At 49.1% G+C, this 277,484-nt stretch overlaps 3 protein-coding genes and 1 long non-coding RNA gene across 8 annotated transcripts; 2 read left to right on the top strand and 2 right to left on the bottom strand.

The window, feature by feature from the left end:
• Positions 1-4,352: 4,352 nt before the first annotated feature.
• On the bottom strand, positions 4,353-8,892 carry Sfrp5 (secreted frizzled related protein 5). Its single transcript, XM_005063583.4, has 3 exons — positions 8,211-8,892; positions 6,430-6,507; positions 4,353-5,355 (listed from the first exon to the last, which is right to left on the bottom strand). The coding sequence occupies exons 1-3, from the start codon at positions 8,728-8,730 to the stop codon at positions 5,009-5,011; spliced, it is 945 nt and encodes a 314-aa protein (XP_005063640.1). The 5' UTR covers positions 8,731-8,892; the 3' UTR covers positions 4,353-5,008.
• Positions 8,893-56,638: 47,746 nt separating this feature from the next.
• On the top strand, positions 56,639-77,744 carry Golga7b (golgin A7 family member B). 2 transcript variants are annotated; one of them, XM_040744323.1, is made up of 7 exons: positions 56,639-56,851; positions 59,242-59,341; positions 64,921-65,213; positions 71,748-71,873; positions 74,413-74,565; positions 74,639-74,740; positions 75,830-77,744. In XM_040744323.1, the coding sequence occupies exons 3-7, from the start codon at positions 65,202-65,204 to the stop codon at positions 75,938-75,940; spliced, it is 504 nt and encodes a 167-aa protein (XP_040600257.1). In that variant the 5' UTR covers positions 56,639-56,851; positions 59,242-59,341; positions 64,921-65,201; the 3' UTR covers positions 75,941-77,744. The 2 variants fall into 2 exon arrangements, with proteins under 2 accessions (XP_040600257.1, XP_005063636.1); XM_005063579.4 differs by lacking the exons at positions 56,639-56,851; positions 59,242-59,341 and having other exon boundaries at positions 64,764-65,213.
• A 10,935-nt stretch (positions 77,745-88,679) lies between these two features.
• On the bottom strand, positions 88,680-228,098 carry Crtac1 (cartilage acidic protein 1). 4 transcript variants are annotated; one of them, XM_013115054.3, is made up of 16 exons: positions 227,940-228,097; positions 210,148-210,347; positions 138,495-138,691; positions 128,790-128,926; positions 123,179-123,335; positions 113,612-113,746; positions 108,689-108,834; positions 105,967-106,103; positions 102,588-102,670; positions 101,737-101,837; positions 101,169-101,337; positions 92,783-92,928; positions 92,069-92,111; positions 90,437-90,498; positions 89,723-89,866; positions 88,680-89,291 (listed from the first exon to the last, which is right to left on the bottom strand). In XM_013115054.3, exons 1-16 carry the CDS (start codon positions 227,961-227,963, stop codon positions 89,274-89,276), a joined length of 1,899 nt encoding a protein of 632 aa, XP_012970508.2. In that variant the 5' UTR covers positions 227,964-228,097; the 3' UTR covers positions 88,680-89,273. The 4 variants fall into 4 exon arrangements, with proteins under 4 accessions (XP_012970508.2, XP_005063637.1, XP_021091780.2 ...); XM_005063580.4 differs by lacking the exon at positions 90,437-90,498 and having other exon boundaries at positions 227,940-228,095; XM_021236121.2 differs by lacking the exons at positions 90,437-90,498; positions 92,069-92,111 and having other exon boundaries at positions 227,940-228,098.
• A 19,520-nt stretch (positions 228,099-247,618) lies between these two features.
• On the top strand, positions 247,619-270,469 carry LOC110343727. The gene is made up of 2 exons (XR_005876803.1): positions 247,619-247,996; positions 267,018-270,469. It is a non-coding gene; the product is annotated as an uncharacterized LOC110343727 (long non-coding RNA).
• Positions 270,470-277,484: the final 7,015 nt, after the last annotated feature.

Genomic DNA, 277,484 nt, shown 5'->3' with positions numbered 1-277,484 from the left:
TGGGCTCCAGCCACACACATTCCAGCAACAACCCCCCCCACACACACATTAGATTTCTTAAGGAGTGAACTTTAGGATTACAACTGGCTGTACAGTTGTGGGATGTGAGCTTGCTTTGTGGAGCCCTGAGTCTGGTAGGGGTGAGAAGAGAGGAGTGGGTAGGACTCACTGGTCCCTTTGCCTTGGTCCAGGCCCTTAAGTGTCGTCAGTGTCATCAGAGTAACTTCCTGGAACCTTCACAATTGTTTGCACCCTTAACCTATCACAGATCCCCCTCTGTAGAAGGTACTAAATAGTCCCTTTTTTGTTTGTTTGTTTGTTTTGAGACAGGGTAGCCTTGGCTGTCCTGCAACTAGCTCTGTAGACCAAGGGGGCCTTGGATTTACAGAGATCCACCTGCCTTTGTCTCCTGAGTGCTGGGATTAAAGGCATGTGCACCACCATCTGGCTTAGTCTTCAGACTTTTAAGCTGTAGGTTGTGACTCTGTGGTGCTCTGTAACTGGATGTGGGGGTTGTGAGAATTTTGGTGACAGTAAAAGGTTTTTGAACACTGAACAAGAATGAACTCAAAATCAAACTTGTAGGTCAAGCTGAGGTGGGAGGTGTGTCTGGGGCACTGTCCTGTGCACTGTGCATCTCATGCCACACAGCCAGAGAGCTCAGATGTGAGATCATTGCATGTGGTGAATGGCAACTTTCATTCCTGCTCTTACCGGAACATGTAGTTTACAGAAAACAAGGACTTACTACTTGATCTCCCAGCATGCAAATATCAAATTAGTATGTCTTTGGATTGCATTAGGTTGGAATATTTGATTTTTAAAATTAACTTGTAGGCTGGTGAGATGGTTCACTAGGTAAAAGCCCTAGCCTCCTAAACAGGACTCCTGGATTTGAGCCCTGGAACCAATGTTAAGAAGTCAGATGTGCATTTGTAACCTCAGTTAGGGAGAAGGAGACAGGAGAATCGCTCTGGAGCAGGCAGCAGCCTGATATAAACTAGAGACCCTGCCTCACAAGGTTGGAGAGAACCAATTTTCTGGCCTCCACTCCTGTACTGTAGCACAAGTAACAATGAAAAGAAAAGAAAATTACTGACAGTGGTTTCATAAAAAATAGTTTACTGAATTTTTGATTTGGATCAGGGATCAGAATACACTTTCAAACAATTTATGAAATGTCTCTAAACATAACTTCTGCCATTTTGTTTCTCTGTTTCTCTCTCTCTCTCTCTCTCTCTCTCTCTCTCTCTCTCTCTCTCTCTCTCTCTCTCTCTCTCTCTCTGTGTGTGTGTGTGTGTGTGTGTGTGTACAGAACAGCATTCTCAGTATTGGTGGTTATAAAATCAAAACTGATCATCTAAAAAAAAAGTGATATTCGTCTTACAATATCAAACAGCCAAGGTTTAATTCTTTATGTAAATTCAAGCACATTTGTTCCATTAGTGTGCAAGTTTGCTTTCATCCAGAATAAGCGGTATGTGTATGCCAAAGGATTATATTGAAATAGATTTATAGCTTATTATCAACAAATGTTTGACTTATATACCCATTTTACATATTTATGCCTGGAAGCAAGTAAACATTTCTTGGGTGAAAGGTTATGGTGGGAAGTGTTTAAGAAGTCCTAGGTAAACCAGGTGGTGATGGCATGCACCTTTAATCTCAGCACTTGGAAGGCAGAGGCAGGAGGATCTCCATGAGTTTGAGGCCAGTCTGGTCTATAAAGCAACTTCCAGGACTGCCAGGGCTATACAGATAAACCCTCGAAATAAGTCCTGGGTAGTGGTTAAGAGTTTGAAGTCAAATCTAGCACTAACCGAGTGTGTTATACAACTCTTGACAAGGACCTTAACCTCTCTGAGCTGTAGTCACTGTTAATAAAATTGTTACCTCTTGCTAGGTGGTGGTGGTGCCTTTAATCACAGCACTCAGTGGGCAGAGGCCAGTGAATGAATCTCTATGAGTTTGTGGCCAAGTTAATGTTCATAGTGGAGTTCTAGGCCAATTAGGGCTACACTGAGATTTGATCTCAAAATGGCTGCTGAAGGGTTTAAATTAGAATACAAAAGTGTGGGGCTGGAGAAACAGTTCTTCCAGAGGTCCTGAGTTCAATTCCCAGCAACCACATAGTAGCTCACAGCCATCTATCATGGGATCTGATGCCCTCTTCTGGTGAGCAGGTATATGTGCAGATAGAGTACCCATACATAAAACAAACCTTAAAAACTTAATACCACCTAGGAGTGTATTTTTGAAGCGAACAAACCCCTTGGCTTTCTGCACTCTGCACTCTTGCGAGTGGTCATGTGACTTACCTGGCCTGGAGCTGGAATGGAAGTCTATCAGGCGGGCCTGCTTGCCGGCTGTGTGCCTGCTGCCTGCCTGCTCAGGAGGGGTAGAGGCTTCTGACTTGACTTTATGCTTTGCTGTCTGGAAGGGGATGGCAGCTGGGAAGAGGACTGTGTTGTAATGCTAGGAACTGCAGACGTCCTGAGCCTGGGACATCCCCAACGCACACCTGCCTGCTTCTAGACCTTTTGTGTGGAGAGGTCCCATGTGCCAGGGGGATTCGGTTCTATTCAGGTATCAGAGGCTTGCCTTCACTGGTCCCTTGACTCTGGGTGTGGGTGGGCTCCTGCCATTTGGGAGGGAAATCATTGCAGCCAGTAGGACCAGGTAAAGAAAACTGGCCCAGGCCTTGCAGAGTCTCCCTGGCCTTGGGGAGAATTCCTCTCCATTCCAGAAGAGATTCTAGGCAGGGCACAGGGCCAGGTCCCTTTTTGGGGTGGTAGGGAGGGCCTTCCCGGGCTCCATGGACTGGGCTAAGGGAGCCCTCTCCTACCACCACTGCCTGCTGCCAGCACCTGACAGAGACGAGCATTGTACTGCAGCCCCAGGCCTGTGTGCTTGGTGGAAAAATAATCCCTGCCTGGTGGACCAGAGAAGTGCCTGTAAATATTTGGTTAGAGCAGGAGGCCTGGAGACAAGGGACAGATTCAGGGAGCTGGGTGCGCTGGGCAGGGTTTGGGCAGGGTGGGACGCAACAGCCTCCTCTGCCTGAGGAGGAACAATTAGGCTTCTGCGGCCTGGGCAGAGCCACCTGACTGCCCAGAGGTGACGTATGGACAAGTGGTCAGGCCACCTGTTAGTGATGCCCCCGTGGAGGGCAGTTCCACTGGTCACCTTAGTCAATGCCAGCCAGTGGCCTTTCTGTCCAGGCCACCACTTCTGTTTGCCCAGGTGACTTCTTTCCAAGGGAGTACATTTTCAGAACTGGAATCTAGAGTTTTCCTTCCTCGGGTGGTTCCTGTGTTAAGAGGATCCTCGGGCCTTGACTACCTCTGCTGGCCTGGAAAGGCTCTCAGGGTGTCTGTCCCCTGCTCTGTGGACATCGGCTTGAACTTTGCACATCTGCCAAGGGGCCCCACCTGGTCCCCACAGTGAGCTCTTTCTGCATGCTGGTCATTTGCATGGCAGTGGCCTCTTCCTTCCAAGCCTTCTCCCACTCCTGCTCTGTACCTTAAAGTGGCTGTGTGGACCCCAGCCTTCTCTCTCTATTTGTAAGTTTCTTTATGCTGGCAATGGCTCCCAAACCCCGCATGCCACTAGGTGGCAAAAACCTGGGTTTTTGGTGCTTGGCAGAGGTCCTGTTTGCATTGCATGTGACTGGGGCCCAGCATTTGTTAAACACTCAGTAGATGGGCTAAGGTTTATGTGTTAAAATGCAGATTCTTAGGTTTGATCCCCAGTAATATTCTAAAAATAACAAGGCAGTTTCTATTATGGCAAGTTCGGGTGGGGCTCAAGTGTCCAGATTCCCAGGCAAGCGCTCTCTGTTTGAGTGGCAGGCATTCCTAGCCCTCCGGATTCTGTGTTTCTAACTAGCTCCTGGATGACACAGCTGCAGCTGGTCCCAGAGCATGCTTAGAGTAGCGTCAGTCTAAAGCGTCTGCCCCCTACGTGTCAGGACTAGTGCCCAGGAGTATCTGGGAACCCCAGGGAAGACGTGACATTGTTCCCTGTGGTCTGGCCTTGTCTTGGACCCTTCTGACCTGGGACTGCCCCAGTAGGGGCAGGCTAGGAGTCTCCTGACTATGGCATCAGTTGGGAAATGTGGCACTTCTGTCCCTCCTCAGGGACAAAGGGTGGTTATCTCTGTCTCTCACTTAGTGGTTGGGAGGTGAGGGTGACCCCCACCTTATGTTCTTGGGGAATATTGTCTTTCTTAGGCTTTCCAAGGAGGTCAGTGGACCAAGCTTGGCTTAGGATATCAGCACTCACTCTACGTCATTTGAAATCCCCTATCTCCCAGCCTCTTCTTAGCTACTGGATAAAGAAATTACCTGGTCCACAGCAACAATTGTTTTCTTTATTTAATTAAAAACGTAAAAAAATATTAAGAACCAAACCTGTTGTCTAAAGCCAGTGGCCTTGCGGCAGTAGCAATAATTTATTGTGGTTGGGACAAGGGGTGTGGAGGGCTGAGGCAAGAGCCGGGAAGCACGCCTGTGTGACAAAGTCTGCAGAAGCTGCTGAGCGGTGCTCCTGTCCAGCGGGGCTCCAGATGAGAGGTGGGTGTGGCTGGAAGACATGGACGCCGTCATGACACATAAAGGGGTAGTGTGGGAGGAAGACCGTCCTTTAAGCACTGAGGCCCCCTTAACGGTGAGACCCACTACTCTTTCTGGAAACGCCCTCCCCAGGCTGCAGGAGGCCCTTCCTTCACATTTTCCTCCTTCGCCTGCTTTCTCAGACACCCCCCCCCCCACCCACTGAGGAGAAAGCGCCTCTCCTGAGAGAGGGAGCTCCTAGTAGACCCCAGGATTCCAGGACCCTTCAGTCAAGGAGGGTAGCCCCATGCCTGTCCTTTGGCGCCTGTGCAAGTAGTAGCTGCATGAAGCCACCTTTGCCAGGGGCTGGGTCAGCCTGGGGGTGGGGGTGAGGCCAGGTGGGTAGGGACAGAGAGCAAGGCACAGCTGGCTGGCTGGGGCAAGGAGGAGGCCCTTCAGTGGGGTTCGGCTGCCCCATAGAAAAAAGGGTAGTAGAGGGAACAGGGGTACGAGAACATGAACTTGACTGCAAACTTCATTTCCTTATTCTTCTTGTCCCAGCGGTAAACAGCCATGAGCAGCAGCTGTCCCTCCACCTTGCGACCCATGACCAGGAAGCTGCCTGTTAGGCTGTCCAGCTGTGGGCAGGGGCAGCCCGCGCCATTCTTCATGTGCAGGACCAGCTTCTTGGTGTCTTTACGCTTTAAGGGGCCTGCCTTGAGCAGCTTCTTCTTCTTCTGGGCTCCAATCAACTTCCGGTCCCCATTGTCTATCTTGATCTCCTTAATTCGCATCTTAACCACTGTGGAAAGGATGGGCAAGGGGTGGTCTGAAAAGTGTCACATTTGTTCAGGACAGCGGGAGCCCTAAGTTGATACCAGGACACTCTTGGGAAGCCTGCTGAGGTGTGGGGCTTGGATGGCCAGACTCCCCATGTTACAGCAATGTTTAGGAAGCTCCTATGGGCTGGACTTCCATGGACATCGTAGGCAGGCTTTCAGCTTCAAGTACAATAGGTGAAATGGGTGAAATGAGAAAGGTGTCTTCTGCCTGAGTTCTGGAGCCCAAATCCCATTAAGATCAGTGTGTGTGAGGGGGGGGGTCATATAGCGTGGGCAAGAATGTATGTGGTATGTCTGTGTGGAAGTTTGTTGTGGTATGTGTAGGAGTGTAAGTCAGTGTCCAGGGTAGGGAGGTAAAGTCCTGGTCTGTGGCTTGAGTCATAGTTGAGGCCACTCACAAGTGACCACAGAGACCCAATACAATAGGGACAGGCATTGTGGGCTGAGGACCCTCTGGCCAGCTTCACCCTTCTACAGCTAGCCTCCATCTCTCAAGAAGTCAGAGACTAGAATAACTTGGCCTACTCAGGGAATTGGCTTAAAACCTCCTCTCCCTTTTCCCTCCCCTGCAATGATAATAGCATTTTCTTTCCAGAGGCTACCTACATAAAGATGCAGCTGAAGTAAGGATTTCATCATTGCTCTTTCCCCTGTTTTTATAGATGAGGAGGTTAGGACACAAAACAGAACCAACTCTGCAAAGATCACATGCAGAACTCTGGCCCACAGTGAGCTTGGATCTAACTGGCTTGGTTCAGCTCTCCCAGGAGAGGAAGGGCCCAAGATGAAGCTGTGGGGAAAGCTAGTCACAAAAGGCTCAGCCAGAGGACCACTGGGTACTCAGCAGGGATTCCAGGGGACAGGGGACTTCCACCCTGGAGTCCTGTGCCCTCTGAGGGCCCCATTCATCTCTGGCTGAGCTTGTACCAGCCATGGAGGCCTCTTCGTGGACAGTGCCTTAGTCAGGTGGGGCTGGTTCTAAGCCATGCTGCTGGGCACCTGTTAGGGCTGTGGTCCTGTGAGCCCATACTCACCAAAGTCGCTAGAGCACATCTGCTCCATGAGGCCATCAGCAGTATCCTCCATCTCACACTGGGCACAGATCTTGGTCACTGAAGAGAGAGAGCAGAGAGGTCAGTACAGGTTCCTCCATTAACCTCACAAAGGCTGCCCTGTGATTCCTAACCAGGAAAGGGGACGATGACAATGACTCAGTCTGTGGCTATCAACTCAAGAGATCATATAATGCAGGGACAATAAGGTGAGGGGGGCATTGTTTCCCCAAGGCAGCTGCCCCCATAATACACATGGTGTTCCATCTAATACTCTGCTTGTGAAGGGGGCACTGCCTTTTCTACTTACAGCAAAGGAGTACAGGTGTACTGTGGGTAATGCAGGGAGCAGAGCTTAGGGCTCACAATTGCGCTTCTGCTCTACAGCCTGGGCAGATGTGTTTGCAGGGGTCAGACAGGCAGGTAGCCAGCAGAGCAAAGCCAGCTTTAACTTAGACTCTCAAAGGAAGCCCGAATGACTCATTTTTGTTTAAAACATCTGAATGTCACCTGTTGCTCACATAGACACCTTTCTATAGCTTGCCCATTGTCCACCCCCCCCCCAATCTGACCTTTGTTTGGATTCTCTTATGTGCCTGCCCCCAGGTGAGCGGGCCTCGCTGGGAGAGGGAGTCATGGGGTAGCAAGGCAGGGCTCAGCAGGGTTCTGAGCCTAAGATTCCTGATGTCTCAAGCTGTTCTTGTTTGGGCTCCAAAGAAACTATAAAAGGAACCTGTAGGGACTTCTGGGGACCGTGGATATCTTGCTTAGCTGGCCCTATTCCTGCTTGCCTGTAACTTTTCAGCCTTCAGGATAGGGAATTTCCCCTCCCAGAGCTCCACGGAGAGGGAGAAGGCGAGATCATCCTAGGATTAAGCAGTTAACATGAGCTTTGGGAGAGCGGATGGGTGGCTCAAGGAGGGGCCCAGATGCTTTGTGGGGAGTGGGGAGAGGAGATAAAAGGGAATGGAGTTTTGCCTGTTCCAGCCATGGGGGCTCATGGGAACTCTCTCTCTCCCATGCTAACTGTCCAGGCAAAGATGGACTGCTGGGTGTCATCCTGGATGGGGTGTTAGGGGTTTGGAAGGGGGCCTGCATCTGGGAAGAGGAGGAGGGGATGTGGCCTCCAACCTTGGGACAGGTTTGAGATCAAGCAGCAACCAGGCATGATGGCAATAATCGTACCGAGGTGCCAGTGGGAAGCAGGACTTGGGAGCTCAAGAAGCTGGGATTTTACTGCTGGGGAAAGGAGGCTCAGAAAAGTTAAGTACCCCAAAGATATCCAGACTAGGAATTGGAGACATTAGGGTTCCAGGCACAGAAACGAAAGGACCTCAGTTCTTCCCCAGCCACCCGTCTCTTCCCCAAGTTCCCGCGTCATTGGGGAGGAATGGTCTTGCCTGGGTGCCTGCAGTTCAGTTCAAAGACATTGTCTAGCGACCCCAAGCATTGCTCAGACAAGGAAGGCAATAAGGCATTTATGGGGACGCCCCCAGGGTACCCAGGGATTCAGCAGCTTGCGAAAGCAGGCGTGTCATGAACTGCACGAGGCACAGATCAGAGTCGGCAGAGAACCAGCAGGGATACACCCAGACTCAATTTCACAAAGAACGGAGACAATTACTGGGCGCTGGACGTATGTGCGTGTAGGGGCTTGGCACCTATCCGGGCGTGCAGGTAAGGGTTTGGGGAGAGACATCTGTCCGATCCCAGGTTGCTGGCCCGCGGGACCATTGGGGCACTCGGGGCCCTGGTGGCGCTACCTGGAGGCGCAGTGGCAGGCAGGTGCCCGAACTGCACCGCGATGCAGAGGTCGTTGTCCAGGGGGAACTTGTGGCAGTGCAGCATCTCGGGCCAGGGGAAGCCGTAGGCTTCCATGAGCGGCGCGCAGCCGGCGCGCACGGCCTCGCACAGCGAGCGGCACGGGTAGATGGGCCGGTCTAGGCAGACGGGCGCGAAGAGCGAGCAGAGGAAGACCTGGGTGTCCGAGTGGCAGCGCTTGGCCAGTAGCGGCAGCCAGCTGCTCGCCTGCTGCTTTACCTCGGCTAGGCTCTCGTGCTCCAGCAGGTTGGGCAGTCGCATGCGCTTGTAGCCCACCGTGTGGCAGAGCGGCAGATCGGCGGGGATGTCGAGGCATTGCGGTGGCTTGGAATAGGAGCGGCCGTGCAGCGGCTCAGCCTGCCAGCCGTAGTAGTCGTACTCCTGGCCGCCTGTCGGAGTCCCATGCAGCGCCCCGAGCAGCAGCGCCAGCGCGGCCGTCTGCGCGCCCCCGGCCACCGGCATGGCTGGATGTTGCCGCCCTCCCCGACGGCTCGGTGCTCGGCGTCTGGCTGCTCCGTGTGTACCCCGGCCGGGATGCTCCCTGCAGCCGTCCCGGCTGCTCTGGCCGTCCAAGTAGGTGGCAGCCTCTGCTCCGGAGTGATCCAGGCGCCTCCCACATCGGGGCTCCAGCCCAGACCTCGCTGCGCCCTGGCCAATCTGCAGCCGCTGGTCCCCCCCACACTACCCCCGCCCCGGGTTGGCGGACCTGGGAGGAACCCTGGTGTCCCTCCCGCCCCGTTCTGGTCCGTTCCCGCCCCGCCCCACCTTGCGACCCTGGTCGGTCAACTACTCCCCTGCCGCAGCCCAGGCCTCTCCTTGTGCCTCTTCCTGGAGCTCGGCATTTTCCTCACCCTTGGCCTCTTCTCCATCCTTCTTATCTCTCTCCGCCTCAGTCTCTCCTGTTCCTTTTCTCACTCACTTCACCTGCTTATCTCTCTGCCTCGGCCCTTGCCTTCTCAGCTCTGGTTTCCCTTCCCTAACACCTTCATTACTCCTGTCTGATACCGGAGTCTCTTGACCATCCACGCCCTTCTGGCCAAGGGGCAGAGCTTCACCCTGAGGTCTTCAAGTATCCACTGAGCTTCTGCCCAGAGTCAGGCACCTAGCAGCCTGCTGGGGATAGTAGATGGCTAAGACCCAGACATGGAGGTCAAGGGGTGGGTGAAGGGGATTTTGACTCCTATTTAATGAGCTCCTACTAATGTGCTGTGGGCATTGTGCCACACTGCGGAATCTTATCAACGCCTTTCTAATGGACGTTCACATTCAGTGGGCGCCAACTGTGCTTGGAGACCATTGTAGGCACATTTCATGAACAATCTCATTTAGTTCATCTAGCCCCTACGCTTGGTGTTTTTGTTTTTGTTTTTTTTCAGTCTGGGCTGTGTCTTCCTTGACTTTCCTGTGAGACAAACTGAAGCAGTGGCTTGTGGGAGGAGACTGTGAATCTACTTGACCTCTGGCTTCCCCTCTGGGGAGGAGCATCCTAAGAGAGCTTGGTTTTGGGAGTGGGGTGTTGTGGGGTGGGGTGGGGTGGGGTGGAGTGGGGTGGGGTGAGGTGGGGTGGGGTGGGTTGGGGTGAGGTGGGATGGGGTGAGGTGGGGTGGGATGGGGTGAGGTGGGATGGGGTGGGGTGGGGTGGGGTGGGGTGGGATGGGGTGGGATGGGGTGGAGTGGGGTGGGGTGGGGTGGGGCGAGGTGGGGTGGAGTGGGGTGGGGTGGGGTGGGGTGGGGTGGGGTGGAGTGGGGTGGAGTGGGGTGGGGTGGGGTAGGAGGCTGGCTGTACTGTAAGGAGTGCTTCTTCCAAGTACTCCTTACCTTTTTTCTTTGCTCCCCGATATTTCTAGGGCTCCTGGCTTCCAATCAATAGGCCCATGCGGAGGTAGTAGAGACAGGTGGCGGCCATGCCTTAGTGTCCACCCAACACATATTGATGTAGCTGTGAGAACAAGACACCAGGCAGAGCAGAGGAGACAAGAAAGGACCAGGAAGACAGTCCAGGGTGGCACAGGATGCCTCTGATGTCCTGGTTGACATAGTTGAGTTCGGGCAGAGCCAGCTGGGAGTGTTCCTACCCTTTCTTCCTTTATGTGCAGCACCAAGGTGACAATTTAGAGGGTGAAGGCGGGTCACCCAGAGCCAAGCTGTGTAGGGTAGTAATGTGAAAGACGCCGACTACATCAGAAAGCTAGGTTTGAATTCTGGTCTTCTTCCCCAACTCCCTATGTAGCCTCGGGAGCTAAGAGTGATTCGATTTTCAGTCTCCTGCATTCGTTATAAGGTGGGACTTCCACTGAAGCTATTGTAATGGCCAAAGGAGATGATGGATGGCCTCATGTAGTGCCCACACGTACAGAGCGCCTGGGAAAGTCCGATGTTCATGGAAACAGTCTTTGGGCTGTTGTGAACATCCCCTAGGATGCCTTGGACAGGACTCTGATTTGAGCTCTGAGGATGGAACTGCTCTCTGTGACCCACTCCCTGCCTCATCTCTGGGCCTGGCCATCTTTTGACCATCTTGTATGCTGTAGGGTTGGTGTGGCTGTGGACACCACAGCGGCCTTGGGTCTCCCAGGTGGTGTGTAAGGTGTTGGCTCCTGGACCTCTTGGCTTGGCTGGGTTGTTCTTGGCATCGCTATGGGTGACCTGGACAGAGCGGGGCATTGTTCTTGTGGCCAGTTATGTAAGGTCAACACACATGGCCAGAAAGCAGGCGCGTCTGGGCCTGGCAGCTCAGGTTCCTCCTTGGAGAGGGTCATGCGCCTTCTTTACCTGCCAGCTCTGATGTGGGGAGGCCTGAGGCTCCCTGACATGCATGCATGATGACAGCAAGGGGAAGCCCTTTATAAGGGATGCAGCCAGGGTGCGCTGGGCTGCTCAAGGCAGTCTCTTTCTGTGACCAGCCCTTCCCCTGGCTCTGTGGCTGGGCAGTCGAGGCTGCTTTCTGATGTGGTGCTTCTCCTTGATGAGGTGAACCTAGGGTCTAGGCAGCTACGTCGAACACTTGGCACACATGGCATCTGCCAGTCCTGGGATGTGTACAGCTGTCTAGGTTCATGCTACCTCAGCTGGTAGAGATCTTTTGTTCAAAAAAATTTTTTTGTGTAGATGTCTCTTGCATCTAAGATGCTTCTAATCGGTTTGTGTGTGTGTGTGTGTGTGTGTGTGTGTGTGTGTGTGTATGTTTGTTCTGTTTTGTGAGACAGGGCTGCCCTGTATAGCTTTGGAGCCTGGAACTTGCTTTGTAGACCAGGTTGGCCTTGAACTCACAGAGATCTGCCTGCCTCTGTGGCTCAAGTGCTGGGATTAAAGGCATGCACCACCACTTCTAATTGTCTAATTGTTTCTAATTGTCTTTTTATAAACTCCTACAATTTTCTATATTTTTATTGTTTATTCAATGGATCTCAAATCACCAGTCTTTTCAGAGGATGTACAAAGTCAAAATTGTACATAATTTTAGTTACTTAAAGTGCAAGATAAATCAATGGAATTTGAGACAATGGAATAAAAATGTTTATTAACAGCCTTCAGATTACATATTATTATTATAATGAACATATAGCCCATATGCTATTTTGGGGTGATATCAAAGAAGATATCTATAATTATCTGCAAAGGCCATTAAAACACTGCTTCCTTTTCCAACTACATTTCTGTGCGAGGCCAAATTTTTATCATATAGTTCAGTCAAAACACATGTGGCAGCAAATTGGATGCAGACTCAGACAGAAGAGTCCAGCTGGCCTCTATTAGCCTGTTCATTAAGGGGATTTACAAACTGTAAAATAATGCCACGCTTCCTCTTCCCAGGGCATTGTGGTTTTTTCCTCTCGTTTGAAAAAACATAGTTATCTTCATGAAGTTTGTTTATGTTAGCATACAATGACTTATTTTTTTAAAGATTTATTTATTTATTATGTATACAGTGTTCTGCCTGCATGTATGCTTTCACACCAGAAGAGGGCACCAGATCTCATTACAGATGGCTGAGAGCCACCATGTGGTTGCTGGGAATTGAACTTAGGATCTCTGTGAAAGCAGCCACTGCTCTTAACCTCTGAGCCATCTCTCCAGCCCATACAATGATTTATTGGCAGAATTAATTAATTTGATTTTTTTCTTATCTTAAATTTCAAATACTGGCCAGGTGGTGGTGGTGGAAGCCTTTAATCCCAGCACTCAGGAGGCAGAGGCAGGCGGATCTCAGTGAGCTGGAGTCCAGCCTGGTCTACAGAGCGAGTTCCAGGACAGTCAGGACTATTACGTAGAGAAACCCTGTCTCGAAAAACAAAAACAAAGCTGTAAATCACTTTTTGGGATTCTAAAAGATTAATTGACTGATAACAGGCTCATAGGGCCAGACTGGCCTTGAACTGTCCTCATAGCTGAAGAGGGTTTTGAGCCTCCGTCCTCTTTCCACCACTTCCTGAATGATGTGTTTACAGGCGCAGGTCGTGATCCCCAGTTGGGATTCAGAAAGTATGTACTTAGAGGGGTTCTGAGAGAAACATGTTTAAAATCTGCTAGTTGCCGCATCAGTCTTTGAGAGATGTCTAAAAATCTGCATGACTTCTCTCTCTCTCTGAGACAGGACTTCTCCATGTATCCCTGGTTGTCCTGGAACTCACTCTGTAGACCAAGCAGGCCTTAAACTCAGAGATCCACCTGTCTCTGCCTCCTCAGTACTGGGATTAAAGACATGTCCACTGCCCAGCTTCTTTCTGTTTTGTTTTTGTTTGTTTGTTTTTTTGTTTTTTTGTAGTTGACTCCATTTTGCTTTCCAGACTTTGAAATTATGTTGTGGGAGCACTAAGCTTCATGATTGCAGTCCTTCCTGTCAGGGTTGATCTTCTACCTGTCTGGAATATTCTTCTTGGTTCCTTGTTTGTTTGAGACAGGGTCCCATGTGTGACCCTGGCTGGCCTGTAACTCACTTTGTAGACCAGACTGACCTTAAACTCACAGAGATCCACCTGAGTGCTGGGATTGAATGTGTGCCCTCCTTGCTGGGGCTTCCTGTTCCTTTCAATGCTTGAGGAGCAATAGTTATGTGAGTCAACATTCAACTAGAACCTGAGCATGTTTTGTGTGTGATCAGTGTTTTGCCAAGAGACAGACAAAACTGTTCTGCTCATGCTACACGTCCAGAAGAAAGGCCGTTTCAGGCAGTGGGAGTAACCCTCATTCTCAAATGTATGAGCAAGGCTTTCCCATACACCCTGGGTCCCAATTGCCTTTTCTACGATGTGAGGGTGAGCATTTTATTCATCATCATCCACAGGGTGATCCTGAAGATCAAATGAGATAATAAAAAAAAGAGCTTGAGGACTTATTTATTTTAGACAGGGGCTAACTGTGCCATCCTGCTGCTCTGGACCGCTCTCTGTGAACTCCTGGAGATTTGCCCGTCTCTGCCAGCTGAGTGCTGGAACAAAAGGAGTGAGTGGGACTTAGAATTTAAACGGAGGATTTTTGCCGGGCAGTGGTGGCGCACGCCTTTAATCCCAGGACTCGGGAGGCAGAGGCAGGCGGATCTCTGTGAGTTCGAGGCCGGGCTGGACCGATAGCCTCCAAAACAATACAGAGAAACCCTGTCTCGTAAAAACCAAAAAAAAAAAAAAAAAAAAAAAAAGACTTTAAACGGAGGTGAACCTGACATTGCTCTTTGCTTTAGGTGGACCTGAGGCTGGAAGCAGTGTCTGCCTCCGTCATCTCCTGGCTGTGGGGGGTCCTTTAGCTCAGGCTTGCCCTCCCAGGAGAGGCAAGACAGACTCTTGTTGGTATTTCAGAGTCTGCTGAAGTCACTGGCCTTTACAGCCTTGCATTCCCCACTGGAATGCTGTCTTTGTACAGTCGCTGTTTTGTGTGACTAATAGAACCGTTAGTGCTGTCAGGACATGTTGTCCTTCATCCCCATTATCAATAAGAGGGAAACAAAACTGGGCTTTTGATTCGAGTTTAGCCAGAGTCCCCTTACACCCCAGCTTTTCAATTCTGTCCACTGCAAAGCCGGTGCCCACCCAGAGCATCCTAGCTTTGCAGGCCCTGCTGCAGAGCAACCCGTGTCTCGGTGAGCAGTTTGGGCAGACCTGCTGGGGATCACTGGGCATGCTCGGAACGGCAAAGAGGAACTTGAGATGGGCTCACTGGTCACGGAATTGTGGTCTGGAGGCGTACCCAAGTCCTTCCTGCCATAAGCCTGGGCACTGAAACCCCTTTAGGATTTCTGGAGCCCATGAAGGAAGGAACTAAAGCAGAGGCCGGGCTTGTCTTGGGTCTGGGTCTCGATACAGTTCCAGACTTATGCATCTCAAAGGAAAGCAAGGCAGCTGAGGGTCAGCATGCTGGCGTGTGGTAGGCAGGGCTGTGGAAGGCAAGGCTGTGGGTGAAGAGAAGGACAAACACACTCTTCTCTTCTCTCTGGGCTCCCAGCACGTCAGGGAGTCTCTAGGACATGGCTAGTAGGCAAGCCTGGCCAGAGCTCACCAGAGAGGTACTCAAATGTATTGATGAAGAGCTTGAACGCTGAGGCTGCAGTGAGCTCTAATTCGGCAGGACCACTTGGCCTTGGGTGGGTCACTACCCCACCCTTTCAGCATCTGTAAAATGGGGATATTAATTCTGTATAGTATTGTCGAGGAGGTTAGTTTTAACTTTTTTTTTTAAAGACTATGTCTCATGTAGGCTTCAAACTCTTGATCCTCCTGTCTCTACTTTCAAAGTGTTGGGTTGATAAGCATGTGCTGGGTCACTCAGCTTTTAGAGTTAACTTTAAAGATTATTTACAATGGTGTACGTAGTAAGAGCCATCTACACAACTGTTAGTTAACATTATTGAACATTGGCATGCCAGTGGTATTGAGAGACCAATCCCAATTCTGTGGTTCTTTGTTCTCAAGTTTCTCTCCTATCTATCCAGGCCTCCCTGCCTCCCCTGCCGTTTTGGTGTCTTGAGCTCACCATGTAGCTTAGGCGGCTGAGCCTCCTGAGCATTGGGATTCCAGCCATGTGCCTGTGCCTGGCCATGCTCTCCTCTCTCCTCTATTCCCACGTGTTCCGCATTCACTCGGTCTCACCATGTTCCACTGGCTGGAGGGGAAACCATGGGCTCGCCACTCAGTTCAAGACCCTCTGGAGCCTCCCCTGCTCTCCCCGGGGCTCTCTAGAATCCTGAAACGGACTTTGCTTCCCTCAGCGGCCCAGTCATCTTGTGATTGCGTTTTTTACTCACTCTCTGGTTTCCCTTTGTACTAAGAGCTCCAGTAAGGCGAAACCATTCATTTCTCTTGCTTCTGGGTCTCTGTCAGTCGCACAGTAGTCCTTCACCAAATGTGGCATGGCTGAATGACTGAATGACCGGGGGAAGTCAGGATGTGCTGAACGAGGAACCTCCGGGAAGGCTCCCGGCTGGCCAGGGTCTAGAGTGATTCTGGGCCTCGTTGGTTTTCCTGGGAGGCACAGGGAAATCCAGGAGAGTCACAGGTGACTGTGGAAGTGGCAGGTGGGGACTGGGCGGGGTGGAGCAAATTGAGGGGTGTCAGCCGCCTCCGAGGGGTGGAGAGTGCTGGAAACGCCCCTGTGCTCAGCCTGGCCTCTTTTCATGCTTCTTCCCTTTAAGAATTTTGTTTAAGCCAGGCAGTGGTGACACATGCCTTTAATCTGAGGAGGCAGAGACAGGTAGATCTCAGAGTTCAAGGCCACCCTGGTCTACAGAGCAAGTGCCAGGACAACTAGGGCCACACAAAGAAAGAAACCCTGTCTGGAAAAAAATGAGTTTTGTTTGTGTTTATTCTGTTTGAATATTTTGCCTGCATGAGTATGTGTATGTATATGTGCATATGCATGTGTGTACTTGTGTGTATATGTGTGTATACATGTGTGTATGTGTTCATGTGTATATGTATGCACATGTATATGTATGTGTATGTGTGCATGTATATATACATGTATGTATGTGCATGTGTGTATGCATGTGTTTGTGCATGTATGCATGTGTTTATGCATACGTACACACATGTATGTATGTGTATGCATGTGTATATGTGTGTATTTGTGTGTGTATGTGTGTGTATATGCATGTGTGTATGTGTATGCACACGTGTGTATGTATATGCATGCGTGTGTGTGTGTGTGTGTGTGTGTGTGAGTGTACGTGATTATGTATGTGTGTATGTGCACCCTCTTCATGGCTGGCCTGAAGATGTTAGAGAGGGCAGTAGATCCCCTGGAGCTGGAGTTACAGGCAGTGTGAGTCACCTGATGTAGGTTCTGGGAATAAAACTTGGGTCCTCTACAAGAGAAGTAGTGCTCTTTACCAGTGAGCAATCCCTGCAGCCCACTGTTTCCTCTCCTGAATGTAGTTTAGAGACGACTAGGTACCTGGCATTATGTTCTGTACTCTCCCTATATTTTGTCTCATTTGATTGTCTCAACAGCACTGAGAGAGAGGCATTATCCCCGTTTTATACGAGGAAGCAAGCTCAGAGAAGTAAGTAATGTTTCCAGAGTCACACAGCTGAGAAAGTACCAGGACTCAAACTCAGGCTTTCCTTTTGTGGTCTGTGGATTCCTGGCTCCATGTGAGAAGTTGCTGGGGGATGTGCTATCTTGTTGGATCCCGAGTCAAGCTGCCTTGCAGAAGGGGACCTGAGGGGAGCAGACCCTTAAAGGAGACCCAAGTCACTATAGCTGGGGTGGGTTGGCTCCCTGATCTTAACAGCGCACAGTCCATGAACAAATGCATGAACTTGCGATGGCTGTGTAGGATGACTTCCTGGTTGGGAGGGAGGGTGCTCAGAGGCATCTCTGGGAAGGGGAGAAAGTGTGGGCACAGAGTCAAAGACCCTCTCCTCCCAGGCTTTGTTTCTATTGCTTTCAGGCTGTGGGAATTTGGACAAGACCCAATTCCCTGTGCTTTAGTTTCCCTATTAGCAAATGGATGGGGAGAATTTCCCTGTCAGTTTGTAGATGGCTGCTCTGGTGTTAGGTGCAGAGGCCTCTGCAGTCACAAGACTGCAGTGCACAGTCCCCTTTTCTAGTCCCAGACATGGTGATGTAGGTGCTGGGGTCCCACAACTACAAACTGTTACATCTGAGAGTAATCCTTGATCCTGCCCTGACCACCAGCAGCTACGGCTACGGAGGGAGTACCGAAAGCTATCAGCCATTCTTCACGACTCTCCAAATCAACACAGACACAGAACGGCTCATTTGTCTGTAAATAAAGCAGCAATTTTGTGATTGGAGCTAAACGACATGCTCTCAGGGCTGTAGCTCCTTCCCAGGCTCGCGGGAATCAGCTGGCAGCCCTCTAGGCAGGGACAGGGAAGCGACTGGCTTTTCAGGGGACAGCAGGTCAGAGGCCCTGGGGGGGGCACGTTGTGCTCTGGGTGCAGGAGAGGAAGTCAGCACCCCTGGGAGGGACCTAGGGGCAGGACGGCAGAGGGCAAACCCAGGGCATTAGTGTTTGGGGTTGGAGGCAGCTGTTGGGGGAACCCTGGGTAGACAATGGCCTTATTAAGGAGAGGGTGCAGGCAGGCAGGAGCTAGGCATGGCCACAGCAAGGGGGAGACTGTGGGGAACTGAGCCTTTTCTTGCTGGCCCAGCCAATGGAGCAATTGTCCTCTAATAGGAGGGAACTGGGGTCTGAGCCTGGGAATGGCTGGACAGCTGCCCTTGGGCCTTGCACGCCTAGAATTCTGCTGGTTGCTGAGAGTTCAGGCCCCAGAGAGGACTGCTGGGGCCTGACAGTTCAGGGTGTGGTTGTCCCCACACGAGGCTCTCTGAAAAGGGATTCCCAATCCCTAGTTGTCCTGGGGGACCTGGTACTGTTGAGGGTTGTCTCTGGCCTGGTCTTGCTGGCATCTGTGGCTTTCCCGTGCAACTCTACCTCACTGCTGTGCTGGTGGATCCCAAGAGCTTCATTTGCACAGTGATGGTTGAGCTGGCGGTGTTTCACGGCTGGGTGGGCAGCTTGCCCACCCACCCCTGGGTGAGGGAGGAGGGTGTGGTCATCGGGATGGCTGAACTTAGTGGGCGCCAGCCTGTTGTGACCAGAAGTTTCCTGTCCCAAATGCTGACAGAGTTCCTGCTGAGATGTACCCAGAGCTAGAGCTTCTCATCAAGTGATGGCAGGGGCATGGCAGAGCTCAGTAGAGAAGAGAGGGACAAAGCAGTTAGGGCTGGCACCAAGCCCCAAAGTCCCTCCCAGCTGTGGACCTTTTCCTGGAGAACACCCAGGGCTCTTCTGCAGCCAGAATAGCATACTTGATGGTTCTGGATGCTCCGATTGGTCAAACCTCTGTTCTGATGGGTGGGTGTTGATCATCATGGACAGATCTGCTGGGACTGGCCTGTGTCTGCTTCGTAGTAGCTCCTAGTTCTTACTCCTTGTTTTGGCTTTTGTGTCATTCTGAGAGAGGTGGTGGGCAGATCAGGTGTCAGGATTAACTTCCTGCAGTTCTGAACTGCTCCTGGTTTTCTGGCCCTCCAACATGGCTGACTCTGGCACATGTCATAGAAGGGAGAGAGTCTCAAACTACGGAGCAAAATGGCTGCATTGGAGAGAACATACCTTTTGATATCTGGGCCACCTGCAGAGATCCCAGCTCAATGCAAGTCACTCCTAGGTATTTGGATGCAGTGAACCTTGGACCAGGGTGAGAAACACTGGTCTTGGAGGCAGTTTGTATGCATGTATGGTACTAGAGGCCAAACCCAGGGCCTGTCTAGGCAAATGCTCCACTACTGAGCTGTACAGCCCATCATTGTCTGAAAGGCTGTAGTGGAACCTCTGCTCTGTGCCATCCCATCTGCTGGGCACAGCCTCTCTTCAACCTCCTGCATATGGGGCTCCTTTGAGACAAAATGAGAGCCCTTCTTTGTGGACAGCCCACACAACCTGGCTTCTCTCCTCTGCCCTGGTCCCCTGTCTCTTGCCTTCGGTGGTTTTGTTGATTTCACAGCCCTCTTACTTGCCCAGCCCCCAGCTCAGTGCTCTGATGGATGGCAGTGTCAGGGGACAGTGTGTGTCCTGCATTAAGTGTTCCATCATCTAAGTGACGTGCCACACAGTGGGGAGGTGTTATCACCTCCCTCCTGTGCGTAAGAGGGAAGACAGAGGTGAAACGGTCGCACAGTAGGGAGGTTCCAGATGGATCTTCCTCCTCACCCCTCATTGAGCCTGGGCAGCACTGTGGGAACAATATCCATCTCTGATGAGGACATTACGGGGGTTCTGTTTCAGGAAGGAGTCCCATGAGACAGCTATTGGGGTCCTGGTGAGGATGACTCATCGTAAGGAAGGGCTTGGGAGTCACGGAGTCACGGATGTTGTCTTGTTCCATCCTTACGCACCAGGGAGGCTTATGTGAACACTCCCTGTTTTGCATTTGAGGACAGTGAGTCTAGAGGTTGGCTTCCCCAGTTCACCCAGGCAGTATGTGATGGCGAGGCCCAGAACAAAGCTCTGATTCTTCTTGCTCTCACACTCTGTCCTTTTCCCTCTGCCTCATGAATCCAGTGAGCCAAAGTCGGGAAAGCTAAAAGGGCTGACCCGGTCCCTCTGCAGCCTACCGAGGAGGGCTTGTGAAATCAGATGGGGTCTGCTGGAGACAAAGAGGTCGGTGCCTTGCTGATCTGGCTCAGTGATGAGGCAGTTAGGGTGAGGAATAGGTGCATTCTTTCCCCTTAACTCACCATCCAGCCTCTGGCTTCCTGGAATTTTTGTTTGGATTCCAAATTACTTGGCAATGAGATCTCTTTCCCACAGTTCCTGCATACAGGAACTGAGCACCCGTGCGCTTCCAGACCACACCCTCCCACACCCTTTCCTAAAGAGCTGGTTGATGGCAAACGAGGAGGCCAGTTGGGCGGGAGAGACAGTGGTCACCAAGGGGTTGGTAGCAATTTTCTAAGGGGGCAGAAGGACGTGGGCTCCCATGCCCTAAGACCCAGGGTAAGACCAGCCACTTCCTGGGCCACTTTGGGGTTCTGTCTCTCCTCTCCTAGTCTCAGTCTCTCAGCTCTTCAAGACAAATGTAAGACCATCCTGGTGAGAGGCTTGGCTGAGATCATGTCTGAGGAGATGGTGGATCACTATAATTGATTAATTGGAAGTCAAGTTTGGCAGAGATTGTGAGTGGAAGCTGCAGTGGTGAAAATATTCCCTCCTGCCACTCCAAGTCAGTGGCCACCAGCCACCTGTGCCTGGGGCTGTGTTTTAATGTCACTGTGCTTTAGGGAGATGAGAAACATATAACACAAAGATAACCATCCTTAAAAACAGTTTTTTAACCTTTATTTTCATTTTATGTGAATGGGTATGCTGCCTAAATATGCATCTATACACATGTGTGTTGGATCCCCTGGGACTGGAATTACAGTTGTGAGCCACCATGTGGGTGCTGGGGATTGAATTCCGATTCTCTGGAAGAGTGACCAGTGCTTTTAACCCCTGAGCCATCTCTCTATCTCCCTATCCGTCTTAACACGAGAAACCCGGTGGTGTTTAGGACGCCCACAGGATTATACAGCAATCAGCCATCATTTCCATCTACTTGCAAACCAGTTGTCATCTCCAAAAGGAAGTCTTCTCACTAAGGCAAGAGCCTCCCGTCTTCTCCCCACCCAGATCCCGCAGCCGATACGACACTTCCTGTATCTACGGCTTTGTCTGTTCTCAGTGCTTTGAACCATGTCCATCCATGTGACGTGCCTGGCTGATTTCTTTCTCTTAACTTGATGCTATGAAGTTCATCCATGTTATAGCATGTGTTAGTCCTCTGTTCTTTTTACATGAGGGCTAGATATCACTGTATCGCATAACAGAAGTGCTGACATTTTTGAGACAAGTGGGGGAGCAGGGCCTCCTTGTGCTGCCTGTTCCCTGAGGGGACTCTGTGGGACAGGAGAAAGACCTAGAGAATGAGAAGACTAAAAATGATGCCTGGGGTCTCTCCAAAGAAGTTGGTGGCACACGCCTTTAATCTCAGCACTCGGGAGGCAGAGGCAGGCGGATCTCTGTGAGTTTGAGGCCAGGCTGGACCGATAGCCTCCAAAACAATACAGAGAAACCCTGTCTCGTAAAAACCAAAAAAAAAAAAAAAAAAGAAGTCCAAAGCTTTGCCTGATGACAGGTTCCTCTGTCATGTGTGGAAGTCTTACTGAGGCCCAGCACTGGGCTATGTATGATGTAACTGTTTAATACGGGCAGAGCTATTTAAAATACATTTAATTTTGTATACTTATGGATACTATATGATTTATTATTATATATGTTTTTCTTTTTGAGACAGAGTTTTTCTACATTGCAGGCTGGTCCCAAACTCACAGCTCTCCTACTTCCTAGGAGCTGGAACTACAGGCATGTACCGACACATTCAGCATCACAGAAATTTGCAAGATGAGCTTCCTTTTCATACCTGGTTTGCAGAGTAGAAGGGAGACTGAGTCTCAAGAGTGATGACGAAACTCATTAGCTTACTTAGCTGGTCCATGGCCAGCCTATGAACCTGAGTCATCTCTTGCTGAGGCCAGCGATCTTCCTCAGAGCTGCGCCCCTTCCCAAGGGAAGCCGAATAGTTAGGGACACAGTCACCTCCCCAATAGCTTGAGGCAGAGTTTCCCAGCTCCATGTCCTGTCAACCTTTTTGTACTCTGATGGGACCTGGGCTTCTTGGAGAGATAGGAGGGGTGGCTTATGGGCTAGGGAGTAGTCTCTATCTCGTTCCCATTGTTTATCAGTGAGTAACCTGGCTGTGCCCTCGGAGGTCCCCCGCTATCCCCCGCTATTAATTGATCTTCGAGGGAGGCTCTGTTAATTGCTGACTCAGAATAAACAGGTCTAGGAGCCATGGGGCTGATAGCAGAGCAGGTCCCTGGGCAGTGCTGCCCTTTGCCCTCTGGGAAAGGGTGGTGGGAAGGGGGCGAGAGACAGCAAATGGGAAGTGTGCTCCTGGGAATGGCTTTGGAGTGGGGGATGGGAGCTGGCTTCTTGGGATCCCAAAGAGTCGCTCCATATGTCCTTCTGGGAACAGAGTCTGGCTGGGCGCCCCCGTGCCATGCCCTGTCAAAGGGTTTGGGATGATGGCCGGCAAGACTTTGATATTCATCTTTTACCCCTCCCTTTATCCATCTATTCTTCCTTCCCTTTTAGCGTCTTTTCATCTTTCCTTTACCTCTTCTCCCCTGTGGGCTATTCATCCACTTTTCTCTCATTAAGTCAGTTTATTCTTTTCGTATTCAATTTTTTCATCTGAAAGCCCATGTTTTCCTTGTCACCCTCCACTGTCTTCATTAATCACCGCTGTCTTCATCCGTCTTCATCTTTCCTTTCCCCGCAGAGTGGCCACGTGTTTCTAGGGAAAAGAATGATGCGAGTCCTTCAACCACCCCAGCCATGGGGTTCTGAGCCTGGGTCCCACACAGTCAGACACTTGCTCAAGGTCAGGTAGTCTTGCTGTTCCTGGGGGAAGGCTAAAACTTTATTTATTTAGAGCAGAGACCAAATAACTTACTGTCCAAACAGGCTATTTTAGTTCTAGCAACCGTCTGCCTGGGCCACGAGTGACCTCACAATGTCCTAGGCAAAGCAGATCATTCAGCCATATTTCCTTGGCCCTAGACTTGGTGAGTCTGTGACTCTGTCTCCAAAGCCAAGACATGATTTGGGGGTGGACCCAGTGAGTAGAAAACACTTCAACACCAGCCCCTTGGTAAGAGTTGGGTGTCTGATCTCCCTTTGTTATCCCAGATCCCACATTCCCACACAATAGGAGTTGTCGTGTGTGTAGGGATTTGCTCCAGCCTCAGTTAGACAGACCCTCAAGTCTGTCCCTCAGGTTATTTGGTAAAGTAACACAGAAAGCAAGCCAGCTTGACAAAGTCTATTTCCAGGTCCCGAACTCTGTCTGCAGGCGAGGCAAGAGGCTGCAGGGAACGGGCGGGTTCCTGGTCTAGCCATATGTGGTTTCTCCAAGAAGGAACAGCAGCAGCAAGAAAGATTGGTAATGACGATCGAGCCCTTGTTAAGTGCCAGACACAGTCCTGGGTGCACAGCCAGAGCAGGTGGGAGGGCTAGAGTTGGGGGCCAGAGTTGTTTGGGACCCCAATCTGCTGCTTCTGCCCCACCCCCACCATAGAGCTCCCAGGTGGGTTCGGTTGATTGTGTTCACCTGTCTGCCACCACCCCTACCCCTGAACTGCTCTCCTGGGAGATAAGATAATCACAGCCCATTAATCAAGGTGGCCTGGCACATTGCAGGTGCAGATAAGCCCCCTCGCAGACCGGCTCCCAGGGCTGGGTCAATGGAGGTTGCTTGGGAGTTTGGCCTCGAATTCCAATATCAAGTGAGTAGAGATGGGGGTGGAGCTTATCATGGGCATTGGGATGGTGATATGTTGGGAGAGGCAGGTTAATTGAGAGTCCAGATATCTGGCTGTCACCACTCTGTGTCTTTAGATACACAACACCTCTCTGGGCCTCTGTTTCCACCTGTGCGCCCCCCCCCAAATGCTGGAGGGGTAGGGACAGCATGGAAGGTCCTCAGAGTTTAAACGCTCTGTGGCCAACATAGGGTGGTGAGGAGTGCACTCACTGTTGCAGGGACAGAGGGTGGATGGGGGGAGGGGCCTGCCTTGGCTGAGTGACAATGGCTTGGAAGGGATTTATTTTACTGTCATGGGGTGGCTGGTGGCCATATGGGTTGTGTGACAGTGTGACAGGGTAGAGGATCAATTGTAGGTCATTGTGTAGCACCCTGGATAGGTTCTGGGATAGTGGAGCTTGATAAGCACCAGCTTTTCCTGAGTAGACCCTGATGCTGACAGACTATGGTCTGGCAGGTTATATTAGGAAGACCAATGCAGAGCCCTCAACTCCATGCCTGGCAGGCAGTTGGCAGCAGGTGGCAGCTGCCCAATAAACATTAGTTTAAAATGCTTCTGTTGTTATTCTTTCCTTCTTGGCAAGGTCCAAAGGACCGGGCATCCTTCAGTGCGCGATCTGTGGGGCCAGGACTGTGGAAATGGGGCCGATAGCCCCCAAAGCTGTTGATCAGAGGATGCTGACTCTCAAGTGTATTGGATTAAACTTATTAAGCTTATTCTAATGACGTCATCAGTTGTGGTGGTCAGCAGTTCAGGAACAGCTTGGTGGGGTGTCTCTGACTTAGATCTCTCATGAGGTCAAGGTCAACTTGTGCACCGCAGTCATTCTGAGGCTTGCTTGAGGCTGGACGCTCTGATTTCAAGCTCACATATGAGGCCGTTGGTCAGAGGATGTGGAAGCAGCCCGTATCCTCCAGAGCATGGGAGGAGGTGGGTGTGGAGGGAGTGTGGTTGGTCCTTTGCTTGCTCTGGAGTTTCCGAGCGGCACTAGAGACCCATCACTAAGTCCAGCTCACCTCCAGAAGAGAGTGCCTTTCCGTGCCCAGATGCTCTGTGCTAGAACTGGCATACATTGTCTCTAATCTCACACCTGAGAGCTACTTCTCTTTTGCCAGTGAGACTTGGTGATTCAGAGAGTCAGAGGAACCTGCCCAAGGCCACCCAGCAGAGATATCTGAGGTAGAGTTTGGTCCTCGGGGCTTGACTTACTTGCCCTAAGCCAATCCTCACTCCAGTTGAGCCGCATCTAAGGCATCTTGGTTCCAAAAGACACAAGAGCAGCTGAGAAAGCACCGTCTCCCTTGCCTGTGGAATTAGAAATAACACGTGAGGCACAGGGCACAGGGCAAATGGCCCGAGGGAGCTATGTTTGCTCTGATGCCATCTCTGCCTCTGTTTCTGTATCTACCTGCAGGATGGCTGCAAGGCAAGGTCAGGACAGTGTGTATGCTGCCTGCTATTATTGGGAAGGGACTAGTTAGTTCCAGGGTTGGGCTGCCTGTCCTTGGAGGATTCTGTTTTCTTGGTAAAAGCAGTATCCCCCTTTCAATCTGGAGTCTCCCATCCAGGTCTTCCTCAACTAAGACTCCCTGGGTAGTCTTACGGGTAGAGGCCAGGAGGCATCTGACTGGGGCAGGATTCAGGCCAAACTGCTGTCCTCCCTAGGCTCTGCTCACCTTGTCACTGCCCAGGCACAGGAGATGCTGCAGGAGCTTTCATGGTCTTCCAGAGGATGGCTACTTGAATTCCAAGCACTTCCCCAGTTTTGCCACCAGAGGGAGCATATGCTATGTCAAGTTCCAGGTGAGGGCAGCCAGCTGGGGGCTCCTGTCCTGGAAACCCTTCAGCCCAGACAGTGGCTGGACCATCCATCCACCCACCCACCCTCCCACCCACCCACCCACCCACCCACCCACCCACCCACCCACCCACCCTCCCACCCACCCACCCACCCACCCACCCACCCATCCATCCATCCATCCATCCATCCATCCATCCATCCATCCAGTGAGTGTGGACCAGGTCAGAGGATAGTTTGTATGAGTTAGTTCTCATCTACCATGTAGGTTCCAGAGGTTTAACTCAGACCGTCATGCTGAGAGGTAAGTGCCCTTACCCACCGAGCCATATTTCTGGTCTGATTTTTTTCAGACTGGGTCTCATAGACCCAAGGCTGGCCTTGAACATACTATGCAGCTGAGAATGACCGGACTTCTGATCTGCAGTTACTAGCATGTGCCATCATCTTGGTTTTATATGGTGTTGGGGATGGAACTCAGGCCTTCATGTATGCTAGGCAAGCACTGTACCACTGGACTATATCTCCAGCCCACGGTTTTATTGCGATGGAACGTGAGGAAGTGAAGGACTGAGGGTCAGAGACAGATCCCCTGCATCTCTCCTCGCTCACTGTCTTAGGTTTCTATTGCTGTGAAAAGGCACCATGACCCATGGCTTACAATTCAGAGGCTCAGTTCATTGTCATCATGGCAGTGGGCAGGCAGATGTGGTGCTGGAGCTGAGCGTCCTACATCTTGCAGGCAACAGGAAGTCAACTGAGACACTGGGTGGTATCCTGAGCATAGAAAACCTCAAAGCCTGCTCCCAGAGTGACACACTTTCTCCAACAAGGCCAGAGCTACTCCAACAAAACCATACCTCCTAATAGTGCCAATTACATTCAAACTACCACACTCATCCACATGGTGCGAGGAGACTGAGATGGGTCTCGGCTCTGAGTTTGTGAGTGGGAATTGCCTAATCCAAAAGTCCTGTTCAGCAGCAGGCTCCCTTGTTAACACAGGTGCTGGTAACTGCAATGGGAGGGACTTCAGATCCATTATGTACTTACAGTCAGCCACAGGCCAACCTACTGGAGGTCCTGGAGGAGTAGGTCAACTCTGTCACTTAATCAACTGTGTGACAGAACCAGAGAGACTCAGTTCTATTGTCTACTTGTAAGTTTCTTTTTCAAGACAAAGTCTCACGTGGCCCAGGCTGGCCTCTAATTTAATATGAAGCAAAAGATGACCTTGGATTCTGATCTTCCTGCCTCCATCTACCCAGTGCTAGAATTACAGGTATGTACCATACATCTGATTTATGCATTTCTGGGGATTGCACCAAGGACTTCATGTATACTAACAAGCCTACCAAATGTCCTATATACATCCTCTTTAAATCCAGGAGTGCGTTGTACTATAGTTAGGGACACAAACTGTACCTAAGTCAGTTGAATGGTTCTGAACACACTCTAGGTTCACTCAAAGAAAGCAAGCAGGAGGTCTTTTGATGAGTGAATGGATAAACTACAGTCTATTCATGCAGAAGACTATTATTCAGCAAGGAAAAAGGAAAGGAATTATTAAACCATGAAGAGCTATGGAAGAAACCTAAGCACCTAAATGAAATAAGCAGAAAAAAGACTACACACTGGAAAAGGCAGAACCATGGAGCTTGAAAACCATCTGCTAAGGTTGGTGGGGATGTGGGGGATGAAAAGGTGGGACACAATTATCTGTGTAGACACATCATCATGAATTGTCAGAACTCACAGAGTACAAAATTTCAGGGCAGAGTCCCGATGTGAAATTCAGTTTTAAGTTACAGTGCATTGATACTGGATCATGAATTGTGTTATGCTAGAGTTTAGGGACACAAACTGCACCTGAGTCAGTTGAGTGGTTTTGAACACACTCTAGGTTCACTCAGAGGAAGCACTGATATCAGGTTGTGAATTGTTAACAATAACCACACTGAGGCAAGATTGATGGGAGATGCCATTCTGTAAGTCTGTCTCTTATTGGTTGTTGAATAAAGCACTGTTGGCCAATAGGGAAGCAAGATAGGTGGGACTAGGAGTTGAGGAGGATTCTGGGAAAGAGAAACACAGGAAGTCATGATATAGCTGCCATAGGAATAAGAGGTCCGGGACCCTTTTCTCCGGTAAGAGAAATACTTAGATCAGCAATTATGTGTTAATACTTAAGTCGGAGTTAGCCAGTAAGAAACAAGCAAACGGCCAACAGCTTCATAATTAATATAGCGCCCTGTGTGTTCATTTGGGACTGATGCGGCTCTGGAACCAGGCTGGTGGGAAGGCTGCACTCTACACAAGATGTTAGTATAAGGGTAACTAGGAACATTCATGTTTCCTGTAAATACAGATTCCTAAAGTCACCGTTTTCTTTTAAAATGCCACATGCAGCCAATACCTATATGCCAAAGGCTGTCCCAGAAAAGCCAGGAGCCTTAGAATTAACTGTCAGGAAGACGGTGGTGTTCATTAAAGTCTGTGAACGGAGGCTGCTGTGAGGGCCCAACCGCAAATGCTGCGCTTGTTTAGAGTGGGCCACGGAAGGCTTTTCAGGCAAGGGATATTTCAACAGTAATATAAGTCAGTGGTGACAAGAGATGTTTTCCTGATGTTCTCAAAGTCGCTGCCAGGCCCTGCGGATGTTACTCAGTGTAGACAGTTTCTTGGTCCCCAATGCTAGGAATGGGAGTATTCATCTGTAATTCCAACACCCAGGAAGCAGAGACAGGAGGGTCAGAAGTTCAAGGTTATAGGACGAGTTTGAGGTCAGCTGAGATACATGAGACCTTGTGTTAAGAAAATTTGGGTTGGAGAGACAGCTCAGCAGTTAAAAGCACTGTCCCCTCTTTCAGAGGACCTGGGTCCAATTCCCAGCACCCACATGGTGGCTGGGTCACTACTGCCTGTAACTTTGTTCCAGGGGACCCGATGGTGTCCTCTAGACCCCATGGGCACTAGGTGCACGTGTAGTAAGAAACATACATGTAGGTAAAACACCCATATACATAATAAATAAATATATAAGAAAAACCCTCTGTCGGGCTTCTCCCATTGGTTTGTACCATGATGGTCCACCTCACTGCTCTGGGCCCCCTCCTGCCAATATCTTCCCTCAGTGTGTCAAGGAATATTGCCACTCATCTCTCAACATTTCTCTCCTCTTTAAAATTAAAATTTTAATTGTTTTTCTTAGAGTATTTTGGGGAGATGGCTCAGTGGTTAAGAGTGCATACAGTTTTGCAGAGGAACCAAGTTTAGCTAGCAGCGCCCACAACAGTGGATGGCAACCACTTACAACTAGCTCCTGGCGATCTGAAGCCCTTTTGGTCCTATGTGGGCAGCACACACACACACACACACACACACACACACACACACACACACACACACACACACGGAGAGAGAGGGGAGGGAGAGAGAGGGGAGGGAGAGAGAAGGCTTAAAAGTAAATCATTTTAGAATATTTTTGTTCATACCAAAATTGGACAGGAAGTACAAAGTCTTCCATATGCCCCACCCCCACCCTATAACAGCAGATTGTCTGTTACAACCAAGGACCTGAGTTGGTGTCTCACTAGCATCCAAGTCCATAGTCTGTACAAGGGTTACTTAGTGTTGTACATTCTATGGGTCTGGACAAACATATAGGGATGTGTCCCACACCATGACAAATATGTAGGGATGTGTCCCCACCATGACAAACATATAGGGATGTGTCCCACACCATGACAACACACGGAAGGCTCACTGTCCTTTAAGTCCCTGTTCCACTAATTTTTCCCATCTGCCCCTAGCCTTGGCAATGTCGTTCTCCTCTGTGAATTTGCCTTTTTCAGCAGCTGACTTTTCTGGAACCATACAATTAAGTTGCCTTTTAAAAGGCTATTTATAGGCTGGGCATAGTGGCACATGCCTTTAATCCCAAAACTTGGGAGTCAGATGCAGTCCGATTTCTGTGAGTTCTCAGCAAGCCTGGTCTATATAGCAAGTTCCAGGTGAGCCAGGGACACATACTAAGAGCCCGTTTCAAGAAAGTGAATAGGGGGCTGGAGAAATAACCCAGAGGTTAAGAGCACTGGCTGCTCTTCCAGAGGTCCTGAGTTCAATTTCCAGCACCACATGGTGGCTCACAGCCATCTGTAATTCCCTCTTCTGATGTGCATGAAGATAGAGTACCCATACACATAAAACAAATATTTAAAAAGTGAGTGAACAGAGAAGCTGCTTATTATTACTACATTATTTTATTATTATGCGCTATACACTATTATTGTGTTCATGTGTGAGTACCCCAGCGCTGTGTGCAGGTCACAGGCATCTTTCACGTGATGCTCTTTTCCTTGCAGTGGGATCCAGGGGTGGAACAGGCAGCACCATGGTTGCTCCCAGTTCTGTTAACTCTTTCAAGCTTGGCCTTACAGTTATTCGATTGCAGTAATCAGAGTTGTTTTTTAGTTTATACCTGAGAACACTAGTGTTTTGTTTACCTTTGAGTCTGCTTATGTTGCCGGTTGCATTTTATTAGTTTATTTCATAAACAGGCTCCCATGTAGCTCAGGCTGGCCTCAACTTGTAACGTAGCTGAGGATAATCTTGGCTTTCTGGTCTTCCTGCTCTACATCTGGAGTGCTACAATTTACAGGTATGCACAGCCTTATATAGTGTTGGGGATGGAACCCAGGGCTTTGTACCGTGCACGCCAGGCAAGCATTCTATCACCTGAGCTGCACCACTTCTTTATATTGTTTCTTATCTTGGGGTTTGGATTAGTGTCTTATACCTAGGGATCAGGGAATCCAGAGAATGTTTTTATTTTCTTCAGCTGGGATTCGATCTCAGGACTGTTCAGAGGGCAGGTTTGCGCTTGGGCTGACTGCTTTAGAGGCCGGCTCTCCCTGCTCACTCTGGCCCTGACTCACACATGCAGGTTCAGCTCCATGCAGGGCCTGGGTCTGCAGCATCACAAACTCCAGAGCTTCACTCCCTCCAGCCCAGAAAGGAGCCAAAGCATAGCCCTGCTCCAGTGTCTGTTTCCAAGGCCAGCAGATGCCCCTGAGATGAATGACAGCTATGGTCCAGTGCTCTTTGCACAGGTCTAGGAAGGTCCCAGTAGCTTGAGGTTTCTGGCATGTTGAAGATGATGTTCACCTAATTTTTGGCTTCCTTTCCTTTCATTGTCCTCGGTGGAGAACTGGCCTGAACTAACTTGTCTGACTGTGTTTATGTGTAGAATGAGCAACTGTGACCACATCCTCCTGAAATCTCCCTCCTAGCCTCATCAGCCGCAGGAGGCTTGCTTTTATCAGATGGGTCCATGCTGGCCAAGGACAAGGCTCACCCAGGCTTTGCCACCTCACAGTCACTCTGTTGGGCCCAGCTGCTCTCTTGCCACAAGCAGTGACAGCCCAGGAGTGGGAGGTTTGGTCTCAGTGTGTCCCTTGCCCTGAGTGAGAAGTTCCTTCCTGGTTACGCCTTCAGCCTTTGCGTCTTTAAATACTGTACACGCCACGTGGTATGAAGAATGTGCCTGCTCTCCTACGATTATCTCCTAAAGTGATGCCTGTGAAAATCCCTATCACATGGCCTAACATATTTAGATACTCACAAAAGTTTGGTGACTATTAATCCAAAGCAGTTACATGGCTCTATCAACTTAGTTGTAGAAAGATCCCCAAGTGGCAGAAGCTGTGGAGGCCTCCCTCCCTCCCCATCCCTCCCTCCCCACCCCTCCCTCCCTCCCCATCCCTCCCTCCCCATCCCTCCCTCCCCACCCCTCCCTCCCTCCCCGTCTCTCCCTCCCTCCCTCCCTCCCTCCCTCCCTCCCTCCCTCCCTCCCTCCCTCCCCATCTCTCCCTCCCTCCCCGTCCCTCCCTTCCTCCCTCATTCCCTCCCCCTCCCTCCCTCCCTGTCTCTCCCTCCTTCCCTCCCTCCCTCCCTCCCTCCCTCCCTCCTTCCATCCCCATACCTCTAAGCAGGAGTCCTGGACTAGGTAGTGACGTATGCTTCATCAGGGTCTCCTCCATCCCCAGGGCTATGCATCCCCATCCCAGATGCCGCCCATGCTGCTCCTGTGGTTTAGACAGCAGCAGGAGGAAGGAAGGATGGGAAAGGTCGCTGCCCTCCTGCGCAAGGAGACATTTTGTCAGTCCTACACAACACACCCACTTGAACCCATGGCCCAGCTCTTAGGCATAGCTTACACAGGGCTGCCAGGGAAGCGGAGAACGGCACTCCTAAGTTGAGCAACACTGGGCAGTTTGTAGGATTCTTTTTTCTAAGGAAAAGGAACATTGGCAGTGAATCGAGTGAAAACCCTTTCCTCATTGGACTTCAGTTTCTCGTCTATAGACAATGGTGGAGGAGTGCTATTAGCATTTTGAGTGGCTCTTTCTTTGCTGTGCAGTACTGTTCTATGCCATATAGGATACTTTCCACTCCTGGATCTACCTGTTAAACAATGGTCACATCTATAGGCAGTGAGATCACCCCAGGGGATACAGCATCACTCTTATCTAGCTGCCCCTAGGTGACAATACTTTTCCCTGCTGAGAAGCTATGGGCAAGGTGATTCTGAAGTCTTCTACCAGTGGCATTCTGTGCTACTCTTGATTCTGTGGTGCCCGCTCTCATATGGGTAAGGGTAGGGCAGAGGATGGGAATGCAGATATGTACATGAGTCCTCCCCGGGGACGGAGGGGGAAGAAATCACTGTGTAGGCAAAGAACAGGACATTAATGGATATCCTAGTGGTCAGAAAAAGAGAAAGGCTGAAAGGCAGAAAGAGGCCAAGACAGTTTTCCAAGAAATGGGGGGAGGCAGGAACTCAAACACCTGGTCTTATAGCTCCCCTGCTCTTCCCCAAGGTCCTTCACTGCGCCCCTGGTACAAGACACGGAGGGGGAAGCTGGCAATTCCGGCCTTCATCTGTCATGATGCCCTCATTAGTGGCTCCTATGTCCATTGGCGGGACCTCATCAGCGGGGCCCACCTGACCTTTGGAGTGGCAGATACTCTACCTGGCAGACCTGATCAAAGAGCTGGGACCAGAAGCTCTAGGACCTGGGCCAGTGCCCATGGGCTCTGCAGGTCTCAGCCCCTACCGGGGTGGGGAGTAGTTAGATGGGTCATGCTGTGCTTACTCCGTGGGTAATGATGAAGATGGGGGAGGATGTGTAAGTCACGAGGCTCACACTGCCTGGATCCAAAGCTGGCCTGTTCTTACACTTTTTAATGGTGTGAACACTGGACACATTGTCTGACTTTCTTGTCTTGTTCGTTGGCCCTTCTGCAAAATGGAGATAATGGAGAGGCCACTTTCACAGGGTCACTGTGATCTGTAAATGGGATGCATCTGGTAGCCTATGAAGAATAGTGCCTGACGCACAGTTCTGATGTATGCTGGTTTTCAGGATATGTCAGCCATCAACAACTGAAGACTCTCCTCTCTGTTCTTGTCTCTGGAGTCTCTGTGCATGTAATGTGGCTTACACGCCTTGTAGGGCTTGCCTGAGGTTCCACAGCCAGACAGCATGGGCGAGCAAAGTTCAGGTTGACCACTCAGGATAAAGAGTGGGGTGCCCAGGGAGGAAGGGCGCAGCCTAGGATGGTTGCTCTGTCCAGAGCAGCTGGGATCTCCAGGCCACGAGAGTGATGGAAAGCTTCCTGAGGCTGGAGGGACGAGGTGACTCAGCCTCAAGTTAAATGCTCCTGGAAGCAACTCAGGCCATGGAGTGGGGTTTAGAAGGCCAACCATCAGGCTCCTTAGGGCCGGCCAGCAGCTCGTTGTCTAGACATGCGTGTTGCAGGGGAAGTCACTTGCACAGTGTGAAGGAAGTGGGCCTTCCTGGCTTCTAAGCACACAGCAAGGCAGACATAGTCACTGTGGGATCTCCTCCATGGCATCTTTTCTTGCCTGCCCTCATTCGGTGAGCACCGGGTGTAGGGAGGAAGAAGAAGGACTGTGCTGTGGACCATGGGGGATTTGGGTTGACATACTGGATCTGGGGTTAGGAGACCCAGTGTTGGTTGTCCAATGCATTATTGCTGAGTGTATTTAAGTAACACGATAGTAGCAGTGCTCAGTAGATGTCAATGGGTAGTGAGTATGAATTAGTAATAATAATAATACGACTTTCGTCAGCGCTACTAAGTATCAGCATTCAAGTGCTGTTCTTTCGTGCTCCTCAGTAATTGTATGAGGAAGGTACTACGAATCCTATTTTGAAAAGGGACACTGAACCAAGAAAAGAGCTGACTTGCTTGGTTATGCAGCAGGTCTGCAGGGGAGGCTGGGGCTGGATTCTTCTGGATGGCCCTCTACCGCCTCTCTTTGCTCATTAGTGTCATGATGTTTCAAATACTCTTATCTAGGTTATGTCACAGAGTAACAGAATCAACTGAATGAAGGGTGTAACAAGTATCTCAAGCTCACGCACTAATCCGTGAGGATTGGAAGAGCCATGTTCTGCACTGGTTACTCTTCTGCGACCAGAGATGGAGCAGTGAGCAGAAGGGTTCCTGCTCTGGGACCTAGACAGCAGCATGGGGCCAGGGAGACAGGCAATCACCAGACCCGAGAATAAACAAGTCTAGAGGTTCTGGGAGTGTTCCACACTGGCAGGAAGACGGGAGGGGTGGATGGGCCACTGTCGGCTCCACACGGATCAGAAGACGAGAGCCTGGATAGGTGATGCCTGGAGCAGAATGCTATTGACATCAAGTACGGGCAGTGTGGAAGCCTGCCAGGTGAGGTCTGGGGAGGTGTGACAGGCAACAAAGGAAATGGAAGGCTGGGTGTCACGCATGGTAGAGTCGGGTGGGGCCCGGGCTGGGAGTCTCGTAGGCACTGTCACAAAGTTTGGATTCTATTCTCAGGGCAATGGGAGCTGGTGATGTAACTGTGTTGTTGGGTTCCAGAGCCACTGTGACTAAAACAAACAAAATTTGTTTTTCTCACTTGAGAGGAAGACAGAGCTGCACGGCTGTTAGAGTTGGCTCAGTGGCTTGAGGACTTTGGGACCGCCCTCTGAGCTTTTCACAAAGTATCTGTCAGTATTCTGTCTCTGCTCAAGTCATCTTCCGCTTGCCTCTTCTCAGCTACAGAGGTACCCACTCTGCAAGGAAGGGAGGCGAGTGTGGGGGCGAGGGTTTCACTGCTGGGGTGGAGGGAAAGCAGGGATGGAGGGAAGGGAGACCCTGGCAGGGCACACACTTCAGGAAGCCCTCTAGCTGCAGTCAGTCTCTCCGGTTTCTGTGTCCCCTCTGTACCTGCCTGACTAAGTTGGCACTTGGCAAACTGGCCCACGGACAAAAGCAGCTACCACCTGGTTTTGCATGGTTGAGAGCTAAGAATAGTTTTCACATTTTAAATGCAGAAGGCAAAAACAAGACTGACTAGGCGTCAACTAGGACGTTTGTTCATTCCGCTTTGGGCCTGTAAAATCTAGAGTGTTTACTGTCTGGCCCTTTGGAGGAAAAGTTGGCTGCCCCCTGGCCTGCATTAGTTGGTTTGACTCAGACTGAGGAAGACATTGTGTTCAAGTGTGAAACCCTCCTTGTCGGCCCTGGCCTGCTTCCCTGGTGTTTTAAGTCCCTGCCGGTTGCCGGACACAGGAGTGTACTGCCCGCTCTACAGCCACCCTCTTCAAGACTCTGCAGTGTACAGTCCCGTCAGCTGAGCTGGAGAAACTGATTAATGCCATCAGGGCACTGTTTACCAGAGCAAGTGATTTATTTAGCACCTAAATTTCAAATGGTGCCTATGCTTCCCCGGAAGCCATCTGGCTTAGAAAATTACCTATAATAAATGCATGTAATAAATCCATTCTTTTGAACATAAAGGAAGGTACCCGAGTTTTCTATGAAAAAAATTAGTTTCTCCTCATCCTTGCTAAATACATGTTGTGTAAATAATTAAAAACAATGGTTTGAATGGATGTTAAATTATCTGCTTGCCAAAATGCAATCAGGGCTCTTATTTTCACAATTAATCATATGAAAAAATCCTGCTTGCTGGCTTCTCCCTAGAGAGGCCCCTTCTCCACTCCTAAATGATCCTGGAGCTACAGTCCTGGCTCCTAATCCCATGTGCTTAGGGGCTTTGCAGGATGTGGGCAGGAGACGTTTGCACCCAGGGCTTTCACCTGCTAGAACTGGTTTTGGGGTGTCCTGTGCCTTCTCACTTACTACTGGGGTGCTCTGAGTGATTTTCATGCTGTCCCCAGAGCCACTCTCTCCAGATTCTAACTCAGTTTGTGTTCACTTAGTGACCAGGAGCTGTAGACCCTAAGAAGTAGTCAGCTTTGGTTCTGTTGTCAAGAGCTAGGTGTCTATATCCTCAGAGGTTTTGGGGTGCAGGATGTGCTCAGGAGAAAATATTCCCTGGTGGGTGGGCTGGGACTTCATTCTGAGGGGTTTTGGATGCTCTCCCCAGAGGGAGTCTCATTCTCCAGGGCCTGTGACAGTGGGGCACTCTAGTGGGTGCCATCCATAAATCCTTCAAGTCAAGTGGTATCGCCCACAGCTGGGTTCTGTATCTGGGCTTCTGGCACCCCGCAGCTCCCTCTGAAGCTGTCTGTGTGCTGACTTCATGCCATGTCACCCCACCTGTCTAAATATCACATTGAATAACTTACCTCCTTCCTGTTGCCTGCACCACATCTCCTAATTTAAGAGCAGAATTCATTAGCACCTGCTTCATGCTCTCTCTGGGCATGTCAAGCATGAGGACAGATCCTTGGAGCCATCTCTGCATCCGTTTGCAGAGATGTTTGCACTCAGTCTGGGAATGCAATAGGGGTGCAAAGACAGCCAATCAGTCAGCGATATATTAGGAGAACAAGGGACCTTTTTGTCTTTGAATGCTATTGTGTGAACATGAGGTCTGTTACAGGTTCTTTAAAAAAACATTTATTTTATGTACATTGGTGTTTTACCTGCATGTATGTCTGTGTGAAGGTGTCAGATCTTGTGAGTTCTGGGAATTGAACTGGGGTTCTCTCGAAGAGCAGTCAGTGCTCTTAACCACTAAAGCAATCTCTCCAGCCCCTTGTTAGAGGCTCTTGGTTGTGTTGGGTAAAGCAACACAGTGTCAGAGAAGATAACCCAGCTCTGAGTTTGCTGCATCACGAAATTAACATAATCTTGCCTTCATACTTCATTTTTTTTGGGAGGAGGTTTCAAGACAGGGTTTCTCTGTGTAGCTTTGGAGCCTGTTCTGGAACTCGCACTGTAGACCAGGTTGGTCTCAAACTCGCAGAGATCCACCTGCCTCTGCCTCTGGTGTGTGCCACCCCCCCCATATTTAATCTTTTTGAAATAAAGTAAAATAAAGTTTTAATTTTATTTTACTTATGAAGTATTATTGCTTATGTGCATGTGCGTGTGTGTGCATGTGTGTGTGTGCGTGTGTGTGTGTGTGTGTTTGATGTGGGGGTGGGGCACGTTGGCACTGTGCTTGTCTGAAGGTCAGAAGATAACTTTGTGGTGTTAGCTCTCTCCTCCAGCTTTATGCGGATTCTGGAGACTGAATTCAGGTTGTCAGGCTTGTGCCACCAGGCGGCAAGTGAGGAGCCGTTTCACTGTCCCCTCCGTACTTTTTACGAGAATCAATAAGTTCTTTTACTATGTGAGTGGGTTCTATCAGCTCACCAGCGTACCCTACATACTTGCAGTCCTTAAAGAGCTCTCAGGGCCACTGAGGGAGCACACCCAGGTATCACGAGGCCACTACATGGCAGCGGTGGACAGTTTGGCATCAACTACCTGATATGGTTGTAATGTTTTGGAAAAGGAGAATGGGGTCATCAGTATGAAGGGAAGACCCCAGTTTGGTTTCCCAGAGAAGTCAAGCTGTCAAAGGCCCATGACAAGAGCCACTGGAGGAGCCTGGCTGCAGCCATACTTCTACCATGGGTCCCGAGCCAGCTGGAGCCCTCCCTCTGTGTGTCCAGGCTAACGGGCAGTGAGAAACTCTGGCAAAGATTCTTCTTCAGGAAGGTAGGGAGATGGTAAAATGCCTGCTATCCATGCATGAGGATCCAGAGCCCATACAAAATGCCGATCATGGAGGTCTGTGACTATAACCTTGGGAGAGGAAAAGGGCAGAGACAGATAGATTGCTAAAGTTCATTGACCAATCAGTGTAACTGAATGGATGACCCTCAGGTTCGGTGAGAGACTATCTTAAAAAATAATGGTGGAGGGGCTGGAGAGATGGCACAGCTGTTAGGAGTGTGTGGTGCTCTTGCAGAGGACTAATTTGGTTAACAGCACCTATGTCAGGCAGCTCACCACTGCCTGAATGTCCGGCTCCAAGGGATCTGATGCCCCCTCTGGCCCCTGTGAGCAACTGCACTCATGTACGTGTGTGTGTATACACATGCACATAATTCAAAATAAAAATAAATAACTTTAAGAAGGTGGACAGTGATCAAAGAAAGATGTTCCACACCTGCCTTAGGCCTCTGCACACACAAGGACTTATGTGCACATATACATGCATGCACATATGTACACATGTATCCACACGTGCATAGAGATGCACACACGTATACGCACACGTGTACATATACACACCTCTGGCTGCTTCTGCTGCTTGTGCCATGCTATGTGGTTCTGGGTTTTGGGCTCATCTCTACCCCAGAACACAGACTTCTGCCTCCAGATTGATCCTGAGCTGGGCCACAGACTTTGTCCTGGCTGTGAATTTGGACTTCCTGGCCTTGCAGCTCTAGAGATGACACTTGCACACTGCATGGGCAAACCCTCTCTGCTGACGGATCATCTGCAGATGGCTTGGATTGGGCTTCTCCCACCTCTGCTCCACAGCGTGCCAGCAGGAGTGTGAACACGCTTCATGCCTGCCACAGGTGAGAATGGAGACCGGAGCCTTGCGCCTGATCTTTAAATCGCCGGGATTTCACACGGGCTGGCTTGAACATTGTGCTGTACGGAGGTAAGCACGCCCAGACCTGCCACGGCTGCCCAGTAACCAGTGCGTAGGCCGCAGCTACAAATGGCATTTGCGTCACCTCCTTCTCCTCCCCGACCTCCTGTCATCTCCTCTCCTCCCCTCCCTCTTCCCATGGGTATGCACAAATGGAGGCCCGAAGTCTATGTGGAAAGTCATCCTCTGTCACTTTCCACCTTGTTCAAGATTACTTACCTACTTTTGTGTGTATGCGTGTCATGGTATGCGTGCAGGTCAGAGGACAACTTCATCCCACCGGTTAGGTTCCAGGGTCACCTGCCTCCTCGGTGTTGGGACTGTAGACTTGCACCACTCTGCTGGTTTTTTACACGGACACTGTGGATTCAAACCCAGCTCCTCCAGCTTGAGGGGCAAGTGCTTTACTGACCGAGCCATCTCCCAAACCCACCTTCACACGCTTCGGTCTGTGAATCTCCCGAAGGCTCTTTCCTTCCAAAGCTGTTTTCTTCTCTGCCTATCCAGATGAAATTTACACAAAGTCCACAAGTCTTTAAATGGAACAAACAATTTAGGAATTTTTCTACAAGTAGACATCCATGTGAACACCATCAGCATTAGGATGTGGGACATTCCCATCGCTCTGGAAGCTTCCTCAAGCCCCCTCTCAACAGCGCCCAGCCCCTGTCTCCCATCGGCTCAGCTTGCCCCAGGAAATCATCACGTAGTACGGCATCACACTGCACGAGCCTCACTTCTTTCCTGAACAGTTTCTGGCATGTTTACATCATCACATTCTCTCGATGGACCAGGCTCCTCCTGGATGCACATCGCCAGTAACAGTCTGTTTCTGCCCTCCAGGATCGGCAGAATCCCTGGTTTTGACTCCCCTGGCAGAAGCCTAGCCAAGGACACCAGACAGAATGTTTCATCCGGGCGTGGCTGTGTGTCTCTGCTCATTCTTGCTGCTGAAATTCTTAAGGAGTTGGAATGGGTGGAAGCCTGCGCCAAGACCAAGAGGTGGCCTGACAGAACAAATGGAGGAGGGATCAAACTGGAGACTCAAGAAAGTAAGCTTGGTGCTTGTAGACCACCCAGAGATTCTGCAAGTCCCTGAGTCCAGGGCTATCTGAGTCAGGCCTTGAGTGAGGGAGGTGAACCTGGGGCGGGGCTCGGACCTTGCTGACTGACCAGGCTGGCCTTAGGTACAGTCACCATTGCCCAGAGGGTGTCCCTCTCACCAGCTTGCTGGCGGCATATTTTCATTTTGTTTTGGGAAGCCCCCTGGCCCAAGGATGACACAGCATCTCCTGTTCCAGGAGGCTCAGTATCCAGACTAGACTGCATTAGAAGCTGGGGGAAAATTCCCCAGGTGATGTCGGAATCCCGCAAGTACAAGAATAGCTGAGAGGAGTCTGGGCCTGAGAAGTTAGGGTCAGATGTAAACCACATTTTAGGGCAAAGCTGAGGGCCCGATGGAGGCTTGTTCTGAGCACCTCCCCTTGGCACACCCCCACCAGGCAAAGGGCACCAGAAACACTTCTCCAGGCTGCCTGCCCCTGCACCTGCAGGAAAGGTCATGGTTGCCTTTGCCAAGTCTCATCATCTCCCGGAGTCTTTGAACTGCTACCCAGGCAGGGGGCCAACTCCTGGGTGGCACAGTTGCAGCTGGCAGGTAAGAGCCACCTTTCCTTCTCGGCCAGGTGCTTGACAATTGCTGGGCTCTGGCCAGGAGGCTGGAATGGTGGCTCTGTGCTTGGACAGAGGACTTGGGTGAAGGGAAAGCGCTTTCGTGAGTGGGACCAGCCAAGCCAGGATGGGGGGTCTTGGGCTATTGCTGTTGGGACTTCAACGATAAGAGTGGGCGATTAGAGTGTGGGACAAGGGGGATGCCAGGGCAGGGTCTACAGAGTGGGGATACATAGGAAGTTCTGCCCCCCCCCCCGTGTGTGTGTGTGTGTGTGTGTGTGTGTGTGTGTGTGTGTGTCTGCAGTGCTAGGGAACAAACCCAAGGCTTACCACATTTTAGAAAAACACTCCACCAATGAGCTACACTCCCAGCCCCAGGAGGCCCTTATGGGGTGCTCAGTGAACTCGGGTCTTAAAGTGACCGTTGGAAGCAATTGCCTCCTTAAGAGCAGACTGCTGAGAGAGCAGAATGTATGAGCTCCGGAGCTCCTGGGCATTGTCTGCTGTCTGTCACACACAGACGTGCTGTGACTGCTGGCAGAGGAGAGGGTGGAGCACAGAGGACATCTGAGGGCACTCAGAGAAGATCCTATGTTCTGGAAGTCCCTAGGCAGCTTTCAAACTTCATCATGCCCTTGTTCTAAACACTGAGATTTTGATGACATATTCTGGGGTTCAGCCTGGTTGCTGAGGTTTATTGAAGTTGCCTGTGGATTTGAATGCACAGTGGAATTTGCAAACTTCTAATCTTTTTTTTTTTTAGACTTATTGATTTCAATGGGTGTGGATGTTTGCCTGCATGCATGTATGTGTATCACATGCATGTCTGGTGCCCACAGAGGCCACGAGAGGGCACTGGATCTTCTGGACTTGGAGTTATAGCAGTTGTGAGCCAGTGTGGGTGCTAGAAGCTGAACCTGGGTCCTTTGCAAGAGTAGCAAGTGCTGTTAACCAGAGAGCCGTCTCCCCGGCTTCAGACCTCCCTAACCCTAACCCTAACCCTAACCCGAAGGAGCAGGGCAGAGGTGTACTTCCCTAGTTTTCTTTTCTTGCTTTTAATGGGGGCTCACAGGCCTAACAGAGACGTCCACGATGGAGGCGCAGAGCTGACCACATGGAGGAGGGAACTGGGGTGTGGAAGGAAGCCGATCCTGAAGGGCCCACAGCATAGGGCTCAGTTGACAAACAGGTGTCTGAGTCTGCCAGGTTGAGGACATCGCAGGTGTTCTACAGCGAGGAACAGTGGGGTCTTGCGTGACATATGCTTGTGACAAGTTGGTAAGAAATGAAAGTCAGGGTTTTTTCTGTCTTCAATTCTTTATTAGTGTAATAGCTATACACAATGGGTTTCATATGACACACACACACACACACACACTGTATTTTGATTATATCCATCGGGTTTCCCCCTTCTTGTGTCCCTTCCTTTTTCTTACTAGTACTCCATTCTACTCTCGTGGAGGTTTTTGTTTAAATGACCCAGTGAGTGTCATTAAGGTCACCTACAGGAGCGTAGCTGAGGTTAATTGGAGTGTGGATACTTTGCCAGTGGCTACAAGAAATGCCTCTCCCTTTTCAGCAACAATCAGCTTTGCCTAATCCTCAGGGAGGATCCAGGACTCATGAGCCCCATTGCAGGGTGCTGGGTTTGGGGGGGTGAGCTGTATTGGTGGTCATGGCTGCTATGGCTTGAAGGATGCTACAGTCGTGCCATGCCCAGGAGTCAGCATTCCCTACCGCTCCCCTGCCCTTCCTCCTGCTCTTACATTCTTTTGGCCCCCTGTTCTGTGATGTTCTGTGAGCTGTGAAGAGGGTGATATAAAGTGTCCCTTTATGACTGAGATGAGCATTCAACCAACCAAGGGTATTTCTAAGTCCAGCTTCCTTAGTGTGAGAAGAGACCCCCTCCTTGCAAATAAACCAACATGTACTCCCGCAAATGTGTGTCCTCACATGCGTGTTCATACGTGCCACAACACTGCCAATGAGGTTGTTTTACCAAATGAAAGATCTCCACGAAGGGAAAGACACAGGAAACTGTTCATTCATTACACTACTGCGTGGCTGGCAGAGAGACTTGGCGGGGAGCCAATTCCAGCATCCTTGACAGATCCTGGCATCCAGGAAGATATCAAACCACACAAGAACAGACCACAGAGGCTTCTGAAGATGGAGGGAGAGAGAGAGAAAGGGGGGGAAAGAGAGGGAGAGGAAGGGAAGGAGAGGGGTAGAGAGACAGAGAGAGACATAGAGAGAGACAGAGAGAGACAGACAGAGAGACAGAGAGACACACACAGAGAGACACACACAGAGCATTCAAGGCAAAGTCAGCAGAGTGCAGAAAGGCCGACATAACAGTTATGTTATGAGAAATAATAGTCATGCTGGCTTCCAAAGCAGGTGACACTACCGAGTGACTTTTTGCTGTGGTATCGAAAATCTGTTTTATTTTTGCTCTCAAAGGGAGGTTCCTGCAGGAGCAATGGGGCAGGAGGAGAACTGGGTTTGACTGGGACACTAGATTCAGCTACTTCTGGCTACTTCCAAGCTGCTTGGCCTTGGGTAAGGGCTGCTTGGCATGTTGGGGACACCACTGTGGTGTCCTTGGACAGTGTGAAGTGTGCAACCTCACTTGAGGGTGGGCAGTGAAAGAAAGCTGTGCAGACCATAAACTCTAAAGCGGAAAGTGAGTAGTCAGTGAAGGCCATTAGAACTAGCCCAGAAGGAGGCAGAGAGGGAGCTAGCAACAGAAAAACGACAGGTGACTTTACACCTGGCCATAGCAACAATCATATCAGCTGGAAGGAGTGTAAACACCAGTCATAGATATTCATCTTGAGTTTTGCAGAAACACCTAAATATGCTCCAGGTAAACTGTGAAGAAAGGTACTGTCACCAACACTAGTCAAGAAGATGCTGGAGAAACTGAATGCATGCCGAGTCTATTTTAGAACAAAGAGGGTGAGTTGCTAGGTCTAGATCTCTAATCTCTAATCCATGGCCGTATTGTAGGAAACATCAATCCATACCTTGTGGGAATTGGGAGAGTCCCGAGTGTGGTAATACCTAGGAAACGGCCCCCAGACAGTAAGCTGAGAGGTGTAATTGGATCCTAATAATTAGAAGTGGAATCACAAAACTGAAGAATCAGGTTTGTGAGGTTGTTTGTTATCAAGAAAAAAAAATAAAGAAAGAGGATGTCATTGTGGGTGGTTGTCATTGTGGCATCTGAGATGTCAATCAAGAACTTCCAAGTCATCCACGGGGACTGGATTTGCCTAGACAAACACATGGGGGAAGGTGAACTTTGCTAGAAGAATGAGCCATAGGCTGTGAGATGTCCGAGCACCACATAAAGGATGTCTGTAACCTTCCAGCTGGGGAACAGGTGAGGCGGGTGGGCGGGGGGGGCTCTCTGGCTAGCCAGCTTTGTTGAAACAATGGGCCGCAGTTTCAATGAGAGACCCTGTCTCAAAATTAAGGCAGAGAACAGTAATAGAAGGCCCTAGAAGTCAACCTCTGGCCTCCACACACGCACACATGAATGAACATACCTGCACACACATGTGTATAACACACACACACACACATATGTTTAAAAAGTTTTACATCACCTAGAACACCTTATACCTTTTTGTTATCGTTTTTTTGAGACAGAGTTTCTCTGGGGAGCCTCAGCTGTCTTGGATCTTGCTCTGTGGACCAGGCTGCCTCAAACTCAAAGACCCGCCTACCTCTGCCTCCTGAGTGCTGGGATTAAAGGCATGCAACACCACATCCTAGCAGCCTTATACCCTTTCAATGATCAATCACTCTTTTTCTCCTTTTAGCCCCTGATAATCTAATCTGCCTTCCCTTTTAATGAATTTACCTACTATGTTTTTAAAAATTAATTAATTACTTAAAATTTTATTATGTATTTATTTTTGGTCTTTTGAGACAGGGTTTTTCTGTGTAAAAGTCCTGGCTGTCTTGGAATTAACTCTGTAGTCCAGGCTGGTCTCAAACTCACAGAGATCTGCCTGGCTCTGCCTCTCAGGTGCTGGGATCAAAGGCGTGCACCACCACCACTCAGCCACCTGCTATGATCATTTCATATAAAGTGAATAATTCTCTATGTAACACTTTGTGTCTTTAGCATAAAGTGTTCAAGGTTCATCCATCTTTTAGCATGTATTAGCGGTTCATTCTTTTTTATAGTCAAATAATATTCCATTGTATGGAATATACCACAATTTCTTTAGCCATTGATGGATTTTGTTGTTTTCTACTTGGTTATTGCAGATGTGTGAACAACTGCCTATTTGAGTACCTTGTTTGAAATTCTTTTGAGAATAAATCAAACAATGCAATTGCTGGGTCATATCCTAATTCTATCAAACTTGCACAATGACTATCTCTCTTTTTATTTAATTTTATTAGTAGCATGACTATGTGCATGCCTGAAGTGTGTATGAATGCAGGCATATGTGTGGTACAGATGGGAAGGTCTGAGGACAACTTTGAGAGTCAGGTCTCTTTTCCCATCATAGGTTCCAGAGGGGAACTCAGGTCATCAGACTTGTGTGACAAGCACTTTTTACGCACTAAGTCCTCTCTCTCATTGGCTCCCTCTCTATTTTTAAGACTACATTTTTCCAAGCGGAAGGATGATCCATTACAGAAAAATTGAAAATTATTTATTGAACATTTAAAAAATTGTCTTATAAGTAATTTAGCCAGATGAGGCAGTCCATGGCTGCGCTCAGGAGGCAGAAGCAGTAGAGTTACAATTTTGAGCCCAGCTTGAGTGACAGTGAAGCCTTGGTTCCTGAAACCAGGGTAATTGGAACTCTGGTGGAGGGTCTGCCTAGCATCATAGACCCTATATCAGACTTCTAGCACTGCGGAAGGGGAAAAGTTTTAATTCAAAAATTCTAAAACTGGGGCTGGAGAGATGGCTCAGCAGTTAAGAGCACTGGCTGCTCTTCCTGAGGACCTGGGTTCAATTCTCAGCACCCACATGGCAGCTCACACCTGTCTATAACTCCAGTTCCAGGGGATCTGACATCTTCATACCAATGGACATAAAATATAGTTAAATAAATTGTTAAAACCTTTTAAAAAATTCTAAAACTTTATATGTACATGTACATGATTATTGTAACAATTCAAATAAAGAAATACCTAGGAAAAAAAAGGTCTTTTTATTTGCTCCCTCTCCCCTCCCTGAGGCTGACTCATATGTATCCTTTAGTGAGTGCATTTAAAAATTTGCAGTGTAGTCAAGGTTGGTGTAGTGACACATGCCTTTAATGCCGGCACTTGATGTTATGGGGTCGGCTCGGAGCCAGCACAACACATACACCAGGTCAATGCAGAAAAGGAAAATTTATTGTGGTTAAGCTGCTACTGATCGATCAGGGCCACAGGGCAGGCTCGGGACTTGAACTGCGACCCCAAGCAGAATGTTACAGCGCTTTTAAGTCTGAAAACCACAAACATCTGTGCCAAATTGCAGTTACATTTTCCCACCAATTGGGATTTATGGGCAGGGACTTTCCTAGGAACGTTTCTCTGTGAGGTACACTCACCTTGTTCTCGTTGATCGGTTTATTCATCTGTAGCGGGGCGACTTGGCCCCCTGCACCCCTTCAATGTAGCTTGTGCTAGACAGGCTTTCTACCTGACCCACATCCCTGTCCTAGTGGGAACCTTGCCATACTTTTTCTGGGCATTGATATCGTTCTGAATATTTTCACATAAATATGTCACACTATGCATATCACCTTGCTTTGAAACCCTTCTACCCACTTCTTATGAATTTTTGTTGTTCTAGAGACCATTTCACAGCCAGGCTGAGAGTCCCCACCCTCAGACCTGAGACATGTCTCTATTCCATTTAATAAAGTATGTCAGTCCAGGCCTCTGACTGGATATAGCTGCCTTTGAGTATGACATAATGAATTTAGTATTTCTTTTGTCTACATATACAGATTCTTTGTAAACATGAACATGAATTTCTTTTATAATAAGAAAAAAGAAAGCAGTCCAGAATTGAGGGCCTGCAAGCTTTGTGCCCAGCTTGTCCATTAATTTAGCACTTTCTTCATTCTTCCTCATTGCATAATGAGTTGTTTATGTGTTTGCCTCCCTTGGGGGTGGCTGGACAGGCTTATTCATCTCCCCGCCCTCCCCACCTCTTCCCACAGAGCTGAGTCCAGGGCCAGGCAGGGTTAGTGGAGTGGCAGACTGCCGCTCATCTCAGATTCACAAATGGGTGTCATGGGTATAGATACCTGACCCCAAAGGCAGGCCTAGGGTGGCCACATCTCTGCCTGGATATGGGGGTCCAACCTCCCTGGATGCTTAGTGTGAACACAGGTGCATTATTTGTTCCTGGTGGCTTCAGCCAGGGGTGGCAGGCGGCACCCAGCTGAGGAAGTAATTAGCACTGCCAGGAGCAGGAAGGAGGCAGGGATGCTGGGGGCCCTGGCTCCCTTTCTAGAGAGATAAAAATAGCGGGTCTCTGGGAGGAGGTGGGAGAGCTGCACACCCAGGAATTGAGGTGCGAACTTACAGTGTGGGGAACTGGGGTGCAGGCTGCCTTCCTGGGAACGTCTGTCGGTCTTCGTGGGGAAACCACCAGGAAAATGGTACTGAGGGAAAGGACTTGAGGTTTGTGCCTAGGAAGGTGCCTGGCTAAGGCTCTTCTTCTCCATCTGTCCCCATAGACTGGCATGCCAGGACGCATGTTTCTGCTGGCCTCAGACTGCTAATGGGAGCATGAAGATGGCTGAAAATAAGGTCCCAACCTCCTACTTGCCTTTCCAAAAGAAGCAGGCTGCTGGGGTCGGTGGGAGCCCAGAAATCAATGCTATTTATAGCATTTCTTTTGGAACATTTCCTGAGGTGCTGGGCAGTGTGTGCCTGACTCATCTGAAAACACGTTATAAATAACCCATCAGGGCAGGGTGGCATGGGCTGGCCACCGGGGGCCTGACTTTAAGCACCCAGGCTGGCTAGCAGTTTTCCACAGAGTGCCTGCACTCTGGTGCGGGTCATAGTGTTGGCAGGACTTTTGTCAGTCTTGGAAGAGACATGTAGCAGGTTGGGTCCTCTCAGCTAAGGTGTCAACACCACAGTTCTCTGCTGGGAACCCAAGGGCTTCCTAGTTAGGCAAACTGAGCTGTATGGGCTAAGTTCTCTGGGTGACCTAGAATGACCCTTGCCTGTGAGGTCTCAGAACTGCATTGGTATGAGGAGAGGATGGAGTGTGGTGAGCAGCAAGGCCCTGTCCGGTGATAGAGTTTTGCATTTCCTTGGCAGGGATAGGGTGCCATTCCTAAATTAACCTCCGGGGTATTTACTGAGTCTCTCTGTGCCTGAGCTGTACTGGAAACATATTTTAACAAGGCTGGGTGGTTAGTTGGCCTGTTGTGTAGTACGGTGGCCAGGTGCCACCCTTCAGGGCATCCCTGAGACACACCTGGGTTGGGATGGGTGGTGAGGAGGCACTGATGCCATCTCCTGGCTGTGTGCTGGGCCGACCTGCGTTTACACTGTCTCCATCTCTTTCAGAACTCACGGGGGGAAAGAATGGTCTGGAACGGTATACAAGGGGGATAGCAAGGTATGGGTTCAATCCTTTGCCCATGCCACACAGTAGAAGAGAAGGGGATCTGTCCTCGGATTGGGCGCGGTGACTCTAACTGCACAGGAATCTCTCAGTGCTACACTCCTCTCTTACGGACATCAGCCGGCACTTCTATTTAGTTCTTTTTCAAGACAGGGCCTCATTGTACAGCTCAGGATAGAACTCAGTGTGTAGCCCAGGCTGGCCCCTAGCTCAGAATCCCCCTGCCTTGGTCTCCTGAGTGCCAGGATTACATATGACCACAGCTGACTGACGAGTGTCATTCTCTGAAAGTGTGTGGCACCCGTGTGACCAAGGCTCTGAATGTGTCTGTCCAAGGTCGGGGTACGTACACAAATGAAGCGAGGGAAGTATGAATTGGGATGAAACTGCGCTGGGGAAATTTGAAAAGACTCAGAATAACGTAACAGCGTCAGCAGGGCCTGAGGTTTACCTGACTGTAGAATCACTTGCTGGGGAAATGGAGGCAAATGAGCTCTGGCCCCAGCTCCTGTTGTGTGGGAGGCTGGCAATGGGACGGCGCCTCGTTTCTGGGGTGGATTGCTATGCGGGGAGCTACGGGGGAGGAGCCCCCAGAAACAGCTGCAGTGGCCTCTCAGAAGATGGGTCAAGAGAGGAGTTGGGTGTGGGAGACAAATGTTCTAAGGGTTGGGGCAGCAAATGTGCAAAGCTCCCAGGATTGGAAAGATGAGTTGGGAAAATGGAACAGTTCTCGGAGAGGAGGTGGGTAGATGGCAGGAGTAGTATAAGCTTCGTGGCTGGACAGGTGATCTCTACTGAGTCTCAGTTTCCTTAGTTGAAAAATAGGAAGCGTAAAGGCCACCTCTCTGTAGGGCTGTGGAATTGAACTGAGTAACAGGAGTACACAGGATGGAGGCACCGTCAAGACTCATGCTGCTACCCAATAAAAGGGGTCCTAGCTTCCTCCAGTCCATCCCGGACTCTGTAGCAAGAGGGAGTGTCGAGGCATACGGTGGGTCACAGCCCTCTGCTGGCAGGTCTCCAGGGTTACCCCAGCGCAGTCCCCATGTGTCTGCTCTGTCCCAGCCACACGGGTCACTTTGCTACACCCTGTGTCTTCTCCTGCCTTGGGCCCTTCACTTGCTGTTCTTGCTGCTCTGGCCTTGCTGTTTCAAATCGTAACCCAACTTCTGCTTGCAACTGAATGACACGCCTCATCTCATTTCCTGCCTCCTCTCCCTTCTCAGCATTTCTCACCTTTTAATACGCTATTTTATTTTTTATCACTTGTTTCTCCCACTAGAATAAGAGTCCCACAAGGGCAAGACTCTTTTTATTTTAAGATAATTTATTTATTTTTATTTATGTGTGTTGGCGTTTTGTCTGCATGTGTGTCTGTGTGAGGTGTCAGATCTTGCAGTTACAGACAGTTGTGAATTGCCGTGTGGGCACTGGGGATTGAACCCCGGTTCTGTGGAAGGGAAGTCAGTGCTCTCAACTGCTGAGTCATCTCTCCGGCTCAGGGCAGGACTTTTTGTCTGTTTTGTGTCTCTCTGTTTCCCTATCGTCTACCTCAAAGGTGGTGTTCAGGGACACGTACTGTTATTTTTTTAACTATTTCTGGAGCCCAGAGGAGAGGTTGAAGCAGCTCTCTCCTGCTGCAGGGGGTCAGCCCTGTGTCTAGGGCCTTGAGGTGTCTCAGTTGCTTCTGGAGGGCGTCTCCTCCGGGACCACATCCCCACAGGAGCTGGAGAGCTTTGGGAGCTGCGGGCAGCAAGTGGACAGCCTCCTCCCCTGCAGATACTCCTGATTATTTCAAAACACAGCCCCTTCACTCCCTTCCAAGCTCCCTAACCCTCCGGATGGTTCCTGGCAGCCTGTGCACCATCTCATTCCTGAGGAATTTCCCCAGATCCCAAGGCATCTGCGCCCCCCCCCAGCCTCCTGCCTGGGTGGCCCGGCTGAGTGCTGGGAGCAGGGCTGCAGCTGACACTGTCCCTCCAGCTGGGTCTCTGGGGGAGCGCTCTGGCTAAGCCTCCCGCGTTACACACCCCTATTCTGGGGTTGTTTTTTCCAGACCTCTGGGCTGTGTCCAATCATGAAGCACAGTCCTGTGGTCCCTCTGACTGCTGGCCGGAAGAGCATCATTGGTGTCACGGAGATCCCTCTCCTCCCAAGAGCTCCAGTCTCCACTCCATCAAGCCCCCGAAGCCACACCCCGTGCGCATATTGTCTGATTTGCCTTCCAAGTCCGCTGTCCTTTGTGGAAGCTTTAAGAGATCCAATGCTTTGTTCTAAGGTGTGGCCAGTTGAGCTGCAGGCCTGTGGGGACAGGATTTGGAGAGCCTGGCTGGGGATGGGGGGGGCTTCTTGCTGGATTCATGAATCAGGACTGGGATCCTGACTTCACTGCTTAGCTGAATCACTCAGTAACTCACTTACCCCCCCTGTAAAATGGGTATAGTCAAGGTGCCCCCTCCCAGGATTAAGTGAAACACTGGGTCTGAGGCCCTTAGCTGGGCCTGGAATAGAGTAAGGGATCAGCAAGTGCTTTCTTGGAACCTGACAGAGGCGCAGGGCAAGAAACCCTCCCCCTAGGCATGACTTCTCTCTGCCTGAGGCTCTTTATGAAGAGCCTGTCCCTTACTTCTTGCCAACCAGGGCCCTGATGAAGTGGATTGCCCTGGAACCCTGGGTGGGGACCCATGCCCGTCAAACCGGGTAAGTCCTCTGGCACTCAGCTGTTCTGGTTTCCTAGATACCCCTCGAGGATCCTGAATTCCGGCTGTCCTGGGTGTAAATGACTCTAGAAACGGAGGCATCCAGATGTGTATGAGCAGCTGTGAGGGAATTTGCAGACTGAGAGTCAGGCCTGGGACAGCCTCTAGGGTTCTGAGGCTTTTCCAAGGCCCAGAGAGGCCTTATGAGCTTTGCACACCACAAAGCCAGGGATCGTGTGAGCTAGATCTCGAACCTGGGTTCCTGTTGCTCACCCGGGGTCTCTCTCCTTGGTTAAAGTTTGTTTCTGATTCCAAATCAGCCCATGACGTGAATACTTCATGGTCTTGTGCCCACTCTGTCCCTGGCAGTCATTCTTTCCAGCTCTGTCATTCAAACACCATTCTTATCCTTGAGAGTGCTCTCCTGTCCCTACCAGAGAAGGCAGGCCTTCAAACTCTTCTCTGGGCCCCATTTAGCATTTTGCTTTTGTTGTTTTGGGGATCCTGGCTGTGTATGTTTTAGATGCTGGCAAAAGGCCATCACCTCCTTGATGTTTATTCAGAGAAGTTCAGAAGGCAGGTCAGTTTCAGAGGCCTCAGGCAGGGAGCTTGGGGTCACCTCTGTTCCCAGCTGAGCTTACAGAGCAGGCCTGTCTACTGTTGAGCTTTTGCTGGCTGGCCGTGGTGTCCACCCCGCAGGCAGGCCTGGCTTCTTTCTTCACTTCCCCATCGTATGCAGTCACATTTTGTCCACCCTGAAACCTGCCGGAGAGAGGCTAATCTCTGAAATCTTAGTAGAGACTTTTCTTCTTTTGGTATTAGGGACGGCATCCAGATCCCTCCATACGCTGAGAAAATGCTCTCCGTGTGAGCAACAATACTGTTAAACTAGGGCTGGTTCTTTCAGCAAGGGCTTTACACAGGGGCCTCTAAATGAAAGCTTGTCTGTGGGAGAGGAGGCCAGGAGACAGGCACTGGCCCTGCACCGAGGGGCCTGCTATCCACTGAATCAACCAAAGGCTACAATTTGGTTGGTTTCCACTGCCTTGAAAGTTGAGGAGAGGAAGATGCGGGCCTGCCTGGCCGGGCTTTCCTGCTGAGCCTTCTGTCTCCCAGGGCCCTCATAGCACCACAGGCTGTGTTAGCTGTGTCGGACCGCCCCCCACTCTATGCTCATTTCCCACACAGTTGTAGGAAATGGCACCTTAGGGCCGACTGAAGCCCCAGGAATCTATGGATCCAACTCTGTCCCTATCCTGATACAGATGGGATCCCCCAAAAGATCCAGTGTGTGTCTCTGTTCAAGGTTTAGTCCTGGTACCAAATGTGTTGTCCATTCACCCAGCACTCTGACAGGAGCTGTCGTAAGTTGCATTTCCTGTCCCCATTTGCTATATAGCATTAGGGTTGTTGCTGTTTTCCAGAGGTAGAGCTCAAGGTCCCAGGCTCCTGAACCACACACTCACAGCCACATGCCAGAAATCTGGCGGCTGGGACAGGCACAGGCTCTCTAACTGAAAGCCTGTTCGGATGACCACCATACTACCCTACCTCCAGATTACTTCTGGCCAACACTCGGTCTCAGCCTTCTAGAGTGAGGCAGCTGTATGTTCAGACTCTAGATCTGGCTCACAATGGGCTTAAAAGCCAGCAGGGTGGCACTACTCCTTCCGGTTAGAACTGTGCCCAACCTCAGAGCCTTCCAGGGAGGAAATGGTTCCTACCACTAAGCCTAAAATTCTCAGGGATTCATTTTGCTCCATTTCACATAATTCTACCCTCCACGTCATCCCCAGTGCACCCTCTCCCTCCGAGGGTGTCACACCCTGGAAGGCCTTGAATGTAATTATCTGATCCCATTTAACTTGGCAAAGGCCGGGGTGTGGTTCTTTTCATCTGATGTAATTACTCCATCCCCTTGTCCACATTGTTTCAGATATTTCATCTCTGAACATCCTTCAATTTTGGGTATCTTTCTGGGATGGCGGCTGCCAAGAAACTAATGGAAAAATCTCATTAGGAGTGGGGGTGGAGGTGCATCTACCCACCAGGAGAGCCATGAACTGTCAGCAACAGGGCCATCTGGAAGGTCTTACTTCCTCTCTTCATGGGTGTCTGGATACCAGCCTGAAGGTGGAGAGGGCCATGTATCGGATTGGGCATAGAAGAGGTTGGTAGAGGCTCTGAGCTGGGACATTGGTGGAATCTGTTCATCTGGCTCCAATTAGCTGCCTTTTCCCAGTTAAGTTCAGCCTTTTATTCATTGCATAAAGTTAATCAACACTTTCTGTGTGCCTGATCTTTGCTATGAGATTGTCTGGTATGTGATGTCCTTGTATGTGATGTCCTAGTACGTGATGTCCTAGTACGTGATGTTCTAGTCTGGGATGTTCTAGTATGCAGTACTATAGTATAGGATGTTCTAGTATGCAACACTCTAGTCTAGGATGTCCTAGTCTGGGATGTTCTAGTATATGATGTCCTACTATGAGATGTTCTAGTCTGGGATGCGCTAGTATTTGATGTCCTACTATGAGATGTTCTACTATGGGATGCTCTAGTATGTGATGTCCTACTATGGGATGCTCTATTATGTGATGTTCTAATATGGGATGATCTAGTATGTGATGCTCTACTATGGGATGTTCTAGTATGAGATACTCTGGCAAGCACTGAAGAGCTTACAGGGAACTCAAGCAGAACATCTTCGTAATGTTGGCAGTTGAAGCTAGGGCAGGGCAAGGGTCAGAGTTCAAGCAAGGAGAGCAATAAAGGACCCTCAGTGAATCAGAGTGGCCAAGAAAGGCCTGCTAGAAAGTGACACTAGAGCTGAGACTTGGAAGCAGGCAAGACACTCCAGGGGAAGACCTGGGGTTTCCGGGATAGAGGAAGGGTGTCCGAAGCCCTGGGTGGTAGAGTCCATTTGGTGGGATGGGTGAAGGTCATTGAACTTGAGTTGAGGTTGGGGGATCACTGCCTGAGACACGAGCGAGCTATTTGGTTCAGCTCTAGCCTTCTCTCTGTTGGGGTGGAGGTATCAGTGCCCATTTCTGAACTAAGCAGGAAGCTTGAGTGAGAGCTACCAAAATGGCCAAGCCTGACTCAGGGCAAGGCCTCTAGGAAGGGACGCCGGGTCTTTCTCCTTATTCTCACCTTTAACTCTCCAAGGAGAAGTATCTAGACAGCCTGGCCCTGTTTCTATTCTCCATTTCTCCTTCCCCTAAATGTGGAGATCACTCAGTCTACCTGACCCCAGCAGAACTGGTCCAGGCTGGTCCTGTAGCTGCTGGGTTCTGCAGATTGTGGTGCAGTGGACATCATTTATGCCCCCAAATAGGCCACCCCCACCCCATCCCATTTCAATGTTCTGTATTCTTTTTTTATTGTAATTAATTTTTCCAGGAGTACAAAGGATGTGTCTGGGCTATGCAGTCTATAAGGAATAAGAATGTAACAAAAGCCTGTGTGGCTCTGCTCAACTTAAAGGAAAAATGTTCCCTCCCTATCTGGAGTCCTCAGTGTGCTTGTCCCTGTAGGGGGAGTTTCTCTGTGTCTTGGCAGTGGCTCCCAGATAACCACTTAGAGACTCATTATTAATTATAAATGCTTGGTCAATAGCTCAGGCTGGTTACTAGTTAACTCTTACATTTTAAATTAACCCATATTTCTTATCTACTCTCTGCCATATGTCTGAACTTTCTTTCAACATGGCACTGTGTCTCTCTGTGTCTCTTGAGACTCCTGAGACTCTGCCCTCCTTCCCAGCATCCTCTGTGTCTTGCTGTCCTGCCTATAGCTCCTGTCGAGCTACTGGCCAATCAGCTCTTTTATTAAACCAATCGGAAGGTGCCTTGACAAAGACACATCTTTGTAGTGTACAAAAGATTATTTCATGACATGTTCCCAAGCTTGAATTTGGGGTGCATGTGTGTGGTTTTCCTCTATTTGGCAGTTTTCCGTTCATGCTAATTTTTATCTAAGTAGAGTATTGTTTCAATGTTTGCATGTTGTGAAACTTTATATAAATAATCATGCCAGATAAGCTCTGCTACAGTTTGCCTTTTCTGAACAGTGTCATCTGGAATTAATGTAATACGTGTTGCTACCACCGTGTGGTGATCATTCCCCAGTGACTTCACTATTCCCACTCCAGTCTCAAGGTATTTTGGTTGTTTTCAGCTTTATTATTTTTTTACAAGGTGTCGTAGTGAATATTCCTGTCTATAACTGGACACACATATGCAGAGTTGTGAATCTAGAAGGGGAATTTGGGCTATGGTTTGTTTTCCAAAATGGCTGAGGCAGCTGGTGTTCCCATCAGCCAATGGAACAAAAATGTCCCTGTTGTTTCCCAGAGTCAGCCTTGTGTGTCCTTTGAATTGTTGATCCTCAGAGAGTGGCTCACTGTGCTTCCTGAAGCAGCCACCTTTTGGGTTTTGGTTTGGTTTTACTTTGTTTTGCTGAGACTGGGTCTCCCTCTGTAGCCCAGGTTGGCTCACCATCCTGTTTCCTTCCTGATTACAGGTGTGAGACACCAGGCCTTGTCTCATGTCTGGCTTTGCTAATGTGAAAAGTGACTACGTTCTCTTCAGAATCTGTTTCCTTGAGCTGGAGAGAGAGATCAGGTGTGAAAGGGGTTTACTAGTCTTCCGGGCAACGCAAGCTGGTTTTCAGAATCTGTTTCTAGACTTCCCTTCTTGCTCACAGTAGAGAAAGAGACAACCCGTTCTCCCCTCCAGCACAGGTCCTTTCTGTCTCCTTTAAGGGTCCCACTCTCCTCTTTCCCCTGTCCCATCTTCAGTGTGATGGTTCCCACATTTCATATCCAAATAGCATGGCAGATGGTGTTGGTCACACACCCAGTCTGGCTATAGTCAAGCCTTTTTCCCTTGACTCCCTCCTGTTTTGGGTCTGATGGTATGTCCTGGCTTCATTGGTAGTAGACTTGGGCAGCGAAACAGCAATATCTGAGAGGAGGCTCCTGGGAAAGATTAATTCCCTGAGAAAAGGAACTGAGCTCTTCCTCCCTCCCTCCCTCCCTCCCTCCCTCCCTCCCTCCCTCCCTCCCTCCCTCCCTCCCTCCCTCCAGCCCTCCCTTCTTTCCTCCCTCTTTCCACTGTAGATGCATGTAAGTTGTGGTGTTTGGTGCAGCAGCAGCTGGATCGCAACTCTGAGTGGGAGAAAACTAATTGCTCAGGATTTGGTAAAGAAAGGATGGAAAAATCCTGGGTTCTTGGGGACACTGGTGAGCCACAGGGATAATTTTGGAAGCACCACCCTCCAGACTTCTTATGTTAGTTAAATGTCTGCTCCACAAATGGTGTTAATAGGACAGTCTATTTGCAGCCCGAGTGCCCTGGCTGGTGGAGTTCCTCTTTTGATCTCTCTCTCTCTCCTCCCCTGTTATTCTGTTTACATGCTTCCTCTGCTCTCCCAACCGCTCTCTCTAGGCTTCATGACTACTCCCTGCCAACTCAGTTGCTCTTGAACTTCCCATGAGACTTGACTCTATTTATCCACCCCCTGGGGGGATTATCTTGCTTCTGCCATAGTCCTGGGCTTAGGGTCCAGCTGCTGATCGATTTCTCCTTAATCCTCCCTCACCTTCCTCCTTTGCTGAACACCTGCTACCGGTAGGCCAGGGGCTGCAGCTGGCTTTGCCCAGAACTCCTGTGACTTATTTGTTCCTGATGGAGCTCCTGCAGCTTAGGGAACATTGTGCCCACATTACCTAAGTGAAGCTGGACTTGTAGACATTAACTGATTAGCCAGTGACCATCTAGCTAGTGGGCAGCACAGACAAGGCTCACAGAGAGGCATCCATGTGCCCATCATTCAATAGCCATCCCTCTCACAGCTGTTTATCCTTCTACCCTGAATGACCCATTTTCATGGCGTCAGCTAGGGCATAGGTACCTGAGTTTCACCTATGTTCTTGCACTAAACCGTAGTCTTGAAGAATCACATTTGTTTTATTTTTATCTTGTATGTGGAATACATAGCATGAAGCAGACATGACTTGGAGCTTTCACCATAGCCTGGATGAAGAGAGATGACATCTTTCTTTGGTGATGGAAGCTAAGGAAGACAGGGTCTAAGAATGAGGAATGATTGATACATGTGAGGCAGAGAGTGGGCACTGGCTGGCGGAACACGGAATGCTATGGAGATGTTCCAGTGAGGGAGCCTCCTTATGACCTGGCCAACCGGTAGGGATTCTGAAACCACACCACAGGGGTCAGAAAGTGATGTCTGTGGATAGGGTGACTGAAGAAAGGCTTTGGCTTGGCGGACATTGACGCATGTTACGCGGTGGGAGTGCTAGTGTTGATGAGGGCAGTTAGGACAGCCGTCTTCCTTCTCTCCTATGCAGCCGGAAACCTGTTCTGTTCTGCGGAAAACAGTTAATACATGAAGAAGCGGAATCACGAGTCTATCATCTGGTAACTTAAAGATGAGCATTGGGAGAATTTAAATCGGAAATCCCTGAAAGAGTGAAACAGCTGTTTATTCTGGTTAGCGGAAAGATAGGAGGCAAAGCGGGTTGGACTTCTTACCTCTTCTCATAAAGCCTTCTGCGTGTCTGGATTTTCTTTCTGTTTTGGTTTTTTGAGACAGGGTTTCTTTGTGTAGCCCTGGCTGTCCTGGAACTCACTCTGTAGACTAGGCTGGCCTCAAACTCAGAGATCTGCCTGCCACTGCTTCATGAGTGCTGGGATTAAAGATGTGTGCCACCACTGCCTGCTTGTACATCTGGATTGCTAAAGCTGTAGGCCTTCGTTACGTCAATGATTTAAAAATGACTATCCTGCAGAGCCTTGGTGGGGAGCTGTACCTTGGCAACTTTTGTGGGGATGGGATGGGTGAGGGTGGGGGGTGGGTTGGGAAAGCAAATGAGTCATGTCTCTCCTTGTCCAAATCCACCTGTCTTATTTTTTTTCATAGATCTGTCATGTGAGATTGTGTTTGAACAAAGGGTTCTTCAGTTGAAATTGGTTTGAACTACATGATCCCTGTTGGTTCTTGTAATTAATAAAGCCTTAAAAGCACCTTTTACCCTTCATGCCCATGCCTCTACTTCCTGAGATCATGCCCTTCATTTAGTCACCGCCTCTCCCAGCGGCTGTGGTTGTGGTGATTGTTGAGTTTGCCACCTGCGTGCTTGATGTGGACATAAGACCCTATAGTCAATCATTCACTACTGACTCTCCATCAGGAGCCTCCCGAGGTGGCTCGCACAGCCTCTAGCACAGTGGCTGTTGGAATGACAGGCAAATATTTTGGCCAGTAGTTTTATTCTGCTGTTACCCTAGTTTCTTTATTTCCCTGATGGCTACGAACTCTACTTGGGGACCTTTCCCTCCCACCCTACTTCCTGGAGGAGGAAGAGGTGTACAAAAGGAGGCAACCCCGCTCTGGTTTAGTCACCTCCTAGTGACTCCATCTGCCTCCTCTTGCACTATTTTTAGGGCAGTCCCCTCATTCATGTCTCTGGGAACTTTATAGTTGCCCTTGTGTCTGCCTGGCTACTGCTTCATTCAGTCTGCAGTTCTAGAGACTCTGAGTCCCCAGGTCCTATGCAAGCATCCTTAGCTTCGGCTGCTGTCTAGAAGTTGACACTAATCCTTGAAGGTGCTGTGCAAACTCCACATCCTTTTATGGGCTCCACCACTCAGGGCTAAGTCTTCATGTTACCATTTATCATAGATCTTGGTTATCTCAGTCCTTGCTTGGCATCAGGGTCTCTTATAGACCAGGCTGGCTTTGAGCTTGGTATGTACCAGAGGCTGACCTTGAACTGCTGTCCTCACCTCTGAAGTGCTGGGATTAAAGATGTGTGTCACCACTCTTGTCTCCCTAGTCTGTTTTCTTCTGCTATTGACACATCACAGACTGGGGAAGTTACAAAGAAAAGATGTTCATTTTGGAACACGGTTCTAGTCTGAGGTCAAATGTCTTTGGCAAAATGTGCTGGCAAGGTCTTGTGACAGCAGAGTGTCATGCAATAAGATACAGGGGATGGGGAGAGACCTGGTCCTATTGGCTTTTAGAGCAGATCCAGTTTTTAAAAATTAATTCATTTTCGTTTCATGTGTATTTGTGTTTTCCCTGCATGTATGTTTGTGTGAAAGTGTCTGTTGTGAGCTGCCATGTGGGTGCTGAGAATTGAAGCCAGGTCTTCTGGAAGAACAGTCGGTGTTCTTAGCCACTGAACTATCACTCCAGCCTGGCAGATCCACTCTTAAGACCACCCATTAATGCATTACTTCACTAAATGCATGGGCCTCAATAGCCTCTTAAAGGTCCCACTTGGTCTTCTTAATATAATTAGGATTAAAAGTCAACATGCCTTTTTTTGCCTGTGTATTTTATGTGTGTATGTATTTCATGTGTATGCAGGTATGTGTAGGTATGTATTGATATATTTATGCACATTGTGTGTGTCTACCTTATTCCCTAAGACAGGGTGTTTCACTGACTCTGGACTCGACATTTTTCCTCTAAGCTTGTGGTTAGTAAGCCCCTGTGGTGTCTCTGATCCTCTCCACCTTGATGGTGCAGTTACAGATGTATGCATCCATGCCTGGCTTTTAATGTGGGTGCTGGGGTTCTGAACGCAAGTCTTCGTGCTCACACAGCAAGTGCCTTACCCATTGAGCCATTCCTCCAGCCCCTCACCATGCATTTTAGAGGGAAAACCATATTAAAAACCATATCCTTGGTCACCACTGCTGAAATTCAGTGCTTGTGTAGGGATGGGAATGGCAGGTGGGTAGTAAATGCTGACTGGATGAACTAATGCTTGACTGTGCCTGTCTTTTCTGTGCTTTAGGAAGTTCCGCTGGTGTGGGAAGAAGTGTCTCTGACATCAGGCGGGGTATCCACATAAATCTTTCCCTGTTTTCTTCTCAAAGGATTGGTTTGGAAGTCAGGTAAGATCTAGAGAAAGCTTGGTGGCTCCTAGCTGGAAGGGAGAGTGATCACATGACTTTACAGTAAATAGAGAGCCAGGGGCTGCGTCCCATGCAATCTGGCTCCAGAGACTCTGGTTCCTACCACACACTTCCTCCCAGCCTCCAGTGCTTCTGCACAATGACACCACTTGAGACTTACCAGGCCACAGTTTCCCCTTGAGCACTCATGGAATGCCTTTCCTCTCAGGCCCAGTCTTCCCTCTTCTTCCTCCTGCCCCTCCCCAAGGTTTGCCAATGCTTTCCCTGGCTCCTCTGCAGTCTCCTATGTGGGACTTATTTTTCTTCTCATCTCTTTCCAGATCTTTCAGTTGGTTTCTCTTTCTGACCACGCTCCTCCTCTTGGAGACTTTCCAATGCAGCCACAGATTGGAAGATGATAACAGTGAATTAGTTAGTAGATTGTCTTTGATGTTATTTTGTGGGTGAACTCATTAATTTATGACAAAAACATCAAAGACCCAGGCTCCTGCTCGGGACTTGGCTGTCTCAAGGCATCTGGATAATAACGATTAGCTAGATTAAATCTCAAGGCCTCTATGCCTCTCCGAGTTACAGCCCAGACGACTGGGGTGTGGGAACATTCCATCCTATAGTGTCTTATCCCAGCCTGAGTCAGCATGATGTGATGCTCTCTTCTCACTATGTTTTCTGAGATGATGCCTCCAAGCCACAGGGGCCATCAAGGTGATTGTAACTACCCTGGAGGAAATGCAGAAAAGTGGACTGAGGGTGGTAAGGTCTCTCTCTTGAGATTTTATTTAAAGATTTATTTTTTATTATGTATACATAATATGTTCTACCTGCATATATTCCTGTAGGTCAGAAGAGGGCACCAGATATTCTTACAGATGGTTGTGAGCCATCATGTGGTTGCTGGGAATCGAACTCAGGACCTCTGGAAGAACGACTAGTGCTCTTAACCTCTGAGCCATCTCTCCAGGCCCGGTAAGGTCTCTTCTTGTCAATAAAATTAGACATTTAAAGCCATCCTCTGTGCTTGCATAGATGACCTCAAGGCCTTGGAGTTCTAGTCCTATATAGTGTCCTTTCCTGGAAAGACTCCCACTTGGTGCTTGTCAAGCTCTCTATACACTTGTAGTCCAATGGACTTTTGAGCTGTTAGGTCTCTAAGTTAGTTGAAGTGGATCTTGAAATAATATTCCTGCCTCTTCATAGAACAACATCTGACCAGCATGTGGCCATTGGCACAGTTCCTTCAGCACCAATGGTTTCCTGCAGTCATGCTCTCTGTGTCATCCCTGCATTCCACTCTCTGAATTTGATCCAGCCAGGTGTAGTGGCTCATCATGTCTTTAATCTCAGCACTCTGGGAAGCAGAGGCAGGACAATCTTTGTGAGTTTAACACCAGCTTGGTCTAGACAGAATGGGCTGGCCAGGATCTATGGTGAAACCTTGTCATTAAAAAAGACTTGTTTTTGAAATTGCCTGCTCCTCTCTGAACCCTCAGTGTTTGGTATTTTCCTTTCCACCTGACTTCCAGTCAGTGCCCATCAAGCTCCAGTGTCTGCATGGTCAAAAAGAACCTTCACGGCTTCTATCAGACAACCATAGTACTCCTAAGGTTGTTACTTCTTTTCCCACTCACTTGAATCAGGAGCACACCCTGTCCCACTGACAGCCCTTTGCAAGCATACCAATGACTTCTCTGCTGCCAAACCAATGGTCACCCCCCCATTGCTTAGTTTAGGTTTGATGGGAGCAACATTGGGCAGCACGAGTAAGGCTTCCTTCCCAGCCAGGGTGTCATTCTCTTGGGTCTTGTACTTGGCTGCCTCCTTTTAGTCTCTTTTCTATTCTACTCTAGAAGTGGTCAACTCAGGATTGGTTCTTGACAACTTCTCTGGTTATCTCATCCTTAAACAAATTTATCTAGTCTATTGGTTTTGGGAGGTGGGATGGGGTAGGAGAGTTGAGACAAGTTCTGTCTCATAGCTCTGGCCATCCTAGAATTCGCCATGTATATAAGGTTGGCCTCAAAATCACAGAGATCCGCCTGCCTCTGCCTCCTAAGTGCTGGGATTAAAGGCGTGTGCCACCAATCCCAGCTAGTCCTTTGGTTTTAATCCTCATTTGGGTCTGCACAGGTCTAGAAGTTTTATCTCTAACTCTTATCCTTCCCCCTAACTCCTAAATGTCTTCTCCACCCAGTCTACACTGTTTACATCAGACTTCAGACCTAAATCAGCCAAACACAATTCAAGCTGTATTCCCACACCTTCAGGGCTTATCCAGCCCCTAGGTTTCCACTCTGCCTCTTCAGTATATGGAAGTTCTCTTGTGGTGCCTCACTGTGCACACACTGTGACCACATTACCTTCCAGTTGTATCTAGAATATGACTTCTCACTACCTCTAGTGACATGCTCTACTCTAAACTCTCTCTACCTAACTCTGTATCTTGCCTGAGCTAATTCAACTGGTTTCAGAGCTTTCAACCTTGCCTCTCCTACAACCCCAGCATCAAAACAAAATATACAAAACCCCTACAATTGAATAATGTCATGTTTCTACCCTAGACCTTCTACGACTTGGCTAGGTCACTCTCTTGACCATGATCCAAAGTTCTTAGCAGGGTCTGTAAGGCCCTAAAAAAACCTGGTTATCTCTCACTTAAAAAATTCTCACCTTCCTTTCCCTTGCTCTCTGTTCAATGGGGACTAGTTTGGAGCTATTTTTTAGGTATCTTAGGCCCACACCTTTTCAGGGCTCTTGAACTCTGTCCTTTCTGCCTGGTTGCTCTTTTCTTAGGTATTTGTATGTCTATTTATCTCTTCTTTCAGACCTCTGCCCAAGTTTGACCTTATTAAGAAAGTTTCCCCTGAGTATTCCTGCAGAAATAACCTGTCTGTGTCCTTATCACAGCTCACTTGACATTCAAGCAATGATCACAAGTCTACACTGAACTTCTTTTCTAATGTGTTGCAAGTGAGAACAGTCTGTGTATCCAGAGTCTGTACAGCCAAGTACTGTAAGAACAGTCATTGCTGTATCCCAAGTCCACACAGTCTAATACCCAACAAAGATACAAGGAATGGGGTGAATTTGATGAATGGCTTTCTTTGAGCCACTGTGTGAACAGGGTGGTTTTCAGATGATTGTCAAATTAATCTGATTGGGGTCAACTGAGAAGATAGTAAGGACATGGACACTGGACACTACTGAATGGCTCACTTGTTAGCGGTGACAATCATGGGATTAGCAGACAGTCACAGTTTTCACCTTAATGCCAAAACACTTACTGAGCTATAAGGCAGACTGGAATGTCTGCCTTCAGCTGATTTTTGGCATGCCACTTATCCTTAGAGACCCAGTGTGCTCTTATGAAACATTGGTAGTTAGAGATGCTGGTCCTCTGCCAGCTTATTGTCTGCACAGTATAGTTAGGGGACAGGCCACACATGGCCTCTAGAGCTCGACTGCCTTTGTCTAAATCCTCCTTCTAGGAGACCTTGGGAATCTTGTCTGTTTCTTCCTTTGCAGAGTTGAAATAATAAAAAGATGACTATAATATGGAAATGGGGCTGGAGAAATGGCTCAGTAGGTAAAGTTCTGCTGTGCATGTGAAGAACTGAGTTCAAATCTCCAAGATCTATGTAAAAAAGCCAGATGTGGCATGTCTGGAACCCCAGGGCTCACATGGTGAGATGGGTCAGCTAGCCTGGCATTTGCAGTGGCAAACAAAAGACCCCATAGATGGTGAAGGTCGACATTCAAGGTTGTCCTCTGACCTCACAGGCTCTGTGGCATCCACATATTGATACTCACAACACAAATTCAACACACACACACACACACACACACAGAGACAGACAGACAGACACACACACACACAAATACACAGAGAAAGACTTTAAAAAATTAAAAAGAACATTTAACTCACAGGGGTTACAAGATATATATGCAGTGGGAACATATAATCTGGCACTCAGTAAGTGATCCATAAATGTTTGTATTAAAAATAGAAAGTTCTGGAGGAATTGCTATTAATATGTCTTTGGGGCAACAAACTACTCTAAAATAGTAAGGTTACTATGGAATTTAAAAAGATATGATAATGTGATTGGATTGGAGAATGTTATTTTGGTTTTTGAGACTAGGTCTCTTGTATCCCTGCCTGCCTTAGCCTCCTGAGTGCTGAGACTAAAGGCATGCACCACACCACTACACCTGGTTTAGGAAAGTGTTCTTAGTCTGAGGGGATGGATACTGTAGTATTTACGGATAAAACTGTAGAACCCATCCATTTCTAATAATCTAGTCTGATTATAGATATCCTTGCTTCTATTTCTATCAGTGAAGCAAACAAATCAAATGTTGTAAAAATACTATTATGGGAGCAGTTAGACAGTACAGTTTGTGACACCCCCTCCCCACCCGTGTGCTTGGAAATTTTAAAATAAAAAAAAGGACCCTAGCTATAGGCCAGTGAAGGTCACCATGCATATTCTGCAGAGAAAGGACCATAAACTCAGAAGGTGAGACAACCACTCGAGGCTGGAGGCCAGGAGAAGCCTGAGCTGGAATCGGGTCTTCCCCGTGTGGCTGCAGCTGCTGACCTGTGGCAGCCATGATGTAGAGAGTGGCATCCAGCTCCCCTCAGAGACAAGACCTTGGGGGTACTATGGGTGTGTTCAAGGGTATCTGTGTTGGGGCTTTCTTTCTGCTTATTAGGTAGATAAGCCATTTGATTGGAAGGTCTAATGCCAGATTGCCACTTTGGACAGTGGGCATACCGGTTTGGCACTCTGCTTGTTGTTTTTGACTAGCGGTGGTAATGGGATAATGTGGGAGTGTGTTTAAACCCTGGGATGGCAGAGGGGAGGGAGAAGAGTAAGGTGTAGGGTCAGTAGGAGCATAAAGAAAAGCTGACTTCCATCTAGAGGTCCTTGAAAGAAGGGACTCAGGGACAAAGCTGCGGATGAAATGTGTGCACGTATTAAACAAAACAAAACTCTCTGTGATCTACAGCATTTCACTCTAGCTAATGGGGTTCTAGGCAGAAAAGAGGGGGAAATGTCCACGTAAGGCCGGGTGGTGCTCGGAGATTGCATAGAGACGAATCAGGCTAGAAAGAAGAGAAAGGGGAAAAAAACAGAGAGGAGGCAGCCAGGGGCAAGGTGGGGGAGGGGTTAGAGTCTGATGTTGGGGGTGTTAGGAAAGGTAGAGGCCGGTCGGGACGTCCGTTCTTGAAGAGTGGAGTGCCTTGCGGCAGAGTCCAACCTCTCTCCTCTGCCTCTGGAAGTCCCGAGAGACGGTGATAGCTTGCGCGGAGCTCTAGGCTCTTCTGCCAGGGGTGGGCAGGCAGGAGAGGCGGGGCGCTGGGCGGGGTCGGGACGGGGCGGGGCGGGAGCGGAGCCGGTGGCCGCGGGCGGGGCTCCTCTCAGGCGGGTGCCGGAGTGTGGGGGCCGCGGCTTCCCCCCTCCTCGCCCGCCGAGGCACTGGCCCCTCCTTCCCCCGCCGCCCCCGTACCCGCCACTGCTGCCGCTGTCAACGATAAACCGGGCCATTGCTCGCAGGAGCCCTGGAAGCAGGCGATCGGGCGGTGAGGAGCCTCGGGCGCGGCCTCGCCTCCCCGGCCAGGCTCCCGCAGCAGCACCGTGGACAGCACAGACACCCTCTGCGGGACCCTGCTGCCCGCAAGAGCACGCCTCGGGCTTCGGCGATCTCATCAGCACCGCGGACAGCACCCAGGTCCTTGTTGGCCTCGGCCAGCCCACCCGCTCTCCGAGTCAGCACCGCGGACAGCCCCTCTGGACTAGCCCTGAGGCAGCCGAGGAGTGGTCAGCATCCTCAGAAGATGGCCACTGAGGTAGGGGCCAGCACCCTAGCCCGCAGGCAATGCCGCAGGGAATGGTTCCCCACTAGGGGCAGACTAGGCGCATGGAAAAGGCAGGGGCGGGTGGGGTTAGGGGGTGTTTCCCTGGGCTCCTGGGGGGCAGGTATGGAGTGTCAGCGTGGAAGAGCAGGGCTTTCTTTGGGTAGTGGTTCCCTCACCTCTGGCATGTCAACCTTGCCCATGCCGCCTGAGCCCTGGAGAGTCCACTGGTTACCAATAGCCTAGGTTGGGATTTCCCCTTCTCCTGAACACAGGGTTCTAATTCCCTGGAGGGTTGGAGATCTCTGCACGCCTGTGAAAGGGAGGGATGGTGGCCTACTGCTGTTGTTGCTATGTGGTGCAGTACCCTGCTTCTAACCCAAAGTGCTTGACTAAGGAAGACAGACCTTCCTCTACATCCTCATTTCCCTAGGAGGAGGGCGTGGACAAAGACATCCTCAGGCTCAGAACCCAAGGGTTGGCGTTAGGAACTTCCTGCACCCGCCCCCACTTTTGAGACTCACCATTCCTTGATTTCTTTCTCTGCTTGAGTTACTGGTCCCAGAGTGCCCACATCTGCCTGTGTATGAGGAGAGGCTGTCTTCTTCACGGTGTGCCTACGGGCCAAGGGACCTGTTTGCTAAGGGCAAAATCCTGTCATAATGCCTGAGAAGTCAGGGTTTCTGTCTTTACCCCTAGAATTTGCCCCTCCCCGTCATTTTGTGCTCTTTTTAAATGATAAAGCTGACATATGGAAAGAAGGGCTGGCTTGGTGCTCACACAGCATGTTAGCAGCAGAGCTGAAAGTTTCTTTCTTTGAATTTTTGGAGTGCAGCACAGCACGCTGGGTCTCCCCAGTTCTGCTGCTGTCTTCTTTGGTGGTGTCTCCCCATTTCCAGCCTAGCGGGAACACTGCCAAGGAGGAAAGCAAAGGCCTGGGAATGATTCTGTGCAATGCCTCTGGGCTTCCTGGTGAGAGGTGTGACATCAGGGCCAAGTGCTATTTCCATGAACCCACTGAATCTCCTGATGTTGCTTGGCATTGTTTGCTTTCTGATGTTAGCTAGGAGGAACTCATACCCTCCCAGAACCCCTCTACAGCAATGCAGAATGCTTCAGAAGTACCACAGAGATGGAGAAGAATGTGAGGAGCCAAAGGGGCTGGTCACCTCCCAGATAGGCCTGCCAGAGTGCAGCAGCAGTGCTGGTGAAATCTGATGGACCCCAACAGGCCCGGCTGTCTTAGTGTGTCTTCCCTACAGGTCTGCTGTGACCCACACATTCTGCCCACAGGCTCACACCTCCTGGCTCAGACCAGGTTTCCAGGAAGCTGTTGGTAAGCTTGATGACTCTCCTCTGGGAGAGGCTCTGCTCATAATGCTTCTGTGGATACAGCACTGTGGCACACAGAATGCCTTTGAGCAATTGAGCAGCTCTGTGAAGTGGGAAAGGATGGTGTTATTATCTGCAATTAACAGATGAAGCGACCAAGGCTTGGAAGCTTGCTTCAGGCCTGGCAAAGGAGTCAAAGAAGGCTTCATCATCCCATTTTACAGATGACACAACTGCAGTGTCAAGACAATAATTCACCCTGCCTCCACGACCACTGTCTTTGTTGCTTTGCAGCCGGGACAGTGTATCCAGTTAGCCAGTGTGATGTGTCCTAGAGCAGAGTTCTAGTGGCCTTGGGAGGGGCTTTGAGTTAGGAGAGGTATGCCAGGAAGAGCTAGAGCAATGGTTCTCAACACGTGGGTCCATTGGAAATATCAGACATTTGCATTATGATTCATAACAGAAGCAAAACTGCAGTTATGAAGTGGCAACAAAAATAATTGTGTGGTTGGGAGTCACCATAGCATGAGGCGCAGCATTGGGAGGGTTGAGAATCACTGAACCAGAGGCACTCAGGTTCCCTGACTGACCTGGCTGGTCACCTTGAGGGCAGAGGGACAGAAGAATGTCTGGGATGGAAGGAAAACATTTTCAGCCTCACAGCTTGGCCTTGTCTGGATGCTGCCAACAGTGCCCAGGGAAGGGACTCAGGCTCAGCAGGGCACAGGATGTATGGTGCCTGGGCCAGGATGAGTCATCCCCCTAGGGTGTTTTTTTTTTTTTACTATTAGGATTGGCTTGCAATTACCAGGAAAAACCTGTTGGGGGAAGGAAAACCCCACTCCAAGTTCCCATGGTTGTTTCCTTAGCATTCTGAAGAGGGAGCTGAGCTCCAGAGGAAGAGGTGACAGGAAGAGAGAGGAGAGGGAAAAAAGAGAGAGGAGGGGGAGGGGCTTCATATGGAAAAAATTCCTTTTAGAAGTTAGTGTTAGGGGAAGGGTGTGTGTGAGGAACACAGAGGAGGGAGGAAGGTTCCTGAGTGAGGCCATGGCCTCATTTGGAGATCTTTACTGAGGCCGTATCCTGAGCAGTAGACCTTTGCAAATGTGTGTCACTAGGAGCAGGGTCTGCCTGGGAAACCGTCCAAATGACGAAGAACAAACTGGGGAGTGACTTTTGTTAGAGGGGCTTCTTGAAGCGGGCTTTGGCACATCAGAGATGTTACCCAGGCAGGGTATTTGGAAGTCTAGTCTCCCGAGTCACTGGCTTGAGCTTGAGTTTAGCAGGCTGCGGAGAAGGGTGGCCCGGTGCCCAGTTTTCCGCCCTCAGGTCCTACCTGGCTGCCAGTGACTAATGATCTGCACTTCTGTACTACAGCCCAGTACAGGGTTGGATCATCATACGGATCCCATGATTCGTGAGCCGAGCCTCACTGTTCCTTAAGGAATGAGATGGCCTTCAGTGTGGATGGATCTGTGGACCAGCTGGGACCTCCTGTTTGTCTTAGGCATACCAGGCCCAGGAGCTCATTGCATTCCAGTGATTGCTCCGCACAAGGCCAGCCTGAAGAGCTGGCAGGTGTACAGAGACACACTGTCATCTGCTGTGCCCCATCTCTAGGCATCCTTCCATTCCTTCTCACACTGTGGCTTGGGAAATGGTGTCCACAGATCTCACCATCGATTTTCCTCCTCATGAAGGAATCTTAGCTGCCAGCAGACTGGGGGGTGGGGGATGGCGATGGGAGAGAGGGGCAGGGCTGAGGACAGTGAGAGACAGGGAGTAGCTCAGTTCTCAGAGTCTCTAAGATTCTCCTGGAGAGTTTCTAAGGGGGAGCTGCTGAGGGAGACACAGACTCTGCAGCCTTGGGGAGTAATGGGTGGCTGTAAGAACTTCCTGTTTCCTGAAGCCCAAGAAGCTGGTCAGTACATGCTTGGGACCTGGCTCTAGCTTCTGTCTTTACTCTCAAACTGGAGTTATAGAGTTAAGTCTGTATTCATAGGGGATCCTTATTTAACCTGCTCAGTGCTCACACATTAAAAAAATCAGTGGGAACATTTAGAAATCAGGATACCTGACACTAAGAATAATCTGGACTTGTGGCTTCTCTTGAAAAAAATCACAAGTGTCAGGTCCCTGGGTATGCATTCTTCAATGGCAATGGCCAGCTGGCTCTCTGACACAGTCACTAGCTCTCTTATATTACCCAGCCCACTGACCGCTTGTCTCTGTAAATGCTTGTGTTCACCATTGCTGATAAGGCTTCTTTGAAGTCGGGGATGGGAGGGGTTATGATTATGGGGTTCCAGTTTAGTGTCTTTGAGTAAATGAGTGCCAGAGAAGGGCAGACTTTTCAAGGGTCATGTGGCCCAAGATTAGGTCTCTCCTGCCACTTGTTCAACAGGCTTTTTGCCTGAACCCTTGGTACTTCATGATGGAACCACCATAGATGGAGAGAACCAGAAGACCCTTTCTTGTCTAAAATCCTACTCTTCACCAACTCTGTCAGAGCGTGTGATATGTGTGCCATGTAGCATGCCAAGGTGATTACATGTAAAATGTGTCTCATCTGCTCCACCAGGAGCAGAATCAGACTCCTAGTCACCTGGAGCCAGTGCAGACTCTTAGGTTTAGGATACTGCTGTGGCTAGGGAGGGTGTTGACCCCTCCCACTCCAGGGACTTGAGAGTGAATGAATCAGTCAAGAGGAAATAGGTCTGTATTATGTGAGACAGCACCTAACATCTTAACAATTGATTACTTACTTCTCAGTAAGGTCTTGAATGGGGGGGGGTTCCCAATCAGCAGGCATTCAGGGACCCAGGCCCTTTCCCGTTGCACTGCCTTCAATACCTGACCCCCCTGGTTTTGGGAGCAGGGAGGAGTTTCAGGTCTGTATGAATCAAATAGGGTATTCATAAATTCCACTCACTTTGCTCAGCATGTGGCCACTCCAGCTTGCAAGGGAGGAAGCCTTGGAATGAATTAAGTTGTGTAACTAGGAGGAAGAAGAAATAGCTGGTCATTGGACAACCAGTCACTAAGAGACACACTGTCATGGCTCATGGTATCACCTACATCTGTATACACAGGTGTGCGTGCAGGCTCACACAAAGATGTTGCCCTTGGCAGGAAGCCATGTCCAGGTCAGAACGGCTGCAGCATTGCTCCTGCCTTCTGTCCTTCCCATCCTCACACCACCTTTTGTGGTTTATCACTCTTTTATCTTTGCCTTGAAGTATGACAAAATGATCTTCCAGCCAGTCCCGCAGGCTTACACACTCCCACAGAATTGTCAGAATGATCATTCCAGGGCTGAAGGAATCCATGGCTGGCTCTTGTGTGCTGGCGTTGGAAGGGCAGAGAAGGCCACAGTCTTTTTCATTTCTCATGAAAATGAGTTATAGTGAAACCACAACCAGATGGAGAGAGACCCTGATGAGAGACTTAGTTATAGTACCAAAGCATGTTGATTTTTTCAAAATTATCGTAAGATTCTAGTAGACATTAAAAGAAGACTCCCACCAGACAGGGTTCTCTCTGTTTAACAGCTCTGGATGTTCTGGACTCGCTCTGTAGACCAGGCTGACCTCATACTCACAGAGGTCCTCCTGCCTTTGTTTCATGTGTGTTGGGATTAATGGTGTTCACCACCACACCCTGCTAAAAGGAGACTTTTTCAACAAAGATCCTGGCTAGTGGGATCAAGAAATATTAACACTGGAGGCATACTTACATGCTATTTAATTCATTCCCAAAACTTTGAGATCCAAACTTCTGCTTGAAGCGAAGTTTACCTGAATTCAGGAAAGCCTTATGTAATGTTCTCTGATTGCTACATTTCTGAGACCTCGATACACCAATCATCCTTCTGTCTTGTCAACCCATCTCTCTCCCTCAGCTGTTAGGCCTCTCTACCTGCACTCTTTCCTGCTGGCCCAGACCCATCCTATTTGTGATCTTACCATTGACTGCAGTACAAGTTCATTTCCCACTGACTCTATCTATTCTGCAAACCAGCTTTGGGCTTGTCAAACGCTGCCTCAAGCCACCGGAGCAGATCATGTTCTGCTGTCTTCATTACTCTCTTTTCCAGGGTCACCCTTCCTCCCCTGTCTTCTTCTGGTCATCCCCTGCCACTGCCAACCAATCCCTAACCTTCCTACAGGGCTCAATACAGTCTCCAGGAAGCCTTCGTGGATAAGCACTTCTGGGTTAACAGTCTCCAGGAAGCCTTCGTGGATAAGCACTTCTGGGTTAACATGACTTTGTTTCAGCCATTCAGTCTAATTCGTTACACATTTACTTGTCTTCCTCCCTGGAGCCCAGAGAGTGACTTGTGCTCAGCATCTGGAGAGCGTGGCACTGGTAGGGACTCAATAAATGAGAGTGGAGTGACTGAACGGATTCAGCTTAATTACACAGGATGAACTGGTTGTTTCTTCACTCTGCCTCCAGGGCCTGGTCTCCAACGCTGGGCGTATTTCACCAATGAGGGGTTTGTCTCTAGCGTGAGTGACTGAGGCTGGAGAGGTGGAAGAGAGAGACCTTGTTCTTTGATGGAATGGAGCCCACTCCTCACAAGTGTTACGTCGATGTTGTTTTCAGATTGGATGGAGAGACAAGGAAACCTATTACTTCAGTTTCTGGGCTCAGTCACTCTCTCATGTTTTCTCTTGGGAAATAGCCATTCCTGGGCCTTTTCTGGGGGTAAGAAAACCATTGGGGGTGCTCCCTGGCCTTTCGGAACTTGGTCTGGTTGTCAGTATCCCTTGGAGTTCAGGGAAATATCAAGGTTTCCTCTTTCCACATGCCACACTCCCCAGTCTGGTTGCGAACTCCACTTGTGGGGACTGAGGTTTCCATATTGACCAGTGCTGCATTCTCCAAGGACAGGGCTGGCGGCCATTGCACCTTGCTTTTCTCCTTAGAACTCGTTTCTGCTGTGATTGATGGCTCTGAGTGCCTCACTTTGGCCCAGCTTTGCTCCTGCTTTAGGCTTTTGCAGAGTCGTTGTGGTGGCCTCAGGCAGCTTCTCATGTAACCTGCACAGGGCCTGTTTCTCCAGGCTCTTCCTGGAGCCTAGCTGTGACCAGTCCATCCCTGTGTGCCAGGACTCAGCAATGCTGGAGAGCCCTCCTGTTAGTACAGCGAGACAATGGTCCCGTTAAGTGTGCCTCCCGCCCATCTCCTCAGGTCCACAATCTTCAGGAGCTCCGGCGAAGTGCATCACTGGCTACTAAGGTCTTTATCCAGAGGGACTACAGCGATGGCACCATCTGTCAGTTCCAGACCAAATTCCCTCCGGAGCTGGATAGCCGGGTAAGGGCACCTTTTGGGTGAGGACAGCTTTTTCTAAACATGAGCCCTACTTCCATGATGGCACGGGGGTGAGGGTGGGGTCTCTTTAGGAGGTATTTTTCTCCAATATTATGTGACACATAATACCACAAAATGTATGACTTAGCTGCCTCAAATGGGAAGAATGATAAATCCATTGCATTGTCTTGCATTTACACACAGAAAATTCTCTGAGAAACAAAACAAAATGCAAAACCTCAGACTTGTTTCAATCCATCAACTCAAATTACCCTTGTATGAGACTTCTCTAGAAAACTTGTTAAACAAACGTAAATTCTAGAATCCTCGTGGGTGAGATTGGGTATCACCAGACTTTGCTGACTCAGTTGCTGGCCTGTGGCTTAGGAATCTCCTCTTGTTGGCAGCTGTACTTAACTTTGGCTTGCACACTAGAATTTTCTGGGGAGCTGAAAAAAATCTTGGTGCACCCCAAAGCACTTCAGTCAGAATCTTTGGGAATAGGGCCTAGACACTGGCATTGTTTTGCATCTTAATTTGCAAATTAATTTTTAAGGTAACTAAAAATTATTTTAATTATAATTATTCAGACTTCAATTTTTAAATGAGGAATTCTCAGGAGAGTAGGAATTGAGTGGTCCCTAGATCTTGCTTGGGCAGTAGCCTGTTGTCCAGCACAGTGCCTGTTTGCACTCTTGGCTGGAGTGGGGCCACTTGTGAGCTTTGGGAAGTGGCGGACCAGACAAGGCATCTTCTTGGGTAGGGAAATGGGACAGTAGTATTTGCTGCTCTGACCTCTCCCTCCCCTTCCCAGACTATCTGAGTCCTCACTCTTGGGCATGAGATTTGGGTGCAGCATGTCTTTAAAAATTGCCCAAGTGATATTTAGTGTGTAGCCAGCACTGAGCATGACCACTAACCTTTTACCTCAAAATTGTGCCCTGTGACTGACAGGGTCAGCATCACCTGGATCTTAGACACAATGCAAGGTTACCCTAGAGCTCCCAAACACGAACGTGTCTTAGCCAGAGCCTTAGGTTGTGCACACACGCACACATTGCCAGCTTCAGAAACAGAAGAGTCCTTCAGGGCTAGAAGCAGGAAGTGACTCTCCGAAGTTATTAGAAAGTTCTGGAAGAACCAGGTGCCTGCCTTTTCTGCATCCCCCACCCCAATGTAGATACAATGCATCCTCAGTAGGTATGGGGGGAGTAGATACTGTGTGACTGGGCAGGGAAGCTAGCAACCTAGAGGAAGAGCTGGGGGACTGCTTTCCTTGTTTTTACCTGCCTTAAAAAAAGACGGGAGGGAGTCCCAGTTTCATCTGCTGGCAGCATCTAAGGCAGTCAGCCAAGGGTTGTGATCTGCCCGTTTCTGAGGGTGTACAGTTCCTATCAGGGGCTGCTTTAGAGCTGATTTGGGATTGGAGGAGGGCAGAGGCCCAGTGCTGGCTTCTGTTGTAGACCAGGCTAATTTGAGGTGGTCTGAAAGGTGAGGCACAGCTGGTCTTTGCTGACTGAATCCCCAATGGCTCTTGGAAAACAGAGAGCATCCTGTTCTCAAGTTAGCCAGCCTGTCCTTTACAGGAAGCTAGCAGTGGTAAGGACAGGGAGGCTGGAGATGGGGCCGCGTGTTTCTTGTGGTCTCAGGAACACAGAGCAATCCTCACCTGTCAGAGAGTAGGGGTGACAAGAACGCTTTTGAGGTTATAGGAGAGTTTGTGAAAAGGCTGGTGCATAGAGTTCTAGTGTTTCCTATTGTTATGGATACAGGCCAAACCACTAGCTACACACAAGCAAGCAAGCAGGCAGGCGTGCAGCGAGTGTGGCGGCTAGTGGCTAGTGGCTTCTTAGCTGGGAGGAAAAGCGCTCCAGAGTTCCCACTGTCAGTCACAAGCAGCTGAAACCCCTTCTAAACGTGGAGAATCTGCTTGTGGGAATTTGCCGTTGAGCTCTGGCACAGCCACCACAGTGACGTCACCAGAGTACTTCTGTGAACTTCAGCATAAAACATCTAGGACAGTGGTTCTCAGCCTGTCGGTGGAGACCCCTTTGCAGGGGGTCAACCAACCCTTTCACAGGGGTCACAAATCAGAGATCCTGCATATCAGATATTTACATTATGATTCATAACAGTAGCAAAATGACAGTTATGAAGTAGCAATGAGAACCTTATAGTTGGGGTCACCACAACGCGAAGGCCATATTAAAGGGTCACAGCATCAAGAAGGTTGAGAACCATTGCTCTGGGACATCGTGAGTCTCCTCTTCCCAAGGGAGCCCAACAGCCATGATTGTTCCCATCCTACAGACGAGGAAACCAAAACACCATGGGCAAGCCACTTGTAGGGCCACACGTCTAGTTAGCGGACAAGTCTGGACTGGACTCCAGGTCTTCCGCTCCCGGGACTCTGTCTGCTCTCCCTGCAGTTTCTTGGTCATGCCTGTGTGTCTGTATTTCACTCATGTGACCCCAGCGCTGTTATCCCGGCCCCACCGGACTGTCCCCACGTTGGGGAGGCTAACAGTCTACCTCCCTCCAGATCGAGCGGCAGCTCTTTGAAGAGACGGTGAAGACCCTCAATGGCTTTTATGCAGAGGCTGAGAAGATTGGGGGCAGCTCCTACCTGGAGGGCTGCCTGGCCTGTGCCACAGCTTACTTCATCTTCCTCTGCACGGAGACCCACTATGAGAAGGTGATGCTGCCTCATCTTCCCGCCCCCAGCTTCCCCGCCACAGACCCGCCCTTATGGACCCCTGTTTCTGCAGGTTCTCAAGAAGATTTCCCGTTACATCCAAGAGCAGAACGAGAAGGTCTTTGCTCCTCGAGGGCTCCTGCTCACGGATCCAGTGGAACGTGGGATGAGGGTTGTATCCTTCCAAGCTCTTCCGTGTGAGGGCACAGAGCAGTCTACCCCGTGGGCCCCTTGAGGATGTTACTAGGAAATAGGAACCTCCCGAGGGGCATTCCAGGATCCCACATAATACTTACTGGTCATAGGTGCCCCTCAACCTTCAGCTCCTGGGGCCACTTGTGAGTTTCAGGCTTTGTTTTTACTGACTTCATGCCACCAAGGCTTAACATAAGCCAGCCAGCATGCAAAGGCTTTGTAAAATAAATCTCATGTGATTTTTCAACACATCCCCAAGAGGTGGGTCCTGTGTACACCAGGACACTGAAGGCAACCTGGCTGTCACTTACCTTCAAGCAGCAGATTGTCAGTCAGGGTTTGAGTTCAGGCTCTTTTAACCTGTAATGATGTCTGGTCTCAAAGAACCTGCAAGCCTTCCACAATCTCATTTAATACTCCGTGTTGAGCCCCAGCACCCACTGAACACAGATGAGAAAAATGGGATTCAGGATGGGGTTGCTCCTCTGGGGTGGCCATCTTAGTGACAGGCTGGGCAGGGGGTGGAGACGGTTCTGAGACCTCACTTGAAACAGTTGTTCAGGTGAACAGCTCCCCATTCAGTAGCAACAGAAACAGAATAAGTAAAATAACACATTGTGCAATAAAGCTGAGAGCTAGAAACACAAGTTTCACCACGCTTCTTTTTCACTGGGCTTAGCGCTCAGGTACTCCATTTAATTTGCACAGGAGTGCCCCCAGTTTGCATCTGTGATGTTATTATGGGGGGGGAGGAACTGGCTTAACTTGAGTGGGCCAGTAGGGATCAGCAAACGGAAGTGTTTATATTATAACACCATTTCCCGGCGCTCCTGTGACTTGAGATCCCATCATGCATCTCGAGGAAGGCCAAACGTGGGATCCCATTGTGCAGCCAACCCTGTGTCCTCTCAGAAAAGGTTAGCTGAGGCTTGGAGGGGGGTTGGGGCTTCAGGCCTTCTGGTCTCTGCTGTTGGGCATGGCGGGCTTCAGTCACGGGCCTCATTCTGGAACTGCACCCCCTTTCCCAATTAACAGCTGGGTGCTCGCGACTCCTTAACCATCATCTCAGATCGAGATCGCCATCTATGAGGACCGGTGCAGCAGCGGCAGTTCCAGTAGCGGCAGCAGCAGTGGCAGCGGCAGCAGCAGTGCGGGCGGGGGTGGGGCGGGGGCCCGGTGACTGGCCGAGAGTCCCTGTAGGGAAGTGTATGGCCGCAGCGAGGGGCTGGCAGATCTGCGGAGGCTGCATTACCAGAGCACCCGCTTCTGAGTCTCTCTCTGGGCCCTCCCTCCCGTGTGGCGCGGGAGGGAGGGTGACTACCCGGTGTTCTGCTTCCCCAGTCCTTTGCCCAATGGCAGGATCTTCCTCTCTCTGTCCCTGGACCTTTCTTTCTCCCATGGGGCTGGTCCGAGTCATCAGAGCCAGGCTTTCCTAGGGAAGTCTGAGGGTTGGGGAAAACCCAGCTTGGATGAACCCTGTCTTCCTTGCCTTCTACCCCCTACCCTGCATGATCCTGAGCCCTTAAAATCCATGTCTACCTGAACTCTGCTTCCCGGGGCTCTTCCTAAGGCCCAAGGCCACCGTGGGGCTTATACTTGTCAATGATCCCACCTCCTCCTCGGAGACCTGGGGATGGGTGCCCTGGGAGCTCTCTAGCTGCTCCTAAGGCTGAATTTCCCTGTCCTTCACTCAGAGGGGAAACATCCTCTCGGCCTTGCCAAGAAGAACCCAACTCGGAGACTTTGCACCCCACCAGGAGCTGGATATGGGTGCTCAGCCTGGGACTCTGGGGCGGGGCGGGGTGTTCCCCGGGGCTGTGGATGAACGCAGCTGGACAGAGCTTGAACTCCTGAACCGGGGCCAGTTCCTGCATTGTGGGCACAAATGTATGTATGTGAGTGTACGGGTGGGGAAGCATGTGCACACGTGAGTATACAAGTGCATGAATGTGAGTGTGTGTATGCGACTGCACAAGCGAGTGTGAGCGGGTGTGTGCACAGGTGTGCGCGAACCTGTTTATCTGAGTGGATGAGTGAGAATGTGTATGTGTTCACACACGTGTGCACGCTATGTATGCTTGTGCATAAGTGCACTTGTGTGAACGAGATTGTCTATATGTGAGCACGTGTGTGTGGAAAGGGAGATTACTTTGCGTGTTCTCTTTGGCTGCTGGGCTAATGACTACCATGTCCTGCCCTGTTCTATCACACGCAAGATGGTCTGCAGCACCTCCCCTCGAGTCCCTCCTGGCCCTCTGTAAGTCAGTGTCCTAAAGCCGGGCTTCGGCTTGGCTCTTCCTCCTGGTCTTTCCCCCACCTCTGGATCTGTCACTCACATTCTAATGGAGGAAAAGCTGGGGCCCTTGGAGAACAGAACCAGTGTCTGGGTGGTCTTTGGTGCCCCTCTCCCAGCCCCCATGACATGGTGGGGCCGCAGATGCTGCATATTCAGCCTGCCCAGGTCAAGGCCCTGAAGCCCTGCAGGTGAGGATCCCAGGACATTCAAGACACATGTGCCATGCAGGGGAAGAAGGACTGGCCAGCCAATGGTGCTGTGGCTTTCGGGGGAGCGTCCTGGGGCCTGAGTATAGACAGAAAGCAGGCTGCCTCCCTTAGTGGGCAGGAGGTGCTGGAAGCAGGCAGGAAACAGCAGCTACTATAGGTAGCTTTCTGGGCCTGAAAGGGCCTGGTTCTCTACTGGCCAAAGCAGCAGCATGTGACATCAGGAGACTATGCAGAGAGATGGAGAGGACTGGCCAAGCTCCTGAAGCCCCGGGGACCCCGAGCCTGATAAGCCCTGGTGCAATGAACCCCTTCTTCCCAAGCGGCAGCCCCTGACTCCTAGCAGAAGCCCGTGTCCTCTAACCTGCTGTGCGGCCAGGCACTGTGTCCGACCTAGCACATCCTGTTGGGAGGGTCGGGAAGAGGCAAAATGGAGACCTTTTGTTTTATTCTTTTTCCAATAAAAGGACTTGCCAGCTTGAGGCTCCGTGCTGTTTCCACTAGTCCATGGTGGTGGGCTTAGTTCTGCATCCCGGGTTCACGCGGAGACGCTGGGCTGAGCGCATTGTGAGAAGAAACAGACAACATGGGTGGATGAACTCTGTCTCCCTGGAGCTTGTGGGTCTGGGCAGAGGCAGACACCCCACATTACCACTCCTTAATCTGGGTGGATTTGCAACGCTGGGTAGACACAATAGGTTCAAGTAAAAGCTAAGCCAAAAGTGGGCTAGGTAGGGCCTGTTTCTTGAGCTCCTCTAGGTCAGGCACTGTCTGGGTTGAATCACACCAGCCATCTTCATCCCTGAAGACCAGAATGGGTGGGCAGGATGGCCTGATGCCTAGGTCTGAGCTCTGGAACCCAAGTAAAGGTAGAAGGAGAGAACCAACTCTACAGAATTGTCCTCTGATCTCTACACATGTACACCATGGACCGCGTGTAACCCTCACCCCACATATATATATACATGTATATGTATATATGCATACATTCATTTTTGAAAAGATGAGAAAGCAGATATTAGAAACTAGCATAGCTATGCCTTGGAAATCACAAATCCAAGCATTAACCACCTATGATATACCAGACACTTTTCTAAAACCATATTCTAGAGACAAGGATTTTAAAGATTAGCCGAATCTTCTCAAAGGCCTCGAGGTTGAGTAACGTGCCCCTGGTTATAGAGCTGGTGGGTGAGTTAAAGCAGGGATTTCCTCCCCGATAGGAGTTGCCTGAGGCTGTGGTGGGGCTAGGCCACATGGATCCTCTGGTCAGGATCTGATCCAGAGAGGTCCTCATTAGACCACAGGAACCACAGTTCTGGTCCTGGAGTGGGTCCAAGAGGGAGGTGGCCTCTGGGTGGTGTGGAATAGGTAGCTCAGAAGTTTCCATTTGCTGCTTCTAAGGGACACCTGGCTCTGCACCTGAGCCCTGTGGGCCTTTGCCTCTGATCAGTCTTGGGATGTGAGCGGGTGGGTGGGGAGCTGCTCCACTGGCAGGGAGGGTCATGCTTCAGTTCTGCTTGGGTGGGAAGTTTGCTGTAGCCTGAGGTCAGGCTTGAACCTCAGTCAAGCTGTTTAGTGAAGAAGTCTGGGATTTCCGAACAGGTAAAAATTCACCCAACACCCCGCTCCCGGTGCCTGACTTGCTGAGAGGCATTCAACTCTCCCACTTTCAAATGTCAATGATAATGGTGATAACCGCAGCTGTGCTGGACAGATGGCTCAGCAGTTAAGAGCACTTCCAGAGGACCCGAGTTCAGTTCCCAGCACCGGCATGCCTGTTCACAGATGTAACTCTGTTTTCAGGGGACCCAGCACCTTCCTCTGGCCTCCTTTGGCACCAGGCACACACACGATACACAGATATACATGCATGTAAACACTCATACACATTTAAAGAAAACCCTTTTTAAAAGGAAGAAAAATGGTGGCTAGCATTCGTTTATGCTTATGTGTTGGGGCCTTAACTAGGCTAAGCCATACATCATTCATTGCTTAGACCTTCTAGCAAACTCTCCATGGTGGGTATTTCTATCCCATCCTACAGATAAGGCACACACACAGATGCTAAATGCCCCAGTTTACTCGAGGGAGTAGCAGAACTTGGCTTTGCATCTAAGAAGGAGCCTGCAAGTGACAGAAAGGGGCAGGGGTGTACCCAGCTTCAGAGGTCCCTCAGAGGCAGGGGTGTATCCAGCTTCAGAGGTCCCTCAGGGGCAGGAGCGTATCCAGCTTCAGAGGTCCCGCAGTTACTCGGACACTGGAGACATAGATCCCAGGGACGAACGTGGGGCTGTTGGAGTCTGGGTTCTGAAGCAGGCCTGGCACCCCCATGCCCAGTATCACAGGATATGAATGGGCTGTGCTCACAGGCATGTAGGACCCACAGGGGGAGCCCAGTGGATGGCAGGGGAGACCTGACTTTGCAGATCTGATGAAGGGTGGCTTTTTCTGCTGCCTCCGTTCTTAAAGCAGTGGCCTGTCCCCTCTGGCTGGTTGTAGCCATGTCACCACTTACCCCTTGACAACCAGACACAAGCCCCAAAAGGACTGGTTATTCCTGGTTCCCTTTGAAGGGCACAACCATCATGTCACACTCCAGGCAGCTTTCAGTGCGTGGTCTTCCCTTGCTGCGTGCCTTGGCCTTCCTCTGCTGGTTTGGTTAAAGGTAGGGCCTGTGTAACAGGAGGACCACGGAGTTTATAGAAGTTCGAGGTGCCGCCAAGTGGCGGTATCATGTACTGCATCTGAGAGCCAAAAGACTGCAGAAAAGCCACTCAGGTATCGTAAAACTTTCTCAACCACCCTAACTGAGCCAGCAACTGTTGCTTGTGGCTTCCAGAGGTGTGAGTCAAGGGAGGAGACCCGGGACAGCCACTCTTTCCCTCCACATCCAGCTTCAGCAGCTTCGGGAACTGCTGGTCTGGGAATTCCTCTCCCACATCCCAGGTCGTCCCTGTAGGAAGCACCCCCACCTGGCTGCTGCCTCCCAGCCCCCCAAGGACAAGATGCTGAAAAGGTGACTCCAAACAAGACACCTTGTAGGCAGCCTCTGCTTCCTCGGTCATCAAATAAGAAAACATTTCACATGATTGCTCAGACCTAAGCCCGAGACCTGGATTAAAAACACTGGCTCCGCAAAAGGAATCAGCCACAGCCTGGGACAAATTCAAAGACAGACTCGGTTGCCTATGAAGAAAAAACTAACATGACTGTTCCGCTACTGAGGCTGGTAGAGGAGAGGGCTCTGGGGACCCTCAGGCCCCCCTCTTCTGCTTCAGGGCCAGAGAGCTGGTATTATAGGGATCTCACTTCTTAAAAATTCAGTGTACTGTACACATGAGATCTATGCATTTTTCTGTTTTATTGTTTAGTAAAATTTTTTGGGGTTTTTATGAGACAAGGTTTCTCTGTATTGTTTGGAGGCTATCGGTCCAACCCGGCCTCGAACTCACAGAGATCCGCCTGCCTCTGCCTCACGAGTGCTGGGATTTAAAGGCATGCGCCACCACCACCCGGCATTTTTTAGTAAAATTAACTGAAGTTTATTGATTCAAGAAGGATAAAGAAAGCACAACATTGAAATTCATGTTTTATTGAAGATCTATTAATATGTCTCATGCCAAATCAGACAAGTGCAATTCAACATGACATATGTATATACATGCGTATGTGTGTGTGGCTCCCATTTGCCGTGGGTTGTGGATGTATACTAAAGTATCTGATATGCTGAGGCTTCCAGCTGAAGGTCCCTGGTGCCTAAGAAAATCTAAAACAGGGTATCACTATGTAGCTCTCTGGCTGTCCTGGCACTCTCTCTGTAGACCAGGCTAGTCTCAAACTCACAGAGATCCGCCTCCCTCTGCCTCCCGAGTGCTGGGATTGAAGGCGTGTGCCACTATCCCCAGCTGCCAGGTCTTAACCTTAACCTCCACCTCCAAGGCCTCCACTTGTTTATGTGCATAATCAGTACCTTTGTCTGGGAGACACAATCCATGGCTCTCGGTGGATTCTCCAAGGTACATATGCATATGGCCAACCTCGAAAGGTTAAGGATAACTGGTTTGGAAGACTCAGAAAATGGCTGGAAACATGCCAGACATGAAATAGGTGGTCTGTAATGCCAGTATCTTTTCTGGCTTTCAGAGTGTGGCCTTTGAGGGTTTCCACATATCCCTTTCCAGGAGGCTATATTTTTCCAGGCAGCGTCAAGGGCAGAGTGTGTCGTGCTCACGGCTTTTTTCAAGAGGTCCTTCAAAGGCCCTGCCATTTCAGCATCTGCAGGATGCAGGATCCAGGATGCAGCGCATAGCACCTTGGGTAGCTCAAGGGCTTGTGGTTTTGCATCAGGGATGGTAGAGGAATGGACAAATGTGAAGGTATCAGAGGGCAGCACCAGCCAGAGGACCTCCCTCCCCCACCCCAGCCGCTCCCTTAAAATCCCCGAGTCTGTGCTTGGTCATTTGTAATCAGCAGCATCCCAAGAACGCATCGTTGTAAACAATAATTGGTTTCCTCAATATAAAATGTCAATGTTATTGTGGAAGTGACACTGAGATCTCATTATGCCATGAGCTCGAGACACAGCTTTACAGAAGATTTCAGATACTCACATGGACTGAACGGGTGTTTATCCAAGGCTTCAGTGATTTCCTAATATATGCAGGAACATTAATAAGTACTCCACTTACTCCTCTAACACTCTGGTGGGTGGTAATACTCGGAATCTGAGTTGCTATGTAGCTTGGCCAGAGCTCAACGTCTCAGACCAAAGATTCGAACCTAAGTCCCCGACTTTGAACCCTGCCTCAGTCTGCCTCAGCATGTCACTGTCAGACAGGGACTGACTCATAAGACAGATTCCAGACCCAGAGTAAAGCACATGGGCAAACGCAGACACAGAAAAAAATTAGTTTTGGAGGGGGATGGAGGTACTCGTTATTTTGGAGTAATTCAAGTTATTGATTTCTGTAATGGAAAAGTGATTGGGGACCAGCTACCACCTGAGAACAGTATTGCTTGATGTCCAGGAAGGAGGAAACATTACACACAGCTTACAAGGCCTCACATATAGTGAAGGTCCCTTTCCCTGCTGTCTCCAATTAATCAGCAAACCCCTTGAGGGCGGGGATCTTGTCTGCCTCTCCCCTCCCCACCTCAGGTGCCCGTCACAATGCTTTGCCTTTGGCACCGAATGGGAGATGCAGCCTATCACAGGCTGGCAGGACGAGGGAGAAGGCTCAGCCTGTGCAATCTGAAGGCCCCTGGGCACCGGGCTGCTGGGAAGCACAGATAGTCAGTGCTTACCGAGTGATTCAATTGAACTGCAAATGGCCACCAAATAACTCAATTACAAGGTGGAGGCAGTGGTCGGGCCTCTCCTGGGCTGGCAACAGCTCTCAGTGAGGCCGCCCTGGCTGTGTTCTTGTGGCTGTCTTCATGCTCTTTTAGGAGGGGGGGGGAGAAGAGGTACGATGCATCCTGCTCGACTTAGTCCTCACCCATACTGCCTGAGTGTTATGATTTCAAGCAGGAAAAATCCTTTTGGGTATTTGTTCATTCATTTATTTATTTTTGGCATGGAAGTCTAGGCCTAGGTCTTAAGAGGGTACAATACCATGGGTGGATGAATGGATTGGTGGAAGGATAGATGGATGGACGGATGGATGGAAGGATGGGTGGAGGAAGGTGAATTGACAGATAAGTGGGTGGATACAGATAAAGTGGGTTCAGGGAAACCTCTGATGGATCAGAATTGAGCGGGAGGGAGGACTGCCGGGCTGGAGATGGATGCTCATGAACCCTGGCGAGGCAAGTGAATGGATGAGTACTGATTGGCCCTGTGTTCCCCTGAGCTGTTCAAAGCAGAGGCGTGGACTCTTCAAAGCAAAGATTCTGTGTTTACCCCACTCCCCAATGAATTCAGCATTTGTAACTGAGTGATGGATGGTCTTGCTGGGAAGGAGTCTTCTAGGTCTAATGTGGCCTGGCTAATGACTTATGGATTGCTGTAAAATCAGGTACCACAAGAAGTGAAGCCAGGAGCTGAGGGGCCTGGGACAGATTTTATAATCATCTCTGCATTCCATCAGTTGGAGGGAGCCTCACTGCCCTTCCTCAAGGCTGCTACTACTGCCTCCCGCTCTGTGGATGAAGAGCCTGAGGCTCAGAGGAGGACACCTTGCTTCTCTTCAGAGTGCGCATGCAAACCCAAGTCTTTGATCCCGCAGTCTCCCAGTGAAGGGAAAATTTCAAGCATGGAAGGATAGAAATAGGTCACAGGGGTCTTGTACTAGGTCTCTAAGAAGTAGCGTGACATGAGGCACATGGGCAACCTTTCTCATGGGCTGAGGTATTGTGACTTTCTAATGACTGTGTCCCAGAGACAGTCCCAAAGCCCTCCCCTCTCTCTTTTCAGCATCGTCTTGTTTGCACATCTGGTTTGCCCCATTTGGTTTGTACCTGTTCCCTTGCCACGCAGGAGCATCCGGGAGCTGGGGTGCCCCCCCCCAGCAGCTCCACAGAGGAAAGGAAGCCAGCCCTTAGCTTGGTGAGGCAGCCAGGCACTCTGAGGTAGGAGTCTTTGTGGTTGCTCTGGGGCTGGCCATGCAGAGGAGCTATCTTTATGGGAATGAGTGGCTGCAGTTGGGTTTTCTTTCTTTCCCACAGGCTGGGGTAGTAGTGTGGTACCAGGGCGTGGAGCAGGGCATCCTAGGAAGTGGTGACATCTCCTGGTTCCCCCTCTCATTAGCTCCTGACCCTACTCCTAGCTCTCAGCCTCACAGGTGTCTGCTGTAGTGGACATCTATCCTGGAGTACTTCCAGGGTGAAGTGCATGGCTCTTTTCTGTCACTTGGTGGGAGGGACAGCATTGCCCATAAAATTGTGGCCACATGCTTCTGAAACACTGAAGCTTTCTGGGAAAGGAAGTGGGGAGTGAGCTGGCCTGGGCATTTTATAAGAGCTGTGGGCAGGATGGGCCCAGAGGAGGGCTACAGGGCAGCAGAGTCCTCAGTCTCCCTGTCTGCAAAGAATGAAGCAGGACCAGATGTCTTCTCAGATGTCTCAGCACCAAATGCTTAAGGAGGCTTAGTGTTGATGGGTCTATCTGGAAAACTCTGGCTACTCTTAGTGCCCTCTGCTCTGGTGGCTCACCCTGCTTGGTTTACCTTAGTTTATGACCATTCCCTTTGGGAATGATGCCATGTGAGCACTATGCCAAACCTGGCATGTCCTAGGGTCAGAGAGGTAGCCTCGTCCCCTTTATGTCCTTGCGATCTCTTTCTCGCTAACCTGCCAGCACCCCGGGGTGGCTACTGCTTCCCATATCTCCACTTGCACACCCCTGGGGGTTCCAGGCATACATGTGGGGAAGCATGGGAGCTTTGACAGCAAATAAAACTTGGCTCCACATCAATTTTGGTATTTATTAATAATCAGATCTCTAATTTATTGGAGGCATACTCATGCCAGACACTGTGCCAAGTTTAATACAATAACTGTGAGGTATCAGTTACCGTTAAAACTCAACTTTGGTAAATGTCAACTTCATACCCGTTTTACAGATGAGAAACTGAGGTTCAAGGATACTCCACCCACTTTAAAACTTTTCTCAAAAGCCCCCCCTTTTTTCTGGGGGCTGAGCACTTAGACCCATCTTACTTAAAGTAACAGTTTGCCTTTACCCACCCAGTGTTTATGTCAACAGGGAAGGAGGTATGTTCCCTGTCATATTCACAGATGAATATCTGAAGCCATGGAAGAACACACAGCACGTAGCAGGTATGTAGTTGATCATGAATGAACATTTGGTTATACAACTCCCTTGGGTGCAAATTGCCTGGAGATGGGCAGCACAAGGCTTGAGAACCCAGGCTGTAGAGCACAGAGTTTGGGGTCCAAAGTAAAGCGTTTGCTACCCCAGTGGGTTGTGACCCTGTGTAAATTATTCTTCCTGAGCCTCAGTTTCCTTGGTGATAGAGTAGGCTGGTAGCATTTGCCTTGGGGTGAGGATTAATGCAGACACACACGTAAAGTTCTTGGCATATAGTGAGCATTCTGTCAATGCTAGCTGCTCATCGGAGGATGCTCCTGTGTCTTCTTGGCTCTCATTCCCTCTGACCGCTTCACTGCCCAACAGAAGTGCTTGAGCGGGCAGAGTTGATGAGGGTGGGGGACAGTGGGATTGTCTATCCAGTTAACTAGCCCTAGCCACCCTTCTTCCTCCTCCTTCCAGGATGCGCTTGTTGCCAAGGAGACACAACATCGGCCTTTGGCAGGTTTCTGACTCCCCGTGGCTTGGCCACTGGCTTTACAGAAGGAATGAGACACTGGTGACCATGGGCAGGCAGATCAGGTGAGGGATTGACCATCCTGGGCTGGGAGTCTGGCGGGGTCTGGAATCCCTGGTACCCTGAGATAATGAAGTGTTCTCTGTCTCCACATTGCTCTCGGAGGCTGTGGTGGAGTTCCTGCTTGGTCCAGCAGCATTGGTCGGATGTGATTCCCAAGCCCTGGGAGGGGGCCATAGCAGCCAGAGTGACTCATAATCAGACTCCTGGCCTTCGGAATGGCACCTTCCCAGAGTAGGGCCAGCGACTGTTGTGATGGAGGTGGCCTGGTGTGGGATTCTCCACGTTGCACTGGAGAAAATGGCCAGGCTGGCCTGACCAGGATGCTGTCCACACGGGTGTGGCCTGCTCTTCCTTCAGTCTTAGGAGTGGCTTCTTCAGATCTCAGCTCTCTGGGGACTCTGTTCCTCCCTTCCCACCTGGCCCTTGACTCTGGGTAACATAAGAGACTGTGGCTTTTGCACAAACCAGTAGACTACCTGGACAAAGTGGGTGGGCACAGCAGGTAAGCATGTAGGTAGGAGAATGAGGCCATCCCACCTTTGCCCGGCCCAGCTGTGGGATCCTAAGGAGCCACTTAGCTTATCCGAGTAACGAGGATAATTATAGCACTTTCCTCTAGGGATTGCTGCAAGGATTAAGCCAGTTGGTGCTTGTGAGGCTTCCATCCGACCCAGACAGGCTGGGCTCACTCACGGAGAGCTATTATCGTCATTCTGAGGGGGAACATTCCTGTAGGAGGCTGCATCAGACAGAATAAAAGTGCTATTATTGTTGTAGTTGTTATTTTGGGGGTTCTCTTGAAAAAGAAAAGTGGGGCCTGGCTTTGTTGGAGTGGATCATGAGTTATTCACTTTCTCTGAAGGTCTTTTCCATTTTTTAATTTTTACAACTTCGATCATAACCTAAATATGATGTCAGGAAGCCAAGTGGGGCCTACGGGACAGAAGACAGGTGTGTGCATGCGTTCATGCGCGTGCATGCGTGCGTGCAGGTGTGTGTGTCTATGTGTGCATGGGGGCAGTGAGGGTTCAGACGCCATGAACCTCAGAAAGAGGAAGCAGAAGAAGATGGGGTGGGAACACTGGCCCGGCCAACCTGACTGAAGCTTTGCACCCGCACATCTGTGGCTGATAATACTCAGGCAGAGTAGGTCTGGAGCCGGAGGCACCTGGATTCCTGCCTAGTGGTGGGCCCTGGGCTTGGGGGCAGTCAAAATTAAGTTGCTTCAGAGTCTGCCTGTCCTCTGTAGAGTTTAGTCTTGTATTTCCCCCCTCCACTATAAGCATCTTGGGTACAGGAGACTTGACCTTCTCACTGGAGGGAGCTTGTCACCTTTCCCATGAGAACACCCAGGAGGTTCTCAATGAACACTTGTTGAATGAACTCGTGGGTGAATGAATGTGTGGGGTTTGCTTCTCTGTGCAGTAACCTGCGGATCTAGCTAGACTTTCAAGAAAGCCCCTGATGGCCCCCCTCCAACCCTTATATTTGGCGTTTCCATCTGGCTGGAGGGAAGGCAGTGTGTGTGTGGGGGTATCAACCACGTAACCTTTACTCACCATTGTAAACCTAGAGCCCCGCTCACACCCTGTTGCAGAGCAGGGGTTCAGACAATAGTTGCTGAATGAATGAACTACACGGAAACCCTTCTAACCCTGCATTTGTTCTTAAACAGTTAAGGAGTCTGGAACATGACTCATCTGACCCACCCACCAGGTAGAGTGAAATGGCACAGTCAGACCCTGTGACCTGAAACTCAGTGTGCCAGGTAGCTCAGGCATCCTTTGAAGCTGGCTGTCACGCTGAAGCTCCTGGTGTCCTTGGCACGCTGTCTCGCTAGCTTTTCCTAACCCCCATTTCTCACGCTGGTGTGTGTGGCCAGTCAATGGAACTTGCTGTCTTGTCATTTCCTGCTGTCGCTGTATTTGCAAGCAGTCTCCGTGGACCACAGGCCTTCCTCATCTCGAAATCTTAGATTCACTTGTTCTTTTCTGAAGAGGCATCAGCTTCTGAGGTGAACAGGGGAAAAGTCTGAGCAGCCAGTGGGCGCCACTTGCCCTCGGCAAGATGGTGGGGAAGGGCTGCAGGCCTGTCGTGGGGGCAGCTGGCTCTGTGACCTCGGGCAGGGTGACTCCTACCACTTGGTCTCTCCAAGTCTCCTGTCTGGGGCCCTCTCAGATCTTTAATTCCCTGTCGATACACAGGGATGGTTCTGGTGGAGGTGGAGTGATTTTTAAGTTGTTATGTGCTTCCCAGGGAAATTGTAGCTGTTTTCATTTTAAAACTTTTCATTTAAGCTCCAGTTCCGAGTGTAAAAACAGCACTAGCTACAAGGAATTCATATTTTGTGATTTATGGGGAGTATTATTATGGTATCAGAAAGGGGTAGTTTTTTTGTTAAATATGTTTTTAAAAGGCTTGCTGCATTCTTAAGCATGGTTTTATTATATCTTTAAGCGACTTTTTCTCCCCCATGAAGAATATACTTGTGATTTATAATTTGCCTTCGCTACCAGAGCTGGGCGAGAGCATATTCTGTGGTGTTACATCATCCCTAAAGAGTGCTCTGGCTGTAGGCACTTCCAGGCTCCTAAGCATAGTGCAAAAGCTGGGCTGTTAAGTTCTTTCTAGAAACCAGGGCTGCTGGAGATAAGCCTAGTCACACAGGGAGGGGTTGGGGAGAAAGGGGGATGTATGGATGTCCTAACCCAACTCTCTTGTCATTTACAGAAGGGGATGGGGACCCAGAGTGGGGATGTGAATTCCCCAAAGTGAACTGCCCAGGCAGGGGTCTCTGTGTCTGCCCGTTGCTCCGCCCACACGCCTTGCCTGGTCCTCCAAGTGTAAACATTATTTCACTCACCCCACCACAGGGCAGGTGCTGGAGCTGCTGCTCTCCTTAGGTCCAGCCTTGTTTTCACATACCCGGGGCCACAGCTGATTCAGAGTGCCAACCAGCAAGTTCTGGCTCGCGTGCCCCTCCCCCACTAGCTAGGCGCTAACATCCAGTAGAGAGTTTATTGGCATAATTTCTCCAGAAAAGAGGCTGGAAGACTCAGCAAGTTCAAATGTAAGCATTTTTATCAGCGGTCCCAAAGGGCCAGCCTTTCCGTCACCACCACCAACCCAATAAGGCTTTCAGAGTCCGAGGGAATCAGGTTGTACAAAGCAGCAACAGCACAGGCCAAACGAGCAGGCACAGGATACATTACCGCATCTACCGAGCAAGCAACCACCCGGAGGCCATCTTTGTTAAGGGCGAAATAAGAAGCTCACAAAGCTCTGTGACTGTCTTGGTTCTTCGGGAGGAATGAGGGAAGGGGTAGAGGAGGTACTCTCCTTTTCTGTTTTCTCAGAAAACATGCCAAGAAAGGCTTCACAAACAGCTAGGGTCGCACCAGCATCTCCCAAACTTCCCTTTGCAAAGATGGCCACCCCTGCTGTCCACCGGAAGGAGCACAAGGCAGGTTCTATTGGGTGTGGAGAGAGGTAGGCAGCAGGAGAGAGATAGTTTTCCACAAAGGTTGTTAGATTTTTTTTCCTTTATTGATGGGATTTAAAGTGCATATAACTGAAGGCAAAGTCCAAGGCCTAGAGGAAGGTATGAGGCTTGAGAGAGAGGCTCAGAGATTCTAAAGGCAGCCGAAGAATACCCACCTAAAAAGGCCACTTGAGCTGCAAAAAACGAAAGGGCAGGGAATAGAAAACGGGGAAGAGGAAAGGGTTGTTGGGAGGAAGGAGTTTGGGAGGGGGGAGAAGACAAACACTAGTTCAGAAATCCTGACACAGGTGACTCGGAGGAGCTACTTTCTACCCCGGCTATGGAAACATGGCGGACCTCCAGGGCGGAACACTCGCCTCAGGAGATGCGAGTAGCGTGGAAACCACAAAACCAGGGCACAGCACCCCAGGGCCCCTCAGGTGGGGTAGTAGTGGTGGGGCCTCTCTGAGCCTGACACAGTCTCCCCTGAAGAACTAGTGTCAGTCTAAGAGGCTCTGTCTATGCAGGGGAAGCAGGCCTCAGGCCCACCCAGACACCCTGCACCCATCCCCCCAGGGAAGGGCGTGTCTCCTCTGCTGCTGCATGTGGCCAGAGTTCCACTTACCCACACAGGCTGTGCCATCCTCATTGGGCTCATAACCCCGATTGCATCTCTTGTTGGTCCGGCATCTGTAGCTCCCATAGGTGTTGACACACACGGGCTTCTCTCGAGGGCATACGAACGGGAACTGGATGCATTCGTTGGTGTCTGCAAGGCAAGAAGAGCCGCTCACCAGGGAGAGGTGGGCAGTGTGTCCTAGCTTAGGGTCTGTCTGCCCACCTGCCTGACCCCTCCTCCCGCCACCTTGCTGGGCCTGCCTCTCTACTTCGGTGCCCTTGGATAACTCCTCTCGTCTTTGACCCCTGCGTATGGGAGACCTCATGCTTGGCCCTGAGCCCTTTTGATATGCTACACTTTGTCTTTAAATGTGGGTCACTGTGAACTTCCTGCCTCCAGCCGCAGCTTGTCCTTTGGGCTCCAAGCCCACGAATCCGATCACCAATGACCTACATGGACGTTCCACCTGGATGTCTAATACAGCCTCACACTGATTTCCCTCAGCCCTCAAGTCTCTTCTGTCCCCTCTTTCCGTCTTCCACAGCTCCGTCAATGCCACCACCAACTGCTCAGCCACGGCAGCAGAAAATCAGAGTCATCGCCCCATCCTCCCCTCTCCTCACCCCAGGGTGCAAGCCACTCTGCCCCAAAGCACACCTCCTATCTGTCCACCTTCCTCTCTCTGCCACCACCCTAGGCCCGGCCCGCATGGTCTCTTGCCTGGATTTCTGCAGCGGCTGCCTTACTGGCTTCCTGGCTTCCATGCTTCCCTCCAAGCCAGCCTGCAATTCAGCAGCCAGAGTGATCTTTTAAAAACGTGCATCGCATCAGGTCACTCTCCTGCTTAGCTTCCGAGGGCCTAAGACAAAGGTCTAGACTCCTGGAGCTTCAATCCTCTCCTTGACCTACCCCTCTGCCTCCTCTTGGTCATAGCGGCACCCTGACGGCCCCGCAGCAAGCTCACGTCCTTTGCCTTCTGTCTTCCCGTGTCGGGAAAGCTCTCCCTCAGCTCTCTCTGGGGCTGGTCCCTCTAATCCTTGTGCTCTCGACTTAAAAGTCCCTTCACCAGTGGCTGTTTCTGACTTCTCCGCCCAGAGTCCCCCAAGAGCACCTTGCTTACAGGATTCCTAAACCACTTTCGCACATCCTGTAGTCCTGTGTTTGAGGTCTGACTCCCTCCACCAGGATGTGAACCCCTCAGGTAAGGCACTGGGCTGCATCCCTAGGGCACGCCATGGTGCTTGGTACCATGTAGGGGCCTGCTGAGTGGCACAAAGAGCTGCTGAGTCAGTGACCTCTAAGGGTCCTCTTAGCATGCAGAGAAGACTCCAAGGCTTTATGTGCCTGAGCTGTCCATTTATCATGTGACCAGACTGGGGACATGGACCGTATGTATGGGGGAGTCATGGCTTCCTCCAGCCACCCTAACCCTGGCGCCTGTCTATACTTCCTCATTTTGGAATCCTATGTCCAGGCAGCCTCCTCCATGGGCACATGGGCACAATGACTTCTCTTTCTGTGGCTGTCCTACTCATCATCCCCCAGGTCCCAGACTGACCTCAATTTCTCTAGACTGCCTTCTGGGATGTACCCCAGATAGCTTAACACCTCCCTGGGTGCTTCCCTGCTCATTCTGTCCCTGGCCCCATGTATGGTTGTCAGCTGTTCATATGTGAGCCACTCTATTGGCTGTGAGCTCCACAGGAGTGGGGCTGTGTCTAGTTTTCTCTGGGTCTGGGGAAGAAAGAATCCTCGTCCTAAGTCCTCATTGCAAATCATCATGGTGTAAGGCTTTGGGTTGGACTTCTTCGGGACGCTGGTCTGCTAGTATCCTTCTTCATAGCTTACTGGGAGACTTGAGACAGTCATGAGACCCTCACTGACCTGGCATCCGGAAGCTACCAGCCTCCCCTGTGCTGTACCGGGCTTTACTGTGATCATATTCCACACTCTGTTGTGCCCAAATGCCTCCCACAGTCAGCTTCACCTCCATGCCTGTCGGCCCCCTTGCCGGCTGCTCCTCAGGCTGGCCATAGCATGTTCTGCTCTGCTTCTGGCAGGTGAAGCCTATCCGTTACCACTCAGTGTCTGTGTGGCACTGAGGTTTGCTCTGATATCCGTGGCAGGCAGGCACTGCCAGTGCCCAGAAGTGAGGTGAGTCAGCCTGCAGTTGCTAATGTCGCTCTCACCTTGGTGGCTGTCTTGGCACCTGGGTCCCTAAGGACCAATGACACCTTCCTCTTCCTATCTTTCTAAGCTCCATCTGCATCTTGGGCCTTGGTAGGCCAGGTTGATAGTCCCCAGGGAGATCCCAGCCTCTGCCCCATCCTCTGGGGCCTATTGGCGACTCACCCATGCAATGGCCATTGTCCTGCTGGGAGAATCCTTGTCCGCACTGCAAGGTGGCAGAAGCAGAGACGCTTGTGAGTTGAGAGGCCTCACTCTAGGTCCCCTCCTTGTCACAGCCGCAGAGCGGCTGTCACCCTGATTACAGCATGAGAGATGCTCTCAGCCTGGGCCTGAGGGCAGCCCCTCCCCCTTATCCTGCCTTGCACTAAGAGTAGAGATGGTGTTGGGGGTGGAGAGGGCAAGAACATGTAATTCAAACTCTCCCTGTACTTGAGATCTATGTACTGAGATAGACCTGAAAATGGACCAGCACTGGGCGGGCCCTTGAGAGCCTTTTCCAGAACCCTGGTTTATGGTCTGAGCCTCATCTAAGGACAATAGGAGGTCTCTCCAGGTATTTGGAGAGCAGTAGGAGACTAGGGATCAGTTCTCAGTCCACTGTACAGCTCAGCTGGCTATGTAACCTTAGCTGGTGTTGGGTTCACTCTCTGAATCTCTGGTTTCCTCCTCTGTAAAATGAGTACAAAACTCGTTGTCTTGCCAATCCCCCAGGATTCTGTGAGAAGCTAAGAGACGTGTTGCAAAACTACAAAAGGAGCCACCATCTCTGTCATTCTAGAGGACAAGCCTAGAGATTTACCCCTAGGATCATGGGTGGTGGTGGTGCCTTTTTATTTTATTTATTTTTTTACTATGAGGCCAGAGGCCATGGCCCACCTCTAATGGGGCTGTGTCCTGAAGTGTGTCCTCGTCCCGAGGGTAGAGGATCTCCAGCACTGAGTTCATCTCCCCGCTGGCCACACTGCGGCTCACCATCTTGCCATCTGGCCACGTCACCTCCACGCTGCTGGCTTCATCCCTTCCTGTTGGAGGAAGGAGAGGGTCAGGAGCAGCGGAGAGAGGGCCTCTTGGAGTACTGGCATAAGTTTGTTAACACAGATAGTAACTAACGCACCCCTCCGAGGGCTGTAGGAATGAGTAAGATAGATTAGAGGCAGCTCCTCCTTGGGGCCACACTGTCCAATCGACAATTCAGCAGTGATGGAAAGGCCTGGTGTCTGCCCTGTCCGCTGCACTAGCCCCTGGTCACATGCAGGATGACAGCGACTGAAGAACTGAATTTAACATTTTCCTTAATTGAAATTAATTTACACCTCGACAGCCACGTGATGCCAGTGGCTACCATCCTGGAGAACTTTTATTCTAGCCAACAGACCATGCAGTAGGAGGTTGAATTTGGGGAGCTGTAAGGCTTGATGGTAAGTAGGTTGAATTCAGAGCCAGGGGTTCAAAATCCTGGCTGGGTCACTTGCTTGATTCGCTGAAAGAACACGACGGGGAGCAGGGGGCTAGGAGTCCTGGGGACAAGTCCTAGTTCTGCAGCCAACTTGTTGTGACCTCCTGTGCATGTCTCTGATATTTCTATTTATGGAGTGCTTCTAGGAGCCAAGTCCCTCTTTCTTTTTCCACTGGGAATGCCTCCTTATGGGTTTCCCTCTCCATCTAGGAGGCAGGCAAACAGATGAACAAGCAAATCGTGTCAGATATCAACAAGCTTTGTGATGAAAAGAAAAGGAGGACTTTGGGGTAAAGACCTGGGAACTGGCCAGAGTCCCGTTCAGTGGCCAGGGACAAACTCCTGGGGAGAAGGCACTTGAGCTGAGCTGTAAATACAGACCTAGGAAAGGCAGAGGTAGATCTGAGTCGCTTACAAAAGATACCGGTGAAGCTCATACAATGTCCCTAGTGAATCCATCATGCACATCTCTAGAGAGGCTTGCTACATCAATGGCAAAAAGTGGGTTGGGAAGACTGGGCAGGTCTCCAGCCATTGCTAAGGTGTGCTCAGCTCTTTCCTAAGGAAACAGGCTAGCCTGTGGCAAAATCTGGCTAATGATGTGGTGGGGGGTTTGATGGCCCTCACCTGTGGGTCCTTCTCAGGTCATAAGGGAAGACAGGCAGTGCTTGGGACACTCAATGAAGAGTGCGGGGACAGTCGTGGGAGGGGTCAGAGGACAGAACTTGTGCCCACAGCTCTAATCCTCCCATAGATCCCCTGACTTTGGTCGGCCCAAGCTTCTGTCTAGTCAGATGTGGCTTCTCAGCATGCCTGACTGCCACCCCACACCCCCAACTCCTAGAGCAGGGGCGGGAGAGAGACTGAAGAGGGCCAAGTATAGATCTTCTGTTTTGAAGCAGAATCGTGAGGCCCATGAATTTGGCGTTTTTAGGGTGTGCAGTGCCCAAATTAAGTGGCACATGTGGAAAGCAAACATTTTTCCATTAAAAAAGGAGACAAAAGCAAGGGTTTCTCACCTATGCCAACAGAACAGCTCCATGAATACATTTCACAGCCTGATCGAAGCCACAAATAACTCAGAGAGTTGAGGAATATTCATAGGCTCAAATTTGCAGGCTGCATGGGGCCTGTAGCTCTAAACCAGGTTCTCTCTCCCTGAATGAGGGCTGTTGGATGAGTAAGCCATCCTTCCTGGGCCTCAGTTTCCTTGTCTGAAACTTGGAGGTGCAGGCTCGAAGGCCCACTGTCTGGTGCCGTACAACCTCTCTCCCCTGGAGTGTGAATACTGCCCCATGGATGATCTATTGCTCTTGGCACTTTTGTCAGCATCAGCTCTTGGACAGGCGGGTAGTAACGCCGAACACTGACAGCGTGCTCAGACCAGACCAAGTGCTTCATGGTGTGAACACATCCGTTCCTCACATCTTTATGTGGAAGGTGTTGTCCACACAATCTTCATCTTGGAGAACACTTAGACCTGGAGAGGCCAAGGAAATCACCCAGCCACTCACCGAAGAGCCACTGTCTGATCCGCCCTTGTTACACCGCCCTTCCCATACATCAAATGCTGGGGGTGGGGGGCTAGGATTCAGCATTGAGCAAAAAGGACCCAAGCAAGCTGAAGACAGCCGATTGTTGTGGGGATAATGAGCAAGGAGATGCCGTAACAAGTGTGGAAGGGATTGTGACGGGACTGGTGCCACTCGGCGAGGACGGCGGGCTGTTCCACTTGGTTGTACCGGAAGAATGAACTTGTGAGGCAGACAAGAAAAGCATACGAAGCTGGGCTGCAAGGACTCGGGTGTTTGAAGAGGCAGAAGTTCAAAGCTGGGGAAGCAGAGCACAAGGGGTGTGCGGAGTAGGCTGGAGCCTAGGGAGGAGGACTTTGGAGCCTTTGCACCTGCAAGGCAGGCACTCTGTGCCCATTCTCTGGATTTAGACACTGAGGTCTGGTGAGGTAGGAAGTGACTTGGAGGTAGCTGAGCTAGTGTTGGAACCCGTCCTCCGGTCCTTGGACAGGTAGGTAGATTCTGTGGCTCTAGGCTGCTGGCCAGGCGTCTCCAGTATTTTCAAAGCTGTACAACTGCAGGGCCTGTCCCCAGCCTCTGAGGTGAGGCGGCCACACTGCCAGGCCTATGTGCAGGGAGGGGTCTGCCATTACCCAGCAGAGACATAGGTCAGGAACAGCAGGGAGTTACCTCTGACAGCTTGGAAAGGACAAAGGCCAGGGAGCCACAAGGTATTGTGCTTTTCAGAATTACAAGCAAAACAGATGGTGGGAATACAGTTGGTGGAATATTTTTGCACTTTAATAAAGCCATTTTTATGTGGGCCACTGAATTTTCTTTCCCTAAATGAGCACCAGCCGGTCTGGAGGCAGCTCTGAGTCACTTACAAACAATTAACTGAAATGAAGGGGTGCGTGGGTGGGGGTGGGATGGTATCAATGCGTGGGGTTGGGAGAGCTTGAGTGGGTGACCACAGCAGGGGCGCTCGGGGGGCCAAGTGGGTTAGCAGTACTTGTTTTCATTTGCTGGGTTTGGCTGTACACTGGTTCAGCCTACTGGCACTCAGGAAATGCAGCGGCAGCCCTGTGCGGGCTGGGTGCGCAGTATTCAACACCATAAACAGAAAGGTTTATTTATGAAGCCAGCAGGCGGTTTGCACCCAGGAGGGGGTAGGGACAAGCCAGGGCAGCTGTGCAGGAACTGCACAGTGTGCTTAGGGTTCCCTGGAGCAAGGACAGGGGCTGCTGAGGGGGAGCAAGACCCACAATGCCCTGCACAGCTGAGTGAGTCCTCAGGGGACCCCTGGAGAACACGGCTGGGAAAGCTCCCTGAGTTTTTTACTGCCCGGTGCAGCACAGCTCAGGTTTCTAGGGAGGAAGGTGAGAAGAGACGGAAGGTTCTGAACCGTCTGGCCTTATTGCTGTTGCACAGACCTAGTAAGCCCTGGAGCACTGGGAGAGGCAGCGGCAGGCAGGCCTCGGCACGTGCAGCCGGGAATCTGATGCACCCGGTGTGGACAGGAAGGAGGGGCTGCCGTTGTATGCATCCGTGTGTACTCACCTCCGTGTTCACACACCAACACCAGCTCACCACACCTTGCGGCAACATCAGAGAGAAGCAGCCGGGGGTGACTCATGGAGGGAGGACCACCAGGGAGCAGGTTTGTTTAGGTCCAGCCAGAACCGTATGCCAGTAGGGCTTCTTGCAGCCCTCTCCCCTCCAGGTCCAGTCCCTGGACACAGCCTCACCCCTACTCTGCCTCACCCCTTCTCAGCCATGCAGAACCCCAGGGCCAGCCTTTCTCGATCCAGACAGCCCCCTTCTCACCTCCAACTGCACAGAACTGGAACCATCTAGCTGTCCATCAACAGGGGACTTGGTAAATAAGTTATGAATGCTGCCACCCAGTGAAATACTCTGTGGCGCTGGAGGGAAATGAAAGAGATGCGCACCGACTTGGAGAGATGGTCAGGCGTTCGCTGTTCAGGGGAGGGAAAGAGCAAGTGGAGGAAATGCCATCATTTCTTTTTTAAAGAAACAAAGCTAAGTAGTGTGTGCACCTATAAATGCGCCCCTGTGTGTGTTGCATGGGATAAAGGCTTATTGAAGCTTGGCCTCGTATTTGAAAAATTCTGCTTGTCCCTTCTCCTGCCCCTCCCCAGCCCCCTTTCTCTGCTTGGCATTTTCTTTCTTTGTAGCACCTAATACAATCTTAGCATGGTCTATTTCACCTATTTATTCTGTTCATCATGTATTCCATGCTTTCCTTCCCACTAGAGTACGGGGTGCTCAAGGCAAGGCCCTTGATCCACACACTGCGGGGCAGCTCGTAGGTGTTCATTGAGCATGAACTGAATTGAATCCAATGGTGCTGGAGTGAACGAGGAGATGTTTGTGTTTTTTTTTTTTACTTAACGTTCCAAGCACTGTGATGAGGTTGTGGGTGATTTCTACTTCTTTCTATGATTTTTTTGTATTGTCTCATTTTCCTATAATCAACACACATTGTTCTCACACTCTAGAGAGATGTTTAAGAACATGCGCTGTGGGGCTGCTGTCCCTGCACACATCTTCGTACCTCTGCTCTGGCTCTGGCTTCCCTGGACCTGCCAGGACACCCCCTCTGTCCACCGTGCCCTGTCCAGCCTCCCTTGGAGACCCTGGGGAGCTTGGCTCAGCCCCCACTTTCCAAGCTCTGTTCCTGTCCCTCCAGCCAACTACTCCCACCACTTGGCCTTGGTTCAAGCTAGCCTGGTCTCTGGAATGCTCTCATCCCTGCCCCGCTTCTAAGTCCCTACTTTCTTGCTAACCCTCCTCCTAGTCTTCTCAGTTGGCCAAGCTGTCCAGGGCGAGGATGATCTCCCTTGCTTCACCTCTCCAGGCTCCACATCAGTGCAGGATGCATCCCGGACATGCATCAGTGTGGCATGCATCCAGGATAGACCTGCGCGAGACTTCCTGGGTTACCCAGCAGACCGGCAGCATTTCTTCCTGTCTCCTTCCCTATGTCTCCGCCTCTCTTGCCGTCTGCTTCTGCCCTGTTTCTCTTCCTTTCCTCTTTTTTTCTCCATCATTCCTAACACCTGGTTTCCCCACAGTCTCCTTCTCCACTGGTTCCCCCATCAGTCAGGAAGGACAACTATGCTCAGCCCAGAAAGAGCCTGTTGTAGTCCTAAGGGGCCCCAAAGAGGCAGGGATGGAGCTGGCCTGCCTCACTGTCCAGGCTTCTGGTCTGGTCCCCAGAGCTACTCTGATGTCTGAGGGTCACTGTTGGTCTCAGGCAACTAGCCAAGGTCTGTTCCTGAGAGTAGATGTCCTTCTAGCATCCTTCTAGGAAGGGAACCCTACAAAAGAGGAGCCTGATAGCGGCAGGGTGGCGAACCTTGCAGCAACTTGGTTCAAATCAACAGCACATCCAATTTTTTTTGCCCAGTATTGAGTGCTGGCATCAGGATGGGTCCCTGGCCAGGTGCAGTGTGTGCAGAATGGATGGCGACCGGCTCCCAAGCACCCTGGATCTCATTAAATGATCCTGCAAGCTGCTTAGTTGAGGAAGCGGACTCTTCTGGTGGTGACACATTCTGGAGAGACAGGACCCAGGGACACCCCTAATACACAAAACAGCAGACAATCCACAGGGTGTGGGGCCAGACAGCCTCAGCTCAGCTCTGCTGTTCTATTCTGGGAGCCTCAGTTTCCTTTTCTGTCCAGTGGAGCAGGGTTGACATCTAGCTTGATAAACATTTCGCCTTTGAAGCCACAGTGGCCACCTTGGTACTTGAGTGGCCTTCCGGGATGCCCACAAGCCGAGGGGATGCGCACATCAGGAAGAAAGGGGCAGAGAAGCCACCGGGAGGTGGAGTCATGGAGCCCAGCAATTCAGTTTCTAAGGAGGGGTCCAAATCCAGTCTCTCCCCACCCTCTGGAGCTGTGAGCTGGTCAGTGTGTTTAAACGTAACTTCAGCTTTCTGGCCTGTGAAGTATGGACTATGGTTCATAATTCATCAAGTTTCCAGGAGAACTGATGAAGAATTTGGGCAAAGTCCTGCATACTCGAAGCATGCTGTAGATGTCAGCTACTGTTAGTTTGCAAGCAAGAGGACTCCATGTTTAAAAGTCAGCTTGTACCTTTAGGGCCTGCAAAGCAAATGGCTGCCCTAGGAGTGCCCCAGGCTCAAGCTAACCAGTCTGAGCTCAATAGCCAGGGAACATGCTCATATAGCTAGGCCCTGGGTCCCCTAAATATTTATTGCTTCTTTCTCAGACTACATAAATATTATGTGTTCCCTATAAAAACCAGAATGCGCACACATATACCAGAACATATGGTCGAAAATACAAACCACATTTTCAGGCCAGCCTGAGTTTGAATCCCAGCGCTGCCATTTGAGAATCATGAGCTCATGGGCAGGCTCCCGTGAACAGTAGGATCCACACTTTCCTCGTTTGAGAGATGGAGACAGCAAAGCCCATCCGAGGGTACTCGTGAGAACTGAGTGCCCAGCGCTCTGTCCAGGACGAGTGGCAGTCTCTGTGGTCATCGAGCCACTCAGATGGAATCGCTTATGCTCTCTGCACTGCCTTTCCTTAGTTTTTTTTCTTCTGTGCAATATGATGTATGCTTAATATTAATGCCGCTATATATTTATCGATTAGGGAACATACTGTCTAATCTTTTTATATTAAAATCCTATCATGTCACGAGGTGCTAACACACGGGAAAGCATCTGGTTAGAGCCGGGGAATTTTAGACTCAAATGCTTTAACTCTTGGCCCGCCTCTTCCTCGGAGCTCCTCAGTCTTTTCCCCATTAATTGTAATCCCTGCATACTCCCTGAAGAGTTTCCACATCTCCCTCTAACCTCCAGGTTTTAAGAAACAGTTTATTTTGAAATAACTGGAGACCTAACAGGTCGTGAGGATGGCACGGAGGGATTCATGCAGACGGCCGCCCCAGCAGTCACAGCTTGCTTCATGACTGTACCACACTGAACTCAGGGCTTTGCCATGGGAACAGGTGTGTGGACGGCTCTACGTCAGGAATCACACATTAGAATCATGTAGCCACCACCCCTGAGACACTCACTGCACAGACGCCCTTTATGGTTTACCAGCCCACAACACCTCTAACCTGGAACTGCCATCTTCAGCACCATAACTTTGTCGTTTGGGGAAGGTGACTTTGACGATGAGACTTCTTTACTCACCAAACACCTCTTATTGCCAAATCACATTCAATAGCACCGATGTATTACAGCGAACTGAAACATTAGCCTACCAAAGGACGCTTGCATTATTTCTGTTTTGTTTGTTTGTTTGATACAGAGTTTCTCTGTGTAGCCCTAGCTGTCCCAGAACTTACTCTGTAGACCAGGCTGGCCTCAGACTCAGAGATCCACCTGCCTCTGCTCCGAGTGCTGGGATTAGAGGTATGGGGCACCACTACCCAGAATATTTTTTCTTATTTAAAAGAATCCACCCAACAGGCAGGCCAGTGAGGTGACTCGGCAGGTAGAGGCACTTGCCATGCAAGCCTGGTGACCTGAGTTCAGTCCCACATGTGGAACCCACACAAAGGTGGAAGGGACAATTATCGCCACAACAGTTATCCTCTGACCACCACATGCATGAGTGCCCACACACACTAATAATAAACACAGAGCTAAAGCTATGATCTACCAAGCCATTTTCAGACGGTAGCTTACGTTCCATAACAGTGAGACAGCCAGCCCGAGTCTGGAGGCTGCTCAGCCCTTTGCAGCACACTTTTGGGGCATTCTAAATGCTGTGTAGTGACAGCTCAGTGGAGCCAGGGGCGTGCTGTTGGCCTGCTTCTGTGATGAGTGGGGGTTGCTGCTTTTAGGCTATGAAAGGGCAGAGTTTTTTTAGAATCCCATTCTCTACCAAGGTCCAGCCTTCACCCCCTGGGGTGACTCTGTGCCCATTGAAAACTCAGGGCTCCAAGCCTTCCATCACCCTAAATACTGAGAGGTCTTGGGGCAGCTGCTCTGGACATACTTGGTGGGGACCAGCGTGTGAACAAGGCTATGGCCTGGGCAGACGGATACTCTGACCCCAAGTGAGCTAAGTCCACAAAGGCCCCAGGGTAGGGGCTCCTGCGGGCGAGGGGCAATCTTTCCCCCATTCGTTTGTCTTGAGCACAGACTCACCACAGAACACGGGTGGCTGCCTTTACAGGGGGCACCCACTGTGATGCCATAGTGAAGTTGAAGCACAGGGCACACTGCAAAACTTATTGCGGAATCTGTCACTGTTCCCATGGGCCCCCACTTACCCAGGCCAAAATGTGCCACAGGCTCCATCTCGCACAGGTAGCCAGAGCCCCCATCAATGATCCGTAGGTGCGCCCCACTCTTCTTGGTGTAGAGTACAACTTTGGCGCCCCTGGCGAAGGCCCCAAACCGGGTGCGAGGCACCACACGCAACCAGTTGTTGCTGAAGCCCTGGCGGGGAGGAAGGTGGCGGCCATCAGCCAGGCTGGCACAGAGCAGGGAGGGAGGAGGAGAGGAAAGGGAAAGGAGAGGAGGAGGGGAGAAGGAGGAGAGGAGGTACAGAAGGGAAGAGGGAGAGGAATGTGGGCAGGGACTGCTGCACGGAGGAGGGGGCAGCCAAACGACTCAGGGGTGGGATTTGAGGCCAAGAAGTTCCTGTGGCTGGCAGAAGGCAGAGGCTGAGCAAGGGATTCTCCTGGAAGCGGTCCTTCCGGCTGGGAACTCATGGGCTTCTTGGTCCAAGGCTTTCCATTTCCCACCATGCTGGCTAATAAGCCCAGGTGCCTGCGCCTCCATGGGTCTCTGAGAGCACGCCAGGCTGAGAGCCCAGGGCCCTGAGGTTGTGCACACCTGATTTCCCCGGAAGACAGACAGTGGCTGAGCCATGGACTCTCCGTGTGACAGGATGAGGTCCAGCATCCCGTCTCCATCGAAGTCGGTCACCACGCCCCCTACAAACAATGCAGATTTCACCTCTAGCCACTGGACTAAGGGGGAGGAGGGGCTCCCTGGTGTGGTGGTAATAGCCAAGAGTGTGAAAGGTAACACGAGAGGACAAACAGTTCGGGCAGGACCGGGGCTGCAGACCCGGCTCTCTCCTGCCCACCACCCAGCTCGATCCCTTCCTTTCTCTGAATTTTCATGCATGGGATTCGTGCAAGTTGCTACCTGACCCTTCTTGTGAGTTTGGGTGATACACCTCATTATTTCATTATTTCATAGCGGTTTTTGTTTTTCAGCTTCTCCAGTGTTTGCATAGACCTGGTCTCTTTTTGGTCCTCTTTAAAACCCGAAGAGGTGAGAGAGGCAGACACTCTCATTTTTGTGGAAAATGATACCCAGAAGATAAGGTAACTACAGACCTGGGTCCTAGGACTCCCAGTCAAGTGCTCTTTGACACTGAGCCAGACATGGCATGCCTGCCAGGGAGCAGCAGGGGCACATCCCTCAATCTTCCTTCCTCTACACAGGAAGGCACGGCCAGAGAGACAGTTGCCTCCCTCATAAACCCTGCTCCTCCCCCAGCAGGCCTGGGGACCGGAGGAAGGGTGGTCCCCTTCCCTGCCCCCTGGCTTTAGGCCCATGACTCTCTTCCAGTCTTGGATCTCAGGGAGGCAGGGCCAGGACCAGCTGCCTGATTTCTTGCTCTTCCCTGCCCAAGGGTATGGACTGTGCTGAGCTGGAGCCTTCAGGTGCCTTACCTGTACCCCGGCCCTCTGGCTCCAGGGCATCACCAGGATTAAGTTCCTCGATGAGAGGGTCCCCATGCTCCCTGCGGATAACCCTGTAGAAAAGATGGACTTGTTCAACAAGGCCCCGGTGGGCTCCCCTCTGCCCCTTGATCAGCCCCGACATTCTGTGCTCTGATGCCCATGGCATTTCTCTCTGCTCTCAGACTCTGCCTTCGCTATGGCAGTTCCCTTCTTGCGTTTTAATTTATGTTGGTAAACATTGATTTTTCTTTCTCTAATAGATGAGTTATAGACAGCCTGGGGAGGGGCAGGATGGAGAAGGGCAGAGGCACAGCTACCTTCAACTGACCTTCATGCTCCTCCAAAGGGTGCTGGGTTCCACAGCTCTGGGTGTTTCTCAGGGTTCAACCCCATGCAGGGTCTCCCTCCTCAGCCTGCTCGTCCTCTGCTGACTGGCTGTCCGGCTAGAAGCCATCCCTGCTGCCTGTGCTGTCTTTATTGCTCTCCTGGCCTTTCTCGCTCTCTGCCCATGTTAAGTCTGCACGGTGCATCTTATCTCTCAAGCTGGTCTGTGAGCTTGCTGCAGGCTGGGACCTTGTCACGCTCATCTTTGCTTCTCTCATAGCATCCAACGCAGGGCCTAACTCTCTAGCCAGCTCCAAGCACATGTCTGTGGGGAGCTCTACTCAATTCCAGAGGCAAATAGCAAGGGTCCCTCATGTGGTGAGAGTCCTTCTGTATGTTTGGATTACTCAGTCTTGTCCCTGAGAACTTCCGAGACTCTCCCCATCTCTTACTGTCTCTCTCTGAAGTGAGCAGTACACCGCCAACGGTGGTGTGAGCTTTCCTCTCTAGCTTCTTGCACTTGTTGAATTCTGTAGCTGTGGCTCCTCTGCCCTGGCTGGGTGGGGAGCGTGGGAGGAGCCTGAGGCAGGGGGGAAACCTGTACTCCTCTCCATAAGGTCTGTTCAAACCACACTGTGTCCCAAGAGCTGGGACCTGTGGTTAATTGCTGCAGAAGGCCAGGCACTTGCAGGGTTATGTGGATGCCCATGATGCATGTAGATCCCAAGGCATCTAGGTTGAGCACGTCCATGTGTACATGTGGGTGGCACACAGTATCTCTGGGAAGGGTGCTGTGTGGACACACGGGCATGTGCATGTCTGCTAAAGGTGTGGCTCCTCAGCTTGTAGACCCACACTGCCCTTTTGATTATCTGTGTGCTACAGGCTCTGCTGCAGCTGGGCAGAAGCCAAGGGCAGCCAAGGGAAGAGGGAAATAGTCAGGCTGGCATTTCAGCAGGTTGCTGTGCTGGACTACAGACTAGGGGAGGGTTGGGCTGGGCTCAGAAAGCCCTACAAGACCAGAAAGTGGGGCAGGGAGACTTGAGAACAGAGCAGACATATTTAGATGCACATGTAGGAGGCAGTCCACACCCTGTTAGTCCTGGGGGCGTCCTTGCTTGCATGGTCATCATAGGCTCCTGTCACTGGGGCTTGGATCTGGTCTAGGTGATACCCTGCCTGAAGCATCATTAAAGGACCATGAGGCTTTGGGTCCCAGTGCCCGGGCAAGTGGTGGGAGAGACAGTCTCAGGAACTGGTCCCTTCGGTGATGGTAACAAGCTGGTACAGTATGGGGCGAGCGAGGCTTGAACTTTTAAGCTGCCAGTTAGCAGTAGTCCCAGCTGCAGCCCCTAAGCTGTGTGCTCAGGACCCAGCCATCTGCCTCGGGGACTTGAGGCCCAGCTGTGTACCTAGACAGTGGCTTCTGTTGCCCCTGAGTGGAAGCTAGCACTGCCCCAGGGGGTGACCATGTGGCGACTGTCCACCGACAGCCCAGGGCCAGCCTCTCTTGGGCAGCATGGGAAGCTGGGAGGTTGGGACAGGCCAGGAAGGTGGACAGGCAGAAAGGTACCTGGGTTGTTGTGCCACAGACCCAGAGCCCTAGACAAGTTGCTGCTCAGGGTTCCGGCAAGTGACACTTTATTAGCCGGAGAAGGAAGGCAGCATCTCTGTTAACGAGCAATTGATCTTCTGCAATTAATCTAGAAGTTGTGAATAAGCTTTTTGCAAGGCACCTAATTAGTAAATCTGGTGCCTTCAGGGGGTGATTACATCCAGTCAGGATTGATGCTTGGTTAATAATTATATTTTAAAACATGCTTAGTCACAGCTTGTGCCTTTTATTAATAGTTGAGTCCCCCTAGAGAGAAGGAATAGGGACTTGGAGGGCCAAGCAGATGACCTGACCTATTTTTTCTTGGCTTGAAGACCTTTGTCCCACCTCCTCTCCCCACCCAATGTGTCTTGGTGACATCCCAGTCCATGTGAGGTTTGTCCCGAAGTGCTTTTCAAATGCCTGTGTGATAAGAACACCTGTGGGCCTCCTACTCTTCCTAGGCCTACCCGAATGCTGGGCCTCAACCCTTGGAATTTGACTTAGACATCTGAGGTGGGCCCTAAGACTCTACACAAGCACTCGGAAGATTCCTCCAGTCCCCAGGAGTTATGTCACCTTAGAAACTTGTCCCTTTCTCCTCAGATTTGATGCTCAAGGACTCTAATGTTTCCTCTCCATTCTCTACCTTAACTGTTGTGGAATAATATGTTTGTACGTTGTGAAGATGTGTCACTTCTTAATAAAAAGCTGAATGGCCAATAGTTAGGCAAGATTTTTGGGGCAGAGAGGACTCTGGGAAGAAGAAAGACAGGGTTTCCAGGAGATGCAGAGGGAGCAAGACAGGCTGGAGGACAGGTAAAGCCACCAGCCATGAGGCAATTCGTAGATTAATAAAAAATGGGTTAATTTAAGTTGTAAGAGGTAGTTAGTTAGTAACAAGCCCAAGCTGTGATGGAGTTTTTATAATTAATAATAAGTCTCTGTGTCATTACTGGGGAGTCTGCAACAAGCTTCAGTTACACTTAACCATCTCTTCCAGTGTTTCCCACGAAAGCTCTACAGAGCATCCATCCTTTGAGAAACATCCCTGGAAGACGTGCCCTGTGGCCTTATCGATTGAACACTCCATCCATCTTTTGGAAAGTTGAAATGCTCAGTGGTTCTGTTACAGGTGCTCAGAAGTCCCCAGTAGACAAGCCTGACCCTCTTTGTTTAGCCCAGGTTACCCAAACAGACCCGACCCTGGAAGTCTTTCTGTGGCTGTGGGAGCTCTACCTTGTGGGGTGGAGGGATGGGCTGTCTGAGCCTAGTCCTCCCTGCTCGTGTTGCAGCTGCTGCAAAGGCTGCTGTGTTACTCAGGCTTCTCTCTCCATCTTGCTTGCTCTCTGTCCTCCCTCCTCTCTCTTTCTTAATCAAGGACCATCCTCCCCCTGGCACAACTTCTCTGACCCTTGGAATCCAGCCCCCATGGCCTGAATTTGGTACCGGAAGAGGCGATTGGCTGCAGAGCTGCGGTAGGCGATGTTGTTGAAGAAGACTTCCAGTTCCTGGTCGTTGTCGAAGTCAGCAACAATGACAGTTCGGACCGGGGAGGGCGTAGAGAACTTGGGTGAGGCAATGTCCTGGAGGAGAGAGTACTGAGGGTCAGAAGGGAGGACAGCTTCAATGAGCAAGAGCCCACACCCCTCTACTGTGTGAATATGCGATAAGGAAAGCCCCAGCACCTCTATTATGCCCCCTTGGTTATGACCCGGAGTGGCGACCCTAGGCATTGTACAAACTTCAGGCTGCCTGCAGAACAAGGCAGGCAGAGTAACAGCTGCAGCCCACACCAGCTCATGGAGGAAGCTCTGAGCCGGTTCCTGGTCCAGATCGCACTTAACCCTCCTGCCAGTCCCCTGAGCAGCCTGACGTCAGGGTTCCACTTTACAGAAGGGATAACTGGGTCTTGAAGAAGGAGGGTGGGGTGATTGCTAACAATGGGGCCGGAGCCAGAGCTACAGATGGGAGATTCTGACCACGTGCCCTTCCTTCTCAAGTGCTGAAGGCACAGCAAAGCACCTGCTTTTGAATCCAGCCCCCAGCACTGGCTTGACCTCAGGGAGGTCACTCAACCCTTGGGCTGGATCTCACTGTGGGGACAGCAGCAGCCTACGCTGTGGGGCCTGCGTGTTAGGTGTGCATCACGGGGTGGCCAGGAGACAGATCACTGGCAATCTGTGTTGCAGCGTCTTTGTCACCAGCCCCATGCAAAGCCAGACATACCATTTAGTTGTTGTGTCTCTCATTGCTCCTACTTCCTCATCCTGTTTCTGGGGAGTCTTAGGATTTTATTTGAGACATATATGATTTAAAGGAGTATCATTATCATTTATGCTTGTCCAGGACTTATGGGGAAACTCTGGACCCAAGACAGCCAAGCTGGGAACCCTCCCCCAAGTGCTGGCAGTCTTGAGAGGGTATGGCACAGGGTTCTAAGTGTGGGGTTTGTCTCTGAAATGGAAGAAGAGCTGTGGCAGATGGTCTTTTGTTTCTGAGCAGAATATTCCCATTGTGTGGAGGTTGTCCCTTGAAGACATTCAGTGGCTGTCTGAATCCCACTGCTTGGCTGAAGAGAAATGGGAAGGCTGAGCTGGTTCTTTTGGAGTCCCTGCCTTTGGGCCAGCCCCTGCCCTCCTCTCTTTCTGTAGCCTGCTTTGGAGCCGTAGGAAGGCGCTTTCTTGGCTCAGCTGCAGAGACACTTGCTCCTGGAGTCAGGAGAGGGTGACAGTCCTCATCAGCACTATAATGAGGTTGATTAAGAGCCTGGCTGGCTGGTCAGGCTGGGCTGAGCAGGGTCTTCAGAGCTGGGGAACAAGGAGACCTGAGGATCTCTAACTCATTACTGCTCCATCGATCCTGTAAAAATGGAAACTTACACAGCCCCCCTGGGGTTGCCCCTCTGCATGCCTGGGCTTCGAGATAATCTATGTAAAGCTCTTATCAGGGATCCTGGCACGTGGGTGGCACGTGATAAATGGGACATTTGTTATTATTGTTATTGTGCTGTGAGCTCTGCGCAGGGGCCTCAGAAGGCCAGCGTGTTCTCTAACCTCGGCACAGGACATCTGGAGCCTTTGTACTATAAAGTATAAAGGTGACACTTTATAGTGGGGCTGTCCTGTGTATTGTGGGATGTCTGCAGGTTTTGTCCTGGCTTTTGTCCTTTCCCAGTCAGGACAATTCGGAATGTTCCCAGGCATTGTCAAATATCCTGGGACAGGGAGGGCAAGATTATTTCTTCTGTGAGTCTGGGCTAGAATGCTGGACAAGGAAGGAATTCAGAGCTCCAGGATCAATGTTCTGAGTTTGAGGCAAAAATCCTCCTGCAGATGGCTTGGAGACTCAGCAGGGAAGGGGGCACAGAGACAACTACAGGCGGGGCCTTCACAGTCAAACAGACTTTGGGAATCCTGGATAATTCTCTGCATTCACAAAGCTGAGAGTACTTATAACCTTTCAGTTCAGTTCTATTATTATTATTATTATTATTATTATTATTATTATTAATCAAGTCCTAAGTACTTCAGGAGTAACCTGACTTCTTGATATCAGCTTCATCAAATCCATACTCTGCCATTGGCTGAGAAAGTCCCAAACTCAAGCTCATTACTGCCACCCAGCAGCCCTTGGGGAGAATACTTGTCATTGCATTATGGCCACAGCTCAGGGAAGGGGACAAGGGTGTATGTGTGTGGTTATCCTATCCTTTATTTGACCTCGGGGACAACCTGGGAGCTCCCTGTCCTCAACTTCTCTCCTCTCCCATCATGCTGCCCTGGACCTCAATTAGCAGTTACAGGTGGGAAACACACACACACACACACACACACACACACACACACACACACACACACCAAACCAGTTACAGGTGGGTGTCTGGGGAGTACCAAGGAACAGTAGTTGCCAAAGACTTGGCTTTCCCTGACAGGGTTCCTGCAGACTGCCTAGGAGATTTCTTTCTCTGTGGCCACTTGTTTTCTGCTCTGGGCCCAAGACCCTGCACATGGCTGAGGCTGGTGTCCTTGTACCCTGTATGTCTCCTTCCTTGAGACCCCACCCCCAGCCCTGGAGAGGCCCAAGGCCTCCTAGGCTTAGCAGGAGGCACAAGGTTGGTGCCCATCTCTATGGTCTGCCTAACTACTGTGCATGCCCTGGTAGTTCTTACCCTAAATCGAACCTTCCCGTGAGCACTCATCTGCAGATAGAGGCGGTGTGGGCCATTCCAGTTGCCGTAGACGATATCCACTTTGCCGTCACGGTTGAAGTCTGCCAGGGCCACACCTCGCCCATGCTGGTGAGGGTCATCTACACCTGGGGGGGGGAGAAGAGGCAGGAGCTTCAGGTACCGTCCCTTGCACGTTTTACAAGCATTCACCTCCAGCAACAAGAGAAGGTGACCCTCCTACAGTCCCCGTTCTTCTGGGAAGATGCGGAGGCACAGCTGAATTCAGATGCTCTTGTGGGGAAAAGGAGTAGCGAAGCCATCCACTTCCATGCTACCTGGACTCAGCTCAGGGCAGCATGGTCCAGGAGGAGGAGAGTGATAGGCATTCTGGGGGACTAATGCCTTTCCTACCAGTATCATACGGCCACAGGGAGACGTTAAGTTGATCTCATCCCCCTTGGCTTAACTCTCTCTCAAGGGTTCACCAGTACTTTGGGTCAAGTTCAGATTTCTGCCTGGGATTGCAGGCTCTGGCCTGCTGTGTCCTTATCCTGTCTTTGTTGTTATCCTGTCTCTGTGGCTTACAGAGCTTGGATCATCATAGTCCTTCCACGCCTTAAGTGAACCAAGTTCTTCCTACATTCAGGGTCTTTGTTCTAGCTGGTGTCTCCTCTCTAGATGCCTCCCTGGCCCCGTAGGGAAGCCTTTCATGACCTGTATGTATAAAGTGACCCACAAAACAAGCCAGGCTCGAGAAAATAAACATTGGATTTTTTTTGTTTGCTTGTTTTTGTTTGGGGTTGGGGATTTAGCTGAGTGGGAGAGCACTTGCCTGGCGAGCACAAGGCCCTGGGTTCGTCCTCAGCTCCAAAAAGAAAAGATAAAATAACAAAAGACCCAAAAAACAAAGATAACTTTTATTCTGAGACAGGTTTCTCTGTGTAGCCCTAGATGGCCCTGGAACTCGCTCTTAGACCACAGAGATCCACCTGCCTCTGCCGCCTGAATGCTGGAATTAAAGGTGTGACCATCACCACCTGGGCTCATGTTTTCTTGAATATGTGGACTCCAGGTTTAAACACGCACGTGCGCGCGCACACACACACACACACACACACACGCACGTGCGTGCATTCATGCACATACACATACATAAAGACACACATGCATATACACAAATCCTGGCATAAAAGTTGAAAGCGGCTTATTAAGTAAGAGGCCTAGAGGTGCAGGGAGAAGTGACTAAGAAAAGGCAATGGAAAATCTGTGCCATGGAAGCAGAAAGGGCTGATTTGGAAAGGGAAGTAAGGGGACAGCAAGGAGGATGATGGGGAGGGCAGTGTGAGGTGACTAAGGACAAAGCATAGTGAAGATGTCACAATAAACTCATTTTCTATGCTAACGAAAAGGATTAATAAAAAGGACAACAATACAGTCCCTTAAAGCAGCCCCTCCCACCTGCCCTCCTCCTCTCCTAATCTTTCCTTTCCCAGTGCTGGTCTTTGGGGGTCTCCTTGCTTGGGATCTGGTTTCTCTACCTACTCCACTCTCCCGAGATCAGCTACGCCCCACGGTTCCTTTGTGCCGCAGGTCTATCTTGGCGCCTGCGGTTGCATGACAGCGCTCAGTGAGTACTTGCTGAATGAATGAAGAGACATAAATAATTTGACAGCAGGCAAACTGGGGATGCTAGTGACAGCAGAGGAAATACAGCAACCATGACAGAGAGCCCACAATGGGCCTGTGAGAACGGGAAGGGAAGCGCCCCCTGCAGCCCACTGCCACTGTCCACTCAGGAGCCCATTGTAGAGGAGAATGGGGTTGGCACAGCCTGGAGGCGTGGCCCCTCCTCCTGTGTAGAGGCAGATCTGCCCACTTCTGTCCCGGGTGCAGAGCTAAGATGACACCCTCAAAGGACAAACAGCTGCAGGCTGCCCTGGGTACAGGGTAGTGGGACAATAAAATAGAGGTGGTGGGCAGAGACTCCAGGACCAATGCAGGCAGGGTGATTCCGAGAATGGAAGTCAGGAGAAGGCAGGGGTGGGGCCTATGAGAACCTAGGAGGTGAGGTACTCTCATGGAGGAAAGAGGCTTGGGGCAGAGCAGCGATGGCCGACAAGGCAGAGACTCAGTGGGAGAGGGTGTGGTTAAAGGGACCGGGGACAGCCCCTCAACCCTAGGGCTGATATTCCATTAATTCTCTGCAAACTCCCTTGCCTAAGCGTCGGGCTGGTGGCCTTCCGAGCTGGCCCATTTCTCTCCTATCTGTGAGGCACCTTGACAAGGAGCTGGCTCCTTTTCGTGGGACTAAGCAGTGCCAGGCTGCATTTCACAGCGGCATCTGTTTGGGTGATGAATGCCCCCTTGACACGTCTCGTTAAACCCCTGCAATCACTTTGACTTCCAATTACGGGCCTCGCACCTTGCATCTCCTCCTGCCTGATACCTTCTCCCACTCCAACTTGTTCGCTCACCTCTGCTGCCATCTCCTTAGCACCTTATCAGATTCTCCCAGTTTTTTTGTGCTATCTCTTCATTCTGTGGTTTCTCAGCAGTGAGACCGGCTGCTGCCAAGTGCAGCCCACGCAGGGGATGGGCACAGAGGGCCACACCCTATTATGCCAGGGAAGGAGAGAGCTGGGGCAAGGGTGCAGGGTGACAGGTAGCCAGCTGGCATAGGTGGTGCTTCAGCTGGGGTGGGGGTTGGGAGTCCACCCATGTGGAGACTCCCGAGAAGCCGATGGAGAGGGAGACTCTCTTGTGTCGGAGAGAAGGGATGGGCTCATGCTTGGACTTAGCTGCTGTTGTCTGTTGTCTGCAGAGCTGGTGGGACCTAAGATCTCTGGGTTCAGATCCTCTGTCGACTCTTGCCCATGCTCCAAGGGGGGGTGCACTGAAATCGTCTTTCATTCCCGGTGTGGGAGGAGATGGGGGGTGAGGAAGGGGCTGAAGGGCACAGATTTTTATAAAGGAGTCATTCTGTTGGGCCAGGAGACGACAGTACCAGGTCCCTGTCCTGGCAGAGCACACTGACCAATCATGTGGGAACCTGCGTGAGAGGTGCGTGCCAGGGGCAGTGGAGACGGAAGGAAGAGAGCGTTTCTGCCAGGTGGCACGGAGGAAGCCAGTAAACGCTTGTCAGAGGTGACCCTGGGCAGAATGTGGAAGGGCACAGGAAAGTTCTGCAGAGAAGAGGGAGGGCGGTCCAGCAAAAGGAATGGCCCAAGCCCAGGTCCTGGGGTTGATGGAAGACAATCTCAGGCAGGAAGGGGATGGAAGACAACCTCAGGCAGGAAGGGGAGAGGTGCTGGAAGCCATGGTGATGGTTTGGTTTACATTTTATCCTGCTCCTCATTATAGCTGTTCGTGTAGACACATGTTTCTACAGTGTTAGCTCCTTTCTTAAATGCGGTGTGGTCTCAGTCTTACTCAGGTCAGCATTCCAAGCTCTTAGCAGTAGCTGGACACTTAGCAAAGCTTCTTGACATGGTTGTTGATGGTGCACACCTTTAGTGCCAGCACTTGGGAAACAGAAGCAGAGGCAGGCAGATCTCTGAGTTTGAGATCAGCTTGGACTACAGAGTTAATTCCAGGACAGCTAGGGCTAAACAGAGAAGCCCTGTCTCAAAAAACCAAACCAAACCAAACCAAATCAAAAACAAAAGAACAACCAACCCCCAAACAAAATAAAAATTAAACAACTCCCCCAAAACAAAACAAATTTTACAATGACTGATCTAATTTGAGGTCCATGCCATGAAAGGCAGCCCATGCCTAACATTGCCTGGATGACCAGAAACTGGAGGCTGGACAGCCTAGAGACCTAGGGTAGAAAAAAATGATTCCTATTCCTATTCTGCTATACTCTTAGATTGGTGCCTAGCCCAATTGTCATCAGAGAGGCTTCCTCTAATAGCTAAAGGGAGCAGATGCACAGATCCACAGTCAAATCTGAGATCTCCATCGGGTCCCTTCCCTTAGGGGAACCTGAAGAAGAGGGCGGGGGAGAATTATAGGAGCCAGAGAGGTGAGGACATCAGGAGAACTCAGGCACAGAATCAACTAAGCAGGGCTCATAGGTGCTCACAGAGTCACCGAGTCCGCATGGGTCTGCACTAGGCCCTCTGCAAATGTTGTGATGGTTAGCTTGATGTTTCTGTGGGCCTTCTAAGAGTGGGTTAGAAGTAGGGGTGTCTCTGACTCTTTTGCCTGCCCTTGAGACTCCTTGCCATCTATTGGGTTGCCCCACCCAGCTCTGATAGGATGGTTTGTGCCCAGTCTTACTGTAACTGGTCATGCTGTGTTTGGTTAATATCCCTGGGAGGCCCGTTCTTTTCTGATGGGAAACAGACTGATGGGAAACAGACGGGTAGTGGATCTGGGGAGAGAGGAGGTGTGTGTGCAGGGGGGGGGCGGATGGGAAGAGTGGAGGGAGGGGAACTGAAGTCAGGATGTATTGTAGGAGAGAAGAACCTAAAAAAAAGAAATTGTTGTTGGATTAAACTGGATGTTTATGATAAAAGAGGGTAAAGGCACCTACTGTCAAGACTGTTGACCTGAGTTCGAGTCCTGAGAACCACATGGTACAAGGAGAGGAGTGGCTTTTGCAAGTTGTCCTCAGACTCCCACTTGGGTGCCATAGCATGTGCAATTCCACACATGTGCACACAGTTAAGTAAGATGTTATAAAAAGGAAGATAAATGGGGGGAGGCCAAGATAGGGAGGGAGCGTTTCAAGGAGAATTGTGTTAGGAAACAAAAGCAGACTCAGAGGCTCATAGGTCATCTGTGGGCACAGGGCATGCTAGGAGCAGGAGCCTCCCTGCCCCGTCAGCAAAAACCCCTGCAGCTTGAGGGTAGCAGAGAAACCCACTGTCCTCCAGGCCCAGGGACGTCGGGGGCACAGGAAAGGTCCACACTTACCAGCACTAGCTGCAGCGTCCACAAAAGTGCCGTTGCCTTGGTTGTGGAAGAGGAAGTTGGGTCCATTCTCGTTGTCACAGAAGATGTCTGAAGCACTGTTGCTGAGAATGGGGCCCACGCTGACACCCCGGCCCGCTAGGAGAGGAGGTGCGCCCGCAGTGAGTGCCTAGAGCCCAGACCCGACATACCTGGAGGACTGCACTGCTGAGGACCCACATAAGTTTGCTTCAAGGAAACAACCAGAAAAGCCTGAGGGATATGAACTTTGGGATGTTTCCCTGACCTAGACCTCGGCTCCCTGTCTTCCTAACTCTGATGGCACTGAGGCTGGAGAGTAGCTGGGTGGGATCACTTTGTGCCAAAAGCTTCATTTCATGACCAGGAATGCACAGGGCATGGTCACCACCATATCAGCTGAATGCACAGGGCATGGTCACCACACATATCAGCTGAATCACAACACCCTAAACCCACTCTGTCCCTGTGAGCACGGTCAAGTCACAGGACCCCCAACATTGAGTCAGTCCCACTTCAAGTCCCAAATAACCCCGTCAAAACCTATGTGTGTGTTCTCGGGTTAAGAATCTGAGGAAGTCGGCTCTGTCTGCAGGCTCTAACAGGCTGTGGCCCCAGGATGCTTATGTGGCTTTGGTTGATACACTAAGCATTTTGTCCATTGGTAGTGACCTGGCTGAACAGATTACAGTACAACCGTATGCTGGATCATTCTGCAGCTACTGAAAGGACTGTGTAGGTCTTATGTATTGACTTGGAGGAGTGCCTGCAATTGTTAAAAAAAAGTAATTTGGCAAGTAACAGCACTGTGTGATCTTACATTTATTAAAAAAGGTGGGAAAATTCTTGGTATTTCAGAATAGACGTGTGTATAAGCTAGTTAGAGAAAAGTGGAGATCACATTGATGAGCTGCAACAGGACGGACCATGGAAAAGAGAGATGGTAGCTGGCCTTTTCTTTGAATGTTCCCTATTGTTTGGCTTGTAGCAACAAGTCTTGTTTTGCAGTTTGAAAGGAGAATATCCAATAGTGTGAGTGTGTGTGTGTGTGTGTGTGTGTGTGTGTGTGTTGTTTGTTTGTTTTGGTTATTCTAGACAGGGTTTCCCTGTGTAGCCTGGCTGTTCTGGCACTCGCTCTGCAGACCAGGCTGGCCTTGAGCTCACAGAGATCTGCCTGTTTCTGCCTCCTGAGTGCTGGGATCAAAGGTGTGTGCTACCACTGCCCAGCTTACATTTTATTTTTAAAGACATAAATCAAGCCAGCACTACATTAGGCTCTGAGGGCTAACATCAATTTTGAGCCCCTGATATGAAGAAATCCAACCTTGATGCATCCTGAACAAAGCATCCCACATGCAAGGGCTTCAAACAGAGCCTTTGCTTGCTGATCCTCTCTAGAAAAGCCCACCCGCATCTGGGAAGCCTTAACAGTCATGGCCTCTGGATGCTGGGAAACTGTTGATATAACCTTACAAGTGGATGGAGATTCTTACAAGATGCTGGACTATAGACAGCTTGCTACCCATTGAACATCAGTTTCTTCTTCTGTAAAATGGGGATTTTCTGACTTGCCCTTTTCAGTTTTTATAAATATCAAATGAATGAGAAATGATGATGGATTACAGGTGTCCAACAGGAGGAAGGGGAAACTGAGTCCCTATATGCTCTTGGTGGGAATATAAATCAGTACAATCGCAGAGCAGTTTGGCATACTCTCAGAGAAATGAGAAATAGAATTACCATATGACCCCGCATTTTTGCAGCTGGGCGTTCACTCTCCAAGGGAAATGAAGTCAGTAGGTTTGGGATTTCTGTACTCCTGTGTCTACTCTAGCACTATTCATGAGTGTCAATACAAAACCGCCCTAAATGGCCATCAGAAGACTGAATAAAGGAAATTTGGTATGTTTTCACAATGCAATACTATCCGGCTTTACAAAAGAAGAAAATTATGTCACTTGTGGCCACACAGATGAGCCTGGAGGACAACATGCCAAACGGAGATGAGACACATAAGCAGGGTTTCCTAAGGTGTGGGGTCTAGAGAGCTAAGCTACAGAAGCAGGGCACAGAGTGGGGTTACCAGGGTCTGGGTGAAGGGGGAGATGGGAAAGGACTGTGGTGATGGTGAAAGCACAGCGTTGAACAGGGGTGCTAAGTCTGGGAGAGAGACTACTGTACACTATGGTGCACACAGTTAGTAACTACCTGCTGCTCTTGCTGGTTAAGATGGTGGGTTGTAAATGACCTCACCACAAGTGGAAAGTAACGCATGTTAGTTCAGGCCAGCTATCCCACAAGGCATATATATTTCAGAATATGTTGTATATGATAAATATGGAGTTTTCGGAAGTTTATTTAAAAAAAACCAGGCAAGAGAGATGGAGGTGTTGTGAAGCCTACAGTCTGGCTGTGTCACCAGCCTTGTGGATTGGCTGCTGGGCTTCTCAGAGATGCAAAATCTCAGGCCCTGCTGAGTCCTCATGCTGACAAGACCACTGTGTGGTTTGTATGTCCACTAAAGGACAAGGTATATTGTTCTAAGGAACTAGCTGCTTTGACAAGAAAAAACTGGGGCTGGAGTTTTAAAGTAAACAACAGCTCTGGCAGAACTCCGTGACAATGACCAGGCCCTTGGCCACCCACCTCTGTATGGATCCAGGGTTTGTGAAGTGACTGAACTAATCTAAGAGGGAGGGCAGGCTCCTGTGGTCCTTCACCCTGGGAGATGCTCCCTGACACATTATGGGGCTTTGTTACGGAACAGAGCTGGGGCAGGGGCCCCATAAGGACTTTACCATTTGCGTTATTCTTACTGGAAGATCATTGCCCTTGCTAATACCTGTTGGACTTTTGTGTCCCGGATTCTTTCTTCCTAGGTAATCAGATTAAGTCTTGGAGGAGAGTCTTGTAAAAATTAGCAACAAAGTCCCCCATCACCCCTGGGGATCTTCCACGGCGTGGGGTGGTGACTTCCTGGTCACTTTCCACAGCCAGGAGAAAGGATGCTGAGACCCGACCTGGGCACCGCCTCTGCCCGCTATAAAGAGGAGATAGTAGTAGCTGTCCCTGTCCTGGTCACTGCAGGACTCCATCCTGGAGGAGGGCTTCCAGGAAATTCCAGGTGGGACTCAGGACTTGCCACCATGCAACTCAGTCCTTCTCTCTCTCTCTCTCTCTGTCATCCTCCAATTTCCTCTCGGCCTCTAGCTCCCAAGCTGTGACACATTCCCTTCATTTTCTACAAAGCAGGTTATTTCCCTTTTGGACAAATTTCTAAATCTTTCTAATTAACTAATTGGGTTGGGTTGAAGCCTTGCACCATTTGTAACCTGTAATTACTAGAAAATTGCCATGGTAACCACACTACTAATTAGCAGCAATTTATTGCCATAGCAACCGGACCATAACAGAGATGTTACCCACAACTCCTTCTTGGCAAGTTGGCCACGCAGTTGGGGAACAGGTGAGTCCACAGTCAGGAAGCCAGCCTTTTGGGGCTCATCTCCAGAAGCTGTAGAATGGGGTCTGAGGCAGGGCAGCCAGGTGCTGAACCCCTCACTGATGCCACAAGGGGGGACTCTCGGAACCAGCAGAAACCTCCCATCAAAGCTGCCCTTCCATGCCTCCTCATTGCCAGTCAATGACAAAGGTTGCAGCAGGCCTTCTCCCAGGACTTACCTCTCCTCTTCCCCCTGCTTTGTGATACCCACCCTCCCCTCCTTTCCCTAGGTTTAGCATAAACCATGTCATACAGGGCTACCCAGAGGGCGGCGGTTAAGGAACATCCTGACGGAGTCGACTCCATCCTTGTCAGTGAGTCCCTCATTCTGTGAAGGCAGCACCCTCTCTCACAGACACACAGTTCCCTGGATGAGGCTGTAGTGGTGGAACACCAGCTCTCAGGACTGGTGATCCGCAAGCCCAAGGTTGAGCTGGGTGACCTTGGGCATATCACTTAACCTTTCTAGACTTCTGTTTTCTCATCTATGAAATAAACTGGTAGTAATAATAGCTCCTTCTCAGGGGTGTCATAAATATTAAGTGGGATGAATTTTGGAAGGTATCTTGGAAAATGTCAGGTGCCACATAGTCATTAGCTGGGACTATTTACCACCTGCTGAGTGAATAATATCACTTTATTTTTGCCCAGCACTTCAAGCTTCAAAGGGCCTTTGTTATGCTGTGGGCTTTGAGTGATTCTGTCTCTGCTTCCTCCCCAAGGACATGTGCCACTCTGCCTGTCAGAGAGGTTGGGGGTTCCAGGGGAAATGACCCCCTGAGGTCCTCATGTCTTCTTGTCACATTTCAGGCTTCTCTGTTTGCTCGTTGGGCCCAATATCTATGGAAAGCACTGGCTAATCACAATACCTGCACCTCCAAACCTCTGACCTCTGGCACTTGAACAGTGCAGGCTCCAGTGTAATTCCCAGTGGATGGATGCAGTGGTCCATCTCCCAGCTCTCAGGGACTGGATGGGGAGGGAAGGCAGAGACTATGGATGGATCATCACACACTCCGAACTGCTCCAACGATGGGCTGCTGACCCAGGGATGAAGCAGCAGACTGGGATCTGGTATCTGAGGAAGGACCTCTGAGTTCTTTCCTAGGCCATTGCCTCTCTGGCTCCAGGAACTTTGGAAGGAGACTTCTAGGTATCAGCCCCCTGTACTGCAAAATGTGATGAGAAGATCCTTAAGTTTTTACTTTTCAACAAAAGCATCTTTCAAACTGGACCAAAGAACAAACATGTTGGAGGCAGTTTCCTGCCCCATATCCTGCTGTGGTGGAGGTCAGGGACTCCTCACTGAAAGGGTGTGGACCCGTGACATTCTGCTACTGGAACCCAATGTCCATAGCCTGCCAAGAATATTCAAGATATTGTGAAAAGAGTTGGTCTAAGATGCTGGAAAATGTGTGAGTCAGACGAATGGAAGGCATAGCTGGAGAAGGGGCAACAGGTAGGATGGTATTGGGGTCCCGCTTTCTAAGTTTATTTCCTGAAGAATTCCCAATGGAGGTGCTGATGCCGTGCTGGTGCAGGGTGAGCCTGCGGATGCCAGGCAAGGCTGGACTGAGAGTGTGTGGGAGCCGGACCTGTCAGACAAGGACACTCATTCAGCTCAGGTCTCTCCCATCCTTGGTTCCTTGTGGGTTTCCACATGGGCCACCAGAGGCCGGGGGAAGAAGGGCCTTTCTTCCTTTGTCCACCCAGCATCAAGGGGACAAACAGAAGCTGTGTGAGGCCAGAGTGGATAAAGAACTGGGAGAAGAGCCTGGTGACCCTGCCCTGTGTGCTGGGTATGGGCTCGCACATCTCACATGAAGTGGCATGACACCCGGAGGTGTGTCTCATCACCACCACACTCTTAACTGAGAAATAACAAATTGCATACGTTTATCACATACAACATGTTTTGAAGTACGTATATGCTATGAAATTACTGAAATGAGCTTATTAACATATGCATCATCTCACATATTTATTAGCTTAATTCTGTGAACACTTAAAATCTATCTTTTGGTGTCATGCAGGAATACAACGTATTGTTATTAGCCATGGTTACCGTAGTGTACAGTAGAACTCTTGAACACATTTGTCCAATGTAATGAAAATGTTTATTTTGGTTACTATCTCTTCAATGTTCCCCAGTTCCCTCCTCTTTCCAGGCGAGGAAACAGAGGCTTAGCTGGCAGGTGCTAGGGTCCCAACTCAAATCCTCATGCTATCTCCTCAGCTTGCTTCTCTGATGCTTCTGCTCAGGTCCCCTTTCAATGGGGAGGGCACTGTACTGGCACTTTGCGGGTGTATCCCCTAGTGTCATTTCTTTTAAATCTCTTGAGACAGCCGAGAAAAATGCATTGAAAATTAAAGTTTTAGCCTATCACACATGTATTCCCTTCAAAACAAGGTTAGACCCCCCTGACAGCCACTGATTGCATCTGACACCCCTGGGAAATGGTCCTCCATTGAACTTTGGGAACTCCTTTGGGGACCCCTCTGGGTCTCCTGGACCTGGCTGAGGTGCCTGTCACTCTATCATTGCCTGGTCCTAGCTGCTAGATCTGACTGAGCTACTGCTGGGAGTCTGGTACCCACCTGGGACCCAGGGAGGCTCCTCAGCCCCCACCCGGAGGTACCAGTCATGCTGGGATTGGAATCTGCCAGAAGGGCTCAGCTGGGCTTTGGGCCTCTCTGTCTCCTCCAATAATGACTTCCTATAAATCAGATCTGCCCTCCGCTTTGTTCCACACTGCTCCCAGCCAACAGCAGATCTCTCTACCCAGCATCATAAATCCCCCTTCATTTTCTTTCCAAATTTCTGTTAAGGCTTCTTTAATCACCACCTTGCAGCCTAGGCAGATGCTCCTTCAAAGGGTGAGGCCTGAATGAAGGGCCCTGGGTAAAGGGTAGGGCCTAGGTGAGCCCGTGTGCACAGGAAAGGGTGATGGAAAGCTAGGCTCCATTTGCGGAGGGAATGAAGATGCCTATGGGGTGTTGAGATCTGAAGACACAGCCTTCCTGCCTCCATGACAGGTGGGCTGGCTCTCTCAGCTGAGTTTAGCTTGTGGCTCTCAGGAGATGCCCAGCAGAGGACCCTGGTGCCATTCTGTCACAGCCACAGGGCAGGTGTGGGTGTGTGTTGAGACCACAGGCATTCCCCGTGTCGTTTCATTCTTCCAAACGCAGTGAAGGTAGGATCTGTATTGGGAGGGGCCATTGTTTCCTATGGCTGTCTGGGCAGGCAGGCATGGTGCAGGCGGCAGTTTATAAATGACAGCCTGCTCCCTTCTAGCCTTGTTGCTAGTTGGCTGGGTCAAGGTGCCTAGAGACATTCCACAGGGCTTCTCTCTCCTGTGCCAAGCCCTCTGCAGGATGGAAGCCACTTCTTAGCGCTCCCACACACCTCAGGTCCCAGCACTTCCTGGCTCCAAGAGGTCTCTGGTAGTTGGTGAGGTTGGGGCTTGGAGTGTTCAGGGAGTCATCATAAGGGACAGCAGGCTCTCTAATGCCATTACTCAGTCCTGACAGCCCTGGCTCAGACGCCCTCCAGGGGCCCTCAGTCCCCTGAGAGCAGGCATCTCAGCCACTAGATGGCACTGTGACCCAGCAGAGTGGCAGCGGATGCCAGAATCAATAGTGTCTGGAGAGATCTGCCCTCCCCCTCCTCACAGCATAACAACCTGTGTGTGGGTTGTGTGCCATTGGCCACCACTGACTGCAGCCTGCTGTCCTGAGCACCCCAGGCCAGACAGCTGCTTCAGCCTGACAACCTGGGTACACAGTTCAGGGCTTGTCTGCCAATGCATACCCAGTGGGTGAGGGGCCTTCCCTTTACCAGCTTGGGGCTGGATACTCAAGTGGGAGGTCATTAGAAAAGCCAGCTGCTTGTGGTTGGAGATAGGGCCCCAAGTGCTGGTTTCCTAGAAATCTCCTAAGTGACCTTGGGTGAGTCCTTTCTGCCCTCCCTTTGGACCTAATGTGATCCCCTGGCAAATGGGAGGTCCTCCCAGACCACATGGCTGCCCAGGAAAATGGGGGCTGCGTGGCTTGGCTGCACAGGCCTCTGTACCCTGAAGCACATCTGGCCACTGCTTGCTTCTCTCCAGATTGCTTAGGCCTTGCTCATTCTTCCTGGCTTCTCAGACCCCTTCCACTGTTCTGGCGGTGAGCACTGGCTTCCTGCCCAGAGTCTCAGCCACTGGGCTGGGCTCAGCATAGTGACCCTTACATTTGGGGTTCATTCATAGGGCTCAAGGGAGCACTCAGGAACCATTTTCCAGCCAGATGTCCATGTGTCATTAACCGAGTGACAAGTGGGGGTTGCAGGATAGTGTTGGGGGGCTGAGGAAGGCGGGCAGACAGAACAGTAACTTGGTGGGCCAAATTGGTTCTTGCCAGCCAAATGGCTTCTGGAAGACTGCAGAACTGCTCTTATGTGTCCTCTGGGCATGCCAGCTGCCCTGGCCTCGTCCATGCCTCCCCATAAGCTGCTGCCCGCCCCCCTTGGGTTGCCCTGTCCTTCCAGCATGGCCGGCACAGTTGGCCAGGGCTCTCCTCACATCTCTGTTCCTCAGCTGTCTTTGCTTGGCCCCCCCTTCTCCCTCCTGGGTTCCGTGCCAGCCCAGCCAGCGTGAACAATGCCCCTTCATGCTCCAACCTCCTGAATTCTCCCATTCTGTGTGTAATGTACTCTCCCAGTCCTGCCTCCCTTCCATCTCATCATTCTCGAGTGTTTCATCCCCCAGCCCACACCCCTCCCTCTCTTGCAAGATCAAGGCACTTAATTGCCAAGCCAGCCCAGTACACAGAACTGGGAGCTTACTCAGAAAAATTGACTGTAGCAATCTAGGCTGAAGCGCCTCATGTTTATTCTTCTTCCCAGGGCAACATGGTTTATTACTGACACTCAGCCTTTCCGAGGCACGTTCATGACCAGGGCTCTCAGGCACTTTGATGGGGCTTGAGCCACACAAACCACTTTACTGTGTAATCATTTGTCCCCACAAACTTTGTCAGCTAGGTCAGCATTAATCTCTGTCTTTCACAGAGGTGGCAAGTCGGTTGGGCAAGGGAACCATCAACTCCCAGCAGGTCAGGACAACCTTTCCTGGGTGGAACCTGGAGATTTGCTACCAGGAAAGAAGGATGATGCCCACATGATTCCCCGTGCCACTTTCCATCTCCAAGCTTTGAGTGCAGGTTAGCTGCAGCTTAGGTGATGTCTGTAGCATAATTTGGAGCAGACGTATGGGGAAGGCTAGCTAACAGGAAAATTTCTACACTCAACTGCAGGGCGGGTGTGAATGAGACCAAGTTGTTATGCACAGCCCTGGCTTCCTGAGTTTTGGCACTAAAAACAGGAACTGGATGGCTCTGCCATCAACAGCCTATTGGCAGATTATCAGAGTTTAGTCGGCAGCCCTGCTGGAATTAGAAAAACAGCCTTCCCTAGAAAGAGCTCCAGTCAGAAGCTCTGACAATAGGGCCCCCATCCAGAAAGCTGCAGGGGGGAGTGCACCTTCCATAAAAAGTGCCGGAGAGGGTTTGGAATGAGAACCCAATTCTTTGAGCTCAGTTATCCGAGACGGGACCCAGCCGAAGCTTAGGGACTTAAGCGGCAAATTCCTGGCCGCTTATGTGTAAGTAAATAATTTCATCTGCTGTTGGGCAATAAAGAAAGCTTTAAATCTCGGTTCTTGTGATCTGTCAGTTTTCTCTAATGCAATCTGCTCACTCATCACTGGGGTTAGAGCAAGGGAGGGGGCAAGAGGTTCCTGGGACAGGATGGCATGGTGTTCTTTTCATTTCAGTTTCTGGCAAGCCTCTATGCCTGCTGTTTGGTGCCCCTAACCCCCCAAGCTCACACTTGCCAGCATCTCACCTCCCCTTGGAGGGGCAGCATACGTGATGGAGGGGATGATGCCTTCATCCCTGCTCAGGGACTATAAACCTTCCCCGTTCTCTTGGTTGCTGATGAATTAGACACAGCTCTGCAGGGCTCTGGACCCCAGTCCCTCCACCCCACCAACTCTATAAACTCCACATACCTGTGTACTTGCTGACCCCTGCCTCAGCAGCCACATCCCTGAGTGCCAGGATCCCTCGGGACAGGTCACTGGCCTCAGGGTCCATTTCAATAAGTGCGTCAGGCCCCACATCTCCATAGGCATAGTTGGCGATGTAGATAGAGTACCGTCCGGAGCCCTGGGGAGGAATGGAAGGGGGAGGGTATGAGAGGCCCCGTCTTAGTCCTCGCTCCCCGCCAGTTGTCCCCACCCCAGGGATCATAGCTTTGTCATTGGGCTGAAGTCTGTGTGGGCTACAACCCCAAGAGGTGCTCACGACAAGGGAGGTGAATGGTACCCACCTCCCGAGCCAGACGACAAAGCAGCCTTGCTTGTTCTACCCTGTTCCAGAAGAACACATCTCTTCCTCTCCCCCACAACCACCTTTTTATAGACAATTTTCTAATGTGCCTCCCTCCAGCTGAGCTCGCTCCAGCTGCCAGCCAGGGTAGCTGCTCAATAAATATTTGCTGATTGATTGATCTACCAGTTCCCATTATTCTCCGTCTCTCTCTCTCCCATTCAAGCCCACTCCAGCCGAGATGACAAGCAAATTCCAGAGCCTGCTCCCTCTCCTGCAGGAAAGGTACAGATCCGTGAGGTCTTCCATCCTCCTTCCGTTCCTGTCTCCCCACATTACCGGGAAAAGACAGTTCACTGTTTTGGCCTTTATAATACTACCCCCTTTCTTTTTCTTTGCATCTCAGAGAAGCCCCGGGCACTGGCTTCTTCAGTAGCCATTCTCTTCAGTAGTCCAAACCCTGCTGATAAAAGATTCCTTTCTGCCTGTTATTACAATGGTGTTATTTCTCCGGTGGATGCCTCCTTCTTCCCAAGAGATACACACAGTTTCTAAATCTGTTCCCAGCTTCCCTATTATCTTTTCATCACTTCCCTCCAGAAGTTATTCCTCAAGCTCTCACTATTTACAAAGTGTTCTTCGGTAGAGTCTGAACCCGCTGTCCCTGCCCTTAGGTGGCTTAGCGCCTAGTGTGGAAGACCAGCCAGAGAGAACAGCTGAGCCGGAGGTGACAAGCTGATGCTGTCATCCTTGCTGACCTTCTCTGCTCACTTCATTCTCTTGTCCTGAGGCATCGCGGTGTCATGACCAGGACCACACGATCGCTCACTTCATGCCTACTTTGGACCATTTTCTTTGGTGGGGAAGCTGATGCAGAGCCACTCAAGAGTGGGTGACTTGGTGAGTGAGGACAGGGAATGCATGGGCTTAGAGTCTCCGGGGGACACAGAGGTGTCGGAACCACATAAGCGCATGGCAGATGCAGGCACAGGGTTTTCTGGTCACACAGAAGAGAGGCTTGCAGCCTGGCGGCAGGAGCCTCACTATGGGAACTTCAGAAAAGGTTTTCTAAGAGGGGTCCCAGCCAGGGACGTGGAGGGAAAGAACCTTCCAGGCAGAGACGGGAAATGGTGGCTGCACCATGGACGCTGGCTGGGTGTTGCCAGAGACAAACACAAGACAGGAAGTGTTAGATGCAGTTGGAGACTGGGAGGCTGCTGCCTGAAGACTTGGCTGCCCCTTCCCTTTTGGCTATGAGTCTCAGCAGGTTATCTGGTAACCAGGCTCTTTGCAGGTTTCATTACTCAAAGTGGTTCCTGGACCAGGACCCCTGGCGCCATTTGGGAGCCAGTGTTAGAACAACAGAACCTCAGGGCCCACCCCAGACCTGCTTAACAAGAGTCTGTATTTCAGTAAGAGTCCACAGGACACCTAGGCAAAAGGAAAGTATGGGGTGCTTTGCCACCCACTGGTGTCTCGACTGGGGAAAACCTCAGAAGGTTCTCAGTCTTATCCAGCCCAGGAGCTGCATATGCGTATGTGAGTGGTTGCATGAAGCCAGAAAGAAAAAGGGCTAAACGGAGAAACGGAGAAGTGCGTGCACCATGGTGAACCATCTCTGACCCCACCAGCTGCTAGCAAGTCCATCAACAAATGGGCAATTAAGCCCACATGGGCTCAGATGCACTCTGCTACAAATTAGAGGATTTACAAAATTCTAGGATTTACCTAGATTCTTACTTCGGTTCACCTGGGTGATAAAACAGATAGACACAGGCGTGCTATAGTGTAGACAATTGTGGAAACTCACATGTGAGCTTGACCACAACAGTTCTAAGAGAGTGAGATGATACCAGGCATGGGAGGTGTTTCTGGATGCTGGTTCTACACCAGGGCACAGGAGGTGTTTCTGGGGCTCTGGGTCTACACCAGGGCACGGGAGGTGTTTCTGGGGCTCTGGGTCTACACCAGGGCACAGGAGGTGTTTCTGGGGCTCTGGGTCTACACCAGGGCACGGGAGGTGTTTCTGGGGCTCTGGGTCTACACCAGGGCACGGGAGGTGTTTCTGGGGCTCTGGGTCTACACCAGGGCACGGGAGGTGTTTCTGGGGCTCTGGGTCTACACCAGGGCACGGGAGGTGTTTCTGGGGCTCTGGGTCTACACCAGGGCACGGGAGGTGTTTCTGGGGCTCTGGGTCTATACCAGGGCACAGGAAGTATTTATGGATGCTGGTCCAGAGCTAACATCAGCCAACATCACCTGGAGGACTTTTTGCCACAGACTCTGGGTCCCGTTCTCAAAGATGCTGACTCAAGAGGTCTGGAACGGGCCTGGAGGATGTGCGCGTCTAACAGACTTCCAGGTGACGCAGAGGCTGTGGCTCAATGGTACAGTGGTCACCTAGCAGGAATGAGGCCCTGCGTTCAAAGCCCACTAGTACCAGGAAAAGTGAGAGGGAAAGAGATTCCCAGGCTATGTTGCTGCTGCTGACTAGTGACTCCTGATTCTAAAAAGTACCAGTCGGAAGCTATTAGCCCAGACCTGTTCTAGTCTTAGGCCCTGAATGGCTCTTCAGCCTTGGGCACATCCATCAGGGGCTGTAGGCTGCCTCTTGCGTGTGCTAAATGGGGATCAGATTCCTCCGACTTCCTGGCAGGGTGCTTGAGAAGATGAAATGAGACAACATATGTGAAAGGTCTTTGAAAAGATAAAAATGCTATATAAACATGAGGCATAATCATTATTGACCAGGGGATGCTTCTTGTAAGAGAGAACTTTGAGCTTGATCCAGGAAGCTGAGCGTGTGATGAGGCATCCGGAGATGCATGGCAGGAGGATGCTCCAGGTTTGGAGGAGAGCACGAGGAAGGGGTGTGTGGCTGGGTCAGGGACATACTCGCCGCAGCACACATCACAACCTCCTGTAGGTCCCCTGAGCTGAACCACGTCTCTGGGCCTTATCCTGGCATTTCTGACTGAGCCGGTCTGGAGGGATAGAGCAGGCAGGGCCTGTTCATGCTAGTGTATGCACAGAGTCCAGAGGAGGGAGTTGTGGGTCCTGTTTTATCGTCTCCACCATATTCTCCTGGGACAGGATCTCTTACTGACCCTGGTGCTAGGTTGGTGACTGGAAAGTCCCACAGACACTCCTGTCTCTAGCCCCACGGCATTGGGATTACAAGTGCTTGCAGAATCATGCCTGGCTTTTTACAAAGATTCTGGGGATTTGAACTCAGGTCCTTATGTTTTTGCAGCAAGCACCCTTGCCTGCTGAGTCGTCTCGGCAGCCTCTGATAATAGCGGGTATGCCAACAATAGTCTGGGGACCACACCTTCAGAACCACTGACCTGCAAGACCAAACATCCCCAGATGGGGGCTGTGGGGTCAAGCAAAGATGGCTTGAGTGGGGTTTGCGGAAAGCCCGTGGTTAGAAACTGTCTATTATCACTGTACCCAGAGGCAGGGTAGCCGGGGGATGAAGAGGTGTGTGCTGTTTTCAGGCAGGCAGAGTTCAATTCCCAGTTGTGCCCGCCATTTATTGTGTGACCAAGGTCAAGTTATTTAATTGCTCCAAGCCTTCATTTCCATATCTGTAAAAGGTGATAATGGTGGCTTGTGCCTCATGGGCTTATTGTAAAGATTCTAGAAGAGTCCTGTGCCAGGACTCCATGCATGGCTAGTTGTGCAAGCGTGTGCTGCTTTTGTCTTTTGTCCTTTGCCGTTGCTCGTGGGTTTCCTATGCCACACTGCACACTTGTCTTCTAGTTTCCACACTGACCTCGACCTCTCTCGGGTCATTCCTCACAGTTCTTAGGCCCCAGGAGTGGCCACGGTGGTGACTGGACTCAGAAAGGACCTTTTCACCTGGTGGTGACCCACTGAAAGGCTCCCCCCCCCCCCCAGTTCTCCAAGACCTGGGAGGATGTAGTGAGGCCAGGCGGGGAGCAGGCGGCTGCTGAACATCGCCCACTGTGCAGAGGAGGTGCTGGTCCCTTTCCCTTTGCCTCCCACACCGCGCTTCTGTCCTGTGGTTAAAGGCCAGTGTGTGAATGACCTTGCTGGGACACAGAGAGCAGCTCTGTGACTGACCTCCAGCCCCTCCCTCCGGCTCTGGGGGAACTTCTTACTTAGGCCAGTGTGGGAGGCTTAGTCCTGATCAGAGAGGCGGTGGGAAGCAGGGGGAGTGTGGACAAGATCCCCAACTGCGACCAGGCCTGACACCCATGGCCCTCCATGCTCTCAGGGCTGTCCAGACCCGCCTCACTGTCCCCTCCCACCAGGCAGGAGTCCAGGTGGCATGGATTCAGGTCAGGGCTAAATGTGGCTTCACAGCCCAGCTTGGCTTCTCTTCCCAGCACCAGCTTGTTAAGAAATAAATATTTATACCTGGCACCTGCCTTCTCCCGAGGCCTGGAGGCCCCTGCTGCGAATATTCACACTGAATCCCTCTGTGCCATCTCAATCCCAAGCTGGAGCCCACCCCTTCAGCCCCAGAACTGTGGCCAGAGATGCTCTGCAGAGCAGGGCAGCAGCTGGGACTCCGGGGCGGCTCTATCGCTGTAGAGCCAAGCAGGTGGGGGGGGGAGCAGGTGACAGGAGGGACAAATCACTTCCTCATGAGTCTCTATCCCTAGCTCTCCCCACTTCCAATCAGCCAAGCCTCCCCTTGCTTTGGGTTGGACACCTCTGGGTAAGATGTACTAGGAAGGTGTGGATGGAACCATTGATGAAGCAAGGTTCTAGAACATTCAACAGGTAGCCCCATCTTGACCACGTTTGCACTCCCCTGTAACACCTTCAATGTTCTATAGCTATGTACTGGAGGTCACGTAACTCGGTGCCTTCCTCACCAAGGCATTTAATGTTAGTTGGATGAATGATTGAGTACCCCGTGTGGTGCTGGACTTTGTGTCATATCCTACACATGCCGCTGATCTATTCTGGGTCCCCAGCTAAGCCACTGCTCCAAGCTGAGCTTCAGCCCTCCCCTAAGAATCTGATATTCATGATGGTGACACCCCTCATTGCTTCCAAATGGGTCACCAGGAGGGTTGCACAGGAAAAGGATATGAACAATATATTTCCACTCACCCCACAAGCCTTGCTTCTTAGTAATTTGCTTCTATTCTGTGAGGGAATTGGCAGCTACCAAGGTGGGACAGCCCTGGGCTCTGTCCCCAAGGTGGTTGTCACTACTTCACAGGGGATGTCTACCTGACGCGTCCTCTCCTGGCTCTCACATGAAGAGGTCCCTCTGCTTCTTCCCAGGACCCCATGTGCCCCTGCACTCACCGTTCTGTCCACACAGGCCACTGAGCGTCCGGCAAAGAGGCTGGCCACTCCACGGGCCACATTGACGTCATCACTTAGGACATCTTCCCACCGGTTATTACGGAACTTGAACAACTTGTCTGTGTAGGTGGCCACACCTGGAGAGAGGAAGAAAGGATGGTGGGTGACAGTGGGCAGGGGACCACTGTCTCTGTTCCCTGGCATTTGCCATGGCCAGGGTCTGGTGTGGGATGCAAGGGGGCCCTCCGCAGGCAAGACTCCTTTCTTCTTTAGATTGTGAACTTGGTTCTCTCTCAGGAGAGAGGCTCAGGCTGGGGGAGGACAGCGAGGAGCAGTGATTATAAACCCAAGGTTCAGAATCAGTGAGAAAAAGTTCCAGTCTCAGTTCGACCTAGATTCCAGACTCCGGGCAAGGTTTCTCAGCATCCGTAAGCCTCGGTTTTCTTGTCTGTAAATGGGGATGACAGAACCACATTCAAGCTTGCTATGAGGACTGAAGGAGGCTCTGTGCGTGACACACTGGGCAAAATGTCCCGTAAAGGCAGTGGTATTAGGTAGAAACGACGTCCCCATTTTAAGAAAAGCTGCCTTCCCAGACCCTGACTTCACAGGCTTGGTAGTCAGTGATGCTGGGAATGTGGACGTGAAAGCAAGTGTGTTAGAGCAAGTGTTTGAGTCACTGCAAGCATGAGAATGGGTGAGTGTGCAAGACAGGGGTGTGCAAGTGAGAATGAATGTGGGAGTGTCTGGTGGCGCTCTGCATCACCCCTACACCCTCCAAACCCTGCCCAGTCTCAGAAAGTCCTAGAAATGGTGGCTCCTCCCCTGGAGATGCCCCGACCACGCCTGCAGGGTATTTAAACAGCCTCTTAAGGAAAGGCCATGTGGTTTTTCAGGTTCCTCCTCCTTGTCTCCTTTGTGGGGGCTGGGAGACCATCCAGGAGCTTTTCACACATTAAATGTGGACTTTTAAGTCTTAATTCAACTTGGTTTGATTGACTGAGTCGGCGGAGAGGCTTAATATCAGGTACGGAAACCTTTCAGGATGAGCGGGTATGAGTGAAAGTGAGTGTTCGGGATGAGTTTGAGTCAGTGCGAGCATGAGAACACGTGCGGATGAGTGTGTGAGAATGCCCAGGGGTAATGGATGCGTGAGAACACGGGCAAGTGTGTGAGGGCATGTGATGGAGTGCAGATGCATGTGTGAATGCGTGCAGGTGGCAACACTGTGCACACAACCCACCAGGTGGCTCCGGCACACGAACACCCACGTGAGGAACAATGTGAGGAGCAGGGAGGCTGACTAGCACGCGAGCGGGCGTTTTCAGGTGGGGCACTCTGAGGAGTCACAGATACAGGTCTGCACAAAGCGGCTGTGTCTTTAGAGGGACACTGTGGTATGTGTGTGTCTGTGTGCGCATGCACAAGCGTGCGTGCATGTGTGTGTGTGTGTGCATGCGCAAGCATGCGTGTGTGTGTGTGTGTGCATGTGCAAGCATGCGTGCGTGTGTGTGTGTGTGGTCTGAGGTTCTGCAAAGTTCCTTATCCTTTTCCAGCCTCACTTTCCTCATCTGAGAATGACAGGTAGTAACTGTCCTCACTCACAGTGTCACTGTGGCACTTGTGTGAGAAGACACACATGTGGTCTGGTCACAGGTCAGACAGGATGAGAGCACACAGTGCCAGCTTACACCCTGCAGGGACATAGCCCCTTATTGAAATCCCTGGGGAGCCCAATGTGTTTAGAAACCTAGATTCTTCCTTCATCTTCTAGGAAGGAAACATGGTACGAACACTGTTGATTACATAACACCCCCAGCAGGGACTGGGGGCGGCACCCCATAATTAAACACATTAATATTTCTGCCGTGAAACATGAATATTCACATTAAGTGGGATAAATAAAGCTTATAAATAGCTCACATCAGCTCAGGACAGGTTTTGTTGTCTAGTGAATTTTCCAAAAACTTAAAAAAGTGCTGGCGGCTTTCAGAGTGTTCCCGATTTCAGATCTGTGGAAAATGACTTAGGTTGTAGCTGCCATCATTGTATGAGGCAGTAGCAAGCTTGCCGTTGCTTCTAGATGCCCAGGGGCCTCTGAAGATGGCCCCTGCAGGCCTCCAGCCTTCCCTGGCAGAGAGCAACCTTTGTCCATCCTATTCCCATTGGGGCCCACTTAACTCTCTTACCCACTTCCGGAAACGACAGCGAATACAGCCCACCAAAACTGGGGCAGGACAACCCTGGTTTCTGTGAGTAGCCAGGAGCAAGAATTCCACAATCCTCCAAGTGTGGGAAAGATTGCATACCTGCCCAACCTTTGGAGCCTCTCCATAGATATCAACTTATTAAAACTTTAAAAAGATTGCAACAAATCGTCTGCTTAATTATATTGAGCCCAGATGTGCTTGGCCATGGAACCCTTCTTTGGAGACTGCCTATTCAGTAAACTTGCTTTAACTTAGCAGGTTGCCATCTAGGGTGCTGAAGTCTAAGCAGGCTTTGGGCTTAGTGGTCAAGGAGTTTGTGTGTCTTGTCTTGCTGGTCCGTCCCTCTTACTGGTCTCATGGCTTCTGGGCTCACCAGAGACACCCAGAAGAATAAACTAATTAAGGTAAAATGTGCAACAGCGATGTGGAGCCTTGTAGATCATAAATGGGAACGGCAAAATCAATGGCAACCCCTCTGCAGGCAGAGGCCTGGAGGCCTGGGCGACAGGAGGGCTGGGAGCCCGTGATTTAGAGAGAGCAAACGCTCTGGCAGCTGCAACCTGGGTAATTAGGTGTGTCAGGAAGACAGATAAACAGCAAGCTGTGTGGGTCGATGGTATAGGCAATAAACACCCAGCACTGGCCCCTGGCCCGAGTCAGTGCTGAAGTGGCCTTGCCTCCTGGCTCCTTGTAGCTGCACTTTGCCTCAGGACCTCGAAGTGGGCCAGCGCTCACGACAGGAGGGGCTGTCAGAAGCATGGGAAGACAAAAGATGCTCTCCCGAGCCCCAGGAAAACTAGAAGGGTGTGGCCCAGGAAAAGGTTGTCCAGGGGCAGGGAGGGGTCTCTGGAGGGTGGGTGTCATAGAGGTGGGTCTCGGAACTCTTAGGCACAAAGGTTACCACCAAACAGCTGCTGGCTGTTGCACAGCCAGCAGCATTCCTATGTGGAACGATCCTGGTGGAGGCCAGCGCTTGTCCTTCTCTTAGCTATGAAATGGGATAATGGGAATGGCTACCTCCCCATCAGGCTGTTAGGAGCATACGTTAGCTAATGTCTGCAAAGTGCTTCCAATAATACCAGACACAGGGTAATAAGTCCATAAACAATAAGATCATCTCTGTCTACTGCTTCCCCTTCCTCCAGGGAGTTATAGGGCATGACCAGGCCAGTCCTCAACAAACCACATCCCAGGAGGCAACTGTGACATTAAGTTCCAAACGCCTCACAAGACTTAGTCAATGGAGAGCCAGCAGAGCAGTGATGGCCTCAGGGGAGACAGAACTAGTTCAGACAAAGGAAGTGTTTAAAAAGAATGAACTCTGGCTCAAGGGGCCCCTGGTAGAATCCCTGACCTCCTCTTCCTCCCTCTACCCCAGAGTGAAGAGGAAACTCCTCAGGGCTCCTCTGCTAGCACCCTTACCTCCTCCAGATCTCCCCAAGAAGATTCAAGCTACACAGAATAATGGGGGCCCGGGTGTCACCTCCTCTGCCTGAAGCTGCACAGCTGCTGTCAGAGGGCAATGCCCAGCTCCAAACTGGCACGGGTCTCTCACAAGGCTACTGGGAGAAGCTCTGAGTCCTTGGCTAAGGTCACAGTGGTGAACTCTGGGACCCAGCGTTGCGGTGTGCTTGTGGGAGGGGGGCATGTGTAGGTCAGAGGACCTTTTAGGTGTCATCCCTCAGGAGCTGACCACCGTGCTTTTGGTTTCCTCCCGAGACAGGGTCTCTTTCTGGCCTAGGGCATGCCTAGTGGCTAGTCTATCTGACCAGTGAGCCCTGGGGATCTGCTTGTCTCTGCTGTCCCGGTGTTGGGATTAGAAGTGTGCTGAGGTGCCTGACTTATTTATGTGGGTTCTGGGGCCTGAACTCAAACACTCTTACTGATCCATCTCCCCAGTCCCCAATTTTTGTTTTGGAAAACATGGTCTCCTATAGCCCAGGCTACCCTCAAAATTCACTATGTAGCTAAGGATGACTCTGAACTTCTGGTCTTGCTGCTGCCCTCGCAGTGCTGAGACCACAGACGTGTGCACAACACCTGGCTTTTTCCTTACTCTACGCGCCGCTCTGGCAGCCTCTCTCCACTCACGCGGCTTGCTCATCGGCCACATGGGACCGGGCACAATACAGGCTGGCCAGGCAGTGTACAGGTTCCCAACTCATCTTTGAAATGGGGGCAAAGCTGGGACAGCTAAGAGCCAGGACTCTGGATCCAAGGCAAAGTTGCCTGGAGAATCTAGAGAATCCATTTCGGGGCCTGAGAAAAGGGCGGAGACTCAGAAATCAACGAGATGACATACGTTAAATAAAACACACCCCGGGCTTTATGGGGCACAGGAAGCTCCCGGAGATTGCAATCGGTCCCGGGCTAGCAGGTGCCCGGTAAAGCTTGAGAGAACCTGCATGTTTTCTGAGTTTCCAACTGATCCCAAAGCTGCCAGCCCAGCATCATACCATGGGGAGCGAGGTGCAGGGAGGGCCCCTGGGTGCAGCTGGAGCCAGCCTGGCTGAAGGAGCTGCTGGGCAAGGGCGCATCTCTGGAGAGCAGATGGTCCATCTGCTGTGTAGGCAGAGGAGGCTGGAAGTGCAGCCTGCCCAGATCCTCTTCCTTCTCCCTAGTGTGGCAGCTGACACCTTGTGTCCTCTCTGGGAGGTTAGTGTCCCTGCAAAAGGCCCCTCTAGGTGCGGCACAGCCCACAAGCTGCAACGGAAGAGTCAGAAATCTGAGTCTGTAAAAGTGAAAGTTTTCTGCCTTACGAAACCCATATGAACAAAGACCAAAGAGAGGTGACAAACCCGGGAAGTCAACTGTAATGCATGTCTCAGACAAAGGGCTAATTTTCCTAATTTATAAAGAGGTGCTCCAAATCAATAAGAAAAAGACCAATAGTCAATAGGAAAAAAATGGGCAAAGGCTAGGAGAGGACGAGAGAGTCAAATATATAAAAATATTCTCAGCCTCACTCATTTAAGAAAAATGAAAATTAAAACTACACCTGGAAATCAATTCTTCCCTATCAGATTGGCAAATACTGAAAACAAAATTGATGAAACACTGTGTTGGTAAGCCTTGGCAAGCCTTTGCTCATTGCAGGAGTAGTGTGGTAGGCGCTGTACCCAAGGAAGGCAATCTGGCACTCTGAGCTACATGTGTACATTCTTGACACAGCCACTCTGTTTCTGTAAGTTTATCTTACCAGTATCCGTGCAATCATGGGAAATGGAGGATTGTACAAACGCTTATATTTTTGGTTGTGAGCCTAGGCTTTAACGGCGGAGCCATCTCTCCAGCCCGGATTGTACAAACTCATTCATTTGGTGACATTCTTTGTAAGGAGAAAGGAAGTGCCAGCTATCTCAGTGCTCCCCCATCGAGGAGTGATGCCGCTAACGACAAATCTATACACGGGAGTACTATTCAGCCATAAGACAATGTGAGGTCCTTCTGTTGCTGTGAGGTGACATCCAAAATGTATTGAGAATGCAAACAGCAGAACTGTGATCAGGGCCTACTAGAGGGGGAGGTCTATGAGCTGGGGTTTAAAGGAGATTTTAAACATAGGTTTAAAGCATAAGGGTTAAAATGGAGGCCTTCAGAAGAAAAACAAGACACACCCCAAAACATGGCTCTGAACTTTTCAAAGAGGGTCACAGAAAGTGAGGACCGGTGTGGGACCCTCCAGGGAGCTTCTCCAGGAACACAGACTGCAATAGTGCCCTGCACGCAAAAGGCCAGTGCTCATCACTGAGTGGGGGGAAAGAAAATAAGTGCTGGACTTATTACCACCTGCCAGCATGCTACCCCTCAGGGCCAGGGGGTGAAGCCGCCAAGGTGGCTTGGGGCGGGGGGGGGGCCTCTATGGGGAGGAATCTGCCCAAGAGCGGCAGGAGGTCCCGGGCTCCGTGGAGGGAGGTCCCAGGATGCCTCTTGTCCCCTCCTTGTCCTGTGGATGCTTCCCGCACCCTGGCTGGCCCTTTTCCAGTTGAGTTTAGCACACGTGGGTTTCCAGGCCATGGCCTTCTTGGGGGTGTAGCTAGTCCTCCTCTTCTCTTGTTCCCTCTGCAATTCTCAAGCCTAGAGCCAAGCCCAGTTGGGACCCCCGCCTGCCACAGTATCTATCACCCTGTGCTGCTGGGTTGTTTGGCAAATGCAGTGCAAACCAAGTTCTTTTCATCCTTTATGCCAGCTGTCCACTGAAGAGCCTGTATTTGATGCTAAGTGACAGGCGCCTCTTTGGGTTCTGGAGAACGACAATGAGTAAGACAAAGAGGGAGAGCTGGACAGAGCCAGCACACGACCCACTTCCAGACCAGGGTGAGAGGCAGGAAGACAAACAAGCCAGCTAGAGAATAGGGCATAATCTGAGATAAGATGCTGAGAGAGACCTTATGCGAAGAGGGAGCCCTGGGAAAATCAGCAGAAAAAGTGTTCCAGGTGGGAGGCATAGCAAGTCCGAACTCCAGGCAAAGCTGTGGTAAGTGGGAGGAAGGGGGAAAGGCTAGCCCAGCAATTTGGCTGCACCGGGAAGGGTGACAGGTGACCGGAAGGACCTTGAATGCGGTTTGTTGAGCCTCTGGGGGCAGGAGAGTTTGTAAGGTCCGTATGGTTCCTGTCCTACAGTTGAGTGAAGACAGAGGGGTCAAGATCTTGCCTAAGGAAAGTTTTCATGGACTGACTCCCAGAGGGCATTGCAGGGTCGCAGACGTTTCCAGGGACGGCAGTGCTAACATCCTAAAAGCTGGCTGAGGGGGAGACACTGTCAACACCCCAGAGGCCATGTGACTTCACTGGCTGCCTAAAGGTCCTAGAGAAGGTCTCAGAACCGCCGCAGGGGGCAGGGTGGCAATGGCTGCGTGCTGTCGGGGCTGGACACAAGGAAGTGCTGACATGGCACGTCCCTGCTCCGTGCCCAGCCCCTGCCGAATCAATGGATCGCTCAACTACAAAATTAACTCAAACCCACAGAAAGTCATCGGGAGGTGCACACTCGGGGCTGAGGGCGCTGGGCACTGCTGTCCTTGGCTCTGCCCCTCGAGGTGGCCCTGGGGCCTCTTTCCTGGAGCCAGGTCTTCTGGGCTTCAGTGTGGTCTGCCGCCCCCTGACATCTCTTGTAGCTTCCCTCTTCTTAGGTGGTGGCTCGCTCATCTTTTCTTCCCCAGACTTATTTATTCAGTTTCAATTAAGCTCCTGGGATAGTGAAGACCTGGCTGGGGCCGCCGGGAGTCACACGTTAATCAGCAAAGGGGCTTTCTCCCATGGGCCTTAGAGATTAGGGACTGGGAGAGGGCGCCACAGCTGAGAGAAGCTGTGGGCTGTACTGGAAAAGCATAGGCCTCCGGAGGGAGGACTCCTGTGTTCCACACACTGAGGCATCCTCAGTGCCTACAACAGTGCCGGCACGTAGTAGGTGGTCACTAGCAATTTGTCTGGGAAATGAGTACATCAATGGGGACGCTCGCTGTTTGGCTGAACACAGAATTGGCGTGACTCCCAGGGAGTGTCCATCGTCTTGGGCTGCAGTGCAGACGAGAGTTCAGTGTCACCGTCTGGTGATGGGGTCCTATCCTCCTCCCAGCCTGTTTGATTGTGGCAGCTCAGTGGGAGGCTACCACACCCCTCCCCAGGAAACTACAGAGCCTCTGCTCTGGGATTCACAGTGAGCACTGGAGGGCTCTGCCTCAGAGATGGCCCTAGGGTCTTCTCCAGGTGCTTTGGCTCTGGGGACACTGTCCCCTTCTCTGGCGTCCTGCCGGCGGGGTCCAACCAAGGACAGTCATCCCTGTTCTTGCTTCCCAGCGTTCCAGGGGACCTGTCCCTCCTGCGGGCATCCTAGACTCTGCTCTTTTCCTGACCTTGCCCCACATTAAAGAGTTGATCAGCCCATCAATTAATCGCGTCCTAATCCAATCTCGGCTTGGTGGAGAGAGGGCAGTAAATCCAGCTGGGTAATCATGCTCTGATATTTGTGTTGGGATAATTACCATCTCTCAGGCCTCACTCGGTGGCAAGATGAGATGAAAACCCATAAAACACCACTCGGGGCTGGGGCTCATTGTTTCTTGGCGGCACAAGACTGGCTACCAGCCAGCCCGCCCGCCCACCCCAGCCCCTGGCACAGGGCCCCAACCTCTTTACCTCTCATTCATACAACTGGCTGGATTCAAACTCCAGAGGCAGCCTGGGCTGAATGCTGGAGTGAGACAGGCAGCTGGGGAAAGCCTGTGTGTGTTGGTGTGGGGTGTTTTGGACAGGGACCCGAAGCCAGGCACTTTGTAGACTCCCAGACCTTGGGGAGCTCAGGACCCCTTGTTTGTGAAAATCTGAACCACAAATTAGAGCAAGAGTCTGCTGCTATCTGGAAGGGCCCTGTGCATACCCAACCTCGCCTCCAGGGGGTGCTGTGGTAGTGGCATGGGCTTACTAGTGAGTATGGTTTAGGTCTGAGAAAATGTGGGTCAGGGGTAGGGGTGATCTGCAGCCCCAAGAATACAGCCTCTAACTTCTGAGATGCTGCGTGTCCACTACAGCCAGGCTCCCTGGGGACAGAGGGTTGAGAAGACCTGTAGCATGTCTTGATGCCAAGGATAGGTTGGGGTGGGACCCTGGGTTTGAACCCAGGGACATGAAGGCTACCAGGTTTGGATGAGTGAACCAACTCCTTAGCACCCAGTTTCTTCAATGTAAAACTACTAATTCCTTTCCAAGTGGAGTGCTGTGAGCTGCCTGAGCTAAAGCTCTGAGGGTTGGGGGGTCAGGCTTGGTACACAGAGGTGTGCTTTATATTAGCCACCACTAGGCTGACAGGCATCGGTTTCTCTGTAGTCTCTGGGTCATCTGCACCCGGTAGCCCAGGAGCAGTCAGGAGCAGTCAGGAGCAGTCAGGAGCATCCCCAGATCGATGAACCAGAATGCACTGACGTAGACCCTCAGGTAACATGTACGCGCGTGGCAGTGTGGAAAGAGCTGCAGGAGGCTCTGAGAACTCAAGGTCAGCCTCCTCAGAGCCGCCTCCCCATCACTGCCCTGACACCCAGAGGCTCTGTCTGGCACATAGGAATCTGTGGGAGAAATCCTTGCACTAGTCTAAAGGCTGAGGAGGCAAATTCTAGGACTGCAAGGCATTTGAGAAAGGCCTAGGGCGTCATGGGAATGACCCAGGGACATCTGTTGACTTCAGAAGTGGCCTAGGGGAGTGGGCATGAGCTGGAGGACCACATAAAAGTGGAGGGATGGTAGAAGGGGAGGAGGGATGAAGAGGAGGAGGGGAGAGGGATGGAGGGAGGTGTCTCAGGCTGCAGGAGAAAGGGATGTCCAGTCTGAGGGAGAAGACTGTCTTTTTCATGCCCCTCTGTCCCTGTCCAGGGTCCCAAGGATGAAAACCCAAGCTGGATCACAGGAGATGAAGGGTCACCCTGGGGTTTCTGCCCAGCACGGGGAGATCCTGAGAAAGGGCTGTCAGAGGAGGGAAGAGGACTGACAACCTGACCCTCACCTGAGAAGGCGTTATTGGTGTTGAGAAAGTAGATCTCCTCACGGCCATCCCCATCGATGTCACAGGCTGTGACCCCAATGGCGTTCCCCTGCCGGTCCCTCAGCGCGTAGTAGGGTGAGCTGCGCTCATCCACTGCAATGTTCACTAGCTGCTTCTGGGCTCGATTGTACTTCAAAACCAGGTTGGGGCCATTGTACCTGGAGAAGGAACAGGGAGAGGGTTTGAGGGTGAGCAGTGGTCCACTCAGCTAACTGGAGCAGGGCAATGGGCTCAAAGCCCACTGTACCTCAGAGAGAAACCGAGGCTAGAGAAAAATGGCCTTGTAGAACACAACTCAAGGAGCAGGTTGGTTGAGGGGATAACCCCTGAACTAAGGGCCTGACCGAAGAAAAGATCTCCCTGGCATTTACTTTGTCCATTTCAATGTAAAAGGCGACTTCCCACCGATGGCCTCAGGAACTTAAACAACGCCATCTAAGAAAAAAAAACCAGGTGAGACTGGCATGGGCGGCCATGGTGCTTGTCACTTCACAGAGGAGAAATAGATGAGGACTGCCGGAAAAGTTAGAGCCCTGAGAGCCTGGGTGCACTTCCTGAGGGCAAGTGGTATCAGGTTTGCCTGACCAGGGAGGGCGCTTGAGCACAGGCATCCTCCTGCTCTCCCAGGAGGCCCAGTCCCCGCAGAAGCCTGTGTCACTGAGACCCTGTCCCCGCAGAAGCCTGTGTCACTGAGACCCTGTCCCCGCAGAAGCCTGTGTCACTGAGACCCTGTCCCCGCAGAAGCCTGTGTCACGGAGACCCTGTCCCCGCAGAAGCCTGTGTCACTGAGTCGAGACAACTGTCTGCTAGTAGGAAACACCCGCTCTACAGCACCTGGGATGAGAGACTACCAGTGCGCCTGGGGATCGATTACCAGGCAAACCTGCCCCATCTCCTTTCTAGGGAATTGGGACAAAAGTCGAAACTACCTGTCTCCTCTGAACCCAGGTGGCCTCCTTGCCACACCAAAGCCCCAGACCTGTGTCTGTTTTAGGGACTTTGTCCTTGCTGTACCCTCCTGTGGGAAGCTGGTCTAGCAGCCACCCGATGGCTCCCTCCCCCACTGCCATTGGGACCTGCTTTTATCTGTGCTTCAGCCCTCTTTCTGTTTCTCGGCTGTCCCCATCTAGTCCCATGGCTCTGCCACACTGTCTTCTTGTTCCTCTTTCCCTGCTCTCTCTGCTTCCCCTGGAATGCTGGCTCCACCAGCATAGAGCCTTTCCTCCACGTTGCGCTCAAGGACCTCGAACAGCAGCTGGCACACAGTAGGTGCTCAGTAAATATTTATTGAGTGAAGTCTCTGAGCTCACGCTCAAGTCCTGTGGGCTCAAGTGGCCCATAGTCAGTGTCTTCCCACCAACTTTCCAACTGGAGAAATTGAGGGTACCCAAGATGTTCCCAGGCAGCAGGCCTCCTGCCCCCAGCAGAGTTCCCTGTCAGGATCTCCAGAGAAACCCACATACCGCGTTCACCGGGGCCTGCAGGCTGACCCGTGTTTGCAGCTGAGTGCCCTCACCATGAGCAAGTGCTGTGCTGGCTTAGATGACCCAGGGAGGACAGACAGATCACCTAGGGAGAAATCTCTTAGTACTGAAACAGATCCAACCTGGCCTTCTCCTTTGTCACCAGAAGCCAGCGAAGTCTAGGGATGCTGGTGGCTGGCCAAGAGCCTTCTGGACCCACAGAGTGAAAGGGGAGACGGAGCTCATGGGGGCTGAGTCAGCATCCGGTGATGGGAGGGTGCGCCTTGGACACCTTGATGAAGTGTGTCTGAGAGCTGAGCATCAAGGGCGCAGTGCTACCTTTAAAGGCATGGCAGGGTAGCAGAGACAGAAAGAATACTTGGGTTCCAGCATCGTCAGCAGCTGGCTGCAACCCCCAGCGATGTGACTTTGAGTGTTAAATTCTAGTCCTGAAAGTCCCAGGCCCTCCGCATGCTCTTCTGTCACACCGTGCCTGCCTTAGCAGACCATGGTGCTCATCGGGTGTCGGCCTCGCTAAGAGCACTGTCGTTCATTGTCTTGCTCGAGCCCCCACAACCCCGATTGAAAAAGGTGGGGCACCTTTCTGAAAAAGAAACTAAGGATCAGAGAGGCCAAGTGGGGTCCAAGGCCACACAGTCTGTAAGTAGCCGCTGGGCTTCTCTCTTCGGGGCAGGAATTCTATGCCCTTTCCCTGCTGCCTATGATGCCACCGCTCGTCCTGTGAGTGTTTATTTCTCTGGTCGCTTCCCCCAAAGTGGTGGCTCTGAGGAATGTACATGAACTCTGCATAAGTGGTGGAGGTGACAAGAACCATGCATTGCAACAGGACTTTACATAGTTTGCAAAGTGATTTCTGCTCTGTGATCTCTGCTTCATAGAGGTCCTAGCTCTGCTGTAGTTAGGGTGGTGGCTTGGTCTCTAGACTCCGCTGTTCTCTTCTGTTGGATGCAAGTGGACCAAATGAAGAAATCCTGAGTGTGACCCTGGGGGCGTGTGTGTAGACCTGCCCTCTCTCATTAAACCAGAGCACTTCTATGTATAAGGTTTCTATCTTACACTTCGCCTTGCCGAATACGGTGAGTAAGTGATCCCCAAGCTGGATCCCCAGGGGTCTGACTAAGCTTACAAGATGGGCAAAACCTGTGTCCTTCTCCCAGTATGTGTTAGGGGAGTCTGCACATAATGTCCAGCACTGATACCCTCTTTACCCGATGCCTGTTGGGTATCCCAGATGTTTGCCATGCCCTGGAACCACTCAGCAGGAGGGGAGGGAATGTGGCCTCCCACATTGTCCTGCATCTCGGTGGCTGGTGTGGGCACAAGCTCCCTGACCCTATGAAGTGGCCCTGGCACATCTCTTTTGGGAGGTCATGGTGTGCTAGTCTCAGGGTGCTGCCTGTGGGGATGTGGGGAGAAGTCGATGGGCTGGGTCAGTCTTGATTGGTCACACAGTCGGCACACAAGGACCTCCCCAACCTGCATGGGCATGGGCAGAGGTCTGGGAGTCTGGTCACACCTCCCCAGGGATTACAGACATGAAAGACGTGAAGTCTGTTCTGAGGTGAGGCTCTGAACACTGTCAGGGCAAGGCTGGGTTGGGGCAGTGCTCCCAGTGGCCGCCTTTCTCACCATCAGGCTACCCTGGGCTGGCCCTACACCACCGACAGCTGTTGTTCCCAGCCCCCCACCACTGAGAAATCACCCACCGTTCAGCTTGCTTCCTCACTTGCCCCTGAAGATGCTCTGCCCTTTCCAGCTGCGCCCGAGTCTTTGTTCAGCTGTGGCCACTTGTTCCGTGGGGAATGTTCTCCCCATCCCTCCCGGCCCCTTCCTGTGAGGAGTCTGCCCCACCTGCCAGACTAGATGTGACCTTCTCTCTTCCAGATACCCTGCAGTGTCTCGCCTTGGCTGGCTCTTGAGAGGGCAGAGGTGTCTGTTGCCCGCCCCTCCCCTCATTAAGTGTGTACTGCTGGAGTCCAGACGGCCTAGAGCAAGCTGCAGCAGAGGGTGCTCCCAAACACAGCACAGGGATAAGGGTTAGGGGAGAGCAGGTGGAGGGGTGGGGTCGGGATGGAAGGAGAGCAGGTAGAGGTGAGGAGTGAGAGATGAAGAGTGAAGGAATGAGAGATGGGGGCGTGAGGGTGAACGTGACGGTGCGTGTGGGTATAAGGGTGGTGAGTGGGGTAAGGAGTGGAGATGAAGGGTCAGGATGGGACAGGGTGGGGTAAGAGGAGGGAAGAGTGTGGAGAGAGGATATGTTTAAGTGAGAGTGTGTTTGTGGGTTAGGGTGTGAAGGTGTGCGTATATGGGGGTGCGGGTATGAGAGTATGTGCAGAGATGAGGGGGTGAGAGGAACGAACATATCGGGCTTTCCGGGGCAGACTTCAGAGCACAGTCTTCATTTGCAAATTCTGTGCCAAGCACTTTTAAGTCCCACGTCATCTTCATGATAACCCAGGCTGATGGTCCTATTAGCAACCCCATTTTATTGATGTGAACGCTAGAGCACAGCAGCGATGTGACTCAGCCACAGTCCTGTGGTGTCAGTCTCCACCCTGAGGAGCCTGGGCAAAACGTGGAGGTCCCGTGCTTCCTTTCTCTGACACTTGATGCAGAGAACCGGGTATCTGTAGAAGTCCAAGGGGTTTTGAAGCACAGTTAAATGGGGCCAGGAAAGGCAGCAATGGTGTCTAACATCAGCGGGTGTGCCAGCCATGCTTGGACCAACAGAGCCCTGGGGGTGCACCCTGACCTTGAGCTTGTCACTCAGTTCCTCTGAGTTTTCAGCCCCCTCATCTGTAGCTCAGTGCTGCTCACACCTCAAAGGACAGCCTTGAGGAGTGTCAGAGTGTGTGTGACAACACTTGGTAAACTGTGAACTGTTACACAATTGTAAGCTCACATCACTTAAAAAAATCACAACAAACACGAGGCGGGCCTTTCACTTCCGAGTGATCAAGTAGCTGGTTTCCAAACACGCTACTATTTCTCATTCCCAGACATCCCTCCTTTGGCTGTTCTGCCTCTGTAGGTAGATTTCTTTATGGATTCCCCCGTATAGTCACATTTCTCAAAAGAGCTGTCTTTAGAAGTGGTCTCTACTTTCCCATCATGTACTTCATCTTCCCATCCAACCTTGGTCCATAAAGCTGCTCTAGTCACGGGTAGCTCCCATGTGGCCAGAGGGAGGGAGGCCCTGTCTGTTCTCACCACCTGTGGCCTCTTGATGAGGGTTGTACTGTGGTCACCACCTCCTCACCCTGCAATTGCCCTCCACTCCCCAAAGGTCAGCCCCTCAATGTCTTATCTTCTCTCTCCAGCTTCCTCTCCTTCCCCCCACCGCTGGATACCTCTCCCTATTCCTACCCTCTGATTGCTGGAGTCTCCAGGCCTGGCCTTCTGTTCTCGTCTCCTCTTTCTCCTTTTTCTAGCTGATCATATCAATTCCCATGACTGACAACCCCTGAATTCACATCTCCAGTTCAGGCTCAGACTCATCTATTCGACTGCCTACCCGACACGCGCCCAAGATGGAACATGCCCAAAATGGAACTATTGATTGTTCCTTGTCTCCCTCCCCCAAATGGGCACTCAGGCACTAAAACCAGAGACCTGGCACTCGCCTCAGAACTCCCCCTTCGTCGTGCCATCTCAGCCATCAGCCTGTCTCGTTTCTCAGCGTCATTCTTTCTCAGCTTTATTCTTTCCTCCCAACAGGCCACCATCATCCCTGGGGTGTCTGTTTCCTCACTTTCCCCTGATCTGACCTCCTCCTACCTTGTCGGAAGCATCTTTTAAATATGTCAGATCGTGCTGGCTACCTACCTGAAACTTGGGTAGTTGCTATGGTTTGGGTTTGAAATGTCCCTCACAGGCTCATGTGATCACACACTTGGTCCCCAGCAGGTGGCGCTGTTTTGGGCGGCTGTGGTACTTTTGGAACTGCAGGCATTGCTTTTGGAGGTGGGAGTGGGCCTTTTAGGATTAATCCAGGATCTCCTTCTGGTCTTGTTTTCTGCTTCCTGTTCCACTAAAATGTGTGCACGCCTTAGCTATTCTCTTCTTCACCATAAAGTTACTCCACTGTGCTGTCTGTGCCATGACGGGCTTTATTTTATAATACCATTGGCCAAACGAAAGTTTCTTCCCTTAAATTGCTTCTGTCAGGTATTTTGTCAGTGACGAGGAAAGCAACTAAGGCAGCTTTCGCTGTGCCCGGGGCCTGGCCCTCTGATGCGTGCTTTGCTGCTGACTCTCTCCACCTAGTACACTCTCATTTTACCTCCTCCTGCTGGTAGCCAGCTCCTCTCCTCTCCTAGGTCTCATCTTAAAAGGCAACTCCTCAGAGAGATCTCCCCTTCTCTGCCTCCCAATCCTGCATCTTTCTTCCTGTAGTCACCTGCTAGTCTTCCTGTAGTCACTTCCTGTAGTCACCTGCTCTTATCTGTTGCCTGTTTCTCCCAATGCACCACGAGAGTCAAGAGGACAGGACGTGCCTATTGCTTCATTTCTATCACCCAGTGTACACCAAGTGTTCAACACGGATTTTCAGAGTGGACGGAGAGAAGGGTTAGGGAAGGAATCAGATTATCTCCTATGGCTGAACAAACGCACACTGTGCACAGACTCCTGGCCTGTCTTTGATCCTCCAATTTTGGTAATTCCCCACGCATGTGTACAAACAGCAATGTCAGAGAAGATGTGAACAGTTGATATCCTGGGTAGAGTTAAGAAAGAATAACCAAGTGTTACTGATGGAGACAGAAGATCTACTTTTTTTGTTGTTGCTGGTAATTGTGACCCATGTGAGGGGAAAAATCACTTAGAAAATCACATACAGGAATAAAAGGATGCATGCAACCCCTAAGTACTTACTCTGTGCCAGAGACTAGGCTAAGTAATTTACATGTCACATCTCTTTTTATATAATAGGAAGATTTTTAGATTTGAAAGATATGTAACATATATATTTTGAGAATTAAGAACAGAAAATTTAGAAAAGTAAATAGTAAAAAAAAATCTACCTGATGTTAGTCAAGAGAGAAGCAGGGGCCCTGGTACGATGGCTCACACCTTTAATTGCAGTACTTGGGAGGCAGAGGCAGGAGAATGTTTGTGAGTTTGAGATCAGTCTCATCTACAGAGTGAGCTTCAGGAAAGCTAGGGCTACATAGAGAGACCTTGTCTGGACAAAACAAACAAACAAACAAACAAAAAATACAGGGGGAGAGGGAGGGCAAGAAGGGTAGGATGTATGTATACAGAGAGGTTGCACACTGGAGACAGACCACACAAAGAGACCTGAGAGTCAGTGAGCCTGTAAACAGAAACTCACATAAACACAGATGAAGGGATGGGACTCAGACAAACAGAAATGCATGGGAAGGGGGAATTTGTCAACCTGTAGCTAGAGAGATGCAAAGTGCAATGATTAATTAGGCTTGACTGTCTACTTAATTGGATTAAGAGTCGCCATGAAAATAACCCTCTGGGCCTGCCTGGGAAGTTTCTAGACTGGGTTAAAAGAGATGAGAAGACCCACCCTAACTGTGGGTGGCGCCATTTGTGGCGAGGTTCTGCGCTGAATAAAAAGATGCAAATGAGTGGAGCACCAGCGTTCACTTCTCTTCCTTCCTGACTTTGAAGCAGACGCCTGAAGCTCCTAGTACCATGACTTCTCCACTGCGGTGGGCTGAGCTCAAACTGTGAACCAAATAACTATCCCTTAAGGTTCTTGGCCAGGTACTTTGTCAAAGCAATGGTTGTGACTGACTTTTTTATTCATTTTATTTTATGTGTCTGTTTCCTTTGCATGTATGTGTATGCACCATACATGTGCATGCCTGGTGCTCCAGGAGGTTAGAAGAAGGGGTCAGATCCTGTGGGACAGAAGTGACAAATGGTTGTGGGCGATGGGTGCTGAACCTGGGCCCTCTGTAACAGCAGTAGGTTCTCTTGAGCACTGAGCCATCTCTCCAGCCTCTGCAAGCAATGATAGAGCTAATTAATACAGCATGCCACCAGGAGGCCGTGACATTGCCACAGGGAAACAGTCCCATCTGGTGGCTACTTTAGACACTTCCTGGAAACATGTTTTAAAGATGTGCCGCATTTTCATGACTATGGGCATAAAAGGGTTTCACTCTTGGTCACATGAATATCCTCGGTTATAGGTTAAAAGAAGGGAGTTCCTGTTAAAAGTCATTATCTAACCACTAGAAAAAAATAATAAATTGAAAGACAAACCTACCTTTTTGGTCTAAAGCAGTAATCAGAAAACTATGGCTTAAGAACAATGTGTGGCCACCTGCCTGCTTTTGTAAAGAAAGTTTTATTGGAACACAAGCAAGCAAATTCATATACCATGTATAGATGCTTTTGGCAAAAGACAGGGACTGCATGACCTAAAAGCTGAAAATACCATTTGACTCTTTGCAGAAAATACACCTGTCAATCCTGGTCAAAACTGTTAACTGTATATACTATCACATATATGGTATCTCATATATATGGCATTTATATATTCTGATTTTTTTCAAAAATGTATTGGCTTAAAGATGGTTTATAATTCATCTTAATATAATAATTATATATCTTGAATCTAGGATGACTTTGTGATTTGCCTGGGTAGTCAAAACATGGTAAAAGTAATGATGGGCCAGTTCTGGTCTTAGCCTTTCAGAGGCCTGTTGGCTTCCATCTGTCTCTGGGGAAAGCTAGTTACCGTGTAAAGAAATCTGATGTTCATGATATATACAAACATATGATATATATATATGACATGTATATAAGATATCATATATATCACATATTACCATTATCATAACGAAACAAAAATTTAGGTAAGGTTTAACAAAAATTAATTTGGGATTCAGCATTTGGATTTACACTGACAACGGGAAAGTGAGGTCAATGTTGAGATGTTGGGTCTCAGGGTGAAGACTGCAGCATGAGAACTTTGGTTGAATGACATTGCAAAGAGTAACTCGCAAGGAGAGCTGCTGTGTACAGACGACCTCTTTGGGACTAGTGGACATTTCTAAGACCAACAGTGGGCGAGTACATGAGAAGGACACGTGTTAAAAGGAAGGTGGCAGGTGATCTTGCAGGCGGCCATGATTATTTCCTGCCTCCTTAGCATGCACACATCAAGAATGGAAGCCTGTTCTTCATCCTTTTTCTGTTTTGATTTTTCGTGTTTTGAGGCAGGGTTTCTCTGTGACTTTGGAGACTGCTCTGGAGCTAGGTCTTGCAGACCAGACTGATCTCGAACTCATAGAGATCCGCCTACCTCTGCCTCCCCAGTGCTGAGATTAAAGGAGTGCACCACCACCACCCGGCTTCATCATCTTGAGTGTGGGATGGCTTTGTGATTCGTCTGGATGGGCAAAATGTGGTAAAAGTGATGCTTGACTAGTTCTGGTCTTAGCCTTCCAGAGGCCCATTGGCTTCCATCTGTCTTTGGGGAAAGCTGATTACCAGGTAAGCAAAATCCGATGGTCATAAAACTCACAAGTCAGTCAGCCCTAAGGGTGGGCAGTGAACCTCCAGAGAGGTAAGGGAAGACTTCTCAGGCCTTCAGCCCAATCTGTTGATGTTGGAAACTGCAGAGTGAGGATACTCTGGCTTTGTGTAGAACAGGAAAAACTGCCCCAGCAGGTTCTAGACCGAATTCCTGACACATAGGATGGGAGAAATTATAAATCATCTTTAAGCCACTAAGTTTTTGGAAGGAAATCAGATAACGATGAGCTATCATCTCAGACCGAAGGGAAAGAAAAATGTATCCCTGGAAAGAAGGAAAAAGAATTACCCATAAATCAGTGGAGTTCGCTAGGTGAGCCATTTGGATTCCCAACCAGTGTGTCTGTCCAGTGGAAGTCTGGATACAGCTGGCTGGGAGCCGGGCTCAGAATGTCTGTCTAGAGGCTGCAGAGGAAAGGTAACAAGGGATACAGGAGCAAGGCACGCATTGCATGCCTACAATCCCATTATTTGGGAAGTTGAGGCAGGAGGAACATCTGCTGGAGGTCAGCTAGGATTACTCCGTCTGGAAAAACAAAGATAAACCAACCAACAAACAAATAAATAAAACCAAGAACAACCCTTGCCTCCCACAGGGATTCCAGACACTACTCATTTTTGAGTCATGTTCCCTTCCTAGCTTCTTACGGCGTGGGTGTAAAATATCTCCCACAAGCTCATGTGTTTGAAACCCCGGTCCTCAGTTGATGGCACTGTTTTGGGAGGCTGTGGTATGTGACTGAGACAGAAGTGAGTTGCTAGGGACAGGCCTTGAAGGCTGTGTCCGCATCTCATTCTGGCCCATGATCTGCTTCATGTTCTGCCACTACGTGAACAAGCTATACCGCCTGCTCCCACTGCCATGGCCCAGGCTGTTCAGCTGCCGTGCCTGCCCCTCTGTGCTGGACCACACCCTCTGAAACTGTGAGCAAAAAATGCCCTCCGCTCCAAAGCTGCTTCTGTCAGGTATTATACCAGAGTGACGAGAGAAGGAGAAGTAACTAACACACAGCTGTAGCTAAATGTTTCCCATTTTTAAGTGCATACCTTTGAGCACAGATTATCTCTTTGGAAATGCATGTAATGCTCTTTTTCCCTTTACCTCATATTTAATTTGTTGAAAGCCCTTGATGCTAAGTAGGATCTGAAAACATATGGGGAGGCATTCAGACAGGAGATTCCCAGATTGCATTCCGGAATGGGATCTATCTGGAGACCGAGTGTTCACTGTGAGAGCGGGGCTTCAGGAATGGAGGCTTCTGGGCATATCTAGGCTCTGGAAAGGGAAGCTGGCTAAGCTTGCAAATGGCATCCAGAAAGAAATGGCCAAGCAGATTTGATCCTGATTTAGAGTGGGCCAGGGTGAAGAAGACCTCACAAAGACAATGCTCTATTGAAAGCAGTAACGAGGATGGAGGAAAAAAAAAGCCCTCTGTCCTGAGGGGAGGATGGTTTTCCAAGAAAGGGATGTTTGGTCCTAAAAGGTGAGGCTATTCTGGAGCCATGAGTGTCTGTGTTCTGTAAAATCTCCACATGGAATGATTGATGTATGCTTCATTCCAAAAGAGCTCTGTGCTCAGTGGGTGCACTGCCCTTGGAATTTCCTGTATTTTGATGTGCACAGAAGCTCCTGGAAGGCAGAGACCCTCACTGGCAGTTCTGTCTCCCACCGTCCCCGGGACTGAGCAGGGGCTTGCTCACATTTGCGGGTGTGGACGAGACTCTATTCCTCAATGTATTTCCAGGAACAGGGGGAGACAGGGAGGCAGACATTGCAGAAACTGTCAAAGCAGTGACTCAGGGGCCAGAAAGAGGCCGCTAGGCAGGGTCCTACGATTGTGTGGGACAGACACTCAAGCTGAACCAGCTGGGGAATTTCTTGGCACAGATTCCAAATACAGGGACAGCAAGGGTGTAGCGAGGCCTGCCCGTGACTGGAGTGAGGGTTAGCCGCCAGGAACTGCAGGGTTTCAACCTCTTTCCCTCTTCCTCTTCTCACTGTTGGCCTCACTCTCTCACCCCATCCTTTCATTCAAAAGGCTTGAACAGTGACAGCGTCCCAGGCTCATATACAAGCTCTGGTCTCACTTTGAATAGAAGATGCTTCCTTCCCCCCCCTTTTTTTTTTGGACAGGGTTTTTATTTTATTTATTATCCGTGTGTGTATGTGATGTGTGAGCAGAGTTTGCACATGCCATGATGGGCGTGTAGAGAGCAAAGGACATTTTCTTTTTGGAATTCAGTTCTCTCCTGCCGCCTTGCTAAGGCAGGGTCTTCCCTGCTTCTGCTGTACTGTGTGCTCCAGGCTAACTGGCCCATCAGCTTCCAGGTGATTCTCCTGTCTCTGTCTCCCATCTTGCTATAGGCATGCAGGGATTAACAGATGCAAGCCACTGTGCCCATTTCTTTAAAAGAAAGCATTTATTTTTATTTTATGTGTATAAGTGTTTTGTTTGCCTGTATATATGTTCACCATGTGTGTACCTGGAGCCTGTGGTGTCAAAAAGAGGGTGTCAAATTCACTGAACCTGGATTTGCAGAAAGTTGCGAGTCACCATGTGGGAACTGGGAATCAAACCCAGGTCCTCTGAAAGAACAAGTGTTCTTAACCACTGAGCCATCATTCTTGACTGTCCTTTAAAAACACATACACAACATGACACAACACATGTCATTAGGCTTGTAGAGCACGCTTTCACTCACTGAGCCATATTACTGACCCAAGATACTTCCTTTCTTAAGTTCCAGTAGGACAAACTTCAGAGAAGGCCTGTGATTGGCTCAGCTGGGCTTGCATGGCCAAGTCAGAGGCAGGAGATGGGAGCCTGTGATTGACAACTTTCAAATAGAAGCTGTGTGTCATTAAGAAGAGAAGTGTCTGGAAGGATGAAGGATGTGTCTCTAGGTGACAGTGACTCATCTAGTCTGTTTTGGAAACACACTCTTCAAGGCCTACTGATGGGAGGCAGAGCCTTGCTGACTCCACTGGGTCCCTTTGTTCTCAGAGGCATCTCCATACCCTTCCACTCTCCTCCAGGTACCGGAGGAGGTCAACCCTGAGCGTGGAGCTACTGTCTCTCTCGATGTATTCTGGAAATGGGTCTTGATTGAGATCTCCTTGCATGAGCCTCAGGCATGTGTCCAGGGGGCAGCTCTGTGCTCTAGACACTGAGTCAGCAGCCATGAGACCAGCAGATAGATCCACTTGCTTGGGATGACCATTAACTGCTTTGTCATAAAACATTTTAGATACCTACTCAAACTTTATGCCAGGCTGTAACTACCCAGGATCTGTCACTTCAAACTGTTGGTCTCTCTCTATCAGTTAAGGATGTATACCAATTCAGGTCATGGTGGTGGGGCATGCAGCCCATAGATGTTTCCTTCTCTTTTTTTAAGAGTAGAAACAATAAGTCAACTACTGAGTTCATGCCACCCCGCACACACTGGGATCCTATTTATAGGCTAGGCCCACTGCTAGGTACCATGATGGATATATATGGCCTTTTATGTAAATCTCTGCACAGGGCCTCAGCCTGGTTTGGCTGAATAAGTGACCCACATCTAAAGTGTTCAGAAGACAGAAAAGCCACTTACACTGCAAGTAAAGACTTCATAAAAGTGCATTTGACCTATAAATTGAAGCATGCATGGGCTTTTAGTAAGAGATGTATAAACAAACATTTGTAGAAGAAAAGGTTCAGGGTAAGTAACAGATCTGGGAGCAAAAAACTTGTTTAGGGAGTTGTTTAGGATGGCTGGACAACTCAGCGATATGTGTGAGATGGTAACAGAAACAACGGATAGCAATATGCATAGTGAACGCACATAGAGGCTAGGCTGGTGGTACCCGCAGCATCTCACCCGCAGCATCTCACCCGCAGCATCTCACCCGCAGCATCTCACCCGCAGCATCTCACCCGCAGCATCTCACCCGCAGCATCTCACCCGCAGCATCTCACCTGCAGCATCTCACCTGCAGCATCTCACCAAGGCTTCAGTTTACTTTGGTAGGAGATGGAGGAGGGTGCCAATGGATTCTGAGCAGAGTATACCATTATACCAAAGTGCTATATTAGGAAGCATTGTCTGTTGCTGAAGAATTCGCCAAAGAAGATAATTAAAACAGTGCAAGCCAAGTATGGTGGATTAATCCTGTAATACCAGTACCTGGGAGGTTGGGGCAGAAGGATGGCCCTAAATCTGAGGCCAACTGGGGCGGCATGGTGAGTACCAGGCAAGCCTGAGCATTATAATTCCATGTAACTCTACAAAATCTTTCCAAAAGACTCTTCTGGGCTAACTTAGATTTCTGTTCCTTGCAAGTAAGTGATTCCTAAGACAGAAATAGAGTGGACACCCTCAACCCCCCCATAAAAACCAGGAAGTCAAGATTTAAAGCAAGAGGTGCAGACAGCAGCGAAAGATGCTTTAGAATCAAAACTGCCAATGACTGGACCAGAAAATGAGTTTGGGAATTTAGAAGCCACTGGTGACCTTTAAGATGGCTCTTTCCTGAGAAAGGGCAGAGTGGACTACTTGGGGCTGCAGTTAAACAACTCATTGAAGATAAAATAACTCAGAAAGGCCTAGGACATGGCCAAGGGACGAAGACTGATCAAGAGTCTCACTATGTTCCGAGCCCTGGGCATATGTGTGGCAATGGATTGCCAGGATGCCTGGGCACGGTAGGTATGAGGCAGAAGAAGCAGGTGTTAAGAACAGCTGATTTCCTAGGCCTGAAATCGTAAGGAAAGAAGCCAAGATGGGTACGGAGTGAGGGAGCAATCAGGAAGTGATACTTGGAATCCATAGTCTTCTCATTGGCCAATGGATGAAATTTCTCTTTGAGAAAGGAAGACCTGGAACAGTGAGCAAGACATGGCCTCAGAGGACAACACTGGGCCATGGGAGGAATGGTTAGCTACAGGGCACCAGGTGTGGATTTCAGTCCCACAAAGATGACTGACTCTATCCTGGAGAGGGGAAACCAGAGCGAGGTGGGCTCTGCGGCAGTACCACCAAGTGACAGGGAGAGGACTGGACTTTGAGAGAGAACATATAGGCTGAGAGGTCTGAGGTACAGAGAAAGAAGGGAAACAGGCTGAGGCAGCTCCCTAATTACATGGGGGCTCTTTCTGCCCACCAGCTGTCCAGCCTCAGTGCCTCACTTGTACAGTGAGGACACTGACACCTGCCTGCATGCTGAGGGTGACGATCTGCCTTGTACCTCCAAGGTGGTTGCACTGCCACATGGCCCAGAGCACACGCTCAGTAGACACTGGTTAGCAAGACTGTCTTCTGATCAACACATAATGGTAGCTCAATAAATATTTCTGAGAGGCTGAATTATTATTATTACCAGGGTAGCCTTGAGCACAGGAGACTGAGCTCCACAGTGTTCTGGACCATATTTTATTCATCGAAGCCCAATGCAGGCTTGATAAAGAACCTGATTATATACACCAGAATTCAGTTTCTTCATCTATGAAGTGGGGCTAATAGTATTTGCTCTACCTCAAGGCCAAATGACATAATACATGTAAACAGTGATACAGCCATTGGTTTTACACACACACACACACACACACACACACACACACACACACACTTATTGTCTGCATCAGAGGCAGCTGCCAGGCCCTCCTGGCAGACAGACTTCAACAGAAGCTGACAGATAGACCCTGTGGATGGCAAGAATGCCCTGGTTAAGAGAGTAGATAAGCATTGTTGAGGGCCTGGTCAGCAGGTGGCTGAAGTTTTCTCTGCCAGGGTGGAATCTGGGTCTGAGTATGGACTGGAGATGCAAAGGAGGTTGCTATAAGTCAACCTGTTCCGATGTCTGCCCTGGAAAAGCAAGAGACACAGGGTGCTAGACAATACACAGGCTCTGGAGAAGAATAGGGCTGCCATGCAAAGACAAGGATGAGGTAAGCTTATGTTGATTATAGCTCAGCAGAGAACAGCAATGGCCATGTTCATATTAGAAAGGGCCTGCCCTTCTGGCTTAGGGCTCTATCTAACCAAGGTCCTGGACCACACGCTAGCTTGATGAAATTTCCCCATGAGGATCTACTTGGGATTTGTGCTATAAATCACTGCTCAATCCCCAGTGTCTGTCAAGACACATGGACCACATTGTGTTGGACTCCATCTTCCTTCACGTGCTGGAAACTCTACACGCTCCTCTGTCCATGCTCATGCTCATCTGTTTGCTCGCTTTCCCTGGCTACCCCATCTCAATAGGGAAATCAAGTTCCTGCTAGTGTTCCCTCTCATGCTGCAGCTAATGGGGTACGCCTGGCTGTGTCTTGAGAAATAATGGCTGGAGGAAGCAGCGAAAGCCTTCTAGTTGCTATGGAGTGTTAACTGATGAATTCAGCTCTTCATTTTGATTGGGAGGAAATAGTTCTAGAAGAGACTCTCGCTTTAAAAAAATATAGAGCTGCCAACAACAAAATGTGTTCATTCTGAGGGGTCTTTGTTGCCAAGATGGCTTCAATTCCCTTAGCCATGCATTAACACTAATCAGAATCTCGCTGTTGGAGCACATGTGCATTAAAGTTTAGGGAGAGGAAATGTTGTGTGCTAAGTATTAGTGAGAAAGTACCAAATTAGACCCAGACATTTATTTCTTTAAAGTGCTTGCTATATAAAAATTACCTACCTGACTGGCAGTTAAGATAAACAGCTATGCTAATTACAAATGAAAGGTACAAGACTATAATCTAAGATATTGGGTCAACAGGCATTTTATGATTTGAATCCTCCATTCAGAATAAAAGCCTAGCTAGGCCTGGCTGATCTGCCCTAACTACATGAAGCAGATATGTACTACTTAAAGTGCATGCATGAGAATTGGAGACATCATTTGGGATCATGTTAAAAACATAATGGGGGGAACCCCAGCTCTTTAATTAAGAGTCTATATTTTAGCAAGGGCATTCATGGTCACATCAAAATTGCAGAGGAGCAGCTGAGGAGATGACTCAGATGGTAAATAAATGTTTGCAGTGCAAGCATGAAGACCTGCGTTCAATAACCAGAACTCTTGTTATAAGGGTGGGTACAGGGCCCACTTGTAATCAGAGCATCGGGAGGCAGTGACAGAAAAACCACTGGGACTTGCTGGACAGCCAGCCCAGCATAATGAGTGAGATCCAAGTCTCAAAGAGAGACCCTGTCTCAAAGAAACAAGGTGGAGATGACACTTGAGGTTGAGCTCGGGTTGCCCCAGGGACACACACATGCATATGCATCCACACGAATGTGCACCTGTACATGCCTGCACATGAAAACACACAAAATATAAAAAGTTGTAAAAAATTTCAGGAGAGCTGATCTGGATCAGTGTCCCTCAAAGGGCAGAGGAAAGACAACTGCATTTGGAATTCCCAGAACTAGTGAGAAACACGGAGCCCAGAGTGAGTGCCGCCCAGCAGCTGAATCTGTTTGGAACCCATGCTCCAAATGTTCTCCAGGCATCTTTCACATTCATCAAAATGTGAGACCCCTCTCCAGTCCTTCCCACCTCCGTTAAGCGCCAGCTAACACGAGGCCAGCACAGAAGGACCCGGATGAAGCTTGTCGCCGCCACTTAGGCATTTATAGCAACAACGCTGCAGTCAAACACGTTGAAAACAAGCTGTGTGTTGTGAATACCCAGAAGGGTAGTATTGATTAATTCACAATGCACAATGTACTGGAGTTCCCCTCCCACACTTGTGAATATACGTCCTCCCTGAGGGTAGAGGACAACAAATGCATTGTCTTCATCTTTCCCAGTCCTGGAGATTTGTAAATTCCCACTTGGACCCACCATTTGTTCTTCTGAGTCACTGGATGGAAACCAGGCTGGGATCAGCCACCCTGGTGTCCTGGTCTCAGCAGACAGGAGCGCTGTGCCTTATTTCACGAGCCTTTTCCTCTTTGTGCCCACCAACCCTTTCAAGGACCATGTGGACCCGCGCTTTGAAACTATACCCACATCCAGTTGCCATGGTTCAGTAAGGGTCAGATCAAGCCTTGGCGTCTGCAAGCGCTCTGTCCTTTGGGATGGCACGAGCATTCTTTTCCTTGTGATGTGCTGCATTTAGTCCCTTTAGAAGAAAAGGATTCGGACCATAGCACTCTTTTAGAGATAAGAGAAACCAGCCGGCATCATTTGAAATTCAGTGTATGACTAGCAGAGACAGGACAGCATAGAACGAAATCCTCCTGGATGTCTCTGATGATTTGTAGCCTCAACAAACGGCCAGAAGGCAGCAGGCCCCCAACAGAGGTCCTTCAGTGGGTAGTGTCTATGCTGGGATGGCCAGACCTGACCTGAGGCTTAAAGCACAGAACAGGAATGCGCGGAGGCACCTGCAACCCTCACCCCCATGGCCCAGGCAGGCACTTGCCCGTCTCTTAGCTTCCCGGCTCTGATGGCTTCGTCCCATCGGCAAGAAAGCCAGACCATCATTTACCTCCCTACCTTAAATGTCAAACTAAGCCTGAGGTTAGTCATGTGCCCAAGTCACACAGCTAGGAAGTGGCAGGCTGAAGCCTGGATTTGGTTCCTCAAGCTCTCAATTCTAGCTTCTTTCCCCTACTCTTCTTTTCTTCCTGCTCTGAAACTAACATTTTAACTAGACCAGGGATTCCTTTTGGCAGAGCTTTCTCCAAATTATACCAGTGGGCGCAGAGGGAGCACGTGATACTCACTCAGCAGGTGTGGTGTCCACCCCCACCAAAAAATACCCACAGAAGCCGAGTTATGGTTTTTTGTGTTTTTTTTTTACATTATGCCTCTGGCAAACTCTCTGGAGGTGAAGCTGAGCCATCTGAGCCAGACGGCTGTCATGGAGAAGTCTCCACAGCTTGGAGCTAGGCAGGCGCCTTGAGAGGGTATCTCCACAGCTGAGGAACACCATGCTGGACTTAGTCCTCTGCAGCTACTGGCTGTCCTGTAACAACACAGACCTAACTTGGCACTGCCCCTACTCCCCAGAAAGGCTGCTAGGGAACCGGCTCTCAGGAGAGGACCTGCAGCAGACACAGCGTCTAGGAGGCATTGCTGCTCATCTGGAGAGGCCCCCACAGGCCTGGGTGGAGATGGTGATAAAGCAGAATGTGACAGCCCAAATAAGGCTCCTGTCCGCACTATCATTAGGCTCAACAGATAAATGCGGCCCCGTTGTCAGAAATGACAATCTGGGTGTTACAAATAACTGACTTGCCATTGTGACTGCCGGAGCTGAGGCTGGGAGGAAAGTGGAAGACCAGAGTGGTGACCAGGCTTCTGCCCCAGTGCCGCCAGAGAGCAGAGCAGGTCCCCGCCTGACCTTGCTCGCCCTGGGGAGGAGCGAGGGGAGGTGAGCACCCTTGATGTGGTATTTCAAGAGCACTGGAACACGCCCTGTGCCCCCCACTTCATGAGGAGCAGGTGACACGCAGAGCATAGGGCTGGGCCACACGGAAGCAGGGACCTGTGCTAATCTGCTGCGCCCTGTCACCAGAGGCCACGGTGGTTCAACCCAGAAATGCTTCCTCCCACAGCTCTGGTGGCCAGAATTCTGAAAGTAAAGGGCTTGAGAGATCCCAACTCAACATTTTTAGACCCCTAGTGACTAGCCCATCACAGAGTGACTTGCCCTTCCTCCCTCTCCTGAGAAACTGGAGACCTCAAGATAAACTTAAAAGATAACCCTCCCTGATCCAGGAACTAGCTCACCACATTCCAGATCAATGTTTAACTGTACAATGCCCAAAGAATGCTTGCTTGAGAAAACCTTCCTGTTAAGACATAAGCTATCATTTAACTTCTCATTCTTTATGATGTTTGCCTAACTCCCCGATTCGGTTTCTCCCTTTAAAAAATCACTAACTGCAGTTACTAGGGGTGGAACTCCTCTGCCCCTGCAAGGGTCATGAGCAGGGCACTGGTTCCCCGAATAAACCTCGTGTGCTTGCAGCAAGAATGGTCTCTCTTGAATTATTGGGGCGTCGGCTTATCCTGAGACTTGAGTGAGGGTCTCCCCACTGTGGGGGTCTTTCAGGCTGACCATGTGACATTCCCTGCAAGGCTTTGCCTGCTGTCAGCCCACTCCCAACCCCATTTTGGTGGCTGCAGGGTTGCTTGGCTCATGGAAGCATCTTCCCAAAGTCATGATCTCTGTCACATTTTTGCTACATAAGGTAAGGTGAATGGGCTGCATGGAAGTGAACATAGATTTTGGGGGTCACCAACCACCACGCTCTAGACTAACACTCATAATAGCAGCATCTGGGAAGAGACGCTGCTGTATGGACTTGTTGGATCTTCCCAGCACCTACTGAGTCATTTGTTTTCCCTTCCACAAACAGGAACAAGTCCCGAGATCCACACTCCCCCAAGGGCCCTGCTCTGTGTTCTGTGCACCACAAGGCTCCCAGAAGCTCCTCCAGACCTGAGGGTCTGAGCAAGAGGAGACAGGCTCTAGGTCCTGAACCAGCTTCGATCATAGTAGCTCCATACATCTGATTTGTTAGTGAGATTTGTTGTTGTTGATCCAAAGTGTTTCACTGAGAAAATAAAGTCTGAAAAGAGCAGCTCTCTGCACCCTACTACCCTAGGCTGTTGGGGCAGGAGGAGCCCCATTTCTTCAGGCAGAACACTGAGCTTGGATCTCCTCACTGTCCTTTCCCCATACCATGTCCTCGAGCAAGTTACTTGACATCTCAGAGCATCCTGCTTCTCGGTGTAGTAGGGATATCAGAAATCACCATCTCAAAGGGTCCTTGGGGGAAGTGAGTGAGACAATGCACCTGTAAGGCTTAAAAACTCAGCAAAGAACGAACGGATGTGTCCTCCCCTCCCCCATCTTCACTGTGCAAGCCTCCACTACTCAGCTCCCCTGGTACTCAGGCTGGAACTTCTGGGAAGTGGAAATGTGCATTCAGAACAGGGGGGGCCCAGCTGTTTCCCTCGCTACAACCTCCAGCAGAGACGGCTGGCAGCCCTGGGCAGTGATGTTGGCTGGCTCACAGATGAGGGTGCTGCCATCCGTACAGTACCCAGAGGGCCCTCCCATTACATGCATGGGTGTGTGGTGACGCATCTGAGCTGCAGCCAGGGCCTCCAGCAGGATCCCCCAAAAGGCTGTGATGATCGACTTAGAAGTCATGACCCCATCAGGAGATATGAGGCTTTCTGAATATCTTTGATAACTGAAAATGTTTATTTACCCACATCTGTGGGCTTCTAGTGACCTTGTAGTAGACCACTGAAATCTCAATGGCCAAGCCCCACTCACCAAAAGGAGCTACCCAAGTGACAAAGGGCAGTGAGCAGGCTTCTGTGAAGGGCCTCCAATTACCCTTACTTCCAGATTAGATTCAACCGGTGAGCGCTGGGAGGCAGGCTGACTGACACGCCTCCACCCCCCACCCCAGCTCTACTCCCAAACAGCTGCTCGGAGCACAGATTCTGATTGAGTTTTAGAATGCATCATTATGACAGCTTAGCATGTATTGACTGCTTACTGCCTGCCAGGCATTGGGCTAAGAACTTCATATGCATGTTCTCACATTCCCCCAAATGAACCTATTATCCCTTTTTACAGATGAGGTATAGCAGCTCAAGTGACTTCCAGAAGGTCATTTAGCTACAAAGTGACAGTGCATGGCTCAGGCTGGGATTTGCATTTCTCTGGAGGCTGTGCCCCCATCCATACATAGTCCCTCTCTCGTGTTCTTGGGAAAAGATGGGGACTGACCGAGGTTGGCATCTTTTTTTTTTTTTTTTTTTTGGACAGGGTTTTATCCTCACCATTAAACAAATGTTCTAAATAGCAAAAGTAGTAATCAAAACAACAAAACCCACTATCTCTGCCACCAAACACAAAGGAAACTTTGGGTCCAATTCCATGTTTAGGTTCCTTAAAAGGACAAAGCTAATAGGATCTCGACATTTCCCTCAAGGCACAGTGGCGTGCCAGGGTAACAGAAATGAGCTCATTGGAGGTGTCCCACAGGAAGAGCGGGCTATTCACTTTGAGGGGAGACGTATCTATTTGGGAGATCACCCAAAAAGCAATGCTTGTTCCTTCATTCCATTTTTGTTTTTGAGACAGTCTCTTTATGTAGCTCTGGTTATCCTGGAATGTGCTATGCAGATCAGGCTGACCTCAAACTCACAAGATACACCTGTCTGCCTCCCTCCCAAGTGCTGGGATTAAATGCATATGTTACCTGCTGGGCACCAAAAAGCAGTTTCCAAAAAGGCCTTGGGACAAGAATGAATGCAAGAATGTATGTAGTCTCTCTCTCTCTCTCTCTCTCTCTCTCTCTCTCTCTCTCTCTCTCTCTCTCTCTCTCTGTTGTGTACTATGTGTGTATGCGTGGTAGATTCTTAGAAGTAGGAGAGAGGTAGTGGAGGGAGCTGCAGAAAGGGGTGATGGGAAAGGATTCTTTCCCTGTGGCCCTGAGGAAGTGGGCTTCTTCCAGCAGCATCAGCAATGACACCAGCAACACCAAGGGCTGTAGCACCAGTAGTGCTGACACTTAGTGTGGACCTACTATGAGACATCTGGACTCCAGCTGAATTAACTCTTTTAATTTCCATACTCTGTAAGGTAGGAACCATTATTTGCCTCCTATTTATAGATGAGGAAGCAAGGCTCAGCGAGGTCAAATAATTTGCTTGAGGTTGCACAGCTGAAAGGCAGTGAAGCCAGCCCAGTTCAAACCCAGGCTAGGACTACTCACCACGGGTTTCTTGCTTTTCCTGGGTGTTGCCTGCCTTGGTCTTCTGGAGGCCATGTGCTTTTGATGTGGGGAGGGCTGACCCCTGGCATTGTCTGCTGTGTTAGAATGAAACAGGTGCTCTGCCTCTAGGAGCCTGTGTTTGGTGGGTGAGATATCAAAGACACGATGAGTGTGTGTGCGTGCGTGCGTGCGTGGGTGTGTGTGAGAGAGATGGTGGGCTGAGAAACAGGAAGTGGTAATGGTTACTACTTCCTATGCTAACTAGAGGTAGATTTGAAGTTGGGGGTGTCAGGGCAGGTCCCCCAAAGTCCCCCTCCCCTGTGTCTATAGCACCTTCAAGGTTACAGGCCCTTCCTCACCTTCTCCAGCCCGTCAGGGTCTTGTTGCCACCCTAGAAGAAGCGAGTCCTCTGTGGACAGGATGTCCATTGCAGGGTCACAGAGCTCTCTGGCTCTCTCAGCCTCAGGGCATTCTAGGTGAAGGATGCAGTTCAAAACAGAACTGGGTGTTCTGTACCTTTTCAGGCTGGGGAGACGATGAGCCTGTCACTTGCCAGTTGGCAAAGAAAGGGGACAATTTCTTCTCCCACAAAGATATTTCAGTGCATTTAACAGAGAGAGAGGGAGGGAGAAAAGGCATTCGGTAATGTTAGAAATTAGCCACCCTTTCAGAGAGCGTCCATCTCCCGATGCCTCACCGTGGACCCCAACACACACTTGGGAGGGCTACACCATGCCTTTATTTAAAAATATACTTCATTCTTTTGGAATAGTTTAGGCTTATAGTAAAACTGAGCAGGAAGGCCATATATCCTCGTGTGTCGTCCCCCGCCACCCAACCTCTGTCATTCCATCCGTGGCACATTTGTTACAATGACCAGACTGCACTGACATGCCATTACCAGTCAGAGCCCAGGGTTTGCTCTGGGTGTAGCATGTCCCTTTTCTTCTGACAGGACAAGGATAGAGTGACTGGCTAGTAGCCACCATGTGGGGCAAAGCCTAGGATGGTACGCAGCCCTAGTCCCTAGTCAGTTGGCACACCCACATTTTCTTTGTCTGAAATACAATGGCTTGGTCTTTTTTGTTTGTTTGGTTTTGGTTTTTTGAAACAGGGTTTCTCTGTATTGCTTAGGAGGTTGTCCTGGAACTTGCTCTGTAGACCAGGCTGGCCTCGAACTCACAGAGATTCACCTGCCTCTGCTTCTCGAGTGCTGGGATTAAAGGTGTGTGCCACCACCACCCAGCTTGCTTTTGTTGTTGTTTTTTGTTTTGTTTTGGTTTTGGTTAGAGGCAGTAGATAACAACAAAGAGAGTTATTATCTCTTTGAGTAGGGGAGATCTGCTAGGAAACAGGAATACGTTCGATGGGCTCTGAAAAGCTGTGACTACCCTGACCCTACTGCTTTAAGTGGTCTGCCCAGCAGTTCGTTCTCATCCCTAAAGACACTGAGGTGAGCTGGGGGACCCACAGAAATTGAGGACAGCAGGACTCTCCACTTAGGTGCACAGAGAGTGTCAAAGAGCAGCAAGCCTCTGGGGGTGACATGAAGCCTTGGGTCTGGGAGTCACACACCCTACATGCAAAATGGCCATAAGAAGAATACGGCTGTTGCACTCATGGGCTCACTCAGCTGTAGGCACCTGCACAAGACCAAGCTAGCCCAAATTTCCACACAGATGGGGGAGGGGCTACCGGGAGTTGATAGGGCTGGGGAGAGAGATTGTTCTTCTTTGAGGGTGTGGCCCGTGGTAGGTTTCCCACACTTGAGTGGATAGCTCTGTGTCCATGTGCATATGGGCCGTGCTGATATGGTTGGTGGGTAATAGAAGGAAAAGAAAGAAGGTGAGAAGTTGGGAGAGAGAGGTGTAGGGTAAATCTGGAGGAAGTTGAAGGGAGAAATAAGGGTGTATATGGTTATATGTCATTGTACACATGTGACATTCCCCAAGAATAATAAAGATGTGTGTGATATTATGAGCCAAATGCCTGTGGGCCAGGGACTCCTAAGATCACTCTAGTTTCAATGATTCGCTTAGAGGCCACTCAAGACTCAGCCTGGAATCCCACTGATTGCTAAGATGTATTGAAAAGATGCAAAGCAAAATGAGCAAAGAGAAAAGGCACGTGGGTGAGTCTGAGGTTACCAGGCACCCGCTTCCAAGCGTCCTCTCCCTGCAGAGCACACAGACAGCGCCTAATTTCCCCAGCAACGAGTTGTGACAACATGTGTGAAATGCTGTCCACCAGGAAAGCTCATTAGAGACTCAGTGCCTGGGGTTTTTATGGGGGGGTTGGTCCCACAAGCACCCTGTGCCTAGCACATACCAAGAAGCCTGTCTCCCAGAAGGAAAGCGAACGTTCAACATAAACCACATTGTTTATGTTAGCAGCTTAGTTAGGCACAATGAACCATGCAGATCTGTTCTGAGGATGGTGGAAAAATCCTCAAAGCCAAGTTACCAGACACCAGCCAAAGGCCAACTTTGCTGGCAGGTCTTTCTAAGAACAGAAGTCTCGGACCTGCTGTGACTTTTTCTGTACAGCCTTCTTGGCAGCTTGGCACATAGCAGATGCTCAGCAATCTTCAGTTTTTATTGCCATGGCATCATACACTCAGGTCTATCTCTGCAGCAAGAAGTCATCACATTGCTGCTGCTATCCCCCAAGTCAAAGGAAGTACCCAATTGGAAAACAGAGAGCAGGTGCCTCTATACAGGCCCAGGTGTGCTACCTATAGCTATAGCACATTTCCATGATGGTTTTTGTACACACAAGCAAGTATCTGAGATAACAGAAATGCTCACACAATCTTTCCCCTTCTAATGCTGAACTGTTATTCTTCCAACTCCGGTTTTAGTTTGCCACTTTGCATCTTGACAGCCATGCCTTCCAAGTTCAGCTGAGTCACTGATGGAAATGGGTTCAGTGAGGGAAGTCTCTGGTTTGAGCATCCTTCTGGCTCATGAATCAACCTCTGGGACAGGATCCTAGCTAAGAGAATGATCATCTGTACTCAGAGGCCAACGTATTCAGTGTGATGAAGTCCGGGGAGACCGTTAACTGCTGTACTAAAATTAAAGTAAATAAAAGCATTCTGCCAGCCACTAGCCAGACGCCTTCACACAGGAAACAAAAGTAGTCGGGTGTAGATTAGCCTTAGCTGGCCAGTGTTTGCTTCCAACGATCTGCATGGAGCCCTGAACCTTTAAAAAGCCATTAGCTGGAAGCCACTGACTGTTCTTCAATCTTTCTGTCCCCTCCACCCGTTTGAAATAGTTTGCCTGTTGTCTTTTTGACTGCCTCCTTTTTCTGGGATCACCAAAGGTTATTAAGGGCACAGTTGCACCACGTCGGGAGTTTTTTTTTTAACTCAGATGACCAGGTGTGCCCCTCCTCTGCTTTCGGCTATGCTTCCTGGTAGGCCCGATGGAGAAGATGGAGAAGATGGAAGTCGTGAGAAATTGTAAGCCCTGCCTTCACTGTCTCACTCATGCTGTGTTCCACCCCTCAACCACCTCCCCCACCTCTCATTCCCACTCCAAACAAGTAGAATAAAAACACTGAGACCCAAGTCTTGAATAATTAGGGGAAATGCCATTAAAGGTCTGAGGTTATATCTATGCCGTTGAATAAGGTATACAGATTTAGATATCTAAACTTTTCAATATATGTATTGAATCAGACAAATAATGTCTATAGTATTAGAAACATGGGTAAGTTGTCTGGGTCCTGGGTAGGTGAAAACAGAGAGAAGGGACATACAAAGAAAAGCACAGGGTCAGGCTGGAATTGTTGGTGTCTGTGGGGCCTTCTAAGCCCAAAGCCCAACTGCACTAGAAGTGCCCAGCTCTTCCTCCCCCAGGGGTGGTGGTGGGAATTCTCATGACTGGGGATGTAGCCCGGTTGATAGAATACTCTCCTAGAATGCATGAAGTCCTGGGTTTAGTCCCTAGCACCATATAAAACTGGGCATGCTGGTGCACACATGTAATCCCAACATTTGTTCAAATTACGTACAAGGTAAGTTCTAATACAGCCTGGGCTATATGAGACCCTATTTCAGAAACAAAAACAAAATAATCACACAACCAAAAAAGAAGAGAAACAGAGAAAAGGGAGAGGGAATCCTAACACTTTCACTAGAGATGCCGATGATCTAGACATTGAACTACCTCCTTTGGGATAAAGGTCTGCTCCAGGTTACACTATAATATGAAAGAAAGTTGGTTAATTTCCATACTCAGTGCTCATGTATTCTTTGTGTCCATCACCTCTGTTGTCTTACGGCCGACGTCTTTGGCAGTATCATTCAAAGACAGAGGACACTTTTCAGGGAGCCATGGAACATCACTGAACTTGGGAGAATGCCCCTTTCCTGATGTGGTGTCTTTATATCTGTTGTTTCCAGTACCCAGCAGTACACTGACTTCACATCACAAGGTCTGGGTCTCTCTGTCCAGTTTCTAAGTGAACTCTCTAGTCTAGAGCAAGGAAAGAGAAGGTCGGTGTCTCCAAGGCAGCCTGCCTGAGCAAAGAGGCAGTGGCAGATCACAGCCAACTGCCCGAGAACTTTCTGATGCATAGAAAAGAGGACACTGCACCAGTAAGAAAAACCAAGAACCATTTTTCAAAGCTAGCAGCTGTAAGGAATTAACGTTGATCACCATTTAGTGCACGCACAGACTCATTCCTCCCTCAGAGAGCTTCATGGTCGTTATTAAAGGACACATTTCAGAGCGTAATATTATTAGGCTATTGATTGGTGTTTGTTTCAATGTTTAATTCAGTAACAACTTGGGTTGTGGGGAGCTCTAAATGAAACAGATGCTCTGAAGACCTGTGTAAATGTTCTAATTTTCCACTGGGCTTCACAAGAGATTTGGCCATGCCGTGGGGATAGGGATTCCATCGCCACAAGCTTCTTATTTGGGCGCTAGCCGGAGAGCAGGTTCTGTGGTCTTGCAAAGAGAAAACAAAACAAAAAGGCAGAGAGTCGCACATGAATCCAAACAACATCCACACTCTCTGTCACCATGCAGTAAATGATCCGGAACCAAAATTCAATACACACCTCGGGCACTCTTGCGGAACCGTATCTGTACATATAGGTGCTATCAGTACCCCCAGAGGAGCAGAATAGAAAGGGGAAGGGAAGAGGGAAAAAGAGAAGCTTTCTCGGGACAAACATGGAGAAGATGGAGTCTGCCCCCAGGAAGCCAGTCCCAGCTGAACCACAGGGCCAATTGCAAATGTATGGCCAGGCCTACTCTACACCTCCTGCTTTCTCCAGGTGGTAGGTCCACAGGACCCTAAAGGCATGTGGGATACTCAGGGACAGGCACATTTGGAGCCCCGACTAAGAGGCAGCTGAGCTCCAGAGTTCTATCATCATCCCTTTCCATTCTACCCTGAAGCCTTGCTTGGAATTGACATCTCCCCTCTGCTGGCTGATGTTGGTTCCTCTTATGTCTATGCCTGCACCAGGCTTCCGTGGTCTGGACAAGAGATTATCGAAGTGTGGTTCTATGATTGGGTGTGCCAGCATTGGGGTAAACTTGTTATATATCCACATGTTCTCATCTGGGACTTCTAGAATCAGAAAGTTTTAAAACAAAACTGTCTATTTGGAAAGTCCAAGGTGTAACCTGAGAAATGTGCATTTTAAACAAGCCCTTGGAGCACTTCTGATACATATGCAGTTTTCAGAACCATTGGTTTGAATGACCACAGCAACTAGCAATGGTCTCTTGCCCTCAATTCAATGCCTCCCATTACTGATGCTCATCGTCTAGAACACAAACCTTATCAACTTTCATGTTGGCACAGCCTGTCACATAGTAGGTGCACAATAAATTCTATAGGTTGAGTAAATAAAAGGTGACCTTTACTTTTAAAACTGACAGCTACTGATGACCTATGAGAGTAAACAGAGCTGGGCTGGGTGACACAGGCTTGTAACGGCAGCATATCAGGAGGCTGAGGCAGGAGAATCGGGAGTTTGAAGCTGGTGAGGACTATATAAGGAGCTCAAGGCCAGATTGAGCAACTTAGTGTGATACCACCTCAAAATACAAAATAAAAAAGAACTGGGGATATAGTTAAGTTATAGAGCAAAAGCCTAGCATATGTGAGGCCCTAGGCACCGGAAAAAAATACAGACAAAATCAATATGGTAGGATAATATTTGTCTGATTTTTATTTATTGTTGACACTATTTTTACTAGGCGAGTGGTTCTCAACCTTCCAAATGCTGCAACTCTTTAATACAGTTCCTCATGTTCCCAACCATAACATTATTTTCATTGTTACTTCATAACTGTAATTTTGCCACTGTTATGAATTATAATGTAAATATCTGATATGCAGGCTACTTGATGTGTGACCCTTGTGAAAGAATCATTCAACCTCCCTCCCCAAGGGGTCATGACCCTCAGGTTGAGAACCACTGGCCTAGAGTCAATGGGGCATTTTTCATCACTCCAAGCAGCTCGGTAAACCCTGTGCATTTGTTCTTTTGTGTTTCTGTGAATAGGTGGTTTCTCTTTGCAGATGAAGACATTGAAGCTCAGAGAGGTTGAGCAATGTTGCCTCTAGACTCACAGATGGTATGTGAGTAATGACCAGAAATTCAAGTCCAGGTGTGTGTCTCCAAGGCTCTCGCAGGTCCTTTTATTTCGGTTTTACTTATTACTTGTGTGTAGGGGTCTGTATGTGTATGTGTGCATCTGTACGATGTGTCTGAGTACGCATGTGTCATGGAGTACATATGTATATGTGGTCAGAGGACAACTTTTGACAGTCAGTTCTCACCTTCTACTGTGAGATCAGGGGCTCAAACTCAGCTGCTCAAGCTGGGCCATCTCACTGTCCCTGTCTTTTCAAACCAAGATCTCAATGTCCTTGGTGCACTCCTTCCACTCATTGAGTCTCTTAGGGTTCCACTGTCTGGCCTTCAGGCTAGCAGCCCCTCCTGTCCCACTGTCTGGAGAAGTGACATCAGAGTGTCTCTTGCTCACTCATGGCAGAAACAAAACCAAACAACCAAACAAAAACCCCTTGTTATTCACACTAGTGACCTGCTATTGCACATATGCTCCAGGCTTAGTGAGTCTCTCAGTCCTTAAGTTACTCTGTCTCTTACATTAGATGCTCCAGGGATACATGAGAAATATAGATCCCAGGCTGTGTGCTCCTAGCCCCAGTTCTAACTCTCGGAGTGTATCTGGTGATGCCTCTTTCCCAAGCACCCCACCCCCACTGATGAGTGTAGTGGCATCTTGCCTTGACAGTGAACTGGGGATGGTGGCCACACCCTTTACATGTGTGGGCTCAGGTGCAGATGTGACCCATTATAAGGTTGTCTGCATTGTCTTAGGGCCGCTGCTCCAAGGCCTGTGTAGGTCTTACTTGCACTAGTTGCCTGCAGTGGATGGATGCACAGGGCTGCTGCTTGACAGGCCGTTGGAGAATGGATGAATGAACCCTTTTCTCTAGAAAGGATTGAGGTGGGGTGGAGTGTCCCATAAAATACTCAGAGGAGAAAAGAAACCACAGCACAAACAGCCTTTCCAGATGTGCCACCAGCTGTTGGCACGTAAGCAACAAGCCTGAGTGTGAATAGAAGACACATGTTCCCAGCCACAAAAACTTGATGTATCGACTTTGGCAAGCCTCGCGGACCATGCCATGCTGATAATGTTATTAACGCTGAATGTATTTGCCTGACCTTATCAGGGTGTATAAAGAGCACAGGTGTCTAATTAAGTTCGAATGCCAGCACCTCTCACTTCTTTTTCGGTAACTACTGAGCCCATCATTTACCCTGGTGCTTCCGAAATGATCATCTTTAAAGCCAAAGACAGTTGGCCATTAGCATTTGTAAGGCGCTCGCCGTGATTTGTGGTGGGAGGAATCTGGTGCTCAGAGATGCAGGCTCCTTCATTCCACTTGGCCTGACACCAGCCCAGCTGGTAGGAGTCGAGGCTTTATCACTGCATCCCACTTGCCATCGGGCTCTGCCCTTCACCTCTGTCCACTGAGCAGTCACACAGATGACTCGGGAGGAGACCCTGATGGGCTCACTGATCAAATGGGCCAATGACATAAAGTTGAGAGAGGAAGCCAATGATGGGTGTCAGAGCTGAGACTCAAAAGAGACCCATGAGTCAGGAGTGAGCTGTGATGGGCCCTACTGGGATTTAGGACAAATACTAAAACAACTGGAAATAATAGTAAATGGTAGTATAGAACCCACAAGTTGTTCCGTGTCCTTTGCACATGTTAGTTCATTTAATTCCCTACACCTGTGGTCCACCACTATCCTCATTTTAAACACCAGGAAACTGAGGCAAGAGCAGGAAGTGCTCTGAAGGTGGGGTATTAGTGAGTTCACCAGGTCCAAGATAAACAATAAATGGGTGTTTTATTGGGGAACAACTTACACAGATAATGGTAAAGAACCACCGCGGTATTCCTGCTCCAGAGGATGCAGTCTCTGCCCTTCTGACGCCATTGGCAACCCAAGCGAGAGCGAGCCTGTCCTGAGCCTCTCTACCTTCCGGTCATGGCCACACATGAAGCCACGCCCAAAGGGGTGTGGCCACTGACACAAATTCACTGGCAAAGCGAGATGATACTACAGCGCCGCACTAGGATGATGAACACTGAACCGAACTGTTTCTTCAGTTCTACTCAAGTCAATTCTATTTAGTTTCAATTCAAGTCCCCCTTCCATCGTGGCTGCCAACAGCACTCAAATACTACCAATATTGGAGTGCTCGCTATTTCCAGAAAATTCCTTTCTCCTCTTTCTTTCCCCACCCCTCTCTTTTCCTCCTTTCTCCCCACTTCCCTCTCCTTTAATCCCTACTAACCTAACTCAGCATTGTGTTCGTTTCTGGCACCTCAGTGACTAAGTAGGCAGATGTTAAACAGGTGAGCCAGTTAGTGAGAAACACTAAAAACAGGCCTCCGAGGATCTGGTGACGTGGACGGAAAGCCCTGACTTGGAAACTGGATGACAGAAGAGGCAAAGGAAATGTGAGTCTGAAAACTGCCACTGGGAAGAGTCCTTGAAGGACGTAGGGCTGACCCGTTGTTAGGACTGGGATCCTAAGTGTCCTCCAACATCCTGTGTTTTGACATCATGGTCTCATGGAATGGCGGGGGGGGGGCTAGCAGGAGATGTTTGGGTCACTGGGAGTTTGTCCTTGAAGGGACTTGAGAGACTCGGCTCCCTCCTCACTTTTGTTTTCTCTTTTCCTCCTGGCTGATGAGGTGAGTGGCTTCACTTTGCTATCTGACCCTGGCAGGCACAAAGACACAGTGATGGGGCCAGTCGATTATGAACAGAACCAAAAATGTGAGGCACACTAGCCTTACCTCACTGTAAGCTGATATCTTCATTATTTGCTATAGTAAAGGAAGCTGAGGGACACAGCTGACCCCAGGGGGCATCTCTTCATTGTTTTAAATCAGGACCAGACTCACGCTCTGCATGTAGGCAAGGAAAGCTGACTTTCTCTTTCAAATATTTATTTTTAGATTATGATAGTCTTAGATTTAGAGAAAATTGTGTACACATTACAGACGGTTCTCATATATGCAATTCCTTATCATTAATAACTTACAGAGGTGTGCTACATTTGTCATAATTACTGAAGCATTAGTGAGCTACTACTATTTGTTAATAGTTAGACTCTATTCATATTTCCCTAGAATGTACCCAGTGTCCTCAGGGTCCCATCCAGGGCATCACATCATATCACATTTAGATGCCAGGTCTTACTATTGCCACTTCATTGTCACAGGTGGTCACCATCCTGGCTTTAAAGGTCTACCCAGTTTTGGCTGGGACTGGTCAGGCAGTGTTTGGAATAGCTCTTGATGTTTATCTCATAGTTATACTGATATTAATGGGTTGGAAGAGGACGACCACAGAGATAGCCTGTCATTTCATCACTTCCTGTCTGAGAGTTCATGGCTTAATTTTGTTGATGTTAACTTTTGTCACTTGGTGGAGATGGCATCTGTTGGGTTTCTCCATGCCACACTCTGAGGGAAGTCACTAGGTAGAGCCCACGTGTAAGGATCAAGGGTTCTGTTTCACTTGTTCAGTGGCGGAACATGCACGTGAGTTGTTTTGAATTCTTCCGTGTGGGAGATATATCTATCCTTTCCCATGTATTTGTCTATGTGATCATTTATTTATATCAGCAGAGATTCTTTGATATTGATTTTACACTTCAGAGTATAATCCAATACTTCATTTAGGTTGCTAAGCAGAGTTCTCCAGCATCAGCTCTTGGGAGTTCCTTGGATATCTTTGGTTCCTCTGTGATGCTGAGTCTCCTGACCACTCCTTCTGTGTAGATCCTAAGTCCTCCTTTACATTGTGATGCTGAGTCTCCTGACCACTCCTTCTGTGTAGATCTTAAGTACTTCCTTACATTGCCACTTCCATATGCTCCTGGCTCCTCTCCTGTGTTTCCTGTCCTAGTCCTAGACTCAGCCATCTCTCCAAGGACCCCTGGTTCTTATATTGGAGAATGGTATTGCAAACCAGGATCTGGTGTTCTTGGTGTTATTGGGGTGTCAGTTGCTTTTAGGGTCTCTGAGATGACATAGCAAGGAACTATACACATGTGTACTAACTCACACACATGTACAACTAAACATTCCTACACTAGATGTGAGTTCACACTGATGTCTACAACTCCATTACCCCAGATCAGTCTATCCTCAGGGATCCTGATTTCTAAATGGCGGAAAAAGGAATTCTGCTAAGTTGGAGCTGGTTGCCCCTGGGGATAGTGAGTCTTCGGTAACTAAGAATATTCAAGTAGGCCAGACATCTTTAAGGAAAGGGAAGTGATGGTGCGCAGAATCGGGAAAGTAAGCTCAACCTAACTGTGTTCTAGGTCCCGTCCAGTCCTCTAAAGGTTGAGGAAAAAGTACTATGTAAGAAAAGGTACACATACAATGTCCGTGTCTTGCCAGGAAGATTCAAATATCTAATCTCAGATATCTAAGATCTGAGGAGGAAGAACCTGCACTTGGGGGAAATGAAGGAAGCACTGCCAACAGGTAGAAAATTTACAGCATTTGTAATCCAGAGAAGAGAAAACAGGCTTAAAATATAAATGACGCTCAAAAAGGTTTAAATTCACAGATGACAGCCAGAATGGATTGTAAAAGGAGGATGCTGCTGGCTGGTGGGAGGGATGCTTGCCAGGGTGTTGGTATCTGAGGAGTTAACCCTGCTGTCTCTGTAAGGATCGTGGGTAGGCACAGGCAGAGGGACAATTCTTTCTGTTCACTGCTGTGGCTTAGAGTCTAGTCAGGAAAGGGGGGCAGCTGAGAAGGCAAGGGAAAGAGACAAGGGATAGACAGTCCTGAGAATGTGAGAGGCCAGGTCCCCCAAGAAGGCAACACTACTCCATCTTAGGATGTGTCAGAAACCAGGCCACTCTGCACAAGACAGTGGTTCTTCTCCGGGAGAAAGCCTTGCCCACGAATCACTGCCAGAGAAAAGAACAAAGACGAAGGACACAGAGAACTCACCAGGGTGAAGCCAAGAAGACAACTTGGTCATTAAAGCACTTGTTTTGCCTGATGGAGACCCAAGCTTGATCCTCAGGACCCACATAAAATTCTGGGTGTTGTGATATGTGTTTGTATACCTAGTTCCAGAGAGCTGGAGATAGAAGGACCCACAGGGCTTACTGACTAGCCAGCCTAACATAATTGGTGAGCTCTCGGCTAAGAGACTGTCTCATAGAAGGTGGAGGGTGTTCTCGAAGATGATGTCCAATGTGCACACACACACACACACACACACACACATACACACACCATGCAGCTGAGGGTAGTTTGAAGGTACAACATCCAGGTTTTGTTTTTAACATCATCTTCCTAGGTGACACTGATACCAGAATTTCTCAGACACATGTAGAATACTAGTGGTGGTTTTAATGTTAAAATTTGTCTAGAACAGTCTTGATTGAAACTGATGCTTATTTTGAAAAATGTTAGAAAATCTTCCTCATGCCCCACCCCATGTCAAGAGTATTCTGGATTGGGTAACAAAGATGAGACTGTTCTTAACATGGGTATGCATCTGAGCTACAGGGAGAAGAAAGTCATCTACTGGTGGGTCCTGCTCAGCTGTTTAATACTAGATCCAATCTGGAAGACAGTTATTATTGAAGGTGAATGTTCTCATTGAGGCAGGAGAAGGCTTGAGAATCTCCTGGGCTCAGGGGTCTTGGGGACCAGGGAAAATAAAGTGACAAAGCCTCCCAGGTGTTTGATGCTCTTTCTGCAGTCCCTTAACAGTTACTACTTAAGGGAAGAAGCTGGCAGCTAGGGACAGGGCTGTCACTGCAGCCCCCACCCTCCAGTTGGGCCCTCTTTCCCTCCCTTTCTCTTTCTTTCTCCCAAGACTGTGTTTTCCCCTGCCAGTATCAAAGGGCTGCCGATGTGCTCCGCCCTGTTGGTGATGAGTCTTGAGATTAAAGAGTTGGCTGATCTTTGGTCAAATGTAGCCATGGAAATCTGAGACATTAACCATTGCCTGCTGGGGAAACCCTCATAGGAGGGAAGCACGCGGAATTTTTCTGTACAGCAGAAATGGGATAAATCAGTGAGTCTCCCAAGACAAGGTCTGATCACGTCTTTTCTCCCTACCCATGACACTCCCAGCCTGGTACCCTTTAGTGTTCTCAAATCACACAGTCCAAATCTCTCCTGATATTGGCAGGTGGCTCAGTCACTGGGCAACTATCTCCACTCTTCTATCCAGTCCCACTCCTAGGTGACCTCACACACAGCATCAGGGCTTTAAATACCAGCTATACACTGACAACTCCTAAATTTATATCTCTACCCCAGACCTGTTCCCTGAACTCCAGACTCATATATCCAGCTGCCTACTCGACATCGCTCCTGAATGTTTAATAGACATTTCAAACTTAACTTGTCAGAAGCTGAGCTCCCAACCGCCCATCTGGATCCACTCCTGCTGTCTTTCCTTCTTCACCTTCTGACTTCCAGGTGCTCAGGCCAAAAGTCTGAAGTCCTTTCCCATGGCCTCTCACCCCGCCCCCAACCCGTAAACATGTACTGTCAGCTACTTCCCACACACGGGGTCTAAGCCTCCACTTTCCTCTGATTCACTGAGGACTCCCTAACAGTTCCCTCAGCTGGCTTTCCTTGCCTCTCTTCAGCCTATTTTCTTTCTTTTCAACTAAAAAAGATTTATTTATTTTACTTTGTATGTATGAGTGTTTTTGGAGTCCCTGGAACTGGAGTTATGGACAGCTGTGAGCTGCGATGTGGGTGCTGGGAATTGAACCCAGGTCCTCTGTGAGAATGAGTGCTCTTAACCACTGAGCCACCTCTCCACCACCATTCAGTCTATTTCCAATCTGAAAATCAGGATGGTGAGTCACTGTTGGCTCAGAATCCCTCTCCTCCAGCCTTCTCACCAAGCGGAGGAAGCCCAAGCCTGAGCAACCGTACCTCTAGGGTTTGATCATGGTTTGTCCCCTCTGAGACTCCTGCTGAAATGCCTTTGTGGTGTGGTGGGGAGGTGGATTAAGTCGTTAAATGGACTAATACCTTTCTCAGAGGTTGGATTAGGCACTAGGAGAGCACGCTGCCTGAGCCCTGCCCTGTACCAGCCTCTTCCTCTTGCACTAAGCCCTCCTGCCTTTCTGCTTTCTGTCGTGAGCCCTCGCCGGGTGAAGCTGTCCTGGTGAGGGCTCCTGGCCTCCATGTGGTGAGCCGAAAGGAGCCTCTTTCCTTTATCAGTTGCCTGGTCCCAAGTACTTCGTGAGAGCAGTGGAAACTGCCTGAAAAGCTGCCCCCAGGACCGGCATGATTCGAGGTTCTCCCAATCTCCCTCACGTCCTCCATCTCACTGTGCTAGGTTGAGACAGTGCCTGTGTTCCTGCCTCTAGGCCTCTACTCTGGTTGCGAGCTTTCCTTCAGATACTCTCTGAAGATAACCATAGGTTTCCTTCCTCTTCTTCTTTTTCAGGGGCTTGCCCAGATTCCTCTGGAGATACCTACCCCCACCCCAGACACTTCCCTGCATTAACTCCTGAGCATGCGTGCATATAACACATTGCATGGGTTGTTTAATATGTCTTCCTTATTAGGACACGACTCCATGAGGACAGGGTTTTGTCTGATGGTTTGAAGCAGTGACTCCGTTGCCTAGACAGTGCCTGGGACAGACAGGAAGCACCGCAAAAACAGTGGTGATCATTGCTCTAATCCTTCATCTATAAAGAGGGCATCTAAGGCAATAAGGAAAACACTACATCTTCAATAAGAAAGTGATCACAGGATGTAAAAAAGACAATTTACAAAGAGGATACTCATTGCAGCTGATGGATATATAGGCATGTGTATATATATATATACATATATATGTGTGTGTGTGTATTCACCTTCATTAAGGATACTCAACGAAATGTATATTAAAGCAACATCATGCTATATAAATAATAAATAAATTAAATAAATAATATTGAATGCTAACATGCACACTTACACTATGAAAGCAGTACAATTGTGTAAAAAACTTTGTCCAACATTTTTACAAAACAAGCTGGTGATGGATAGCAAGAGCCTAAACCTTCTCATACCTTTTGAATGATGATTAGCAATCTATTCTAGAACGAGAGTCAAAAGTCAGACAAAGGCTTGTGCAAAGTGACAGATAAGTGAATAAACCAAGTGTGCTGTGCACATGGGTGGAGTCTCAGCCTTAAAAGTGTGCTATATACACTGGTGGAGTCAGCCTTAGAAAGGAGGGGAGCTGTGACGCATACCACACTGTAGATGAACTTCCAGGACACCAAGTAAAGGGAAATAAGCCAGTCACCAAAGGGTGGACACTGTATAAGGACACACAGGTATCTGGAATAGTCAAATCCATATCAGGGGCTGAGGCTAGGGAAGTGAGGAGCCATCAATTAACCCCAATGGCTCCAGTTTGCAAAGATGAAAAGACTCAGCAGATGGTGGTGGCGATGGTAGCTCGGAAGAAAGTACTTGATGCCCCTGAACCGAATGCTTACAAGGGGCTGTGATGATAAACTTTATGATGTGCATTTTACCACAGTTTACAAAAAAGCCACTGGATTGGACACAGTCACACTTAAAGCCCATCAACAGCTTATGATATAGCTCGGAGAAAGCATAATATACATTTATCAAAAGTAAAGCTTATTATTCCATAGTCAATGATTAGCTTGTAGGATACATTTCCATCTGGATAAAAATATGAAAAACAACAAAAAGTTTTAGGTACGCCATTATGCATATTGTATGTAATGATTGGAAAAAAACTATAGTATCTGTTGGTAGGAAATGGTTGTGTAAACTGGAATATCCCATGTGATGGGTATTACACAACTATTAAAAACCCACCTTGGGGGTGGGGAAGTGACTGTGTTACAGGTGCTAGGACAGGACTTCAGAACTCTAGGACCTAAGGAAATGCCAAAGGGTGTCACAATGATGCCTGTAATTCCAGCATTTAGGGGTGAGCTGACTATAGGCCCTAGAGCAGCCAAATTGGCAAGCTCTGGGTTCAAGTGAGATACCCTGCCTCTTTAAAGACTGTAGAGAGTGACTGAGGAAGACACTTGATATCCCTGGTCTCTATAGGCACACATACAGGCCTATACATGTGAATACACATATATACATATATACACACAAAAAACCCATCTTAATAAATGCTTTTATAACCTGGAGAATTCTTGTGATATAATTGCAAGTAAAGCAAGACAGGGATTTTGAAATATGGTGAGAATTCAAGTTTAGAAAATTTACACAGCCTAATTTTTTCAATTCTAAGACACAGATCCTGCCCCTCCCCCATCACCACATTTCCACCCACCCGAAAGGGGGCTGTCTGTCTCACTGTCTCCGGTAAAAAGGTTTGTATCAAGCCTAATTTCACATTTTTAGTGGCACAAAGACTCAGGATCTGCTCCCAAATGAGGGTGTCTTTTGATTTAACGAAAGCATATAGAAAAAAAGGCTAACGGAAGTAATATGACAAAATATGAAAAGTGATTATGTGTTTGTGTTTCCCTATAATTATCTATATTTTAAAGAGAATCCTGTAATGAGCTTGTATGACTTTTAAAAACAGGGGAGAAAAAATCTAGCATGTTAAAAAATTCTTCGAGGCTGCTCATCGCCTGACAGGGTGACGTGGCAGCTCCCCAGCCCCTGCACTCTCTGGTTCATGCCTGGTTTTTTGACACTGTCTTCCTTCTTCCCTGCCCCTCATATACTCCAACAGCTCACCCTTGACTGCAAGGTCTCCTAGGCTGCCATCTCCGCGAGAGTGTGCCTCCATGTACCCAGCACACCCTCCTGGTGAATTCTTCCTCAGCTTTCGGCAGCCCTTCTCAAGAGCAGCCCCTCCGTGAAGACTTTCCTTTCACTCCCCTCCCACAGAAGAGCTAACACCTGGCTGGGTTTTGAAGGTGGGCACTCTGCTGCCTCCGCCATCTTACCTCCCGGACTGGCCTTGAAAATGGAACTTTCTTCTCTCCAGGCCCGGATGCTTCCTCCCTGATCACCACCAACAGCTTGCTGTCTGATTTAATAAATGTTTCTCAGCTTTTATTCTCTGAACCCTCTGAGGCATCCGATTCGTGGTATTTCCTCCACCTTGAGCTCCTTTTGGATCTGCCACAGCAGTGACTTTTCTAGAATGTTCTGTTCTATGAGAGATCTTTCTTCTGAGAACAGATGAGACTAGGGGTGGTCAGAATGGGATGGCTGTCGATCCTTTCTAATCATCACCACCGAATCTTCCTTTGGGAAGTCACTTCCTTGGTCTCAGGATCCCCATGCAGGTCAGCAGACCTGGGTAGAGGGCTTAAGGGTGCATGAACTCCCCTCCAACATAAGTTCCAGAATGACAAGCTGCTAATCGCCTGGAGGGACAGCCCCATCACTGTCCCACATAAAGCCATTCCCAGGCTGGCAGGAGCCCAGAAGCCCCTCTGACACCTGAGTTCAATCCCCAGAACCATGCAAAGAAGGAAAGAGCTAACGAGCATTACAAAACTGCTCTCTGATTCTACTCCCCCAGCAATAAACAACATTTAAAAAAAGTGACACCCCCTCCCCAAGGTTATAAATGACTTCCCTGGACTTCTCTAGTGACCTCATCCCTTTTGTCTTTAAGATGTAGCGGGGCGGTGGTCCCAGCATTTAGGTGGCAGAGGCAGGGATCTCTGAGTTCAAGCCAGGGCTACACAGAGAAACCCTTTCTCTAAAAACAAAACAACGCCCCTCCCCCCAAAAGATGTAATACAAATCATTGCTTCTGTTTTAAATCTCCCTTTGAGGAACTTCTAAGCATGGCGCTGTGTGCTACAGCCAGGAGACATTTTTGCGTGGAGGAGGTGTTTGTCTAAGTCCCACTCAGCCAGCTCTGCCTACACGTGAGGAAGAGAAAAAGTCTCGGAAATGCCCAGGAAGTCGGTGTTAGAGTGTGGCAGAGACCGAGCCAGAAGCCGCCATGAAGCAGCCCTGGCCAGCAGCCCCCGCCAGGCACCCCCTGCCGCCAGGCACCCCCTGCTGTGTAACAGGCGACTAACTTTGTTGTCCATTTCTGATCACAACACCGGAGCTGGCTCTTCCTGGGCTCAGCACCCCCGGTTAATGCTCCCGGCTGCAAGGTCACCTCCCTACAACTCAGAAAAACAGCAGACAACATCGCTTAGAGCACCTGAATAGAATTCCAGCTCCCTGGCTGGCACCTCGACCTCTTTCAACACTTTCCAATTTCCTCAAAAATAAAGAAAAAATATTCATCTAGAGGGGGAGAAATCGCTCTGGAAGAAATTGTTTAAATTGTATTCTTCTTGGGGTCGCCAGAGCAGCTTAACTCCTTGAAGATAAAAAAGTGCATTTCATTACTAATTCTTTGGAGTCCGGTGGCACTTCTTATGCCACCCGGTTTCATCTCTTCCCTTGGTCTGGGGTCGCTCCTGCCCAGGAGTTTCCGGCAGGGTTCAGGGGCCAGACTGCCTAGGGCTGCCTCCCATATGGGATCAGGGAGCAGGAGCTGCGATCCTAAGGCCAGCATTTACACTCCCTGCTCAGAGATAGGAAAAAAGACCCTTTTCTTCTGCTTGATATATTTAGTAACGACCTTAAAGAGTCTGCGAGGCTGAATGAATTGGTGCATCTCGCTGCATTGGAAGCAGCTGCCACGGCTCAGACAGGAGGAGGGAGAGGCTGGAGGGGAAGAGGGGAAGGCGGCGGGGCGGGAGCCGTTGGGGAGAAAGGGAGCGGGAGGCCGGGAGAGAAGCGAGGGAGAGAAGGTGGAGACGGTGGGGAGGAAGCCAAGATGAGGCGCTGGAAGCGCGGGGCCTGGCCTGGCTGCTGTGTGCTGAGCTGAGCCCCTGGCTGTCTGGGCGGCGGGCAGCCTGGGATCGATTCCCAGTGACTGTAGAGGGTCAGCCCGGGGTGGGGTGGGGGTGGCGGTGGGGGCGGCGGTGGCCAGAGTCTACCGTTAAATCTGGCTAAATGGCAGCACTTAAGGGCCCTGTGAAGGAATCCAATTTGCTCACAAGGATCGTCTACAAATTTATATGTCGGCATTTAACACAAAACGCGCCTGGACCAATCCCAGAGCAGAGACGAACCTGGCCTGGCTGATGAATCCGCCTCGCCATCCCACGCCAGTCACTGAGTGGGGGAGGGGGAGGCCGGCACCTGCCCCCATAGGTCTGCCTGCTGACTTCAGGGTTTGGAAGGCTTCGGACCTCTGGGTCTGTCTGCTGTGCCCAGATGTTGAGATTTCCACGTAGGAGATGGAGGGGGCTGGAAGACCCGTCTTTCTTTCTTTTTCAAGAGGGTGGGAGTTGGGGTAAGGAGTAGCTGCAAGATTCGTGTTTGGCACCCTAAAGGAGGACGAAGATGAAAGCCTAGAACTTTGGCCCAGGTCGGGATGAAACCCCAGCTCCGAAGATGTGTTTTTGCCTCATAACGCCATTGCTGTTAACACTGCTGGCCATGTATCTCTGGCACAGGTCTAGACAGACCCTTCCTTCAGGCCTGCACAGTCTCCTGGAGCAGGGTCACGACTGGAATTGCAGCCCTTACTCACAGAGGCCCCATCTGAATGTCACACTCTCCTACCTAGGCAGACAGAGAAACACCTGGAAGAGCTTGCTCCAAGACTGGCAGGCAACAGACCAGTATACTGCCTCTTGGGACTGTGTAATTTCAAGCCACAAAGCCAGGGAGCAAAAGAAGCCATGTCCCTTGATATATGGGCCCTCTGCAACACAATTTACATCAAAGACCCCTTAAAGGGCATTGAGGCAGGATCCCAAAGGCACAGAAGGAGAGAGGGTTTGGTTGGCCTCCGAGAACACTGAAGACTCTCAGGAGAGGGGAGCTGCAGCCTGAGGAGCCTGGGTGGGCCCTCCCAAGCTCCAAGAGGCAGGCTGAGGAGCCTGGGTGGGCTCTCCCAAGCTCCAAGAGGCAGGCTGAGGAGCCTGGGTGGGCTCTCCCAAGCTCCAAGAGGCAGGCTGCCGCAGCTCACTCGCATCCAGGGCTCCACTGATTAGGTGCCTCAAAAGCCCTCAGAGAGGAATAAACAAACATCTTCAGCGGGTCCTCAGTGCTTACTCTGCTTCTAACAAAGCTCAACAGAACTGATTAGTGACTTAAACAGGAGGGTGACAAAAAAGAAAACCGAATGTCTGTACAGAGAGGTGAAAGAGTTTCACAGTTAGCAGCTGTGGCACCGGCTCCGGGACACCTGGGTTCAGATCCCAGATTCCTATATGGCATCGAAAACACATGGTTCAGGACCTGTCGTGATAATAAGCATCCGGCCAAACGGCTTAGAGAACCTGTCGCAGAAGATGCCTGAGCGGAGGCCCTTTATCAGTTACCTTTGGCCCTCTTGGCAGTCAGGGGCCCACCTGGTCCCTGGGACAGCTTACCTGGACTTACTGGGTTTCTCTAGTCTCTTTTGTGCCATTTGGATAACAAAAGCACCCACACTATGGAGTGAACAGATTATCAAATGAGCTAATCCTTGAAGAGCACTTAAGACAGTGCCCTAGACATAGGAGAGCTTAAACCTCAGTACTGACTGTTTGTTTCACTAAACATGCTCATTGCTAGGTTCAAATTCTATCTGTTCTGTAGGCACTCCAGGAGATCACGACAGACTCTCCTGTTAGCAGTAATTTGCTCTTACCCAGCCCCCAGCTGCACTTCCATATTGTGCCCCTAATGGAGAGTTTATCACATTCCATTCTTTGTGCTAGATGCCTGTGGATATGTCTTCAGGCTCAACTGTAACAGATCCCCATCCTCTCGAATTCAGGACTACACCTTATACATCTTTGTTTCTTCTTGAGAGGCTGGCAAAGTTCCTTCCGACAGCTCAATAAGTGTTTGTTGAGTTGCATACAATGCAGACACACAGAGCCTGGTGCAGTTGTTTTTGTTCATTTAGGCTGCAGGGTCATCTCCCCGAGAAGTTCAAGCTGGATGCTCTCTGGCGCCTCGGAATCTTTGCTGGACCTTCAGGATGTGGGAGTGTTTACCGAGTGTTTCTAAGCACTTGGTATTCGCCTGTTGTCTGCTGGCAAATTAGTATTGGGCTGGCCTGGAATACACGGGTATGGTTTGAACAGCTGGACCAGGTGGGCCCCTGACAGCTAAGAGGGCTCAAGGTAATTGATAAAGGGCTTCCGCTCAGGCATCTTCCGTGACAGGTTCTCTAAGTCCTTTGGCAAGCTGTTTATCATGACAGGTGCTGAACTGTGTGTGTTTGGGATACTATGGCTGAGGAGGGGAACTGTCTGGCCATTAGCAAGAGAGGGGGAAAGAAGAGAGCCAGGACGCATGTTAGTGGGTGTTTTTTTTTTTTTGAGATTGGGGTGGGGCACCATGAGATGGCCCTCAAATCAAGTGATGTTAGGTTTTTTTTTTTCATCTCTAGGTAACAATGACTAGTGCAATGACATATCTGCTGTTGACAAAAACAATCTATGCTGTTCCCCACCCTCTTGGAATAATCATAATGGTACTTCTCCCGGGTCCCAATAGGACCCTGAGCCTGCAGGACCAGGCTGGAGAGGGGCGACTCCCCTGAGAGGAACAAGATCTGGTTGGTTAGCTGGAAGGCAGCTATGTCATATCTGGAAACATAACCAAGAAGAGAAAGGCTGGTTTCATGGAGTTGGTTTTCGCTATCAAAACTGAAACCTAAAATAACTCAACAAGTTCCCTATTGGAATTGATGAGCACCTCCTGAGCGTAAATCAGAGTGGCAGGGAACCAATACGCTGCCATCATCAGTATGTATGGCCTGACCCAGGCTGTGTCTAAGACAAAGGAAGATTTTACACCAGCCTGGGATCCAGCCTTTGCAATGTGCCTGAGGGGAGGGCTACTCCCTGCAGCCTCCCCCAAGGGGGCATTTTATCAGTGTCTGAAAAGACTCTAACCTCTCATCCCTGGCTAGAGTTGGGAGATGCTAATTCCAAGGGCATGGGCTAGCTGGCCAAGTAGCTAGAATATGAATAATCCACACCCTCACCCCCACTCTGACCAAACAGCCAAGGTCAGCATCTGTGACGACCTAAGATCTTTTACTCAAAGTGTGACTCAGGGACCAGCTGGACCTCTCCAAAAGTTCAAAATCTCAAGCCCTGCCACAGACTCTAGAGTGAAAATCTACCTTTAAACCAAGTGCCTGGTGATCTGTGTGGGCAGGAAGGCTGGATAAACCATGATGTAAGCTCCATCATTATCATTACCAGCCCTGCCCCTTCAGCCCTCAGCTTCCACGCCACCTCTTTACAAAAGCTAGCATCTTCTATGGGGCCACCAAACTGCTAAAAGCAAAGGTATCGCTCACCGTAAGAGTTCTGCCACGTGAGAGGAAGTTTGACTGGATAAAGGGAGCTCATCCTCAGGCACAACGAGATGAAGATGGGTACCCTCCCTCCTCTTACATCATGGACTCCGACAAGATAATGGCTGTGAAGAGCCTCGCAGAGCTTAGAGACATGTGACTGCCTGCTCTCTGCTCTTGTCGTGTGCCAAGCACGCTCTTGCCCTGGGAATTATGGCACAAGCTGTTCACTCTGCCCTGCCACTCTTGGTCACCCTTGGTGCCCTCATTATTTTTAAGGACCCAGTTGCAGTAATCTTGGGTGTGGAGGTGGGGGCACTCTTCTCTAGGTCCTTCAGGGCCTAGATCATTTTATCATTCATGCCTCATCTTCAACGTCCTCCACTTAAAAGGGCCTTTCTACCCCTCACAACGGACAGCTTCTTGCCCTGTTGTTCACCCTAGCTCACCATCTTCAGGCCACTATATTCACATTCCAGAACCTCCTTTCGCTGGTGACCTCTTGTGAGAGCTGCTTCGAGTGAGGATATGGTCTGGTTGGTAATCATCTTTCACTGGCCATTAGAACACTGTTAGGCATCGTATATACTCTGTTGAGTGATGCCATGTATCGTCACTGGAGTCTGGAAGTGTGATTGGGAAGAATCTCTTGGGTGTGGCTGCTTTAGTGACATTTTCTGCATCTGGTGTGTCCAAAGGGTCTGACAGAAAGCCCCGTCCTCCAGCTGCACAGTGAGAACACCAGCATAACTAAAGGCGGTCTCCTCCCTGTAGCATCAGTCCCCCTGCCTGGTCCTAGGGTATCAGAGCAGGCAGGAATGGAATCCTGCCATGGGCTTTAACAAGCTCTCTGCATGGCTCTGACACACACTGTGGTGTGAGAACACTGTGGTGAGGGAGAGAGCATCCTTCTTCCTCCAGCCCTATCCTACCAACACCTTAATTGCCCTCAAGCTTCCTTCAGTGTTCAGTCAGGAGCTGGGGTATAGGGAAAGCAAGGATTACTGTCACACCCTGCTGGCTGCTTGGCTTTACTCCCTTCTGGCTCTCCACACCCCCTTTCAGTTCAGTGGGAGACAGCTGGCCAGCACCGACTGATTCTTCTTTTCCCAGTGTTTTTGTAGAGCAAGTCAGGCTGATTTAATTTTAATCAGCCGAAGCAACAGAGCAGTGGTTCTCTACACGGAGCACCTGGAAAGCTCGAAGACACTGAAACCTGGGTCCCATTCCAGCACGACTAAATCAGAATGTCCCAAGGTGGAGCTGGGCACCGGTGTCTTTCAAATGCTCCCCTGACAATGCTAACCTGCAGCTGGGGCAGCACTAACGCTGCTCTCTCCCACCAGTTTGACAGATAAGAACAACCAGGGACTTGGTAAGATCACCAATGCCAGTCCCATCCCCAACTGCCTTGGCAGAGAAGCTCCAAGGCTTGGGGGCGGTGGCTTTAGCAAACACATGCTCCTTCTTTTAACCAAATTTGGGACACTGATCCAAAAGTCTGGGTTCTGACTTTGCAACATCAAGTGACGTAACAAGCTCTGAAGCTGGTTTCCTTATCTATGAAATGGAGGGACTAAGTACAGATCTTGGAATGTTGTTGAGGACACCACTTAGGAAGACAGGAACTGAGGTATTTATACAACAGGACAGAGATAAGACACAAAGACACGACCCCCCCCAAAAGAAAAGACTCTAAGGTGTCTAGTAGTCCCTCAACATTTAAAACACACAGACTTAAGTAGACGGCAGAGTCAGCAGCTGCCTCTTACTCTTGGACAGAGAGCTGTTAAGTAAGAATGAGTGTATAGCTGAGCTCCTGGAAGAGCTGTTCAGATACCCCAGTTAGGACCATTACCAAGGAAGACATTTATAAATCCATCTTGTGATATCAGACAAAGTGCTGCAGTCTCCCTCTGACTCCTGGCAAGGTACAGAAAACTCCCAAAGCAGCTGCAAAAACAGTGCCCAGGGCCAATGGAATTTCTGTAAAAAAATCCCCCAAATTAGACAAAGAGCAACATGGTGGTTCTTCCTGTTCCAATCCCAAGCATCTCAAACTCTGAGGCATAACATTTTTGGGTAACCCTTTGATCGCTGTGACTATAACCATTGAAAGTTCTTCTAGGTTATAGAAGAATGTACTGCGATTTAATCTTGATTGTCAACATCTGGTTGTGTTTTTAAACCTGTTTCTGGAGCTGGTTTGATGGTGAGGGCATTGGTGTCATCAATTGTTTATCCATTGATGGATCCATAGTGGGGAGGAGTTGGGATTGTGGAACACGGGCCTACGTGGAGGTAGTGTGTTACCGGGATATGCGTTTGAGGAGCCCTGGCCTCTTCTTTTTATCCCTCTTCATTTCCCGGCTGTGAGGGAACTGTCATTCTCTCTCCTTCATGATGGTCTGTCTTCCCTCAGCCCAAAGCAATGGAACCATCCAAGCATGGGCTGGAAACTCTGAGACCATCAACTACAATAAAACTAACTTCCTCTTAAACAGCTTTTCTCAGGTGTTTGTCACGCTGACAAAGAAAAGTTTGACTAATGCATATGCCTTGCAAATTTAAAACACACACACACCCCAAAACCAGAAAAGCATAAATAAAAATTACTTCTAAATCAACCACCTAGAAAACTTTGCAATATTTTGATACATTCCCTTCTTTCCTTCTTAAATATTTTACAATGTTGGGAACCATACTAGTGAAATTTTGTTATTATATTTCTTTCCCTTAGTTATGATATCATGAATTTTTCTCTTATGCCCTTAAATATTCTCTGAAGAGAATTTAAGCAATTGCATAGTATTTCATCCCACTGGTGTTCTGCAATTTACATAAATGTTTTGTTATTAATGGGTATTAAAGCTGTTCCTAGTTTTTTTGCTATTATAAAAAGGTGAAACAAATAGCCCTCCACATAAATTTTTGACCAAGTATCTCTATTTTTCTGAGACAGCTATAGAAGAATTATAGAGTCAAAAGATCTGTCTCTCTCCCTTTTTTCTTTTAAAAATTTGTTTCCATTTTTTTAGGTCCCTCTGGTAGATCACTGTATTGTTACCAATGCTTAGTAACTCAGTCTGCCTAAATTTTCAACTGTCTTATGAGTGAAAATTAAAGTCTGATTTTATGTCATACTGTAAAGATTATTACTTGTAGTTTTACATTTTCCCCATCTATTGACCATCTGCACATCTTAACTTGTGAATTATTGGTTGCCATTATTTTAAGAATTCACGTGTAAAAGTCAATTGCACATACTATGTACCTGGAAAGTCCTGCATATGAGCTGACATTAAGTCATCCAGACTCAGGTTCATAAATGGCTACTGTCACCTCTTGCCAGTGGCAAAATAAACAAATGAACAAACAAACAAACAAAAACAAAAAAACCCATAGAAATGATAATCCTATTTTTTCTTTTTCCCTTATCTGGTTTCATGAAAACTCTGACTCATTGGGATGATAGTCAGTGTTGGAAGATTCTCATCAATATGAATGTCTGCCCCAAAATGGCAACAGTTATTTTTCTCTACTGTGCTTTGTGGGCAGAAATCTTTGATAATGTATACATTCGCAGACCTTTCAAGGTCAACACAAAAGTTAAACCAAGTTGGATTTCATTCCAATGCTCCTTGACACCTTTTGCTGATGGTAAGTTATGTCACTAACCATCTTCCAGCAAGAAGTTAAATCAGTCGATGGACAGTAAATCTCTGCCGACTCTGGGGGAGAAGTAAAACCCACTCTGATCTAATCAAATCTAATCATCAAGCTCAAAAACGCTGCTGCAGCGGCTTTAATTTCAGTAACAGATCTTCACACAACTGTCAACATCATTACCAAACACATCAGAAAATTGGATGAAAGTGCAACATGTAGACAATCATAATCCCCCGTCATCAATCTCTAAAAGTCCCCAGTTGACAATTCAGATTAGGAGGTGAGCCTCCAGGGGACACACTTTGTACACCGACTTCACAAAGAGTAGTATTAACCCAGAAACACCTCAATTTTGTGAACTCGGTCACTGGACAATTGAGGATCAGGAATGAAAAGAAAATCACAACACTTGAACAAAGTTTATTTTTTATGTTTTATGTTTTTATTTTTTGTTTTGTTTTTTTTGAGACAGGGTTTCTCTGTATTGCTTTGGAGGTTGTCCTGGAACTCGCTCTGTAGATCAGAATGGTCTGGAACCCACAGAGATCCGCCTGCCTCTGCCTCCCGTGTGCTGGAACTAAAGGTGTGCGCCACCACCGCCTGGCTTGAACAAAGTTTATAATCTAGCCTATTTGTTGTGAGGTCACACAGCACAGGCAACTATGGGTTGAAGGGAGTGGGAAGTTGTTGTCCATGGGAAGCTTTTCAAAAACACAGAGTAGATGAAGAAACGACATCATTCAAAAGCAGTGAGCACTGGACAGGCGATGGCTCTTCTGATGGGTACGCCATGCAGGCACCCTGTTCTAGACTCCAGAGAGGAGTCTCCCATGCTACCACAGTGAAAGAACATGCTCAGAAAAATGATAAAAGTCATGTGTTTGGGACTAAGTACTAAAGAGATACAAAGTGTGCTGAGGGGCAAAGGTGACGTCACCACGGGAGAGAGCCCACTGTTGGACTGCCTCCAGCCAACAGCGAGGCTAAGGAGAGTTGGAGGCAGAGTCTGTCAGAAGCCTCCGGACTCCCACTTGTGAAGTGCCTTCTTCGGGTCAAGGACATAGGTTAAATAATTTGTCCAAGGTCAGGCAGATAGTTAAAATCAAGTCATCCACTGAGAAACTAGCATTTCAATTTTTTATGACAAGAGATAGAAAAAGAATGTTTGACAGAAATGAGTTACAGAACAAATAAATAATCCAAGACTGTCTTGGAGCCTGCCAAACGCAGAGAGATTCTTTTTCCTCTCGTTGGGCAGCAAGCCTTTGATCGCGAACGGATGGAAATCACGAGACATCCAGAGACAGAAGTCAATTGTGAAAGCCTCACTTTTCCTTTGTTTCTTTATCAAAAGACACATCAAGAGTGGCCACCTTTCTTCTGCCCGCAGCCAGAGGTGGGATTCTTCAACTCTCAGAACGGCACAGGGCTTTGCACTTGGCAATAGCATGGGGTTAGATGACAGAGGATGTATCAATTCCTCCGTCTGGTGGTGTTAGGAGCAGCCAGGAACCATGTCAAGATGTGGGTGGGGTAGTGGGTTCCACTTGCTGGAGTGTTTCAGTGTATGTCATTCAAATATATACACACAACACATTCTCAGTCTCTTTCCTCTCTCCCTCTCCCTACCCCGGCCCTCTCATTTTGGGAAGTTTAATGTCAAGTCTTTCCCCAGTCTAAGAGAAACTTAAAAAGGCAAGGGAGCATGCTGCCAATAACACAAGAAGCTTTACTGCAGGGTTTGCTGGCGGATGTTCCGCGTTCTCTTAATTCAGATTTGCACCTCATCCTTGGGCAGGGGTCATACATTCTGCTTAAGAACAACAGATGATGGCCGCTGCCTATTAACCTTTATCTGCTTCCCGTGTGAAGAGCAAAATCCTTGCTTGGTCATGGGTGAGGGGAAGGGATGTGGAAGGGTCTCAGGCTACACATGGGAGACTTTCCAAGGGGTCATTAGAAAAAAAATCTAATTGTTGGGTTTTGAAACATGACTTTACCATAGTGTGGCTTTTTGATAATGAGATGGGCTATTCAGCAAATATATCAGAATATGCCCATCCAAATGAATATCTCTCTTCCTGGGCTGTCATCAGAGGCACCAGATATTTATCCCAAGGCTGTGACCATTGTTTCAGACACTTTTGGGGCTCCCTGGAGAATCTTCTTCAAATTGATGCCACATTATTTGGAATAAGCACAATAGTGGCAGATTTTCATCCTGCGAGGCTGGATTTTATTTTTGGAAACAGTCAAGAGGCTTTTTGGCATCTGTAGCCAATCCCAGTGAATAACCAGCTGATTGAGCTGGTAATGTTGTCCTGGATCCAAACTGAACACGGTTATATGGTGCCATGTTCTGGTGTGGTGGAGAAACAGGCTCCAAGGTCATTTTGGATGAAGAGGCCCTGTACTGCTGAACCAGGCACATGGCCTTGCTGGAGTCCCTATGAAGAGGACAGCACAAATTTGGGTGGGCAATGCTTGGTGGGTTCTTTGGCTGTTACACTGCAGGAGAAGCCTCGGCCTAACTCAGGGGAAAAGACCTTGCCTCAAAGGTTATGGGGAAGCTTCCTGCTTCAAAGTGGAAGTCAAAGAAACAGACAGCTCCAGAAGAATCAAGAATCCCATGACAGCACAGCTAAGAAGCTTCAGATAAAATGACTAAATTCCAAAGTACTTCTCCATGCAGGAATTGTTCTGCCCCAAAATGAGACTCTGGGAGCTTCCAATGGATGAGCTTAGGACTTGTGCCCATCTCCTGGCTCGGCCTCAGCATCTGATGGTAGAACCCCCAGAGATCCTCCTGGCTGTTGTTGAGAGAGGGCAATAGTCCTTGGTTGCCATTTATCCAAAACTGCCCACATAAAAGGAGAAGAGTGGAGAGAGGGGTGAACATTTAGGAGAATAGAATAAATGCTAAGAGAAAGGAGGAAAGAGAAAGAAACCTGAGCCACAGGTTAAGTTCTGTTATTCTTGTTACGAGTGCTGTATAATGTTAGGTAAAATACTACACTTCGCTCTCTTGTCAACGTTTTTCTCATGCTGAGAATTACACTGGCCTCATTAGCCATCTCCAACTGCATGAGCTGATGGAGACTCTGTATCCTGCAGCTCCTAAAAACCACATTGGCTTGCACTTTCTCCAGCAGGAACTGGACCCTGTCCCTTTTCTTCAGCGCACTCATGGAAGCAGGGGACCAGCTCTGTTCTTCTCATCTCCCTAATGAAGAGCACAGAGCTCTCCGTGTCTCTGTGTGCCTCTGCCATAGCCACATTTGGCAGCTGTACTGTGCGTCTGTCATTGAGGATGAGCTGGGGCGTGAGTGACAACAGCACCTTGTCAGCCAGATGTGTTCTTACTTCTGCAAAGTGTCAAAGTACTTATGAACACCAAGTGTGTGTGTGTGTGTGTGTGTGTGTGTGTGTGTGTGTGTGTGTGTGTGTGTGTGTGTGTGTGTTCTCGGGAAACCCAGCCTGTTCCGATGAAAGCCATTCTTTAACCCCTGTACACAGAAGGAATGCCATGTGCACATAATAGGCAATTATTAACATGGAAGGCGGTAGCTGGCCTACCTATCCCAGCCTGCCTGGCACTCAAAGGAGAAATATTTTTATTTTTATTTTTTTGCTAACTGAGAGCGTTGGGGAATTCATCTGACTTCAGTGTCCCTAGGTAATGAGGAACAGAAGCCATAGTTCTGTTCATGGTTTCCCAATTTTACTCTCTGGGAAGCTAGAACACTAAACAGGGGCCGTAGGAGCAATCCAAGGCCCTCTCACTTGCTGCATACAGGGCCTCTGAGAGCCACTGTGGGGTTGGACTCTGGGAAGGAGGCAGTGACTGGGAGCAATGATACTGAATGGCGTCCTCTGGGTGCAAGCGACAGAAACCAACTCTGCCTTTCAGAATCTGACGGGCAGGCATATTAGGGGAGCTCTGCTTCAAAGGGAAGATCTGCTCTGAGCCTTTGGGATGGCTGCTTGTAGTGGACTGTACAGAGGGCATGGGGACTCTGACTTAGAAGTAGTTCACTAGCATCTTACTTCCAAGGATCTTTTTCTCAGTCTGTGAAGCTAGGGAAAGACCTTTTGTCAGTGGTGTGACCTGTCCAAGGTGATACAAGGAAGCCATCTAGACTGATTGCCATGGCTGCCACTCAGTGAAGGCCAGCTTTTGAGACACCAATGTTATATAGAGCATTGCTTTCTAGACTTTGAGATCTTATGGCATAAGGTCTGATGGCTCACACACTTCCAGGGACTCACACAGGACTGCCAATTGTCTAACTAAGGACAATTAAAAGTAAAGGAACCACCATACCCTACCAACTACAGTGAATATTAAAATACTCTTTAATACTCCCTCAAAGCAAGATGGATACAATTTTAGAATTGAGAAATAGAACTTGAGTAGAGCATTTCTTCCAGATTCATAGAAAACAATTATATTATCTTTATTTAGGTGATTTAGCTACAAAATGGGAACTTCATTCTAGATCAGCCTAGATCAGAACAACGCTTGGGAACCAGGGTCCCCAACAAGTTATGCTCGTCTCACAGCTCTGGCTTTTAGCCAGCATGTGACCTGCAGCATAAGACTGGTCCCCTAAGTTTTACTTTCCTCCTTCGTGGACAAGAAGCAGCAGTGGGCCCCTCATTAGTGAGAGCATGTGTGCATGGCGATGCCTGGAGTCTGCTACACATCAGGTACTCACTAAGTGCTGATTGCCAGGACCTCCCAAGTTTGAATGGAGACTGGGTCACCTTTAAGTTCTGGGACTGTCATACTGATGCTTAGATCTATCAAAATGCCATAAAAAACCCTAAAACAATAAACACCAAGATTAACAACAACAACAATCAAAGGAATGTCAAAGCAGGGTTGCCAAAACCGTTCACATAATTTCAAAATATTTGTACTGGAAAGAAATACTTGAAACTTTCTCACACAAATACAATGGCTTTATGTGGAGCCTCATACATTCTACGTTTGTGAGAATGGACCCCGGTAACACCTTGGCCCTGATTGACTCTGTCCTAAGCCAGGGTTCTCGTGGATGACATACTCAGAGGTAGCAATTGCTTGTCTTTCTTCTCTACTGTTTGACCCAGTCCGGGTTCATAGGGAACCTTGTTCCTCAACCTCGATGCATAATTCTGAGCATGCGGATTTAGGAAAGCTAGTTGATGTCCTCTGTGCATCACTGGCTCTCAATAGGTTTCTAAAGGGCTAACATGGAGGTTGAAAGGGAAGAGGAATGGCGGCTGAAGGGGAGGGTTTAACTAGAGGATTCCAAGGCAACAGAGGAAGAACAGGGGACTGACTGTACTGGAGGCCCCAGCAGGTGGTGATGTAGGCATGCCAGCACAAGGATCTTGGAGGGCTTCCTGTAAGGTGTATATATCTGTGATGCCTGTGCATGCAATGGTGTGCAACCGGATTCTCTGCAGAAACTCAAATCTCCCAGCCACCTGTTTCCAGTTCTGAATACTAGGCAAACAGCAGGTACTCAGTGAATGAGTAAGTGACTATACATACCAAGACTGGGTGTCTGCTCATCACTCCCTTTTGATCTAGGGATAGAATCCCTCACATCTGGGGATCCACCCTTCCCTTTTCCGAGTCATACAGTCCCTTTAATCACCAGGGATAGGCACATGGCCAGTCACAGCCTTTTTCTTGGAGCTTTCTCATTGGTGTTCAGCCTGGAAGATTTATGCCCAGAATTACTGGCAGTTTTGGTGCCAGACTCACAGAGAAAGATACTCTGAAATAATTAAGCCAACAAGCAAGGCATAGATACAGGGACAAGTGGCAGAAACACCAAGAAGTATCCTGACTGTGGCTGGTATCTGGTTCCTGTCAGTCCTGATGTCCCCCTCATGCCCCTATGACTGCTTTCTCAGGCTCAGCTCTTCAGTCTGTGTCACATGAGTTGCCTCTGTACATCTCCATAAGATCTGCTCAGCCAGTTTAAAAGGGAGGGCAAGACAACAGAAGGTTAGTTTCTACTACAACTAAAAGTTCCAACCAATTCCACTTATTAGAGACGACACAGATGACCAGGACGCAACAACGAGATACTGACCAACAGGCAAGACTGAAAGAGGCCGTGAAGATGCACGGTGGGGAGCGGGCAGCAACAGTCCTGCTGATGAATAACATCTGATGACTTTCCACATGCTGGGCACAGAAACTAGGTGTATGCGTGTAAAAGCCAGGGGACAACTCCTGAGTGTTATTTCTTAGAAGCTGTCCATATAGACTTTTGAGATTGCATGTCTCACTAGCCTGGAGCTTGCCAAATAGGTTAGACTGGCTGGTCAGCAAGCCCAAGAGATCTTTCTGCCTCTGCCCAGTGCTGGGATAACACCATACTTGGCTTTTCAAGATAGGTTCTAGGGATCAAATTCATGCTTGCACAGCAAGCACTTTTAGCAACTGAGCTATTCTCCAGTCCTTGTACACATTCTTCTTGATGGTTGTGATGAGTAATTTTATGTGCCACCCTCAGTAGGCCATGACCTATCCAGGTTCAACATTGCTTCTGGCTCTATCTGTGAAGTGCTTCCAAATAAAATTAGCATTTGAAGTGTGTTCTTTCTGCTGTCTTAAGGATTGAATCCATGGCCTTGTGCATGCTAGGTAAAGGTTTTATCACCAAGCTATTTCTCAGCTTTCATTTTATTTTACATTTAGAGAGGACTCTTATTACACTGGTCAGGCTGGCCTTGAACTTGTGATCCTCTTCCAGCCTCCCAAGTAGCTGGGATTATAGGTATTAGCCACCACACTGGTTGGTTGAAATTAGCTCTTGACTCTATAGAATGCAGCAGAGAAAGCCCCATCATCCAATCCACTGACAGCCTGAACAGAATTAAACAGGGAAGGAGGAATTTTCTCCTGTCCTGCCTGTTATCACAGCTCCTTCCATCCTCCCATGCAATAATTTATATCACTGTTTCTCCTGGTTCTCAGGCTCAGGAGCCCCCCCACTAGTTTTCTTAGACCTCCATCTTGCAGATGAAAGATGGTGGGATTAGATTTCATAATCTCCCCTACTTCCTGTCCCCTCTCTGCCTCTCACTTTCTTTCTCCTATTGGTGACCCCAGGATAGCTGCTACTAAGTGCTATGACAGAGGTAAGGCATTATTATTGACTCTGTAGATGAGGAAACAAAACTCAGAGAAGTTAGAGATCATGTTCTAAGGTCTCCCAGCTTGGAGAGAAGCAGCTAGTTAAAGCAGTAATATGAGTCCTGAATTTCCTTCTGTTCATTTCTCTTTTCTCACTCTCTTGCTCCTAAAGTCTCTCATCCTTTATGTCTTCAAGTCTCCCACTGCCTCTTCTGGCAGTGACCTTTCCCTGGATACTCTTGATCCCATTTTCAAGACAGCCCATAAGCATGTATTTCAAGACTGTGGTTTTCAACTCTTTTCAAGTATGAAGATACCTTTTAATATTAAAACAAAAACTCCACATAAAGGTAGCTGTGCCCATAGGTATTGACAAAGTGCCCACACATAGATGGATCCTCAGATGCCTTATAATAACTCTATGACCTCTAGGCTGGCATTCACTACTTTAAAATATATGGGGGAATCCATATAGCCATCGCTCTTCCTGCTGTCTGCTTGGCTTGTTACAATATAGAAAAGGCTTATAAATGCTATTTCAGAGTTCTTTTTTGCTCACTGTCTGCCTTAAGGCTACTAATTTCTTCTGAAATGTGGTCTTTTTGTCCCTTCTTTAATACGCTTAATTATTTAAGAAGCCATGAACTATGATACTTACATTTTATATATCACCTCTTGATTATTCAGGGGCTGATTAATTCATGGGTTGCCCAAGTCATGTCCTCCTCCTTCGTATCCCCATTTTGTTTTATCATTCCATTTCTTATTAGCGTTTTTTAAGTCAGAATGGACAGTGGGAGTGAGAAATGATTCTGGATACAAATTATGAATTCTGATGAAGGATTTGGTTGTAGGAAGGTGAAGTTATTTCCCAAAGTAAGAATTTCTTTAATTCATCAGGCATATTGATTCACTGTGAGCTCTGTGAAGGTGGGGGTTGCTCTTGTTCACTACCAACCTCCAGGGCTCAGCAAGGTTCCTGGCACATGGTAGCTTAATAAAAAAATTGTAAAACGAATGAATAAGAGCTGACTAATAACAGGGCCAAATAAACTTTCTCCCCTGTGAGACATTGATTTATAGGACACCAAGTAAAATGCAAGAGATCTCATTTTAGGATTGCATGTCTGCAGACAACATGGAATAACAATGTTTAAATGATGGTGTTAAAAATTAACAAGAGGAATATACAGTTCTAATTAGAAAACAAAATACATGATATCCTTCTGCCCATGGAAGAGGGGACAGAGAGGTGCTGAATCTGCTGAGGCCAGAGGTCTGTCCAGCCAACTTCCTCCTGCTACATTAGCATGAAGTGGACATATTCACCCAAACACACTAGACCTGAGCACTCCGTATGCGTCAGGTGCTGTGCTCAACACCTTTCATGCCTAATCTCATTTGTACTCCTCCATGACGTAGGAAGTGGTGTTATCTGATAGCCATCAGAATGTTCCTAGTATGCCCAGAAATTGTCTTAAGCTCTCTAGCTGTTTTGAAGCAGGAATGAACTTGTCTTCTTTTTTGCTTAACAGTTTTAAAATTAAATATTTATTTTCTCATGAAATGTTAGATGTGTTTGAAAGATTAATTTAGATTTTAGTTATGACTTTGGAAGCTCAGATGTACCTGGTCTCTCACTAGCCCTTGTCTTTTGGTGTTAGGGAATCTTCTCGAAGGGAAACTTTTATAACGAGATTTCCTAAACTTTTCTGCCTCTCTAACTTGTGGGAGCACCTGGGGAGGCAGGGTTTCTAGGCATCCTTGGCTCTGGTGCTGTCCAGGACCCTGGTGCTGAAAGTTTAACTAAAGCGATTCCCAGGCCAACCACAAGGAGCAATGCTGATGCTACCTGGGTGTGGCAAAACCTTCCCCAAACAGGAAAGCAACTTCGAAGGATGCTGGAGGAACAGAAAACAGCCCATCTTATTTGGAAGACAGAAAGAAAATTCTAGAGCTTCCCTGCTCCTTCTTTCATACCTTGCTTTAGCTTGAAGGGAAAGCAAATGATAATAGGTTATTGATGGGGAAATACCTGTCTGTCTAAAAAGAAAAACAATGCCAAGGCTAATGATGGAAAACGGTATAGAATTTCCTTGGAAAGTTAAAATGATCCAGCAATCCCTCAACTAGGTTTGTGTCCTCATTCCCATATTCGTCACAGTACTTTTCACAACAGCCAAGGTGTGGGACACACCCATATGTAAGTGTCCACCAATGTACAGATGGATATAGAAAGTGTGAAATATACAACCAATGGAATATTTTGGTCTTCAAGAAAAAGAGACAATCCTATGATTTGTGACATCATGGACAAGCCTGGAAGACATGTTAAGTGAAGTACAACAGGCACATAGACAAATGCCAAATGAGCCCGCTCACATGTTGAATTTAAGGCTACTAGTTCTTACCTCATGGATGCAAAAAGTAAAGTGCTAATTACCAAGACCTGGGGCCAGGGGCAGGGAGAACTGGGGACACTGTGGTACAAGGACATGCGATTTCAGTTAGGAGGGATGAGTTTAAGTGATTTATTATGTGGCATGGGACTTACATCTAAAAACAATATTATGTTCCCCCCAAATTGCCAGGAGAGTGCGGACTGTAACTGACCTCACCACAGAAAGCAAGCATGTGAGGCAACACGTGTGTTAACAAGCTCAGCTAAGTCATTCACAATGAGGCAGGAAATACTCTCATCCACCGACCTCCAGGGTTCAGCAAGCATGGCAAAGCAAGCATGTGCACAACAGACATACACCATTTTACGTTTCAATTCTGCACATGCACAACTGGGAAGTGGGTCATTCTGGAGAATTTTACTACAAAGAAAGGAACTAGAAACAACCAAGACTAAAAGCTCGGTGATGCTGTCTGTCCCTTAGGATTACTCAGTCAACAAGTAATTATTGTTCTTTAATGAATACAGAGACCCTGGTTGCAATTGTAGAAGATAAAACCCAAAACATCAGAGAGGAACTCCGTAGAGGGGACAAAAAAGGCCACATTACAACTTCAAGTGAAATTCCATATATCCAAGAAACTAGAATATCCACTGGGGACACAAACCCCCTAATGTATTGAACATGTATGAGAGTTCTCTCTCAAGTGCATGACTTCCCCTGTTATTTTCAGACACGACATCTCTTCAATGACCATGACAATTCATGCGACAGGATCATACTCATGTATTTGCAAAAGAACCAGGCACACAGCTATGCACACGATAGGTAGGCAGAGAATTTGTTTACTGAGTTGATTGATGTTGCTCTCAAGGCAAAGGCCCTTGAATCAATCACTTCTGAGTGTAGCTAATGTTTATTATTTTCATTAGTTCCCTTACTCAAGAGTCTCCATCCATCCACCCCTGCCTATTTCATTTCACTGAACACTGACTATGTGCTAGGCATGGTAGGTGCACAGATGAAAAACAAGAAGTTCCTGCATTTAGGAGCCTTCAATTTTAGAGAAAATTATTGATAGTATGTATCCTAATATATACAGAATGTTTACTAATTGAATAACTAATTGCATTTTGGTTTAGTTTCTTTTAAAATCTGATCCCTACTACCAAAAATCACTCATTTCAGAAATGTAAGTTAACATTAACCTATTGTATGGCATGATATTCATAGTTGAAAACAACATACTGTGTTCCTGAAATACATATTCACATATGCATACATATATGTGATGACAAACAGAGTCCTAAGACTCTTCCCTAAAGATTGAACAGTCACAGATTCTCCTTTGGGGCTAGGGAGAGTTATGCTCTGGTCTGCAAGACAGCACCTGATAAGGGGCTTGCTCTGGCTTGCCCTTGTCTGATTTCTATCGCTCTGGCTTGCCCTTGTCTGATTTCTATTGTGAATTTGGTGTTAGATGATAAAAGTATAATAGGAAGGCGAGGGAGAGTTCCTGAGGGTGTGCAAAGGTGTTTCATATCTGAAGCAGAGTTGTGGGAGACACCTCAGGGACAGGAACCGTGGCCTTGATGGTCACCACATTCTCTCTGGGCGTTTTCATTCTTTCAGGTCATGAGTCAAGGAGATGGGTGGGTGGTAGTTGTGACATGACTTATAACTCATGACCTGTGAGAAAAAGGAGAGGTTTTTTTTTGAGTCAACAGGGGGAAATTGGGTGGGGACACTGATTGGGCAGCCTTAAGTCATGAGGAGCCGAGACTACTCCCAGTGGAAAATGGGCTGCTTTAGTTGGCAGCCCCACAGGACTCTGGGATTGGGAGTTTTCTAAAGGGTGAGGACTTTTCCTCGCAGAAGCTATAAAGGTGCTGTGAAAGCCAAGTATCAGATCCTGCCGCCTTGCTCTAAGGAGCAAGGAGCTCTACCCTCCCCATGCCACCAAAGCAATGCTGCTCTCCAACAGAGCTTCCCACAAGTGGGATCTTCATTAGCCTGCTCATCTTCCCACTCACAGACAGCACACAGAATGACAACGTCAGTGTATGTTGGAGAGATGAGTCTATGACTTCTTAGGCTATAAACAATCTATAAACAGCTCAGGAAGATGGCTGCCAGGGGTGGTCCTTGATGTGCACAGTCACATGCTTCGTTCTTTGCTTGCAAAGTCAACAGCAATGACACAGACTGGCATCATCTGTCCCAGAAACAGACTCTGATCGTGACTGTTCTGTTTTCTTCCAAAGAAGTCCAATCTAAGGATCTGGTCTGGTTACATGAGTGTACAGGGCTCCCTGAAGGCGCACGTGCACACACACACACACACACTCACACTTACAAGCTTCCTTGTCTGTGTTACACCTGAGTCACCCCTATTGTGAGGCTCTCTCTGTGTGAGGAGTGAGTTCCAGCATCTCTGAACAGCTAAAAGAGACTACTCTTAAATACAACTTTCTCAGCTGCTCATGTCCCCCCATATCTTCTGGATGTCATAAGGAGCTTTGGTGAAACCCAAAGTCTATTGGGAGCCCCAGACTCCTGTTTACATTTGTGTTTAGAATACTAAAGATTCATCCCATGACAGAACAAAGAAATCCCAAATAAAACACTGTAATGGACCCAAAGATGTAAGGGGAGTCTAAAAGCAACCACACTCACGGATGGTTATTGGAAGACAAGCTAGAAAGAGGACCCGAAAGCACCATGAAGAATATTGCTAATCCTTGGTCTGGCATCGAGGTATCCAGGGAGGCAGAAATCAGAATCCTACACTAAGCCAGGACCTTTGGAAAGAGCCAGTGTTCCCAGGTCAATAGGACCGGTGGTCCTTACAGAGGCGGACAGAAAGCCTCTCCTGGTAACAGGTACACTGAGTTTAGACCTGTAGAGCTCCTAGATTCTAAGATCAAGTGAATGAAATTAGAGGGCAAGCTGCCATGAAAAGGCAGAAATAAAACCAACCACAAACATATTTAATCCCTAAATACTGTAGATAACAGAACTGTTAAATATAGAAATAACCACATGAGACCTATTCCAAGGAGAAAGGGGGTAAAAACCCAACTCATAAAAGCAGGTGGGCAGTAAACACCATCAGGAATTTATTAGAGAGATTTGAAAAGGACAACACGGAACTCTTAGAAACAACAACAAAAAAAGTGTATTTGAAATTAAAACCCAGTAGTAGTTCAGATGCAACTGACTGAAAACCAGTGAACTTAGAAGATGTACTTGAGAAATCACCCAAATGTAGCAACACAGGTATGGAAGGAAATACTATGAGAAAGGTTATGGATTTTTTAGGCAGATGGAGGGACTAACATGTCCAAATGGAGTTCTAGAAAGAGAGGGTAGAGATTAGAGCACAGGAACTTTTTCTAAGATGAAGTCAGTTCTATTTGGAACTGACTTGAATCCTCAGATTCAAGAAGCACAAACCTTTTTTTTTTTTTTTATAAATCTTACATCTTCCAGAAGAGGCTTTGGCTATGGAGATGGCTCAGTAGATAAAAGAGCTTGCTGTGAGAATATGAGGATGGAGATTAGATCTTTAGCACCTATGTAAAAGTTGGGCACGGCAGCATATGACTGCAATCCCAACAAGGAGCTGGAGACACGCAGATCTCAAGCTTAGTAGCTAGTTAGTCTAGACCAAGCTGTGAGCTCCAGGATCAATGAGAGATGCTGTTTCAAAATAAAAATATTATTATTAGTGATAGTTATTGTTAATGATAATAATAATGTTGAGAGTGATAAAGGAAGGCATTTTGTCATCCTCTGTCTTCTATATACATGTCTGACTACCTGCATAAGTGACATAAATCACACACTCCCAAAAGATATTCCTGTTCTACATGTGGTTGTGAAACTATAAAATGCAGGAGAGAGAGAGAGACAGACAGACAGAGAGACAGAGACAGAGAGAGAGAGAGAGAGGAAGTAAGAAAGATCAAGAGGCAGATCACATAGGAGGAAATGTCATTACTAGAAACAGGTATCCAAAGTAAATGACGGCCACTAGATGTTAGGAAGAAAATAGCCGTCGGTCTGAAAAACATCTTTCCAGAACAGAGACACAATAAAGATATTTTTAGAGTGAGCAAAACCTGGGCGTTTACCAGCATCTGGCATTCAGGAAAGAACATGCAAAGGGAGTAATACCAGGAAAAAGGGAGAAAATAATTCCAGAAAGACCTTTCTGAGATGCAAGGGGAAGATGAATGAATAAAAAGTAAAAATTGCTATAACGATAAAACATGGCTTTTATATAATAATAACAGCGTTAATAATCACTGTAATGGGCAGGGTTAATAAGGAGCAAGAGTAAAACACTCTCCCGTGCTAAGAGGGCACATGCACAGTTAGACAGAGTGCCCTGAAGGCCCTGCATTGTTCCAGAAGGAGGATAGGATAATTTTAGAGTTTGCACAGTTACAATGTATCATAAAACTTCAAACTAAACCACAAATAAAACAGAAGTAGAGGCTATTAACCCCAAATCAATAGGCAAAAATAAAAGATTGAAAAACACCAAGAACCTCTCTTATCGTCAATTTTTAAAAGCCCTTTAATAAATAAAACATTTTTTTACGAAGTCTTACTATGTAGCTCAGAGTGCTTCAAATTCAGGCCGATCCTCCTGCCTCAGCTTCCTGAGTGCTGAGATTACAGGTATGCAAGCACCACCTCCCCTAGCTATGGTGGTTCAAAAAGAAAGAAAGAAAAAAGATAAAAAGAAAAGAAAAAACAGCTCTAAAAAACATGGAAATGAACAAATAACAGAAGCCTACACAGCTTGATGTTTCCGTTATACAGAAGCAGACTAAATTCATTAGGGACGATCAGACGTGGCCAAACAGTTTAAAAACCCAACTCAGAAGCCCCTGCCCTGGATAAGAAACACAAAAACTCCACATGAAGACTACAAAAAGTGAAAATCAAAGTGTGAAAAAGTGTTCTTTGTGTGATAGTTGTCTCTCCCTACGACACCAGAGGCAAGCGACTGCCTGCAGGGTTATTTGAGCTCGCTGCTTCCGAGGCTTCATTGGTTGGCCTGTTGCTCTTGGGCCTGCAAGGAGGCAGCACACCATGGTGGGAGCATGGTCAAGCCAAAGCCACTCACCACGGCTGAGGCATGAAGAAGACAGAGGAAGAGGAGGGAGCTGGGGACCCCACCGTCCCTTTAGGGACATGCCCCCAGTGACTGCATGACCTCCCAAAGGTTACACGTCTCACAGCTACCATTGCCTCCTAAAAGTGCCGAGCTTGTAACAAGTGTTCTAGTACAGGGGATTTAGGTGGCGTTTGACATCCACACTAGGGAATCTAGCATACAGTAACCAAAAGAAAATTCACCAGCTATACTGTTAGGCCAAATGTGTAATTTAGGGGATGGATGAAGTCACTTCATAATGATGACGGATCCACTCACCAGGAAGACATCAGGATTGTAAAGTTGCTAATAAATTTGCACCAGCATATATAATACAAAGTTGACAGACTCCAAAAAGAAAATGGACCACCACAGTAGGACACTGCAAAATAAGCTTCTTAGTTATTAATAACAAACGCAGGAAAAGGTTTAATAATGATTATGATTTGAACAACACACTAACTGGCTTGATTTGATGGGCTTGTAGAGAATAGTGCTTGCATCTTTCAATACCCCTATGACCCTGAATAGATCTCTGAACCTCAGTTTCCTCATCTGCAAAACGGGAACAGTTCTGTGTGGTGTTGGAATCCAGTCTGAGGCTTCATTTGGTGATATGGCTCACAGTTATTTCGTGTATCTTTAGAAAAGGAAGGGCTGCGTATTCAGTGCAAGCTGCCAATTGGAAGTCACAGGTCAGTTTTGGAGATATTAAAATGTAACAAAGATTGTAACTTGGAGTCCATGGCATTCTGTCCCTTGTGTGGGTCACTGAGGTGGCTAACATGAGAAGAAATTCCCTGTTGCTTCTGTGCTTTTGCCTTCAAAACTGGTTTACAAGCAGGTGAAGGCAAGCCAGGGAGAACCTGCTGAAATTCAGATGTGGGGTGTGCTTGCTCCTGGTGGCTTTGAATCCCCGTGTATCTAGAAAGCAGTAAAACTACATGCCTCCCAGGTCAGCAGGGCTTCCGAGGAGAAAGGATACGCAAAGAAAACCCCAGAGAGGAAGGCTGGGTCAGAGGCCTCCAGCGCCAAGTGATCCTGGGAGGCCCGTGATGTAGGGCTGCCAATGGCCATCGCGGATCCTTTGCCTTGCAATGGAGCTGGGGGACTAAGAAGGCCCTGGGTCGATAGCCCATCGTGAAAAAATGGGGGGAAGAGAGGCTTCAAGGCAAGTGATGGAGGCAAGAAAGCTACGCTGACTTTCTGAATGGATGAAAAATTCAGGTTACTAAAAGTAGCCTTGCCGTTTGCGGCAGAGGCAATTTTAGTGTCTTAATTATATTACTATTTTTGAATGGCTTTTTATAAAAACTCTTCATTTCTTTGCAAAAATCAGGGGTTTTTTTTGTTGTTGTTAACATGCTTTTTAAAAACAAGTTTAAAAACAAATAAATGACAACAAGTACGTGTGACTATCTTTGACCTGAGAGTCCTATGTCCTTTCATTAAACGACCCTCAGGCCACCCGTCCTCTGCCCCTCAGGTGCTTCTGTGAACCTCCAGGTGACCTCTGACCTCCAGAGGTGCTTTGTCTCACAGGTGACACTGGCTACTTGGGACCTTCCCAGTTCCCATGTGTTTGTCCCATGGAGGATAGTGAGTGCATTACAAACCTCGACTCCCCTCTCCTGTCTCCAGCCAATTAGAGCACTAGGAACCAAACAGTGAGATAGAGTGAGTTAATCTGAGGGCCATCAAAGAAAAAGTGGGTTTTTGAGAAGGTGGTTCCACAGGTCGGCCCCACAAGCTTAGTTTAACCCCCAGAATCCACATAAAGGTGGAAGGAGAAACAACTCTGAAAATTGTCCTCTGACCTCCATGGTGGCATGTGGTGGTGAGCCTGCCCCTACCTATAATAATACATATTTTTTAGTTAAAAAAATTATTTTCAAAGTTACACATGTTGCCATGACAGGTAACTGACACTGATTTTGAGAGATACATTTGTTGGAGAGATACATTTTATTGTTATGAAATTATAAAAATAACCCTGTTAAAATTCTCTGAGGCAATGGCTGACACCTCTTTGAAAAATGATACCAAACACTTGACCTTTTACCCACTTACTTGGTTCCTGTGGCTGCTGTGACAAATGACCCCAAACCTAATGGCTTAAAGCAGAACAAATTATCTTACCATCATGTGTACTAGAGAGCTCTTGTTGGTCTCACTGGGCCAAAATGAAGTAAGTGTTGGCAAAGTTGTTGCCTTCCAGGGGTGCTAGGCAATGGTGCTCGGTAGCACCTAGTCCCCTGGCTCTTGGTCCTTCCCTCCACCTCTGGTTCCAGGAAGGGAGGGGGAGCCATTCCTGCACGGAATTACTCTCACCTCCTCTTCCGCAGCCCATTTTCCAGTTTGAAAAACATTGTAATTGTGTGGGAGTGATCTCCCCATCAAAAGGTCATTAACATGATCGTGTCTGCAGAGCGCCTTCCGGGGAGTAGGAAAACACATTCATGGGCTCTGGGGTTTAGGGTACAGGTCTCTTTGAATGGCAGCTGTCCTGCTGTAACTCCTGCCACCCTTTCTGTGTGTGCACCTGGGGATAAGGGGGATACAGAGGCCTGGGTTTGAGCTGGTTAGTGGAGTCTGTCGCCTGCCCTTGTGGCTGCCCAGGGCTGCAGAGCAGGAGGCATGCCGGAAGTAGTGAGATATTTCTGGAAAGCCTGCCACACGCTGCTGAGAGCTCTTCTTAGGGAGGCTAAGAATGGGGTAGAAAGGCCTGACCCCTGCTCCAACAGGATCTTAGAGTATTCAGCATCAGCGGCCGACCATGCTACCCCACAGCTGAAAACTCAGCATCTGTGACCATTCTTTTGTGATTCCAACGACAATGAGTCTCAGGGTTAAGGGTAACCCATTTAAGACATACTTTTTTTTGTAGGGGAGGCTTTATAGGCGGTCCTGTTTGCTGTTTGAATTAGAAAGTATTGAAGCTCCTCTACCTGGGCTTTAGCTGTAGTTTTTGCTGGTGGAGAATAGTCCCTTCCTTCATTTTCTGTTAAATCTACATTGATAAAGTTCAGATCCTGGGATGTGGGCTGCGGCTGTACATGTAACAGGGGCTCAAAGAGTTGTTGAGGTAAAGAATCCCCAAGCTTACTATTTGCTTACAGTCTGTGAATAAACAGAGAAAGATCAAAACTAGCAGCAATCTAGTGACATCCATTAAACTTAAAACACAAGTTTCTTTAAGCCAGCATTTCCACCTGCTCTTGGTATCCATCCTAGAGCAAGGTTTGCCTGTGTTTGTAAGGATGACGCGCAGTGTAGGACTGCCTGCAATGGTTAGAGACGAGGAACAACTTGTTGCACACGCGAAGGAAATGAGGAAATATGTACGGTATGTCCGCACTGAATGACATCTTTTAAAAAGATACATGTTCATGTTTGAACATGTTACACAGCAAAAAACAACAAAAAATCCAAGTGTGATAATATGTGTCAAAATGAATCCTCCCAAATTATGTATCTGATATATACAGGATTTATATAATCTATCTATTTATCTATCATCTACCTATAACACTAGATTACTATCTAGAAACAAACACCGAACTGGAAGCCATTGTTATCCTGAGAGTGACTGGCATAGGCTTGGAGTAGGGGGCAGGAGTTGGAAAAGGTGAATTTTTACCTTTGTCTATATTGTCTGAATTTTTTTTGCAGTGGGACATATTTCAGTGTAATTAAAAGAGAAACATACTTTGCATTAGAAGAAGAAATGGGGGACAGGAGCGATAGCTCAGCTGATCCAGTACTTGCCACACAAGCATGAGGATCTGAGTTTGGGTTCTCAGAAGCCACAGCAATGGGGTCTGTGACTCCAGTTCCTGAGTCGGGGAGCAGGTAGGTATGTGGAGCTTACTGGCCAGTCAGCTTGGCCAGACCAATGAGTCCCAGGTTCAGTGAGAGACCCACTCTCAAAACTAAGTAAGCAGGTGGGGAACAATCGAAGATGATGCCTCATATGACCCTCTGACCTCTGCATGCTTAGTCTGACATGTGTGAGTACACCTAAACACAAAGATACACATACAAACAGGTGCATCACACACACACACACACACACACACACACACACACACACCAGAAAACAAGTGAAGTGACCCAACACTCTAAGATAGTATCAAAACTGTTGACCAAATATATTAAGGTTTTGGTATTATTTCTATGTGTGTACACTAATGCTCATGTGTGTGCAGGTCCACATGTATGTGCAAGTACATATGCACACATGTGAGCATGTATGTTGAAGTCAAAACAGTCTCCAGCATTGCTCCTCAGGCACCACGCACCATGCTTTTGAGACCGAGTCTCTCACTGGCCTGGATCAGTGAGCCCCGAAGATCTGCCTGTCGCTGCCTCCCCAGCTCTGGGCTCCCAGCATTTCTACAATGCCAGCACTTTACCTGGGTTCCTGGAGTCAGGCACAGAGCCCCAGGCTTATAGGGCGAGGACTTCACCAGCTGGGCTATCTCCTCAGTATTACTAAAAATAGTCTTCTTTTAAAAAAGGAACTGAAAGTTCAAACACGTTTATTCCTGTTTTGTTAAAAGCATGTGTATCTCTGCGTGCATCTGTATACATTTAGACATGCGCTTTAACATAGTAGATAAATCTAAATGTATTTATATGCTCGAGGAACCTATTATTTATGGCATCTGTCTACTCGTAGCATGCATATGTATACACAGCAACCACACATATCTGCCTACAGTTATAATACCATGGTAAGTGCTGATTTGGTTAAACCATAGATAAATATCCTATTCTTTTTCATTGCTCCTATCATTTTTAATGGTATCTCCTATATGATCATGATTAATCAGGTAATTGAATACAGTTTGCCCTTAAATAATTCAATTAGCTTTAGTAAATTAAAAAAGTTTCCTGACATAGTTGCAACATTGAGAGGGAAAAAAACAAAACAGCACTTCACAATCGGCAGCATCCTTTAAATGAAACCCTCCCGAGTGTGAAGAGCATGCTAAGGCTTTACCAAATGAATGCTCTTTGTGTAGAAAAACTGATCTAAATCACGGTTTAAACTTTACAACCACTACAGTCACTGCACTGGAGCCGCCTCCTGCTGGAAACCGAGAGGGCAGAGGGTTAGCTCAGACCTACAGGGATAGCCCTTACAATGCTGCTGTAAAGGATTGCACCAGATTGACACCAACAGGAATCCCTCTCCAGACCCTGTAAGACTGGAGATTGGGTGTCTAGTTCCACTGAGAAAAGGGGAAGCCACTGGGCTTTCCATTTGCCCAGGGAACAGTCCCGAAGACCCTCAATGGTGTGTGCGTGTACAGCCTTCTCTGGGGGTGATCAAATCCTCCCCTCGCCCGGCAGGGAGGTAGCTATCTGCAGACCTCAATCACGCACCTGCAGGTTAGCAGATAAGCCCTCCATATGCGCAGGCACTCGCCCAGCTGTGGCGGAGGAGCGGTAAGCCGCCCCTTCCCTCTCCCATCCCCGCAGAACAAAGGGCGGTCATTTTCTGCTCCTCCCAGAGTCAGAAGCACGCACATGCCTTCCATCACAATTAACTCAAGAATCCGAAACACAACACAAACCCACCCGCAACATGTGCAAAATCAATGCTGTCAATAGACAGAACCAGGCTACTGAAAAAGCAAAGCAAAACAAACCTATTCAAAGAGTAAATACTCAAAGTAACAGGGCTCTGGTCAGACACACAAGGTCAACAAATCCAAGGCAACTTCAAGTACTAGATGCCTTATGAACCAAAGAGCTGGCCGTTATCCCAGGGGTTGCAAAGTGAACACATTCAGGGATCTGCTAATAGAAAGATCTGTAAGATAATGGGTGGGCCTGCTTTGCCAGGTGCCCCAGGTAAAGGCATTCCAATTCAATTTTTAGAAATATCAACTCGTGCAACATGCTTCTTAAACAGAAAGCCTACGATCAGACAGAGAAGGAAGCAGAATTTAATATGGGCGCAGGGCAGATGAAACAGTAAGAGTTCAAATCAGGGGTGCTGCCAAGGAGTCAGGCGGGGATGAGAGGCAGGGCAGAGGCCCTGATTGTCTGTGTGAAAGGCTCTTGTCTTCAAGGCAGTAAGAAAACAAAAGCAGAAAGGAAATGACCCACTAAGCTCTTCTAGGAAGGATTCAGATTAGTCAAATCGGTTCTGATTTAAGTACCTGAGCTGGATTGCAGAATGTTCACAATCCCTTGGATGGCGTTCAGTACAGGGAGCATCCACACACTACAGGACTGGCCTTGTTGGGAGGCAAGAGGTGGACCGAATGACCTCTCAAGGTCCTGATTTAAATACGTCCGTGTAGTCAACTCTTGGTTATCCGGCCCAAAGGAGAAGACAGTGACAAATCATCCTCAGCTGAAGATAATAAAAGTTGTATTTGCCTTTGGAATGTAAGTGGGTACTTAAATTAGAACGTGTCTCTCTGATGTTCTGAGAATTCACAATTCTTTGCAAAGAAACCCTGACCTGGAGCTGGGAGGGTGCCCGATTTCTCCATTTTTACTTATCTCATTCCTCCTGTAAGAATGACACACAGAAGCTCCAGATACGTCAGTGGCTGCCCGGAAGAGAGAGTTATGGGTCAAGGCCCTGTTTGACCTAGGCCTTGTTTCCAAAGGGTAATTCCATCATCACCCTACAGGATCCAGGTCTGTGGCAAGCTGAACACCGTGTATTACTGACTCTACAATGACTACGAATGACAGTTCAGTTTCTCCACCTTAGAGGCCACAGAAGCGAAGTCCTGGAGCTCATTGGAACAGACAAGGTCTTTGGAAGAGGAAGATGAAATGCACAGCCACTGCTCAGAAAGGAAGAAGTCTAGTGCTCAGGAAATGCAGCCGCAATTCTCTGCACACAGAAACAATGTGTAAGCTGGGGCTTGGGTCGGTGGGGGCACAGGCACTAGACACAGAGACACTGAAAACTCTGCCATCAAACTCCCCCCCCCCCTTTCCAAACAGAGTGAGTCAGGATGAACCTGGAGGCAAGAATTTTTCTGTTACCTGCTGTTTTTGCAGCTGGAAGATGAGCCACTTTTGAGCAGGGTGATGCAGATGAGTACTACTGTGTCAGCATGATCTTGGCGAGTAGGGCCAGAAAAGAGGCCAAATGAAAGGAAGCCGGAGAGGCCCTTGCATCTTTCTCCCTGGGGTGCTTTGCTCTTCAAGGTGTTTTTCGCCCACTATGGGGACCACAGGAAGTGTGAGCCACCATAGGACAACAAAGGTTTCCTGAAGTGGCCCTGCAGAGTGAGTACAGGGCAGGCCAGAGGGAAAACCAGACAGGTACGGGGAGCAACAACCTCCCTGTGGAGACAGCGACAGACTTTCCATCTGTGGAACCGGGTGGCACCTGCCAGGTACACCCTGAGGAGAAGGAGGGCACTGAGGTGTTCTGCTCACAGTGCAGGCCTTCGGTTTCCCTTGTTAACCAGTGAGACCATGAGCTCACACCAGGGTCTGAGTTTAACAGAGAGCATGCCCATGATGCTTAGGGGTGAGGGTGGGCAGGAGGAGAGAAGGGCTGTTCTCTCACGTACCCTGTCTTCTGTTCCCAGGGCCCACCAGGGGGAGATTGGGGTCGCCAATCAGGAGTCAACCAGAGAGCATCTCAGCATGTGGCTCTGGGAATTACACGGGGCACGGCTCAGCTTCCCCCTGCTTCAGGGGACAATTGGGCATTGCAGCAGAACGCAGGTGAGCCGCCCTCTGTATTTGCCTCTTTAAGCAGAACTGAACTGCTTGCTTGAAACGTGGCTATTTGGTTAGAATTAGAAATTCTGTTCTCTGAGCTGGGCATGATGAAGCATGTCTGTAAACCCAGTATCGCCGGCTTCAGGCCAGCCCAGGGTACATATGAAAAAACTGTCCAAAACATGGAGGGAAGAAGGAATTCGATTCTTTGACCATATTAGCCATACTTCAAATCTTCATTGCCACAAATGCCTAATGAACACCACACTGGAAAATACAACCTAGCACCTAGAAGGTCTAGCACTGAATGGTTTGCATCTTCTCAAGGTAGAAAAAAAATGAATAAGAAAAGTAATCCCTTTAAGCTAACTTTTCTGTATATCAGGTTCAGCCCTGGTAGGTGGGTAGGGTAGAGCTCATTGACTCCATGTTATAGCTGAGAAATACAGAGCTGAAGCTCAAAGGTTGGCAACTGTTGGGTTAAATATGGCTAAACCTAAACCCAGTCCTTTACTGTGGTGTGCCACACGCCTGAAATCCTAGCCCTTGGGAGGTGTAGGTAGGAGGAGTTAAAGGCTAGCCTCAGCTGTATAGCAAGTTCAAGACTACCTGAGACCCTTTCACGAAATGCTTAAAACCAATTCTTCCATCTCTAAGACCAACAGTTTTTACTGTTGCAAAAGACTGCTACAAATGCCGTCACCCAATAGGTACTTTGTTCTACATTACCAAAAAAGCTCAGGCCTCCTAGAACTAGGCAGATAGCCCCTCCTCTGTTTTTATTACTGGCTGATTTTTGGAGTGAAGTGATAGCTAAACTTTGTATAGTACAGTTTGGTAACTCTAGGACACCTCAGGGTTCGAATCCTGACCCATCCATCCAGCTAATTATTGTCTCTTGTTTGTTTTTCCGAGGCAGAGTCTCATAGTGCTCCTCCATCTCCCAAGTTCTGGAATCACAGGCATGTACCAAAAATGTGCGGTGTTGAACCTAGAATATCACGCACAGTGGACAAGCAGTCCCCAGCTAAGCTCCACTCCCTACCTCCCACCTCTGAGTTTCAATTCTTCATCTCTAAATGGTGATGATAGTGTTGTTGGGAGGATAAAGGTGATGCATGTGAAATATGATGTATAGAGCCCGGCACACATCGATGCTCCACAAATAACAATGACCCTCGGTGATTGGCAGAACTTACAATGCACTATCGCGTGCAGGAGCACAGTGAGGCTTCCGGAGAAGTCATTACAGTGATCCCTTCCTTCCAGATGATGGATGTGAGTCTCAAGGTCATGCATCTAGAAAGCTGCACACCTAGGGACCATCTCAAGCCATCTGAACTCCGAGGCTCTGCCTCTCTAGCTACACAGTATTCCTTTTCTGAGGAGGAGCAGCAGGCAGCAAGCCTAGCAGAGGAGGCTTAACTATCCCTCTTGATTTCCATCTTCACTCTTCTTTGAAATGGGTAATTAAAGTTTTCTTAGCCTTGTGTAAGGTGGTGCGGGAGTCAGTGAGCATACAGCAGCCCCTTCTACGGACTAACACTTTTATGTCCTACCCGTGTAGAACCTTGCTGGGGAGGAAGTAATACCTGCATGACCGTGACACGAAGCGGCCTTGAAAAGCCTGCAGATTCTACAGCTTTCTTCTCAGCTGCCACGTGTCTCACGCCCTTGCCATCGCACAGAGCAAAGCCACAGTACCCCAGAACTGCAGCTCAGCCAGCCAGGCTGGTGCTGACCACGAAGGACGCAGACCCCAGTGAAAACACGCATTGGTCACTCCACACAACCGTATCACCGCAAAAGCTGATTAATATATCTGTCAAGCGCAGGGTGGGAGGCACTTACCCTGCCACAACGATCTCGAAGTCCCCATCATGGTCCACATCCGTCACTGCCACTCCATAGTTGAGCTGGGTGGGATTGCTGTCGTAGTCAGGGGGCAGAGCAGAGTTGGTAACTGCGGTGAACATGGGCTCAGCCCTCTGGGATCCCCCAGTGAGAGGCAGAAGCCATAGGGGCAGCAGGAGCAGAGCCATCCCGAACATCTGAAAGCAAAAGTCACAAACTTTACTGAAAGTCCCCAGAGCTGAGCAGCTAGGCAAATCCAGTCCCCCTGAGGCCTTGGGGACATCTCCCCTCCCCCCATCCCATAGGACTGCTGTTTTGCTGTTGTTGTTGTTGTTTTTATGAACTCCACCCCGGTATACTGTCTAAAACTACAACCTGCCTCTGCCACAGCAGGGTACCATCCTGCTTTTTCCACTCTCTGTAGCACTAATCAATGCACTATACACAACAGAATTTACTGTGCATCACACTTAGTTACTGCCTGCCGCCTTCTGCTAGAGTTCAAGATCCACTTTGGCATGGATATTTGTTTTATTTACTTGATGTGCACCAAGCTAAAGACAAGGTATGCAATGAGCAGCCAGTATGTATTTAAGGAAGGCAGCGAGGAAGGAAGGAAGGAAGGAAGGAAGGAAGGAAGGAAGGAAGGAAGGAAGGAAGGAAGGAGGAAGAAACTCCCATACTCTGGGAGAATGAAGAAGAGATCTCCATGCAGAGGTGGGGGTGAGACCCCCACAGGTCGCTGGGTCTAGAGTAACAATAGGAGTAGTGAAGGATGGCTCTCCTGTGGGACATACCCCAGAGATAGCCTGGTAGTTTCCCCAAGCCAAGAGTCCTCCCAAGGGCTGGTGGTCATGGCCTCCAGATGAAGAGGCAGTCAAGAGATGCATTCCAGCAAGGTCTGCCAGGTAGCACATCATTCACTTCGAGAAATTAAACCATTGTATGCGTGTTTTATTATAAATTAATTATGTATAATGCATTGTATAATTCATTATAAATTCTCTAACATAACTCAGGGTGTTGCCAAGCAGCCTGGGGCCATGGGAGCCAGTGGCACTCACCCAGGAGACAGCTGAGAATGGCCAGGGCGGGAGCAGAATCCCATCTGCTCTGAGCTAGAGCAAAAGACATTTCGAATGCTGAAGATAGTATCACTCTAAGACTCTGCCTTAGGCAGAGCACTGGACCTCACAGAATGTCCCAGAGACTCTCTCGGAATTCCAGAAAGCTCGCACAGGTCTAGTCCCCCAGAAAAGCGCTACCCTCCTGCCTTCAGAAGGCAGCTAAACCTCCTCCTGACAGAACTTGGCTGCTTGCTTGTCAGTGCATCTGGCAGCAGAGAACAAGGCTGAGCCGGACTGACATCTTAATGAGGGAAGAGCAAAGGAGATCTGAAGACTGTCTCCCCATATGGAGACAGTTGCTCCTGCCAGCAAATGAGCTTGTGCTCCAGGTCAAGGACCTGGAGGTGGGGGGGGGTCCAGGCACTGCCTTTAGATCCAGACAGAAGCCGGAATCTCCCTGGTGTCTCTCTGTAAAGAAACGCAGGGGCAGGGCTCCATTGCAGGGCAGAAACTATGTAGGGTCCATTCTTAAAGGAGGTGCTTGTAGCATGTTCAAAGTGCATGTGTTGGGTGGGAGTCAGGATACAAAATGAGGTCATTCCAAATTAAGAGTCCTCTTGCTAAGACAGTGCCTTCTACTGGACTGTCTAATCACTAAAGACAACACATTATTATTAGAGTTCTACAACATAGTAGGGGATTTGACTGGATAAGGAAACTCCGAACCATCATTAGAAGCCGCCATGGGGTAGAGTATTTAATAGGCAGGGTGGACATAATGAAATGTATCATGGGTCTGAAGATCACTGGACATTTTATTTTATTGATAGTATGACCTCTACTGAAGGGACAATAGTGACCTCCTACTTGAAAGACTGTTCCAGGCCTTGTCTTTTGGACCACCAACCAGCTCCCAAATCATGACACATAGACTTATTATTAGTTTTAAATTTTCAGCCTTGGCTTAGCTCTTATTTTAATCTGTTTCTCTTTATCTATGTTTTGCCTTGGGTTTCTTCCTTCCTTCCTTCCTTCCTTCCTTCCCTGCTGTCTCCATGTCTGGCTGGTGGCTGCCTGGCTTCTGGCCTTGGGTGTGTCCCTCTGTTTCTCCCCTTTCTCTTTTCCTTGTCTCTTCTATTTCCTAGAATTCTCCTATTTATTCTGTCTGCCAGACCCGCCTATCCCTCTCTCTGCCTCACTATTGGCTGTTCAGCTTTTTATTAGACCAATCAGGTGCCTTAGGCAGGCAAGGTGAAGCAGGAACACATGTTTTCATAATTAAGCAAATACAGCATAAACAAATGTAACACATCTTTGCACAGTTAAACTAATATTCTACAGTATAAACAAATGTAACACATCTTTTACACAATTAAAGTAATTTCCACAACAAAAGACAAATCCAATTGATTGGCCTTGGCTGGGATGAATGATCAGTTTATGACTCCTGCAACCAGAGTTGCCTTCTAGAAGGCAGTCAGTCCCTCCCAGGCTTTACAACTGCAATTTGGGTCATGCAGCAAGGGTCAGACCCTAGTAGGGTGATGGGGTTGACCTCAGCATCATTTGGAGAGCTTGATGAGTTCCAATATCACCAGGTTCCAGCTCTCTCCTTTGAAATGTAGGTTTGGGAAGATACCTCTAAGGAACTTTTCTGGCTCCAAAATTCTATGAAAGGATTTTTTTTTGTTTTTTCGAGACAGAGTCTCTCTGTATTGTTTTGGAGCCTGTCCTGGAACTCGATTGGTAGACCAGGTTTGGCCTCTGCCTCCCGAGTGCTGGGATTAAAGGCGTGCGCCGCTACCACCTGGCGAAAGGAATTTTTTAAAGGAGAATTCAGAAGCCTCCACCCCATGTCCTCCATTTGCTTCGGCAAACCTCATACCAGCCTGCATGGCTCCTTTCTGAGGACATTAAACACATTGTAAAGAAAACATCTTTCTAGTAGGGTCCTACAGTGTTTCCCTCAAGACTGGAGAGGAACAAACTATTAATAATGTAGATCCCAAATTTTCTGAGCAGAGTGGGCCAGTGGGTGGCTTCACCTAGAGGGGTAGGCTGGGAGCCAGGCTTAGGGTTTGTGTTCCTCATGTTTAATTACTCTGCCATGCCAAAGCTTCCCTGTACTCGGGTGCTCAGGACCAGCTTTGGGAAGTGAGATGGCTAAGTACTGGGCTATCCACATGGGGGATCAGCAAAGTGTTAGCTGTTGACAATGCATTGTAACTACCTCTCAGGACTCGGATGGAGGCTGCCGTGCTTCCACACATCCTGCCTACTCACAGTGGTCCACAGAACAGCCGAAGGATCATTTAGGAGTCTATTAGAAGTGCAGAATGTTAAGCCCCACCCCAGACTTAATAAATCAGAATATCCATTCTATCAAGATTCCGGGTGATTTGTATGTATGTTAAAATTTAAGGAACTTTGCACACTCTTGGCTACATTGAAATCATGTGGGGAGCTTTAAAAAAGTTTCATGCCTGACAATGATCTCTTAGAGGAGACACCAGGGGCACAGACGACAAAAGGAAAACTAGGTAAGATGGGCTGTATCAAAATCAGAAACTTTTGGGCATCAGCGAACACTATCCAAAGAATGAAAAGTCAACCACAGAATGGGTGTAAATATTTGCCTACCACAATCTGATAAGACATTAATATCCATAGTGTATTAATAAAACACTCCCATAACACAACAGCAAAAAATAAAATAAAATGAAAAGAACCTGAATCAAAGTGGGCAAAGGACTGGGACAGATGTTTCTCCAGAGATCTGCAGACGGCCCACAGGAGCATGGATCTCCACTAACTACAGGAGCATGGATCTCCACTAACTGTATAGTGAATGTTGATCGAAACCACAACGACATACTTCACTCCCATTGGGACAGCAATGACGACAACAACAATAAAAACCCGGAAGTCTACAGACATTGGTGATGATGTGGAGGGCCTGGGGCCCTGTGCATTGCTGTGTCAGAAGACAGTCGAGCGGGGTCCTCAAAAACCTCACCACAGAATTACTATGTGGTCCAGAAATTCCACTTCTGAGTGTGTACCCAAACACTGAAAGAAGGAACAGTTTTTAAAACACTTGTTTGTGTTTATTTTATGCTGGGCTCTTTGTCTTCTGACTAGGTGACAATTTGTTCCTTTCCTGTGAGAAGTCCCTCTGTGTGGCAGGGGAGCTCATGTGTGGGTTAATGAGCTCTGAAGGCTTGGTGGCCCACCTTGGGGGTTTTGTACACCCAGATATGTTGAATGGCTGCGGAATCTCCATCTGAACTCTCAAGTTCGGCATTTTTAAACATGCGCAGCAAAACTCAGCACCCATTTTTGGGCCATCAGCCTTATCTATAGCTACTCCGTGGCCGGGGCACATCAACTTCACCAACTGAAACTCTGGATGGCTCTCATGGCTTGTTTAAAGTGTTGTCTGTCGGTCACTTGATGACTTTCGGATATGCATACCCTGATGGTCTGGGCAGTTTGACAGGTGATCCTAAGCGAACACAAGATGTGGGCCTATTGGCATGTATGACTTTGTGGAGTTTTCTGCATCAAGAGAGTAATGAACTCCTTTCACGGGTCACTTCAGGCTGTTTAACAGAAGCGTGAGAGCAAGGGCTCCTGGGAGAACTCAGGAGAAATAGGTATCTGCTCATCGAGGTACAGAGCAGTGGTAGTAATCACTATGGTCCAAGAGAGCCACCCGAGTGTCTATGAGTGTGGAAGGAAACATAGCATATGCAAACAATAGCGTGCTATCTGGCCTTGACAGGAAAGGCCGTTCTGGCCTTGATGGGAAAGGCCCTTCTGGCCCATTCTACAGTGTGGACAAATCCTGAAGCCAGTCTAGCAGGGAAAGTAAGGTTGTCAGTTATAGGAGGACGAATGCTGCGTGCTTCCATTTGTGGGAGGTAGTAGCCGGACGCACATGGACAGAAGACAGGATGTGGTTTCTAGAAGCTGTGGGTAGCTGTGCTTGATGACTACAGAGTTTCAGAAGATGAAGGGTTCTGCTGATGGATGGGGTGATGGAGGCACAACACGGGGAGTAGGCTTTGCACCACCAAACTGGATTTTTGGTTGTGATTAAATGGTAAACTTTACATCCTGGATATTTTACCACAATTTAAAAAGTGAAGACGCATAAATCTTATCTCAAGACTGACTTCACTGACCTAGGATGGAACCTGTACATAAGAGTTTTAAAAGTTACCATGTGATTTCAATATGTTGTAAAATTTGAGAAACACTGCTCCATACTGGTGCTCTATTACTCTCAGTCTTTAATGGGTCCATGAATCATCTGGTGTCTTGCTAAAATGCAGATTCTGGTTTAATAACTCTGCCAAAGCACCCAAGATTCTGTATTTCTAACAGGCTCCCCAGCGGCATCCATGATGCCGGTCTATAAACTATACATTGAATAGCAAGGTTCTATGCCGGCAGCCCTCAGAGTCTTGAAACCAAGTAATATACTCCACTGAAGATCTGGGCTTGATTCAAGAACTCAAACTGCAAGATTCGCCTTTGCCTCTAGATCTGAGGAGTAAAATCAACCACGAGCAATGAGTTTAGCATCAGCTGTCTTCGCTCATAATAAAATTACCACAACTGGGATGAAATAAGAAGAATCCCAACTTGGATTTCCACACAGAGGTTAGACAAGGGGAAGAGGTCAGGTCAGGTCAAGGAGAAAGATGTAGATGCCATTGAAGAGCAGAACCCAGAGAAAATGGGGGTAGGGAAGGTAGAGACACGTGCCAATGAGTTCCCAGAATCCATCACAGGAGGTGTGCTATTAATATTATTAAATGAAGGAAAGGAGGAAGGAATGTGTCCAAGTGGTAATATGAATCAGCAGAAATGGCTTGCAGCTTGTCACAGGTGTCCAAAAGCTGTTCTTTCTCCAAAGCAACACTTCTCAAACTGCAATGTGCTTGACAATCACCAGAGAGTCCACACTGGTGCCGGCTCTGATCCATGTGGTCTGCATGTTTGACGAGGCAATGTCCAGGCCACCAGCCTACAGACCTCACGTCCAGCAACAGAGCTCTCCGCCAGGGATGCCCAAACCCCGCTACCCAGTGGAATCCCCAGCCTCTGCCCCTGGGAGCACTGTGACATCATTAGTCTCGGGTCACGTCTGGATGCTGTGCCTTTTTGGGACCTGTCCAGCTGATGCTGATGGGCAGTCTGGGATGAGAAACGCTGCCCCAGACTCACAGTCCCCTGATGAGAGTGTTCACTGCGATCTGATTTGAAGTGAAAAATGTTTCTCCTCCTGAAATTCATCATTGACTTGTTGAAGTATATGAAGAAAATCCATTTAGCTGAAGAGTGTCAATGGGAACAGAAGACATGAAGTTTGGGGAAGGAAGCAGAGCGGGCTGAGGCAGAAAGGCGGGGGTGGTCAGAGTGACCGCACATTTGATATGGCTTGCTCAGGAGCCCCCTGTCACCTTATTCTGAATCCTTGGGGGTGGGGAATGTAAACAGGTAAAAATACAGATTGGGAATTGGGTTACAAATAGTAGTTTTTTTGGGGGATGCGTAGTTATCAATCATCTGCTAGGCATTATTACAGTACTGTGTTTGATACTCACCAGTGGGAGCAACACTCAAATGGTGTACACAGCATTGCAGAGTATGTACTGTACACAGTACTAGTACTCCAGTACATAGTAAACAGTACCCCTGCAAGATATGTATGAATTCCATGAACTAAAAAGAAGCAAAACCCAGTCCTTTCCCTCATGGAGCTCGGCAAACAAGTGGCGAATGAAGTATGACACCTGGTATCAAGGCCATGTAAGGCTCTCCAGGGACAGGGCAGACCGGAGGAGGAGGAGGAGGAGGAGGAGGAGGAGGAGGAGGAGGAGGAGGAGGAGGAGGAGGAGGAGGAGGTAACTCAAAGGTAGAATAAACTTTGGCAGAGGGGCACTGGGCCAGAGTGCATGGTGTCTCCGCAGGGAATGGGGAGTTCCGCAAGGCGGTTGTGGAATAAAGACAAGAAAGGTCTTCATGAGGACCACAGTGGGGGCTGGACTTGTGTCTCAGACTCTGGGAAGAATAGCACCACCACAATGACGTCTTTACATGCTCCATAAGCAAACTTTTCAACAATCCTCAGCAAGCTGGAGAGAGGAAGCCAAAATTTGTAGTCAGCGACCAGGATCTGGCCCTGAAGCCCAGCACAGACGAGACAGACCTTGGATGTCCTTGTCTGTCATGTGGGGTCACCTGACCCACAGTGATAAAAGGTCAAGTGAGCCTCAGGGAAGGTCTGGCCAGGGACCAGGAGGACAGCTTGGTGGCCCACAGCAAAGGTGGAGAGTCTTCAGATACCGGTTCCCAGTCACATGCAGAAAAATCAGTTTTCTCAGTTTTCTGTGGCCTCGGGACTCTCCTGAATTGGGTCTGAAAACTGGTATCCAAGCAACCTGGCTTCTCTGCTGTGGGGTCAGGCAGCTGTGGGAGAGGCTTCCAAGGGCAATTTCCAGGGCTCGCAGTTCTTGTGCAATTATCCAAAGTGCAAGGACACACCCCACGCTCTCACAAAAGCAAGAGGCCCAAATGGTGGAAACAAGCAGAGAAAGCAGACCCTTTCAGACACTCGTCAGACAGCTGAGATGAGAGGAAGACGGGGACATGGAAGCTGCAGGAGCGTTCTGCCCCCCCACACACAGACTGGCCCATAGATCCTCGGAGACCCACAAAAGAGCTTCTGGAAAGAAAGTGCCATTGGAGAAGAGCTGGCAGAGCAGCCCTGAAACACTTCCTATAGACCCAGATGAACCTGGAGGAGACGGCTATTCACCATCTGCCGCATGGCATGAGGGGTGCTGTGCAAGAGGGACCACAGAGAGACCAGAAAGATCCCCTCAGGGAGCCAGCAGTGCTTCCAAGGGGGAGGCTGATGGCGCTGGACTTCAGAGGGTGTAAAAAGTGAACTGAAAGGGAGAGGTTGGGGAGGAGGCAAGGACAAGCAGTGTAGGAAGCAGATATGTCACCCTGCCCTGCCCTGCCTGCCTGGATCACAGCTCCCCACTCCTGGAACTTGCCTGGAAGCTCTGCCATTGGAGAGGTGATCCTCATTGGGGATGTCAATGTCTAGAAACATTTCGGGTAGTAAAACCAGGGGAGCAGTTGCTAACGGCATCCTGTGGGTAGAGGTCAGAGATGCTGCTGAATGTCCTTCGGAGCACAGGACAGTCCCCGGAACAGATGCATCTGGTCCTAAGGGTCAATTGTGGTGATGGTGAGAAAGCCCACACTAAAACGGTGCTCCATTCCCCATCAAACCGAACCATTTGAAAGACTCTGCTTGGGGAGTCCTCTGAATGTGGTCCCTGCGGAGGTAACTTGCCCTGTGCTGAGTCTCACCACGAAAGCTAGCCTGCTCTACTGAACGGGACCTGCATTAGGCCTGGGCAGGGCGCCAGCAGGGCAACCGCTACAGGTCAGTTGCATAGGTGACAACAGCGGCATTTCATTCTACCTGCTTAAGTCCTGTCCCCAGCTTCCACTGGTCTTCAGCTAAGTAAGGAAGAAGGTGCTATTCACTGATCTCTTCAAAGCCAACACCATCATTAAGGTTGCAATTCTGGTTGCTCTTCTTGCTTCATTTTTCATAGGTCAAGTCTTGCTGTCCATCCCTCAGTGCTCCCGGCATCTCCATCCTGGCTGATGGGCCATCTCTCCCCTTCATCCTCCATTCCTGATGGCTTCTCTCCTTGTACACACTCCCCAGCCTCCCTCTCCGCCTCAGACCTGAGAGTGTGCTTCAATTTCAGGGAGCAAAAGTGGACAGTAATAACGACGGCATCATGTACCTCTGGCTATGTGGCGCTACTGACGTTCACATAGGTGACTCATTTAGTTCTCACCAGAAGCCTGGGAGGTCGTGTCCCCATTTTACAGATACAGAAGCTTGGGCCCAGAGGCGTTGAGTGACTTTCCCAGGGTTATGTATGACTACACAGTGGACCCACAATCTGTGTTCAACCAAACTAGCTTCAGTGTCAGTATTCCTAGCTACAGGGGCAGGGTGGGGACTGTGTCTCAGGCTGAGGACACAGCGTGTGCATGGTGGAGGTTCAGGTTTCTGTAGCACAATAGGACTCTGCATGGTAGGGGCAGAGGTGTGGAGGAGGGATTCAGGGAAGCAGGCCTACAGAGACTAGAGGCCTTATGGGGACCAGGTCCAAAGGAGGCAGAGGTGACAAAGTAGATAGCATGGTAAAAAGAATACAGTAGGGCTGGAGGTATGGCTCAGTGGAGAGTGTTTGACTGGGATGCACCATACCCTGGCTCTCATTCCCAGGACTGGAAGAAGAAAATAGGACAAGAAAACAATAACATTAATGTATGCAGGAGACCAAGAGAGGGCTAAGTGCAGAGAATAAAAAGAATTAAGAGGGAGAATACCAGGGCTGCCATTTGCCCATTCAATCATTCATTCGGGATTGTTTATGGCCTTTATGTCAGCTGTGTGCTGATCAACAGGAAAACACTGAGAACAAGAGAAAAAGCATTGTGCTGTGTAGTGTTCATTCTAATACCTTAGTTCTATTTCTCCACTCTGCTCCCTTCCGGTCCCCTGTGTGGCAAAATTCTAGACCTCTACCCCCACACACACACAGACCCCCACCCAGGAGGCATCTACTCTATGTTAATCTTTCCTCTCATTGTGGACCTAGGGATGGAACCCACGACCTTGTGCATGCTAGGCAAACGCTACCACTGAGCTACATTCCTTGTGACCCTGTCCTCTGCATTGTCCCCAGCATCAGGAAAATACACTGCCTCCTCCCTTTAAGAGAAAGCTCGAGATAGTGTCTGATAGAGAACAAGAGAAGAAAGCTGGGTCTTTTCCAGAAAACTGGCAAAAGAAAGCCTAAGAGACCCAGGCCAGGCAGTGTCTCAGAGAGCACTCTGCTAACGAGATGGTCTTGTAAAAGAGATGCATGGAGACTGCTGGTCTTAAGCCCAAGGAAAGGTGGGATCTTACTAAACACTACCAGCGGTTCAGCCTTCCTTAGACTGTAAAATGGGAAGATGGGCTTGTAACTGTGGTGAGAGTGGACTGATATGAATGCATGTTAACTTCCGAGCATGGCGCTCGGCACAGCAAACGCCCACACAGGGTATGTAATGCTAACAGTAATCACACTATTACCGCTAGTAATAGATGCTTGCTGCCTGAACAAATGCATCTCAGGAGAAGGGGCCAGGCACGCAGGTGCCCCTTCCAGGAGCAGCTGTCAAATGTTGAGTGGAATGCTCTGGACTGTAAGACTTTGAGGAATAGGCTTGCCTCTGTTACTAATTTGTCTGGGGACCCCAGAGGACTTCTTTGGCTCCTTAAACACTGCTTTCCAAACGCAGAAGCCCTCAATACACTTAGATACACACACTCATTCTTCAAACATGTAGAAGAAGCCTACCTACCAGGTTAGAAATGACAAGTCAGGCATAGTTCCTGGACTTGCAGAGCTAGTTTTGCACACAACCTCATGGGCTAAGTCCAGAGCAGCAGCAACAGGTACAAAGACTAGAGGGAGCCAGCAGGAGAGAAGGGTTAACTAGTGATGTGGGTGGGGATGCCAGACAGGAGAGGGTCTCTGCACCAGGTGAAATGGGATTCCAGGTGGCAGAGACCTATGGATGAGAAACATGCATGCGAGACAGATCAGCGCATGCAGCGAATGCAATTGCTGCTTCCAGAACGCAGAGTCTGGACACAGGGTGATGGGCGATGGGAAGGAAGAAGAAGTGGAGAATATAGCATTGTGTGGAGGTTGCAACTGGGGTCTGCCAGAGTCTGCAATGCCAAGGGGAGGAGCCTGGATCACACCGTGGGCAGGTTTTGAAGTAAGGCCAAGACATGATCAGACTTGCATTTTTCAAAAGGGCATTTAGCTTTGGGGCAGCCGTGTGCAGGACATCGACTGTGTCCCCGAGGAGATGTGAACGGCCTGGGGTGGGGGCGGGGTGGACTACTGGATGACCTCCAAAGTTCTTTCCAGACCTAAGAGTCTTTGGGTCAGTCCCCCCCCCGAAATCATTTAAAATGCATTAGTGGACCTTGCTATTTAAGAGCCTCCTCTTGGGAATGGTTGTGTGAAACAATGATTCATCCCCTGGTTTGTCTTCAGCAGAAATCCAAATTTTCATCTGTTCCATGGGCCTAAAGCAGGGTAAGGCTGCTTGAAGGGGGCATCACTGAAGCTACTTGGGGTGGAGGAGGGGAGAGGAGTGAGAAGCAGTTGTGGATGGTAATGAGGAAAGGAAACCTCCTAGTTCTGGGCTGGCAGCTGACCAACATCCTGTTGAGTGGACCTTGCACAGGGTTCCTGAAGCCTGCGGATCCACAGGGGCCAGGCACTATACATGGCCCTGATGCCAAATGCTAGCTTTTGAGAAGGAGCTAGAAGAGAAGCAGGTATCACTGACTGAGGACAGTTTGGAGATATACCAGAGGCTACCTCTGCCTCAGAATGGCCACCTCTACCGGCTTTTACATTTCTTTCACAGAGCACCTGCTGAGCTCCGCTACCCATAGGGTGCTGTCCTGGGTGCTGAATCCGCACCTGAGAACAAATGATGCTGTCTTTCTCCCTCACATCACTGCCAGGGCAGCATCTCCATGGGGACTCTTGTTTCTGCCCTTGCAAGAGCCTCTTGGGATGAGAGGTGCGGGGCTGTGAAGTGTAGCGGAAACTGCTCTTAGAGGCCAGGGTGAAAACGGAGCTCACTTACAAGAGAAGGGGCCTATCAGTAGCAGAAAGAGCTGTGACCCAGCTTAGGTGACTGATTTCCTGAGACCTAGAGCTCAGGGCCCCCAGTGCATCCAGGCAGGGTTCTAAGCAGCAAAGCCTCATTCTCAAACGCAGATATCCAGGGTTGTAACCTCAAGGGAGTTGTAAGTGGCTTCCTTCTCCAATCCTGACGCAGGGAGGGATCCACTGTCCAGCCTTACGCCGAGAGCATCAAGTAGAGCTGTTACTATCCTACGAGAGCTTTGCAGCTAAGCTGCAAGGGAAAATCCAGGCGTCCAGGCCTGTGCCTGTCCCGAGAGCTAGTGAGATTTGCTGGCTCATGTAAGATAGTGCAACAAAGGAGGCGCAGGACAGAATCCTCACGGAAGTAACTGCTCTAGCCAGAAGGAAACGGTCATAAGTAAGGGGAAAGGCCCATGTGGTCTCTCCTCTGGTCACCAGGACAGTCCTTTAGCTCAGCAGTGATTCCATGACCTTGTCAGCATACTTGTACGGTGCAAACAAAGATAAGAGTAACTGGAAACATCAGCGAGGGTCATTTTACACTCTCTGCACTCTCCATTCTTCTGTGGCTAATTAAAGCAATATGTCAAAACGTCCCTTGGAAGAGATCTTTAAGAATATGTCTGTTAAGTAAACAAGGTTTTACTAATTAATGTCCCGCCTTCCCATCCCTCCCGGAACTTCCGTGTAGAACTTCTAAGTGCCAGCTGCCCTGCCCCCAGCAGAAAGGGTGCCAGGGAAGTCACAGTCTCCCCTGCCCCAGGGAATGGGGACAAATCCAGTTGCCTGTCATTTGTGGAGCTATCAGTTTCTCCCCCGGATGTTGATCAGATTTCCTGGGCTGGAACCAACTCACAGGGCCAGGAGACTGGAATTTTTCCAAGAAGTAAGCGTTTTGTTTCACACAGAGGCTACACGATTTATTTCAAGGAAAAATCTTAGCCTTTTTTTTTCTTTTCTTTTTAGGTGCTAGCATTTTTGAAGGGCAACTCTTTGGACTTTCCTCTAAAGATAAGGACTCTGATCCCTATCTTTTGTTAAGACCACCCCTACCATAGGCACACACAAAGCGGGCATGGGAGTCTGGGAGCCATTGGTTCAATGTTATACTGTGTGAGTCAGCATCACAGAAACAGAACTTTCCAAACCTCCAAATTTATAATAATAGCAGTATTAATAATAGTCTCCCTGTAGTTTTCTAAGTGTTTTCACAGCTCACATTTATTCTTCACAACAACTTTGCAGGGAGTTTGGGTAAGTCAGTCTCAAGGGAGCAGATGTGAGCTCCAACCTAGCTCTGCCATCCACTTGCTGTAGGACTCTGCCTGGCTATCTATCCACTCTGGACCTCAGTGTCCTCAGCCACTGCAGAACTGGGTTATAACATTTCCAAAATCTCTGCCACCTGTAATATGCTGCTGGGCTCCAGTCTTGGTACCACTGACATCTGGGGCCAGATAATTAGGTGTGCGGGGGCTTTCTGTGCACTGAAGGATGTTTAGCAGCATCCTAGCCTTTCTCCCACATGGTGATGATTGTAGCATCCTTTACTCCAAGTGTGGCAATACATATTATCTCTAGACACTGCCAAAAGTCTGGGTGGTGTAGGCTAAGAAACCTCTCCAGTCACTGCCTAGGGGCTTCGGTGAGGTCAAGATCGTGAGTAGCTGGTGGAGCAAAGGTCTTTCTATCCTATCCTCTTCTCTAACCCCTTTACACCTTTTGTACATGTTTCAAACCCAATCTCACAGTCCTCTGCTACTTCTTATTTCTTAAATGCCCTAAGTGGTCCAGAGTGTGTTTGGTGTGATAATGAACCAATTGATTTCATACTTTCTCCTAAGGAGAGTTCACACGTTTATATGTCCCCTAAGCAACCAGCCAGACTCTTCAGAAACCCAGAGCCGAGTCCAGGCTGGCCTGGAAGCCTATCTGCAGCCTGCAGGAGGCTCGGTGAGCATGGATTTGTCAGCACTCTTAAATCACTGGGCTCTGAGGAAGGCTTCTCCCAGCAGAAAGATCCTTCCTCAGGAATCAATAGCTCAGGGCCTTCCATCACATTCAGAATTATCCTGGGAACTGTAAAATTTCTTTTCCCCGAGCATGGCAGAATCCCAAAGTGAAAATCCAGCTTTGGGCCAGAGAAGAAGGCAAGGGGAATACCTGCCAGTCAGACTTTGTTCATCAGCCTCTATGTCACCATGACCAGAAGCTGATGTGCAAACTCGACACTTGGCCTTAGCTGTAGGAGAAAAAGATCCCATGCAGTTCTCAGTGATCCAGCACTAACAGCCCCTTCCGAATGACTAGCTCTCTGCATCACATCTAAGGAGATGAATCCCAAAGACCATCTCCCCCGCCTCTGCTCACCTACCCTCCCAGGGAGATCTTATTTATATTCTTCCTATACTGAATTAATTAATACTCCCCTGACCTCATCTAGAACCAGACCAAGGCTGCCAAGACTGAGGACATTTCTCCAGTTAAATCGAGGTGGCCGTCAGCAATCTCAAGTACAGCTCTCAGAGTCCCACTAAGGGCTGTGGCTCCCTGGTGGCCCACATTATCTTCACTTCCCGCTCTTATAGATGAAGACCCATCTTGTCTGTGAGCCTGGAGAGATGAACAATCGTAAGCATTTTCCTTGGCAACACACATCCATTGGGTGACTCTTAGAGATAGGGGTGGGTTCTGCTTCTCAGAATTCTGGATTGACAGCAGGATCCTTTGTGAAGACAGGCCACCAAGTCTGCCAAGGCTCCACGAGGGACCCCATGAAGTTGATACAGTAATGTAAAGAAACTGGATGGTAGCATAAAACAGAGGGTCAGCCATGGGCCCAGCAGACCCACAGAACAGAAGAACACCAGGAATGAGAGCATTGTCGAGGTCCCCAGATGCCAGAAGAGGAGGGATTTATTGAGACTAGAGCCTTCCGTACTCTGACCTTGAGCTAGGAGCAGCAAGGATGGAGGGCATTGGGAAACACTCTTTGGAGTTCTCTAGTTCATCTGGGATCTAAGTTTGAGAAGTCCACCCCCAGCAGAGGTTTGACTGCAGGACAGAGTGGCCATGCTCTACTATGTTTTAGAGGATGTCTAAGCCTTGGCTTAGGTGCTAAGACTATCTGGTGATAGCCTGAGCATTTATAACTCCATTACATGGAGTTGCACAGCTTTTGTCTAAAGACTACTTAGAACAGTAAGACAAGACAACGCGGTAAGGAGAACGGGTAACTTGGAATTCCTATGACCTGTGAATGTTCATTACGAGAACTTTTATCTTCTCTTGCCTTCCTTGCAAAGAAAATTTCCCTAAATTTTTAAAGCTATTAGTATATCCAAGTCTGGTCTGCCAGTAATTACCAGTGCCTACTGTGTAGTGAGCATATGTCTATTTTCTCAGCACAGAAGAAGCAGGTCACTGGAGTGGAGAAAGCTCCAAACAGGGAACTAGGAATTGTGGGGTTTGGCCCCATCTCTTCCACCAAACAGCCATGTGACCTTGGGCAAGACACTTGTTTTACTACAGCTGTATTATCTGTGTACATGAGAATGTTAGGGCCAGGTGAGGTGGACTAGATGCCCCCCACCCCCAGCCAAGGTCCCTTTCTCCGAGTGTTGACATTCTTGGGTTCCCAGAATTCAAAGACTACATGGATACCAAACAGAAAAACAGAAAACAATGATTTCCAACAGCAGGTAGAGCTATGTATCAGTTCTGTCTCCCAGGAATATAGTGCCTCACCCACCCCACTACATCTGGGGTCGCAGGACCAGCTGAAGTCAACAAGACATGTGGTGGAAGGGTCTGGATCACAACAATTCTCAGCCACAATGGATGATTGTTGGGGGTTGTGGCCTGAGCTTGCTCAAACCATTCCTATGGCCAGTGAAGGGTAAGAAGTGAGAAAGTCACTAGTCCTGAGCTAGGTGCTTTTGGCGCCCCCTACTGGATACCAAGGAGCCTGTTCCACCTCCAAGCTTCCACTGACTTCGCAGGCAGCAAGGAAGCTTGAGGACCAACTCAGGTGGTCACAAGCTGTATAACAGAACCCCTTCCTGGTTGGTGGTCCATTCTCTCTATAAGATTCTGTGTTTTACTCCCTAGTATTACAACAAGCCATTGGCCTGCTCATTCACACCGGCTACCTTAACCAAACATCCTGGTGTCAAACAGTAAATATTGGGGTTCAGAACACCAGGTGCAGCCCAGATGGAGAAAGGAAGAAAGAGCAACAAGCAGGTATTTCACTGCACAAATCCCTAGCAGAAAGAGGGTCTTGGGAAAGGCAGCAGAGAAATGTTGACTGCAGGAAAACAGAGAAGGGTGCTGGGGGGTTGGACATGAATTGGTAACCCCTATAAGATCATTGTGCAAAAGCAGGTATCCAGGGAGTTGAACACACCCCATGGGTAGGCCTGGGGGTATGGTGAAGGATACAGCCCCAATGCATTGGCTGAAGAGCTGATAACCTCCAGCAGCTCCAATCTTCTCCAGAGTCCATCAGCACCAACTGGAAACTAACGAATTTTAATCATGGCCCTCTAGGCCAACCAGCACCAAGGACTAAATTCCCTTCATTGCCTACTAAATCGGCTTAGAACCTGCCTCCAGAAGGTTTTTTAACCAAGACAGAAAGAGAGAGAAAACTGCTTCCTTGAACACCATATTGGGACCACTGCCATGTTTCCACTTTGACCCTCCGCTGCTTCGTCTCCGCGCCTGAGAGCAAGAGGAGCTGTTCAAGTGTCTGGATTTGCTTTAATTCAATGGGAGTATTTCTGTCCCAAGTTATCACGGTTTCAAATCTCCCCTGATAGCTTTCCCCAGGAGTTCTCCCGGGCTCAAGTCAGCACCACAGAGCTGTCCCCTACTCTGGGAAGCTTGCTTCCTTTTCCACCTGGCCTCATTTGCGAAGTCCTGCTCCTATCCCAGGTGCCTCAAGTGCAACTCGTGAATGCTTCCTGGAGAACTGAAGCTTCTTTCTGGGAGGCACAGAAGCCCGGTAGGTGAACCCACCCAATAACAATAGTATACATTAGTCATTCGAGGAGGAAGCCCCCCACCTACACCCTTAGGGAGGCTCCCATCCCGACTGGGATGACTTTGGATTCTTTAGTTGGGTTCTGCAGAAGCGGGACTAACCAGGGCTCTTAACTACTGTACTGCAAAAGAAGCACGCTGCATTGCTGGGCATGTCCCCAAGCCTGCCTGTCGCCCCACCAAAACCTCTATGTGCTTCCATGAGACCAAGGGAGACCCCATGGTTCCCCTAGAATGCCGGAAAACAGCTTGTCAGATACAGCCCTAACCAGAAAGCCAGACCACACCTCGGTCCAGCAAAAGGAGGTTGGCAGCTACACCGTGCACCGGGGCTGGCTCCGGGAGCACTCTGCCACCCAGTGCTGTGCTTGAGGAGACAGCTCGGCTTCCCCGGAGAAGAGCTATGCCCCCCGAGGGATCTTCCCCAACCTGGAAACGTTGGCAGTCGGCCGAGACCCCTCGGCCCCAAGCTGAGCTTGCCTGGCTGGGTGACTCCCCCTGTATCCGCTGCACAGCCTTCACCTGCTCCACCCCCTCCTAACCCCACTGCCCCTTTCTCAAAGTGCTGACCTCCATCCACTGTACCCCTAACCAGTTCTCGGCCAACTGCGGGCTGTCACCCCCACACCTCGGCTCCCATCTCTTCCACCACCTCCAACCCAGCTCCCTCCTCGCCCCCAGCCCGCGGGGAGGATCTGCGCGCCAATCGAGTCCAGCGTCTCTTGGCAAGTTGGGAGCAGTGCCGCCGCCTTCGCGGACCCGATCTTCCCAGGTCCCCAGCTGCATCCCCGCCACCCCCTCGGGGCGTACGGGGAGGGGCGCTGGGCTGGAGAAACTTTCTCCGCCGGAAGGGGTGGGGGCTCCAGGAGCCGATACTTACACTCAGGTCAGCGCTCGGAGCCATCCTCTGGCTCTCTTAGCCCCACCGCCTGGGGGCGTGGGAGAGCGGGCTCTCGCTGCCGCCTCTGCCGCCGGCGCCGCCGCCTTGCAGCGCCCAGCCCTGGTCCCGGGCTGGTCTCGAGCCTCCCGCCCCGACGCCGCGCGCTCGCTTTATACAACTCCACTCGAGCGCGCCCGGGCTTATGTAAAGGCTGGCGGATGCCCGCAGCCAATGGCACGGCAGCTGGTGCCGGGGCCCAAGCTTGGGGGGCGCACGCGCGGCCAATCGCGGCCCGGGGAGCCCGGGGAGCCGGGTGGGGGAAGGGGCGCCTCCCCGCGCTGATTTAGGAGCCGGGATTGCGGTGGCAGCAGCCGGCAGCCTGGCTGGCCCGGCGCGGCGGGCACTGGGGTGGGCGGCGGCGCGGGCGGCGGCGAGGGCGGGTGCCCCAGTGCTCTGCCGCGCCCCACCGCCGCGCCGCGTAACCTTCAGGAGGCAGCGGGGCCTGGCGAGTGGGGAGAGGGCGCCTTGGAGGGGCGCTAGGGACCGGGCGGGCGGGAGGCAGATGTCCCTAGGGAGGGTGCGCGGGGAAGGTAGTGCAAATGGGGGAGGGGAGGCCGGCGAGCCCAGGACCCCGCAGCCACCCTGCGCACAGGGCGGGAGTGGCGGCGGCGCTGCCTTCTCTCTGCTTCGCAGATAGCGATCTGGCGTCTCCAGGGCCCGGCCGGAGCGGCCACGCGAGCCACGCTGATGGCGAGATTTCTCGCTGCGGAGCGAGCTCCGAGTCGATCTTTATCCAGCCTGGGGACGTGTCCGAGCGCCTCCCGGGGGCTGCTCAGTATGGGGAACAGAGCTTCACCACGGTCCCAGCGGGCGGAGAGCAAGCGAGCACGGCTCAGCGGTCAGGCACGGCGGCCCAGACGACTGTGGGCAGCGTCTGCTCCCCAACATCCGCGCCCCCGCTCCGCGAGCTGAGTCCTCACCCCACCTAGCCCTCAGCACCCACAGGGGTTGAGCCTGACCCACCTGCTTTGCCCACACGAACAGCTACTGCTTGCTCTCTCTTCATTGCCACCAGCTGGCTCAGCTGGGCGCGATGGCTTTGGTCTCTCTGGTCCAAGGGTAGTTCTGGGAGGGCGACTAAGATGGAGAAGAGTGGCTTGGTCAGCAGCACCTCAAATACAGGTCGGTGCCTGGGGCAGGAAACCAACTGAGGTCAACAACAATGACAGGACCCTTCTTTTACATTTACAATAGAACCAGCCACATAGTAGGTGCTCAGCAAGAACTTAGTGAATTTTGACATTCCGTGAATAGGCCCGGTGGGTTTCAGAAACCCAGACACAGGGCTTCGGAGGAGAAGTATCTGGAAATCTACTGTCCGAGGGAGAAGGAGCTGAGACCGTTTACTCAGTTCCAAAGGCTTTTGTGACCATTACTCACTAACTAGCCTGCCTTCTGTGCTTGACTCTTAAAAGGACTCCGATGAGGGTTCTGCTACAGAGGGCCCTGCCAACCAGTTCCTGGCTGGACCCAGTTATCCACAGATACTGATCAGAACTGTCAGCCCTGTTTGAAAGTATTTGTGCTTTCCTCTTAAAAGCAGTAGCTAAGCATAGACAAAGCTGGTCTCTCGGGCTGTGGAGGAGCTCAGGTTCTTAACCCTCCATGGCGGGGAACCTTTGAGAACTTGGCAAAAGTTACTGAAGTCTTCTGGAAAAGTTGGCAAACATTCACACTCAGGTGGCTTTTGAGTATAATTTCAGGATCTTTAGGAATCACAAGTCTTTGGGTGCTCTCTCCATTTTCTACCCGATTCTCCGGGGTTCTAGGCCAGTGACTTATAGTCATCCTCTAGGGATCAGGGAGTGTTCCCAGCCTGATGAATGTGTGGATGTGCATCTCAGAAAGATGCTGTCTCATACACACAAGGGGATGTGGGGAATTGTTAGAACTCCACATTAATACTCCAGCAGCAAGTAGCCTCCCTCCCAAGAGCACTTCTGGTCCCTAGCTCCCTCCATAAGGACAACAGTAGGCTCTGCAGTCTGATGGATCACACCACCACCGGTGCTGAGGACATCTGCATCCTGTGGCTGTGGTCCTGGCACTTGAGAGACTGTCTCCACACTTGTCCTCTGAGGCTTATCCCTGCCACCCTCTTTACGTGGAAATAAGTAGCAGGTTGTCAGATCCTGTCTAATCGGCAAGGGTTCCTTAGCCAGAAACTCCAACTCAAGGAGACAGCAAGTGACTGGTAATTAGCCAGCCTCACTCAATCCCAAGCATCATCTGAACACACCTTTCTTGGTTCTGTTCTCACCTCGCTCTCTCTGCCTGGGAAGCTGTGAGCAGCAGTCCCAGCTGTGGTGACTCACCTAACCCTGACAGATTTAGTAACCAGTGCGGTAATTATCAGCATCAGCCATCCAGATGTGACTAGGTAGTTGGTGCAAAGCAACTCACGGTTCCCGCCGCCGCCGCTGCTAGCCAGGTGAGGGGAGAGCAGAGCAAAGGTGCTGGGGAAGGATGGAGAAATGGGAGAGTGACAGGTGTTCCACTCGGGGAGTCCTTCAAGGAATGGGCTGGTCCTAGAATTTCTAATTCTTCTGATGTTGTCCATGTCTGGAAGCCCTTGAAGCCAGGGTGTTTTAGAATTCAGAGAGATGCCAAACATGTTGCGCCACCCTGTGAGGTCTGGAGTCGCATCTGAAAATCAGACACATCCATATTTCCGCAATGAAATGTCAGGGCTTCTAGAGTGAGGGTGAGGGTAGGGTGGTTTCGCGTCAGTTTAGGTCAGGATTCATCTCCAGGTGAGTTGCAGCACCAAACTAGCAAAACCCCAAAGGAATCCCAAGCATTTAGACACTGGGGGATTTGGACATCTGAAACTGCAGACAGGGACTGTGTTTTAGACTGCTGGTTCCTGAAGAAATGAATTCTTTGTGAGGGTTGCAGAAGCAGCAGCAGTGGATGGGAAACCACATACTGTGACATGCTTTTCAGGGATGTGAGGATGTAACCCCCTTTTCAAACCAAGCCACTTTCGGCACGTCCTCTTTTTTCAGGGAGTGCACATGTGTCACGTGTCAACAGTATGCTACGAGTGACAGGTGGGCAGAAAGAGCTTTTGTCTGGGATGAAAACAGACAGGAAGTCTTCTTGTAGAGATGCCTCAGCCCCTGGGGGGGGCAGTTTGTTCTAGGGGTGTAACTGTGGTGGGCACAGAGAGGAATCTTCTGTGTTAGCTCAGGACAACTGAAGGACAGCTAGAGGCAAACTCTTCCAGGCAGGCTACAGACCAGAGAGGCAGGCAAGAAACAGGGAGATGCTACAGAGTCCTGGGGACAGGTGGGTATCAAGGTCAGAGCTGCTTGGGACTGGGTAGAAGCCTGGGACAATTGGAGGAAGCATGTGGGCACAGTGTTCTTCCCAGCATAGGTCCTGGTTGCTCACCCACCTATGTGTGGAATATGCTTTGGGGGTTCCTCCATGTTGCAGTTAAAATGACTCTGCAACCCAAGGGGCTGGATGAAGATGGAGACAGGGAAAGCCCCGGGAAACCTTTGTCTACACAGTTCTCTGACCCTGTCCCAGTTGCCAAGCCACAAAGGCTCCCCCATGTCAGGGGGCCTCTTTGTAGCTCAAGATCAACATAAGTTTCACATTGAATTTTAAGGTTAGTCTGCTGACCTCTAACCTGCACAGTACCCTTTCCTTCCAACAGAGTTCTGCCTGGCACCGGTCGGTTTAGTAACTGAAGCTCTGTGTTATTGTCTCTTCCTGGTCCTGAGGTTGAGAATTCTGAGATCCTTTCCTTCCCGTGGCTTGCCAAGTCTTTGTCACCGCTGCCCCATGTTTCTGACATCGACTTCCTTCTCATTCCGTGAAGTTCCTCATGCCAGCTCCCTTAGACGTCCTCTAGCTTGGCCTCACCTCTTCTGCCATCAGCTGCCGGGAACTCCTTTCTCCTGTGGTGCTCTGGTGGTCAGGTCTTGCTCCAGGCTCCAGCCCCTCCCGGTCTGGCATCTCCAGCTTCCAGCCCAGCCAGATTCCTAGCGGATATGAGCTCGTGACCCTGGTTTAAAGAAGAAAGCATCAGTTTGTGGAAGCCCGTCCTCATCAGCTAATACCAGGGAGAGCTCTGGGCTGGGGGCACTTTCGGGTTTCATCTTGTAGGAGGAGGAAGTGAACACGAGAGGAAGGTGGAGGAGAGAGGGGAGAAGAATCAGAAAAGAGAAAGGGAAGAGGGACTCCAGCCGAGGGAGGAGAATGTTTGAAGTCTTTTTCCAATGTCTAAACCGAGCCAGTCTTGTGAGCCGCAAAGGGTCAAGCGTTGAAGATGAAAAGAAGACCCAGTGTGTGTGCAAGTGAGAGGAGGGGGCATAGGAAAAGGAGAGGGGAGGGCAGAGCTGGATTCTGCATGAAGGGCTGAATGCAGGAGAACAAAGGCCCGTGTCACCTCACAGAGGAACCTGTGTTTGAAATTCACAAGGGCTATGTTCTGGTTACTCTGCCTTGGGCTCACTAACTAGGGGCTGTTGAGCACCTTTTCGTTCTTCTCTGGTTTGTCCTGAAACACCATCCTCTACCAGACACAGATAAGATGGATTGCAGAAGTTCTGTCCTGCCAGATGCAAGATCAAATAGGGTTATAAGCGCTTTGACAAGGGACATGTCAGGTGGTGTGTGCACAGAACTCAGCAGAGCTCCTGGCCCACAGTAGGTATGCCATAAATGACAACAGTCTTCTCCTATTCCCTTCCTCTGCTCTCTGTGGCCACGAGTCACCTCCTCCCGCCTTTTCTTCCTGGGAGAGACCCCTCAGTTTCATGCCGTCTCCCCAGCCTTTAAGTGTCCAGTGTTCTCGTTTTTCCAGGTCAGGGCTGTGGGTCTTTGAGCCTTCATACAGTCCTACCCCAATCTACTATGACCCTTTAATTTACACGCACTTTATAGAAGAAGACAGTCCTTGTTAATGTGTACCTATGACATGGACACATGTCCAAAAGCTCAGGCAGGGCACGTGCCTTGCCCACAAAAAGCACAGCTAATGAAAGACAGCTGGGATGAAAATTCGGTCTCTTGGGGCTAAATCAGCACATCCTGCACTGTCCAGAACTGAGTAGGTAATTGATTATTTCATGGTGCTATTCTTGAGGGTAGAGACCTCGTTTTCTATTTCCCATAAACATCTTCTGGGCCTGGCCCACGACAGGCTCTCAATCAGCATCAGTCAACTCACTTCTAGGTACCCAAGGGAGCCCTGGCCACCCTTGCTTGGCCTTTCCTTCACGTTGTCCCTGCTGCCTAGCCGCTACCTGCTCAGGCCTCAGAGCGGCAGCCTAGCATGAGGCAGCCCTGTGCAAGCTGCGAAGAGGAGCTGCCCAGGAGCCCAGTCACTGATCCATGTTCTGGCAAGGCAGGAGAAAATCAGGAGGCACTAGATTTGTTTATGTATAGCTCAGACAGGTAGAAAATAAAAGCAACCCTGCTCTCGTTGCAACAGAAAGGAGCTGAGACTTCATGAAAAGCAGGCTTTCTTCTCCCCGAGAGTTGAGATGTTAGAACTAGATTTCCTGCAGAGGCTGGAGAAACGGCTCCCCTGGAGGTCTTTAAGAGCTGGAGAGTGACTGGCTTTCTAGCCGGATGTGGGCCTGAAGGCAATCATGAGTGTGGGGCCAGGGCCCAGGCGGCTGGAGGAAGACTCAGCATGCACCAGGCATCTCCAGGAGTAAGGTCAGAGCTGAAAGGTGGAGTGAGCGGCAGGGCAGAGAAGCTCAGGGAGGGGTAGTGGACCTAGTGAGGAGGTCAGAGGTTCAGACGGCAAGAGCCCCCTACCAGGCTGCTGAGTTCCTGGTGCACAGTCCAGGCTGTCCTTTGGTACGACTGGGCTGGCACACTGGGTGAGGCAGCATAGGGACGGAACACACATTCTGGGTCCTCGGGTTGACTCGACCTTCAGGGACAAAGGCCACACTTTTTCTCTGAGCAGAGGAGATGCAGAAGCTAGTCTTTAAAAAGTGTTAAACAGGGACCACTAAGCCTACTGAGAGACCCAGGCAGGGTGCACGTGTGATCCTAGCAGCAGAGAAGGTGGGCAAGAAGATAAGCCCCAGGCTAAACTGGGCTGCAGAGTGAGGCCCTGGCTCAAAAACAAACAAGAAGGAAGTCCCAAATCAACCTGCAGATCGGCCTTGTGCAGTCTCCTTAAGCACGAACCCGCTTCAGGAGCACAAACTACCTCAGATAAGTGTGCCACATCCTCCTGAAGCCCCCATTGTCACTAAATTTACTTCTGTTATGTGTGGTGGGCAGGAGAGAACTTGCGATGGGTAAAAACATTAAAAAATGTAAGTGCACAAAACTAATAAATGTAAGTGCTCCATGCAGGTACATCAAAATTGTGCAACTACATGGTAGACAAAGCATGACCCTCGAACAGAGCTTTAAGACTCTCTGTGGAGTAACCCCTAGATCAAGGTGGGGTACCCTGGTCTTCCCAGTCCAGAGCACTTTATGCAAGAAGTTGCCTCAGAGTTGCTCTCGTGGGTACAAAGCCACATCCCAGTAGCCCACGCGCTACTACTCTTCAAGGATCTGCACACCTGTGTGTCGGGCACTGTGCTTTATGATACACATGAGGGTGTTTGTGTTTTTCCTGTGGCTGAGATGAGGAAATGGGCTCTGAAGGACCGTCAAAGTCCTCACACGGCTGGGCTCCCTTTCGGCAGGTGCTGTCCCTTCCCCCACGCAGGCTTTTTTTCTCCATGATCAGCCATCCAGCCCCTCGCTTGTTCCTTCCGTTCAGCAATTACCCAGCACTCTTGCCACACTCCACCCTCTCCAGAGACTCCTGGCAGGAAGGACAGTTGCAGGCAAATGGGAAATTCAGGATCATCAGACGTGTTGGTGCCCACTTTTACAGGTAAGGACATTAGCACGGAGTCACCGACATCACCAGGTCAGGAGCAGAGCATCCAACTCCAAAGCTGGCCAGTGGAGTTCCGGCTCAGTGCACCGCCCAGGGTCGCCCGGAATGTAACCAATTTGGTGAACGGCCCAGGATGGATTGCTTACCGGTAAGCATCTATCCAGGGCTTGTTAGGTGCAAGCTCTGTTAGGCCACGGGGGAACAAAGATAAATAAGACCTCTCTGCCTTCAAGGAGCTTACAGCACAGCAGGGAATTGATGCCCAAATCGTGCCGAGAAAGAGATAAAGACTAACAGTGGACTGGAGAGACGGGCCCGAGCGCCCTCCTTTTGCATTCTGCAACCTCCTGCCAGCAGGGGCGCTGTGAAACTGGAGGCCATGCTTCTAGTTACCTGTTCCCCTATCCTCACATGCACAATGATCTCATCCTCACCCTCAGGCAAATGTCCTTTCTCTGCAGCTCCCAGCAGTCACCTCAACCAAAAGCCAGTCCAGCCTGGGTCACCACAGAGGCTGGTAGCCCTCAGAGGCTACTGGGCACATACGTGTACTTTAATGCTTTAATTTGCCCCCAAACCTGTGAAAAGAAAAGCTGGGTTAAGGAAGCCACACATAAAGAGAAAGGCTGGGAAATCCAGTCCATCCTACTGTAGCTGCTGCTTGTACAGTATGTCCTGTGGCTCGTGACCACTCGAGTGTGCCAATCCAGAAGCTGGGAAGGACGCGGGGTTAAGCCCTGCTGGTCTACAGTGCAGCTGAAGTTAAGGCCCAGGTCTGACACGGCTCATCTTCATCCTAGAGCGTTTGCTTTTGGTACCGCACAGACCTTGTTGAATATTTCAGTTGCCCCAAATCTACCTGTTTTGGGGGAGCATTGGGTCTGCACTTTTCTTCTGGGCGAAAACAATGACAGAACAGTTTGGACCACACTATCCAGAAAAGCTAAAAAGCCCGCCACCTGGTGGCTTTCTGGGTGGTGGCGAGGGACCCAGGCTGGTGCTGTGAGCTTCCGTGTAAGAAAGTGACCTTACAGAGCACCCACTGTGCGGGGTGCCCTGCCAAGCACTTTGCCAGGCTCCTCTGGTTCATTCTTCACACTCACTGTGCAGACTTGGTCCTATTACAGCATCATTCCCATTTCAAAGGCAAGGCACTGAGGCTCAGGTTTGAATGACCTGCTCAAGGTCATGCATCCTTCAGTCTCCAAGCTGGCATTCTAATCCTGGTTCTTCTGAAACTGATCCTGCATCTCCTTACCCACCCTTCCCCTTCCTGAATCCCCAGGCCACATAGCCTCAGGCCCTCACCACCTCTTCTGTCTCTTCCACAGCTGCAGCTACCCTGGCCTCTTTCTCTTAAATGCAGCAGTAAAGGCCGTTGCTTTTACTATTTCTTCTGTCTGCAACATTCTTTCAGGTCTGCCCATCCCTGCCTTTAGGATACTATTCCACCCGCTCATCCAAGTTGTCCACCATCCAGTCAGCCACCTGCATGAATTTCTTAGGGTTCAATGCTCTTGTGTTCTTCCTGGGGCAGGTCAACTGACAGCAGGGAAAGCCTACCCACGATGGCTCCATTTGCTGGATGTGTGAATGGAAGACTGAGGCAGGAGAAACGAGGTCTTGTGACTGGCAGGAGAGACGAGGTCCTGTGACTGGCCTTTTATCCATTTGCCTCTATGGCCTGCTCATTCCCTCTGTTTTTTCGCGTCACCCTTGGTCCCTGCTTTGATGCCTCTTCTATCTCGATACCAGTCCTGAACTCCTGTCAGAGCCGAGGGTGGGAAAGGAGAGGCTCACATCTGTACTCAGGGTTTGATGTAGTTTCAGTGCCTGGACTTTTTGGTGGAGTTTGTTGTTAATTCTGGTAGTTAGCTTGTGTCCTACCGATATTGCTCTTGGCCATTTAGAAAGGGGTTTAATTGGTCATTCAGGCCTGGGCCCTGCTCTGTTCTCCAACTTTATTCCTTCCTCCACCACATTCAGAACTTGGAAAGGTAGATTAGCATCTCAGGATTATAAACTGCCTGTTCTCACTCACCCACACTTGGACAGGCTCCAGGAGGCAGACTCTGGCTTGCGCATTTGAATTTAGAGTCCGGCTCTTCTACAGAGAAGGCAGGCCCAGCCTCAGTGCATGAGACCTGCTGCCGGCTACACTCTTGCAGAAGTGAGTCTGGGGCCATGGCAGGAGGAGGTAATAGGCATCACTGCCAAACCGATGCTGTTTCAGAGAGTGAATGAAGGCAGAACTGGACTGCCCGCTGAGTGACTGTGAGGTGTGGTGGGGTGAGCCTCACGCCCTCTCATTAGACCTACCATTGTACTGTGTCTCCTCCCTGATTCTGGAAAAATTAGCAGAGCTGTACCTGGAAAAAATTAGCAGAGCTGTAGTGTGATCACTAACTCCCAGCAGTGCTGGTATTCTAGGCCTTTCTCTGGGAGTGGGTATGAGGAAATACCGAGGAGAAGAGGTTATTGTCCAGTGGCCTCAGGTGCTGAGCTGGGCACGTGTCTTCCCAGCAGCTGCACTGGGGGCCTCTGGTTGTTGGCAGAGGGAAGGAGCTTGAGCACACACAGCCAGAGAGTCTGCAGCAGAGTCGGCCAGCGTGTTGTCACCTATCACAGGCAGCTGGCACCTCACCCCTTCCCTACCCTCTGCTCCAGAAGGCCTTGTCCCTCAGAATGACTGTCCCTTCCGGTGGTGCATCAGTTTAACCCTCACAGTGACATGGAAGGGTCAGCGCAGCTGGGGTTCAGATTGCTTGGTTTGCTCCAGACTGCTCCCGGCTCCTTGTTAGACAGATCGGAGGTGAAAGCTGACCTTGATGTAAGTAATGGGCAGACTGGCCCTACAGGACAGCGTAAATCTGTGACTACACCATCCACTGTCCACCAAGAGCTGCATATGTGCTGAGCCCGGGAGCAATGGCAGCCAAAACAGCAGCTGCAACTCATGTACACGTTGTCTGCAAGGGGAGTGAAAAGGATGCATCCCCCTTTTGCCTGGCTATGGAGACTGGGTCTTGTGTTCCTAAAAATATGAGATACGTATCCTAAGGCTGAGCTACCGGAATGGACAGGCATCTCTGTGTTGGGAAGACAGTAACTCACCAGACAAGACAAGAGGCTGTAATAATGTCATCCGTGAAAACTAGAAAGCACGACCTGGCACACTGCTTCCCGAGCAAAACCTTGAGGGCCAGGAGCGGCGAGGCGCTGTTCTCATTCCACATTCCCGTTTATCGTGTCACGGTCTGGCCACCCAAACCCCTCCCACCCGCAGGTTCATCACTTCGACCTGTCTCCCTCCATAGTGTCCCATGCTTCCAAATTGTCACTTCATATCTACAACCAAACTGACCAGGCTTAATCATCCTTTCCTCACTTATTTTGGTGGGAATTTTAACAGCTGATTGAATGACTGACAGCCACCTGCGCTGACAGATGTCTTTCCTTTTAGAGATGCTAGTTGGTGTCTTACTCACAGGATCCCAGCTGCCTGGCATTCTGGGCTCTGTGGGGATAGGCCTCATGGAGCTAGGTAGAGAGCCACCCTCCTCAAGGGTGTTTTCCTCAGGGAGAGCTTGTCGGTCTCTGAACAGAGCCCAGTGGACACACAGAGCCCGTCCAGCACCTTCCCTGTTGGCAGCACCTCACCTTTCAGAACCCCCTCTTCAGTGAGAAACCATTTTAATAAGGCTATAATTTTGTTACAGAAGTTTGTAATTAAATATCCTTAAAAGAAATGAGGTTGTGGGTCCCTATCTCCCAATTTATCATAGACTTAATGCCCCAAGTTACACACTGTTTAATTAAGAATGTATCCCCATTGTAACTGCCTGCAGCTTCCTGGCCTTGGAGATAGGCAGTGCTTGGAATTTATCATGAAGGGTACTCTGTTCTTGTTGTCCTGTTTACAGGGAACTCCAAAGTGAGGGTAGCCTTCCTACTCAGAAAAGGTAGACTCTTCTTCACCCCAACCCTGCAGGGCCTCTCTCTTCAGTAAGTCCACCCTTCAGTCCTCAGAATCTGAAACGGTGTTGGCGGCTTCATTTAAGGAACCAACATGCTCCCCCTGCTGGCTGAGGGCAGCCAATACACCTGTGTGCTGGAAAAATCAGCCTTGTCTTTGGTTTCCTGGGAAGCCATGCTTAGAGCACCTACTGTGTGCTAGGATACCATGTAATATCACCTACAATATGCTAGGTGCAATGCTAAGGGACATAAGAAGGTCCAGGCTCCTTTCCCAAAGAGCTCAGAGTCTAATAGGAGAGATGGGATGTACATACACACACACAATGGGCTAATATCTGTTAACTACAGGGTCACAGAGGATGGAGAAATTCCTTCTTCCATAGAGATGACAGAGTATCCACAGAGAGGCTAACATCTGACCTGCAACTTGGAAAACAGCTAGATTTTGGGAGATTACCAGGGAAAGGAAGACCAGACAAGAAGATGTTGGGGCCCGGGGACCTGAAGAATTCTGTGTACAAGTGAGCCAAGAGCTTCACCAACATGATGGCGGTAAGTGACAGATCAGGATCTAGAACCCACATTTTCTCACTTTAGCTCGCACTCACCAAGAATCCCAGGCCGAGGGAGGGCCTGGAGTTGGGGAAGGAAAGGCAGATGTCAGGAAAATGGAGGAAGGAGCTCACGTTGCCGCAAGAAATTCAATCCCACTTACTAAGGAAGTGAAATGGTCTGGTTAATTTAATTTCCTAATTAGATGGAAGTTCTGTAGAAAGCTTGCTTTGTTAGAAATGTAGATTTTTAAAAAACTTCCTAAAATATTTTATGCCGCTTTCCTGCCTTAGCAAGTGGAGCAAAGGCACCCGTTCAGTCACTGGTAACCCTGGGCTTAGCCATGCCTCATAGTGTAGCTATGGGTAGCAGAGCACACAGCCCATAATAATGCAGCATGCAGCCTTATCAGCCCTCAAACCCATCATAGGCAGTGGATTCACCTACTGCAGATTTCTTTATCATCATCTACGATATTTAGATTTCTTTATCAGTGTGGAAAAGAGCATTTTGGCCAAGCCAGGGACCTGCTGCCTGTGCCCCAGGCATCTGAGGCTTTTTCAGTTGTTTAGGGAGACACTCCAGAGTCCCAAGAAAGGCTGCCCGCTCTCAGAACTCTGCTTGGAGTCTGCAGATACTTAGAGCTGGTTTGTGAAGGAGCAGGCAGGCCATTCTGCTGACACCGGCTGGCTCATGCACATGTCCCCACGGGGGTGCTTCTCCTCAGGGAATTCTCAGAAAGAAACAAAGATGGTCTGGATTGGGTGCCAGCTTGGATATGGAAGCTAGCTTCCTGGGTTGTCCCCAATGATTCCTGCCTTTGAGGGTTTTGTCTTGTGTAGGCATCTCCTATATCATAGCAGGGATGGTCCATGTCACTAGATACACCAGGCGTGATGGGGCTCTGTTCTTAGGTCTGGGTGGAGAGTGCACCTTTCATCTTTGGGTCTCTGTCTGCCTTGCAAATCCCCGGATCTGAGGAAAGCCTACTACTACTTTGTGAGCCCCACACAGAGACCCAAGGGACAAGGGAGTGTTCCCAGTCTTTTCAAGTAACAGCAGCCTTGTTGAAATCTTGACTAGCGCTTCAAGAGATTCTGTCCTGGAGCCACAAGGCTCCCAGGTTCCTGACTCCCAGAAACTGGGGGAGATGGAAATGGGAGGTGGTTAAATAGAAGTGAGTATCATGAGCTACAGTCGATAACCAGTGCTGTCAGAGTCCTCATTAGGGCGAGGGATGCAGCCATGACACTTAGCCAGCCACTTAGTTCCCTCATCTACAAATAGGAAAGAAAGGTGGAGCCAAAAGGGAATGGCCTTGTGTGCAGACGCCGAGACAAGACTCAGCTCTATTGTTCTGGGGTTCAGCTTTGCACCCCTTTCAATTCTCAGCCCTTACACACCTCCTCAACTTACTACCGCTTCATTTATTGATTGTAGAGTCCTACTATGTGCTAGGAGCTGTGCTAGGTCCAGAGCAATACAAAGGATCTGCATACACTCAGGAACTATGGAAAAAATTCTCTCACTGAAATAAAACATGCAAGAGGTAGAGATTGGATGAATAAATAAATAAATCAGGAAATATGTGTTAGTGCTTGCTCTGTCACTCAAGTCCTGGATTCCTTTGTCATTCTTCAAAAATGAACCTTCCAGGCCAATATTCAGCATGAAGACCAAGACTAAGATACAAGATTAAGGGCTAGTGGGATGGTTCAGTGGGCAAAGACACAAACTACCAAGCCTGATGACATGAGTTCAATCCCTGGGGCCCATGATGTGAAGGAGAGAGAGAACTGACTCCTGCAAGGTGTCATCTGACTTCTTCATGTGCACCGTGGCACACTCACACACGCACACACAGGCACGCACACACACGCGCACGCACATGCACCTGCATACACTCAAATAAAGGTATTAAAAAAACTTTTGAAAGGAAATAGGATCAGGGTTATGGAGATGCCTGACTGCCTAAGTTTGTTAGGCAGGTTTGAAGAGGTGAGTTCGGAAGACCCAGGTCACTAAAATAGTGAGCTCTGGGTTCAGTGAGAAACCTTGCCCCCAAATAAGGTGACAAGCAATAGAGGAAGACACTCAGTATTGACGTCTGGTCTCAGCAGGCAGGGGTGTGCACACACGTGCACGCACAGGGGCGGGACCGTAGCTTTGCCTGGGAAGCAAATGAGGAGGCACTAGAGAGGAAAGTTGATCTTGAGTACTAGGCATGCTTTACGCTCCCTGTCAACATCTATGAAACACCTTATATCCAGTAGTCGGGGGTTCCTGATATGTTAGAAGTTCATCTGTGAGTGATCCATGACTTAACAGGCCAAGTACTCTTCATGTCACCCAAGCTGATATTTCAGATGAGAAAATGGGTGTGAGGGAAGGCAGTGATTGGCCCCACATCTTACAGCAAGTCGCAGTAAATGAGACCTGGTCCTGGCTCCCCCCAACAGAGTGCTGGCTTACAGGAAGTACACAGAATCCGAGGAAACACAGAGCTTCAGGAAGTCCCAAGCTGGTATTTATTTTCTTTTAATATCTCCCAGGGACAGACAGAGTGGCTCGGACAACCAACTCTGTCTGCAGAGCTAGGCTAGCAGGCACCGAAGGTTACCTCCTAAGACGGGGCCGTTAGAGAAAGGGCATGGCAGAACTGAAGGACAGGGTGGGAGAGTTAGGCTACGTAACATAGCCCCAGTTGGTTTCCCAGTGGTCTTTGGCTGGTCCTAAGGGCTCAGGTGGCTCTTGTGTCGCGTGGTGACAGTTTAGATGTGAGTTGGCCTTGGGCTACTGTGTTATCAACCAGTTCAGCACGGCGTGGAGGAGTTAGGTCTCAGTGCCAGTCACTTGGGTTCAGTCGCATCTTGTTATTTAGTAGTGCCATCTTAGGCCACTAACCAGCCTCTTTTCCTGACCATGAAATGGGAACCCTGATGGCCCTTCACACTGCAGGCTTGTCTTGGGGATCAAACAAGTGAGTTTTGCAGAGTGTCCAAACCAGAAGACAACAGTGTAGTAAGTGTGGTATAAGCATATGACAACAAACAGCAAACAACTATACTCCTCCAGGTTTTGGTTTTTGTCTATACTTTAAAAATGGTTAGATTTTTGTTAGACATGACAGCACACACTTCTAATCCCATCACTTCAGAGACAGAGTCAGGAGGATTGCTCCAAGTTCAAGGTTAGCCTGGCTTGCAAACTATTAGACAAGCCAGTGCTACATACTTAAATCCTGCTTCAAAAAACGTTAGATTTTAAAAACTTGTTGCATTGATATATAAACTTGCCACAGTCGTATGTACCCCCTGCTGTGAGCATATGCTTAGCCATGATCATATAGTGGCTACTTCTAGGCATGGTGTGCATGTACATTAGGATGGGTGACTTGTGACAGACACATGTGTTCTCAATCACTGCCTCAATCAGGGTGCAGGAGGTTCTGTTACCCCAATCCTGCTCCCATCCCAGGCAGCCCTGCTTTATTCCCATCCCCAGCTGAGGTAACCCTGATCTTTGTCACCAAAGACAGGAAGGACACACTGCTACGGGTGAGCAACTGTCAGGCAGCCAAAGTCTAGGTAGATGCTTGTTATATGATATGACGACTGTACCCCATAGGTCCTGACATCACTCTGCCAGACACACTAGGAAAGCTTAATTTTTAAAGATAAAAACGAATGCAAGAAAATTATTAAGCAAAAGGATGAGTCACAAACAATTGGGAGATGGGATATGAAAATATTTGTTTAATTCTTGAAGGTTTTCCCCTCCACCAGTTTGGCATTATGCCAAAATAAAACTTTACACCAGATAAACATAAATATCAGAAAGACAGAGAGGAAACCACTGAGCATGTTGAACACAAGTCTGTCTCAGAATCTTCTGGAACATCTTCAACCCTGCCATAGCCCAGGTCCGGCTACACATCGAAGGATTCAGAGCTCTGTGGGTGAGGCCTTGGGTGTCCACCCAGTACACAGAAAGGCAGTCAGAGCTCTACAAGACCCAGGCCTTGGCAGGAGAGGGCCCCTCCAGCTGGCTGAGTCCACACTGGCCTTTGGCATAGAAAGGACTAAGCTTGAATTTGGCGGGCAAAGGGCTGGCTCAGGTTAGCATGGCAGCTGTGTTTGCGAAAATGCCTTGTGTCTATAAAGCACCATATGCATTGCAGGACTTAGGGCATCCCACGTCCTCAGAGAGCAAGACTGCTCAGAAGCAAATTAAGTAAGTATACCATAAAATGTCAGCTAGTTATCAGGCTGCATCTACTGCTGTTGCTACTACGACTAGGGTGGCCAGGCAAGTGGTTTGCCTGGGATACCCCAATAGACCTGTTTTCCCTTTCCTTCTGGGCAAACTGGGAGGGCTAATCAGTTGCCTAGGGACTGTGGCTAGTCCTTAAGTTGCCAGGCTAGCTTCACATTCTGGTATTAGCCAGAACAGGCTGCCATAATAAATATCACAGATTGGTCATCTAAACAGCTGATACTGAATTTCTCATAGCTCTGGTTGCAAAGGTTGAGGTTCTTGCTATTAGATCCCTGATGAGGGCTTCTCTTCTGGGGCTTGGCAATAACGCTTCCTTCTCATGCCCTCACACAGCCTTTCTTCCGTGTTCACACGAGGAAAATGACTCCTGGTGACTCCTTCTCTTACAAGCCACCTGAGGATCCACCTCTATGATTTCAGTTTAACCGTAATTCCTTCTGAAAATGCCCCCTTTCCAAAGTGGTCACTCGTGAGTTTTGAGGGGTTACAAACATTGAGTCGTACAATACGTTCGTCCACCCCACCATCATCTTAACTGTGGCTTTGGCCTTTGCTGTCCCTGTCCCTGTTCCCACACAGTAGGTGTCTCCTGCCATCACCTCCTGCTGTTGCCTATCCCCTTTCCTTAGGTTCTTAGAACTTTGCTGCTCTTGAGGAATGTTCTGGGCCCTAGAACACCCTTTCCCCAAAGCTGCACATTTATAAGGGCCAGATCTGCAGCTCCAGAAAAGGACATTCTGGTCCCGAGAGCCCCCCTTTTCCTGGCTTTGCCTTTTCCCTTTTCCTGGCTTTCCCTTTCCCTTTTCCTGGCTTTGCCCTGACAATGTCCATCTCATCAGCAAGAAGCCCACCCGCTACACAAACATGGGGGTTTGTGAAAGCTAATGAGGGCCAGGTTGCTAGCCTTCCTGGAGGTCACTGTCACCCAGAGCTGTGCCCCAGAGCCCTGTGCTGGCCTCTTCCTGTCGCCGGGGCATCATTAGAAATGTTAATTATTAATTATCACTAAAAGCCCTTTTTGCTGCATCGGTGTTCTCCAGAGTTCTTGCTATCTCTCTCTTTTCCCTTTTCTTTCTGTAACCAGACCCTGGTTCCTGGGTTTCCCACTTTCCTTCTAGGCCTCCTCCTCTGCTTACCTCTCAACTACAGCCTGGGCACTAGGGAGAGACATTTGTACAATAGCCTTTTGCCAGAACACGTGCTTCTTTCTTTCAAAGTAGGGAGGCCCCAAGGATCCAAGAACACACAAACTGGGAGGAAGCTGGGCAGGAAGTGGGTGCTAATGTTCTCAATAACTCCCATCTCTTCCACTTTCTTTGTAGTTCAGATGCTAAGACATATTTAGGGATTCACACACACACACACACACACACACACACAATGTCCCATGTGCGTGTGCATGTGTGTGTGCATGTGTGTGTGCATGTGTGTATGTGTGTGTGTGTGTATGTGTGTGTGTATGTGTGTGTGTGTGTGTGTGTGTGTGTGTGTGTGTGTGTGTACTTTCTGTCCTGAGTTTTCCTAAAATATGTCCCTACATCCATTATGGCACCAAAATGCCCTTGCATTCAATCATGGTATCAGACCTCCACTGTTGATGAAAAAGACCGTGGAAGAATAAGGGAACAACTCAAATCCACAGCTGTAAGATCACATGATCTGATGGAAAGAACATGGTCTTGGAGTTGAAAAACCTAGGTTTGAATTCTTGTTTTGCTGTGTTCTTCCTGTGTCAACTCAGATAAATTAAACAGGCACTCTGAGTCTCATTATTAAAACATGCCAATAATTTTCCCTCTCTGGGATATTGGGAAATTTAATGAGATTATAATCTTGTCTACCTCATAGTAGGTATTTAATATACATTTGAGTGTTAGTCATAAAAAAGAGAAAATCTGTCCTTTCTATGTGACAGAGCTGAAAAGCTGAACATCTAGACAATTGCTATGTGTCAGAAACTGCTTTACATGTATTATACATACTAACTCATTTAATCATTGTGACAACTTTCAACAGAGACCCTATTATTATTATTTATTATGACCATTTAGTAATGAGTATTATAACAATTACTTCTGAAGTAGACGTCAAGTAATGAAATGTTAACTAACTGGCCTGAGGTCACGTGCTAGTAAAGAGAGCTGGGGAGCTCTAAGATGGTTTGGCAACTAGAACTCTCATACAATAATGCAGCTACCTGTCAGATGCAGCTGATGGCACCAAAATGTCCCTTGATGGTAGTTAGAGAAGCCCACATCTGACTGTAACAACAATAAAGACTATGTAAAGGACTCCCTAATACTTCATATTGAAGACATATTTGATATATTGGGTATATGTGGAAGTTATAAAATTAATCTCATCCACTGTGTGTGTGTGTGTGTGTGTGTGTGTATTGCTTTTGATCAAATCCAGGACTTTACACACTTGCTAGGCAAACACTCTTATTGAACTACACCATCATCCCTCTTGGTTCCATTTTCAAAGTTGATTACTAGAAACCTTTTGTTTAGTGGTAGATCATGCACCTGGAATGCACAAGGTGCTATTCAATCTTCAGCATTAAAAAGAGAGAGAATTAAGTGATGGGGGACTTACTTTGTGTGTTCGCTGGACTGCATGGCCTAAGCCCTGTCTTATACTCCCTGCCACATGGTCGCCAGCAGTGAGGATGTGTGGAGACTGAAGTGCTGGGTTGTGTTTGATGTGATGGCAAAATCGCTGCTGGATCTGAGCAAATAAGGTTTCTGGCCTTCTCCAGGGCCATTCTGGAAAGGCATTAGGAGACCAAGGCTTTGAACTTGAGAGTTTGCCCCTCCCCTCACCCTGCCTAGAGGAGGCAGTGAAAGAGGGTTTGTCCCTAAAGAGTTTGCTCCCTAGTTCTGCCTCAGGTAGTGGTACAGTTCCATCAACTTCAGCTGACACCCCAGCCAGTGACCTCCATGCCTGCAGGGGGCCGGGGGGGGGGGAGACAGGAAGGGAGAGAGCCTTGGGCTCATTCTCAGGGTCGCCAAGACCAGCTCTGCCTGGGCATCTCAGATCCTTGTTGGGGATACTCCTTCTAATGACAGAGTAATGCCCCTGCATGCCCACTGTAGGGCAGTTCCACTTTCTAGAAGGCTTGTTTTATATTGAACCTCTTCATGGGGAGCTCAAATAAACAAAAAACTCTGAGTTCTATTTTCTGGAACTGTTTCTCAAAGTTCCAGAAAATATGCCAAGGAGTTCAATGTTCCTAAGACCTGCTAAATCAGACCCTCAGGGGAATGGTTAGAAATTCCCAGCCTTGATGCCACCAGTACCTGAGCTCAGATGTGATTAGATGTGGCATACACTATCAGTAACTTTTCCTAAGAACGAAGTGACCATTTTTTCCAGTCATTTGCTTCTTACATTAATATGTGCGTGTGCATGGTCACCTCTCCAGCTTGTGATGTGTTCTCACTGGCTTCAGGGCACCTTCTGAACTAGAAGGGAAGGGTGTGGCGTTGCTGGCACATGATGACAGTGTGCATACCTACACCTCATCTTGTCCCTGCCCAGGGACATCAGTAATTCTGTAATGCAGGAGAACAAGGACTGAGTCACCCTTTAACTAGCACCGTGGTTTGCTCAGGACCTGTGACTAGTCTCTCACGTCACCTCCCATTTATCTTCTCAGTAATCTGTGGACTGTGAACTCGTTACTGCATTGTTTTATTAATGAAGACACCGAGCAGGGAGGTTGGGTATTTGCTCAAGGTCACTCAGCGTGCAAACAACACATCAGAACAGGACTGTGAGCAAGGGGGTGGCTCCATTCTTGGTGGACATTCCATTCCCATGAGGATGAGATGGGGCTGCCCCTGCTGCTTGGATGATCCGTGTTCAGGGACCTCAAAAGACAGCCTGACTTCCGTTCTAGAAAGGGACTCCAGATACACAGAACACTGGGAACAAGAGAGGGCAAAGACCATCCTTTAACCCCATCTCCAGGAGAAAGTTCCAATGAGCTATGATGGACCCTTTGGGAAACTCTGCCTCCGTCAGGAATAGCCTAGAGCTAAATCTAGCTGAAAAGCTTGCTTTGCTGACTTCTGTGCCAACACATCTACCCAGTTCTTGGCTTTGAACATTTCAACTCGAGGAAAAAGCACACTTTTCAATCAGAAGCAAACGGGAGCACAGTGGTGAGGTGTAGCTGTGTGTTTCCCACTTCAGGCTCCAGCCCTGCTCAGATGCCAGCTGAGCAAACAGGAGGAGAAGCTGTGACACTTCCCCAGCCAGCAAACCTTTCAGAAGGCCAAATCATCGCGACCAGTATGACTTGGATCGTGTGAGTAGGACAAGTCATTGTTAGTTCTTTGCTTGCTAACACGCACAAGTGGGAGAGAGTCTAAAACTGGGATCTAGGGTGGAAATGTGTTGGTTATGTGAACATTATGTGTCATGTGGGTCCAGCATAGGAGCACAGGTGGATATGGCAGGTGGGTGTGGCCTTAAGGAGGCAGACCCTGGTCCCATGTGGTCCCAGGTATTTTCAGCAGTATTCACATTCCCTTTGTACTGTCCGTCTGGACCACAGCTCTCCATTCTCTCCAGACTGCCTCAGATGCATGACTCAGCTCTACACTGTCTGCCTGCCATTGCCAGAACATGCTTCTCCCCCTCCTCTTTTCAGTGTGTTTGTGTGCATGTATGGGTGTTCTTGTGTGTACAAGTGCATCGTGTGTGTGGACACATGTGCATATGTGCGTGAACTGCACTTGGAGGTCATAGAGCCGCCTTTGTTTTCTGGAGACACAGTCCCTCCCTGGCCTGGAACTTACCAGGTAGGCGAGGCTAGCTGCTCCAGCATAGTCTATGGGGCTGCTGTCTGTCCCCTGTTTCCCAGTAGTGAGTTACCAGCGTGTATCACATACTTCTTTTATATGGGTGCCAGGGGTCAAATCCAAGTCCTCCTGCAGAAAAGTTCTTTATCAACGGGGCTGTCTCCCTAGCCCCACACTCCCTCTCTAAATAACCGTCTTCCTCTGTCATGCCCAAGGTGAGCATGGCATTCCAGACAGGACTGACTAGTTCTGAGCACACAGGCCATGTAATGGTCTAGACCAGAGACACTTCACTTCCCCGATACAGCCAAGATGGTGTTCACTTTACGTATCATGTGTCAACCACATAACACAGTTGGACCAGGATGAGCGAGTGGCCGACTTACAAATAACAAACAAATAGGTCATTTTCACGTGGATTGCTGCCAAACCAGGTCGACCCCATCCGGTACTCATGCAATTAATTTTTAACCTAAATGCAGGACTTTGCATTTCTCTCGGTTCCTTTCCATCATGTTGGTTTCGTCTTCCTGTTCCTTCCTGCTGAGGTCATTTCTTATTTCCGTCCTGACATTTGTAGTGGTAACTCTGTTTCCCAGCCTTGTGTCTGTTGTAAACGTGATTAGAACACCTTGTAGGCCATCTTCTGAGTCACAGGTAACCATGCCAATGAGGTCATTGCCAAGGACAGCTCTATGCCACTAGAGACCTCCTTTGGGTTGACACAGAAAAACTCATCAACATTCTTTGACTGTAGTAGCTCACCCGGCTATGACTCCATTTCCTGTCCTCTCTGACCTTGCTAACATTTCCCCATCATGTCCTCAAGGGCACCAGAAGAGACACCACATGCAGGCAAGATACACTCAGCCTGTGCCATGGCTTTGATCTTCTGCTTGAGCCAATTGCTGCTGATGTGTGAGGAGCAAGATATTTACTTGGGCAGGGTGGGGGAAGGAGAAAAAAATAATTGTGTGACCAACTAAAGGAGAAGCCCATTTGAAATTAAAGTTTATCTCTCATTCTAGAAAGAACCATCTTCCTCCCTCAGGCTTTCACACTGTTTCCTTAAAATAGTCTGTTGTATATCATTGTTGTTACATGTGGATTTTTTTCTCCCCTATAAACTTCTGAACTGTTTCCCCCCCCCCGCCCCTTAAGCTACATTGTTATCTTTTATCACTCTGTGGCCAGGGAAATGGCTCAGCAGGTAAAGGGGCCGTTGCCAAGCCTGCTTGGCTCAGTTCAGTCTCTGGGTTTTATATGGTGGAAGGAGAGAACCAAATCCTGTGAGTGTCCTCTAACTTCTACACATGTGCCTTTGTACACACACACACACACACACACACACACACACACACACACACACACACACTGGGTTAAAATAATAAAAAAGGAAATGTCTGCTGTAAGCTAGGTAGAGCCCTTGCCCACTGTGTACACAAACAAAATGTCTTAAATCACCAGGGATTGGATTATCTAAATCTTCAAATTCAAATGTGTAAAAAAATATGAAGCGTAGATCTTGGATTGATGCAGGAGCTTAAAAATCATTTGCGTTGTGCATCCAAAGCATATAGCTCAAAGCTCTGCACTCTGCTGGTTCTTGATAGATGTGTGGATGACGCACATACACGAACGAAGCCGTGGAGGTGGATGCCTTACTTCCCTTAAGTTCACACTGGTGCGGACACCAAAATGGTTGTGCCGGAGACCTAGAACTCAGATTATGGTGGAGCTGAGCATAATTATTGCATATTGCATGACAACTAAGTATACCTGTGGGGGACAGATGAAGTCCTGAGTGAATGTGTATTGTTGACATGGGCACAGCCATGTCAAGGACCCCAGTGCCTCAGATCCATGGACATGGCAAAGCCTTCCCAAGCTCAGGCTTAGAGAACTGGCAAAGCCTTTCCCTGGTCCATGTGTGGATGCTGACGGAGGACAGAAAGCGCCAACCAGAGTTTCCTCCTCCATGATGCTTACACCTTGAGACTGCTCCCCTACAGGGACCTCCTACCGTGACTGGCTAGCTCCTCCCCCTCCTGCTCCTGTGCTGAGGTCCTGGGGCGTTGCTCAGCAGGCACCTCCCCATCAGGGCACTCATGGTCCACCTGGCCCCAGGTTTTCTGTACATGTACCTGTCCTTCCTCCATTCCCTCATATCCCCAGCCAGGTTTCCAGGACCAAGACCTCTGCTTGATGCAGCACAAATAGTGTGTGTGGACAGCTGTCATTCTCACTCCACCTCCAGGGAGACATTCCCGGCCAGAGGATGTGGACCAAAGAGGTTTCATTAGGCATGGGGAGAGACGAGGGGTCCCAGAAGCAGAGCAAGGGCAAAGGATGAGCTTGAAGAGAGGCCATGCTTCCAAAAGAAGTTAAGTCCATGGGTTACTGGGGCTGAGAGGTGGACACAGTCCTCTAAACTAAGAGTGCTGGTGGCAAGTGAATGCTAGAAATAAGGCTCTGAAGCAAGCGTGCATTGCTACCTATATGTGCCAGGTGACCTCAGAACTTTTACTGTTATCAGGGCAAGTGGCGTGGCCCCTGAGACACGTGGTTCTATAGAAGAATCAGAACTGAACAAACTGTTAAGTGACTTGACTCAGGACATCTTAAACTTTCCTATTTTGACCCTTCTTTATCCAAGGAATTTTTATATGATCCCAAGTATTTAAAATAGGTACAAAACATTTGCTTAAAATAAATCATAAAGAAGTTTATTTTGAAATAATTCTCTGGTGTGTATATATATTTACTATTTATTAAAGACTAAAGCAAATCAACATATTTAAGGGATTGATGCATTTTAACATAAAGAATTGACTTGGCTGAACTTTTGGTATTGCAGGAAGAGAAGCACCTTCAGTTTTTTTTTGTTTGTTTTACAGTTGATATTTTGATTTTGGGATCATCAATACTGAGAATACTGTTTCTCATAAATATGTAATAGGAAATGGCAGAAGTCTGTTTAGGGCCATTTCAGAAAGTATTGGAAATGCTGTTCTAATACCAATTCAAACTCATTTAGTAATTTTCTGTTAAACAGAAATCAGCAACTCAAACTGCAGTTTTCATTGTATGTGTCTGTCTTGAGGGGGCTTACATGCCATGGTGTGGCGCTCATACGAAGGCCAGAGGGCAGCTTTCAGGGTTGCTTCTCTCCTTCTACCGTGTGGGTGCCAGGAACGGAGCTCGGGTCATAGTGCTGGTTACTTGCTGCATCACCTCACTGACTCAAGCAGTTCTCAGAGTCAACATTCTAACGCAAAGCAATCCAAGGACACATGCTTTAATGCGTACATGCTGGGGAAGGATGATAAAAAATATTAAAAGTCTTTGTTTTCTGTTATTAACCCGTGCGTTTCTGTAAGAGCAGAAAACTGAATTTCAATAAAACACTGCAGCTTACACTTCACAATATTCTTGAGTATGAGCCAAAAGTGTTTCAGGTGGTCTTGGTGAGGGTGCATGCTGTGGAGGCATGTATAGCATAAAACATGCATGTCGCGTGTGCAGTATGAAATGAAGGTACGGGATGTAACACAGGTGAGCACCTCAAATTCATTCATGTTTGACGTTGAGTTGATTTTTGGTCATGTGTCCAGAAATATTTTACTGTGGCCAAGTTCTTTGCGATCCCACATTCTGTTGTATGACTTCTCATGAGGTTGAGACCCACAGTGTAAGATCTTGTGACCACACTCCCTGTTCTCCCTGCTTCATATTGGGGAAACACTAGATGGATTAGATACACACATTAGGTACACTCATTCATTCTGAGTGTTCCTTATAAAGTCCTTTGCCAAACAGCTGCCTGTTGTTTGTTTTAATACAAGTGCTTACTTCATATTTAAATCAAGGCAAGGGCAGTCCAGGGCCAGTTCTGTTCCTTGTCACTGTGTGATCTTTGAAAGTTCCTCAGCTTTTCCAAGCTTTGGAGACCATATCTGCAAAGAGGGATATATCTGTCCTTTGCTTCTGTTGGGGAGTTGGAGTGAGCATGTGTAATAATGCTGTCCAGATAGTTGAACTAAACTATATCTATCATTGTTACCTGTGTGACTTCGGGGACAAATCACCTAACTCTTCAGTGTTTTATTTTCATGAATATAATAAGACTTGAGAGGCTATGGAAACCCAAGGAGATATCCCAAGTTAGGGATCCAGGGACAATCTTTTGAGCAGTATGCCTATGATCCTTTCAAAACTGTCTGCAAGGCATGTCCCACACACAGCATAGGGCCTGTTACTTTAATTGAATTTCAAAGGAGCCCAGAGTACTAAGGAAAACTATCCTAGGTGCATAAGTTAAACTCTAGTTTCCCAATGTTGCTGTCCTTTCTTAGTTGTGCCAACCTAGTCAGCACCATGCACATCTGGGGCATTCCCCACTGTGGGTCCATTTCCTTTGGATCTGTCTCCAACATCAGGGAATCTGTCCAAGGTCAGAGCTTCCAGACCCTGCTTGCTTCTGGGAATATAGCATGTGAGCCTGAACTAGTGAGTTGTACCTCCTACACAGGCCTGCCCATGTACAAAGCCTTTTCATCTCCTGTTCAGGTTAATCCCAGGCAGGCCTGCAAGCTCACTGAGTGCTTTGTCAACCCTGATGCTCAGAGCACAGAACAGCGGTCTCCAGTGTTGCCTAGTGAAACTAGCATGGTTAGCCTTTGGGAACGAAAGGGGGCTGTGCAATAGTCCAGGGTCTGTCAATTATACTGGTGGGTCACCTAATTCAAGGACTGTTTGATTACCACAGGGACCTGTGGGAGAGGGATCTTGGGGGGGTCCCTCATCAAACAATGCTCTTGAGGATAGTGAAACTGGGCATGGTCCGGCACCTGCAGCACATGTGAGAAGATGGCTTCTCCCTGCTTCCCTGTCTCCCACGGCAGTCCCACGCCTCTTATCCCATGCCCCAGGAGCTCCTTCTTTGCTCTAGGCAGTGGGATAGGTACTTCTCTTGCTTTATTTACCATTCCTTTGCTGTGGGACATTCTTGTTTTAGACCCATTGGATTCTGAGCCGAGTAGATGGTCTTATGGTGTAAGGGAAGAGTGCCCAATATAGTTCATCCATGGGGAAAGAGATTTAAATCTCCAAAGTCATGACAGAATGATTAACAATTGTGATGTTATGCAGTATGGCTTTGCTGCATTAAATGCACTTATGCCCCCACAAAGCAATCATGAGCTGGTCCTTTGCTAAGAAGGAAGGAATTGAGACATGTACAGGGGAAGCTCATGACCTTCCCATGGTCACACAGTAAGTGATGATGACAGAATCCAGGCCCTGTGAATCTGGTTTGGTGAGCACAAATGCTTAACTGCTGTGACACATTGCCTCCCCTGGAGGAGAGCACAGTTTCCTGGCCCTGCTGCCTTGTCTCTGCATACAGCCACAGCAGGGTCTTGCTGGGACAAGGGTGCCTGAGCCAAGGCACTGTTTCTGCATTCCGGCTTTGAATGATGTGTCTGACCCATTTCTTTGTGAAGTGGAGACTCTTGTCCTAGCTCCTTACAGAGGATGTATGGGTCAGTTGAGACCCTGGTATGAAGTTTCTGTAAACACTTGACATTGCCCTATAAAGGATATGACCACTGTTACTTGGTTAGCACACCTATCCCCGTGATCTGGGGGAGTGCACCCCCTATGACTCTGCTAGAGCTGGTGATTTTGGACCTTTTCCTCTATATCTCCAATACCCAGACCTTCAGAGGAGGTGACAGGAGACATTTTGTCCTCCAGCCTAGAACTCGACTCAAATCTCAGGAGAAGATGTGCCAACACACCAACCTGTTTGCCAACCCCTTTGCCCAGGTGCCCTGGCCAGTTCCCAACATTGTAACCAATCGTGGCTTCTATCAGCCGCTTGATGCCGTTTATTACCACTGTGCTTGTCTGCCCTTGTTCCCGTCCTGTGCACGGCACCAGCCCTGTCACAAACGGTGCATTGCTTGCAAGGTTGAACTATGGGTCCTGGGACACGGAATGTTGAAAATAAGCAAAGAGAGAAAATGGTAGCCACCTGTGTTTTATTTTGTTATATTTTTAGATTGTTTTCCATGCCCACCTGTCACACTATGGAGCGTGGAAGAGCCTATGGCGGGACCACACTATAGGAATCAGGTGGGCACCAGTTGGGAAAGGCTCCTGGTGGGTCCGCCAGGTTTCTGTTTGTTATATGGGGATCTAACTTCTAAAGACACGGGGTACCCAGCAGAAAGGTCTGATGGAAGACTGTCAAAGTAAGACTGTCCTTGGTGGGTAATCTGTGAGCTCCTTGCTTTACAGATGGGGAAACTGAGACCAGGATTATACCGGCAGTGGTGGAACCAAACTAGAACTGGGTTTCAGCCCAGGGCCAGTGACACTGCCCCCTCCTTCCACCTACTGAGCATACTCACCTTCTGGGAAGGTGTCTCTGTCATTGGAAGATCTTGAAGCTCGCAATGATGACAATGATGTTCTGAGGGCAGATTTTGGTAGATTCTGTTCCTTTGTCGAGGAGCAAAACAGGAGCAGCAGACAGAGCATAGAGGGGGGAGAGAGTCTCGAGAGGAAAGTGGACCTTCCCCCCCCTTAGGTGCTCTGCTAATCCCCATTCACTGTCTCCTTGCTGTCTTGATGACTTTCCTTCCTGTGTCTCCTCCCGTGACCACTCTTACTCAGCCATAAATAGAAGTACATTCATCATTACTTTCTGTTTTTAATGAATAATACACTATAGCCCCTGATCTGAATTTTAAAAATCTCTCTCTCTCTCTCTCTCTCTCTCTCTCTCTCTCTCTCTCTCTCTCTCTCTCTCTCTCTCTCTCTCTCTCTCTTTCTTCTTTCTCTCCCTCTTTCTGCCAACTGACAGCATTTGCTTGTCCACTAAGTCCTTATTAGACATCAGCTAAGTGCCCAGCACTGGGCTAGGAGCAGAGGTACAGCTGTGAACAAGGCAGCCTGTCCACACACAGCTTCTCCTCTAGTGGTTCACTGCCGGTCTCACCTGTGTCCTAATCCCTCACTTAATACAGACTCTGTCTCTATTGCTTTCTTCCTGGTACGTGTGTGTGTGTGTGTGTGTGTGTGTGTGTGTGTGTGTGTGTGTGTGTGTGTGTGTGTGAGAGAGAGAGAGAGAGAGACAGAGAGACAGAGAGACAGAGAGACAGAGAGAGAAACAGAGAGAGGGAGGGAGGGAGGGGGAGAGAGAGACAGACAGAGAGAGAGAGACAGACAGAGAGAGACAGACAGACAGAGAGAGACAGAGAGAGGGGGAAGGGAGAGAGACAGAGAGAGAGAGAGAGAGAGAGAGAGAGAGAGAGAGAGAGAGAGAGAGAGAGAGAGAGAGAGAGGAGGTCATTTTAGAGAACAGCCCCCACCTGGTGGAAATCCATTGTTTAGCGTGGTCAGCTTGATGAACACGGGCAGAAGGCAGAGCAGTGGCCAAGTCATTGGCCTCTCCTTGTGTCCTAGATGCCCCTGCTGTTTCCCAGGACTTGGTGACCATCATAGTTTGGATAAAAGAAGTTTGAGGGAGGACACTACATGGGGATCATGGTGCTGGCCATGTAACAGAGGCTCAGAAAGATTTGCTGAATAAATTTGAGTAGGTGAGAGCCTGGTGGGACTGTGGGACTTAACAGGACTAGGTGATCCAGTGGTCAGAACTTTACCGCAGAATCCTGGGCCTTCACGGGATGGCCCTTTACTCTTTGTATGTCCTTAATTCCTAGGGACCTTGCTGCTGGCTTCCCGACAGGTGCCAAGGTTTGTAAAGTCTTAGGGAATGTCTGTAAGGGAGGGAGGGGGGTCCTGATTATCCCAGAAATGCTCCTCTCCAGAGCAGACAGACCTGGGGAGACGAAGGCTGGCTGGTGCTTGCACAGTAAGTGCCTATAATCTGCTCAGGGAGGCAAACCCAGAGCCTTATCCCCGTGAGCCAGAGATTAAAGGCCTGGACTTATGATTGCAGCTCGGCTGGGGATCTCTACCACACACCCACAGGGAGCCCCAAGAGCACAGCTGCCGCTGGAGGAAGTCAGCGTGGGGGACTGCCAGTGGCGGGCTGTTGAAAACAAATGGGGCAAAGAAACGATTCCGATGCTATCGATTGGAGCTGATGTTTGCAGAACAGCCGGAAATGACTTACTTGGCTGCAAAACCAATAGGGAAACTGAAGTCAATGAGCCTAGGACAGATCTTGCTGAACCTTGTGAAGGGGTTTTGATGTCCCTAGCCCATCCCCCAACCCTCCCACACATCACTCTACCCACTCCTACACCACTGAAACCCAGATGGGGGTTGAGGCAGGCTCTCCCAGCTGGCCTGGATCCCCCCTCCCTCCCTCCCTCCCTCCCTCCCTCCCTTTACCTCAAATGGCCTCCAGCCTTACTGCCTTCCTCAGCCTCCCATGAGCTGGCTGGCTGCCTCACTACCACATCTGGCCTCTGGTCCCCGCTGGCTACTGTCATCAAGACTCCACAGTGTGCGGAGATGTGGATGAGCGCTCTCACCCCTCAGGTCCCACAGACAAATGGAGGTTTTGTAGTTGTTTAGTTCAAAGGAACTCCACTGGTAAATACAGGAACCAACCAAGGAAGAGAATTTCAGGCCTAGGGACAGGGACGTTGAGTTTACAGAACAGGGATGCCTGAGTCCACAAAGTCACCTTTGGCCTCCCTCTTCCTCTTGCTTTCTCTCTCCCAGTGTGCTGTACCTCGTATTAGTTTGAGATGCCCAGGTAGCACAGGCTAAGATGGGATTAAAGGAGTCCGGATGGTGGCGGGAGAAACTCCTGTAGGAGAAAGACTCAGGGTGAATGCAAGAAGCGCCACAGTGAGCCACGTGACTCCTCTGCCATTTCAGAGCCTTTCTGCAAAGCTGCCAAGGAATGCCGGAACCCCCTGCAGTAGTTCAGGCAGTGGGCTGCCTGAAGAATCTGGTGCTGGGCCTAAATGGACCTGCATATTCCCCAGCTCCCTCCTGGGATAAGAGCGGGCCTTGGGAAGCATGGCCTTGGTGTGGAGAGGGATGAGAGTCTGGTGCCATGAACGGCATGCAGTTCCGCAGACTGCCTCAGTGGCCTACCTGGTCGTTCTCAGGGCCCCCTTGCCTCTGTGGGCCTAGGCAAGCTACAAGCCAGTGCTCGGCTGGTGTGGACTTCAGTGGATGGCAACTCTGTCTCGTTCTTTTCTGCACGCATGTGGTTTGTTTTTATTATCCCTCTCTCCAAAGGCCTTCGTGGTCATGATCTTGGGCTGCTCATTTCTCCCTCACATCTCTCTCAGACATTTCTCCACTCACTCTCACCTTTGGACTACTCTTTGCTTTTATTATTTATTGGGTTTACTTTCTCCTAGGATGTTTATTTTAAAGATCTACTTTTATTAATTTTAGTTGTGTGTGTGCGCGAGTGTGTGTGCCTACACATGCATACACACTGCACACGCAGGGATGTTTGCTTGAGTGCAGATACCCACAGAGGCCAGAGGTATCAGATATTGGAGCTACTGCAGTTACTGGCAGTTATGAGTCATCAGATATGGATGCTGGGAATCAAACTCAGGTCCTCTACAAGAGCAACAAGTGCTCTTAACCATTGGCCCATCTCTCCAGCTCCAGCATATAAATTTCTTGGAAGCAGGTACTTTTGTCTGGTCAGTGCTCAGTTCCCAATCCAAAGAGTACCTGGAACTTGATAACAATTTCAAAAAGGATGGGAGCATGGTTATTCTGAGTAACCTTTGGGCTCAGGTTCCCTTGTAGCCAGCTGAGCCTCAGAAAGAGGGCACCTCCTTTAGAACCTGACCACATTACATCCCTCCCAGGGACCTGCAGAGGTATATACTATGGTGCAAAGATTGAAGGCATTGGGCAAACTTGTGTCCTGGTTCTGGCTCCATAACTTACAAACAGTTTGACCCTAGCAAGGCATTTAACCTCTATGACCCATAGCTTCTTCATCAATGACCCAAGGACAGGAATCTGCCATTATCAAAATGGTTATAAGGTTGCAGGGGTGTTGCATAACTCAACTAAGCCTTTAAGAAAGTTCTTCCTATTTCAGATGCAGTAGTCACTAATGGCTTCTCAATAGAGGGAGAACTTCTGGTCAACCCAGTTTCCCAGGGTCTGGTGTTGAGAGGGCACTCAGTGAATACTGCTAAAGTCATCCTAGCCAACTTAGAGATTGTTATTGTCACCCCTGGTTTACAAACAGGTTCACTGACAGGCACAGAGCAAGCCCAGACCTTCCAGATGAAAAGGGGAGAGTTTCTAGTCTATGGATCTGCCTGAGGATGGTGAGTCTTTTCTATCATCTCTCCCAGGGGGAGAGTTTGGGATGCAGGCTCAGTCTCAGAGCTCCTCTAGCTTCGGGTTCTAAGATGAGTGGGTTACTTCAGTTCAGTGGAGGGGGACAGCACATCCTCACAAACATCGTGCCTACTGACTTTATTGCAAGCACATTCTTTTCCAGGTTGAGTGAATCATCCTTGGTTGGCAGGTAGACTTCTCAATTTTTTTTAGCTACTCCTGAATTCTTGACAATGTTGAGTCATTCCTTGGCAGGACATTGCCAATGTTGTGGCAGCTGGGACAATTGATGTAGGCCAAGTAGCTTAGTTAGCTAACCTATCTATTTTCTTTATACATGGCCGAGTTTACCCCTGTTCTGGGGAGTCATTGAAAGATCAATGGCAGTCCTTTGGTCCCTGCAGAATGTGTTTGCAATTTCAAGGGCAGGTGGAGGTAGGTGGAAGCTGGAGGGGTGTATTTGTAAACTGTAAGTGATGAAGCCTTTAACAATGCAGGCTAGGTTATTTGTGCTTAAAAAAGACTCAGGCATGCACACAAATACACAAACGCTCTGTGATGAAAAAGCTTTGGTGTTTATTGTACAAACAGCTGTGTTTGCCTGTAAATGGTGCAATTACAGCAGTGTTAGGGATAATAAGTAGATTGTGGCCTTAGCCAGGGTCATCTCTTTGAGCATCCCAGGAAGAGCTGCTGAAGGGGAATGATGTGAGACAGGCACCCCAAAGGCAGTTCTTTCCCCAATTCTCCCGAACTCATTCTGCTTTTAGATTTGTGTCTTTTGATCATTGGTCACTGGCAGATGGTTGTTTGGGTCTTTTACAAAAGAGCCAGAGTACAAACACATGGCGAATGAGTGGTATCATAATAGTGCACTCTGGACAATAGCATATCAGGCATGGTATGTACCACTCTAGCCAGCAATGTCCTGGAAGAGCTGATCACACAGGTGGAAAGGAATGGCTTGGCCTTGGAGTAGATACTTGCCTCTGCTGACCACCATTTCCCCCCTAGAAGCAGGATTTCAATTCTCTTAGGGGAAACTATCCTCTGTCTAAACTTTCTTCCTCCATGATATTTCAGCAGGCGGTGACTAGGCAAAAGTGGATGTGTGACCTGGGATTCAACAATTAGAGCAATCGTTGCATTCTTGTGGTCTCTATAATTGGTTCAAGAGTAGGCATGTGACCCGAACCAAACCAAAGGTGGGGTATCTTAGATGTGTGCTGTTACTGAAGAGATGGAGTTATAGTCTTGAAGGTTGCTAAGCTGGTAGAATATAAATCTGGGGCATCTGGGTTGGGGTGGGAGACGAGAAGGAAGAACAGCCTGCCCGAGAGTCAAGGAAGACAGAGAAATAGAGTGGAGGAAGGAGAGGGACACGTCCCTCAGGACATCATTAGAAGCCCTGGATCATGTCATGCCTGCAGCCAATTTTTCCGTCAACTTTTAAGTTACATGATATGGTGAACTAATAAATTTTCCCTCCCTCCCCTCCTCCCTTCCTCCCCCTCCCCAAGGCTGTCATCAGAAACCAAATTCTGACTGATATGTTTTGCTTGTGTGCTCTTCTTTCTGTCCACCATGCCACGAGCTTCTGAAAGCAGAGATTTTTGCCTTATCCATCCCTGTATCCTCATTGTGTAGCACAGTACATTTTCAGAACTAAGCCGTAGCAGCCAAGGAAGAAAGACACCAAGAAAGTTCACACCATGCAAAATGACCACGGTCAAGAAGATAGTTTGCTCTCCTAGGGCAGAAGCAGAATGAAAAGATGGACCTTTTTCTGAACCATTGTATAAGAAATCTGTGGGAAATGTAAAAAAATATGGGCTATAGAGAGACAGAGGTAGAGCTGGGTGAGATTTCCATAGTGATCATCAGTGGAGAATGGTATTGGTATCTGAAGAGAAGATGCAGAAACAAATGGGAAAATCAGAAGTTCAAAAATGCTCATCCAGATGAAAAGTGTCAAACAAGAGATGGCTGGATGGATTTGGAAACTGAAGTCAGTATTTGTGACTTGGTGTTTTACAGGGAAGGTGGGACCATTCAAATCGGACAACATGGAGCTCCAGGGAAACACTAGCATGATTGCTTTGTATGCATAAGGTCCTGGATCTAATCCTCAGAGCCACAGAGAAAAACAAACAAAACTTAAAATGCATCTAAAGGGGCAATCTGGGATAAATGGCGATAAGAATATTGTATGCTTTTCCGGAGGCTTGTGATGGTCAATATTGTGATTGATCAACTTGACAAAATTGATAATCACCTAGGAGACAAGGCTTTGGGCATACCTGTGAGAACTAGATTATGTTAGCCTCTGACTATGCCTATGTCTTAATTTGGGTTTCTATTGTTGTGAAGAGATTCCATGACCACGGCAACTCTCATAAAGGAAAACATTTACCTGGGGTTGGCTTCCAGTTCAGAGGTGCAGTCCATTATCATCATGTAGGGACATGGCAGCATGCAGACAGACGTGGTGTGGTGCTGGAGAGGTAGCTGAGAACGGAGAAGTTGCATCTTGATCCCATTAGGACCCTGAATCTGCACACACTTCCAAGTAAGAGCCACTTGGACCACTGGAGTCCTTCTAGCTGTGCACAGCTTTACCTTTCTGTATGATGCTCCTGAACAGGGACGGTGTCTAAGGCTTGGATGAGTCAAAAGTTTAATAAGCCTCAACAGTAAAGCTGCTAGGAGGGCTGGAGGGGTCAGCAGGCGGGAGTCACCCTCTTTAGAATGCTTCACCACATTCCATAGGAAAACCTGGTCAGTAGCCCTTCTTCTCCACCCTCTGGCTCCTCTAAACCCCTATGCCAGGAGCAGTCAAGGGCTACGTGGAAGGTGTATCAGCAAGGCTGTGCGAATCCTGCACTGTCTCATACAGGTCATGATTGAGGAGCCAGGAGAGTCAGACTCTAATTCCAGCTTTCCAAGACCTTTATCCATTGCCCTTGGAGAGAATCTTTCCCACCCCGAGCTTCTGCTGCTGGTTGGCTGACGGTATAATTCTGGGAACCGATGATGAAGTGACGTCTCAAATTCTTCCCATCCCCCGTGAATGGGATGAAGTGCAGCCCAGAATACAGGTTGAACATTTGGCCTCCATGTCTGCACTGTGCCTTGTGGGCTAGCAGCAATCTCTGCAGGCTGACCCTGCTTTCTGCACGTGCCCTTTTGGCCACACCTCCCAGAAGGTGCCCGGGGTTTAGTTGGGAAATCTAAAATTGGCAATAACTAAAAAGGAGACAAAAATGTTGGGCCACCAGAGACCAAAAGGGGTTCCAATAAATGAAGCTTCAACATTTAAATGACTCAAGCTAAATTCCTTCAGAAAGTTCCTGAAAATAAAGATGATTCACTTAAACACCCAAAGATAGCATTTACGAAAAAGGCACTCTGCAGAGAAATCAATCTTAATGTTGCCTTGCACGATTCCAGACCTTATACTCTATTAAGAAATGACCCTTTAACCTTTCCTTGGGTCTCTATTACCAGGACCCTCCCCAACTGGGTCTCCTTCTGCCCCAGATGTGGGAAAACAGGAGAGATGGCAGTTGTGGACTCAGTCATCCTAGCTGCTAGCTGGTCCCATCTGGGAGAGAGAAGCAAAGAGTTATTAGAAAACACAGTGTCAAGAAAGTCCCGAACTTTGGAATTTCCTCTCAGAATTCTTATGCTGAGAACAGTCTTTTGGAATCCTCCACCAGCATGTGCATATGTTCCTGCCTTTCTCAAGAGAAGAAGCAAAACTTTCCCCTGCCTTTGGATTAATTTTTCGGTATCTTAGAAGTGGGGACAATATCAAGTGATGAAGTGAACAATGACATTCTTTTCTTGTCTTAGATCATAGTCTTCCCATTACAAGAGCACTTATATCTATTTGAAAAATAGCAAGACAGATGTATGAAAAACACATTATTTGTTCACTCTATGGATTTTTCTTTGTTGCATGCAGAATTGAGAGTCCTTTGTAATAATCCGGGGTCCTATTGGGCCTGTCATTCAGATGTTGGGACTTGCTTACTTTTTTTCTTTTTTAAACTAACACACACACACACACACACACACACACACACACAGAGTGATAACATATATTGAGTGTTTCCTAGCTGTTCATCACAATGCTAACTATTTTGCACACACAACTCTACGTGAGTCTCATAACTACCTTATGAAAAGAGACATCTTATATTGTCTCCAGTTTAGAGATGAGGAAACACAGATTTTGAAATGTAAAATAATTCCTTCAAGGCTATGGGAATAGTTAGTAGCAGAGTTACAACTTAGATGCATATATGTCTGCTTTCAAAACTCATATTCTTAATCATGGCTTATATCTTCATGTTTACCACGTAGAGTAAGCTCAACAAATACTTCGTAATTCATGATTCACAGTGAGGATTTTTGCCTTGGTAGCCTCCAGTTCTCTGATTTCATCATCTTCATTCCAAATGTGGCATTTTAACTTTCCGGCATATACAACATTGAAGATTTTGGATGGCCTTGATTGCCAAGTGTTGCTCTAAGTTCTGAATTTTAAATCAGGAATTAATAGATAGATGTCAGAGAAGTAACTGAGCTAGAACTCCTGACTCTCAGTCTAATTAGGGAACTTGATGATGATGATCTTGTTTACAAACTATGAGTCATCCATCCCATTACCCAAGGCATTCAGCTAAGCTTCCTCATTACCATCGCCACCATCACCACCATCATCGCCACCATTAATCAGCACAGATTTGCAGAGCCCTTTATGCTTGCCAGGCACTTTTCCAGATTCTGAGGATAGATAAAAAGAAGTACAATATATGTTGTATTGTAGAACTTCCAATCCAATGGGAAACCAGAGAGGGCCTCACTGTGGAAGGTGTTTAGCCTGGCCCTCCAGGGGAAGAGTTGCTTGTAAGAGGAATCTTGTTAGCATTATATCATCCCACACAGAAGGTAAGCAAGGGCAGAGTGGTATGGGTGTATATGCTTAAAGAAATGAAAGCAATTGAAAGGTATTTAAAATATGTTACCCATTCATAACATATTTTATGTGGCGTGAGGCAGGGATCTGGCTGTTTCCTCCTTGTGGATGGCTAAAGACCACAGTATGATCGTCCTTCCTTTCCTCCATAATTACAAACAACCCTTTTCACAGCCAAATTTCCTCGATGGCTTACCTGTTTCTGGATTCTGGGCTGTTTCACTGCCCTCTTTGTCTGTACCAGGGCCAGGACCACATTATTTAGATTCATATAGCTTAGTAGTGTGTCTTGACACGTAGTGGGACAAGAAACTTTTCTTTGTTCTATTTCAAGATAGTTATGGCTCTTTTCCCCCATTGCCTTCTCCATACACATTTCAGAAGTTGCTAATCAAATTCCCTGGAAAATCATGGGAGGCAGGAAGGGAATGCTGTGAGGCACAGAGGGAGTGTAATGGACCATGAGGCTGATAAAGCAGTTTGAAGGTCAAATATTGGAGGCTTCAGTTGCCTAGCCGAGACAGGCAGAGCCCATAGCACTCCTGGGTACTCACAAAGACATTGTCCCGACCCCTTCTCGTTTAAACAGCGTGTCTTCAGTGCTTTGCACATAGATAGCTACAGACTTGCTCCAACACCCATGTCCCCAGAGCCTGTAGGGTGGGTTGACAGAGAGCTCAGCCTGTACCCGAAGAGCAAGGAAGGGCTTGTCCACCTTACATATTCAGAACTCAGAAATGACCTGGTTCTGAAGCCCCGAGGCAGATCCTTTCTCCCTGCCTTGGTCTTTTCATTGCTTCTGCCCCTCTTCACATGCGGCCCTCCCTGGCTGCCATCTGTCACAGTTACAGATGATTGGACAAGGATAAGGAGAGAGAGTTGGCTGCCCACTGCGTCTTCCTCTGAGAACTGATGTCAGCCCTGGATCAGAAATCATGGGAAGCAACCCTGGCCTTTGGGCAAGGAGAGGGAGCACATGAGCTCCCCCCAGGACAAGCCTCTGAGGAGCCCTGTCCTCTCATCCATCCAGTTCCATTAGCTACAAGACAAAGACATGCAGCAGAGACACACCTCCCCCTACTCGCCTCTCTAGGTTCTCTCTTCTGCTTTTATGCGTGTCACCACTCCAAAAGGATTCACTGAATGTTTGGTATGAAACAGGTGCATTGTGGACAAAATGGACTTGGGTTCTGTCCTCAAGGAGCTGAGAGTCTGGCGAAGGAGACATCTCCAAATAAGCTGACTATCAAACATACACTGACTTTTCTTCCTCTCCAAACACAGTTCTCCCTCAGGAAACCTCCGCCAGAATAGAAGACAAAGATGGGATGGGGAGGTGTGTCAGTATAAAATAACTCTAGGGCTAAAGCATCTTTGAAAAAATCTCACCTGGGTTCCCATTTTTTTGGAACAACCAGGTGATTCCTATCTGTCACTTTTAGAGGCAGAGAATGCCCAATGTTTACATACCTTCCCTCACTAAATGGCATTAGCCATTGTAGATGGATGACACAAAAGAGGATAGAATATTCTGGGATATCCTGGATTTCATGAGTTCATCAGTAACACATCCTTCCCAGAGGTGGCCCTAGGGCCTGTAACGGTGACACTGTGTGTATGACCAAACTTCCTTGCCAGTTCTTCAGCTGGGCCAGTCTGGGAGACCAAGAAGGCAGGGGGTGCTTAAATAAAGAAACAAGATGATGCTATAGTCTTGACATAAAGCCCGGGTGCTTTCATGCCTTGAGCAAGAAATGGACCATCAATTGGTTTCTGCATTTCTATTTAAGCAAGTTATGGTGGGAAAGAAGGGATGGGGTGCTAAGAATGGTTTTTAAAGTCTCTAACAGCTTTCTGCATTCAATATTGTGTGATTTTATTATCATTTCCATAGTAATAAAATAGGTGTGGTAGGATCTGTGGTGGGAAGTTTTTGTGTCATTTGGTTTTATCTATCTGTCTGTCTATCTATCTATTATCTATCTATCATCTATCTATCTATCTATCTATTATCTATCTATCATCTGTCTATTCTATCTATCTATCTATCTATCTATTTTTGGAGTCTGTAAGCTCTTAGATGCTCTCTTAGTATAAGGCCACACACTGTTTTGTTGTTAAATAACTGTAGGAATGAGAACTAATAACATATAAAAACGGTACAGTTTGCTTACAAGTTGAAGAGACCAGCTAATACACTCAAAACAGTTGAAGACGTCAGTTAGGCCATCCATACTAACTTCTGAACTTCAGTTCCAGGGAAAACCGCAGACAGTTCCTTGGTGGTGAATGTAGAGCTATAATGAGGCTGGGGCTCTTTCCAATTCACTGTTCACCATTTCATCCATCCCACAAACATTTGCTGAGAGCCTTATACATGCAGGCAGCATCCAGATACAGGGGGAAGGAGACATCACTGAGTATTTAAAGTTGAATATCACCTGGAATCAGAGAAGAAACAAACAGGAAACACAGAGACAATTTCAGTCTACTCAAATTAAGAAAGATGAGAACCAGCAGGCAAAGGGAAAGGATCCAAGAGAAAGAAGGAATAGTGACCAATATGATAAAAGTAAATTATATGTGAATAAGAAGATATAATAGAACCCATTATTTCGTAGTAATAACATGGTAATGAAAATTTAAAAATAGTAAACTAATAAAAGGAAAGATCTGGGAAGTTTTCATAACTGTTGTTATTAATTGAATGTCTACTACAAACCAGAATCAATATATACATTTTTTCCAGTAGTTCACAAGATAGCCACTAAGAGAGGGCATGGGCCTAAGGTCCTATGACATAAACGGTGGAGCCTCATGGAGGTCCATGGTGTTTTCCTCCAAAGCCCAGGCTCTTGTTCCAAGATCCTACATGAGAGTTCTTTTCACCTTGGGGAGGAAGAAGAAAGGATGTGTGTTAGTTGGGATTCTGAAGGATAAGGTCGGCTCCTTTGTTCTTCTTCTTCCTCTAGGTGCCTCCTTACCATCTTGGCCCTGGAACAACACTTGGCAGAGGGAGTGGAGATTCTAGGGCTATTTGAGATGTGTGTTGAATGCTCACCAGACATCTTTCAGTGGGGTAACAGTTTCCTTATCTCAGTAAGTCCAAGCAAAAATGCCAGCAGCCCGTGGGACCTGGAAGTCTGTAGACAAGGCTCCAGACAGGCTGAACCTTGTGGAGAAGGGTGTCATGCTCTATCATCATGTCTCTGTCCTTTTTTATCCAGACATCCTTCTTTGAACATGGACGCAAGATGGCTTCTAGGAGTCCCATACTCCTAAGAAAAGAATTCCAACGGGAAACAAGATGGGTTAAGTGATACAGGACAAATCCCCTTTCTCTGCAACACCAGCATGAAAAATCACTTTCTCTTTATCCCCACACATCGGTCGCAGGTGAGATGTTGAATGCCCCTGCATAGGCCAACATTGCACATGCTCTGATGGGTCTGCCTGGATTGCATGACTTCACCCGTGGGGAGGGTCAAGCACACAGGACAGACTCAGTGTCTCCTGAAGCAAGGAAGGAACTCCCTAAACACTAGAAGAAAGACAATGAGGATCAAAAGACAAAAACAAAAGGCAAACACCCAGTGGAAACATAGCCTCATAGGTCAGGTTGGGGGCTTCCTGTGTGGTTTTCATCTTCTGAGGAGAAGTGGGGGGGGCTATGGATAGGAAAGCAAGAGGTCCTGCTCTGTAGACTTTTGAGGACAGCAGGGCAGTTCTGGTCTGCAGAGCTCATTATTCTAATGTAGATGATCAAGCTTACCCATTTCTCAGCCACTGACCAGATGTTGTTTGACCATATCCCCTTCAGATCTTCAGAACAGCTTTGCAGGGAACAAGGGCAGGTGTTGCTTCCCATTTCACAGGTGAACAAACTGAGGCAGAGCAATGCGAAAGTGACCTTCCCAAGGTCACTCTGTTGGTCAAGTTGCAAGGTTGCAAGCTCCCCAGCGTAAGACTTAATTAAAAGGCTAAGAAAAAAATTCCAACAGGAAACAAGATGGGTTAAGTGATACAGGACAAATCTCATTGGCCAGACAAAAGCTGCAGAGAGAACAGCTCTGCCAGTTGGAAAGGAGAAATCAGGAAGCTTGGCCCGATTGCCCAAGAACAGAACAAAGAAATCGCTAGAATTTATAAGCACAAGAAGAGAAAAATCAAAGAAAGAAATGAGATGCGACCTGCAAAACACATAAAAGGAAATAGAAAAAACATTCTTTAAAATACACTGGGAACAAGAGAAAGATAAGGGGAATGTTCCTTTCTAATAGATGATGAGGGGAAGCTGATAATAGATGACACCAGAAATGCATAGGTTTTTAATGCTCTATCCCTTGCGTAGCTGGAACTAACTGCATACAGACTAGAAGGCAAGGACAAAGGCCAGAGAGCGGAGGCCCAAGGACAGCACCCGAAAGGAGCAAGAAGCTGGGGCTACTCAGGGCCCTGGGGGGAGGGAGATGCCATCCTCCCCACATCACTGGCATCGGAGAGGGGCTGGTGCTGCCCAAGGTCACTCAGTTAGAGTTGGCAGAGCAGCCCAAGACCCTGGGTTTCTGGCTGGCGGTACAGCGTGTTTCTCTCCCTCGTGGGAGATAGGGAGGGGACAGACAGTGATGGATACGCCAAGGTATATACAATCTAGTGCCAGAGTCAGGCAGGTGCTCACAGAACTGACTGGAGCAGGGGAGAAGGACAGAGCTGAGGAGCAGTTAGAGACACAAGGCAAGGAGGAAGGTGCCTTGATGGCGGTGTTCGAGCCTCGGACTCGTCAGGGTCTTGGCCTCTGACTCCCTCGGGTTCCAGAGCTTGAGTCGCTGACTCTTGCCTGTGCTTGTCTTGCTCTGTGTCTCTCACCAGCTTCTTGTTGCCACAGAAAGGTGATGCACGCTAGCCAACCATCCCAGTACCCCAGAGCTTAACCCTGAGAGCATTTGCTTACCTTGCTGTGGGCCAGATTTAGGCTGAACTCAGCTGGAAGGGGGACCTGAGGGTTTTTTTCACTTTATGGGGAGATTAGCCTGCTACTGGTTGATCTAGGATAGCCTCAACTTGATGACTTGAATGACTGGGACAAATGAGATGAATGAGCTAATGAATACCCAGCAGGCTAGCTCAGGTGCATTCTCATAGCATGGCAGAGGCATAAGACTAACAAACCTGGGTATGCAAGACATTGAGACATATAGGTACTTTTCAATGTTCTGTTAACAGATATGTTTGTTTCAGTTCGTTGGCTGGAGAAAATTAACCACCCAAGTGTGAGCAATGTGTTGGAGTCAGTTCTTTCCTTCCACCATGTGGGTTCCAGGTATTGAACTCCGGTCTTTAGACTTTGTGACAAGCTCTTGTATCTGCTGAGCCACCTTGTTAGCCCTAGATGGCTACTTCTGAGCCACCATCTACAGCACCATATTATGCCGACCCCAGTAGCCTAGTAAAGGTGTGTTGGCCTTGGCTGTTCCACTAAAGAAACCAGGAGGCTTTGAGACAGTCCTTCTTTGGTAGCACAGCTCACCCAGACAGGAAAATGCTCGGCGGAGACGCCATCTGCGTGAAACACCTGCTGGTCTATATCTGACAGCTGAGCGTGGCCAGTCTGTCTTTCTCAGGGGCTTATACTCTGAACACACTTCCTGCGGGACAGATCCTGACTCTTGTCTCAGCTTCCTGAACGAGGCGAAGGCTCCCCAGTTCTAACTCCTCTGCCTCCCACTGTCTGGCCCTGTACCCACCACCCCGCATGTGCTCATCCCTCGCCATTGGCCCATTGAATCCATTCACTTCCTAACCTGGGATCCTATTGCCATGAGGATGTCTGAATTTTCATGGATTTAGGATGTCTAATCCCATTCTCTTTGTGTCACCCTCAACAGATAGACATTTCTGGTTTTGTTTTTGTTTTCCTGGAAGAACTTGGTGTCCATAAAGTCTTAGAAGTGGTAAGATCCTCTTCCAGATGGAGTGTGCTCCCATATTAAGTTCTGAGGCAGGAGGATGGCCTGCCAAGGGCTGCCCTGACTGGATGTTCAGCACAGTTCAGCTGAGTGGAGGCTGGAAATGGGCCAGGCAGCCTGAGCACTGGCAAGTATGAAGAGCCCTGGACCAGAAGCCAGAGGACCCTGCTCGGAACCCGGTTCTGTTCATTATGCCTATGCTTGCTAAGTTCCATGCCCTTGACAGGTGCTAGGAACAGAGTTCCACATGGCAAGCATGGACCCTGAGGTCTTGGGGTATTCAGTTTGTCACTGTAACACTGAGAAATTAGTTCACTTCTGAACCTCAGTTTCCCCACCTCTAAAGTAAGATGTTTGGATTGTGATGTCTAGTGTTCTTTCCTGTTCCAGAATTCATTAGGAGCTGTCTCTGAACCAAGACGGGATGAGGACCTAGAAGATAACCATGGCAACTCTGGACATGAAATGGGAGGTGTGGTTCTGAAACATTCCCAGCAATCAGCTGACTGATGGGGATGGAGAAAGGGGATAGAGGGGGCAAAGGTGCTGAGATGTTTAACCTGAAAGTCCTTGACAAGGAAAAACAGAGCTGGACACAGAAAAAGGATGAACACTAGCCCACATGGGACAGCTTCGTGGTAATTACATATGAAAGGGAGGCAGACTCACTTTGCATTTTTCCGAAACAGGGAGAAATAAACTATATGACTTAAGATCTGTGCATAACAGGTGAGTGTGCTTGTGTCGGATATGAGAATACTGGGCGGCTACAGATTCACGGGCATGAAAAAGATGCGGAGGTCCTAGTTGACAGCACACTAATTGCAAGCCACAGGCGAGCGTTACATAGGAAAAGAGCCAGTAAGCGGAGACGCGTTGGCGGATGGGAATTGCAGGTACAGCGGATATGCCCCTTGTGCGTCAGAGGCCGGAGAAGAAAGCAGATGGGTCACTGTCCTTTCACTGGGGGATTAGGAGCTCGAAACACCATCTTTTTTTAACAATGCAACTTTTCATCTTCCAAGGGAGCTGAGTGCCTGGCAACCTGATGTAAGCAACACGTTAGGTGCCAGGGAAGCAGGGATGAGTAAGAGAGGGTCCCTGTTCTAAAATTAGTGATGGGTGGGGTGGGCAGGCAGACACATGCCTGACTCATGCAGGAAGCCTGAGACTCTTTGAAGTGTTATAAGTAAAGGGAGTTATTTTGATAGCTGAGTTCTGGGAGGGCCTCATGGAGGAGGTGGCATTTGAGCCTTTCCTTTTGTGTTATCTGTAATGCGAGAGACAGAGAAATGCAGGAAATTATAGAAGCATTCTCCTTATAGGCTTTGGCAGGAGGAGAAGGACACAGGGTGACATGAGGAATAGAGAATGTTCTGGTCCAAGAATGTGGCTAAATTTGGAGGCGGCTCGGGAAGGAGTCTTCTACCCCGGGTGTCTAGGTGCCCACAGAGAAGAGGAGCTGATACTCTGATTTAGTTCAGGGCTAAGAGGAAACCACCCAAGGGATGGGAGAAGTTCCTTGTAGTGAGGGTAGGGCAGATGGGGGCGGGGCGGGGGAAGAGCCCGTTACCAGCAGGCAGGTGGGTACAGGAGGTTTCAACAATGCTGTTTCAGAGGTTGAAACAGGCCACGCCGCAAAGCCACGGAAGGCTCCAAAGCCTGAGGGACGGCGCAGCAATGAGCTGCTTGGGCAATGAAGCAAGGAGAGGAGCCGAGAAGGCAGCTGAAAAGATCCACAGGGTCAGCGGAGGAGGGAGGCAGGAAGCATCTGGGGCGGGCCGGGGGGGGGGGGCTCAGCTTCTACCTACACTGCCACCTGAGGCCTGGGGCTGCAGGGGAGGGGGCTCCCAGGCTTTGCCAGGATCTGCACAGCTGAGCTGTGGACCAGCTGTGTACTCTGAGTGAGGTGAGAAGTGTTTAGATGGGAACACGAGCAGCTAAGCTTCCGACGATGCGGAGTGCTCGCCGGGCAAGCATCAGAAGCAGGCAGCAGGTGTAGGCCCAGACCCCCAAGCTCCTGCTGGCCTCTTCCGGAGCCGCCCCCCTTCTTTTCCTCCACTCCTCTGCTTCTCCTAGCGCACCCTCTCATCTTCTTTCCTTCTAAGCAACAAAATGTATTACACATGCCAGGCTTCTGCACTGAGGGTTAGAGACCCTTTGAGAAGAAAAACCCAGGCCCAGTTTCTGGCTTTCTCTTCTGGATTCACAGCTGGAGTCTTTGGAAGACACCATGAGTACCCAACCTGTGCTGGGCAAGAGAATCCTGGGGCTACTCCGTTCTAATGCCCACTGCCCTGGTTGATGGCATGCCAAAGGGGATTCGAAGCAGGACTCTCACCCAGAGTTCCCACACAAAGCCTATCCCTTACGTGAGCCCACTTTCTTCTCAGCCGTAAGCATCTTGCTAATGTCAATGGCGTGACCTTTCTGTTTGCTTCGCTCTAATTCTTGGCCTTCCCACATGGTTTCAAGAGAAAGCAGGAAACATTAGCTGGGGGATTATTATTATTAATAACAATAGCAGCTACCACTTATGAAGCAATCAAAATGCCAGGCACCGTGTTAAGCAAATAACTTTATTTAGTCCTTACAAGAAATTCTGTAAGCTATACATCATTTCCCTAGATTTTCAGATGAGCACACTGGTGCCCAGGGAGATTAAGTTACTTTGCCCAAGGTCACAAAGCTACCAGGCAGCAGAGACCGTATTTGATGCTGGAGCTACCAGAGACTTTATCTGTCTTAATAAGTACACTAGATTGACCCTTTTATTCCTCAAAGATTCACGGGTGTCTGTCCTTTGGTATGAGAGTCCAGATGGGCCCCTTCCTTTCTAATCCGTGCCCTATAATTTAGACATCATCAGTTCCAGTCCCCTCCCCTATAATTCAGATATTTTCAGTCCCAGCACCATGCAAACCTTTAATACCCACTAAAGAACAGCTGCATTGCATGGGAGGAGTGCATGGGAATGGGCATTCCACCACCCAGGAGTGAGGGGCGGCCAAGGTAACTTGGCAGCGGAAAGGACAGAGCTCAGACACAAAGAACACCCAAGGACAAGGACAAGGGAGGGAGCTGGTTCCATTTTTCAATCCTGGTGACTTTATTGGCAGGACAAGGTAACCAAGCGTTGCCAAAGCTAGTTCATCAACCTGCACTTTCCTCTCTAGCGGGAGCTGACGCTTCTATTCCAGTCAAAGCATGTTGGTGTCCCAGGGCAGCTGTTGGCTTCTGTTATGCATCTGTATTTGCTACCTTCTCTCCCTCCCAAGTCCCCAGCTCCCTTCCTGGACAGTCCAGAGATGACGAAGAGATGTGCTGCATTTCGTCAGTTCCTAGGATGCCTTTTCACAAGTATCCTCATGCCTGGTGTGTTTAATCCACTCTGCATTCGCATCAAGACTTTGTTCCAGTTCATGCTGTGTGGCTCCTATAAGGCCTGGTCACATTCTGAAATGCTGCTACCCAACTCTTTGCCTGGATTCAACTCCGTTTGTCACTTTAAGCTGGGTTAAAAAAGATACTGCCCATTGTATGGATGCATAGGCCTGGGTTGTATAGTGAGACCCTGCCTCAACAAAAATGACATAGGGATGCTTAGGACTCTATGAGTTTCTTGAATGACATCAGATAGTTATGAAGTAGAGAAGCCAAGAGCCAGACCCAGTCTCTCTCTCCATGTACACTGTAACTTGAATAACTTGAAGGTCGTGTCTGCATTGGGCCACAAAGTACAAGGGTGATGCTGAGGGGCAGCAAGGAAAGGCATGAAGATGGGACAGTCCAGAGTGAGAGGTTCTGCTAGATAGGGAGACAGGAGTTTCTTTTCAAAGGACCTTCTTTGCCATGGTAATGACTTTGAGCCTCACCATAGGCGTGGCCTATGAAGAGGTATTGAAGACAACACACACATCTACTCACCCCAGGTAGGGATCCCATGACAGACCAAAGTACAGATACTACAAAGTCCAACTTGGTGAACCAGTGAGTTTTATTGGGTTTACTTACAGGAACAGAAATGACCCAAAGACAGCTCCATCATCTAGGCTGATCCCAGCCCAGGTGACAACTAACAAAATCTGGGAACCTGGGGCACACTGCACAGCCTGTAGGCAACTCAAAAGGTTGGACAGTGTCCTTTCCAAGTGACTCTTGTCTAAACCTCTTACAGGCAGCTGGCCTGCTCTCAGAGTCTTCTCCAGAGTTTCCTTCTGTCTGAAGGGGATTCTCAGTTCTTATTGCTTACTCTGGCAGGGAGGGGTCTAGTGAATCTGCTCAGTTTCAGGGACTTCCTGAAGCTATTTTTGAATTGCTTAATTTTCTGTTAAGGAGCCTCCTGAAAAATGAATTGTTTTAATCTTGAAAAAAACTGTTACACAAGAGAAGGGAAGTGGTGTTTAAGGCAATGGAAATTCAGAAGGAGTGATCTGACATTCCAGTATTTGGAAATTCAAATAAAGGAATTAAAGTTGAATCTAGTGGTCTAGCCCAGTGAGAGTATCTTTGGAGCAGAGGCAAGTCTGAAGCTTATCGGTCAACCTAAGAAGAACATCAAAGGACTGTCAATCTGAGCATGTTGGAACTGTCATGCACCTGTAGCCCCAGCACTGAGGAGGCTGAGGCTGAAGTGTTTCAAGCTCAAGGCTAGCCTGAGCTAGAGTTCGCAATCAGCCTGAGTTACCTACTGACACCTTGTCTCAAAAAACAAAAATAAAACAAATAAAAAACAAACAAATAAAAAACCAAGAGCCTGCCTAGCATGTACAAGGCCCTAGATTCTATCCCCTAGAGCACTGGAAGAAAAAAAAGACTCATGTCTTCCTAAAAGCTCTTGAAGTTGACTCTTTCTTGGACTGTGTCCAGAAGTTTGGGACCATCCCAAAGGAATAGGGGCCAGAAGGGTTCCCAGGTTTCCATCATCTGAAAGCACAGATATCAGGAAACCACTTGTGGGTGTGGAGAACAATTACTTTTACACTTTAGGAAAGATCTCTAGGGGCTGGGTTCCATGGAAGTAGCAGAGTTCAAGGCTTTGAGGACAGTACCAAATAGACTTTATGGAATGAAGAAAGCCCAAGATATGCTCTCCATGATCATCCAGGGGACAAAGAGAGGGCAAGGGTGCTCTATTCTTTAACATTAGCTCCCTGGAGATTCAACAGACACACCTCAGCATAGAGCCTGCTTCCCACCCACCATCTCATCACTGTCTGTACTTACTCACTAGAGATTCTCTCAGCATTTGCAATTCACAGGCTGGTGTGGATATTTCGTATCTGTTCCCTCCACTAGACCACACGCTCTGCCCGAGTTGCTTACTGGTATACCTGGGCCTGGTGCAGAGTGGGCATGCAGCCTCTGTGTGGTCAGCCCTTCCTGCCTGGCACTGAGCCACACATGAGAGGACCCTGTGCTGTGGCCATTGCTTCGGATCCATGAGATGATAGGACCAGGACTCACGTATCAGTGGCCTGACAGGACGGCCACAGTCCTTAGAGAGTGTGAAGAATTCCCAGAGGGTTTTGAGACCATTCCAAGGCGTCCTGAGAGCATTTACTGGATCATTTAAGAGACTAATTCTTCTTAAGTGGATTTGTATTGTGGTTGTCCTCCAAAAGCTTGAAGTGCTCTCTCTCTCTCTCTCTCTCTCTCTCTCTCTCTCTCTCTCTCTCTCTCTCTCTCTCTCTCTCTCTCTCTCTCCTCCCTCCCTCCCTCTCCTTTTCTCTCCCTCTCCTTCCCCTCTCTCCATCCCTCTCTCCCTGCTTCCCTTCCTTTCTCCGTCCATTCCAATCTCTGTCCCCTCCTCCTCCTCATCTCCCTCTCTCTCTTCCTGCATTTTTCCTTATAGCATAATGCAGTAAGAATTGCTGTGCAGTGTTGTCGCAATCATTAAGATTGTCCTCCTTTCACTTGGTATAGCAACTTGTGAGGTGAGCAAGAAGATATTTCAACCCCTGTTTGATAGGGGTGGGGTGGGTGGGCGGCAGTAGGGGAGCAAGAGTGAGCTGTCCCATGGGCTTTTCGGATGCAAGCCAATGGCCCCGTTTTTTTCCTGCCTGTGTGGAGAGGTACTCCTTTTCCTTTACCCATGACACCCTCACTGGAAATGCTGTCGCTGGGACACACTTCTACCTTTCCTTTGAAAAACGGGGAAAGATTTGTGTTTTAGGGAATGATCATAAAACTCTAATCAAATGGTGAAAGAAATGTGTTGCAACCTGTAGTGCATGGATTCTGAATAGTCACCGGATCCCCTTTCTCAAGGCTGTGAGGACACAGCTATCAGGCCCCAATGACATCTCTCTTGAATGAAATCAGCCCCCTAAGGGAGCGTCATGCTGGCCCTTGGTTCCTGGCTCCTCTCAGTCCCTCCTCCTGGCACACAGAAGCGAAGTCACAGAGCTCTCCAGCTGCAGGTCTCTGGTAGAGCGGAGGACTTCGTCCCGTCCATCAAACGAGCCATGAGACTGAGGAAGAGGTAGTGGCTCTGCTGTGGAGGATGCTGGGAATTCATTTCACATTCTCCCTTTGATCTAGGGCAACCACACTATTCTATAGAGCGGACGTGTGAGAGACAAGGAGAGCCATGCTTCTGCCCCAGTCGGGTGCTCATGTGAAACTGACAGCCTGGGCACTCCCTGTGTGTCTGGCACAGCTGCAAGACCGATGTCCTTACTGCAGTCTTCAACAGTGCAGTGAGGGAGTGCTCATGCTGGGGACCCATTTTGTGCTGGAGAAATGGAGGTCTGCAGAGTAGCAGTGACTTGTCCAGGGCCATACTCTTGGTAGCACAGTAAGGATCTACTGTATCTATTGTCACCAAAGCCCAGGAGCTGTTCACATCGTCACATTGCTTCTGATCCAGCTAGAGAAGAAACCCAGAGCATGGGCGAGACAACAGGGGGATGCTGGGTAATAATTACCTTCAGCTGTTCTGAGAAACATGACTCAGTCCTTCATCCTCCAAAAGTTTGTGAATGAACCGGAGCCCTGGGATTTCCTCCTCAGTCTGTCATCTCACTGTCCCCTTCATAGGAACAACTGGAAAGTTTACGTAGAAGCTTCAGGTGCGTCTGACCCCCCAAAGAGATATGATCACACAGTGGGGGCATTTGTCAAATGGGGAAAACAGGACAGAGGAGCAAAGAGAAGTTAGGGGAACTAGGGAGAGGAACCAGGAGCTAAGGGGACAGTCTGTGACAGAGAAAGACAGAATGACTCTGGAAGAGGGATGGGTGCCCTGGGGGAGGGGTTGGGAACAGGACTGGATTGTCGAGCTGCAATTTGTGAAGTTTACAGATAAATCTTGGCCCTTTCAGCAAAGCTTATCTGTAATGGGCTCGGCTCACTGAGGCCCCGTCTCCTGTAGACATAAATCATTTTCTAATTTATAACATGAATAATTGATTTTGCCTCTGTAGCCTCAACAATAAATCTCCCGATCACACATGCATAAGAAAATAATAATAATGAAAGCGATCAGGATATGCCGCCATCGATTAACTGTGAGAGGGGCCACTTGACTCGCAATTCATGTTTTAAGTATTCCAGGTGGCCCTGTGCCCACTGGCCACTTCTGCCCCTGGGCCCTGGGCCTTGCCTGTCACCGGTCGGGTGCAAGGAAGAGGTGGGGGGGGGTGGTGCGGAGATGGGAGGGAAATCAATGTGGACACAACTGGGATTGGTTCAAATATTTTCTTGATGGTTCACACTTGTTCACTC

This window comes from Mesocricetus auratus, unplaced genomic scaffold, assembly GCF_017639785.1.
Source record: "Mesocricetus auratus isolate SY011 unplaced genomic scaffold, BCM_Maur_2.0 Super-Scaffold_4256, whole genome shotgun sequence".
NCBI classification, from domain to species: Eukaryota; Metazoa; Chordata; class Mammalia; order Rodentia; family Cricetidae; genus Mesocricetus; species Mesocricetus auratus.
Note: the sequence above shows the minus strand (reverse complement) of the source record. Positions and strands in the feature narration are given on the sequence as shown.

Excerpts from the sequence above, each read along its gene's own strand:
- Sfrp5 (XM_005063583.4), bottom strand. The coding sequence starts at position 8,730 with ATGCCGGTGGCCGGGGGCGCGCAGACGGCCGCGCTGGCGCTGCTGCTC. Across the intron at positions 6,508-8,210 it reads GCCTGCCACTGCGCCTCCAG|TGACCAAGATCTGTGCCCAG; the intron begins GTAGCGCCACCA and ends CTCTCTCTTCAG. Across the intron at positions 5,356-6,429 it reads GATGTGCTCTAGCGACTTTG|TGGTTAAGATGCGAATTAAG; the intron begins GTGAGTATGGGC and ends TCCTTTCCACAG.
- Golga7b (XM_040744323.1), top strand. Across the intron at positions 71,874-74,412 it reads CTCCGGAGCTGGATAGCCGG|ATCGAGCGGCAGCTCTTTGA; the intron begins GTAAGGGCACCT and ends ACCTCCCTCCAG. Across the intron at positions 74,566-74,638 it reads CGGAGACCCACTATGAGAAG|GTTCTCAAGAAGATTTCCCG; the intron begins GTGATGCTGCCT and ends CTGTTTCTGCAG.
- Crtac1 (XM_005063580.4), bottom strand. The coding sequence starts at position 227,963 with ATGGCTCCGAGCGCTGACCTGAGT. Across the intron at positions 108,835-113,611 it reads GGACGCTGCAGCTAGTGCTG|GTGTAGATGACCCTCACCAG; the intron begins GTAAGTGTGGAC and ends TCCCCCCCCCAG. Across the intron at positions 89,292-89,722 it reads GGATGGCACAGCCTGTGTGG|CTCAAGTGGCCTTTTTAGGT; the intron begins GTAAGTGGAACT and ends CGTTTTTTGCAG.